Source organism: Anser cygnoides, chromosome 5 (genome assembly GCF_040182565.1).
Source record: "Anser cygnoides isolate HZ-2024a breed goose chromosome 5, Taihu_goose_T2T_genome, whole genome shotgun sequence".
Taxonomy (NCBI): Eukaryota; Metazoa; Chordata; class Aves; order Anseriformes; family Anatidae; genus Anser; species Anser cygnoides.
Window position 1 is genome coordinate 60,516,047 of NC_089877.1, and position 269,818 is coordinate 60,785,864.

The following is a 269,818-nucleotide window of genomic DNA, read 5'->3' on the forward strand; positions in this document are numbered from 1 at the left end:
ATATTTTTGTTTTGTTTGTTTTTGTTTGGTTTATTTGTTGTTGGTTTTTTTTCTTTAATTGCAGAGTGACAGATTGTAAAAGAACTACTCCTCCTTTCTGTGGCAGTGCACTTTTACTTGTTTTACAAGGATTGAACAGTATTTCAAGTCACAAGCCACCAAGTATCCCCACTCAGCACTACATTCAGGATGCTCTGCCGGCATGTTCCTCTGCAGAAGCTGCTGCTTGGAATGAACAGCTGCAAAGACCAAGTCATGTCCTGTAAACCATTTCCACAGTTTCTTGGAGTGGCTTTTTTTTTTTCTCTCTCTTGCTGATACTGAATGTCAAAGCCCACTTGTGACTTTATAAATAGATCCATTGCCAATTCATCCTGGACGACCTCACTGTGCCAGGAACACACATTTCCTCTGCTTCTATACACTTTCAAGCAGGGCATCTCCTCTCTCTCCATTTCAAGCTTTTGACTCTTTCCAGGCCAGCTCAGGTTAGTAGCTAGTGCCAGAATATGTACTAAAGACTTGTACAAAGTCTATATTATTCAGGATTTTTTTTTTTTTTAACCTGGCAGTTTTGCACCACTGTCAAAGCTGGTCTAATAGAATTCATGCTTGCAAACCCGTATGTATTCTTCCTCCCTAGCTAGCCTTTTAGACTAATGTTCAGCTAAACTGAAAAACCTTTGAGGATTTTTCCCTTTCCAGTACAATTTTGCATTATTTGGGAAAATAAAACCTCCCTTATTTGCACTTCTGAGTTATTGATGGGTACAGAAGAATGCCACAAACATCCTGCTTTAGCCAAATTCTCTAGCTGGCCCAGTTCCCACATCAAGGAGGCTGACTTTCATTGTCCTTTGTGACCCCTCTCTCATCTTAGGCAATTTTTCAGCTCCTGGAGAGCAATTGCAGAATCAGGAATTAATTTGCTGCATCATCTTCTGCATTATCAAGCACTATATAGCTGGAGGAATATAAAAAAATACATTGGTGGATTTTTTTAGACTACATTTTTAGGTTTGTCAGGTTAAACCAATCTATTTTTAGACTAAATAACTATAACCTCTTCGCTCACCTTCTTCTGGTTAGTTCTGACAGCAGGAGGATTGATGAAAGATGTCTGCAGCCTGTGTTGATAAATGAGTGCACAGGGCAGCCGCTCGTCCTCCCTTCCACCTCCTGGTGCTCTTTGTGCTGAAGCAGTGCATGGGGAAAGGCATAATGAAGGTGTATGTGGCCACAGCAAAGGGAAGAGAGGACCAGCTAACACCAGATTTCCTTCCATGTCAAGTTCAAGTCAGAAACGTAGAGGATAGGTGAGCGCAAGTGTGTGCTGCCACTTGATTGCCAGGAAACTTCACAGTGTTTCATATGAAACGGTAGTTTCATAATAATAGGTCATAATACATGAATGAGCTTCGGTTCAAAGTTTGAGTTTGTTTTTAGCAGGAAAAAAAAAAAAAAAACCTCAGTGTCTCACTCAGGGTTTCTCTAATGTCATACACCTCTACAACCCCTCTACTCTTCCTTTTCTCTTGAAAGTCTTTAAAGCCGTTTATCCTTTTTGGGACACGACCCAAACACGGCTTATCCGAACTTGTCCATCTTGCTCTTTCCTTGTTGAGAACCTGGTTGGGAACATGTGACACTAAAAACATTGCAGGGCTTCCCCCTGTTCGTGTCACAGACAGCCTATCAGGATATCACCTGGGGGGAAAAAAAAACGTGCAAAGGGAGACGTGCTTTATAATTAAGACCCCTTCAATAGTTTTCCTGGCTCCATTTTACAAACTCTGAGTCACCCTGGCTCAAGCTGGGAGGAATCAGTGTTTGAACCTGCAGAGATATTATCTGCCTTTGAAATATTTAGGAAAACTCTGAGCCTTATTTGGGAAAGTGAAATCTGCTGTGATAACCAAGGCCTTGATTAGCTGGAAGGAGAGAGGGGTCCTAAACACCTTCCCCCTCCTGATTAACTCCTGCTGTGATTGTGTGGCACCCTGTGGGGCTGCTGGCACCTCGGACATCTCGTAATTGTTTCCAGGGCATCCCGCAAGGTCCCAGGTGATCTCCTCAAGGACTAAAACTTTCTTTTCCCTCTTAATGGAAGACCACGTAACACACGGTCCTACATCAGTGGCATAGTCATGGATGCAGAGCCCTTCTCCCACACCTCCCCTCAGAGAGCAGGGCCACAGTGCGGGGCTCAGGCTGCGGCAGGCAGAGAAGGAACACAGATATTCCCCTTAGTAGCCATGGGGCTGGACACACATCTCTCCCCACAGCCAGATTTTTATGATGCCTCGGTCTCCATCACCCAGGACAGCACGGTGGCAGGGTCTTCTAGCAGGACTGGAGTGGGGACACCTCTGTCCTGGGGCAGCATTCCCTTGTCCAGGGACACCTTTGACCACAAGGGTTTTGTTGGTGGCAAGACCCCATCCTGCCAAGCAGCACAGTGCCACAGCCCTGCTCTTTGCTGGGGACCCCCAGCAGCTGGGCACAGCAGGAGGTGCCAGCAGGATTACGGCAGTGGGGCCGTGGGGCAGGCCCTGTGTCACCGTGCTGTGACAGCAGAAAAGCCACCGCTGGCTCCGGGAGCTGGCTGCGCTCACCAGGCCTGGTGGCTGTGCTCGGTTCTGCTTCCAGGAGGCCAGCAGCGTATCGCTTACATTTACACAGTCACCAGTAACACAAGACCTGGCAGGTTCTCAAAGATGAGCAGAGGTTTGGAAGTCAAAGATATTTTTCATTCCCAAGCATTTCCTTCATGCCACTGGGAGTATATGATTGTACTCTGCAAGCAGGATAAGGCAAGCAGTAGTGTGTAAAAGTGGTGGAAAAACACCCTCCCCAATTTGACACGGCTTTTTTACCATGTAATAGAGGATGGCCACACTCCCCCTTAAAATGTGCATTTCTTTCATAATAGAAATACTTCATTTCTTTCCTTTAAAAGCCAATGGAATGTGGGCAATGAACAATTTCACATTTAGAAGCCAATTTTTCATCAGGGTTTATCCTTTTGATTTGGAAACTGGCTCGTTTATGCTGGAAAATTCTGTGCAATGTTGCAATAAAAGAGGCTCTATTTTTGCATTAGCTAAAATATGCACACACACAAACCCAAGCAATACAAAAGCAAGCAAACAAAGAAGTGCCCAGCCCGTAAGCTCCAAGCTGCCTAAAATTTCTTATTTCAAGTACAAATGCCACGAAGACCCTTGCCATCTCTAATAATAAAGCAAGCCGCCACCCAACAGCAACATAACATTTCCACTAGGCAGTATGTTTTTCCCTGTGAAACATAACTTAGCAAATGTGGCTTCAGCTGCCTAAATGTCAGCTCAATCTGTTGCAATATGTTGTAAACTTTGGAGATACTAATCGTATGTCATATACTCACAGCAGTTTCTGGATTTGCTTTGGGACTAAAATGTTCCTGAGCAAAACAATTCACTAAGGGAGAAATCCTACCCTTTGTATTTTTTTTCCTCCTTCCCTAGAAGTAGCTTTTCACTGATTTTTCCCCTTCCTGGCCTACTTCTGTACATGCTGTTTTACTTTATAAATCAGATCCATCCCAGTTCCAGCAGTCAGAAACGGGGGTATCTTGCTTTTCTATATTGCATAGCAGAGCAGTAACTTCACACACTGTTTGAGAGAAAAGGAGAATCCAGATCCAGGATAGGCTTCTGGCCAAACCAGCTCAGATTTTCCATCCCTTCTGTAACTGAGACATGAAAAGTGCAGGTTAGGACTGGGCAGCAGCCACTGACATCAGAAGCCCTATTTCTGGCAATCTTCTTTCCCAGATTGGTGTCTGATTCATGTTATGGCTTTCAGAACAAATACAGGAAAATTAGGTACCAAGATACATTCAGACACTGAATCAAAGTTTGAGGGAAGGCTAGGGTTTTCTACATTTGTATTAAGCCCACATATACTTGCTGGCAGATATTTATAGAGCATGACAGTATTAATTCTCATCTGCAGTCAAGAAGTGGGATAAGTTACATGAATTCAGTGCTGCCAGTCCAACATAATTTCCTTTCAACACCATGACCAAATTGCTGCACTTCATTGCCTTGATTTTCACACCTGTAAAATGGAGATAATACTTATGCCTTTTACAAGGGATAATGCTATAAACATTAGTTGAACTATTTGTGAAAATGCTTCGGAGAAGCACCGACTCCTTACTGTACAATAACTTTATCTGTACTGGCTGATATCAGACAGGAAGAGCTGAAATCTAAACCAGGAAAGTGAGGGGGAAAGGAAGCATAATTTCCTGTTTGCATGATGTACTCTGCAAGTGCAACTGAGAATATAAGGCTGAGGGATCTTGCAAGAAAAGGCTTTTTCAGCCAGCTCCCCCAGCTTTCTCCAGGCTGTGCTCATGCAATGCCACGGTCCTCAGTGAAGGCATTCCTAATTTGCCCAGCGTGAGAGGAGGATCCAGTCCTTTCACATCAAATTGATTTTCTTTAAATTCCAGAGCAGATGTGGTGCTGTGTGCCAGTGACCCCCCCGATCTCGCACGCCCGTGCTGCACGCGGTGGTACCCTCTGGTTGCAGAATAAACCCGAGTAACCACCACAGTGCAGCTGAGAAAGCAATGGAAAATCCAGCCAGGCAGGAAGCTTTTTCTTCTTGATTTCTGTGAAGTTCTCCAAGTTTGGCAAGCTTTGTAAACTCAGTAGCGGGAACAGAAAAGGAAAAACCATCACGTACAATTTTTCTGTGGCTTGCAGAAGTGAAATAAATCAAAAGATAAAACGGCAAGGCATCTGTGATACAAGATTTATTCTGTGAATGCCTAAAGTATTTAATCGCTGTCCCTGTGGCTTTCAATTCTGTTTGCTAGGGCCACGTTATTTTGCCTATTTTGTAAGGTATAAGCACGTATATCTCAAGTGCTTTCTGGCTGCGTTCCATATTCTCCTCTTCCCTGTTGGTGTTAGTGCTTTCCCTTTTGCATGGCTTGGATAACTCTCCGTAGTGCTCCCCATCTGTCCCTCTTTTCTGCCTTCTGATTTAGCATCTGATAACTTTCTACGTGACACCAGTGAAGTCCTCCTTGTCACCAGTGGGACCAGCTGCGCCATCTTGTTCCTTCCACCCGCCGTGGTGCCTCATCGGAGCTATGCCACAGGTCGCTGTCGGAGCCACTGTCCCTCTGTTGGGGCAGATGGATGTCCCCAAGCCCCCCCATCCATGGGTCAGGCATGAGGTGAGCTTACTGTTGCCATCGTGGTCCCATCCATCCATCCATCCGCTGTGCCATGGTACAACTGGTACATCCCCTTTTCCATCTCTTCACCCAAAACAATGACAAGTACAGGGGCTCAGGTTAGCGCAGGAGATGTGGGAACCACCACAACCCGAGCACGAAGTTGAGGCACCCCCAGTGGCCCCCAGCCCTGGGGTCTGCTAAGACAGGACGAGCAAGGGTAAGCAGCCCAGCATGTGTTTGCAAATTGGAAAACCTGAAAACGACCCGTCTGTCTTGCCTGGTTCAGTCCCACAGAGACCCCCTGTGTCCCGCTGCATGTCCAGGCCCAAACGCTGCGGGGGTGACAGCGGGCCCCCTGCCCCAGCAGGGCTCTGCGGTGCCCGTTGTTAGCTCTGTGCCACGGCTGTTGAATTCCCATTAAATAGCTGAGTCTCCTTTAAACTTCATCCAGAACAAGGAGCTTAAGCCTTACGGCAGCATTTCCTAGGAACTCTCAGCTCTCCTTTGGGGACATATTTCTTTCTATTGAAGGGAAGATTTCACAATACCTCTCTTCTGCTTCCAGGCACCGCGGTGCTGCTCTCCTACCATCTCCTAAGAGACTCACACTCTCGACTTTCAGTTCTCCTCTCGTTCCAGCCTGTCTGCTAGGATTCATTCAAAGGTGTAGGAAAAAAAACCTCCTGGGACAGCCTGTCCCGCGCCGCACCCACCCCTGTAAAACCCCAGCCGGAGCACCACTGGTTCTTATCAGCCATCACACCTTAAAGTATAAAAGGTGTGCCTAATATTAGCCAGGAAACGTCGTGGTGAAGACCTGGACTTTTTCAGCTAATCGGTATTAATAACTTCCTATGCTTGAAGACAGCCCATAGGAAATGCAGCCTGACTCATCTACCCTGTAATTAGATGAACTCCTCGAAAAAGTGCAGGTGGCTGCACCGCAAAGGCACATTAGCCAAGGTGCAGAATATGCTTCTGACCAAAGGGCAGATAATAGCAGCAATAATTTCCTCCACTGATATAATACAAAAAAGCAGTATTTCTGACAGATTTGGCATCTGGCTGAGGCTGGAAAGTCAAGCAGTCATTTTCTTTCTTTCCCTCTCCCTTTTATCTCACTCAAGGGAAATCTGTAATATGCACAAAGCCTTGATTTATTTTTTACACTCTCACAAATTACTGGAATAATTATGCAGAGAAATTTCACAAAAAAAACCAGAAGATATTCAGGCCTATTTGCTACTTCGGTTATACGTAGACTGCGATCCCTACCAAAGATATTTGCTTCCTGTGTTCTCTTTTTCTGCCAAGTTCAGCCGTATATCACTTTTATGTATCTGAAGGCCGCAGCGTAATGCAATATGAAGCTATGAATGGGATAAAGTTACATATTCTCCATTGATTTTCCATTGTACCCATTATCTTTAATGCTGGAACGCGGGATAGTGCGAGGGCCGGAAGCCTCCGCACCTCCGCGCTGCCTGGTGCCGTATGAAAGCCATCCCCTGGGGGCAGATAAAACCAGCTGCGAGCTGCAGAGAGGAGACAGGCGTCCCCTGAAGCAGCCGGCGTAATGGGGGGGAGTGGGTTGCTCGCCCGCCAGCAGGGGAGAGAAAGGGAGAAGCCAGGAGCAGGGAAGGATTAGGGAGGGGGCATGCGAGGGGCCAGGAGGCAAGAGAAGGGCTGGCAGGAGGGACAGGGAGCCAGAGGAAGGACCCATGACAGATCTGCCTCAAGCCTTCTTGGCAGTGGACGAATACTTTTTTGCTTCACAAAAGAGAAAGGGGAAAAAAAATAAGAAAAAAAAGTTTTGTGGTCCGTGATGCTGCCGCTGCCCAGGAGCACAGCGATGCTCAAAAGCCTTTGCCCCACTGGTCTGGGGTCTTGTGGAAAGCAAGCTGAGGGCTCACTGCTGTGGCTGCCCGGCCCCATGGCTGCAGGGGTGTGGGGAGAACTCAAAGGCTGAGCATTGGTGCCGGGAGGATGCAGCTGCACGGGGAGAGCGGGGCGCATGGGTGGCCTGCAGCCCAGGCAGGCCTAGTTGCGCTGGGACTAGATGTTAACACTAGCTCTCTAACAAGCTTCTCCAATCGCATTTTTTAAGGCCATGTGTTAACAGAAAGCAACTGCGCAAATGCAGCAAGTTCCAGCACCGCTTCCACCCTCATAACGACAGACACCGCCGCGATGCGGTTGTCGTTCCTCTCGCTAAGGGTCAGAGCGGGGAGCTGGGCAGATGATCGCTGCATGCAGTCTCACTCGGGTCATCCCAGTGGGGCCCCTGCCTGCCCCTCCCAGGCGGCCAGGGCTGAGGGTCCGGTCCTAGCAGCAGAGCTCTCTGCCACCTCCGCTCTGCGGTCACCGCTGGTGCCCCTGTCATGTATTTTTCAGATCAGAATGCTTCTGAAGGACGAGTGACCCGCTCATCTTCGCCTGACCTTTACTGCTCTGGATACTCGTGTTGACATCTGTGACTAATTTGTGATCTACGAAACCGAGCTGTGACCAATACAAAAAATCTTTATGAGAGCCTTGCCATGTTCACCAGCAGGTTTCCTGACCTCGCTGCTCCAGAGTTTGTGCTCTGGGGAACTCCACAGGTGACATCTCCACCTCCAGCATCCCGCCCCAACCTCTTCTCCACCACACCAGCTCTCAGCTGTGGGCACGGAGCGCGGGGACCCTCGGGTGAATTTTCCTGTGGTCACTGAGGAACAGAGCCCCCAGTGAGATCCCCCCATCCCAGTGCAAGAGAAATCTGGTGCCTCCTTTTGCTGCTCCAGTGGGGCAAGGATGTGAGCCAGGCTCCTTCGGGGCTGCCCGCCGCCACATGCGTGTGCACGTGCATGTGCTGCGCAGCAGGGCCCCGCTTCTCATTTAAACAGCCAATTAAAGCCTACTTTGGCACTTAGCACATGGCATCAGCTTGCAGTACTTAAGCTGCCTAGCACAGTGTGAATTTAATTTGATAAAGGGGCAACTAATAAAGATCTTGGAAGGCTGGTTAAAGTTCATTAAGCCCTTCCTTTCAAGGTACACTTCTCTCCCCTGCAAAAGCTTGCGTCTATTTTTTTTTTTTAAAGCTGTGTTATATCCTGCCACCAGAAAAAGGTGCCTGTGTCACACTCTGACAGGGTATATTTAAAGTCTCGCTGTCAAAGTCATGTCAGATCTTGATTCCTTGCCCAGAAATGTGCAGAAAGAAAAACTAAAGCCCCCTTGCCCAAGTGCGGGGAGAGGAGTGCACGACGGGTTCGTGCAGCTTCTGCGAGGGGAGCTCAGCTTCTGTCACACTGCGCTACATCCATCCTATTTCTTTTGAGCGATCCGGAATTCCAGATGGCTTTCATAAACAGATGAGGAGGCTCCTCTGAGTTCACTGGTTTAATGAAGCCCGTATGGCTGACTCATGTAATAAGTATTTAATCATGCTGATGAAAATCATTTTAAAAACTTCCACCACACACAGCGCTGTTCCCCGCACAGCCGCGGAGCTGATAACACAACATCACAGCCAAGGAGCCTCCGTTCTCCAGAGCCTCTCCAGTTGCCTGCCTCGACTTTCATTAAGGAGTTATAAATGTGTGCACGTCTGCGCATTGCCACCCTCTAACGAGGACCGGTTCGTCTTTGCAAATGCTCATCAAATCACCTATGTGAGTGCCACAGGAAGATTTTTGTTAAGCTCCACATTCCCCATGCAGCTGTTTTCAGAGGTCACTCATGGGTTAACACTTCGGTGTTTATATCTTCTCGTTAGTTTCAGTTTGTGCTCTCAAATGCCCATACTTGCTAGTTTAAGTGGTCTCCATTTGTAAACAGAGGAATGCCAATACCTTGTAAATACTGAGTCATCTTAGGTGGACATCTGTCCTCTGGTCAGCAGAAGTCCCGGACAACACCACGAAGAATGTGGACCTTCGTCATTTTCAGAGCATGGACCTAAATGAACGCATGTAAGTGCATCATGTGGCCACTGGTCGCCCACACAACCTCGGTACATTTCAAGCTAGCTCCAGTCTGTCCTCGTCTCCTCCAGAGCAAACCCGGAGCTGGAGGCCACCCTGGAGCTGCCTGCACACTGAGGGTGGCAGTGACCTCCCCAGGGCAGCGCTGGGGGGCTCGGACATATCCTGGGGTTATGTGGTCACCCAGACAGTGCCCTGTGAGGGCTGGAAGACATGCTGGAAGATCTGAATGTATTCCTTGAGGGGGAAGGGTCCAGAAATCACTGCCTTGCAGGGTCTGGGTGGGCTGGAAAAGCCAGTGGAGTTCTGAGAACAAGCGGGGCGCCTCGCGTGGGCTGGAGCACTGAGGAAGTTGGAGACACTCTACCAGATGCTCTTTGCTTGTGTGAAAGGCTGAAACAAGGCACATTGACTCCTAGGTCTGGATTCTCATTGTCATGTTTGTGCTTACCTTTACAACGTGCTCATCGCTGCTCAGCAGGTCCAGGCACTTCTGGGAGCTCTGGCAAAAGGAAGAAGACAAATAACATACTGTTCTGCACAGGCTCCCAGCCACACATAGAGAGGTGTCCCTGTTTTTCTACAGAGAGTTTTGTGGATCGGTCCAAATTTTCATAGTCAGATATTTTTTATCATCAGATGAATTAGTTTTACGTGTTGGGGACAAGGCCACTTGAAGTTTCCAAATTCTAGACATGTTGAAAGCTCAAGGCACATTTGCACTATTATCAGTTACAAATTTGCTTATATCCTGATGGGGAAAAGACTTGTTTTCTGACATGAGACCAAACAAAACCTCCACTTTGTGTCATTACAGCTAGTTCCCTTTGGTAAGCAATTTATTGTTCAAGCCACTGACATGTAACACAGTGTTCATAGCTTTGGAAACTGGATTTATTTTAATTTCCCTCATTTGATTTTACAATAGACGTTTTTCACTTCTATACATGTGCATATGTTGAAAACCTACTGCTACAGGCTGAACAGAAAGCTGAGTGTGATCCTGTCTCTTACACTTACAAATGGTGTGCCCAGGAATTACCCCATGCTTTCTGAATGATTTAAACGCCCTTAGTGCAGCGTAGGTGCTGCTTTAAATAGTTGTACCTTGGTGGCTAGCATTTAAATCTTCAGGACTGGGAAGTCTTCTGGTTAAATTTGAATCATATTGCTGCAGCACCTAGACATATGCAGCTGCAAATAACTGGGGCATTATGGTCTTTACAGGCTCAATAATGAGATCCAGAGTTCACTTTACACAAGTGCTGCATCCTCCCATGTGTGGGCTTAAGAAGTTTGGAGCAGCAGGATCAAACTCTGCAAGTAAAGGGATACTGCATCCTTTCTTGCACCCCACTTCAGAGCGCCCAATTAAGATGTCACCATGACTTTTCAGAAGAGCACCTTAAATAGAAAAACACTGGGACAGAGGAGAGGTCTCAATTGCCGTGGTTACAACTTCAGACTCCGGAGCTAAAGGATACCAAGAAGAGAGCTTAATGCCTATAAATCTTCCAGGGTGACCTGATTCATGACTCAGCCAAAGCGCCCAAGTCCCTAAGAGCCAGGCGAACAACAACTTTAAAATACAGTTCACTACTCTTGCTGGAATCTGTAACCCACTGGTTTCACACTCAGAAGGTTTAAGACGCAAAAGGCAGGAGAGGATTTATGTGCTCCTCTGAACGAAATACTTAAGGGTAGGAAAACTTGACCCGACAATTCTGAGACATGCCTGCCGTAAATAACCAATTGATTGGCTGACTAGCAAAGCCATTAGCGGGCGTGAGGTGCCTGCTGAGATTCAGACACCGCATAAAATGCTGGAGGTGCCTGCAAAATGGACACGGCAATTGGCTACGCGGTCATCTGCTTACGAGCCGCTCACAAGGGCTCATGAAAAATGGGGTGGCTTTCATCTCACCCACTTGACACCAGGGCTCTGGAAGGGGACCGTGCGTGGGATCCAGTCTGTCACGGGCAAAGGGGGAAGAACACGGAGGTAAAATTACTACCTTGTGCTTGAGGAGTAAATCATCTGGAGGAGTAAAAGTATTTCAAATTAAGTTGGAGAACCTGCCTTGACAGTTGCAGACAATGAGCCTTTTCTGCTGTAAATCACCACAGCTGCCAAATGGCACTGGTAGGTCTGAGCTAATGGGGCTTTCCACCCCATGAAAAGTGGCTGCAGCAGGTATAGGAGGGGGGAATTTGGTGTCTCTGCTGATCACAGGCTGTCGGGTGAAAGGACTAGAGGTTACGTTTTACTATCTGAGAAAGGGTCATTTTCAGCTTTTCCTTCCATCCCATTCCCTCCCAGTGAATTTATGCGGTACACCCATCTTCGCTCTCACTGTTGTGGCCAGTTTCTGGATTTGGGTTGTCTTTTTGTGCCATCCCACCCGCTGGCATAGGCCAGAGCGGTGGAAGGCCCCTGAAGCTCTGCCTACCAAGTCTTTCACTGAGAAGAGCAGGCCCTAGGAAGCTGAGCAGACATAATGCTGGGCAACCCCAGACACTCCTTTACACCAACTTGAGACATTTGCACCGTGCAGTTAGGTAGGAATCTTGGTCTGAATGGCTAAATAAACAGCAATGTAATGACGAACCAGAGCCAGCTCCTCAGAGAGGCCGTCACTTCAGGCTGAACAAGCTGAACAAGCAAAGACGTGGCCTTGTTCCAGTATCAAACGTAAGATCAAAACTGACATCTGGGAGATAAAAGGCAGATAGGAGAATGTAGATATGTGAAACTACATTCAGTTTGATTCCACTCACAGTTTCAGATCTTTCCAAGCTTTCCTACCCAAGAAGATAGCGGCTGGCTCACAAGAACCAGCTCCCTGAGCAGGCATCACTCCCTGTGCTAGATTGCCTCTTGCACTGTTTTTTATGGGAGTGAGAAAGTCCTTGGCCCTGCCCCTGCCTCCACTCAAACAAACCAAGCTGCTTGTTCACAAGCAGAGGATTCCTCCACTATGTAGCACTCAGTTCCCCAGACAGTTTTTCATTTTATGGATTAGACTAAACAGTTGTGTCATTTTCTTTCTCCAGAGAGTGAAGGGCTGCAAGGTAAGAATTGGTTCCAAACAACTGCATTTACACGGTATGCAAAAACACACTGGCTGAGTATTGACATGCTGCTGCCCAGGTGGTTCCTGGTGTCTCCAAACCCATCAGAAATGGTGAGTACCAGCAGAGGATTCATCTGCTTCCAGGAATCTGGCCCTATTCCTACAGACTACAAGATTGTACAAGTATGACTATGCCTAACGTCTCACCAGCTAACCTCAGGTTTTATTATAGCACTCTGCTGCTATCCCAGCAATGTCTTTTGAAAGGCAAAAATATCTCAGTCTCCCCACCCAGCCCTAGTCCCCCCCAGTTTAATGCCACCGAGATACGTATCTGTAGGCAGTGCTGTCAGAAGTAGCATCTGCTCCAACAAACTCTCCAGCGGAGCAACCTGCAGGACAATGAACATTGTTGGAGCGAGGGCCTCATCCATGCTCCAAGCACATCCCCAGAACTCACGGCATTGCTTTAGTCAATACATTCAAAACGCTGAGGGTTGATGTTGCTGGAGACCGGTCTCCAGGACCCCAGTATTCAGGATTCCTCTTCACGCTGGTTTGGCCTGCAGTCTCTAACATCGGAAGCAAAGTAAAAGACACAGGAAAAAAGAAATCAGCTAAATATTTCCCAGCCCTGGAATATAGAAAGATGGGGGGTTCTCTCCCTGTGAAAGTTTTAGGCATCACAACATCCATCCACTAGGAGGTGTTCTGCAGTGCCTTGAAGCCTGGTGGAACAGGGTCTCCTCTTGCTTGCTTTAAGCTTGCCATTGGGCAGTTTCATTAGGCAGCGTCTAGTTCTGTTTTTATGAGATGACAGTGAGTAACGGCTCCGTGGTCATTTCGCAGCTACGGAGGGATCAATCCGTATCCCCTCCATGGAAGCTTCTTTCCAAGAAGTGCATTACTCTTTGGGCTGTCCAATTTTTGGAAACCTAACAGTGCATTCTGTACAATATTTTGCTACAGGAGAGAAAGTTCTTGATTTTGGAAGTGTCATTTTAGTACACCCAGCGCAAATGTTTATAAATACATACCTGCACACAGACACAGTGCTTGTCCAAACACATTCAAAGGATACCTAGGTTCTTTCATGTATTACATACTCAGAGTGAAAATAACCAGCTATATTTAACCCAGATCCAAGCCTAGACTAAATTATTTTAAAGGTCAATTAAAGAACAAAAAATCTTGGTAGTGAAAAGATAAAAAGCTCTCATTCATTTGCCATTCCAAGAGCTTTAACAGAACCAAAGCACAGAATGAGAAATTACAATTAAGTAGGATTTTATATAAAAATCGGTGACAACTCCAAGTTCCTATACCTGCCAAGACCTGAATGCAGATGACTGAATTTGGCCGACAGCAGTTGATGGAAACTCCATCGCTCACTGCGCTGATGTAGTTGTTTGGAAACCAACGGCTCTTGGCAGAGAAAACACATTTCAGCTTCTGTTGAATGACTGCACATATGATGAGCAGAAGATGAGATAGGCCAATAGCCGGCGTTCAAATCTGGATTATGTTTTGGCTAGGACTTAAAGTTCAGGTCTGGGGCCAAATGAAGGCTAGAATTTAGCCTGAAATATAATCCTGAAATCACATGGGCTCTTCTCCTCAGGTATTGGACTTGGCGGCAGGATCCTGGGGATATTTTCTCCCTTGCAATTGCTGGTCCACCCGTTTGGCAGGCGCGGCTGCGCTTGCTGCATTCCTGTTCTTTGGCCCTGTGTGAGTCAGTTCTGGAAAACTCTTATTTGACCACAACTGGAAAAGAAAAACTAAAAGGAAAAATAAAACAAACACACACACACACAAAAACCCCAAGCCCAAACCCACAGATCAAATTTGCAAGACGGGTCAGAACCACAAAGCCCAGATTTCCGCGCCAGCAGCCTGCATGAGTTCAGCTGGGAGATCCCAGAGCGGATCCCATGAGGGCCACCAGCAGCTGGGGGGGCCATGCAGGGCCAGGACCCGTCCTGAGCCAGAGGGGCCACAGGCATCCCACGGGGAGAGCAAGTGCGGCCAGCCAAATCCCCCGAGCAGCACCAGGGTTTGTTCTCTGGCTGCCTCGAAAAGCTATTTCCAGAGCTTAACTCAACACCTTCCTTCAACCTCAGAGCACCTCCCAGAGCAAACATAATCACCTCCCAGGTTTGGGCCTTACGCAGAAAGAGATCCATCTGCACAGGAATGATATTTAGCACGGGTCACAGTTTAAAATGCCATCAAAAATACCTGGAAGGGCAGTCATGGTTCGGCTCTGCCATCAGCAGTGAGGTGAGGACACCTCGGTGTGTCTGCTGAGGTAGGTGAGTGACGTGCACCAGAAGATTTGTGCAATAAGCAGGAACAACAGCCTGGCTGCACTCCTCACCATTTCTTAATGTCTGCACTCCTTGCCATTTCTACACACTGGGAACCCGTTCGAAAAGCAGCGATGGAAATCTTGGAAAGCGAATCGAAGCGAAGAAAAGCCCTTGGTGTAATTTTACAGCGTGTGAAAGACTTAAAGCAAGAAACACAACCAGATGCCACAAGGAAACTACTTCCAATTAGTTCTGCTTTGTGTTATACCTACTGATGAAAAATAAAAACAAATTCATTCTGTCAACAGCTCTATCTATAGCATAATCCTTAAATGAACTCATCCGTCAAACTGGTCTCCTCTGGCAAAACACATTACAATCCCTGTTTCTCAGCTGTGTGAATCAATCATCTGTTTCCCAAACCCATTGGTCAACATCTTAGGAACCCAATATATTTTTATTGCGCTAAACAAGCCAGTTGCAGGGCACCAACCTCACCACACCACCGATGTACGAAGTGTCCATCTACTAGCAAACTTGGCGATTCTGGGGGAGCTGTTTCCCTGTCAAGGTTACAGGGTGAACGCACTGACCCAAACCGAGCAAACCCCAGCCGTCCTGCCCCGGCAGTGTGGTTGGGCTGTGCTGCTGCTCACGGCTGGACGAGGTGAGAGAGCACCGAAGAACAGACTGGATTTTCTTCTGGGTGGACAGTTCAGATAGTGATGTTTGAAAGGGCATGGTTAGACTTTTTAGAAGATAAAGCTTTTAAGACAAAGCTAATGGTTCATATTGAAGGGTAAGAAGTTACAAGTCACCAGTCACCAGGGTCTGAAACGTACGTCAGAGAAGTCCTGTTTCCCACCAACACTCAGTCGTGCTGCGAGCAGAGACGTGCGGTTGATGCTTTGGGTTTCGCCACATCAGCTGATAGAAAATCTACCAAAAGTGTGATGCGAACCTGGGAGTTTCTTGGAGTTTCTTGCAGATGTATTAGTTCAGACAGACAAACTACAGCGGCGGTTTTACCTGAGGCCACTTCATAAAAGTTTATTACTTAGTTGTATTTTAACTGTTAAATTGACAACCATTATGAGTTTCACTAGGGAATCCCTCAAAATAATCTACAACACAGTTACCAGGAGAGATTATCTAAGGAATATTGAGCAAAGAGACATGGCAAGGGCACCCTGGTCTTACTGTCCTTGCAGTAGTACCCGCTGGTGTTACAAAAGCAGCAATATCCCCCCAGTAGCATCCTATTCAAGAGATACTTCATCGTCTCCCATGGATTTCAGTTACCTGGCATATGTTTGGGATGTTTTGCTTCTGAGCTTGACATTTTTGATGTTAGCCTTTACAACGAAACAAACCTTTCAGAAAGGTCTGAGTAACACTTCCTTGAATCCTGGGGTGCACGCAGAACAGTAGAAGACCACCAACAAGAAGATCTTGTTGCTCAAGATGGCCAAACTCAAGGGGTCCGTGTGCTCACTTCGGCAGACATTAAGTCTCTGCTGCAGGGGACCATTCAAGCAGCCCATTGATGTATATAGATATAATTAAATTTCCCTGCGGATACAAAGGCAACAGGATTCATCATTTGAGGTGGATTTTGACAGCTCTGATGTGCTCTGCTCAGGGCTTCCAGACCTGGCTGATCTCAGTGCTGGGCCTGGGAGCCAGAGGAGGAGGAAGAGAGGAATTCATCTGAGCTGAAACCAAGGTCAGCTTCCCTGAGGACCTAAGCCATGGCTCCTGGACACTCATGTACTGGGGACTGGCAAGTTGCATGGGGCTGGATGGGGAATTCTGTCAGCTTAATGTCTCCAGCACCAACATCCTTGGGAGGAATGAAAAGTTGCCAGCAGGACTGTCTAAAAAAACAAAGCAAACGAGACACCTTTCACTGGAGAGTCAAATAATCCCAGTGCAGTGCACAAAGGCACTGTGAAATCCACCCATGGAAAACCATCTGGTGTTCATCTTCCCTAAACCCAAACATAGCCACCCCAAATCCCCAGGCATCCCAAGGGGAAGCAGCCTCAGCCAGAAGAACCACACGGACAGACACACAGACATGGACACAGCCCTGTACACAGCAGGAGGGATGCCCCTAGCTCTGCTCAGAGCTTGCTCCCTTCTTCATCGAAGGACCTGCTGCAATCCCCTGCCCCGTACCGTGGATTGAGGCCATCCTCCCCTTTTGCTTTCACCAGCTCATCATTCAAATATTTGTCTTTAAATGAAGCTGAAAGAGCCACTACAGCATGGCCAAATCCAAGCATTCGAACCCATGAGTCAGCCCCACACCCTGTTCCTGAGCTGGCGTTGAACACCACGGGGGTTTTCACGACGCACTGAGCACGCCTTTGCTTCGCTTTTGTATGCCCAAGGTCTGCTCTACAGTCACAAAAAGTAGAAGAATTTTTCTTTTCAAAGGTGTCCACCGGCACAAGCTTAGAGCCTAAAGCGCCTGCCCAAACATCAGGTACTGCTAATTCATAACGTGCCACTAATAAGTATTGAGCACGTACTTGAATTTGGATGGACAACAATCTGTTGTGCTCAAAGAAAGGCGAAAACCAGATGTGAACCCTAGATGTTCACAGCATTTTCAAGAAGAAAAATCATTTATTTAGACAGGGCAGAGAGAAGAACAAGCATGACACCCAGCCTCCTGGTCACTTCCCAGAACTCCCGGGGAAGGCAGCGGGTGCTGGGGCAGACGTGGGCCTGGCCGCGGGGCCGGGGCTGCTTCGGGCTTTTCCCACCGTGTAAATGCCAGGGGCAAGTGCAGCGTTTTGCTGTCTCTGACCAAACTTTGCTTAGCTGGGGGGGTTTGGCATAACCCGAAAGGCCCGATCCAAAGCAAGCCGTGCAATCCTCAAAATCAGCTCATACAAATAAGAGGACAGCTTTTGAGCACACAGCTGTGCTCCTGGCCAGGAGCAGAGCTCCGCAGTGCCTGGCCAAGCCAGGGCATGGCATTGGGGAGCACCCACCGGGGCCTGGATCTGTGCCCCAGGCATTTCCCCCTGCTCAGCTCCCTACGCACCGATGGAGGGCTCAGGACTCACCCCATAAGGCTGTGGGGCACCTCGCTACAGACCCCTGGCCCCACCATTGGGATATTTGCACTCCTGCTCCTCGCACGCCACCACCTCGGGGAGCTGCCCCGCACGCTCATGCCCTTCACCTCACCGGAGCCTCTGCTCACCCCCAGCGCCGCACCACGCTATAAATATCCCTCCCAACCCCTCCTCATCCACTGAGCCCCTGGCACCCTGGGGCAGGGAGCAGCCCCGGGGCCACCACCTGCTTCGCCCGCCCCGCGGGATGGCGCGGCCACCCTGATCCCCGGGAGCCGGGACATCCCGGCCGGCTCTCCCCGAGGCACCGGCAGATTAGCGGCTCTATTTTTCAAGCTGCCCCTCTCTCACCCCCTCCGGCTTTCATTCAACTAGCAGGAATTTAAGGCAACTTGGCAGGGCAGGCAGGGTCTATATATAAACCCTGGTGGCCATCTCATCAAGCAAAACGCGATGAGCAAATGGCCTCTGTACCTGGAATGTGGTTTTGTGCAAGTGACAGGTCAGCAAAGCAGCTGACATCTTTCCTCGCAGCACAATGGGGATAGCAGGGATGCCATCAGCACTATTTTTTTCCTACCCTGCTGTGCACTAAAAAATTTATTCTAAGAACATTAGGGAGCAGGGGAGTAAAAATAGATCTGCAGGTTCAGCAAATGGCTCTCTCCACTCCTTGCGTTTCAACCTTTTTTGCAGAGAACAGAAGCAAAAAGGGTTGTGCTGCTCTGTTGAACTCTGTGTTTGCTCGGCAGTTCCTGGTAACGACACCGCTGCTTTCCAGGCTCATTTAAAAATGCTTCCAGCAACCTGGGCATTTTTGTGGTTCCGATTAAAACGTTGTTGACATTAACCACATGGTAAAGAAACTTGGAAATAAGGGTGACCTCGATCCAAACCCTCTTGCCAGGCTGGGAGCAGCCTGCGGAGCCGCCCTGTGAGCACACAACATGCACATCTCAAGGGTCTGCAGTGGCCAAATTTGCCTGGCCCCCAGAGACATGCGGTGGTCAGATAATCTCAGAGTTAATGCTGGTGGAGACATTTCTATGGAGCAGGCTGGGAAGTGCCACGACAGCACGGGTAGGCAGCTCCTGCTCTTCCCAGCTCTGCGGGCGAGTCGCCTGTGGAGAGGTGAGCGTGTTTACGGCCAAGTCATAAGCTGCTGAGTGCAGGCTTTGACCTTGGGCTCTCCTCTGGTTTCCTTGTAGGCAGAGGATGAGGACACGAGATGGGCCACCACAGCAGGACCATCTCCGGGGTGAGGGCAGAGCAGGCAACTGTGCATGTGGGGAGGCGCAGGCTGCCAAGCCTCGGGGCAGCAGGGCCCATGTCCCCATCCCCACCCCAGAGCCCCCTGCACAGCGGGGCTTGTGCTATGTGCTTTCAAACACATCCCCCAAAGCTAATGACGGCCTGGGGTTGGGCCATGGGATCTCTCTAAGGAGCTGTTTTGGGGGTAGATGATGCCAGCTTGACTAAGCTGAAACATCTGGCGTGAGCACACTTGGTGTCCCCTCCAGGCGCCCAGCGGGGAGTGGCACGGAGCTGTGCACCACGCTCCCATCAGGCGCAGCCCAAGCCCTGGAGCAGGGCGCTCCGGTCCCCATCCCCACAGCAGGGACACCCAGCACAGCATGGGGGGGCACTGTCCCCAGCTTCCCACCACAGATATCACTCCAGGACCAAGCCAGCTGTGCTAGAAACCAGAAAAGGGAGCCCCTGTGAACCTCTCTAGCTCCAGCTAAACCCAACTTGGCTTCAGCTGGCTCTTGGGCCTTGATTAAGGCTTCCAAGCGATGGCAGCCTCCAGGCTGGAAGACAAACGTGCACATGGCCTCCTACTTGCCCCTCACCAGCTGGTGTTAAAGGCTTGAGGGATGAAGTACCTCTTTCACTGATTTACACTAGTGAGACCCCATGCACGAGTAGCTCATGTCCAGGGCAGAAATTCCTGCTAAAAGACCCACCCCACCACCCTACTCCCAACCCCTGAAATTTGCAGACACATCCAAGTGATTTAAGGGCTGGATCCTGAAGATTCAGCTTTCAATAAAGCCCTTGGCATTTAGGCTCCTGACCATACCAGAACAGGGGACCGACCCACAGGTATACCTGTCACCCTCTGGTGCTGGGCAGCGTGGGACAACCAGGAGCTGTCAACTTCTTGGGGTCCCCAGCAAAACCTCACCTGTTTGTGGAAGCAGCATCCGTGGGGCTCTGCTTTTTAGACCTTCCCGGTTAAGTGAGTTCCTTCTGCAACACAAGAAATGACTTCAGTGCTCAGCTTCTCAAGAGCTCGTTTAACAGCGTGCTGTGGGGATTAGGGGGACGACAAGGAATTTTAATAGAAGGAAAGCACTTTATAACTCACTTCCAAGTTGATTTGTACAGCCAAAGCTGCTTTGTTATTCTTTCACAGGGGAAAGATCCCAAGAGCAAACACCTTCAAAGGAGCAATCCAACTCTCCTTGAAGGCAGGAGAGGCAAACCCTGCAAGTCAAAGCAAGGGCTGAAACGTGCCCAGAATCCCTAAGTCCCTCAAGATCTCCGTTTGGCAGATTGCTGCAGCATCCCCTGAGTCTCAGAAGCTGGAGCCTCATGGGTGATGCTGCGCTATCTGATGTAGGTGGAATTTTTTTATACCTAGAGCAACGCCGTGCTTAGGATTACATCTTTAAAAGACTCTTTTCTTGGCGCTAAGGTTCATTTCAAAAGGGGAAATTTCTCTCCTAGAACCTCTAAACCCCTTGTGTTTGCACTGCACCCTCACGCAGGGTCCAGGGGCAGCGGGGAAGTGCCCAGGCCAGGACTTGGCTTGGCTTGGGTTTGGACAAGTTTAGACAAGACATGGCAAATCCAAGGCCCCTGCCCCAGCAGGCCGGCCTGGGTGGCTGAAGGGAAGTCGAATATCAACCTTCAGAATACCAACATTTGGGGGCAGAGGGATCTATCCATGATTTCCATGTATCTCCAGCCTGAGGCTTTGCATCCCTCAGGCAAGCGTCATTTCTTGGCTTCCAACCCACCAAACTGAACAGTCAGATTAAGGAATGACAAGACAGACGACATTTACTAACATTTGGCAGCCAGGCTGAGACAACGTCTCTCCACCATCGTTCGAGTAATCTCCCCTTGGAAAAGGCCCAGATGAGTGTTCCCGCTGCTCAGATGGTTCCAGAAGAAATGACTTGTAAACAGCAGTGGAAACCGTGCCAGGAAATACCAAAAGAAAAAAAACCATGCCGTTTCAACAACAATTTCAGAGCCGGCTCCAGCAGCGATGCTCTTACGAGCATTAAACACGGCCATCCCTGCGCAGCTCCTGGGGACGGCCTCCTGTGAGGGGCCTGCTCACCTCAGCGGCGGCACCCGGGCCATCCGCACTCGCCTCCACTGTTGGCCCCTTCCAACACTGATGAAACCCACAGCGCCATGGGAATGCCTCGGTCCTCAGCACCCAACAAATGTGCCGGGGCCTGCTTTTGAGTGCCACGGCCCTTGGGCAGGTTTCTGCTTCTGCCTTTCCTCATCGTCAGCACCCTGCACATGGCGGTCCGCGAGCAGGGCCTGGCTGTGCTGCAGTGCTCCTGGAGAGAAACAGAGGGATCAATGTCCTGGGGATAAATACCATGTAAATTCATTGAGAGAAATCTGCCCCATGGCCCTGTACCCCATCACGTACACAGCATCAAAAAGGCAGGAAAGGCCGCAATTCCCCCCGGAGCCTGGGCAGAGGAAGGCACCTAGGGAAGTGTTGCAGCTCAGGCTCTTTCTAGCAGCCACAGCTCCCCCTCTTTGAGCAAAGTGGCTTCCAGAAAGATCTCACATTGGCAACCCTCGCCTCCCACTTGGGACTTCTCCTACAGCTCTCCATACTTCTGAGCTCGAAGCCTGAAGGACTCAGCCAGCACTTGGCCAGGGAGTAATAGAGGAGATTCCCCTGCACCCCTCCTAAAACTCGGGGCTGAGGAGCCCCCCCAGACAGGCTCCTGTGACTGCACAATGACTGGCAATTAATGGGTACCAGAGAAAGGCGAGGCCAGTGTTCTTTCAGAAGTTAGCCTCCACACCACCAAGACAGGGCTCAAGAGGGACACTTAGCACAGATGTTGTCCAGACTGCCTCTGTCTCCATGCTTGGTGTTCACCGACACGAGGCCAGACTGCTGACTCTGCCACACGGGTCAGGCCTTTCAAATGTTAGGTCTAAAGGATCAAATAACAATTTATGCATTTGGAAAAAGAGAGGTGAACCGCAGACAATAAAAAGCATGGATTCGGTCATTTCTCTCTTTGAAAGCGGTGGAAGTTGTTCATCAAAATCCCCAAGCAAAAATCTCACTACGCGTCCCGTGAGCTATTCCCAGTGCCAGATCCGTACAAAGCTGTAAAATACACAGGCTACTTAAACCCTTCCTGCAGGGAGATCCGCAGCCACGGGCTGCACAAACCCAGCTGGGGAAATGCTGCATCAAAGCCCCGCTTCCGGACCAAGGTTCAAAATGAAACAGCAGAGCCGAGCTTGAGGAGGTGAGAATAGGGCCTGAGGTTTTCATGCTCATCAGCTCTAGGTTCTGTGCTGTGATAAGCATGTCCTAGGTCCCTTCTAGGTCCCCATATGTCAATCCTGTAACCTGCCTGGGAGGGTGGCTGGCAGCGCTCCCCGCACGCCTGGAAGGAGCAGCCTCCAGCAACCACCCAGCTTCCAGACCTCTCAGCTCTCCTCCAGCCAGACCCACGATTTGCTGCATGACAAAACGGAGCGATCATTTCCACCCCGGTCTCCAGAAAGGTAGTTCTGCAACCCGGGCTGATTAGCTACCACACCAGCCTCCTGTCCTTCGTATAAATCTAGTGCCTTTGATTACATCATGCCAGAAAACTGAAATGTAAGTCAGATGGTTAAGGCATTAATGGCTGCACTGTAAAGACTCAACAATGCAAACCTTCCCAAAATGAACTGTCTTGACCTTCACCATGCTGACAATAAAAGTGTGACATCATGTGCAAACGAGCTTTAAATTTAAACCAGGTGCAGCAAGCTGCCTGGCGTCTTAGGGCTGCTGTGTAAACCACTAACATGCGAGCAGCTATGCTGGAGGCAAGCGAAATGCCAAGCCCGGACAGGACCCGCTCAGCAACAGAAACAGGTATAAGCAGCTGGTGTGGTGCAGGACAAAATAACGCATCGCACTTGAAAAAGGCAGCTCTGGGGTTATTTGGTACCAATTCTAGTTGGGGCAAATGTTATTAAGTAAACACAAGTTTGCTGATGTTCATTTCCATGCGACGAGCACACTTGCATTCATACAGCTCTGGAATCAAGCCAGTAGTACAGTGATGAGGTTTGTCCATTTTTCTCTCCTATTCAATTCAAGACTCCCTTAGACTTTGCAGAATGCTTGGGGTTGTGCTCGCAGGTTGTCAGCCTGGACAGCAATCAGAGAGCTCTGTGATTTACAACCCAAAAACCATGGCCCTGCTCCAGAGCCCTTCCAGTGCAGCCATCACCCCTCTTGCTACTGCTCCTTAAAGAAATGTTCTGCCTTCCCCGGCCACCCCTTACCTTGCTGCACAAAAATGCCCTTCCCACGTGGGTTTCTATGAGCAGTTTTCCACCTGCTTTGCCCTGCCCGGCTCCCGCCATCCATGCCTGGAGGCAGCGCTGGCATGGGGCACGCTGTGTGGCTGTGGCCACTTACATCTCTTCTGCTGGTTCTCGTTTCACAGAAGCAAAACAGAGGCAGGGCTGCTGTGGATGAAACCAATACCTATGAGGGAGTCTACTGCAATTCTCTGCACCCTTCACATTTTGGAGAGCATAGCTCAAAGAGTAAAATCAAACTCTGCTGAGCTGACAGGTCCTGGAGGAGCAATGAGCACATTCATTGCAAGCTGGGTGCTGCAAGACATCGGTGCTCAGAATGAGGAATCACAGACAATTACACAGGAGAACACAGTGAACCAGGCACTGCTGGAATTATTTTAAGGAAATCACCCTTCCCTGGCTAGAGAAATGCTACAGCCCGAGCTGGGGCTAACAGCAACGCCATCACACTTCAGGAACCGAGGGCAGAGAACCCAGCACCAGGTTTGCTTCGCTAAGCGGGCAGGCCACGCACATGGCACGGGGAAGGAAAGATGACAAGCAAACAAGTTATGCAAATACTGTTCTTTATTTTCTGCTTTTTCGGAACATATCCTAGCTGTTCCACAGGGAATTCAGAATAGGAAACATGTTGCACAACACACAGGTCAGACATCAGCTAGGCCTTTTTTACATACAGATGATTTTTATTTTTTATTTTCAACAGAATTTCAACTCCACATTAAGCACGGTTGAATGAGCACTACTCAAACACAAACACAAAAAACATCACCACAAACTGTAGAAGTTAGGCAGCTCTTTTTTAATACTGAAAACTGTCTGCCACTGGCAGTCGTTAGGCAGTGATATGCCTCACGGTTTCTCAGTACGCAGAACAACTATAATGAATGCTTTCAACATTGAAGTCAACTGTAAAACAACAACTTTGGGTTAAGTGTTAAATCTAATTAGGAAAGGAGTTCTGCAGCAATCAATGTTACTTTACCTCCTGGGCTGATCGAAAGTTGAATCTCTGAGAGCTCATTAGGATGCCCACTACAGAGGTAACACTAATCTTCATCCCCGTAGGGACATTTGGAAACAACTTGATTATCTTCAAGCATATGCAGTGATGCAGTGGTAAAATGTCCACCCCTTCTATTGTTTATACAAATATCAATGTAAGCCAAATAAAGATCCCAGGCTGCTGAATTAGCATGATTCAGAATTTTGAACCTCACTTTGGCTCAGGAAGAGCTCGGGAGCTAGCTTACGAGAAAGGTACACATCTGCATCGATGGCAAAGCAATTAATCATTTGTATCCAAAACAGGCACAATTCTGTCCTCACATATCCTTTGTAATACTGAAAGAGCATCAGCTGATGCTAATGAAAATGGTTCGTGTTCTTTACAATTAATCTTAAAATTAATTTTAGGAATTTATTTTAAACAAAACTGGCCATATTGGGTCAGGCAAAAAGTCCACAGTAATCCTGCTCTACCAGTGCCCAAGGGAGACGCCAGTGGAGGTACTTGCAGCCTCCCTGCACTGCAGCTTTTGGAGCACTGACTTCCAGATCCATACCGAAGTGATTATTTGTGCAGCACCAGTAATGAACATACTATTCATACAGTAATGAAGTACAAGCCCATATCCTCTCTCATGGAAACAATGCGTTTACCAGCTGGGTAGGATTCAGCACTTGCCCTAGCAGCTCAATTGGACCATCACGCATTTTTCCTCATTAGGAGGATCGCAGGGGCATGAAATACGGCACCTTGAGTACACTCCGTGTGACAAAAATGATTTAAGAGCTCCAGATCAGCACAGGCTTCCCCTGTTACAAAGTTATGACATCTCCATGTTCCAAAAAGACAAATTCTTACAAGGACAGACATGACGGGCACACACCAAAAAGGCCTGCCTGCATCTAGCACTGACCTTAGGCAATGACGAGCTGCAGACACCTAGTGAAAACCAGAGCCACAAGGCGTGACTCAAGGCAGACCGTTCACCCACGCTGCACTCCCCATAATGACCATGTGGAGTGCCCAACTAATGGCACGTTCCTGCCCAGAGCCACACAACTGGCCTGCTCGAAGGAACCTGCTTTGGCAGGGGGGTTGGACCCGATGATCTTTCGAGGTCCCTTCCAACCCCTACAATTCCGTGATTAATGCAAAACCGAAATGGAGGGAAGGGGAAAGGAGTGACAGAGAGAGCAGGACGGTTTCAGTGTCTCAGTTTTCACTACACAGGGCCGTGAAAAAATTTTAAACCAACTTACTGCAATGAAGGTGAGTATTAAGAATGCAAACTGCTTAGAAACACGGGAGTAAAACAGGAGCATCTGCCACAATACTAAGACAGGTTAAGAACACTCTTGTTTTGCAGTACTCATTTCTGTAATGCTGTTTGCACACTCTCCGCACCCAGTTTACCACAGGCCATCTGAAACGTGAGCAGCTTTTAAACTGGCAAGGTACGGAAATAGGAGAATGAGTGAAAACAAATCAAAGGCTACCAAATAATTTTAATCTCTACATTTTTCTTCTTGTTCATCTGGGGAAAGGCAACCTTGCCAAGTGAGTTCAGAAATGCTAGCTACAGATAATAAAGTAGAACCACTAAAATTTAGAAATGTGGAAATATAGCCAAAAAAATCTGTACACAAGAAGAAAAATATATTTAGACGCACATGACTCAGCAGAAAGCTCCAGAGCGGGTGTACATTTAGCTCAAAAAACCTCATGCTTGTGTACAACGGTAGTGAAACCCTTACACAGCCATAATGAACAGAAGAGTCTTTGGGAGATTCAGAGGATAAAAATAGTGTTCTTGCTTTGTTTTTTCATAGCGGAAAATGCTTGCACCTTTTTCTAAGCCCTTTCTCTTTCTGCCCCTCTCCCCACATTTTAAGTTATGTATCATCCAAGCTTCTTAAAAGTAGCAGGATTTCCAGCTCTTTTCAAGTGGAAGATAACGCATTCTGCAAAGCAATGTGCTCCTATCCTTCCTGCACTGCAGCCAAAATGTAATAACAGAGCTCCAGCAGAGGTGCAAATTGCTTCCCTTCATCCTCACGGTGTATTAACTTCACACACTGGCATTCATCATTCCAGAGCCTACCTACCAGGACAGTTAGTTAATAGCCAGGCTTGCGTACCCACAGATTAAAAACAATTGTAGTGATTTCCATAGCATTACAGGGATCAACTGTAAAACTGACACCTTATTTCAGGTATTCTGTGAGTCCCCATTTTTTAACATGATGTACACAAACCCAGCTGTCTGTGTACGAGCAGAAGATTGCAATGCAGGGCAAGGCTCAGCTTTTTCAGGAGAAAGTAAGAGCAAAGGCTTAGCAAAACTTTGTCAACTTTCAGCACCTTCACAGATAATATAAATCTGCTTTGTTAAGTCCTGCCGTTTAGAGTTTAAAATAAAGTGACTGCAATGATGTCTTACAACTTCCACTCAATAGTAAGCTACAAGAGCATATGATAAATGAGAAAATTTCCATAAAACCTCCCAATTCTAAGAAATATTCCTCCTAATTCCTAATGTCTGAAAAAAAAAAAAACAAACCCAAAAAACAAAACATCTATACTTCATTGTCACGTCTCCTGTTTTCCTAAAAAGTTTTGGTTCAGTCAGAAAATAATTTCTTGATCTACTGCTATCATCGATTTCTCAAGATACACTTCATTAAAGTATATTTTTAGCTTCTTACACTACTGTCAGAGAAAGCCAGTGTGGATGAACCCCTATAGTTCACCCCTATAGTGAACCCCAAAGCCCATCAAACAGCTATTAGAGGGTAGCCACAGCCGGTAAGGTGGCTATACCTGGTTACGCAGAGTTGAAAAAGAACTGCAAGAACAAAGGCAAGATGCAGAGCCTCAATCCCTAACGCTCACACAATGATGAGAAGCTGTCTGATTGACCCCTCGATCCCAGGAGGCCAGAGACCGCTCGAGCTGGAGGCATGCTCAGTGTGCACAGATTGCTTCAGCAGGTCAAGTGTGAGGTTTGTGAGAAAAACACTCATCTAGTGGCTGCTGCTGCACAGGAAGGCAGTCCTACTCCCTCCACCCTAAAAGAGCTCACTCATTTGTTTTGGCAGATAACTTGTCACATCTCCTGGTCACACGGGCTTTCTGCTAGTTAAACACGCTGAGCAGGAGCCACCGCCAGTGCTGGTGCCCTAGGAGAAGTTGTGACCTTCTGGCCAAGAGTGGAATGCTGTTTCTGGTAGTGAAAAACTCTTAGATGGCTCACCTTGCATCATGAAACCTCTGCTAGAAGCTTTGTGATAAAAATGACTGCGACCTTTTCCAGAATATAGTGTACCAATTCCTACAGAACGGGGATTCAACCAAACTTGTGAGTTACTGCCCGTGCCTTACCACTCAAGTCTATTTCTGTATTAAACTCCTAAGTCGAAGAAAATTCCCGAGGCACAAAGGATTCCTGAAGCAGTACCAAGCTGCACAACCAACACCACCTGGGTGCCTTCAGGCCATCTATCAGAAGTGAAAAACATCTTACAGATCCCGAGAGTTGAGTGATCTGTTTGCACTGGAGCTCAATAACACAGACCTGCTGCTAAGAAGTTAGAAATGCCAATTTACTGGGGCATCTTCCCTACCTCAAATGATAAAACATACGTCAACGCATTAACAGCATTGTTTCAGCAGGATTTTCCAGCTAGAGAAAGGTGTGCTAACTGTGCACCTTACGGACAGAAAGAAAATATAAATGGCACTTACTAGCTGCTTCCAAATTACATAGATAAATTACTTTGCTATGTTTTGTTTGTGTCTTATACCAATTCTCAGATGTAAAAGTGCTAACCTAAATTAAAAGAAATACTGCATCTGGAAATGATGAAGAACTTTCCCACTCTCTAAATCAAGCCATTTGAGTCTGAGGTCTAATTTCTTAACTTTACACAAGCCGTTCCTGTGGAGGCTTAACTTCTTTAGGGCATATAGTCTCTAAAGAGATTAGGTTATTTTAAAGCCATCCTATTCCATCTGATAGTAACAAATTTAAGAAGGTTTACCGTGATATTAGTAGAATGAAAGCAGTGGAAGATATGAGGAATTTTTGTGGTGGGCACCCAATACCATACATACCAGAGCCCAGTTGGTGTTGAAAATTGCAGTCACATTCCATTTAGGCCAAGAAAGAATTACAGAAGGGTACATTAAATTTTAGAGATCTGGGGTAAAACTAAGGTCCCATAAACATAAAATTTCCTTTGACTTCAACACAGGCAGAATTTCACATTTCAAGCCCAAACCTCCTCTGACACACAGCAGTACATAACATTTAGATATGCTCTATTTCAAACATGAAACACTAGTAGAAATGGGAGTAAGAGAGAAAAAGAAACATTTTCCACCATCAGGAATAGTGAGGTAAATTGAATAACATTCAAAAGCAGACATTAATTGAGAGATATCTATTTTTAACTTGAAAATTGAGACTTCCTAATGCTACTAAAACCTATTAAGCTAGATGGGCAAAAGCGTCTAATTTAAAAATTACTTCAGTATGATTCAAGTACACAGAGGTATAAAACTGTATTCAAGAAAACAATTACCACGATGTGCCCATTAAACTGGGCTAAGGCTCTTGGTTTCTGAATCCATATTTGGATAAATTAGGGTGAACATTTGGAATCAGGAAGTTCTTTATATGAACTGGCTGAAGTTTTGGAAATTATTCAAGCAACAGAAGTCTTTCACTGTTAGGATAATGTGTGGCATGCACATCAGGATTGATATAAAATCTGTCCATATCATTCTCTCTAGAAGAAAAGTTATTTCAAGGTTCTGCTTTTGTTCACCATGTGCACTAAACTGTTTTTGCATTGCAGAAATTCTCAAGAGATCTTTTTACCTGTCATGATTACATCATTAAAAACTAATATTTTAGAATAGCAAAGACTTATTGTGCAATAACTGAAGAGAGTTCCTTCTCAAGATTAAAGAAAGAACGTTACTAATGGACTAAAAACCAGAGGATTATTTCTTCGACAGTGATTTCTTTAGGATGTTCAGCATTCATTTCAGTAGTTTTGACATATCTCTGGTTCTTGATGTTCTCCTGAAGCCCACTTCAGACAGTAACAATATGCTGTTACTGATTAATCCAATTGAAAATTATTAGAACTAAACTGAGAAGACCAACGCAAATGCCAAAAATAACCAATGCACATGCCTGTGAAGAAAGAAAGAGAAAAATTAATGTTTTACTGAAGAAAGCATTTTACATTTCTAAAGCTTATGACTGATGATGAAAAAAACCTGTAAGGACAGGTTTAAACAGTGTCTTTTCAAATAATCTTTTATGCTGCAATTATTCAGTCTTCAAATACAATGCGTCTGCTTAGGGTGAAATGAAACTAAGTCTGCCCTGAGATGGTTTCTCCGGGAACTCCCAGAACAGTTTAGTTTGCTCGCAGTATCAGTATGAAAACTGCATAGATGGACATGCTTGACAAAAAAAACCAAAAAAACATAATTAGCCCTTTAGAGCTCTGAATGAATTAAAAAACCGAATTTGTATTTTACCAAAATTTAAATGACAATGGATTCTTTATATTTCTGAACAGCCAGGTTACAATAAGGAAACCACAATTCAAGATACAATAGATTGTGAATTTCTAACAAGGCCCCCAATTTTTTTGTAACTACTCAAGACTTTAAATGATCAGAAGAGCCTCATCACAAAATTTTCTTTCAGGTTCTCTGATTTATCAACACAAGAGCAGCCCTGTGAATCATAGGAATAGCAGATAATCTACGTATAAGCAGTTTGTTGGCATTTTAGACGCTGTCACAGAGTTGTTCTGCTGAGCAGTGGTTAAAAAGAAGCAGAGTTATAGCGCAAAAAGCAGGCTGCTGCACAAATTCCAACTAGAGCTTAACATACTGTGCCAAAAGAGAAACCATAAAGGAAAAAAAAAATCACCATGTTTTTCAGAAGGCTTACACAGAAAACAAGCATAAACACTGTTTCACTTAAATGCAGTTTGGCTTTGTCCCAGCTGCCCAAACAACATCAGAGTAATGCGTAAAAAACAAAGAGAAACTGGATTAAAAGTTGACATCTGAAAACTATAGGGAAAAGCATGTATTCAGATCAGTGGTCCAGCCCACAGACATACTGCTACTCTAAGAGGTCTTGTAAAAAAGGAGTTTCAGAAACAGCAGAGCTAACACGAACGATAAAAGAAAATGCTCACAGATTTTGCAAACTGCAATGAAAACAGGAACTTTGCCCCTTGGATTACATGCTCTACAGTGCATTAAGATGTATCTAGAATAAGCTTCTTTAAATATAATTAGCACAAGTTGAATAAAAGCATACCCCAAGTTTCTGTGGTGATAGGAAGTCCTCTCTGCTAAGCTTCAGATAAAATAGTCCAGGATATATAAAAAGCAAACATGTTGACGTGGTTGAACCTTTAAAAAACAGAAAGTAAGATTTTACTTGGAGCAAGATTAAAATATACTAGCTCATCATAATACTGAATTTCTTGAATAAAAATAAAAATAATAAAAAAGCAAACAACAACTTACCAACTACTCCAAACATGTTTTTAATGTCTGGCACATATATTGCAAACAAAACAACAATTGTATTCAGTGCTAAAGTGACAAAGATATGGCAAATCCATGACACAGGAAGATGAGAGAAAAATAGCATCAATACTGCTTTCCTTGCCTGCATAAAAGGAAGAGAAACATTGCATGGTTAAATAAATGCATATATTTTAATCTTATTTCAATTTCATAAACAAGAATTGTATCATTTCAGATGTGAAAAAACATTTTAAATCAAATGCAAAAATAATTTGGTAATAGTTAAATGAAGTTTTGTCTTTCTGTAGCATGGAAATAACTAAAGTATTAAAGCGATATTTATCATGTGGGCCCTTAGTCTTAAGGAACAATTCCTTATTTGCATGGACAATAAAAGGTTTGGGGATAATCTTTTGTCTCTGAGCATGCTTGTTAGGAAGTAACACTGCTGCCAACTTGTATGTAATCTATACACTACTTATATATACATAGTTTTAACTACTGCTTTTTTATTTTTTATTTATTTTTTATTTTTTTGTCATAACCGAATGAATTCTCTCAAACCTACCATGGTATTGATAAGCTAACGTATTTTTTTTTCCAGTGGTGAAATAAGTCAATATGTGTTTTCAATTTACAATGAAATTGAGTTTTCAAGTGTAAGTTTGTTTGTGTGTGCGTGCGTGCATGTAGAAAGGAAAATCCAAGTCAGCAAAACTCAATCTAAGAGGAAAAGAAAATCAAACTAAATAAACTTTAGAAGTTCTGAATTCTCTAAATTAAAAACAATGCTGTGGGCTAGTTTTAATCTGAAATCTGTCTCAAGAGCACAAATTAGCTTAGTGGTTAGTTGTTATTTTGGAGCTCTCATGGAACATATGCAAATATGTGGTCTTTGATCAATCACTTGACAAGTGAATAAAATACACAAGACTAGATGTGACTCAAATATTTCAGTCTGCAAAGCATTAGTGTTACCATTGCTTATGCCAGCTTAAAAATGTTTAGGAGTACTTACTGGGAAGTGGATTAGAGGGACTGTCAAAAGCACAGCAAACAGTATGGCTAATTTAACAGTCAGGATGACAGTATCATGTGGCAGGTACTTGTAACTTTGCAGCAATTCAGAGTCCACTTTGTCTGAAAAACAGAAAAATTAATTGTTTTCTTTATCGCCTGAGACCTAACAGTGAAATAATTAGCAACGCATATTAAGCTTACATTCAAATTGATCATTTTGCTTGTAACTAGTGCACAGTGGGAGGGGGTGCACAGAAGCATCACTGATATACCAGCTCTAACTGATACATAACCCAGAGAAAACTTAAAAAAAAAAAAAAAAATAATAATAATAAAACCTTCAAAAGGCAAGACCCTATAAAGCCTCTGATGAATCCAAAGCCATCTAAGAGAAGATACAAATATGGAGGAGGAAGGATTAAAAAGATATTCCATCCTTGTAGATACGTGTTCTGAAACTTTCAATCCACTCACTATTCAGGCAATGTTTAAACTTACCTGAATTTTGCCACATTAGCTAGGCTTAAAATAGAAGACAAATTTTAGTGGCTTGAAACGATGAGCTAACACCACAGGTAAAGTCTAGAAACCTCCTGAAAACATCTCTCACAGAACTAAAGAAAACATACAGATATTGGTATCCACAAGTCTTAAATCTTTTCTATGGGAATATTTTGAACAAATAACAAAAAGCACCATTCACAAATTAAAACGTGGGTTTAGTCAAAGTCTGCACTCCCAGATATACTGACGCTTGACAAAGGGCCTGAAACTTAAGGAGGGGCTTCATTTCACTAATAAAGAAAATGCAACTTGACTGATCAAGTCTTTACACAACTCTTCCAATCCTAACATGTCAGGAATACCGTAACCTCCGGATTCACTTTTCTAGGCTCCAAATACCTGCATGGAGGCTGCTAGAGTTCAATTTAGAGACTTGTCTCAGTTAGGACCTGGTTTGGCACAGATGCTGTACAAACCTGTTGACAAATACCATTTGAAGAGTAAAAAATCTTCGGTAGTGTGAAAAACAAATTGTATTATTTTTGCTGTCTGCTGTCTTGCCAAGTAAAGAGAAAGGGTACATGAAATGAAGCCAAGTATACAGTACTGTAAAACTTGTTTGTATGAAACAGACAACACCAGATTCTTTTTGTTCAACTAGAAACCAGGAACAAATTCGCTTTGCTAAATTGACTGAAATGCATTTTCCCTTTTTTTCTTTTTCCAGAAACATTAAGTGATATGTGAGGTAAAATTTCACGATTTGAAAGAAAAGCTGCAATTCAATTTAAAGGAAGAAATGTTCAGAACTATGCTAGGGTGTGTGCTTTTCTTAACCACTGCCTATACATATATTGGTGTACTGCTGGATGACATGGAGAAGAATATTTAGCATCGGTTATACTTTTAAAAGATATTTCTAACAACAAAAAATATCTATTTTGACACTTAAGACTGATTTTTCTCCATGCCAAATGGAGGCAAAGTGCAAAACAATGACACCTAAAGGCTGACAATTTGGTTTCCTATAGCACCCGGAGAACAGGGGACTGTGTTGGTAACACAACTAACCACACCAAAAGCTTTCGTATCACAGCTCTACTTTCTTCAGAGTGTGAATCTTGTGTGATCTCCATCACGTGCGTATTTAGCTTTGCAAAACCCAGTGTACTGTGGAATTACTACGGTATTGTACACCGTGTGTACATCTTCACCACAAGTTACTTTTGTGCTACTCAAGGCAGAAGCGGGACAGAGATGAATCAGCACCTGCATCCTTCACCTTTGTCTAAGACATTTGCCTTTTTAACCTGAAAAGCTTCACTACTGCCAAGCTGACAGCAAAAGCCAGAGTCCAGAAAGCAGCCTGCTCCTTTGACTGTGTGTGCTTTTTTGGAGTTCAGAATGGACCACGTTTTCACCAAAGTCCAGTCAGTGTATGAAGTTTCAAATCCGCAGAAAACAATATAAAACTTCTGAGCCACAGAAAGATGAAATGTGTCTCATTTCAAAGAGGAAACTTTTTTGTTTGTTTTCAATTTAAAATAAAATGGTTTGCATTTTCTTGGACTGGTGTTTTAGGAACAGAGAACAGATTCTCTCTATTTAAAGAAGTAAGTTAATTAAACAAGACAACCAAAAAGTTAAAAAAGGAGCAGAAGCTTGCAAGGGAAAGAAGTAATATCTTACATTCACTGTTGGTTCTGGTGTTTTAGGCTCTTGAGTCAGTTACTAAAAGAAATCATGCTTGCAGAAAACCAGAAATGTTCACAGTGAAACAGACTAGAAATCTGCAGTCAGAAGGCCTTGCCCCAGAGAAACCGTGACAGTGAAGGTGACAGGAATTGGGACTGTTTCTAGGACTCCCCCCCTTTTTTTTTTTTTTTTTTTTAATCTTCCTGTGGAGATCTCATCTGACTCTCTAACAGTGAAGCTCTCATCCTGAATCTCTCACAGTGGCACTTAAAATTATATTTTCCTACAAATCACATGGAGGCAGTTAATTAAATTAGGAAACAGTAACAGCGGCCTATACGCTATTAGGGGTTTCAAGACTCCCCATGTAATTTTTCAACGGATTCTGAGTATAAAGGGAACATTTTCAGACAGTTAAGGTCAGACATACGCTAATACTTGGAAAACAAGGTGCAAAATTTCCTAGAAATCTGGAATTGCTAGCTCCTGAAAGCCAACATTCTTGCTGCTTTGTCAAGCACTATCCCAAAGCTATGATCAAGAAACGTAAAACACTCCGAAAAGGAGAGGCAAGTCCTAATCAGAATACCCCAGTGTTATTGTCTTACTGTCCTTGTGGGAATTTTTATTCATTCCAATCCAGACAGGCTAGCATGTGACCATCCCGTATGAAGGGTGAGTTTTCAGAAGACATTAGAAAAATCCACGTAGATGACTGCGATGCACTTACATGATGTCATTTGTATGATACAACTGCGGAAGACAGATCACTTAAGCAGAGGCAACTCAATCTGAAAACGTGTGCTATATTAGGCAAAACACACCACAACAAATCTAAAGCAGGATGCTTAGAGATAAATGACATTTCCTAGAAATGGCACCACCGTGACATTATATGACAATAATGAAAACACTCTCAACCTGCTAACCGTTCAGAAGATGACAGAACAGCTGCTAGCTGTTATGTAAGACTGCTAAAATTGCTTTATGAAACAGACACACACCTACTTCTGCCAAGATTCTGATGGACCTTAAAAAGCCACTATGTGGATAAGAGTTTGGAAATCTGAGTATTTGCAAAACACAATAGCAGTCACCTGTGTTTAACCTCAACTAAAAAACTGCTCCCAAAAGTATACAAGAGTCCCACGTCGGGTTATTAAATTGGTACTCAAGTACCTTGTCATGTAAGCTCTATAGCAAATGGAACTGGAAGATATCCATAGAATTTAGTAGGGACAGTTTCACTGCCACTTTTCTGCTTGGTAAATAAAAAAGGTATATTTACTTTATCAGGTATTATGTCGACAACATCTCTAAGAAATGTGTGTTTCTTGCTTCAGAACACGTATCAAGCAGATACCACCTCCAGCTCAGGAACCACATGGAACACAATTTATTGAAGATGGGAAGCATGTACTAGGAAGACCAACTCAAATGTTACGCTTTAATTTTTTTTTTAATTCTTCCCTAGCCTTTTGTCCTTGCCCTCCACTGAAGTCAAGCCACAAAATCAGATGGACCTTTCGTCTGATTCAGCCCTTTTAATTTTCTTATCTTCCTTGCCTATTTTTTCTGGAGTCCTCTAGGTTATCTTTACCTTGTGCATGAAGAAAAGGTATCACAAAGAAGTCACTTTGTGCAATCCTTTAAAATAAAACTTCCTGTTATTTTAGGAAAGGAACTAAACTTCCAGCAGATTTTGAGTGAAATAGCTAGTGCTAGTTCTGATAAATTTGTAAAAAGCCAAAACCAAAACAACGAAGCAATACATGCTTTGTACCCAAGCTGTATCAGACAAGGCACAAATGACTGCAAAACTACATGTCTCCATGACATCAGGGCTAGCTTACTGAACGTCACAACCCTTACAAAAAAGGCAGCAGCCTCAGCGCTACTGAGAGACTACAAAACAGGTGGGGATATCACAGGGTTAATAGGCATGATGAATTTTGCTAGAAGATACAGCCTTAGAAGAGAGGTTTCAAACTTGCTGGACCAGCAGACTCTGCCACCAGATCTCAAAATTTCTCTCACAGACCATGATTTTCACTTACACTCTGAGAAGTCAATGAGACTCTAACACTTTGCAGTATCAGGCATATCCTTAAGTCTTCACAGGACCAAGATTTCTGAGAATTTAAGTCTATCAATGCATAAACAAGCCTGAAGTTCTCCAGACAATGCATGCATCATTTATTATTAGCCTGCATTCTGGAGAATACTTGGAGAACATACTTACCATAAAATGTCAGATACCCAAACAAAGCAGACATAAAGTAAATTAGGAAACTCAGGCCAATTCCTGTGACAGTTACATTCTGCATTCTACTTTTGGATGGACTAAAATGAAAAAAAAAAAAAAAAAGAGAAAAAAAGAAAATGAGTGTTGTTTAATGTGAACCATTGAACACCATGCGTTCTACATTATTAAAAAAACATAGCAGTTTGCCTTTCATAAGAAAGCATATTCTTAATTTATGGCCACAGTTATTTGCTGAGTCTATGTTCTCAGTAACACTTGTTTTTCTTACAGTATTTTTAATCTTGCAATTAAAGTGCACTTTCCATGCAGACAACAAACACTGTCCCTATGTGGTAGGGAATTTAGACATGCCAGAGTGATATATGTGAGTGTATATATATATATACATATAAATTTATTTTTTTTAATCAAAGTTTTGATTTATAAAGGATGATAAACATCCAGAGACAGGAAGGCAATCTGGGCCAAAATCCACCGAATCTAGTGAAATGCAGTTTCAGTTACAGCAATAAAAACTAACTAGTAAGTACCTTAGCAAATGACCTTTTTTTCTCCAGATGGCCAGGACAATGTACTGACATTGCTGATGGAACCATATTTGCTACTTTTCTCTCCTGTAAGAGAGGAAAAGCCAGTACAGACTAGAGCTGTACACCTCCCAAAAACATGAAGGCTACCGAGTTTGCATTGCTTGACAGCACTGACTTTAAAATATTCAGGATTAATTTAGGGAAAATATAGCAGGAAAGCTACCATAATATTTTAATGTTGCCTGTGTTTTCATGTATTACCTCTGGAGCTCACAGTAAATCGGCAAGACGGAGGTATGGCAGAGAAAAGAGAAGGCCATAGTTGGTATTGCATAAGCACTCTAAAATAGAAGAACAACATATTTTAGGTTGTTTGTTATTACAGATGGTTGGAAAATTATCTGAATGAATTCAGCGTTCAGTACAAGCCTTGGAAGACAAAATCTTTCCATATTAATGCTTCAAGATAAATCTTCACAACACAGAATGGTGCCTCTGAATCGTTCCACAGAACTGGACCTTTTCAACTGGTATCTCTTCAAGTGCTGTTCCTAGCTTACTATTTCATGATCAGGAGAGGTCATCAGACAGCAGGTCAATCAGCTAACAAGTCAGAGGCCAAGAACTTAAGAGTAGGATTTGCCCCAGAGTCCGTGTATCGACCATGAAATTTTCTAAGAAGTTTTCTAAATTTCAATATTCATAGCTACCTATCAAATTATTTACTCCATTAACCTTGGTTTCACTATTTTCTCATTATTTCATAAAAAATTGGATACAGCACCCAGAAAACATAACGTGCTTTAGCATCCGAAGTTTTAAGATAGTTACATAATTAAAGTTGTAACCACACAATTAGTGGTATGTTATTTCAAAAACTTGTACTAGCAGAGATGAATCATCTCCTATAGCTTACTTTAATTGCCAAGTAGCAATTAAAGTATAAAATAACCTAAACTACAACAAGGCCCATGCTGGTAAAAAAAAAAATATGCCACTTTCAATTGATAAAATTAAAAAGGCAAAATGCAGTATAGGTTCTACAAAGTACAAAAGGCCAGACCAAAAGCTGTAACATCATGGTAGATGCTTCTGGTCAAAACAAAATTTCTTCTTTGATCTACATTTATATTTGTCTGATGTTTGCATTGCCCAAGCTTTCTTTTTCTTTCTTTTTTTTTTTGTTTGGGGGGGGGGGGGGGGGGGGGGGGGGGGGGGGGGGGGGGGGGGGGGGGGCAGATTTTGTTCTTTCAGACAAATGCAACCAACTGCAGCCCTCTTGAGTTCCAATACGCTATAGGCCTGTCCCAAACTTATTCTTCTCTTTTCCCCTTCCTCTTCACCCAGCAGAGACCGGAGTGCCAGGTGAGGTTTAGGTTGGATATTATGAAAAGTTTCTCCACTGAAAGCTTTGTGAATTGTTGGAACAGGCTGCCCAGGCTGAATCACCAACCCTTGGAGGTATCTGGAAGACGTGCAGATGTGGTGCTTAGGGACGTGGTTTAATGGTAGGCTTGGCAGTGCCAGGTGAACAGTTGGACCTGATGATCTTAGAGGTATTTTCCAACCTAAATGATTCCATGATCCTATAATACTTCCTCTCCTGCAAGACATAGCGGGTGGTGACACAATTTAAATGCCAGATTAATTAACAAATACCTGAGCTGGCATCCAAAGAAATGCACAAGATTGCATTAGGCCTGAAGAATTAGCTTCAGGTAAGCAAAAAATAAGATTAGGTCCAGGCAGTTTCAGTAAACCTGTTCTTCAAGGAACTAAAAGTGTGCGTACAGTCAAGCAGCAGTGACTTCCAGCACATTAAGTTGGCTTGATCTGACTGCATCATGAGGCTGACCACCGCTGGATCTGTTACACTTAATACTTCAGTCACATTTGCAAAATGTTTTCATTAAATGCTAACTTGGACACCCAGCCTTCATATAAAAAATGAAAGAGAGACTGGATAACGCTTGGCAGTAGGTATAGGAAATATTTCAGCAGCCTATAACTAGTTTTACAGAAGTTTAGCTTACCCTGGATAGAGATTAAACCCCAATTCTTTAACACCCTCCCCTTTAGTTAGCTTACTGTTAGTAGAGATTACCTCTTTTGAAAGATGAAAGAGCTTTGCTTTACAATCTGCCGTAGAATTTGAAACCTGTAAGACATACATGCAAAAAACATGACATAATGAAAGAATGAGCCCAGACCACAGACGTGAAACTTTTTGGTTTCTCGACAGTAAAACTGAGATGGCTAAGAAAAGAAGGAATTTAAATCACAAGTAATTCTGAAAGTGTTAATGTAAAAAAAAGCATTCCAGTTATTAATAAAATTAGAAGAACTACAGAACAGCATGTACTTTACCTGTAAAGGTTCTATTGCACTCTTCAGCGGTAAAGGACAAGGGATGGACCACTTTTTTATCATAACCTGCAAAACACCACATTCAATGTACGAATGATATCCTAAAAATCAGGTTACATTTAGATATACATAGAGATAATAACGGACAGTTGGCGTACAAAGCAGGCAGCTACACCCACAGTAAATCAAGCAGTTTGACTAGTAGATAGTTGGGCTACAGAAAGGGGGACTCGACAGAAAAGCCTGTCCATGCCATTCCATCCAGCTGCTCAGTAACCACAGCTGGCAGCCTTATGGCTTGCCCGTCTGGAGGTGCTGTACTGAAATGAGCTATGACATTAACAGAAATACAACCAGTGCTCCGCATTCACTCCCTCTGTGCTCCACGCTAACTGCCTCCCATACAGAATAGCTGCTGTGTTAGCTATCCCAGGCTCTTTCGCTAAGTAGACAAGCCCTTAACAGAGATAGAGCAGAGCCTAAGGCTAATCTTAAAAGGCAGAAACATATGGTTTGGACTAGAAAGCAAAGGAAAAACAATAAATGCAATTATTGTCCCAGAATGTCATTGGGGCTTTAGCTACACCCTGCTGGTTTAGGGACTGCCAAGTAACAGTGCTGAAAATCAAAGGGAAATTAAAGTAAGAAACGTTACCTCTTTTTTCAGAAGGCTAGTTTGAAATGATAGTTATATTGCTCTCGTCACCCTAATTAATTTCCTATTGTAGTTGCTTGGCTTTAGAGGTTATAATTCTTTTGAAGCCTAGAGCAAATAATTAAAAACTTAATTAAAGACTCAGATTCATGGGAAGAATAACATGGAAGACAGTGTTTCTTCTGGCTCAAAGAATCCACTTCTTGCTTGCAGCCAAGTGGTGCTTCCCAGAGAGCAAGGATTAGGTGCTCCCTCTTGCCACCAGTGCCAAGAGAAGCAAGGGAATGCTACCTCGGGACAAGCTGTGGGGTATGCAAATAGCAGGTACACAACATGCCGAGTGTTGTGGCAATAACACACAACTTAAATTGAATAAATGGATTCTAAAAAATTGCCACTCAAGATATGGAACTAGGAAGCAGCTTGCACAACAGCACTCCGTAAACTTTGTGAAAAAGGATTAAAAGTGAAAATAGGATTCCTCCAACCACGTCTCTGACGCTAAATTGGCAGTGCTTCGTATCAGGTCTGTTCTTCTTCGCTTCCTGACTGGCCTAACTGCCTCCCTCTGTGCCATGTCAACTGCAACGCCACCCAAGGAAAGGTGGAAGAAGGGAGACACTGCTGGTACATCAAGAAGCTCAACCAAAGAGCGAGCATGGGAGAGGAAGGAAAGGACCAAACACCAGAACATGACTTGGGCCTTTACACACATGTCTGCCTCTGCAACATCTCCTCCTTCCATGCAGTGAGCAGAAACAATGAGCTCGGACACAGATGCAGACTGCTGCACCACAGCCCTGGATGCGCGGCAGCGCTACCTCCCCAGGATGCCTAAGGCTCTTGGCTAGCTGAAGGCATTTAGGAGGCCGAGCAAGAAGGCAAAGCAGTTCTTCAAGGAGATCTGTATATTTAAAAGGTACCTGTGTAGGTAAAATAAGGGAGAGGTTCCAAAGGCTCCAAAGTAAAAGGCTTTGTTTTTAAGTAAAGGGCTTTTAAGTAAAAGGCTTTGTTTTTTTAGCTCTGGCTAAGGCTTGAATAGGCTTCCTAAGCAATGAAAAGCTGCATGGAGCTGAGGGGGGAAATAAGCTGTGCTTGGCAGTGGTGGGCGTGGGTGCAGGGCTTCCAGCAAGCCAACAAGCAACCTTACATATATATATTGCAGAGGTCGGGGGGGGACAAGAAAAACCAACCATAAAAGCTGGAGCACATTCCTCTAAAATGAAATGGATATGGATTAAGAAGAAATTGAAATGGAAACAAAAGAAGACAATGCACTAGATGCATTTCAAATCTGTAACTTTATTTGCCTACCTGCTTAATTATTCAGATCTGTTCAGATTCCTGATTGCAGTATGCTCCTTATTTCTAACGAAGTTGCCAACAGGAAGAGATTGTTAAGCTGGCAGCACAGCTCAGTTAGCGGAGCAGGCGTGCAGGCAGCACAGACAATCCTCCTCTGGAACTTCAAGCCTATTCCACATAAACATTGTCTTTTGAGTATAACAAACATTTGGTTTTAACTTAAAAAAAAAAAAAAAAAGAGGGAAAACCTAAAGACAGATTCTAATGGAAATAGGGTATTTTCAACCCACACCAAAACCACTGCTAAAAATAAAGCCAGAGGTCTCAAAATGTTCTAACGTTCTCAAGGGGTGTTGCTTTTTGGTATCATATGGAGGGAGAACAGGAACCCCTTTATTTCAGCAGTACTAACAGCATTCAGCAAAGAGAAGCTCTCTGTGTGTAACATCATTCATTACATATGGCAGGTTCCCAATCTGCCTCACATTTTGTTCTGGGAACGTAAACAACAGATTTAGAAAAATACCACCAGGAATCATTAACACTTTTGTTGAACAAGCTACCAATAGGGCTGTCTCCATAAAAAAAAAAAATCTGTCTTTACTCTTCACCAATATTCGATGCAGCAAGGGGGAAGGCAATAAAAAAAGTGCAATGCTCACATTTCATTCCTCTTCATTTAGGATTCACATCAGGAAGGTATTCAACAATCAGAAACAAGAGAAAGTGCTCAGGACCTCACAGAATCTGGCTTTCAATTAATAGTAACATACATACGTGTTTTTTCTTCCTCATCAGTTCATCTCAGTGTTTTCATTTTTTCCAAGTGAAGACTATAAACAGTATATTAACTTTACAGGAAAAGATGCTGAAGCCCAGACAGGAGATATGTGACCTGCCAACGTCCCACGGCAGAGCACAAGAACAGTCTCCAGCCCTTTGACTCAGTGCACTCACCAGACCATAGTGACCAAGACGTGCTCTCTATAGCACCTACCTTTTCTGCATGCTGTATTAAAACTGCGGCTTACTGGCAAAAAGCTTAACAGATGGTATGCACTTGAAAATGCATAGAATTATTGTATATGCAAAATATGATTGTATTACTTCCATATGACTAACACAGCTTTCTTCTGGAATAAATTAAAGCATATCTGCCATACAGAAATTAACATTGTGCAAACTAAAACACCATTTCAACAGCACGTATCACCCACTTCAAAGCAATTAGATACAAAAACTAAACCACAGTTAACTCCTTTGAGTTTCAGTGTCTGAAAAAGTCAGATAAAATACTCCATGAATAGTATTAGTTTTCTCTAAATATCCATAACAGCTTTTAATTATATATATATTTTTTACCTCAATTAGATTTTCGGTGGCTCTTTCTTTGTCATTTAACAACAAAGATTAAGCAAATGATTTCTACCACTTCATAAGAAATGTGCCCTCCTTCGTTAGAACTCCCTGCATGCTTTTCTGTTACAGGGAATCAAATCTAAACCCTAGCTCGAATCATTGCAGCTTGTAATGTCTGCATGCAAGCCTTGTTTACAGACTTGCTTTCTCTGAGCCCAGAATTACTTTCAAATGCATCCATGCGCTAGGACAGCTTTCTTCAGACATCTGTGCAAATTCACAATGAAATATAGGGATCGGACTTGTTTTAAAACTCTTGCAAATAGCTTTGGCCCAAGACCTATTTCAGCATTACAGTTAGAACTTTGTTGATGGTGTTGGTTGTGTTTTTTGTTTTTGTTTTTGTTTAAGATAAATTTTAGGAAAGAGGTCAAAAGTTAAAGTAATTTATAAATACTACAAATGAATTTCCATTAGCTCTGGAGAGGCCGTGGCTGCTCCTCAGTGCTAAACTTTGGAAGAATACTTCCCAAGGTCCTACAAACACTGCAGCTCTCCAGGGATACCCTAGGGAGATGTTTTGACAGCTTTGAAGTTTGGTTTTATCACAAGGTTTAGTTCCTAATGGATTGCCTTGGTCTCCTGGATGGCATGTTTGTTCAACTTGCCTTCAACTCTGTTTATCCCTTTGTAAAACAGGTATTAAATGCAAGTCAATGCAAGCCAGAATGACAGGCAAGAGGGGGAACATTTTTCCAGGCTCCCAAAAAAGATTCTTGATTCTATACCTAGGTGACAGTGTGAGTTGCATGGTTGTACTACATATTACACATGTGCATTAACATACTTCTTCCCTGTAAAAAGGAGAAAGGGTGCAACATTTTTCCTCTTAGATCTGCCTAGTAGGTCTCACTTCAGATATTTGGAAACATCTACCTCGCAGGGGCCTTGAGAGGGTGAACATCAGGGTCAAAAAACCCATATGGCTCGGAGAAAAGAACTTTTCCTTTCAGCAGGAAAGAAGAATAAGGTCATTGACGTATTAATGAATCTTGTAAACCGCCTTAATGAAGTTCTAGTTTTCCTTGCCTTTTTTTGAACTCTGTCACTCCATTGTACATGTAAATTTAATTTATTTGGAGTATATTAAATTTTCTTCTATGCTAGTTGAAGTAAGTAATAGTTAGAAGCTAAGAAAACAGAATTCTATTCCATTACTAGTAGGGAAACAAAAGTATGTGTGCCAGCTCCCTTCACTGCACTGTCAGCAAAACAAAAATATTGTTACATTTACCAGTCCAAAATATAATTATTTTAAATCTTTTCACATGCTTGAAAGTTCATACACATTTCCATGCCTCAGCAAAACAAATGTAATCTGTCCAAGCAGGCACATACTGAACTCAAAGAAAACTCTGAATTCTACATAAAATGTAACGGGGGGAAGGGAAGACAATTCATTTCAAAACAGACTTACGAAAACATTTAAACAATAAGAAAAAAAAAAAGATAAGCTGTGCACTGATTTTTAACTTACCACAAGAGCAAAGTACGCCATAAAGAAAAATGATAAACTACTTGTGTAGCCAAGAAAGCCTGTAAAATAACAGTAAAAATAAAAGAGAATTTATAAGGAAAGTGATCCTAATGTACAGCTAAAGCTTTACATTTTAGGCATGTTTTCTATTACAGTGCTTGGTATCTGGGGCTTAGGACTCAGAATAACAACATTCCAACTGCCTGTCACAGATCATTTATGTAGTTTTGTAGGGCAGAATTAGAACTGGCTTACCACTAATGGCATGCTGTAAGTAAATGCAGCTCTTTAATGTTCTGCTGTAAAGATTTTATTTTAGTATTGCAGACAAAATACTACTGCAACCCAAGTAATAGGTTAACTAGGCAGGGCTGGAAGGCAGAACATACTACAACAACTTAAGTAGTCCCCGCCATCACCAGCCCCCTGCCAGTTAAAATAAATAAATAACCCATTAAGGTTTTAAAGTCTTCAATTGTAATTGCTACTAAAGTAGAATAATATTCGCTTCTCTCCTTTAATTACTCACCAATTTTAGGAAGAAGTGCAAGGGGAAAAACAATGCAGACCGAAGTAATGAGAAGCAGCAGTCTCCCATCAAGGTACCAGGACCTGTTGGAAAAGCTACTTAGGACTGATCCGAAGTTCATGAGTCCTAAAAAGCGTGTTTAGTTTAAAACTGTGAACTTAGACAAAATATTCTCTAGGATAAAAATAAATAATTTCCAGTTTCAGGGTTTTTACCCCCGGTGCCTGTACTGTGATATAAAATAGAGCTCCCAGATAGTAAGGAAGCAGAGCACCATCCCACAATGAAGCAGCACGGCAGGCAATGTCCTGTAGGCAAGTGTCTGCATGGAGCAGGGGTCTGATGTGTGCAAAATTATTTCTCAGCAGCACAGTATGTAAATCCCTGCCTTTATTCAAACCAATGATGAGAGTGCCATGAGTATTCCATGCTCTACGGATTTCCAACAGAAGTGATTACACAACATGCTACACGTATCTCAAGTTGGATTACGTCAAGTTGTCTATTTCCACTACTAGAAGAAGTGTCAACTTTAAATCCCACTTACTGAAAAACCTCCCTTCAGTTTATCACTCTTACATGACTTAGTTCCTCAACATTTCCAAGAGGTATGACGCGTAAAGCTAACTAACCAAAAGTCAACCCACTGGTTTAAAAATTCCATTACATTTTCTAAACACGGCAACTTTCCGTTCTGCCCAAGTTTCATTATTCCTATCACCCACAGGGTTCAAATAATAGAGGAAAACTACAAGAAAATCAGCTTTCAGGTAATTTGAAATGTTTGCTGTCCAGAGGTAAAATGAGAAAGAGCAGCAATAAAAAAGACTTATTTTTAATTTTGCACAGTGATCCTTCATTTGTTGCAACAATTGGGGGACAAAAGAGACGGAAATTATTATAATGAAATCTGCTACAATGCTTATACATAAAAACATACACATAGAAAGCACCACAGAGGCATGTGAAGTCTTAATGCAGTAAAAATCTCATCTTCAGACAGAGGAAAGTACAGATGTGTAAGTTGTTAAGAAACAGAAACATCTTGAGGGTGGCTCCCCCAAACTTGGTAACCACCATATCCTGTACTGATAAACATCTTGCACATCAGCCTCCGACTTTACTACCTATAAACACCTTGGCCTTTGACCTTCAAGTTTATTTAGTCCAGGATATGGTTAGCACCTAATAAACAGGCAGCACCTCAAGTTATCATAAGGAAAGTAGTGTAACACCTGTGTTAAAGAAAAATTACCGCATACACGTATGAACGACTGTCATACATGGTGGCCAACCACTTGTGTCACTTGTTTAAAAAAATACAGGTAATGTAAATGAACAGAGGAATTTCAAGGCTGAGGAAATCTTGCCCGTCTCTGAATCAAAGTAACTCTTAAGTGACAATATCTATATTAAAAACAAAATATATCACTCTTCAAAAAATGTATTACTAGCCTACGCATGCTACTGCTACAGTTAAAAAGCAGCTTTGCCAAGATCAACTGTCTGCTGTAGTATTGTTAATATTGTTGAAAGTAATGTTGTTGACACTTATGGGTCACGTTTTTAAGCTTTTTCTTTCTTTCTAGTATGGTGGATGTTCACACTAGGAGCAACAGAAGAGCAGGCAAATCATAAAGAATGCTGCATTATGCTTAACGGTAACTAAAATGCCTCAGATACGTACACGTGAGGCTTCTAATTTAAGTCACCCAATTCAAGACATGCAGCAGATCCATACTTGCTCACGAGCTCAACAGGCCCAAGGAAAAAAATGATTTGGGTTACTTTATGGTAAATGAAAAAAAAAGAAAACACAAACATTTGTGGTGGAAGGGAAAGAAGAGAGGGTAAAATTGTAGTGAGGTGATGTGAAGGAGAAAAAAATAATTTTGTGTTTACTTTTAGAATATCCAATTCTTTTATTTATAAGAGCTCAACCTACTCCCCTGCCCCCCACCCCCCAAAAAAAACAATGACAAAAAATCCACCCGGAACAGTGGGCCAGCTATTGGTTATCAAAAAATGTGTCTATTTTCTCCCAAAATACCGTTGTAGAAATATATTTATTTTCCAAAGGCAGAATAAATGTGTTTATATTTCCTTTAAAATCAGTTTAATCTGCAGATATAATCCTACATGATAAATGCATTCCAAGTATGAAATTCAGAATATAAATCCTTGCCTCTACTGAAAATACTTTGGCATGCAGATGTTCCTTCTCCCTCCCCCATATTTTAACTAAAAGCAGACATTTATAAATTGCTTTAATTTCATTCCTGAATGCAACAGGACAAGAGATTCATATGTTCTAAATTAGGATCTTACTCTCAGTCCGTATCAATTATATAACACACAAGCAAGACAACTTAATTGCATCAATCATATCCCCCTGACGGGGTCATTAAATGTTAACAGAGGGCTCACAAATTACAACTTTTTAACACAATCCTCATTTGAAACTATGTTCATGTCATCAAAACTATGCGCAATTCTTGTTATGCAGAGAGAGTGAAACATCTCAGCTTCAATTAACAAGTGTTTATATCATATGTTTTTGTTTTTTAATTAAGACGTGAAGGTATATTACACACTGGGTCTGATCCTTTCAAACACATGCACACCTGCTTACCTTTAGCTATAAAAGTAATTCAATTTGCAAAACATTCTTTAGGTGACTTTCCTGGAAGTATGCTCATATATGGCATATGAGTATGAAACATTTTTCACAGATAGTTTAACTGACACATCTGATAAATTCTAACTACAGTTAAAGACAAATTCTGTACCCAGAGGCATGCCTATCAGATGCCATACTGACTTAAAACCAGAGCAGTTGTGCAACCACATCTGGAAAAAAGCAGGCCAGCTAAAACAGTTTAATCAAAGCAGGCAATATTTATGCCCTTTGCATACATAAGCTGCTGCTTTGGCTTGATAACTGATTACCTATTTGTGTTGGAAAATTTCGTACTATTTAAAAATCTCTGTTAGCAAAAAGCTACTCTAATATCATGAAAATTATATTAGAATTGATATTCCATATAAAGAAAAGCATGGAAACGAAAGATTACAATCCATCATGGCAACTAATATGGCAACATAATATATGAAATATGGATGTGGGCAGACATGGACATACATGGACATACATACATGGCTATGCCCATGCACCTGGAGTACTGACTGACCACTGCATTTGAATTATTTGCTAGGGCAAAGAACAGAGGAGTCAAATTGTGTCCAAAGAACATCAATCAATGGAAGAACTCCCAGTAACAGGCGCAGGAACAGGACAAGCCCTTGGCTGAAAATTAACTTACCATTTGAGCTGTGGTTAGTATTCCGATGGACAATTTCAGCTCTTTCTCAATGCAAAATTGAGCTTCGTTCCCAAACTGTAATTTCAGCTAAGGAAGAAGTATGGGTGGTGGTAGTGCTGACAGCGCAGTGAGAATTACTGTGGCTCACATCATTTGCAGTAACTGGCTCAGCCACTGCAACCTGTCTGCGTGTTCAACCAGTGCTCTCCTCTCAAAGATCTGCATTAGGACCCTGATAACACCAAAAGCTGGCGGGAGCATTACCTAATAGGTAGTTTAATAAAAGAGTCTTTTATATTGCCTTTTTTAGACAGAACAGTATTTTGGCCAATATGTATGCATGTGGGACCTCCAAATTCTACCTGTTAAGAGTGCTCATAGCTGTTTAAAAGCGTATTTTTGTTAGAAAAAGTCACTTTGCATTAACAGAGCTGACATTAAATTAAAGAAAGAGCAGTTAAGTGATGTTTTATGCTAAAAATACGGGAATGGTCAGATGGGAACACACACCCAGCAGATACAGTAGCAGGCTCAACATCACTCTGTATGAACAGGGGAGTTGAAAGTGCAATTTTGAAGGAGTAGGTGATAAAGCGCAAATGAAATGCTGATGACTATCACAGGTGGAAAAGATACATTAACAGACTAAAAATGACATTTACATATGAAACGTAATTGTTTATTAAAGCCCTCTACTAAATATATATTATTGTGAGGGTATAAGAAGGGCAGGAAGATTACCACCACGTAGTTTTTCAAGTCATACGTTATAAAATTGGAAGAATATAAATGAAACATATAATTTGAACTAAAGTAACTTTAAAAAACTAATTTCAACTTAAAAATTCAGCATTCAAGTACAGTACAAGCATCACACAACCTTTACAGAATTTCACCAAATTTCAATCCAGGGAAAGTTTTGAGTTCAAAACCATCTGAAAATAGCAGCTTGGAAAAACTGCAGTAACACAGTGCAAGATACACTGTTATGAATGACAGCAGCACTGGAACAACTTGAACAAGATATTTCAGTGCTGAAGCTGCAATGTTTGTTTTAGCGCAGGCACAGATTTCTTGCGACAGCTCTAATAGAAATCTGAGGGACGCACTCATTACATACAGCTTTATAGCTCAGTTGCGAAGAATAATTTCTTTACTGAGAGCCAAGTTAAGGAATTATAAACCGAGTCTGGAAACCTGGCATTTTCCCAAGGCAAGTCCAATTACTGGAGCAAGACAACAAAATATTTAAATTTAAATGTCTGCTGGATTTTGTACTGTGGTTTTGAAATATTTTAAGTGATAACATGACAGCAGTTTAAATGTTTCTCCTCCTCTCCCTCCTGTCCCCTCCTGCTTCCCCTTTTAAATTTTTACAGAAGGGAGATTTCTTTAGATGGAGTTTTGCCACTGACTTTAAGGTCGTCTGATGGGAAATCACTATGAGGAAAGAAATACGCTCTCTGTGTGCGCGCAGCAGAAGGTTTACACATGCCAAATACATTTCTTATTCCAAGAACTCCTGTAAATGACTGATTTTTTTGGCATGTGAGATCAGAGGGAAGTGTCAGTACCCATCTACTCCAGCAGTCCTGACCCACTTTCTTCTTCAAGATAAATATGTAAGGTTTGAAGCATTTTTCCTTACCCGCTCTCGTCTCCACTTAAGAAGCCCGCAACAGCACCAGGAAGTTCAGACTTAACAATTAAAAGATAAGATGACATAGCTGCAAACAGAAGCAGAGCAGATTTAGTAGAGGAATACCAGTATCTCTGTTTGTAACAATTAGCATGGCTTAACCAGCATGGTCACGACTGGAACATCTCAGCCACATATTAGACACCATGGCACCAGGGTCAAAATTCATTTTCTCATGCGCTTCCTTTAAAAATAGCTGCAAATCCCTGAGTATTGTACTGATGATAGCTAGTGCCTCCGAAGAGGCTGTTACGATGTGAGCCTTGAAACAAGGAAAATAGAAGACAAGGGACTAACAAAACAACACAGAACACAGGACAGACCTTTTACCTAGGAGTACGGATCTACAAGCCAGAGACAGACTTTAAGGCCGCAGCACTTCTCCTTCCCTACTGTTTATTAGATGTTAACAATGATGACAGTAAATCGTGAGATTTGTTTATCAATAAAATGGATTTTTCATAAAGACTCCGTTTTTATTATTGCTCAATTGCTGCTGCATTAAAAAAATGTATGACAAATTTAAACACAAGAATGGGACTTGAAAGGTTCTGCATATACTGCATGCGTAGATTTTCAGGAACTGCGAACACGAAGAGAAATTGTTAGCTACTCTTAAGGGAATGATGATTATTTGTTTATATTTCTACTCATAAGAAAGCAATGATGCATATAAATAAATCCAAAAGCTAATTCACAGTATCAATTTTCTTTTTTACTCCATAAAATGATCAAAGGCCTAAGTAAGAGTTCTTATACTTTTATTACAACTGATACTAACCTGATACCTTCACATACTGCTCATGTCGCTTTTTGCTTTTACATAAACATCAAGCATTTATATGACCCAGAAACCAGCAGAGAAACACTCAAAGCATCAAGTTTTACAAACAGATTCAACACATATCAAAGCCTACTTGAAACCTCCATCAGTCAGAAACAAGTAATTTTAGCAACATGCCCACAACTGCCTTCAGTTATGTTTAAAGCTTGACAAAAATTAATCTGTTGCACTCAAATTTTACTGTTTTGCATTCAGTAATTCTTTAGAATTTTAGTGGGGCGTATTTACTAATGCATTAAAATAATAACATATTTTTTTTTTAAAGTAAGACAGCAAACTTCCATAAACTAATTTTTGAAGAGTGCATTTAAAAAAAAAAAAAAAAAAGAGTGTTTTGAACCCTGGAAAATATGTGGACTCTGACATGGCTGTACCACAGCAGTTAACGTTAAATCTGAAGAAAGGGACTGCAGTCCCCATAAAGTAAGGGAATTGTATTAATACAGAGTGACATCTACCTACCGCAAGGTTAAATTAAAAACAGTTGGTAGGTCACTAAATAAGGAAATATTCACTGCTTTATAATTAAAAGCTCTGATTTTTCTCTTATTTTAGTATATTCCCCTGTTGACATGTAGCCGTTGCTTGTTGGTGGTGAGATATTTATCTGCTGTCCTGATTTTACTCTCCTATTTGCATACTGGAGAACGAAAATTCAACCACACAGATCTTTACAGCATGTGCATTTGTACATCACCAGAATTTGTAAGAAAATCAGCACACTTTCTCATGCTAAAGACAGAGGCAGATGCATATTTCACCCTAAGCAAAGATGTATTCTCATAATATTGTGTGTGGAAAAGAGAAAATTCCTCTAAATTTTAGTTCAACTTTATTTATCCTTTAGCCTTCTTTCTTGTATTATACACTGCTTTTACACAAGCAATTCACAACTTTGATATATTTATGTACTTCAGGAAGATTTTAAAATTAGTTCTTTTGCAGGCTCAGCTGCAGAAAGCTTCAATTTAATTTCCAGATCAGATTTCCTCCTAATATGCAATCTGTCACTCTTGCCTTGCATTCCTATTAGCCTCTGGCTAATCATTTGATCACTTATCCTTTGTTGTGCACTTACTCTTTGTTTTTAAAAGAGGAGTCCTATTTCACTGAATTCCACTCCGAAGTAGGGAACCAATCATGCACTAAGAAACTTGCACATGCTAAACATTTGTATGCATCTTTCTTCCTCTCTCTGTGCATATGGGAAACAATCTCACATAGTAGGATTTTTTTTTTGTCAGTTTATCTTCTCCTGTTTGTTCTATAAGATGAAGACAACAAATAAAAAAGTAATTTATAGCCTGATGCTCAGATAAGACATGAATCTCTTAAATAAACTGGGGCAGGATGCCCTCACTAAATACAGTTGAAAAAGTCAAATCTTGCCCTTTTTTTTTTTTTAATTTACAAATGCAGCTGTACCTCTCATGAGAAACAGATCCTTGAAATTTTGCTCAGCATGAAAGAAGTAAAAGACACTAACCACTGTATGACACTCTATAAACTATGAATAAATAATATATAATAAATTATACGTTATAAATTATACATTTCACTACAAAGTGAGTGCAGAACACTGATTGTTTTTAAAGTTGAAATCAAAACAGAGAAGTAACTTGAAAAAGGACGCAGCAAATGAAATATTATCTCCAGCAGGAATAAAGTGCTTACGGTATGCCAGAGAAAAAATCATTTCTTCCACTGCAAAAAAGAAACTTTACGTAACTTCCCTGATGCCCACCATGACCAAAAGCATGTCAAGTTATATCGTAAAAACTAAATGTCAACTACCCTTGGCAGTCCTGATGTAAAACGGAAGGAAGAGATTACACAGTCACAAGGCTAAACTGTGGCACAAGTGAACACAACAAAAAACCCATCTTGGGCTTTGATTTATTCCACTTTTGAAATATTGACTTCCTGTCACTTGCAAAATAGTTGTAACATTTTAAAGGCTAACTTTTAAGGCACCTTTTATCATGTAAAAGGAAAAAACAATGTTAGATCTACATTATTCTTTAGAAGTCAAGTGCTCAAAAAAAGTAGCAGATGTCAGGAGCAACATTCCCTTCAGTTTGCTCCCCTTTCCTGTACGTAACATGAGAGCAGAACTTACTGCTCTTGCATCCCATTTCATCCCCTAAACTCAAAAATAATAGTTTTTCTTCATGTTGCCTTCTCTTTGCAAGATGAGACACCTATCTTTAGCACTGAATGAGACAGGTTTCCTGCAAAATGAAAGGCGTACAGTGATGTAACTTGAGATTTTAGCAACATGCAGATGCAACGAGTGCAGACTCCAACTACTTTAGCAACCTTAATGCAGTCGCTTCCTAATTTTTACGTCCTGACTTTGCATATTGACAGTATACACCAAGAGCTATTTGATGGAAAACTATGCAGGTCTGAACTTCTGCATTCAACAGAAGCCAATATTCGGACACTAAAACATTACTCAGCAGAAATCAAAATGATATTACTACTTTATTACTAAATAGGTTTACCAGCATCTTGAAAGCAGCGAGAAATTACGTTCTTAAAACAGTTATCACCTTACAATATTCCAAAAACATTGCATTGACTCTAATGAAAAAACAACAAAATAAAGGAAGTGAAATATAAAATAGGGTACTCACGTTAAACTTTCATTATCATATTATAACTTGTTTTTGCCAACATCATGTCCTTTTTGTACTATAATATTGTTTCACACTAATAATATGGGCCCCCACCAGAGAAAAAAAAAAAAAAAAAAAAACACCTTTAGCTGCTAGAGAAAAGAGAAGCCAAGGCTGTTTTTAAATTAGTCTCCAAAACACCTCTTATGACACAGCCCCAATTTAAATCGAACGTGTGATTGGCTTTTTGGTCACCAGAAAAAGAATCGCAACTTTTCCTTACTATCCTACCCCAAAAATGATCAGTTGCTGAAATCCACAGTAATGATACAAGAGAATATATGCATTAAACTTATGCATAAACGTTTAAGTTATTCCTTTCTTAGAAAATGGCTGGTGATAAATCGCTTCATTTCATTGAAGGGACTGAATCTAACTCTTCTGGTTATTTTTTCCTCATCTACCTCTCTAGTTGATCGTGTTAAATCACTGCAAATACGTCTCACGCTATTACGCACTGTGCAAAAATGGATGCAGGCTGCCCTCCAAATGCAGGAGAAGGCAAGGGGCTGGGTAAAAATAGGCTTTATCAATACAACTACACTGCCTCTTCAGCTTCTACTAAAAAAAGGTGTGCTGATCTGGGCGTTGGGACAAGCAGACAGAGCAATCTTGGTTTTCATCTTGGGGGAACACTGGGTAAGATGGAGATTCTTCACAAATGCCTACAAATCATTAAGACAAATGAAAATGCTCACCGTCTAACTCTCTGAAGAGTTCTGGCAATAAGATCCCTGCTTTTCCCCCAAATGCTGAAAAGATTAGAGGCCGAGAGACAGAAATAGCACTAGAATAAACATTATCGGTCACAGCACGCTCGAGCCAAGGAGAGCTGGATCCTTCATAGCAACCGCTTGTGACAAATCCATTTGGGCTTGTGCCTCCCTTTGTTGGTAACGGAGGCTGTTTAAACTTGAATATGCCCTGATCCAGCCAGGGTGACAAAAAGGACAACAGGAAAGGATTTCAAGAAAGAAAGTGAAACTAGAGAGCAAAATACTGGATTCTGGGCAAGTTGTTGATTTTTTTTCCCCTCCAGTCAAAGAATAAGAACGGAATAGCAAGGTCAGAAGCGTTTCAATATTGCAACAAGCTCCTTGTAAGTAATTCAAACTGCAGAAACATCAGGAATGATGCATGGATGCCATTTAAAACCATCAATTATTTTGGCCCCCACATCACATATCCTTAGGAGCATGCTCTTTTGTTTTTGTTTCGCAATGAATCCCCCACATATTCAATTTTAAGAAGTTTCCCAATTACTTTATGCATTGTTCTTAGGATTTCCTCTTAGTGGAAGCTTAACGTTTGTCTTTTTTTTTAAAGAAGGGAAATGTAGACTTCAGTGCGTGAAAAAAGACGGAATGCTTTTTTGTATAGCAAGTTCTGACAACAGAAAGAGGTCGTCAACTTCTCTGCTGATCTGTACTTTATGACACCCATCCTGCTGAATTTCTTCTCCCCTACCTCCCTGTTCCTTTTAAGTTTAGCTTTTGTCTGAATTACACTGGAAACTTATCCATAGCAAGCTTCAAAAAAAAAAAAAGTTATTCTTATTCCCCAGGGAACTCATAGACAGCAGATTTATTTTAGTAAAATTTCACTGGTTTAATTCTATTTGCACAGTTATGCTACTATAACTGCCACGTAGCTCTTCGTATCTCAACGTATAGCTTCAGGTTGGGATTTTTGTTATTTTGTTTGTTTTGTTTTTAAAGCAGGGTTAATATTCTTTACAATACCAAGCCTTTCCAACAACCATTCACTGCAATATGGAAACATAACAGCACGGGTCATTAATTGTTAAATTAGTACAGGAGCAGACAAACCTGCCCTTAATTAAGGCAGCTTTGCACTGGAAATCCTCACTGTGAAACAGCAAGGATAATTAGGCTTTCAGGTTAAAAGCAAACTGCATTGTGAAAACAAACACTGAGTTTGTTTGAAAACAGAATTAGACTTCCCATACTTAATGGAAGCCCAGTAATTTCTTAAGGTATTAATGATACAGCTTGTTACATGCTGAGGACTGTATTTTATTCTTCATGATTTACACTTTTCAATTATTTTCAGTCCGTAGAGTACTGTACTCTGATTAGAAAAAGAAGGGTTTTCCAACATAGCCCTCATTCTCTCAAAATATTTGCTCCAGTTACATTTGGGACAAATCTTGTAAATACGTTTAAAATTAAATTGCAGAACTGAGGAACGCTGAGGAAAAAAAAGCTGGCAAAACAAAAATGCCCAATTAACTTGGTAAAACAAGGTCATTGGTTACATTTGATTTTGTTTTGGTGTTGTTTTAAAATACGTGCAGAGCACTTGCAAGTACTGACACAGGAAGCACACACAGACCCCACCCCACGAAGCAAATTCAGGAGTCAAACACTTCAATGTCCATCTCCAAAACAGAAAAAAGGAGAAGAAGAAACAGCAAAAAGCAGCCCGGAGGGTCGGAGGCACCGGGCAAGGCCAGCAGGTGGTGGTGCGGGAGCGCTGCAGGCACCCAGCACGGCCCCATGCGATGGGTATGAGCTCGCCAGACTTAAAGATGCAATATAGTTAGGACTGATTACGTTCGGAGCAGGGTTTCCGTGTGCTGTCCGTCGTGTTGAGTGTATTAATGGGCTGTAAAATCCAGCTGAAGAACTGCGTCTGCCATCAGGACTAATCCTAGAGCTCCTATTTACCGCCTGCAGCGCTCAGGCAGAGCCGCGGACACAGCAGCGCTCGAGGGGTACAGCACAGGCGTTTCTCCTCACAACTGACTATTACAAAGAAGAAAATCGTGTACCTTTGAGTACATGCTAATTGCAGAATACTGAAAGGAAATCTGGAAGCACCAGTTAGAGAAATTACACTTAACTAAACTCTGTTCATACCAGAAACCCTACAATTCTTCGTAAAATTAGGGCTGCTATCTGGAAAGCGTGGATCCAAAGAGAGGCTGCAAGGCTCATTCAGGTACAGGCCAAAGCAGGCCGGTTACTCGCACTGATCCTCAGCAGGAGAGCTCTGTGCATCTCAGCCTACTGCAAGAAATTGAAAAGAGAAAGCCCAGCGCAAAAAAAAATCCTGCTACAGACCACCTATGCTACATGGCTGCACCACATGTTCTGCTGTTGCACTTAATCCCACTGCTAATAAATTTTAAATAATTAAACTCATGTTCTCAGCAGTTTCAATTTATGTTTCTGTGCATCACCAGTACCCGGCGCTCTGCGACGAGCCGCATCTCCCGACAGCGGTGACCTTCAGCTAATACCAGCCCGCAGCCCAGAGAAGTATGCTGTAAAACTCTCCACAGACTTCCTGCTAGACCTCAGCGCTGAAGATTTGTTAGTGTTGGCAATAGATTGTGAGCTGCTCTTGTGCAATGCTTTATTGTGTTTGTCTCCATTTTCCACCAGCCTCGCTGAAATAATTCCTGCTCCAACTTCATTACATTATGTTTTGAGATTCCTACCGGTTTTCTCCTGGGTACGGTGGTGAGGACTGCCCTGCTTCTCAGTCAGATCAGCAGTGACGGCTCTAGGAGAAGAAACTCCTGTCCTTGCTCCTTAGGAGAGCATCCACCGAGCTCGCAGAATCTCCCTGACCAGGCCAGGGGAAGGCCTGCGTGGTGCCAGGCCAGGGCTTCGGCCCGCTGCGCCTCATCCATCACTTCCTAGAAGCACAGCGCTGTTAGGACAATAGCAGGGACTCGGTCCAAATCCGGTTGCTCCTGGGAAGGATTACATAAAAGAGGCGCAGAGCCACGTACCGGAGTGTTTTCCATGGCAGCCTCCCTTGCTCCTTCCATGCTTCCAGGTGTGCAACTGCACCAAGGGCCCTCTCTGAGCTCAGGAGCCGCAGGACAAGATCCAAAACCCTTCAAGATCTTCTGCATGGCAGGCAACAAGTGGATGTTTAGAAGATCACTGCACTTACAGAGCTGGGGTGAACAGGATGGGGGGAGGGGATGAACAAAGTAACGGCCTGGCAGCATGCAGTTTGGCGGTCATCCTTTTAGCGTCCTATTTGTCACCCCACAGTCACACTAACCAGCTCGTAGGAGAAAAAGACAGCTCACGTAACTCATCACGTTATTTAGACAAATGAGCTGCTGGACTGGGCCAAAATACTGACAAATAGAACAATATAAAACGAGTAATTTTGGCCATCCCATTCAACCTTTCCCCTTGTTAACAAATATCTGTACTGCAAGAACAAGTACACATGGACATAAGGAAGGATAGACAAATATTCTCAAAGTTTAATCTCTCTCAACTCTAAGCTAAGAATTTGTATGAATTCTGTGAAGTCTTTAAATCACAGTATTTTTGAAGATGACCTCAGTTCACATTTGGATATTGCAAAGTCAACACATTCTCTGGATACATCCTCAGTTAACCTTTGGTACTTAAATAGATTTTGGTATGTGTTATGTTTATCTAAGTAACACAAATTAAAAAGTGTTCCAGCACAGCTGAAAATCTGCATGAAAGTTGAGTGATCACGTTAGACATACAGGTTGAAATTTCCAAGCAATGAACTCGCATTATTTAAAACAAACAACAACAAAAAAAGAACAGAGGTATTTTACAATTTATTCTAAGTTTGGACAACTACTGCTTTCCTGTAGCTGTACAAAATTAATGTGTTTTTTTCCCCCCTTTGGGTATCCTGCTAGTAGAAAAATCAGCTTCCCTATCTACACAAAGCTGTAAGTGTGGGCAATTAGGATGTCAAACGCAAACCCGCAGTTCAAGTTTCCTTTTTCAGAAAGCAAAGATGACAAATTAGAAAGCATAACTGTATTAAAATGATTGTTAAAAAGCTCTCTCCAGCACAAATAAATGCTAATCACTTCCGCACAAAAATTTTAGAAGTGATCAGACCAAACTTTAAAACTGCCAAGACTAGATGCTGCTAGTGACAATAACCCTAGTAAAGTCGTTTATTTTAATCACAAATCATCATTCATTATTTCATGTTCTCCAATCACTTTTGAAATAAGATACTATATGATGCAATGTACCCAGGTCTGATGATGGAGGAGGTAACAGAAAACAATTTTATTTTTAGCCTTACTCTGAAATTAAAGATGTTGACAGAGTCTGGAAGTCTGCCCAACAGACACAGTGCTGCTAGTTCCTTCAAACAGACATAAAACAAGAAAAAAAAAGAGATGAACGCCTAATTGTGCTACGGAAAAGGCGAAGAACGTAAGTTTTATACTGAATTCCAGCGCAGCTCCCTTTCAGGACAAACTACACTCCACAATTTCACCATTCCCATTTAAAATCTGTAGAAGGAGCTAGAAGAACAAGAAAAATTTCCTTTCTTTCTATGCATTTCTTCAACAGCCCAGGCTCACTGTGAGATGAGCTCTTCATCTCTCCTATCTTTAAGAGCCTGTTACGCTGAAAATGACTATTCTGCAATGATCATTCCTGCCACAGTGCTGCTCTGCTAACCTGGGCTCTGCTGAAGTGAAAATGGAAGTTGTTAAGGAAAGAAACACCATAGCTGGGAGCTCTGACCCCAGACACAAACCTAAATACCGAACAGAAGCTGTGACAGCTCCCTGCAATGATAGCACAATAGGTCTCCTGTATGGAGCAACGTGCCAAGGAAGACAAAGTTGCACGTGAAAACCCATGTTTTCACAGGGTATGCTTCATGATAGACTTGGGCATGGTTTGGTTTTACCAACTCTAACAAGCTCAAAAAAGGAAAGTCAGCTTTCTCTTTTCAGTGCATTTGAAACCAAGTGATTCTGCAAACGAACACAGAAGATGCATAGAGTGCTGCCATTCCCTTAAATGAAAGGCACTGCCCTTAGAAACAGACGAAGCAAAAGAGTTTTGAATGCTTCCATTAAAATGAGGTCAGTTAAAAATATCTGAAAGAGAAGTTTCAATTTGCAGAAACCTCCTTCTTAACTAGTTAAACAGAAAACCACCGGTTGGCAAAACAGGCCCTACTTACTGGCAGAGAAGCCCACTGCAGAAGACAGAGTAAGTAGTTTGATAATATCCAGCAGACACTAGTTTGGGCCTCTGCAGTTACTGAATTTTATTAAAAATGACACCGAGAAGGTTATGAACTGCTGTGAGGAAGAAATGAGAGTCATATTTCCTTTGACCACAGAGTCTTGTGCATGATCCCAGAGTCTCCAGAACCTGCGCTGTGTATCCCTCCTTGTCTAGTACTGTTTATTTAGAGGTCCACTCAAACAGGAAAGGAAATTAAAAAATTTGTTCTTGCTACAGAACAACCTCTAAAACCCATATGAATAAATAATCCTTAACCTTGGAATTAGTTTGTTCATTCCTGCCTGAAGTTAACGCTAGGCTTTTTAACAGCCATTTAAATTAAGCAGTTTTTACTGCTATACAACAAAGGATTCCAAGTTTATCCTACAAGCAGTAACTTGGTCTAGTTCTAGGTCGCTATGTAGTGACAACAAATAGTGATCGCTGAATTGTCTGGACTTGACAGGTAATGCTGAAGGAAAGAACAGCGCTGGAAGGCTGTTTCCTTTTGGCATGGTAGGTGAACGTGTGTATCTTAGGCGTGGTGGTGGGGAATGGAAAGGAGGGAGCTTTCACACAGCTTCCTCATCTAAAAGAAAGAATCCAAAAGATCTGAAGGAAATAGCCAAAGGAATTAGAAATTGTTCTAACACTGTCAGCTTTCAGACAATTATTTTCTAAGGGCACTACTATTCAGTAACTCAAGTGTTTTATGCAAACATACCTGAGTAACAGCTCGAATGCTTCGACGATTATTTTAATGAAAACACAGTTGGTGTTATTTTATTGTTATGCACAAAGGAAGACAAAATAAGAACAGAGCTGGAGAACCCAGCATATGACGTCGTAGATTATCAGCCCACATGACAGAAGTCAGCAAACCAAAGCACGCACCTCCCCACCTCAAAAACCCAAGGTATTGAACTAACAAAAAAAAGAAGGCCACTATAATAAAGCAGATTTGGAATTCCACAGCTAAGCACTCCGTTGTTACACAAATCACTAAAAACGCATTAGTGCTTTCCAAAGGAAACAAACAAAACAGACGATATGAAAAAAATGCAGCTACGAGATGCAAATGTACAGAAGAGAAGGGAGTGAATTATGCCTCATCAGCCCCTTCCGATTAGCAACGCCAGCTCTGATGGATATGCTCCATGTCACGGGATGCAGTCAGCACCAGGCATACAGTCCAGCCCGCATCAAGTTCCCCTTCTACCCCATGACTGCAGCGCTTGAGTTCAGCATGATCACATAAGCCTTTTCTGCAAGTCTTCCTCTTTTTAATCAAACTCTTAAAAACACTCGCATTTAATTAGTGCCTTGGACGTTTGTGGAGTTGTGCAGACTGTTGAGATTATATTCCATTCAGTAAAAATTGAGCGTATGAAGTTTCTTACCTCCTATATTCTGGATAATTATTGTAGTTGCAACAAGGACCTATTAAAAAAAAAAAGATTTCTTTAGAAAAGGTAAGGATAACTAAAGTCGTATGTCTATCGCAGTCGTAAAGCACATGTATCATCTTAAACAGACCAGATGTAGAAGCGATAACTGGTACTGAAAGGAAGGGCATCTTCTGTTTAATGAAGAGTTTATAACACACGTAAAGCAATGCAACCTAAAATGAATACAAAAGCAAAAAAAAAATACTTCCTGAAAGACCACATTTGGCTTCTAAGATGACAAAACAGTAGTTACAGGGTGAAGCTTGTTTTGCAGATGAGGTTTGAAATCACTGAAAACACACAAGTGCACTCTAATTGTTCACCTCTGAAATGGCAATCAGTAGAGATTTATACAAACTACTTCCTCACTCCGAGTAACTATGAATATTTGACTGTCATGAATGTCATTATTCTTTTAAAGTTGTGAACTAGATAGACACTGCTTTTTCTTTAGCGTTTGCGATTATTCACATTGGACTGATATGGAAGTAAAAGTGACCATAGGCCATTAAAAATATTTGTCTGAATCCCTGCAATTGTCAACTCCCAACCGAAAACCCTAGAAGTAGCGTCTAAAGTTTTCCCAGTGTTGTTTTCATTTCAGTTCTAAAATAGCAGCATCATCTAGAATAGCACAGTTTTTCTTTCTGTACCCACTGTTCTTCATTATGTAACAGGACCTTCCTATATGAGTGCTACCAGAAGTCAGCTTGGAAAAAATCAAGCCACAGCTATGAGAAGAAAAACAAAACTGTTACTTTTGAATAAAATCTGAAAGGAGAATTGCCATTTTTTCAATTGATCAGTTAGAAAAATGTATCAGATTTGTAATGAATTGAAAGCTCACAAGTCAGCAAAAAATATATAGTCTTGTCATTTGCCATAGATGGAAAGAAATACTTCATGCCTTTCGAGAGGGAGAATCAGCAATATTCCAACGACACAAAATCTCCAGTCTCACAAAACACAGAGAAATATTTTTGACATGAAATCACCATAAGGTTGAATAACTGCTTTACTTCAAGAGCAGTTACCAGTAGTTTACTGTCAATCTAGGATGCCAGTTCAAGCAAGGTCCTGCAGTGGTCTGGCTGTATTATTAGCGAATGACTTGGATGAGAAAAGAACAACTTTTAAAAAATAAAATCAAAAAATTGAAAAAAATTAAAAAACCTGCCATCTGCACCCAACTAAGCTGAAGAAAGTTCAGGGTCAGGACTGGAATTCAGAATGATTGTGATAAACTAGGAGAGTCTAAAAAAAAAAATCAATAAAGCCAGTTAAAAGCAATGCATTCGGGAAGTAGAGATCGCATATATGACTTACAGTTATTAGATTGCAAGTAGAGAAAACAGGCTGAGATAAAGCTACCAGCAGCAGCCACAGTAATGACAAATCTTGTTTTAGAATGCAGTAACAGGCATGCTTGATCTAAAATATAGGTAATTGCATTTGCTGTTGCTGTCGAGTTGTTAGCCAGCTTACTGCGTTCCCTTTTGCAGCCATGTTTTAAGATAAATGTATAAACATCAAGGATATTTCAAGACAGAAAAAACATCAGTTCATCGGAAAAGCTTGGCGAACTTCGTTTTATTATTTAATCGAAACAACAGCTTCTCAACCGAGATATATTCCAGTGATGGAATGCTCTCCGTACACACTGAAAATGGAAGACCAGACGATATTTTTAGAAGAAATGACTGTAGTTCTTAAAACAGAACTACTAAACAGTAATATTGAGGAGAATAATAAAAATAATTGACTTTGTCTACACAGTGAAGCTGTGAAAACTCTTTAATTGAGTAACATTGAACGTTCATGGAATAACAGATTCAACAAATGCCTGCCAAGAACAGCTTATATATGTTTAGCCCTACTTCAGAGAAGGGGCAGACTTGGTCACGTTTTAATACTTCCTTAAGCTCTACATTTCTATGGCTTCTGCATCAAGTGGCTTGTGGTTAACATGTACAGAACAGACCCTCCGAAAAAAAAAAAATTCAATACATTGCTAATATCAAGATTTATCTTCTCTTGATGTTGATCACATCGTAACTCTGATCAATAAATATTGATCCACGCAGACTAAGCTCATTATCTGCTTATTAATGCTAATGGAAGAATTACACCTAGTAGCTCAGATTTAATTCTCTGTTACATTAAAATAGAATAAATCAAACTCTGGTCTGTTAAGCAGAACTCGTTTTTTAATTTATTTTTTTTTTTTAGAAAACCATTAAAATTGCATTTCTGCATGGTAAACCTGCTTTTAGAATCATTCAACTGAAACAGAGAGCATAGTAGTCTTATTATTATATGTATTGTATTCACTATTAGCATTTCCTGTGTACCCACTATTAGTGAACATCATCTATTAAGAAAAACAGATCGAGTAAAACTACTAAAAAGGCTTGGCTTACATGCTGAGTACTCTTATACCAAAAAACGGTTTATGATTTTTTTTAACCGTAAGATAAAGTAACAAGAAATGTTCATCTGAACAGCTTGTTAAAAAAAGAAAAAAAAAATCAACATGCACAAAATATATTCTTGTTTATTTATTTTGTAACAACTACACGAAAGGCAAACACTTATCTTAGATCTCTATTAAACACTAAAACAACACCAGTAAATCATTTAAGTGTCTCTTAACAATTTATAGCAACAGTACAACGGGACTATAACCAACCTGAAATGGATCGCTGAGCCAACTTGATGATAAAGCCAGTGAACACGCATTTGTGAATACAATTAAGAAGTGAACACACTAACAGGAAAGCAGCACAAAACCTTGCATTTAAGAAACATCTATTTTACAGTTAACTAATCTTCAGGCTTCCATAGACCAAAAACACTAACTGAAAGGTAACAAAGAGTTGTTTTCAGGAACTAATGGATTTTTTTTTTTATTGATACTAGACCTTCTGTAATTATACTACATATTTCACCTGTATATCTTGACTGTGCAATGAACAGTTGTATATATTGGAAGTGTGAGAACGAAAAGAAAAATACACAGATAAAACCAGACACTTACCTTTCCAGGTGATCCAAATGCAAACAGGCCAAGGTCTTCATAAGACATAACAGCTGTTAATGAGAAGAAAAAAAAAAAAGCTAAAATATTTCTAACTCCAAAATCACCTAAGAGCTCCAGTTTTGTCTTTTTTTCCCTTTTTAAATGAACACAGTTGAGGATCAAATTTAGGGAGTATTTTATACTATTCACTAAATAGCTTTTACATACACCTGTATTCCAGCTAAAAAATACAACTAGATGTTCAATCATTCACAGATTTTCCAGAAATTTACTTTAATATTAGAAATAGTATTATTTTTTTTTACTACTACTACGCTGGCAGCAAATTACCTTCTCCCAACCCCTTTTGCAAGTGATACTACAGATGAAGAACTTTGAAATTAGTCTCAACAATTAGTTGCAAGCTATCATTTTTAAGTATGCACTTGCTTTTAAATGAAGACGATAACAGAAAATCTGTTTTCATCTCTCTATGAATACAAACATCAATTATCACGCTGCCAGCTTTTAAGAACTCGACACTACTCGTTTCCAAGACAGCTGAAGGTAAACACCTTCCTGCGTTGAAATCTGTTATAAAAAAAAAAACAAACAAAACAAAGCACACCAAAGCAAAGACAAAAACGGAAGAAAACAAAATGCCTGCCTTTACTTGCACCTCACTTAAATAATTACATGGAAATAGGCTGTGGTTTCCTGTACTCTTTTGTTGAGCTTTAGCTGAAGCTCACTTCTATATTGATGGTAACTCAAAACAATCCCTTTTCAGAAGGGAGGAAGTCCTGTTAAAGCCCTCTATTGTTGTTCTGCATTTTGTTATTAGGAGCTCCAGCGATAGCAAAAAGATTAAAGCTCCCCGAGAAACACCCCTCCCTTTCTCGGTATATAATAAAACGGTCCAGAGTTGTAAATGCCTCAAAGGGTAAAATTAATCCCCAAACCACATAACTGTATTGTCATAACGCTTGCTTTTCCTCCCTGGTTTCTACCTGGTACACGACCGTTCCTGCTCCCATCGCGTCCTAATTGCGGGCACAGCCCTGCAACGCGAGCTGCTCGGGGCAGACCTTCACACCTGAGCGAAGCTGCTCTGAAATAAACGAAACGAGACCTGGGAGACCCAGGCAAGGACCGGGATCAGATGGCAGGACTGGACCCTCGCACTGCCGGCCGAGGCATTGTCCCTTCGCTAGGTACTGCGCACACCAGGTCAATGCGCTACCGGAAAAAAGATAAAATTTCATCTTCTCACACGACTTTGTCGAGGACGACGTTCCACGTTCTGCTCTACGACTGACATTAATACGCTATGAAAAAGTAAATTAAGTGACAAAATTAAATAAGCCAGAGTCTGCTCACAGCAAAAACCTGGAAAATTCTCCTGTGTCTGCCGTTACACTAAGTTATATACAGATACAATTAAACAACTGATGTGTTATCAAATTTTACCCTGTGTTTTTCTTCATTTATATTTACGAAGCAGTTGATCACGAGAAAAAAAAAAAAAGCATTTTAGAAGGCCATTCCCAATGGCATCAAATATCAGCAAACTTTTAAATGTGTTTAGTAAAGAGCTGCTTTTACCGCATGGGAACAAATACAGATAAACAGGGAGTTACCACTAAAGAGAACAAAGTTTCCACGCGATTCCAAAACAGCAAAATGAAACCTTAGGAGAGTATTTTCTGTAGTTAGTCTGTTTTTGTAATGAATTTAGTTCTGTGAACACTGAGGAAGCCTTAATCACATTACTTCTGTAATTTCAAAAATACACAGAACAAAATATTAGGCACTATGGATAGAAACACATTCCGCCTGGTTGGCTTAATTCCTAATATGTTATTAATACCATAAAGAAATTACCCATTTAATCCCAAAGTGAAATTGGAAAGTATAACACTGGCAATATTCATGACTACCTCCAAAATGGAAAAAACAAAGCCACAAAACTTCAAAGTATATCCCACTTAAATTCCCAATTCCTCTACTTCACTGAATGAGTTTAGCTTTTGTCAGCCCAAACCCTACAACAATTTATGTAGTACTGAATTAACACAGGGAGAAAACACTGACTAATCCAAATCCAACACTTTACACATGGCAATATTAGCCTTCTAATTCTTTTGGTCTACGTAAATCATTTGACTTTGACAAAGGCACTCTAGATCAACATCATTTTCAAACTGAAGGCACTTCTTTGTTTTTAAACTACAACTAAAATGCTTGAGGTTAATAAATTTTGGTCTCTGTTTAAAATGGAATTAAGGCTTCCTTTTTGGAAGGTATTTTATATGTCAACTCTTTCCTAGGATTACTTTTACAACTTGAATACCTGAATGAATAGCTTACAAACACTCCCCAAACCGTTTTTATTTTCTTACCTTCCACCCATCAAATTTTCCAAGCTCGTTTTTTATAGAAAACTACTAAAATCCCTAATTCCTTGCCATGAATTAGGCTCAATATTGTAATACCGTTCACAAACATCTGCATGTTTTACATATTAAAAAAAAATGCTCAGTTATCTACTTTGGAAGCAAGCATTTATACTGATTTTACTTTGCAAAGGCACAACTGGTCATAATTCTGGAATGGGATTTAACATGAAATTAGTTCAATAATTTACAGAAATTACAGTAAAATCTCCCCCCAACCCCCTCCCCCCCAAAAAAAACAAAAAACACACACAAACAGAGAGGGCCATAAAGCCAGCAGATATCTCAACATAGTTCTAGTGCTAGTATGACCTGTCAACATTAAGTGATAACCAATTACTAAACATAAGGTGCTAATTTCAGACAACGTAAATACTTTACCCTGTCATTCAGTATTATTTTTTTGGTTTTGGATATATGCATTTCAAAAATTCTTTCTGGAGGTAGAATTTTGCCTTTGAACAATAAATGAGTTAAACCATTCTTGTGTGTTAGCTCTCTCTAAGTTTAGTTTGCCCCCCTTTCCTTCCTTTGCACTATCCCCAGCAGTTCTTTTGCAAGGATATCTTCTTCTTTTACAAGATAACAACGCAATACTACCTTGTGCCTACGTAATACAGAACCTCAGATCATTTTTTTGTGATATTTGTTCACCTCTTATCTCAAACTCCCTTTTTTTTCAAATGTATCTTTCTAGCTATTTATTTCAGGTCTTCAATCTTTTCTAATAAACAGAGCTCCAAGTGGGAAAAAAAGAATGCCAGAAACTTGGTCCCAAATCATCAAACAGCCACCGATATCACACATTAAAGTAGCCCTACCTCCGAAGACTTTTTTAAAGAATGTATGAAGAAGATCACTCAACAGGTGAAGACAGGAGCAGCAGATCTAAGAAGAATCAGGAAGCAATCATCTGAGAGACCAAAGCTAGCTATAGAAAGCACAGCCAATAAGGAAGAAATGGAAGCTTTCTCCCACCACCTTTGAAAAGAGGGGAAAACAGATGAGATGGAAACAATAACCAGGTGACTGGAAGAGATGGAGAATTCCTCCAATAACATCTTTGCATACCAGAACTCAAGGAACCAGCCTTTTGTTTCGGTAACAGTTTTTAAAAAGCAAGAATTAAAACATTAGCAGCAGATTTGAAATCAGATGTTAGAATCTACTCTTTAGACATTCTCAAAGCAGTATAATTGCTAACTAAGGACTGCGATACGACTTCACATTCAGTATCAAAAATGCTGTAATAACACACATCTATAGAGTGCCATGGGAATCATAACAACTCGGTTTGATTACAAAACCTGACAGGTATCCATTTCGAACAGTGAACAGTTCTATACAAGTAGAGTAATGAAAGTTGGCTGTTTGTGGATCTTACTTTGCTGAAAGCAACAGTGAGAGTGTGCATAGATACAACCACACACGAAAATGGTGTGGTCCAACTGGCACCAAAACAATTTTGCTACAGACATACAGGATCTCTCTTTTTGGAGAGATGATAGATGTATTTTGAAAAAAAGTAAAACTGAAAATCTAGAAACCAGATAGTTTTGCACTTCCTTTTTATAATACATTTTGAAATTACAATTCTATGGCAATTAGCAATCATTAAAAACCTAACGTATTTCAACAGCAGTGAAGCAGACATGGCGATATGTTAACATGTTGTTAATTATAATAATTGTAGGGGTTCATGTCTTTGTACTACAGGCAAGGAAAAATTTCACTGTTAGATAAATCCTTCCCACTTACCAGTCTGAATGCACATACTGAGCAGAAGAAACACAGAGTAAGAGGCAAGGCTGGCAACAATCAGCAGCAAGATGCTAAAAATACAAGAGGGTGAAATTTAAGGCATTTTTACAGGTCAATGCAGTTTCTTTTTTTTAAAAAAAAAAAGATTCCATTGCAAACAGTGTATCACAGGACACAATTTCCTCATTTTATGGCTTTTCTTTGCTGACTGTGGTTCACTTGGTCGCTGACTGTCCCAACCCCTGCTAATCCCCACCGCTTCTCGTATCGTGCACCACTGCGTAGGGTGAAGACATGAATCGCAGCGAGGACGTGACACAGAAACGTGTGCACACAGGAACACAAAGGGTAACTTGAAATAAAGCCAGGTTTGTGACCAGAAGGCGGTGAGAGCTGACAGCCCCGGCCCACTCCCAGCTCGGTGCACGCACCCGGCAGCGGCACCACCAGTGGGTTCACGCATTTTGGGTGGGCAGGCGCCCCGCTCCCAAAGGCCCATTTCTGCAGCACGGCGGTGCTCGGACATAAATATATCGGTGCAGGGGGATGTAAATATATGGGTCCGGTGGGAGAAACGCCCAATAAATCAGCACCGAGCAGCAAATATGGGCAGCGCTCGCGTTGGGCCAGATGTGAGCAACCAGAGGCATGAGAGCTCACCCAGGGATGCCCACAGCACACGGTACTCGCTGCTCCTTGGGCCCCTGTCCCTGTCCCTGTAATTAATCACCCTCCCCCCCGTAATTAATCCCCCCGCTCACCTGAAGCCCAGGACGCCCGTGCTGGCCATGGCGAAGGACAAGCCCAGCGCCCCGCTGCCCATGATCGCGTTCATCAGGTTCAGCACCGCGCAGCCGAAGGAGGAGCCGGGGGGCCGCTGGGGAAGGAAGGGCAGGGCGGCGTGAGGCGAGACCCCAAACCCCGACCCCAAACCCCTGCCCCGAGCCCCCCCCAGCCCCTCCCGGCGCCCCCCCTCTCACGCACGCTGCTGGGCGGCGGCGGCGGCAGCAGCAGCGGGGCGGACTCGTCCCAATCCCGGTCCTGGTCCTGGTCCTGATCCCAGTCCCAACCCCGGTCCCCGTCCCCATCCCGGTCCCGGTCCCGGTCCCGGTGCCCATCCCCGGGCCCCGCGCCCCCCTCCCGGCCCCGCGCCCCCCGCGGCTCCTCCATGGCCCCGCCCGCGCCGCGGCTCCGGGAGGGGCGGGGCCGAGCCGCACCGAGGGGGCGTGGCTATAGGCGGAGGGGGCGTGGCCACGACGCAAACCCCGCCCCCTGCCTCTCGGCCGGGCGGAGCGGCCTCAACGTCACGGTGCGCGCGGCGGCGGTGACGTCACGGCGGCGCCGGCGCGCGCGGCGCGGCTCGGTATGAGGTGAGGGCGGGGTGGGTGAGTGGGGGGGGGGGGGGTGGCGGGCGCGCGGTTGCCATGGCTACCGCTCCCCCCAGCTCCCCCCCCTCCCACCCCCGGTTGCCATGGCAACCGCGCGGCCTACCCGCGGGGCTGCCCCGGGCCGGCCTGGGCCTAGGCCGCGGCCGGGGCCGGGCCGTGCTGGGGGAGCGGCTGCGGGACCCCCGCCGCCGTCTGGGGGTCGCGGCCCCCGGTGGGGCCTCGCCAGGCCCCTCCCCGGGCACCCCCGGCCCTCCGCGGGGAACGCGGTGTTTGGTTGTGAGCCAGCGGGGCAGGGAGGAGCGCCCTGCCGGGAGCTGGCTCGGAGCTGGGTTGTCGCCGCCAGCCCCCGGGCTGAAAGCAAACTGCCCGGGCAGTCAGGGAGCACGTCGGGCTCCAGCCCTGCCGGCCCCGTCGGTCCCCGTCAGGAGGGAAAGGCAGGGCCCCTCAGGCTGTCTGCGGCGGGGGAAGCACTTAAAGGTGTGCGGAGCTACTGCTCAGGTCGCCGTGCTCACGAACGAGCTGTGCAGAGTGGTTCGGTCTCTGAACAGGCGTTACTAATTCCTCCCCGTACCTGCAGGAGAACTCTGCCTTTAACCCGTGGTCTTTCTGCCAACTGAGGCGGTCCGTGAAGTAATGACACTACAGAGCGTGTAACCCCCTACACGGGGCTACAGGAGGCAGGAATTGCTACAGAGCAACAGTGACCACTGTTGCTGGTAACTGTTTTCTAGCAACCGCTGCTTGGTAATGCATCTTATCAGAAGAGATCCAACAGCAGGGTCAAGATGGTAGAATTTTTTTATTTGGCTTGCTGGGATTAATACTGCATTTATTAGAATAGAGAGAGGCCGTTGGGTTTTGGCAGGAGAGGCTTGTCTCACTGCTTCAAGTTAGCTAAAGTTTAAAAATGCGTTTGCAGAAGGACAGAGATTTGTAGGGTATAATTCATAATAAAGAGCTTTTACAAAGCTATTGTGGGTTCTTTGGTACTAATGGAAATTCTAGTTTAAGAGACCAGCAAATCCATGTGATTTGCAGCCTTTTTAATGGAATGATTACATAATGTCTATAAAATGAATAATTTCTCTTCTAGGACGTTATGGAGATTTGGATACTCTGCCAGACTACTGAAAACTAATCATTCTAGGACAGCTGCATCAAATACATCATTTCCAGCAGTTTGGATGCTATTGGCGCAACATCCTGGCAGAATACCTGGACTCTCTGCGGTAGCTCAGAAAGCCAGTTTTTGTACAATGCGTGAAACCGTGGAGGATAACGCCGACCCCGAACTGTACTCGCCGCATCCCGAAGTGCGTGGGATGACCCTGCTCAACAGAGAAGCTTTCAAAAGGACGGTTGTCGTTCCGGTTCTTAAAGTAAAGAAAGAAATCGTACATACTTTGATGAAGTCCCTGAAGCACGCGGTACTACAGCGTCCTGGTCTAAAGCGAGTGATTGAGGATCCAGGAGATGAGGGCAGTAAACTTGTTATACTGGATCCTCATAAAGTACCAGAATTCTCACTGGGACAGGCAGAGCAGGAGGTATTAAAGCAGCTTAACATTCCTCCTGAGGTATCCAGGTATAACTTGGAGCTGACGTACGAGAATTTCAAGTCAGAGGAGATCCTCCGGGCAGTCCTTCCTGAAGGCCAGGATGTCGCCTCTGGTTTTAGCCGCGTTGGTCACATAGCTCATTTCAATCTTAGGGACCATCAGCTCCCTTACAGACATTTGATTGGTAGGTAAAACGACTCTGATCAGAAAAGTAATTTTTTACTTCCAAAGATATTTCTACAAGTATTCTACCAATAAATTACTACTTGTTCAAAGAAAACTTCAAAGCACTCTTCGTTGCTTTACGTTTTGGCTTTAAATAGCTTTGTGCAGATCTTTACCTGTACACAAAGGGCAGTTCTTTCCTCTTAGGGTAATTGCAGTCGCACTTCACTGAGCATGGGATCAGGGTAAAGTATGTGCTTTAGTAAGATCCCGCAACATCTGCAATCGTTAGAGGGAGGTTGTTCTAATGCACACTTACTTTTATAAACGTGACTGTAGACTGTTGAGTTTGTATCTCTTAGAACATCCACAGGCTGCAGTCCCCTAACCAGCGTATCTCGTGCCCTTTCTTGCAGGACAGGTTATAATCGACAAGAATCCAGGCATCACCTGCGTGGTGAATAAAACCAGCATTATTGACAGCACGTACAGAAACTTTGAAATGGAAGTGCTCGCTGGAGAGAGCAACCTGGTCACTAAGGTAGAGGATTTTTTCCCCTTCTATTTTAAATTTAATGTGCTGAAAGCTGAAGACACGTACTAGAAAGCTGTGAGGAAGAGACACTGATAACACCATTTATTTGCACGGTGCCCTTCCTCACTCCTTTTGGAGTGCGAGAGTTGGCAGTTACTTCTGTCTTCCTTTGTCCTGCTCTGCCACGAGCAAACTCACAGCCATAGGGATCAAGAAGGTAAGTGTTCTTCCCAGCTCGCAGCCTACTTTCAATAACATGTAAAAGCAGCTGAAGTAGAGGTTTCTTACCAAGATACTAGTTACAAACTTGAAGGGGATATTTCTCACTCTGAGGCCAAAACATTTAGTGGATTTGATCTAAAAAATAAAAGTTTCTTAATTTTACCAGTCCTTGTACTTAAATCTGTCTGGCTTTGCAACTTAGGCAAGAGTTTGCCTGATCCTGTTTCTTTTTCTGACAGCTAGAGGACAAACCTCATCTCATTTATTTTGAGATTTTTCATGTGAACAGCATTATTGAACTGCCAAGTATTCTTCCCTTGGGGATTCTTGTCTTTAGCTGGAACCTTGGCTGCTGGTTTGACCAAAAAATATCTTTCATAGCTGTTAGCAGTTTTATTCTTTTAGGAGAGAAAATATGAGGTTACCAAAGTAAAACGTTGAATAGCTCGGTGGCAAAGAACAGCACATGGACGCAGAAGGCATTTGAACCGTCAGGTCAGAAGGGACGATCAAATATTTTGGAGATGATATTAGCCCGTTACGCACACATCTGGCACACCCCTGGGCTGCGCGCGGGGGAATGCCGGTACACCTCAGCGTGTTCCTTCCTGGCAAAGCAAACGCTGCAGTGATTTGGGTCGTTACTGCAGAGTCACGCCGTGCGAGTGTGGTAAAGCAAAGTGGGCGTTATCCTGCATCCCTCTCTCATCGGAACAGGCACCGTTTCTTTGTAGGTCTGTTCGTAGGATAGCGGCCATCGCAAAGTCTGGGTTTGGCTCTGTTTCCAGACTCCCGTCACCCCGAGAGATAAAACGCAGTATTTTTTCAAGCTGCGCAATTGGCTCCCAGCGGCTTTGAATTTGGCTGAGTGCTGCCGTTCCCGTGCTGCAGCATTCTCAGGCACTTACTGACTGTGTCGACGCTGTGCTAAGGAGGGTTTGAGGCATCTTCCCAAGATCTGCTTTCAATAACGGAGTTTTCAGACAGCCACAAAGCGTTTGGAAAGCCTCAGGTTTTTATTTTATGGTCATTCTAAGTTGCTGCTTTATTTCCACCTGGTGACTAAGACATGCGTAAGCCAGCCATGTGGATTGACAGTTGGAACGTTCCTGATGGCTACTCCCGATGAGTAGGCCTGTTTATACAAGATTTCTGTGCACTATTAATGGGACAAATGTCAGTGTACACATTTTGATAAAGCACCTTGTTTTTCAGCCGTCTTAATTATTGATACTACTTTAACATGTCTGGAATTTGAACACAGAGGCTTAACCAAATGTTTTGGACTTTCAGGTCAAAGAAAATAATATCTCATATGACTTGGACTTTGCTAAGGTCTACTGGAACCCCCGTCTTTCCACAGAACATGGCCGTATCGTTGAGCTTTTAAAGCCCGGGGATGTCCTTTTCGATGTCTTTGCTGGGATCGGACCTTTTGCTATCCCGGCAGCAAAGAAAAAGTGCGTCGTATTTGCAAATGATCTCAACCCTGAATCCTACAAATGGCTTCTGCACAACTGCAAGCTAAACAAAGTAGACAACAAAATCAAAGCATTCAACCTGGATGGCAGAGACTTCCTCCTGGGGCCAGTAAGAGAAGAACTTAGTAAAGCGCTCGCGCTTGAAAAAGAGGAGCAGAAACCCGCTGTCCATATAGTCATGAATTTGCCAGCTTCGGCTCTTGAATTTCTGGATGCTTTCAGGCATCTCTTGGTCGGAGAGCCCTGCAGCGCTGCTGTCCTTCCCACGGTGCACTGCTACGGCTTCTCCAAACATGAAAACCCAGCCAAAGAGATTCAGGAACGGGCCGAGGCTTCGCTGGGAGCCTCCCTAGACGGGCACTGTTCTACGTACCTGGTGAGGAACGTTGCCCCGAACAAGGAGATGCTGTGCATTAGCTTCCAGGTTCCAGCGGATGTGCTGTACAAGAGGCCCTGCCCTGCTGAAGGTGAGGAACAGCCCTCCCGCGTGGCTTCGGGCTGTCAGCCTGCACCTTTTGCCCTTTCAGGCCGGTCCCACCTTGTCTGTCCTGTGTGTCAGTGCTGTTACGGTGTGGCACCCAGATGCAGGTCAACATGCAGCGTGGTGCAGGTCTTCTGAAAGTCCTCTTTGGCACTTGGTAAAGAAAAGACCTCCCTCACTGCTGTAACAGTTTTCTTTGTGACCATTAATCCTGATCCTAAGCCCCATCACTTCATGTTAAATCCCTTAAGCATTGCGTGGCTTGTGGTTCGGTTCCGTCTGTTTCCCGTATGTTAACTAACTGAATTTTTCTAACTTTGTTCCAGAAAAACCAGCCTCTAAGCGTCTGCGTACCAACAAAGATTTTACTGAAGAAAAGTTAGCGAGTTGAAGACCAGAGTTTGGGTAACAACCTTTCTAGTTTGTGTAAGGTACACCTAGGTTACGTCTCGCCTACCCCTTGAATTGTTTGACGAACACCAGTGTTACCTGCCTGAGGTGCAGAGCTGCACAGTGCGTCGCAACTCTCCTTTGTGAGCATCGCTTCCTGCATTTACCGTTTCTTATTGTGAGATCAACAACCAGATCGATATTGTTCAAAACAATAAAACAGCTTTTTTGTAACAGTGATTTGGTACTCTCCTGTCTCACACCCTGTGATAATTCAGTGACACAGACTGGGGTCATTTTTAGCAGTGCTATTTTGAACGTGTGCAGTTTGTCGTGCAAGCAGGTTTTTTTTATATTTTGTGGGCCTGGCAAGATGACTTGCATGGCCCCTGCATTTACAGTTTAGAATGGGATTCTCTTCGATAAACGGTTTTGGTGGTTAAGAGTACGAGGTTACTGTTGGCAGATGCACAACCAGCTCTTGTGTAAGCAAGATAACCTCTCAAAAACTTGATCTCAGGTAGAAAGAGGCACAAGTAGCCGTGTATACGTGCTCCTGGGCTTTTGGAGCAATAAATGCTTTTTACCACGATGGGATTTAGCTGGGGATTAGTTGGCTCCTAGCTTAGCGTTTGCCCACAAGTAGCGCAGGAAAGGCTCTGATGCCATTTGCACACTTGCAGGTTAGGCACACACCCGTTAAAGCACCAGACTGAAAACCAGCCCATGGCTGATGGGGCCTCTCGCTGTCAGACCTTTTCCTCCTTCGACTCCTGTGCCTCTCTTCTCCGAGCTCTGCCCCACCTCTGGCTGCCCCCCCTGACCAGTCCCTGCATGATCTCGCTGCCTGGCTGCTCGCGTTCTGCAGGGAGTTGAAAGGCCTCTGCCTTTGATTTGGTTTTCTTCCCCATCCAAACTATTGTTGGGCAATGTCAACCACAAATAATTTATTTGGCCAGAGAACTCCCATCGCCCTCAGTTTCAGACATTTTCCTTCGGCCCCAGCTCAGAGCTCCCGCCTAGCAACACTTACCACGCGCCCACCTCCCTCCCTGGCCCTGCTGCCGCCGCGCCAGCGCTGGGTTCTGGGACCCGCTGTCCTGGGTCGCACCCAACGTGCGGCTGGGGCCTGGGGTGAGGGCTGCTCAGGGGCTCTGGCACAGCCTTCCCCTTGTTTTGGGCCAAGCTTTCGTGGCTCGGTTCCTGCTGGAGTGCCTTTATCAGCGGGGGCAGGGGGATGACCATGACTCACCCGTACGTCGTGGAAGCAGCTGTACAGATTACGTCCCCGACCTGCCACTCCTGCCCGAGCATTCCTCCACTGGCCTTTGAAGTGGCATCACAACAGCTTTAACCTCCTTGTCCTTTCTGTCAGTGACGGTCACATCACGTCCTACCGCTCGCTGCCCCTCTGAGAGCACGAGCTGGACTCTCGCCTCCAGCCCACGATGTGCACCCGGGAATGATGCAGCCACGCAGCGCGCTGCGCTAAGCCCCGGCCAGTAACGGAGGGGAAACGCAGCTCGCTCGGCGTCTGCAGCTTCACAGCCCGAGCTCAGGGCTTGGCACTGCTGCACCAACAGCAGCCTGGCTTCGGTCACCGCCTTCGTGTTGTGTTCAGCACGTCATCTACGTAACGCCGAGCTTCAGTACGGGACTAAAATGTCCCAGGGCAGGGAAGAAGGGTTTTAGTACCGGCATTTTTGTTTGCTGAGGGATTACACGCCACTGTTGTTTTAGCAGCCTGACCTTAGTTACGTGCAAGTCAGTGGAATAAATCGAATTGTATTCAATAGCAGGCTTTTTCCCCGTATTTGTGCGCAGCTGCCCCTTCTGCATATAAACCACATCCACGAGCAGCAGCTAGGCAGTGCACAGACAAGTTGTGTATTTACACGGTAGGTGTTAATAGCGCGCACAGTTCCGCACTCACCAGGCTCACCAGCTGCAGCTTTACCAGCCGAAGGGAAACCAGGTATCGGCGAGGTCTGGGTGAGCGCGGCATCCCGTGGGCGAGGCGGATCCCGGAGGGGCTGCGGCCACCCTGACGCGTGCTGGGAAGAGGAGGCAGCCTGGCAGGGGTCTGGGATGGAGGCAGGGAACTCCCAAGGGTTTTCTGCCTCAGGTCAGGGTGCCTGCCCAACGGGGAGCCGCGCTCCGCAGGCTGCGTACGGCCCTTTACACCTCAGCCTTGTGCGCAGCGATACCTGTCAGCAGCTGTTCTGGGCACAACACAATAGGATTTCGGAGAAAGGGAAACGTAAATTTTGGCACCTCCCTCTCCCTTCCTTAATAAAAGAAGCACTAAGTCTGGAATAGAGCTGCTTCTCTTTATTACAACATAGCAAAAAATACATTCATTTAGTACACTCCTCAGAGCAGTATTCAACGACCATTAACGGATGACCTATAAAACGTGGCCCAGGCTTTACTCTAGCGGTGCTCATTGTCCTGAGCAGTTTCCAGTCTCCTGCAATTTATACATATTCATGGAAAAAACATCCCGAGACAGGAACCCCGCTTCTGCTGCAATCAGTATACGTTCCGCCACTAAGTGAGGCGCGGGGATTTATCAAAGCAGCAGCTCAAGGGGGAAGGATTATCCCAAAAGCCAGACAAAGGGATGCTCCTGCCAAAAGAAGATCCCAAACACTTGACAGAAAAGTTGCAAATGGAGCTAAATAGGGAAAAAATAAACCAATTTTGACTACTTTAATGAACCAGCTTTATATAAAGGCATCTTAGATTGCTTTAGAGGAACACAGTTGAAAGACTTGCAGCTACAGGTTTTGCTCGTTTTCCAGTCAAAGGTAACAACCAAGTGACATCAGGATGGATCCTACATAACACTTGTGTCAGCACAGTTCCAGGGTTTCTCGTCTCATCCAGCTGGCAGGAGGAAAAACCCACTTGCCTGAACTGGGGAAACTAGTTTTATGGGAAGAAAATGTAGGCTTGAATATTGACACTAAATGTTATAATCAAAATGGCATTTAAATGCTTGTGCAAATAAAACCCTGCAATAAGAATAAAGCCACAAACTTTAATAAAAAAGTCTGGCTTTATTTAAAAAAATTTACAAGTGTATTTTTTTAAACCTCAAACATACACAGCTGAGTTATTCACATCTTCCATTAGATGTGGCTTATTGCTTCAGCCTCCCTCAGCAAAGTGCCACATGACTAACGAGTTTCCCCCTCCGCAAAAATGTATCTACCATTTTACAAAGCTCTCCTGTAGACTTTTTTTTTTCCCTTTAACACTTAAACACAGCTGGTTTTACACACAAAAGTGACTGCAGCTTAGCCATTGTGCAGATGGCAGCAATTTTACCCAACCTTTGCTGGCTTGACTTGCTTCCCACTCCGTTTAGTGTCCCTTCATCGCAGGCTGGCGTACGCTGGCTAACTGGGGTACCAGAAGAGACCACTGAAAGCATCCTGTAGGGCTCGGTGACACGCCAGGGAAGAAGTGTAGCCCCCAGCAAGATCCTGCGAAGAGGCGGCTCGTACGTGGTTGAGATACCTAAAATAAAGAGAAGCATTACTTTAGCACAGAAATAAATATGTCAGACACCTGCGCGGTTCCAGTACGGCGGCGCTGAGGCTGATTTTTGGGAGAAAGCACAGAGACAGAAGCTGCGACGCACCTATGGACGTGTCAGTACTGAACTTTCCTTAGTCCCACAGAAGTGCTGGAGCTGACAGCTGGCCTTCGGACGAGCTGCACAGCCACGGCACTGAAAAAACTGGGGCCGAACTTTCTGCTCCCAGGCCCATCGGTATCTGGAGTAAGTCCACCGACACCAGGCAATTACATCAGTACGAGGTTGTCGTCAACATTTTGGCTAAAAAAAAAAACCCTCCAAACCCCACCATTAATTCGTTAAGCATCACGACCAACTCGCGGAGCTGCCTGATTTCCCCCAAACCAGCCAGACCGACGACGTGCAGCTGAAGCACGGCACCCACGCTGCTGCTCCCTCAGGCCCTCGGCTCCCCGTCGCCCCGAGGGCCCAAACGCAGTCTCTGCACACAGAGAGCCCTTTAAAGCCGTCTGCTCGGCAGGGCTTCAGTGTTTTCATTCAATGCTGTAACCCTGCAGTTTGTGCATCCCACATAATACAAACATAGAAAAGGATTCTCAGCTAGTTTTGCACCAAAACCCCACCAAATAATGGTTAACAACCAAAAAACACAGACTGTGCTTAGTGCTATCAACACAATGCCTCAAGCTTTGAGCACCAGAGAACATGCCATAAATGAGAACTGCTTTTCGCAGTTGCAGTGCAAGCCACTGAGCTTCAGCTAGCTGTTTTGATTCATCACTTGGTACATGTTGCTCCTGGGAAGGTTGAGTCATTCCACCTCTGGCTTGGCAATTCAAGCATAAACTTGCAAAACGCATACAGCCTTTTATAATGTTATCCCAAGAAACCTAAACCAGCTGCACTTCTGGCAGGAAAATACAGGACCACCAGTAAAATATCCAAAACAGTTGCATCTTTTAATTTATGACTATACATTGTTTCCATAAAGAGTATATAAAACAGGTCAGATTTTATAGGTAAGACATAATAAACAGTCATACCTATTGATGCCATAAATGTGTAGAAAAAGAGGTTACTTAAAAATGATTAATTACAGTTTTAAAACTATTTCACGAACCTAATAACTGCAACAGGCAGACACAAGCAGCACTTCTGAGTTACTGCGAGGAGGATGCTAAAGCTGAGACACAATTTGCCTCCTGTGGCCGAGTGTACGTGAGCCCTGCTGCCCGGTACCACCTCGTGATGGAGCACGGTCCTTACGCTGAGCGCTGGTTCCCCTCGGTGCGGACACAGACACTGGGGAAGAAACCCGCTTCTGACAGCGTTTAGTGCAAAGGGAGCTCCAAACGTAACAGCAAAGCTGTTGGCACCTCAATTCGTAAGGACAGACAGTCTGCAGAGAGCTCCCGTTCTGTGGGAGAATGCATTTAATAGATTAAAAAAAAAAGAACATTCCACATTCCTGTTACTTGTCCCCTAGTATTTTAGGAGGAAAATCTCACCCTTCCCAAAGGCCTTTTACAACTGCTGTGGGAAACAGGAGCTTTTCCCCCAGCCAGGAACGATGAACGGATACTGACTATAACAAATAATTTCCTTCCAAACACTGGTGTGAAATTACCTCCACCCTCCAAGCCATAGTCTTATAAAATCAATTCCCGTCACAGTCCGATTTTACTCCTATCATGTTTATTTCATCGTACAAGCTTCATTTTCCACTCACGCGTGGAATAGCCCAGAGAAAACAGGGGATTCGTTTGTGTTTCTATATTAACAAAGGCTGGTTGTGTGTTTTTTGCTATTTTTCTTATATATCACTAAACGGAGGAGAAAGGCAGAGCCTATTGTTTCCCCATTTTAGGTCATCTGAAATCGAGGCGTTAGGCTCGTAGTAAGGGCTGATGTGCAGACATGACAGCACCTCTAGTTACTTGCTATGTGGCCTCTGAAGCAGCACAAAGTCATTATGGCCAAAAAGGCTCAGACCAACTTCTACTACGACAACCCGCGTTAATTCTCCTCGCTCCTGCGAAACAAGCACGATGCACCGCTGGCTGTCAAGCGAGGTCTTTCTCGTTAAGTATCTGAATTTAATGCTCCGGGCCCATTTAATGACTGTGGCACGCCGGGCAATTGCAAGAATCCGCTAGGCTGAAGCCACACAACGAGAAGGGAACGAATGTCTCAGCGGCTCCCCCACGCAGCTCCCCGCCTGTGCTGCCCGACTCCTGCCATGCCATCGCCGCAGCATCTCGGAGCCGGATTCCTGGGGTTTCTGGCAGAGGTCAGCACGGCTTTTCATGTGCACCTTTAGAAGAGCACCAGGAAGAAGCGCGTGCCAAGTCTTCCTTCCAAAAGGCAGGCTCAGTTAGGTCTCGGGACCTGGAGGTAATTGCTCCGACTAGTTAGCAAATTCCAGCACACTGGGTCTGTTTTTCATAGGTTTATTTTAAGTACCTGTAAATCTTATAAGCAGAAACCAGGAAAAAGAGGTTTGCTTTTCTGGTGTACGCTTTTTTTTTAATGTGACTTGTTTTTACTGAGGGCAGACTAAACTGCAGTTAAAAAAAGCCTGCACTATTATTTTTGAACCAGGCTGAAGAGCTGTGTGTTCCCTGCCCCACGGCTTCACGCTCCCCGCCCGGCGCGGTGCCTGCGCCGCCCGGAGCAGCCCCTCTCCCTCGCTGCAGCCATTCCATGTTGATCTTGCCCATTAACCTTTCACGTGGGTTAAAACACGTCGTATTTTGTTCTTCATGAGCCTTAAGGGGGTTCATTCCGGACCTTTGGTTTCTCATCGCCGTGCGAAAGAAAGCCTCCTGTTTTCAAGGGAAGAGGTGTAATTTACCCTGGGTGCAGAGCCTCAGAACCGAGCCGGCTGTTCCTGGGGGTGGGTTTCCTTCACCTTTTCCCTTTTCCAAGGGCCGTGTCACCGCCACTTCATCAGGAATGACTGGAACCGCTGGAGAGCTCCACGGAGGTGCAGTCCCTGCGACTCCACCGCCGCACAGGCGGCCTCAGCACCGCTCAGCGCGGCCGTGTCGGAAAGCCAGGGGGCCCGGAGTCACACAGCAACACCTGAGCTCGCCACCAAACGCTCTCGCTGCTCAGTGGGGCAGTCCACCCTTGAAGGCAGGCGGAATGAATTTTTTTTTTCATCTGGTCAGATTTACTTAGACTGTTTCAGTAGGTCTCCCGAGACCTTGCCTCCCAAACAGGCGCTCGCTTTTCTCTTCCTCGCGCTGCCTTTCTGCCTGATGGCAGTGAAGTGGCTTCTGGAGTCTCCCAATAAGCCGGGGTCTGGCTTGACCGCCTGCTGCGTCTCCCAAGCAGCTGAGCAAGGTGCAGGGAGCCTCCAGGGACCGGCCCCGCTGGATCCAGAGCCAGGCCAAGCTCCCAGATCGCCCCCTGTCTCCCCCAGCCTCAACACTGCATCAGTCCTGGCTCCCAAGTATTCATATTCAATATAAAATATTCTGTATCCTTCCTTTTAAAATGTAAGAGCTATGAATACAGCATTCATTTCACTGTATTTGAAAGCGAGGTACAAGAAAGACCCGTTCTGTAACAGTTCTTAAACTTTTTTTAAAAAGTTCTTAAACTTTTTTTTAAAAAAAAGGACAAGCCCAAACCCCCAGCGTACTTCCCTCCACCCACACAACCAAACCCCTTTAAGGTATCTGGTATTCAGGACCATTTCACGCAATCATCCCTTATCTACCCAAGATAAATACACTCCCGGTGGTGTATCTGCTGATGCGTTACTGAAGGTACACGCGGAGCACTGTGTATTTGGCACACAGATTTCGCTTTTTTTTGATCTGTTAGACACTTTAAGGAGGTGAAGAAAAATCACTGACAAGTTGTTTGAGGAAGAAACGATAATGTAATTCTGTTCCACGGAGCAGATTTACTGTTCATCTGATTATCTGCAGTATCCAAGAGAGAGAGTACTGGGGCAGACACGAGATCTGGGCTGTTTTCCAGACTGAGCATTTACATAATGCATACTGGTTGCATGAAAGCAAGCAAAATACTTCCAGTCTGGAAAAGTGTGTCGAGCATTAGTAACACAGCAGCACACGCTGCAGCCCTGCCTCTTTCTGAAGACGGCGTTTTCATTCGATTTACCAGGTCTCTGCGATAAGCTGCTGATGCATTACTCACAGAATCCTTGCAGACGCTGGTTTTATCGGATGGGAGATGCACACCAGAAGCCGGATTCTCTCTGTGGGATTTTTGTTGGTGAGGAATGTGTGGCCTGGGTTACTCGGCAGCCCCTGAGCAGGTAAGAACCGGGCTCTCCGCTCACCTCCGCTTTGGTTTGAACCAGTTCTGTGACGCGGTCGGTCCACGCAGCCCAAACAAAGCGTGTTGATAAAACAAACCAAGTTCATTGTTGTTCTTCGTTTAATAACCCTGGGAAATCCATTCAGGAAGGGGCCTTTGCTAGCTGCTATTCAAACGCATCTAGGCTCTCCCTGTCTCAGAGGCTGCAGTGCCTGAGCACAAAACCACGACGCACAAAGCCGCTGCTCGAAGCAGCAGCCCACAACAGCAACTCACCCCTCCGCAGACTCGCTGCAGACCTGCTCCCAAACCCTCCAGAGTCAAAAAGCAGTCCTTCATCTATTCTAACGGAGACTCTTTGGGCACCTCCGTTACATTCAGACCTTAAAAACCAAACAGGCTATTACCGGTGTCAGAAATTCCTGCTTGAACGACAGCCAGCATCGCCTGTTGCAACACACTAAACTCCAAACCTTCTGCAGGCCCTGCACCACCAGCTGCTCCTCTCCTCTGCTCCCCAGCTGGAGGCAGCCCCCATCAGCTGCTCCTCTCCTGGGTCCCCCAGGACAACAAGGACGGAAGGGCAGCAATCTGGTGTACAGCTGAACTGGGAGAATCGTGCCCTGGAGAGGAGCAGGTCCGGGGCTGTCTCAAGGAACCGCGATGTCATTTGGTTGATAAATGTGGCGTAACCGTTTTCATTGCTTCAGTTTGAATGTGACTAGGAAGTCAACAAAATGGATAACAAATTACCGTGGCGTGGGGTTTGCTGCAAGCAGCAGCAAACAGGCAGGCAGCCACCCGCTGCAGCAGCCGACGGCTTTTTCTTCTTTTTTAATGACTCTGGATAGCTCTGCGCACACAACTGCAGCGATCAGCGTGAATGTCAAAAAACTGCTGAGCACAAGGAGGTCCAAATATGACAGATCTCAGGGCAGACATTGAAAATACATGTTTTTAACCAGATTATGTCACCTGTTAGTCTTGCAACAGGACAGGACCAAGTACAGCCCATAAGACAGGGCTGCAAGGAAAAGTCAATCTAAATATCAAGGAAAGTTCGGGCTACAGAAAAAAAAAACCTGCCAAAGACAGTAACACAGGGCTACCACAAACACCCCCCTCGCAGCCTGGAAACCCCAACAAGATTTCAATCCCATTTGCGGGCAGCAGCTCTACCAGCTCAGATTCAGCTCAGTAAGCCAGCCTGGGTTTTGATTATTAATAACATTGTTTACCTAAGCTAGTTTTCTGCGGGCCTGGGGAGCTGAAATCGCTTACCTAGGTGTCAGATGAGTGCCAGACCCAGCACAAAGGGTGCTGAACTCACTGCTGAATGCCCTGCTCAAACTGCGGGCAAGCCATCCGGTTCCAGCAGACATTACCTTTGATGACATTTCAAGGGGCTCCTCTGAATTGCTTTGAAATAAACAGATTTATACCTAGGCGATGATTATTTTTTATCCCCTTTACTTAGAGGGAAACTTCAAACAACTTCTGGAATAAGGAAAAGTTAAGAGTCCTCGTCTTGCAACAAACCCTTCAGAGTCAGATGCCTATTGACCCGAGTGTCCCCCTGTTTGTTATAAAGGAAGGTTTAAGAAAAATCCTCTCAGATGGGAGTTTGAGTTCCTGGCTTCTAGAACTTTTATTCTTCAGTTTTCGGTCTTCAAAGAGAAGAACTCCTTTCTACCAGAAATAATTCTTCCCAGTAGAGATGCCAAAAAAATAACCCACCTATCAAATCAATAAAAGAAATCTGGGTCCTCAAGTTGTTCTTTTTTCACCTCTTCCATCTGCTTTTTCTAACTATCGAATTGCTACAAATGCTGTCGGTGTTTCTGGACAGGAGCTGCACATCAACGGCGTGTGGTGAAACACGGTTCTTCAAAATTAAAATCGTACGGCTCTGCCACAGCCTGCCTCAGCTAACGTGGAACAGCACAGAGGTCTGCTACCGGACACGAGCAGGGAAGGCAAAGCCTAGAAAAGTAATATTAGCCGTGAAACAGCTGTCTCTGATAAAGGCGGTTCTGATTCCAAAGGTAGAAATCCTCCCTCTCTTCCTCCGCTCCCTTACATCAAAGGGCAAACATTTCGGATGCTGGCAGCCCGAAGCCACGCGCCGGCTGCAACAGCAACCCCGGCAGCCCTGTGCAGGTTCTCGGAGCTCCCTGATCCGCCGTCCTTCCCGCTCAGCTGCTGCAGCGGCCCATAAAGGGATCTCTGGAGTGTTTAACATCAGAAGTGAGGCACTTTTATTTGATGTTTCGCATAAACTGTTTCCTCTTTTAATGGTGAAGCACATATATAAACTGGAAGAGATCGCTAATTACCTCTGTCTGAGGTTTTATTGCAAATTACCTATGACACTGGTGAGTACAACTGTGAACTTTGCAGCAGAAGTATCTTTAAATTCAAAGACACAAAGTCAAAGAAGCCATCCTCTTTTAGACATTGAGACACGAAAGCCTGGGGGGGGAGAAGAGAACAGAATCAAATTTTCCCGTATTACTTTCCCCAAAAACTTCCTCTTTTTATGATGAAATCCAGGCTCCACAGACCAAGCATTTCCACTGAAGAGCTAATATACGGGGGGATGGGATGGAGGAAGCATCTTCCTGTGACAGCTATCTCAGAGTAAATCTGCAGTACTCATAAGAGAGTGCATCCTGATAAGAAAAAAAAAAATCACTTCTACTTGTAAAGGTTTAAAAAGAAAAATTTGAGAGAGCACCTGGTTCTCCTGCGTGTTCAGAGCACTGCAATTGTACCGGTGCTCTGGTTTTTAAACAGATACAGGACCATAATCAGGTACTCACATTTATTTAACACCCAGATAAACATTTGCCTTTGGAGTAACTGAGAAGCCAATGCTCTTGCCTGAAGGTAAGATGAAAAACTAGGGAGAAATAAAGATCAAAGAAGCGAGGAGAAATGCCTTCTGACCCACAGAAACTATCTGATGTAGTTTTAAAAGAAGTGGATGCTTTCAAGTATAAAGACAGGAAACTAATGATGAAAAAAGGTTTATTGAATAAAGAAAGCTTTGCATTACTCTGACCTAATATGCATTTTGTACGCTGCTGGCTGAATGGCAGCCCTGGGATAGCAGGGGCAGGCTGCGCACGGAGGTTTCTGCAGGTGCTGCCCTTGCAGCTGGTTTTAGGCACCTCCAGCCCCACTGCAGGGTCCTACCAAGAAGGCAGCAGCCTCGGTGCCACTATTTCATGCGGAGAAAGACTGCAGACAGAAAGCACTACGGACTATGGACTTAAAGACTATAGACTGAAATGGCACATAACCCCCTTATAAACAGCGCTGACCTAGTCTCACTTTCAAAGGAACTACAAATCCAATTACACCTGTAGCAATATGTTAAAAATGTTAACAAAGTTCAGTAAGGCTCCTTTACTACCGAGGAGTTATGCGAGCTGGAGATTTACATTCAGCAAGAATTCATGTATGTAGATCGAGAGCATGCTCGATAAACGCATTTTGTCCTTCATGTGAGCCCAGAAATTGCCATGGGTGTCTGCATATTTACCCTGATAATAACGAAATGCTACATTTAATCACGTTCTCTTAATATCTCTCCGGACAGCACCACTTCAGACAAAGTGCAACACAATTTTAAGTCTAGAAAATGTAAATAGCAGTACAAGTGAGCAGACATCCCTATCTTTGTCACAAACTCAGGCACCTGAGCTAATGTAAGGAATCTCGAAAGCGCTTTCAAAAGTTAAAGGTATGACAGAAGCCATACTGTGTCTGTGGCTTTTTAAAGCAAGCAACGAGAAAACTTGAAGCAGCCAGAGTCCACCACCATCATCAATTACCAAACTTTAGAGAAAGGAGCCATACTCTCACCTGGTGAGAGTTGGCATTGTTTACAGATTTCTGTGCTGTTACAGGGCAAATTCAAGGCAATTATTAAAGTTCTCCCATTTTAGCATGCAGCTACATGTTTTAAAATAAAAATGGGAAATGGAAAGCAGAACCTGCAAACCATCAAGCCTTTGCAAAGAAAAAAACTAAAGCTTTCTCAGTTACTTTTTGTTCACATGCTTTGACTCTATAAAGGATATTTTATAGGTGTTGTATGCTAACATTTCCTTCTTTAATTGTTTGGGGGCTTCCTCACATCCCACTTTCCTCTCTGTAACATATTTAGTCGTTTTTAATGGCTCTGCATGTGCTGGTCAAGAACCTGCACTGACTACGTGGTGTAAACAGTTTGCTTCTTGTTGCTCACCACCCATCCTCTGCCAGCATCCAACGCCGCCTCCAAATAATGCACAACCACGACCATTTGGATGACCATTTTTTCCCTTCAAACTGAAAGGGCTCGTGCTAAAATCCTTTCCCGAGCAGCCACCTGAATTAATTACCCCCGCGCACTTAGCCGGCAACAAAAGGCTACCGTTTATTTCTAGCAGCGGTGATGCCGCTCGCAGGAAGCCTTCCTTTCGCATGAATTACTTCCGTAACTCGCGCCTGGGCGAGGGCGAGGAGCGCCCCGGGATGAGCGGGGCACCTGGTCCCCCATTTGTCATCCTCCCGAGGTCACCCGCCAGCTGTCTGTCCTCTCAACACCCAGCCTCGCCACCGCCGCCGAGGCATTCTCCCTCGCTCGGGTTTCCAGGTCTGAACTTCCAGATCCAGTAAATCAATCAGCCGTCGCAGAAACTCCTCAAACAACTGCAAGTAAGCGTTTTGACACCCTTGAGCAGCCTCGCTGCGTAACAAGGACACTGCAGCCCTCGCTGGAATCCGGCAAAGCGCTCGCTCTGCATGACTGGTGTGGATTACACGCGGGGACTGCAGGGCTGCAGCTACATTTAGGCTATGACTAAATCAGGCTCCGCTCATGCTTGACCCTGAGAAGAATGTCATTGAACGCAAGGGACTTTGCTCAGCTATCATTTCAGATTTTCCTCTTCAAAGGCTAAAAAAAACAATAAGCCGTCCTTTCTGTACTCGTTTTAACACACGGAAATGTTTCGGCACGGCTCGGTCTGCAGGTTTTTCATTCCCCCCCTGCCCACCAACTCTGCTTTTTCTCCTGCAGGCTACATTTAGGACAAAGGGCACCAGAAGAACATAGATATATTTAAATAATAATTATTACTCTGAGGAAGCTAACCATTGTTTTGAAACTTGCTGCCCGAGTCAGCATTGTTTCCACAGACTTATCTTTCTTTTAAGGACAGGGTAAGTTCAGTCCAAAAAACATCACCGTGTCTTCCCCACGGCCACCTCCCTGGGTTCACCTCCTGGCAGCTCTTCTGCAGGCAAGGACAGAGAACACAGCTTTTATTCTGAAAGAAAGTTCTTTCTGGACACAAGGAGTTCTCCTTTTAGGATCAAAACTCCCCGCTGTTCCTCCCTCTCTGCCTTTTTCTCTGACTTCCTCACACCCCACCGCGTGCCATAAATCCCCCCGTGCCCGACGAGCGATCCATATTGATGAACTGGGGCTTTGAGTAAGTGACATGAAAGAGATTCCTCCCGAACCAGCCCCATGCAAATTATGCAGCTATGAAGCAGACGGAGCCCTTTCCAAACAGAGGGCTCAGTCAGGAACACCTCCAGAAAGAGGATGGGGCTGCAGGGAAACTTTTTTCCTCGCCTTTCGGTGCCTTTTGCTGTCTGCGTGGTTCTGTAGCAACAGGCTGCAAGGAGGAAATGCATTTACCCCAGCCACAGGATTTGCTCCCAGATCACTTCTGATGGGAAAAAAAAAAAAATCATCATCTGAGCAAAGACAAAAACGTGTATAACCTCAGCTTTGAAAATATTGCCTCCCTGGGTCAGCTGGTTTGTTCTGTTTTCGCTGCGATGCGGCATCCTCCGCTCTGACAGAGCAGCAGTGAATTCATGTTGCACGGTATTTCCAGCTTAATATGACTCAGAAACAAAACAGCACAAGATGCACAAGAATTTCTAGACATTTTTCTAACCTCTGATACTGATCAGATAAGTAAGCAGCCAAACCTAATAATTATCTTGAATGAGGAACTACAAGCATAGAACAAGCTAAAGGAGAACCCAAAGTTATTTTCTTTAGGCAGTATTTAAAAAGCATAGATGTCAAAAGCAAACAGACTGTACTTTGAATGACACTATTTAAAGAAGTTGAGACCGTTCAGGTCAAAACAAGGTGAGAAAGAAGAGCCCGCCTGGTATCGCAGCTGACTGGTGCTCCACTGCATGAGACCCTCTGCTTCTTGTTCTCTTTGCTGTGATCGGGTCAGAATTTCAAACTGATGGCGAGGATCAAGTTTACAGCTCCCTGCCGTGCTGGCATTTGCTCCTCGGGAAGGCCTGGAAGATGTGGGAGAGAGAAAAGAGGAGAGCAGGAGCTAGCAGTGAGGGCCTATCCTCCGAACTATGGCTGGGCTAAGAATTGGATGCATCTGCCTAAGGCATGTGCACCCTTTTGGCTGAGCTCCCTGCAACGACAACCTGCAAAGGAAGCACCTAGCCCCAGCCTGGATCACAGAGCACTCAAACACAGCTCACAGAGGTGGAGGGGAGAAGGGGAAGGAGCTGCTCTGTTCTCTTGGGAAGATTTCTGCAGGGGAGCGAAGGCGAAAAAAAATAAACCCACACTCCTTCAATCCTAAGCAGTTTCTTTCTATCTGTCAACATAGGGTAGGAGCCATTATTCTTTGGCTTAAATATAAAACTTCATTAAGCCTATTTTTCCATTTTAAGTTTGACATTTCAATTGTGAAATCTGGCTGTAATCCTCTGGATTTTATTGTCCTTCTTTATTGTGCCCTGGTGGAATTTCTAGAGGGGAAAGAGCTGTGATGATGGGAGATTTTCATTTTACTCTTCTGAAAAGACAATGAGTTAAGTGTCTAAACAAAACTGTTCTTTATTTTATATAATTTCTGTTGAATTATTTTTTATTCTCTGCTGCTATTTTCAGTCTAATACAATTTCCTGAACCAGCAGGAGCACGGACATCAAAGCAGGAGTGTGCTGAGTTAGGCAGAACCCATTAGCTTCACCTGGGGGAGAAAAGTGCTAGCGCAGTTGTTACACAGGAGTGACATTCAAAGTTACTGAAATTCTCCGTGGATTATTTGTGTAACAGTTTGACCTACCTCGCGAACTGCATCGCCCATAAACATATCAAAAGAAGTTGTGCATGGTGATCGGATTGATTTCAAAACCCTCTGGTGCAGAAACTGCATCGCTAAATGTTTGCAGGGAGTGCTTAGTAATTGTGGGGGGGATTATCATTAATAAATAATGGTATTTAATAAATAATCTAGTGATACCCTACTGAGGAAAGAACTCACATTAACACTAGGTGGCAGAAGGCTCTGTCACATTGTAGACACCTGCAAGCACATACACTCAGACCTAGGCTTAAGCTTGATAGCAGATTTTAGAAAAGCCAAGGGAAAAACAGTTGAAAACAAAACAGCTAAAAAAGATACTGTTTTCCATCCACTCCTTCAGTTCTAATTATGGCTCTGACATCTTTACTGTATATCACTTCACCATTTAAAAGATTGCTGGCTATCCCTGAAGCTGAAAACACTTTCTGAACTTGAAGCTTGAATCACATCTTACTCAATTCAGGTGAAATTCTGTACACGACAGACAAGCTTTAATTTAAGTAAAAGAAGAATTCACAGTTTAAGGACAAACGGCCACAAGGACAACCAGACAATAAAACTATATGGCTAATTACCTTGAAAGATAACTTGAAACCAAACTTAGTGCATAGCAAAATACACTTCTGCAGCTGAAAGAAAACCAACAACCTACAAAATCCATTCAAACTGCTCAAGACTCACTGCAAAGGGGCTCTCCTAAAAACAGCAGTTGCTCATTCATGGAGAAACATTTTCAGGAGATACTTCTGTAATTACATATAATCTTCCATGGTGTAACTGGTTTCTTCTATTTTTATGTATTTGTCCCTTTGAAAAATGCTTATGCTTGATTTTCTTCTGTTCTGGCCACTTTCTTTTCATCTACTCTAAGTTTCTCTCTCTTCTAGTCTAAATCAAATTAAAATACGGAAACAAAAAGTTAAATTTCTACTAAAAAAAAAAAAAAAAAAGACAGGTGAAGAAGCATCAGCAATCACAACTCAAAGGCAGTACATGAAGGAGAATTTACCGTGGGCTCTGGCAACCCGGATAGAAAAGAAAGCAAACGTCAGTATGAGGAGGAAGCTGTGAACACAGCAAGGCAAAATGGAAGGCGGGCAATGTCTAGATGTTTAAAACAAAAAAGAGGTGGGGGAAAAATGTTAGAAAAGTTAGAGTTGACAGCAAAGATTTGTTCCAGATCACTGTGGCTCCACTGCTTTTACATTTGCCAACCAGTAACTTCCCAGGTTTACAGCGCTTGAGGAGCGGGTTCGGCAAGCGTAGCTGGTGCCCCTGAAGAGCTCGGTAGCGTTGCGGTAGGTTGTTCTGCACCTCTAGACATGGAGGCTCTTTGTGTTTAAATATAGCGTATTTTATCATTCGCAGTTGTCAGCAGTGGAAATTGTCATCTAAGCAGTAAAAGATGCTGTTGAAGAAACGGGAGGGGTTGGTTAGAAAGTAAAAATTGTTTTGGCTGTGACGACTCATCTGACTGCCCATTCCGAGGGTAAAGGATCAAGCCACCCATTGCAAATTGCTGTCTGAGAGTCAGAAAAATCAATAGTAGGTAGGAAAGCTTACTTGCCAAGGCTACAGCCACTGCCAGCAGATTATTAATGCATCTGTCTGCATTCTTTAATGTTTCCTAAGAAGCAACTATGTTAACTGAAAAGGTGCGATGTGTCACCAGCCCTTCTCTTCTCTCCTCTTCATTTTCTTTCTATATTAAAACCTTGGCTACCAAAGAAAACAATCATGTTTCACCTCATCTTTTCCCAGCTTTTCTGAAGTTCAGTTCCTGCTCTATAGCAATATATACAGTCTAAGTACTATCCCTGACAAGCTGTTTGACAACCCTAAGTTGCACATCTATTTTACTCCCGGTGCTTTGGAGTTGGTAGGGCTTAGATGGGAAATGGAGGCCAATTAAAATAAACACAGACAATATCAATGAATTCTTCAGAAACACACAAGACAAGCAAAATGAAACACTACTAGCTTTTGCCCACAATTAGAGTTCAGCACATCTTGCATGCCGAATGCTCTGGCTGAGATCCAGAAAGACACTTAAGCACATGTCTTATTTTAAGCATGTGAGCAGTCTCATTGATTTTTCACTCATGCCAGTAAGAATATTCAATGCGCTTAAAGTTAAGCACATTGTTAAGTGCCTTCCTGGATCAAGGCCAGGCTATTTAGCCCTTGCAAGAGTTAGTCTACAGAATATTTACCATTATTTTAACTTCTCAAGTCTTTCTTTGAGATAAAGTTTTATGGTGTATGGAAATACTTCATTCATCGAGGATCGTACAAGCAACGACCGTTTTAGAGCAACCTTCAGGGAACAAGTATTCTTCTCCTTCCCACATCTTCTTAAGTAGTAACTGGAAGGGTAATCAAGACACGTGGGCAAATACACCAATAAAGAGAATTAGTTTTGAAAAGGAAGCCAGTGGTCGACATCGCTGATCTGGAAAGCAAAACTTGCCCCATACTGAAAAGCTGACAGACATCAATTTTCAGTGAAAACTAATGAAGTAATTCATCAACATCTCATTGCAATACCAAGTCCCATTAAGGATCTTTGAAGAACAAGCTAATTGTTGACTGAAATTCACTATCACAATAATCAAATATTCAATTCTGGTTTTCCTTCCTTTTATATCAAGTTGAATACAAAATTCAAGGAAAGACCAGTCAGTGCTTCATCAACGTGATCTCATCACGTCAGAGCACTTTGTATAGATCAAAGGCACAACAAACTCTTGCTTCTTCTACAAAGAACCAAACACCATTTACTTTGCTACAGACTGTACAACTGGATTAACTGCCTGGTATGCATTATCCAAGTTCAGTACTGTACCTGGAACATGAACCACAGAAAGGTGCTTCAGACAAGAAGAGCTGTACTGGGTGACGCCAGTGCTCCTTCCACCCCAGCAGTCCCTGTCCAGGAGCAGAGAAGGGAGCACAAGGGAGCCTGACAGCTCCAGGGACACCAACAGGACATTTTATTCCCATTTTACAAGCAGATGTATCTGTTTTAGTTCAGCACTTTTTTTCTCCCTGGAATGTCCAAACTCAGTAGAGAGAGTAAAAAACTGACCGTGTGGTAAACGAACAGAAAGCCAAATCAAAACTGTATTATCTCTGACACCTCAGGTTGACTCAGCTGTATTACTCATCATGCTGTACATCAGCACAACTCCACTGGCTTCACGTCAGCAAGGCCACACCTGATGGCGACTCAAGCCTCATAGCATCTAAAATACCACTTTAGAAACTTGCGGACTTCTTCCATGGACAACCACAGAGTCCTCTGCAAAAAGTAACTAAGAAGATGCAGCTTCTCTGCTGACAGACACTTCCTGGTAGATTCCAGCTTTGAAGTCCCTGATGTGACAGAAATATTCTCTCTTTTTTTAAATAGAGATATTTTACTTATCTTGATGCTGAGATTTGATGCCATCATTGTGCACAATCAGAACAGATGGCCATAAAGGTCACCACAGCAGAGAAGCACTGGGGCTGGAAGGCCCACCTGGAAACCCTTCAGGCCCTGCTCAGGGCAGGGTCGGCTTGAGCAGCTTGCTCAGGGCTGCGTCCAGTCAGGTTTGGAAGATCTCCACGGCAGAAGACTCCACAGCTTCTCTGGGCAACCTGTTCTAACATTTGATCTCCTTCGCAATAAAAATGTTTCTCTTTTCTTTTAATGGTATTCCCTGTATTTGGGTATTTCAGTTTGTTCCCATTGCCTCTTCTCTCACTGGGCACCACTGAGAAGAATCTGACTGTCCCCCCTTTACTCCCTGCCCTCCGCCAGGTATTTACACACAAGATCCCCTTGAGCCTTCTCTTCTCCAGGATAAACAGGCCCAGCTCCTCTTAATCTCTCCTCATATGGTGCCTCTCCTCATCGTGCCCTAAGTCCTTGATTGCTCCAGTGCTTCCATGTCCCTCTTGAAGGGAAGGACCACCTTCCTCATCCTACTCTGCCCAACTCAATCCAGGAGGCTGCTGGCCTTCTTGCCCACAAGGACACGTTGCCAGCTCACGTCAGCTTGGTGTGCCCCATGGTCTTCTCTGCAAAGCTGTTGTTCCTCCCCGGGTGCAGGACTTTGCATTTCCCTTGGCTGAACTTCACGAGATGGCTGCTGGCCCATTTCCCCAGCCTGGCGAGGTCCCTTTGAAGGGCAGCACAACCTCCTGGTGATGAGCTACTCCCCTGAATTTCACATCACCTGCAAACTTGCTGCAGGCACGCTCGCTCCCATCGGCCAGGCAGCACTGGAGAGGCTAAGCCATGTGGGCGCTGGTATGTCCCCTGGGGTACGCCTCTAGGTCCTGTTTTGAAATCCACACCACAACAGGTACGTTAACATTTATATATTGTGTTGGTTTCATTAGTCCCCATTTAAGAGACTTAAATGAGAGTGCTACTTTAATGGAGACAAGAACAAGTCTATTTCTAAACAAATGTCTGCTGGCTTACATAATTCTTAAAGCAAATTTTCTTTAAAAAAATAAAAAAACTATGACTTCAGAGGCAAAAATAAACTTTTCTTTTTGAACTGCTTTGATATCTAACTAACCCAAATGATGGACTTTATTATCGAATCATTTCTGTGGACAAAATTTCACCTTCACTTGAGACGAGAGCAGCGAGAAAGCTGTATTCCAGAACTGGGATTACAGCCAGTTTATGATGGAAAAATATTGAATGCTTATGGCATAATTATAATGTTACAACATTTGCTGTCATAATTAGAAAAATTCTTAAAATTATGCCCTAAATAGAATGTTGTTTAGCTAAAGTGAAAGCACATTCCAAGAAATGTGAAAAAATAAACTTACCATTATTTCAAATGTAAATTATGCATACTAAGGGGCTTGTTTTAATAAAAACACATTTAGTGGCAGAATAAAGTTCTCAAAAAATTATTTTAAAGATAATGAATGCCTGATGTCCAAAAGAGTGCCACATTAAATTTCATCGCTGACTTGTGTAAACTAACCTCAAATTTAAACAAATGCAGCTGCGATCAATATTGTGTCAATCTGAAAATACCTGTACTTTTAAGGCAAGAAAACCAGATGCAAGGATGAGTAAAAAGTTGGAATCCACAGAGTGAATGGAGATCCTTGCCACTGAAAGGGCTGGAACCGTTACACTGACAGGAGAAACCAAAACAATGAAAAGCTGTGATAGTATTGCCACAGTTAGCAAGAAGAGAGTCAAGTGCAGAAAGAAAACAAGAGCCAGTTTCAGCAGCTTGTTACTTTTACGTCTTATTTAATTTCTTTCTTTTTAAAGATGGCATCCTCCACTTCTAGGCAGTTTGCAGTATGGACTGTTCTGCCACACACCCTTTAATCACCATATAGTGTCTAGTATGAAAAAAAAAACAACCTTATAAAATATAAACAGATTTACCAGCATACTCAGAAAAATGCTGATCACCTAGCAACTTTAATAAATGCAACCACCCTCAGCCCTGATGACTTCAGGGGCTCACGCAGTCAGAAGGAAATCCACCCAGTGGACAGAAACCTAAAACAAAGCAGACAGTCACGTATCTTCCTAGCCTGTAAGAACTTCAATTCCTGCAACAGTTTTATCTTTGTTCTGCTGCAACATGCAGCCACCTGTAGTACTAACTGGAGAGAGGGAATGCAGTCTGGTCACCCAGTCTGGCTACACACGAGCTTTATATCACAGAGGCACAGACCTTTTTAATTGCACTGCAGATATATTTTTGGATGCGCCACGTGTTTGTATATAAAAGTGTGCATCACCATTATCTGTCACACACCGCAATCTCAGAAGGAGGTAATCTAGAATAAAAAGTTACCTTCATCGATCCCTTTTGTTTGGCTTCATCATTTCTGGGCAACACCACTTATTGTGAGTTGCAATGGTAAAACCTGCCACAGGTTTCCTCCCTCAAAAACTGAACTGAGGGAGGAAAAGGTGTCAGAGTGGAGAGAACTGAGTTTTATCCCTCATACAATAACCCCTACCATGGCAGCCTTTCTGGCTCCTCCTCCATGGACAGGAAACTTCTGTTACAGAATCATGTGGTGCTGGAACAGAAAAACTGCAGTTTCATATATGAGACAAACTATAGTCCTGAGCAGGGATTAAAGAGCAAAATAAGCCGCCCAGTCCTCTCTCCTTTGCCTTTCAAACACTAAAAGCTCAGAATGTGACAGAAATCTGTAGCCTCTGAAGGGGTTTAAATCATACCAATGTGAAGTCAAAGAAGCAGAAGACCAACTAAAACCAAAAGAAAAACAAGAAGTCCAGGACTTCATTGCCTCACGCTGTCCTGGAAGTTTGTATCTTCACACGGAGACAGAAAATCCTAGAGGACCACAGATGGGCAAGGGGTACACGAAGCCAGAGAACCCCAAAACAAAGATGCAGTTGAGCTAGCTCATTTTATTATTTTATCCCTGAAAGCTTAAATTCAAAAATAAGTAAATAAAAAGCACAGAAAGCACCTACTGGAAAAGCACTATGTCAGTATTGTCCTTAAGGCATGTTTCTCTCCCCACCTCTGAAAGGCTGTCTGGCATTTGACATAATTGGGAGGAAGAATTTTCTCCCCTGGCTAAGTCAATTACCTTCACTGTATTTGTATAATCTGTCAGAGCCGAATCTGCTATCTTTTTAGCGCCTGACACAAGCTTCTACACCTACTTGAAAGATCAAACAGGTTTTAAAGAAATTGCTGTGCTTTAAAGGGAAGTTCCACGGCTACATTAACTCAAAAAGCTGCAAGACTTTTGCAAGTGGTTATTATATTAGTATGGTACATTCCCCTAGAATATTAAAATGCATCTTTGTACTTGAGATCATTTTAACTTTTTAATGCAATTTGCTATTTCATTATGAAAATCATTTAGTCTTCAATCATCATAAACATCTGTATAAAATTAAATTAGGTAATTTTAAATAAGGTGATTTCCCTACTTCGTGCTCTCAAAGTGCTTAATTTCTCATATTATTAGGACATAAAAACAACTTCTTATAAGGAGGAATATAAGAAAAAGTGTGGCTCACTGCTTTGACATGCAGCCATAAACAGGTATATCCGTGCTTTTACATGAATAGGCACTGGATGGTACACCAAGCTTCTTTTTAAAAAAAAAGAACACATAAAATATTGGTGCTTTATGCAGCACCGTACAACGCAACGTCGTTAGATTACTGGTCATACCACCCTTTGGCATTCTTAAACCAAGTGCCAGATCTCATGATATTTTATGGTCACTATTCCTCAAGTCCAGACTCATTTCCCATTAGCCCCAATTTAATGTTTGCGTTTGTCATAACCTCCTAATTAAAGGCAGCAGAGCAGGGGAAGGACACACATACAGTGTGCTTACTGCATTTCTTCAGTTAAAACACAAATGAATAGATGGCAGCATGGTAGGTAAATACAAGTGTTGAAAAAACTTACGAGGAAATGAATTTCCACTGAGAATGGGCTGTTAAAAGCAACTGGACCAGTACTTGAGCTCTCCCCAGCAGCAACTGGGAGCTCTCACTGGATATATAACTGGGAACAGCATCAGGGGCTCTGTGGACCCGCGCGTTGTGGTTCTGAAGTCCCAAAGCAGAAGAGCGCCTCACCAGAGAAAAATGGTCACTTTTCTTTGAGCACACCTCTATTCTGAAATTAAAAGCTGTATTCTACTCACCAAAACCCCTCTGAAGTTCTGGTGCAACAAAAAAAGAGATTGAATAAAGTCAGTTTACTAGCAAAAGAAAGCTAATAACTTCTAGCAAGTGGGTCGAGGTAGCGCAGACCATCGCATCTGACAGCTTGCTAACATGGTTTAAGGGAAGAGAGCAAAGGACCGCATTGATTTCCCTCATCAGGAGGACAAGCCCGCTAGTAAGTTCACTTAAAGCAGCTACATAGAAGTACTGCATTATCTGCCACATGACTGCTATGGAGGTTTTCAAAGACTTAAGTAATAGTTTGGCGCACAAACCTGCTGTAGACTAATGTGATGCTGGCACTCGATCCCACCCGTGACGAAGAATTTCTCGTACTGCATAGGTTCTGTTAGCTGGAGCCACAGAAGAACAAAAAAACACAGCGGAGCTGGCTCTGCCAGACCACCTCTGCGTTATTCCAACATATGCAGGAGCTCAGGCAAGTCCAAGCTGCCCTGGAAGCTGTCTCGAACACAGCCCCACACTTTACCATGAGTGCGCTTTTAGACTATTTCCTTGTAACTCCTTGCAGGAGGGTTTAAACCTGTATCTATGCAAATTCCTCACTTTTGCAAAAAAATATTCTTTTTTCTTTTCCAAGAAAAAAAATATTTAGTAAGATTTCAATAGGACTGCTATGTCTTCTTCCTGATTTAGTTATTTTTTCACACCTGAGTTATTGTCCCTTAACCCCACCAGAGTGCAAAAGCTCCCGCTGCGTGCCCTGTCCATGTAATGCACTGCTGGTGAATCTGTTCCACGCTGCCCTACAACACATTTGTTTAGCCAACGCTGGTCTCAAATTTCTTCCTCCCAAGATCCAACACATCTCTCGGTGACTCACCTCAATGAAAAGGAAAGACGAAGTTCACATGTAGGTTTGTAACAAAAACAGGTCCGCTTTTGTTTTTTTCTGAAAGTGCCATATTCAGAATTATTTCATAGGTGCTACACTCAAGTATATTTAAGCACAGTTTGCATTGATAGATCACAAAAAATAAGTATAAATGGGCATTTGTTATCTGATGAGCTATTTTCCCTGCAGGGATCTCATTTTATCTCAGTGATACTCAACAACTTTCATCTACAATTTGAAAGAAGATATAAAAATCACTGCTTGTAAAGCCTGCAGCTGTCACAAAATCTGAGGGGGCTGGCAAAACAGATAAATTATTCAGACTAATCCGTAGCACTTACCAACACTGACTTCTTCCTACTACAGACAGCTTAATAGCAAAGGTCATGCAGCCAGGAGCAAAGAACATAGGTCACATAAGATACAGCACTACATAAATGAATTAATAATGGAAACAACAGAGATGACAGTGGCCAACTTAGAAAACACGAGCTCCAGTTACTTCTGCAGCCTGGGAAGTGGGTATGTACACAAAATAGCGCCAAGCAGGGGAATGGGGGGTGGAGAAAGGAGGATTTACGTTAGGACTGAAGCCAAACTCCAAAGGTATTTGGTACTTAGCTGCCTTTGAGGATTTTAGCCTACCTGATTTAACAAAGGCTATATAGGAATTGTGATAGGAACAGATCTGATTTCCCTTCCCGCATGTTCCATCTATTCTACCTACTGTGCCTTTGCTGCTGTGCCCCATGCGTTGATACATCCTTTTATACTAACACCTTTCCTCCTCTGCTCTTATTATCCTTAGCTAGTATGTTTTTCAAATCAAGTTAGGGCCTAAATTTCATTAAAACTGGCAAGACAGACTCCTCATTCAACTAGCTGCCCCAGAAAATGTCACCTTCATCTATTCAGTGTTCAAACCGTTTTTCTGTAGTAATTTGTCTGAGCACTACCTTCTGTCTTCTGGGGCAAAACACCTACCTTAATCTGTAGCTGCTAAAACAGTCAATGCGCTGACATGCCTACAGGAACACCTAATAACGCAACAGCAATAATAGCAACGAGTTATTTTGTAAATGTAAAATGATATACAGATGTACATATATGCACACACGCACACACATGAATAATTCCAGCAGGAATTACAGCTTTTCTGGGTGCACAGAGCATGCCTCCAGGGCAGTCGTTCTTCATCACCCTCTTCTTGAGGGAAACCAACAGTGCCACTGCAGTTTCTTCAGCACTTTGCAAGGAAGTGGAGAGTTTTGGGGGGCTCTCGTTCCCCCCCAGCATGTGGTAGCTATTCCATTGGGAGCACCCAAGCCCTTTGCCAGAGGAAAAGCAACATTTTTAGAAACAGTTCATTAAAAGAAAATGTAAACTATTAATTCGGATGCGGGATGGGAAAAGGGGGGGAGGAAAGAAGGTGAAGGGAAGATAGGTGTACACATACTTATTTAGATGACATTTTCTCATTACTAAAAAAGAAGCACTAAATTTAGCGTGTCTTCTGAACCCTTTTTGTTTAGCTTGTTTGTTTTTTTGTTTTGTTTCAAACATCAAAAGTATTTTAAAGCCTCTCCTTTATTTGTATTTCTTGCTTTACATACTGTTTTTGCTTTCTTAAGGAAACTGGCAGCTCAAACGCTGTTTTAAAAACAAGTCACAAACATTTAGCAGTGTTGCCATTTCAAACACCAGACTCAGCTGAAACTGCTGTGTGGCAAGACTGTGCTGTTTCAGCTGCTGGAGCCCTCAGAAAGGGCAAAAAATGCTGAATAAAAACAAAATATAAGTCACGAATCAACAAAACTCTGGGGTTTGTCGCAAATAACCATCCTTCAAAGCAGGCCAAAATACAGGATGTGCTATTCTTCGAAAACACCAGTAGCCTGTTATCACCTCCACCCAGCCGTTCCAGCTTATGTGGTCCCCTCTTCTGGACCGAGCACTCACTTCCCTGTGCCGAACGGTGGCATTTCAAAGCAGACATCCCGTCCCATTTTACAGATAACGAACCAAAGCACCAAGGTCCCTAAGGAGCTCAGAGGTGTAACTGCCCGAGATCTTGGTGAAGATTTGACCGCACCTCGAGCACTGTGTTCAGTTTTGGGCCCTCACAACAAGAAGGACATGGAGGCCCTGGGGCATGTCTAGAGAAGGGCTACGAAGCTGGTGAAGGGCCTGGGACACAAGTCCTGTGAGGAGCGGCTGAGGGAGCTGGGGGGGTTTGGGCTGGGGAAGAGGAGGCTCAGGGCAGACCTCATTGCTCTCTGCAGCTACCTGAAAGGGAGGTGTGGGGAGCTGGGGGTCGGCCTCTTCTCACAGGTAACCAGTGATAGGACCAGAGGGAATGGCCTCAAGTTGTGCCAGGGGAGGTTCAGGTTGGAAATGAGGAGACATTTCTGCTCAGCAAGAGCAGTCAGGCGTTGGGACGGGTTGCCCAGGGAGGTGGTGGGGTCACCGTCCCTGGGGGTGTTCAAGGAGAGGTTGGGCCTGGTGCTTAGGGACATGGTTTAGTGGTGACATTGGTGGTAGGGGGGTGGTTGGACCAGGTGATCCTGGAGGGCTTTTCCAACCTTAGTGATTCTATTACTCTTGCTGCTGCTTACAGTAGCCTTCTCACGCTTTCAAAGACAGCAACAGGGGGGGTGAAACCAGCTGCCTCTCCTGAGGTCTGCACCAGAGCCTCTGCTGTAAAAATGCCATTTGCATTACCATACCCCCTCATCGCTCCCACTGAAACAAGAGGTGTGCACGTGCACGAGGAAGGTACGAAATAGTACTGGCATCTCCACATACTTGCTACCCTCATTCACAAATTATTTTTCTAGGGGGATAAAAATAGCATTAAGAGCCACTGATTTTCTTCTTAGGGACAGATTCTGATCTAAAAATCTCAGGGCAAACAGCCTGTAAATCCTGTTACCACAGTACATACGGGCAGTTGATCTTACCAGATAGCTCCAGATGGTTTTTCAGCATTTCTGTTTTGAAATGCAGGAAAGTCAACTAGCAACAGCTCCCAGAAAAGCCCCGTCCCTGGTAACTTGGCCGGCCTCTTACCATGATGATCAGCCTGCAGCATTACTGCACTGCTTCGCTACGCAGGGACTGCCATTCAGGCACCCGCATCCACTTGCTCCGCTTGCAGACATCCCTGAGCCACGTGGTGCCTACTGCTCGACCGCATGAAAGCACCTGGGAGCACTCCTCCTGTTCACACTGCTCACCCTCTCTGCTGCCACGCAGAAGCAAGCAGGATCCAGACACTTACTGCCCAAGGGCAGGAACGCTTCTGCAGGCCTAACTGCTCCCACGGACGCCACTACAAATGCCCTCTGCCAGACCCGTGTCAGACTTTTATTCACACGCTTATTTTTAAACCTCTCACCCTCAGCGCACGAGCAAGTTCAGTGCGAATTTTTCAAAACGCTGTTTTGACACCGGACACAAAGCCGTGCTAGGGAACACATGAACAGGATGCACCTACATCATGGAATAAAATAAAAAAAGGGCAAGATTTTCATTCCCTATTTCAGATTTGCTTGCAGGCTCGGTATCTGCAGGACTTTTCATTCCAAAATTAACTGCGCACTGAAGAGTCTGGAACAGCAGAGCCTTTATGTTTCCAAGTTTTGAGATGGCCTCAGAGTCCAGATCTCCCCTTCTCTCTCATTTCTGGAATACTTTTTGACAACTAACAGAATCAGCGACCACAGAGCAATGAAGTCTGCCCAATCGATCACGGCCTCGATGTGAAAAGAGGAGGAGGAGACAGGGAACCTTCTAACGACAGGAAGGGGAGAAGAGGTGTAGATTTTTTTTGGCTTTATGCACAAGCATTTCCTCATGAATTCTGGAAAAGCGTCAGGGAATAAAGATAGCAGCCAGCACTCACCTTCTGAATCGTTTTAAGGGAGAACTAAAACACAGGGGTAGCAAATAAAGGAAATAGAAATACTCTGCGCAAGGCAGATGATACCCCCGTACACAGAGCTGGCATAAAACCAAGGAAAAGAGGTTCTTTGGGAAATTCCCAGTAAGTACAAAAATACGAATATAGTAATATCCACATTTTTTCCAAAGCTGAAAGAAAAATTAAAGCACAGGTTGATGCTTCTGAGAATTGAGGGATCGGTAAGATTCAAATGTCTGTGGGGTGAAAGAATGAAGAGATGGAGAAACTACCTCTTACGAGTCTCAAATAATGTTAACAGACTGCAGAGCAAAGAGAAGAGCCACCGCACTAGACTCAGGACCACAGCTCCACTTCTATCCCTCCAGAAAGGCTCACTTACTGTTTTGAAATGGGAGCAGAGGTGCCTGGAGTGGTGCCTAAGTGACCAATGCCAGCAATACCCAAGAGATGGGACCTCCTCTTTCCACAGAGTTCACAGAATGGCTCACGTTGGAAGGCAGCTCTGGAGGCTGCCCGCTCGACCCATGCTCCTCAAGCAGGGCCACCCAGCGCAGGCTGCCCAGGGCCATGCCCAGATGGCTTCTGAAGATCTCCAAGGAGGCTCCTGACTCCTCACGTTCGTGGCTACCGTTCGTGGCTACCATCCAGCCTCTCTCCCTGCTGTGAGCGTTTCTCAGCCCTGTTCCCAGGAGGGAAAGTCACTGGCCCTTTTCCCCTAGCACACCCCTGCACAGCTCTCTGCAGCCCAGCCCCAGAGCTGCCTGCCCGAACATCTACACTCTGGAAGATGGGAGAGGAGTCAGGAGGCAAGGAGCAAGGAACGAGCATCCCAGCCTGCCAGCCTGACACCACGACACGCTGCCCACGACCCTGCTCACCTTGCAAGCCGCAGCCACGCTGTGATTTAGGACAGAAGGGGTTCAGGGCTGTCAGCAGAGGCAGCCCGACGTGGCTGCCCTTTGCGCAGCTAACATAAATCCTAGTTAGCTGCTCTATGCCTCTCAAAGAGCTGTCCGTTGTGTCAGCAGCTACCTGCAAGGGCAGAGGAGAAGGAAAGAACCGAGACTACTTCGTTTCCAACAGGAGGTAATTACAAACAGGAAGAGCAGACAGAAGTGAGCAACCACCCCCTGACATCAAGAAGAGCCCAGAGGACGTGCTCACCCGATGCAGCATCTTAGGGGCAGCACCACCTCTCCACCAGGACAGCTGCATATTGGATCCCTGAGCACAACACCCCATCCAGGCAAACAAATCTGAACTGCTGGGTCATTAAAAAGAATGCCTAAAATAGACTTTTTAAAAATTTTTTTTCCAGAAATATTTAAAATACAGAAAAACACAACTCATTCCAGTGCAAAAGTAACCAAGAATGTAGCAAGCGTATTACATCAACTTAAATAATAAATCTAACCTGCTAATATTTTCAACACCATACTTTGTTCTCACACGCTTTTGAATTACTCTAACACTATTTCTAAATAAATCCATTCAGTGAAGAAAATATCAATATATCAAAACTATTTTTTAAACTAATGAGCTTCCTCTTTTGCAAAGCAATTATTTTAAGCACTGAAAAGGTTTCCAAGGCACCCTCCACTTCCAAAAGACAAATATCAGCAATAGCTGGCTTTAAAATAAACAAACTGAAAAACCCAAATCAGCGGCGTTTGACTCAAGGAAAAACATTAAATATTTTCAAGGCGAAGAATTGAAAAACTTATTCTTTCTTGAAGGAAAAAAAGTACGCACACCTGCTGTTCTATCAATCTAAGCAGGAAACCATTTCACTGCTGCATCATAAGTAGAAGAAAAGTGCTTATTAAAACATTAATCACAGTCCATTATATTCTGACTCCATGCCAGAAGTTCCCATTACATCACTGAAAATATCTATTAACCAAAACCTGATTCTGACAAGTTACAGAAGTGTAGTGTTTAGGATTTAGTAATGTAAAAGTCAGTTTTAAAAGAACAGTTACACAATTGATTTTGCAGTGGCAAGCAAGTATAATTAATTGTTTTTGTGACATTTATTACTGCAATGGGGTTGATTTAACTGGTGTTTCTACTGTAAAATTATTCAAAAATTATTTCAAACTTCATCTACTTTTATTAAACACATTTATTGTGAAGGTATTTAATACCCAGGGCTGGCTAAACAATTTTAAAGTGTGCTGGATATACTAGTACATGTAAAACTGTATTGTCTTGTGTAAATATGGGCCTTGTTTAGAACTACGTCTCACAGGAAATTATGCCAAATGAAAACCATCTCCCCTTCTCCTCTCACTGGAAAGGATTTATGTTTTTACATTTAATACCAGTTAGGCAAAGAAACAAAAATATGGTGGCGTTGCCTTGAAGCCTGAGCAATAGTTCATCTGTGAAGCATGATTATGTTCAAGCCGCTGTTCCGTTATTACAAACATGGCCTAACACGAATACCTCAGTTTTGAAGAGCGAGAAGCGAACAACTCAGCTCTTTCTGGAAGCCTGGCACAACACGGTTTGTTTACCTAGAACAGTTTTCAGCTTACCATTACCAAAGCTTTTAAAAACAAGATGATGAAAATCAGTCCCTAAATGTGTATATATAAACTGCAGCCAACCGACTTAATTGCGGGTACTTTCCTCAACCCACTGCAAGTAGCCCCACTCCAAAAAAAAAACCAAAAAAGTAAACAAAAATCAAAGCCACAGAGCATGACACAAAACACATAACCCTAGAGAGAAAAAGAAAAGGCATATTTTCAAAAATGCTGAGTTAATGATCACTTCTGTAGTGTATGTTTAGTGCCACCAATCTTCAGAAAGATTGCCGTGCACTCGGGGGGTCAACCCTTTCTTTTTCAGCTCGAGTGGGTGCTGCTGAATGCCCCGGGATGGCAGCAGACACCTTCACTGGCTGTGGTGTGGGGTTTGCTGGCCAAGGCAAAGCGCTGTAACTGCACCACAAGCCAGCTTTGGCATCGCCGGTGAGCTTTCTGCAAAACACTGCATACGAGTGGGTGTCGAGTAACCCAGCGACATCTCATTCATTTAATGTAATACTGATTTGAAACGAAAGCAGAAGATGCTTAGAAACAACTAATATTTAGAGATCCCAATGATGAGATGCCCATCCTGCAAACACTGGCTTTTAAGAGACTCTGAATTCAAAGCACCTCATATCATTAGTGTCTGTGATGAATAAAAGGTCTCTGGGACACACGAAGCTACGAACAGCTGTGAGGTCTGTGTTTGGGTGGGTGGTTTTTCAAAGCCCCGGGTGCCTCTCTTCTGTCCCTTTGCCCCCAACACACTCAAGTCTCTACATACAAAACATGCCTGAGCTAATAACCTTCTACCTGTCCTTGGACAGCTTCCAATTTCAAAGATCCAAAGAGCTTCAGTTTTCCTCTTCTTTCTTTTTAAGTAGTGCCATACACAACTAATTTGGCCTGGCTTCCGACAGCTTGGTCTTGTGGGTGCTTGCAAGCTCGGACTGAAGCTTTTCTTCAGCACGCAGGACATTTAGGAGGTGTCTCACTCCCATGCAGCTCCTCTGGCGTTCAATAGGTTCTAAGCTTAGCATGCAGCCTTTTTGTCAGCCAAGGCACTTTTTAGGGTCCCCCTCCAGACCCAACCATTCCTTTTCACGCAGCACCTACAGACTTACAGCCCCGAAATTTCTGCTGCTGCATTGTGACCGAAATCAGTGAACGGATGCAAAAACTGATGAAATGGAGGGTGATACAAAATGTGTCCCCCATTTCAGATAGGTTTGTAAGACTTGGCTTAAATTACTTTTTTGAAGGCAACCAGAAAAAAATAAAGAAGTGAACAGATGTGGTCAGATACCGTTAACTCTCAGGAAAGTCCTCCAGTTCCACTTTTCCAAAACGTTCCTCTGGTGCGGTCTACTCTGGGGATCATCAGGGTTGTTTCTAAGAAGCAAACACAGCCTACCAGCCCAGCCCTTAAAAATCTTGCCTTCCATCATATCGGGTGTGAAATCAGTTACATACATAGAATCGAATTTATGAATGAGATTACTGAATTTGGCAAATGGCATCCTCCTCTGGGAGGACATCCCTCACTCCAACCACTTCGCGCTCTTCAGACAAACTTTAAACATTGTTGACTTGTGATCGCTGTGAGAAACACACCACCCGCTAGGAATAAAGCTGAACAAAGCTATCTGAAGGGGGTTAAAGAAGAATCACAAGCAACAGCTTGAAAAGCTGTTTGAAGCTTTATGCAAGGCTCTCCCATGTTTCTCTCTGCCATTTCAGGAAGCTTGTAATTAATCATCTTTATAGCCATTTAGTACATGAACGTGGAAGGCTGCATTACAGCTATGTTTATCAGCATCAGAGTCAAGAAGATGCATCATTTCTGGCTTTGTTTTCCTCTTTTAGGGGTCTGTTTCGCTGGCTGTCCCACACAGTCCAACTGTTTCCATTATGTATTACTCACCCCTCTTGAAACAAAAATGTTTGCATTTTTACCACTCAGTGGATTTTTACAAATGCCTTAGGAGGGAAAATTCAAAACAGGATGCTCCTTGCCTTTGTAGTTCAATTACATCTGAGACCAAATCATTAATTTAAAAAATCAAGCTATCTAAACAGGCCCTTCAGAAAGCTCGACAGTGTTTGCCTAGGCTGCCCCAGAGCAACTCCTTGACATGACATCTTTGCAGTCCCTTACGGTGGCGTACAAAGCAGGAGTGATTCTCGCATGTCGATCAAGACAAGCTCTTCCTCTCACCAGCAGTCCTCCATGAGCTTCCAAGCTCTGCCCTCCCATGCTCTCCATCACTTGACTGACTTTGCTCTTCTTGCTCCTCATCCCTAGGCATTCCTCCCTCTGAAGGCTGTCTACCGCTGGGCTTCACAAAAGCGTTTTGAGGCTCTGGCCTGGGAAGAGCCACAAAAGCTGAGGACACTGAGGCTGTCCTGTTGTTGGAGTGAGAGATAAGCAGGAAAAATTACTTGTCTGTCCAAAATGTATCACTTTCCTTGTAGTAACTGCACTGTTCCCAACGCATAGGAGTCAGAGAAAGATTCAAAAAGGCAACACAGTGGAGGGCAGGAGAAGCAAAGAAGGAAAAGCAAAGTAAAGAAGAGCACAGAACACAAAAATTACTGGCCTCAGACTTACCACGACTTCCAAGAAGCATTGGGAGATCTAAACCTTAACTTCCACAAAAAAAAATCTACTTTTCTAAGCAGATGGAGAACAGGGAAGGAGTGAAGTCTGCGGACGTACGAAGTCACAGGAGAACCACACATAAAAAGTGATACCAATGTAGGGGATGAAGGGAAGGATGAAAGCAGAGGAAGGCTTTCAGATAAGAACTATCACAGATCACAGACCACCAGGTATGTTTAAGTGGCTAGTAGTAAAAAGACATCGATTTGGTGAGACACAAGAGTGCAAAAACCAGGGCATTTGGCCCACACACTCGCAGGATGCCTCCTGCCGCATTGCAATCCATCATCAGACAGCTTTGCCTGCCGCTGTTTCAGCTGCCTGCTTTGCAGCACTGCCTCTACACCTGCAGGGAGGGCTCCGGGTTTGCCTCCTACCACCCTTCAGCAATAAAACCAAGGTTACCATCCTGATTTTTTGGAAGCCATTTTAAATATTTGCTAGTTAATCCTGTAGTAGTTTGCCAGACAATTATTTCTTCCTTACATTAAGGCTCTGAGATACTTATATTTAATATTACACGTACTTTAATAAACAGCATGATTTAGTATTCTGCAACCCCACACTACAAAAAGACTATTCTGGAATAAATGGTATAATTACATTTCCTACAGCGACCTTGTAATCTCTTGAGTATTTATTCTAGACTAAACAGCCTTACTCAGCTGCCCTGTGTCTGATTGTCGATGAAAGAAGCTTGTTTGACAACTGCTTCGAGCAGAAACATATTTTTTCCATGATTGCATGAAAAAGTAAAAAAACATTACCAGGCCAGTGTTCTGAGCACAGAGACTCGTGTTAGATCGATGAGTTAATTTTGAAGCCAAACGCCAACAAAAACAATCACCATGGACATTCTGCTGTCATGGCCAGCTTTTGAGGTTAATTTAGTGGTACATATACAACTACAGCCAACTTTAAATATAAGAAACGACATGGTGTGTGCAGGCTTCCTTCTTTGTTTCTTTATATATTTTCCATATTCTCTGCTTTTATAACCCTCCCGAGACCTTTTACAGTTACAGAACCCACACTATACCCACAGGTGGGCGGGCAGGAAGTGAAACTCTCCGTTTCATAAGCAGTCCACTTTTAATATATTCAATTGCTAATGACCTTGACAGAAGAGCTCCATGCAAAACACCATATACTTTAGGGTGTCGTTTGAAATGTTCATAGACATTTTTGCCAGAAAGCTGATTTCTTAAACAGTAAGATCTCAGACTTACTATAGGCTGTGCTCCTTTGCTCAATTTCCATTCGGCTGGAAAAAAATCAGTGCTAATCTACCTACTCCATATTAAATTTGCATCCTTCCAAAATCTTACGGTGAAGCTTGCAGGATTTCTGTAGTATGCAAAAACAATACAAGGCCATTTCTACATCAAACCAAATTAAGATTATAGACACAGGTCTATTTCCTTGTTCCATCCTCTCTTGAAACAGATAGCACATTCATCCATATTCATTATTCAAAAAAAATGTACCCACAGAGTGCTATTACCACCATTCATAAGTCTTTATTCAATTACTTATGGTATAATCAACAAATAAGAATTCACTTTAACAGGCTATATGCAAATGGCATTGTGTCAGTAAAGCAATAATCACTTCTTACCTGCCAATTCGCATTCATTAAGTGTCTTACTCAAAAGTCATCGAAGCCAATAGAAATCTTTCTATTGACTTCAAAGAAGAGAGGATCAGGCCCTGCAACAGAAGTCACTGGGAAATTTAGACCATATGCCTTGGTAGCCAAGAGAATTCCTGTAAGAACGAGCGCAGCCTTCTCGGTGCGCTCCAAAGCAAGACAAGCTTTCCTTGCTCTTACTCAATCTTTTGATTCTGACTGCTGAGCTTATTGAGAAACTATATTCTGTTTAAAGGAGCAGAATGAATTCAGTGTTTAAAATCAATGGGCCAAGACGGACCAAATAAGTCCTTCATTTGTGGCTTTTCTCCTTTTCCAAGATTCAATAAATATCAGCATACCCCAATCACAAAGTGAGCTGATATGAAAAATCACCTGCTACAACTTTTAAAGCCCAGTGTTCCTGACACCCATTCAAAATCAATTCTCAGTTCTTTTACTATGTTGTATGCAAGACAGAAACTGACAGGGTTTTATCAAAAACTAATCCAGCCAAAGACCTGATCAGCAGTGGTTCAATAGTTTGGAGAGCATCCTCACTATTCCTCATTTAAAAAAATACCACAGTGATTGACAGCAAAGAAGTTGCACTAGTCATTTCTGGATTAAGTGCCAGAACTCTACATGTGGTTCGAATTACACTACAACACTGTACAACAAAGAAATATGCAGAAATTTTCCACTTGAAATGAAGGCTAAAAATTAAATGCTAACAAAGCTGTAACAGATATGAAATCCAGCCTCCTCATCTTAACTCAAAATTTGAAACGACTGAGCTGTCCTACACTAGGGAAAAAAGAAATGGATCAATCCAGTTGCTCCTTATAACAAGCGCAGTGGACTAAAACGTTCATTCTATGTAGAAACTTCCTACAGAGCTCCGATTTTCCATCAGAACTTAACCTGAACTCTCAAAATGGCATTTTGCTTCGGTTTAACTTTTAAATTAACAAAGAAGGTACTTTACCTACCCTCGTTAGTGTTTGCCGCTGACGTTTACTTTTGCATCATACTTAAACAACACACTAAATAACTTGGGTGCTCCTAACAATGTGGTTAGAGATGAAAACAAGTCGATACATCAAAGGGAAGTCCCATTCTTCCCTACAGAAAAGCAGATACTTTTGGAGCAAACTCAACTGTCATATGCAGATGTATATATTCGGGAGGCATCTCTGCAGACAAAGCTAAGTAGGCAAACATTATTTTATTTTAAACAGAGCAGGCTTGACTTGTTTACAAGGTCTGCACAAGAGCTCTCTGTTAAGGCTGAGGATTTTTATGCTGAGTGCTAACAGAAATTTTAACTCATACCTGTGAACTACCTCTAGGCTGTGAGAATGGCGTGAGCAGGACTGGCGCTGTGCTGAAGAGGTCTTTGGATTTGGATTACAAGGACCGCTCCTAAACTTTAAGACATGAAATTCACCCATCTTTTCCCACAATGTTAATCACATACGCAGGTTTTTGATTCACAGTAAGTTTTTAAGTAGCTTGTGCACAGCTCTTCCGCAGCTGTAAGCACTCGGTGAGAATGCTTTGTGGCAGCTCCTGCTGGCTGTACATGTGTCCGAATAATCCCAAGAATGCCTTTACATTTTTCAGGACCTCAAACAAACATCACTTTGAACTTTGGGTTTTTTTGTTTGTTTGTTTGAAATCAAAACTACATAACAAGCATATATTTTTAAATCAACAAAGCTATTCACAGGATAAAGGCAACTCATTTCCACCCCCATCCTGTTTTGCTCTTTCACTACTTGGCATGACAGAGTTTGTTTTATTTTTCATTTCTTCTGTTTTGCAGTAAGAAAAATCCTATCTATTCCAGACCTCTAACCACACAAATTCAGTGTGCTCAGCTAAAACATTAGCAAAAACAAAAAAGGGGGAGAAAAAAAACAGAAGACAGACCTTCTTTAGTTCCTTTTAGGAAAACCTGAGGTAAAGCAATGGCAGCGAGTGCCTGAGCATCCCGGTGCTCTTGGTCTTTCTCAGCCACACGATTCCTCTCCCTGGAAAGCCGTGGTAGGTCAAACAGCCTTGCAATGGCTTGGGCAGTTGAACAGATTTGGACTGATTAGGACTAAAAGACGTTACCCACTTTAGTCAAATGACACCGATCTAACAGCTTCTGGTGACCGCAGAAGCGCCAGCAGTGCCTTTAATCAGACCAGCTCTCCGAACACAACCCCCATTCATCAAGTTCCCTTCAACCTCACCCAGAAGCCTGGGACTTCCCGATGTGTGTCACCAAACACTTGGGTAATTGGGAGCAGCAACAAAAATCGCACAGACACAGGGCTACTGCTCATCACAGAGCACACAGCAGCTGTATAACCTCCCTGCAGGACGGGTAGAAGACCACGATCCCAGACCCCATTTTTCTCCAAGGACAGCACTGCAGGTTTGGGTGCTCGTGGTCATCTTCTCCACTTCTTCCTTTCAAGCCCCGTTTCCATCTAAGAGGTGCAGGCAGGCGCGAGCTGGCCTCACGGGCTGCACGCCTGCCGTGCTCTTTGCCACCAAGAGCAAATCATCACCAACCTGGATGCAGCGTGCCCAGTGGTGTTCACAGGACCATCGCGGGACTTCCTTGCCAAAACCCCACAGACATGGGAGGCAAGGGAACCTCCATCACACTGAGGAAGTCTCCCTCCCCCTGCCAGAAGGTTAAATACTGAATACTGTCTACAAGTTAGTGCGACACACATTGCATAGAAAACCATGCAATTTTCAAAAAATGTGAAAAATTAAAAAGAGAAGAAAAAATGAAGGGGGGGATAAGAATGGGATGGGACACGAAGGACACAAAACCCTACACACAGTACCGCTCATTTGTATCGGAGAAAAAAAGGAAAAAAATATTTTTCTTCATCATTGTCAAACTTCCAACACAACAGCAAAAAAAAAAAGCATCATATGGATGTTAATGCTTTTCTGCAGTGCACAGAATAAAATAAAATTTACAGCCCCAGGAGAAACTGAAAACAAGTTTCTAAAAACATTTTGAACGTAATTTCCTTATTTGCAAAACATGCAAAATCCATATAGAAGAGCAGTGGGAGGACACAGAATCAGTTTATTGACTACCCAGTGTCTTTTTTTTTAAATTCTAATGAGCAAATAAGTCAACTTATAAAGCTAGCTTTTTAATTAAAAAAAAAAATCCTAGCAAATGTTCTCAATGATCCCTTAAGAATTCACCCTTTTTCTTCCTCTTTGCTAGAAACCTTCTTGCCAGCTGTCTCCTCCATTACAGCAGTTTACCAAGAAAGAAATAGCAATGTTCATGCTGCAACCTAAGGTAAGTCTTGCAGAAGGTAAGAGGTTAAGATCTGAATATTCAAAAAGCTCTTTCTGTTGGGTGTTTTGAAGGCAAACTGCATCTTACCAAAAAATAAAGTCAATAAATTATGCTGCCAGATGAAAATTCAAAGTCTCCAGATTACTGGAAGTCTCCAGGTTGGCAGTGTCTTTGCAATAGTCTGGCTCCAGAAGCTCAGATGATAGCAGCCTGCGCATTTGAGGGAACTATTTAGCAGTAATAAATGGCCAAACTTTCATCTGCAAAATAGGTGACAAGAACATGAAAGGTTGCTATACTTTACAACTAACGACAGCATGGTCAAAGTGAACAAAAACTCACAAATTTGGAAGGACGATGGAAAACTTCTTTCTTACAGAAAGATGATGGAAGTGGGGATGATGAAGAAGAAGGAATGAAAACTACAAACTCTTTTAGATTTAACCTGTCTTTATACGAGTCCAAAGTAAGAGGAAACTAAAAATCTTTAGCAGGAGTGGTTAACATTGTGCCCAGCTCTTCTGCCTCTCTCAGGCAGCTGTATGCAGCTGCCTGCAAAAACCCCAAACCAGGGACCAAAGCACATTAGTTAAGCATTCATCAACAGGAAATGCGCATGAGTTCATATAAACACAGAAACACAAATATATGTAAATGAATAGCCTTGCATGGTTTAAGGTATTTCAGACACCCAATGGAATAGGGTTAGAGTCGTACCAGCTGGGAACCCACAGCATCGATGTATTTGTTTTGGAATTGCAAACAGCCTCAGGACTCAGCAGAACTCTTCCGGTGGGCACCGCGTGCCTCCCCTTACCGAGTGCCTCCCCTTGCCGCCACAGCCACCCAGCTGCTCTTAACTCTTTCACCACCTGCAGGGTCAGAGCGGACAACCGGAGCTGTTGGGGCTCAGGGAAGTAAAACGAGGCGCGTGTCAAAGCACCTCCAAGAACAGACCGAGTGCTGCTTGCAAATCCTGCTCCGAAGACTCTCGCACGCAGACACGGCGATGCGACGGCGCTGTTTAAGGCACGTTGTCCTGCAAGGTGCTGGGCTGCCTCCGGAGCAGAGCCGCGGGCGGTCAGATGGACAGCAGGGCAGATTCCTGCCTGATCCAGGTGCCAGCACTCACCTTACGGGGGCACGTGCAAAGGGACAGAGGCTGGGAACTCTGCTGGTACAAGCCGTCTTCCTCCCCCCCAAGCTGTTTCACTTGCGATAAGGCTTAGGGCTGAGAGGGCCCCAAGGCTCCCATCGCCCCGGAGGTCCCTCACAGCTGTGCTCCATCCAAACAGGTGGTGAAGGCCGAATCTGGCTCTGCCCAAGTTTAAACTGCTAATTAATATTTGGTCTCAGAAGCCTGATATCAGATAATAAAAATTACAGGCACCAGGAGGACAAAGAAACAATAAAAATGGAGACAATCTCAATTCCAGACAGCCTTGAATTTTCTAAAGCACCATTAGGTCGCTTATTTGTTTAAAAAAGTTCATCTACCTCTAGCATTTTCTGTGTGAGATGCAGTTCTGCCTGTGCCACCAAACTAAACAGGATTCGTGTTAGGATTTCAGTGGTCTCTGAATCTGCATCCTCAAGTGTCTCAACTTTCTTCAGTACTTTCTGGCTTCAGGTTTCCCCATAGGGGCAAAGATAAACATATTATTATTATTATTTTTTTTTTTTTTAAACTCTTTCTTGCCTTGCCACTCTGTGCGTTCATTCTGCCCCATCGTTTTCCAGCCGCTGTAGGTGCTTGTGACCTTGGAAGCCCAGCCACAACCAGTTTGGGGATACTCCCTGTCCCAGTGGTTGGGCATTTTCAGGTTGCTTTTCAGCTGTGAACACCCTCCGGCGAGCAGACGTGTCACTTTTGGCCTTCCCAGCCTCCATTTTTCAGGCACAGCAGGCTCCCTTCCAAACACGGCTGCGCACCGTGATGCCACCAAGCTGCTGGACCAGCCCTGCATTATACTTTTTGACAAAGTTAAGCTCTGTGCTTCATTTCTCACAAACGCAGTTTGACTGTAGACAGCAGTCGACAAGTAAATCTACCCTTTTCCGTGGCAAAAGGCCCAACTTTAATATTTTTACTGGCTTACAGCTGGGTAAATTAGGCCCCAGATTTTTATTTATTTATTTTTTAATACCGTGCAACTGAAAATGAACAGCTACTTCACTACGACTGCCAAGGACAACCTTAAAAACACTAATGCAATCCAGTCCAGCTCTCAATAGATCTATAAAGGCTTGAGGACCAAAAATTTTAGCTTATCCACCCAAACAAAATGTTGGTTGGTTGGGCAGGAAGTCTAATATTTCATTAAGATCCTTTAAAACAAAACAAAAAAAAGCCCCTACATCCTGGCAAAGTGAAGATGGTAACAGTCCCAGCTACAGCCCTGTGAAATGGGAATTAAAACTTGCAGCGTTACTTACCCCAGCCTTCCCAGCATTTCAAGCTCTGGAACTTGTGGTCCATATGTCTCCACTTGCAGGGGCTGATACTCGTACAAAGCTTCCTCTAGCTTTTGCATGGGAGCTAACGAAATATGCTGACCCTGTTAAAGAAAAGAAAATATATGGTAAAAATTGCTAAAGAGCAGGTCAAGGTTTTATTTAGATTTCTTTTTTAAATGCATTGCAAAAACAAGTGTACACCATTAAGCTGGTCTGGACAAAGACCATTCCCATTAAGGACACGCTGTCTACTACAGCACTCATTTCTTCAAGATTTAAACTTTTTACTGTGATCTACAGTTTAGAATTAATGTTTCATTAGCTGCAACTATTTGGACATGGTAGGAAAAAAAAAGGGAAAGTTTTGCTGAAGGCAGGCTTAGTGTTAGAGAAAGCAGCTGCTTCCAGTGCCACCAGTAAAATTATTATTAGGTAAAAATTTCATTTATCAGAAGTAATATCAAACAAATGTCTCTGAGCAAGCCTATTAGATTCTGTAATCAATGATTTCCTGAAAGCCCTAATTAGAAAGAGAAGCCACTTTCATTTCTCTCTGCAGGCTTTGTAAACTCCCATATATAATGGCTCTCAAGATACGACTTTTACAGTGCAATACAATTAATTCATTCAGCAAATTCCCATTTGTTTCATAACTAAAAATATAGAAACACACAAACATAAAATTTTAATTCCAGATGGTACTTTTGCAAGCCCTTCAGACCACTGAGAAACAGCTAGACTTTCTTCCCCCCCTTCTCCAAGTCCCTATCACTCCAAGCTCTCACAAAACAGGAGACTTGTGGCTGCAAAGGAGGGGTCAGGAGGATATGAGATAGAGCCAAAGTTAACAGATGTTGCTGCATGACATTCTACACTGATTTGTTGATCTTTCACACAGTTTCAATTTTCTACTGTATTCTATGGTGCTCACAAAAATTAGCAGCAGCAGCAAAAAAGACAGACCACGATGATCTCCCCCAAAACAGCCTGGCTTCCCCTCCAGAAACTGACCTTCACATCTGCAAAACGCGGGAATTTGGGAAAGTAGCAGGATTGTTTGTGTAGACATTTTGTCTGCAATGGGAGATCGGAAGCTTTCCATGGCGCAATGCTGCGCATAACCCGGGCTCCCACTGGTGAGCACTTGCTCTGCTTCAGTTCCCGGGGGCCACTCAAAGCATCTACTCCCTCAACGGGGAGCTGAAGGCTCCTAATCCGGGACACTGGGTTAAAATTAACTAAACGGGGGGAAAAATAGCCAGTAGAAAAGGAAAGCTGCTAATTAAATTTCTGGTTGAGGACAATGACCTGCCTGAATTAGTAGCATGGCTATTTTTGTTTAGAGAGTTGCGGAAAGTGGATAAGAAAATTGAAGATGCAAGTCCTTGAGAAGTGCTATCATGGGGCTAGGCTGAAATAAAAGCAGCTCACATCCTCCATTGAAAAGGCTTTGTGTTTGTGATGAGAAGAGAGAGTTGTGGCCTTTTTCTGCACTGCTGACGAGCCTGGAGGGGCTGCTGCTGCTAGCAGTGCTCCAGTGACAGCGGCTCAAAAGCAAAACGCGGTGGAGAAAGTTCCCAAGTCAGCCATGAGTCACTCCAACTTCCAACGCTACCGCACGCTGCTATTTCTACGCCGCAAGCTGTTGCTGCAACACTAAAACCAGGCGACCACACTTAAAAAGTAGGAAATAAAGGTTAAAAATTCAGCATTGATACTGCTTCGTGATATTTTAAGGTCTTTTTATATTGCTAGGCGTTGTCACTTTACAATCTATTCAAGCTCACGAAAATATTAAACTTTGTAGCTACCCTGATGTGGGCACGTAACACCCAGTGTAAGAAATGAATGCTTAAGTAAGACTTTCAGATTTAAAGCTTTGACAAACTTTGCATCTCTGACCAAACTGGAGGGAAAAGATGCCTCATCATTTTATATGTGAACACCCTCATCTGGTGAGTGAAAAGCCTCAGTCTTTCCAAATCCAGAGGAATTTTGTTCCAGCCATAGAAAAGAAAATTCAGTTTCAGGCAAAGATCAAAACCATGATAAATATTTTTGGAAATTACTTGTGTGTGGAAAAAGGGAGCAGCTCAGATTGCAGGAGCCACATCTCTGGAGGGCATCACCAGAACAGCTGCTCGCTGTTAGCAGAGTTGCCATTGATGCATTCCTAACACTTTTTTAATGAGAGCAACTTCTGCTGACATTGGCCAAGGGACGCAGGAGGGCTCTCGACAAACGGACGGGGCTCATCGCCAGCCTCTTACCCCACCACCACTTCTGTGGCTGCAGATGCCCGTCTCCGCCTGGGGACTCCTGGTCGGATGGGATGAAAATATTTCATTTGTCTTCCTCTGGGGCATTCCCAAGGTGCCAGAGGCCAGAAGGGATCGCGATGGTTATTTACTCTCACGATGCCCAACTGGTAAGTGCAAGTGAGCTGCGCTTGGACGCTGGGAGGCTGACCGGTCAGCGTGCCACCTGCATGGCAGGCACTGGTGTACGCATCACAGGGAAAATTTACCTTTTACCTTTCAATGAGGATGCCCTAGGACTGTCAGCCCAGGCAAAGCACCTTCTTTTGAAAGGCATCCGATCCAGACTCGGAGATTTCAGGTCATAAAGGTCCAGGCACATCCCCTAGGTAGGTTATTCCAATAGGCAATTATTTTCACCATTAAACACTGGCAGCTCGTTTCTGGCTTATGGAGCTTAATGTCAAAGCACGGTCTCTCTCCTTTGTCTCTGTTACCTCCTGGAGCAGGGTACAAGTGTTAGGACCCACTACACACTTCTGCACAGCAAAACCACTGCAGTGCTTTGGGCCCAGCAGCAGATCCGCACCTCAAGGAGGCCGTGCAGCTGTGTGACGCAGCTCATTTGTTTTCTTTTCCCCAAATCACAGCTTCAGCTGATGGGCTTTGGCAACGTGGATTAGATTCCACTTAGCAACGGGGAAAAAACACGACTGGCTGCGGCTCCTGCCCTATAGCTGTCTGACCCTTAGGTAAAGGCTTTTTCCTACGAGCTGGCATTTAGTCTTCCCTGAGCTGGGAAAGGGCTAGATGGAAGCACGGGAGTTATAACATACGTTCCCGGATGAATGGGGCTGCATCTTGGTCAAAGCCCGTGAGCACAGCAGCTCTGTCGATGCTCTGGGTAGGAGCTGGCCGTATGGACGCTGCCGACCCCATGCCGTGCAAGTTTAGGGCTTGGCCAGGCGGGCTCCTGGGCAGGCTGGGTTCCTGCTCCTTCGGCCCCGTGCAGGTTACGTGGAGGTCTCAGCGCCAAGAGCTGCACAGATCCGTGCAAAAAGCTGGCACGGAAACCACTGAAGTTCACCGTTGGAAAAATGCTGCTTTTCCCCTTTGCGCTGCTGTTTGGCTAAGGTGCTTTTGCAACAAACCTCGGTGAAGTTAAAAGGTTCAGTCTGAGCGATTTGTCCAGCTAAAAGCCGTTTGACCAGCAGCATCTCCCCTTTGTGTCTGTCCTGCGGTCCCCAGCCACTTCAGAAGTGGCTGCTATACAGGGGAAGCTGTTGTGTAATTCGGAGACATCACATGAGACAATAACTATTACTTCGGACTTACACAGCACTTTTCCAGATCCAAGAAACATTTTACATCTATGAGGTAAGACTTATAAATTTTCTGTATTCCACCTAGACAGCCGGCCTTATCTCTTAGCCAGCCTTACCTCCTTCCAGCATTAGGAGACAGTTATTAGCATGCTAAAACCGAGATGAAGGCAGCTCCAGATGAAGGGTCCAAGCTCCTGCTTTTGCATTACTTTCTCCCAACAAACCTAAGATCTGACGTTGTGGTCACGGGTAAGTATTTCTAATTCCCCTCGGATGCTGTAATGTTTGTGTAAAAGAAACTGACAGCATCCAAATGGAGACAGAAAAGGTTTCCAAGAACACAGACAACAGATTTTCCTGCCTCTTCTCCCTCCCACTCCCTATCTTCATGGCATACATGTGTTTTCTCTGGGATTATTTTAGGCACTGTAGCTGCCTATTGCATTTTGGAATGTATGGAACCGCAAAAAAACACTGCTAATTAGAATGAAGGCATTTGCTTATCCGTAGAACTTTGTTTATTTAAAAGACTGCACAGCAGTGGATTTGCGAGCAACTGATTTTCCATTCATGTACTGTATGGTTTTAGATTAAAGGAGTACAGGATTAAATTGGGGGGAGAGGGGGGATAATGTCTTTGCATTACAAATAAAATGGACTGTTTAAAATGGACTGATTTACTTCTCACTAAGATGCATTGTCTGAGCTCTCTCTCAGTTTAAATAGTAAGAAAGAAAAAAGTAGCCAATTTTTGTTTCAGAGTGTGATGCAAGATGGCATTAACTGAAAAAAATAAAAAGGATTATATGCACAGATGCGAAGAGCTGCCCTTGCAGTGACACTGAGCTTGTTTTAAACAAAAAAGCAGTAAAATCCAGTAAGGTCCTTTTAGGAAACACCAGAGCCCACTTCAGGCTATTAGAGCACCCGAGCTAGTGTATCAGTGCACCTCTTACCCAGAGGCTTGGCAAATGCCAGGTGTATTGGTGTTTGCTCGCTAGCAGGAGGAGGTTATTTTAGCAAAGACTCCAGAAATCCCAGCTCGAGGTGAAGCGTTCAGCCTTCCTCCCATCCTTCCGTCTCTCACTTTCCCTGCCTCCAAGACTACACTGCCTTTCTTCACCCCCGTCCCTCTGCAGCAAAAAGAAAAACAACCAGCAGCCTTCTCAGAAATCTCCAGTGCCAAGGAGGAGGGGAAAGGAGAATGACAACTCCAAAAATGCACTAGTAGGGGAAAGAGGAGGAACAGCTATGCCACAAAAACATCCCCAGGCAAGAGACAGAAGCCAGAGATTGGGGTCATTAAAACATGCCCAGACAATGCCTGTTTCTGTGCTGGAGGTGGCTGGACCAGACGACGTAGCTGATCTTTTTGCTTTTTTCATCTCTCTGCGCTCAGGAACTTGCCCAGGTCTGCTATCACCGCGCTAAGAGAACACACCGCACACGCCGGATAACAGAAATAGCAGATATGTGCTACGTCCCCCGAAGCCGGTTTGCAGCAGTGCTGTCTCTGGGGGTAATTCTTTTCGCCATCAGGTCGCGCTCCCTGCGCAGCCAGAAAGGAAGAAACTGCTCCCAGCACAGCGCCAGGGCACGGCTCTGCTAAAACGCATCCCAAACGTCGGCTCCATCACACGCAGCGCTGCGGGGGGGTAACAAAGACCCTTCCTGACACACTGTCACTTGGGTTTGCAATGACCCCAGTGCTTACCGGTGGATGTTAGAACAATACTACAGACTCCTTGATTTTTTTACTATAAGTTGTCTTAGAAAACCATCTTACTTTTAAGCTCACGACAGAATTCAGGTGTTGGAAAGATGTTTTCATGATAACAGAATTTCTTAGAGAACAATCTTAATGCAAATATCCCGGGCACTCGAGCCAAAAGCTGTTTTTTCAGTTCCCACCCTCCCCATTTACTATTGACAAATCTGTGTCAGCAGTGCTAATATGGCTATCTGATTCTGATTAACTACTTTGTTTGACTACAGTAATACTCAGGGAAAGGAGAATGAAACTGATAGATTTGGAGGGCTCAGTTAATATTATTTTAACCTTTACCCTCCCTGTCTTCCACAGCTTTTTTAAATAAACAAGAAAAATGTCAAACTAAAATGCATAATTCCATTCCCTAGCCTAAAATTCCCGTGCCAGTGAGTTTTTTTCCAAGCACTTAAATATCTGAAACCAACTGCTCTTTCTTCTGCTTTCAAAAACCAACAACAAATCTAATTTCTTTACACAATTACAAAAAGTACTACGGGGATATCCCAGGAACTAAGCAGAAAAAGAACAAATGATCTGACACAGAAACCATCAGGATCAATTTAAGTTTTCCTATCGATCTCAATAACAGAATCCGACCACATGTGGCAGGGCGAAGATAGAAGATTTGCACCCCACTTCTCTTGGGGGTAGATGATTTCAGATGCCTAGCACCAACCTGACTAGATTTAGACTTCCCCCCCCACAGTAAATTGAATTTTCAAAGCCAAAATGGATTTAAAAAATGTGCTTTCTTTACGAATGGCAGAAATACAGCCAGAGATCAACAGCACCGAAGAAGTTATTAACAAAGACGGTCACATATGTGATTTGTTACATGAAAACCTGTATCTGGGAAATTAACCACATCTATGCATGTGCTCAGCTATACTTGCCTCCAAAATTTTCCTTTTACAACTTTCTGACATAAATAATTACCTGACCAGACTTATCTTTAAGCTCCTGCCAAAAAGCCACATTTCTCTAATCTCTCAGCAGAAAGCCTACGTCCATCACATATGCCGAAAGAGAATTCTGCTGGTTCAGTGCCAGTAGCAGGATTTAGTGACTACACTTTACAGAAAAGTCTTTTGCCCTTTCTTCACATCAGTGGATGACACTGCCTGCTTGCCCCTGTCGTCTCCCAGCGAGCTGTCGAAGCACAGATATGATTCAGGGGATAGTCTGGATGTTTGCAGGACCAAGTCATGCGCTCATTTTCGGCAGAGACTCCAGAGCTCTGCCAAGCTTTCCTCAAAATCTCCGTCACCGTTCAAAGGACGGCACTGTACGCAAGACAGCACCGTTTCTGAAAACAGAGAATTAAAACACAACGGCATTTTCACACAAGTAATGAGCCCACATGTCATCCCCTGGTTTTCAGGGCTCATTTCACAACCTTGCTCCCAACTCAGCCTCAGCTCCTGCGTGCTTACTCCGTGGTTTGCAAGTGCATCGTGCTGCATGCAGAAGCTCAGACTCCTCTGAGCCTTCTGCCCTGGCCCGTAGAGCCTTGCCTTGCACGATTCCTCTGCCTTGCACGATTCCTTGTCGGCATTCCCAGCTGGACCAAAGAACCATGCCTCAACCAGCTGCTCTGGGGGACAGGGATACCTGGCAGTTGTGAGTGCAAACCTCGCCATCAGCTCACCTGTTCTTTGTCCTACAGTGGCTTCAGGGCTCAACGTGGCCCTTTTCAGGGTACACCTGCATCTTCTTTCTATTTTTCGTCGAGAGGCTTCACTAAGGGTGACTCAGAGTCCACGTTAGTTCAGTTTGTTGTGCTGTTTCCCAGTGTGCTCTGTCAGTATTACAGCATTAAGCAGAATTAAGGAAACTTTTGTTGCATTTCTACCATCAGACTTCTGGAGCCTTGATCATTTTGATTTGGCTCTCAGCAAAGCATAAGCTCTGCAGTAGCCAGTCTAATTACAGGATTATAGGCCTTAATATAATACGGTTTTAAATGCCCACATTAAGGGCCTAATTTTTCAAGGGATGTGAAACAGAAATCAATTTGACAAATGCCACTTTGTGTATCACAACAAATAACATTTAGAGAGTGACAGACGTACCAGCAGAGATCAGAGCACAGCAATAGCCACGCATCGCTCACCAACCAGCAGCAATTGTTCGAGTCTCGGTACAGCTGAACCTGCTGGGGTTCCTGTTGTGTTGCAGTAAAGCCGGGCGTTATGCTGATATGACTCCTCGATTATGCAAGAAAATAATTTAGGAATTCCTGGAGAACAATGGAACTTGCAAAACTTAGCTGCTTTATTGGTGAACCCGTCACGATCTGACAAACAATGATACATCGCTGTACCCACTGCCTGCTCTTTCCTAGGATTCCCTAAAGCAGCTCCCCCCAACCCAAATATCCACAGCTAGACAATATCATTCTTAAGGAATGTAGAGTCTGATGGATGATTTAAAAAGAAAGACTGCTTAAACTAACAAAACCGAACAGAAAGCTGACCTCAGTCTACAGAGGATGAGAAATTCCGTGTGTGAAAATCAGACATATTCCCTATTTCACTGAGCATACAGCCTAGACCCAGATAAATGTTGATAAAGATGCAGAACACCCCAACCAGAATGGCTTGTCTGACTGATAAAGAAATAAAGTGAGATTCCTTGAATAGCTAGATTTTAAGGAGGGACTGCTAAAACGTGATAAAACTCTGGCAAAAGAAAGCATGGAAGTTTTTAACGCCATGGGGACAAAATAAAGGAATAAAATATGAAAAGGACAGCAAAGGCAGATGAAAAGAAGAATGTGAATAGAATAGGAAAAACAGAACGAGAGAAAGTCAGAATGAATTATCAGAAATAGGCAAAGAGATAAAAAGGAGGCATTTAGAATAACTCAAGTCCAAAGCAGAAAAATGAAGAGCATCACCAGGCATTTGCAGTACGTGACACCTCCTGCACAATATCTGTGGACTACTTACTATAAATTTTAAATGCAACCTGAAACCTGTTAGCAACATATTTACAAATTATCGCTTTTAGAATAAAGTGGAAAGTAGTTTATTTCTAGCCTTTTTTTCTCATTTGCATGCAGAGAGCACGAGAAGACGTGAGCTGATTATCGTGGTGACAGGAAGAGACACTGCAAATGTAACACTTCATGCACTGCTTTGAAAATACACATTAATTTTGTCAAACTAAATGAAACACTCCCTGGGGTAGAAGCAACTGTGTTTTTCACAGATCCTCACAAAACATGCTTTTTGTCCTTCCAGAGAGGTTTACTTTTTTTTCCATGCAAGTTTCAATCTCTGTTTTAATTGCTTAATGATGCTCACACCTGAATTACAGACATGTGACAGCTTTCCAAGTGGCGCACACTTCCAACAGCACCTGAATTTTAGCAATACAGGACAGGATACCCGGAAATTCACAGGATCAAATTCTGTTTGCAAGCTCTGGCCGATCCCCAGAGTGCTGCAGAAAGACCCCTCCGTGCACCCAAGCCCTGCCACGGCCCCACCACAGCGCTGCGGTTACAAGGGCTGCGGCTGTGTCGCTCCTTGAAGCACAATAACCAGAAACATCTAAAGCATCCATAGCGCAAGCAAAAAAGGAACGGTTCCTGCTGGGAAAAATCTACAACCTCACTTAAGAGAAAAATAGAAGCTGGCAGCAAAACTGCAATATAATCGCACATTTTTTTCCACTTAGTCCTAGAAAAATCCTATTTATCTGTTTATAATATAAGGAGATGCTTCATCTGTTTTACCTCATTCGCTGGCTCCTTCGTGAGCCCTTTTGCTAAAACACTTGTATTCAAGTACAAAAAAAAAAAAAAAAAGCAAGTGTCGCCACACATTCTGAAAGAGGAGACTGCTGTGAAAGCAACTGCAGTGCAGGTTTCGAGCAAGTTACAGAGGCTGCATGAGTATTTCCTGCTACATGCTTGTAACAAGACAGCTCTGCCTTAAAAACAACATTTCCATTGTAGAAAGGGAGATAAGCTCTGACAAATACTGGACGAACCCGCATCAGCAGCATGCCCTGAAATGTGGTGATACACCACGCAGAAGGAAACGGCCCAAACGCAGTGTACTTTTTCACTGCAATCGCGCGCCGTAGTTACTTCTTACTTCTCACTGAAAAAAACACAAACGAGCTGTAATCCAAGAAAAAGGAAGCTCCAAGAACAAGCATTAAAAGCATTTGTTAACCAAAGGACTAAACATATAGGAAAGTTTTCATTTCTTTGACTTTCATATGTTATTTCCATACAGGAAAATAAACATGAAGCTCTCCACAGATGATGCAAATGTCTTACCCTGGCTCAGGACAGCTGCTGTTCTGAGAAACAAACCAAAACGAGCTGATCATTTGAATTCCCTTAAAACTCAAAATATTGGGCCAAGTAAAGCAAAGTAGAGCTTACAGTACAGTTTAGCAAGCCATGCCTAACATCTTTGTGCACTTCAAATTTTTAATTTAATTAATTTTACCTGTTAAGCTTACAGAAGAGAAAAAACTACAAACTTATTTTCTCCTAAACCCGGAATTATCAAGTCCAAATCCCTATACAAGAAGTAATAAAAATAGTTTGGTTTCTGGTAGCAATAACAAAAATGAGGGCAAGATTAATTCTTACACTTTTATGGCAAACAATCTAAAGCAGATGTTTGAGAATAAAAGCGAGATGTCAAAGTAGTTAATAAGAGCTTTTCAAAACCAAACACAACAAGACAACTTGCAGCTTTATGTGCTTATATAAAACTCTAAATCATCTCAGTCAGCTTCCACCGTTAGCCCTTCTCTATTCTCTGGAGCTTCACAATAACCAAAAAAATGCTATATTCAGGCCCAAACTACTATAGATCTACACCTTGCAAAGGAAGGTACAAGGCTGCAAGTGAGCTTTGCTGATTAGAGATCAACTGCTGAATCAGGGCCTCTGTGAGCAGGAATGCATTTCCATCGTTTGAATCGTCACAATATCCAGAATAAAGTTCCTAAAGTTTACAAGAACAGATTTTAAATATATCTTTAAAAGTCCAGATCATTTCTTCTAGAATACTCAGTTTTAAGACAGAGATCAAACTTCACATAGTAAGGTCAAAAATCAACATAAGCATTCCTTAGAATCAGACTTCAAATATCTATTTGAAGTTATCCACACTTTGTTTGCGAGTTCAAAGAATTGCTGATCATAAAGCAAACTGGAAGATATTAAATCTCCTAAGTACAAATTTCACAAAAGACAATGCGTGCATGCAGGAGAATTGAGTCCTTCCACATTTAATATGGCAAAAGTTTGTGTAAGGTAACCATAAGCACACCCTTTTCAAATGAAACTAGCTTTTATTGTGAACACGAAAGACACTGTGTTAACTTAAAACACCGTTCACTTAGATGTGCTTTCCAAAACGCCTTAAGCGGGATTATATTGATTTAAATAAAGTAAATTAGGCAAGTTTTTGCACTCAAGCTTCCCACACAAATAGGATTTGCCAAGCCTTTTGAGTCTAATCAGTGGTACAATCATACAGGTACACAAGAGACTGACTAAGCACGCGCACACATTTCTGGACTCACCAGCACGAGCTGCTTTTGGGCTGTCTGCGAAGAGCTGCCTCGCAAGCCAGCCAGCCTAAACCTCCATCTACCTGGAAGCCATCCATCCAGCTACAGTAGGCTACTGCGCATCTGCATCGCCGTTCCACTTCATTACATGAAACACTAACCCCTTCTTGCAGGCATGGGGGTAACTGATACCGTATCAGTGAAGTCCATGGGAGCAGATCAGAAAGCCTAGAGTTCATATGAATAATAATATTTTGTTGCATTTCCTTTCCCAAGTGCAGGCAGTCGGGGGGGTATTCTCCTCCTCCTCCCCAGCCACCTTCACCGCTGGACTATAACCACGTTAATTCCCTCATGCCAAGGCAAGCTGTTCAAGAAGCTTTCAGCATGTTTGGTTTGATAATCCAGGGTGGGATTTTTCTTATTTGTTTTTTTGATTTAAGCGTCCAAGATTTAACAAAAGAGAGAAAGGTAAGACGTGCAACTCTCATGAAAATTATATTTTCAGCAAGAGATAGCAAGTCCATACCTAAAAGCTTTTAAAAGAACCCAAACAGCTTAAATCACCACCAGCCTAAACAGCTTTGCCCTACAGCTCTGGACATAAACTTTTACCAACCAATAATAATAAATGAAAATCATGTTTTTGCCTTCGGTTTCACATTAATCTCGGGTCGCAGTTAAACCACAACACCGCATCAACTTTTCTCTCCCGTTTCCTTTTCACAGCCATCGCTGTGTTGTAGAAACACTCATTGCTAGGATGGAGCACTGGCACCTGGTGTGTCCGAGATCTACAAGGAAAAAAGACTGCCAGAGCCTAAAAGCAGCTCACCTTACGAAGCCGCCTAATCCCCAGCCTCGGCTACACGAGCAGCCATGCCAGCCAGCTCCGGGGCATTAGCAGAAGCAGGGAGTTGCAGCAACTGTTTGTGCTATCGAGAGGAGGAAATTCAGACTTTGTTCATTCTTTCATATCTTAGATTTAAACCAATACCAAAAGGCAACCGTCCAGTGATACAAAGCGCACCCTATAATTCATACAGCCAGTTGACTCACAGCAAACCGGCAGGCCAGCCAGGATAATGCGTCACAGAATGTACCTACGTTTGTTTCTGTCAAGGGTTACAGTTTGCTTTTAATCATTTGTAATGCCTCGCAATGTACTTGGATGTGTATACTGTACATACACACAGAAGATTTAGTTTAAAAATAAAAAAATGAGTCTCAGTAATTAGGGACCTGATTGCAGTGCTCAGATATAGCATTTTTAAATGAGAAGCTTTTTTGCTCACGGGTGTTTGTTACATATGCATACACACAAATAATCAAGCACGAGAGTTAAACAGCTCTTAACAAATGCTATCACTGCACGTTTTGCAAGTCTCTAACGCCCCGATCGTGTGTGGATTTACGTGCAGGTTTCATTTACAGGCACATCAAGCCAACAAATCTATTTGCTATAAGGGAATTTCATCAGACACCTATTTGGGGCTTAGACACGGGCTCAGCAGTGTTGATCCAGCTCCAAAAACCACCCAGCTTTAAGCACCGGGGCAGCCTCTCGAGGCGAAAGGAGCAGCCCCACAGCGGTCGCTTTGTCTGGATGGCGGCCGGCGAGTCCGGTCCAACAACGCCCAGCAAGCCTAAACGTGACTGCGCAAACCGAGCCCATCCGTTTCGCTGCAATTACCTATGGCAATAAACACAACGGCCTAGGAAGCTGAGGCTTGCAGAAACAGGCCTCGAGAGAAGCAGCCAGCGCCCTGACAACCCCGACCTCGGCTCCGTGTCCTCCGGCAGCTCGCAGTCGGGGCCCGGCCACCGGCACCTGCCGCGGCCCAGCCCGCGGAGCCGCCATGATCCCTCAGCAGGCCACGGGGACCAGGCCGCGCGTGGCAAGGACGAGTAATGGAGCGGGGAGCCGGGCCAGCAGGAGCACTTGCTTGCCTCGTCTGACAGCAGTGCTTAAGGGATTTCTGGGTCAGGGCCAGGATGAGCCCTATCCTATGTGACCAAGCGCCTCCTGCGGTTTTGGGTCATAATTTTAACATGGCTATTTCAGTGGTAACGGTAGCTAGTCCGCGAGGGCAGGCTTTTGTTCAGTACTCAGGAAGTGTATAGTAAGATGAATTTTACCAGATTACTGGGCCATTTTTGAAGCAAACACCCATTGGCATAAGGATTTAAAAAAATTATATTTAAATGAATGCTTGACCATGCCTCTTTAATCAAAGGTGGGCATCAAGAGACTAATACAACGTAAGAGATTTAAAGAAGTATACAGGGCTTCCAAGTACTCTCTCAAGAGTAGTTTTTTAAAAATATTATATACATTTTTTTTTTTTACATAAAACATCTTAATTTTTATTATCTAAGCCCCAATTCCTTGGCCTGCACAAACTGAGAAAATAGTCCCACTAGGGACTATGGATAATTGGGTCTATTACTCATAACAAATAGATCAAGCATCCTCAAATAAGCTAATTTGCAGAGATAGTTTCCAAATTTCTCTACTCATGCCTTTAGAACATTAAAAGGAAGATAGACAGTTATAAATCATACAAACACAGCCTCAGTGATCCATACCATTTTAAGAAGCAGACCATAGAAGCCGTTCACTGTCATAGCCACTGAAGTAATTGTATTTACTTCAGTGTCTTATTTGAATAAATCATATCTCAGCATTTGGCAGTACACTTGACATTTGCCTTTACAGTAAAAGAAAAAATTGCAAAACGCAATGCAGACAAACCACAATCCTCTGTAAATTGATGTTCAGGGGCATCAATATGGGATGCACCTAATCACATCAAAACAATAGAAGAAAACTTGCTTTCTTTCCAAATCCACATCAGATTTCTTTAATTTCTGTATTTACTAAACTGCATAAACAGAAAAACAGTGGTTCAATGCAATCAGTACAGTTCCATTTAAAGAATAACACATCACAGCACTCTTAAGTCTTTTTGGAAATACCTCTGCTGCTCAGAAGCACTGGCCTTCCACCAGTTGCTGCTCCACATGCTATTGCCAATCAGCTGCATTTGCTGTAGCGCATTCCAAAGTTTACTAATTAATCTCTGCACTAAACCCCACCAATGGCTGGTTGCCATTTGAAATGATCATCATCTTTTATTTAAAGACATAGTGACCCTATGGGCTAACTCAGACCTTATTTGAAAGCAAGGTGTTGCAAGTTTCAGGTAACTAGATCCACTTCAATATCAATATCAAATAGGATGTTTTTTCTACTGGACAGAGAAAACCTCTTGATACGATTGTTAATAGTTTGAGTGCCTATACTAGACGTACTATGTTATTTCAACATTAACTGTCAGGAATTGAGAAAAATCTTACGCTTTCATCTAGGAGTGACATTCAGCAGAGGGTACGAGATGCAAACTCCTGGAAGAGAGCACTTCTCTCTTGCAAAACAACGTACGTGCTTTGAAGTCATGTGTTTTAATGATTCCAGCTTATTGCTACATTTCATATGAGGTTTTAAATATTGATTTCACACAACCCAACCACTCGCACTATTGTTGTAGGCTGCTCTCATTCAGCAGTGCATGCGAGCTCTGTGACCTTCACAATGACCTCTACAAAAGCAGTTGTGCATTTTAGTGTGGTGTAAATCCTCACAGACAAGTCGAACCTGTTCTTTTTGGCATCCAGCCCTTTAGATGAATACTCTGCTGAGATTTATTATGAAAGGGGAATGAAGGGGCATTATTGCACAACAGCCATCCCTCTCATACAGAGAAGTTCTATCTTTTACAACTTCTAAAGGCTTTTAAATAAGCAGATCCTCTTAATTACACAAATCCTTCTTTCTTCTCACCAATTTTCTGCAATTAAAATTCACTGTGATTTACAAAAATGTAGACGTGCCCAGAAAAAGCATGTGTGCTAAGGTGTTTTATATTATCATTAATAAGTAATATTCATACTTCCTGTTACTATACACGAGGGATTAGTGTTTCCTAGCACGCCATTCAGTTACAACACTGAAGTATTATTCCACATTGTAGCAACATACACTGCCCTAAAAGGGTCCATTAATTATTTTTGTAATGCCATGAAGTTGCTGCAGGATATTAGACTGTCTCCCTAAGAAACACACTCCAATAGTAAAATGATGAATGACAACATTTGCAGGTTTTTAATTAGATTCCAGAGGAGTAAGAAAGCTTTGTCAAAGTTATTTTCCACGGCCTTAGTTTAATACTTTGCATGTCCTTATGCAAATTAAAAATATTAAAAAAAAATCAAGATTAATTGAATTAAAAATATAAAAGTATATAAAGTATAAGAGTGACAGATTCTATAAATTCAATCAATCTGCTGGAACGGTCAGAGTAGTAACCATAGCATTCACATTATCCACGTTCCTTATGGTTTCCTAATTAGTTCTTCAACAAAACTTGTCCTAATAGGGAAGGTGGGGAAACCAAAACAAAAAACACCCAAATAAAGTTGTATTCATACTCTAGGCCAAAAATTCACGTTCAAACCGGCTTTACCTGACAGTCGGTTGGTATCAACTGGAAATGAACTGTGATCGAAACAAACGCCCCCGATCTAAATCTCTCAGTTCCCCTGAAAAGCTCCTCTCCTCTGCCAAGTGACAATGCACACAGACATACCTCAGACTGGAAAAACAGAGAACTGCTGCATCCCTCCCCCCGTCTCACACACACATTAACCCATGGGCTATGTCAGGTATAAGATCTCTCTCCCATTCCTCTAGTCTCAGCTGGCCATTCCTTAGCTTTCTTGCTCCTCCTTTTCTGCCAGCAAAATCAATGACAATGCACAGTAGTGAAGACTTCCCAATACAAGTAAAAAACACACTGTTACCCCACCTTTCCCAGGTCCATATTGCACTTTCACAGCTCCAGAACTGCAGACAGAGGTTTCTCTAACAGAAAACGCAGCAACAAGTTTTACCATCTAAATTCACTTCCTATCTGTAGGTCCTCATCTGCTACCTCAAGCACAGTCCACTCGTTGACTTCCAAACCTGATACCACCACTAAGATGGATCAGAGAGAGCCTGAAAATAAAAGACGACAAACCAGCGTGATCATGCGGTGTTGTATTTAACAATTACGTATCCTCAGTTCTAACAAGACTTCTTCCTAATGAAGGACTTTCACATTTTGAAAAGCTGCAGTTGCCGTGTACTCTTCATAAATAAAAACAAAAATGCAGCTATGTTTATACCTTGTTCTTCACGACCAACAGAACAGCACAGATACCACCACTATTTTATTTCTGGCCATTTAAAAAAAAAAAAAATCCCAAGGTTTTCAATCAGGTGATTAACAGACTTATTAATGCCAAGGTTGTACCTGGCAAACCAGCTACAAAGAAAGTTACTTACAGGGAGCTTAAAAGCAACCAAGAGCTAAATGGATACAACACTCCTCAGGAATACTTTTGTTGCTCTAAGAATGAAGTATTTGTTTAATTTTGTATGTCAAATTCACTTAACTAACCAGATACAAGTCAGGTTAAAAATTAGCATTAAACAAATGCTGTACACAACGCTATCTGTAAAACTAAACTAATACAACACTGTGCTTTAGTATATATTGCACCTTCAAGGTGTTTTTTATCCCTTATTCCAAACAGATTTTAGAATTGCTTGATTTGAGAGAAATTCTTGGCCTAATCCTGTCTAGGCTTCAGATCCTACAGAAGTTAAAATGGGTATTCGAGCTCAAGACATCATCCCACAAAGAGATACTTAGGGTGGATAAATGAAAACTGAATGGTTGAAGATGAAGGAGGCAGACAGTTTCCACTGTAATCCCCTGTACATCCTCCAACCAGCTCTCAAGTCAAGCCATCTTCCTCTCCCCACACAATGAATAAAACCCTAATAATGCTCCAGTGGGAACAAATGCAAAAGGGAATCCTTGGTATGCAGGCACAGTCAAGACAGTGCCAACAGACATTAAGCACCAGGATATAGATGTTGAAGATCTATGCCAAGTTCTCTTCTGTCAAGCAGACAACAAAGTAGCCCCCCAACTCTATCTGTGTTACAGCGTCCATGTGGCTGGTGGGAAATCCTTACAATAAAGCTCCTCAGCTTATCCCTTTTTGGGATTGTAGTCATGAGCTGGCTCAAATCTTGCTCCATATAAAAGCAGACTGCCAGCATCCTTACTGCTGGTGCCACTGCCAGCATCCTTACCACCAACCTCTTCCAGAAACTGCTTACTTGGTGGAAAGGCAGAAGCTTCTTTGAATATTTACAAATTGATTATTTGTCAAACTACACTCATCTAAACTCAAAGGGCCTACTGCAGGGCAGCACTACAAGCTGGGCATCTTTACATATATCCTTGGGACACACGTGGCTTTTCTTTTTATGCTTGCCATGTACTCATGCCCACAGGTACACAAACACAGGCAGCCCCGAGCCCTGGCACCAAAGACCGCCTAACGATGGCAAGGATCAGATGCCTACATCGATCCCGGTTAGATCTGTCAGCAACTCTTCGCGGCACAGAGCATAAGGTCTTGTTTACTTGAGTACTGCTTATGACAGTCTCGCAGAGGATCACATTTCTGTGGTTCTCTTTCTGTGCTTTGGAGAAGAGAGCACCACTGCATTTATTTATGCCTCTCTTTCAAGAGATGAAACAGGAGAACAGACCTCAGACCTAACAACACGTGGTGCTTTGTTCCTGTCGGCAGCCCGCCATTCTAAATTCTTTCTCCCTCCAACCTACTCACCTGTTCTTCCTTTTTCCACCGTTCTCCAACAATTCCCCAAGCACCACCTTTAAATGTACTGTCTGCCTTGTCCAGGATCTACTTCACTGTCCCACAATAACACGAGAATCGTTCTACTTACACAAACCCATCATTTCATTTCCTAGTAATCCTTGCAAATGTTGCAAGTTCCAGTGTCCTGGCCTCCGTCCAGCTAATTTAGATGGATGGTTCCACATGTGCTCTCTGTCCCTCCGCTTCCTGCTCGTACTACTGCGCGCATTTGTCTGAGTGAGCCACAGCAGGTTTCTTTGTTTCCACCACATTTCCAATTATTTTATATTTTAAAGGAGAGCCTGAATAAAAGGACAACATTCACACCATGACAGTATCCTCTTGGCACGAGGCAGGGGATGTTACTGCTCTGCTACACATTCTGCTGGAGTTATAACGCGTGCCACAAGGCACGCCTGGCCCTCCTGTTTCCCCAAAATACTGAGTTATCTGTGAGGCAACTGGAACAATAAACTCCAATAGTCAATTCTCCACTCTGATATATTCCATATCTACATTTTTCTTCTTTAAAAAAAGAAAAGAAGAATAAAGACAAGCCGAACTTTCAAAGATCAATGCACTTCTTCATGAGGATGACTTCTTTCATTAGTATCCGGTGCTGACAATATTCCTTTCCAGCAACACCCCGACTGACACACTGAATCCAGACTAGGTATGTATGGGGAAATTCACCTTTTCATGTCCAACACTGATTGCCTAAAACAATATTCCCTTCTCCCACCCTCTGCACCTGAACAAACATTCTTCGGGAAAATTCTCATTGAAGTCTTCTTGGTAGAGAACATTGTCTCTTTGATCCAAAATATCTTTCACTGCAAGTGCCCTAGTACAGCGAGTGCACCTTGGATGACTACCGACTATTGAAAACTAACACCCTCAACACACCTTTGAAACACATCTTTATTTTTAAATGTATTTTTAATTTGTGTAAATGTGCTATTTTAAAGCTCAAAAGTTGACTCCTTTGAGACCTTGTAGCAAGCACTTATTTGTCCGCTGTGCTCATTTAGGTACAAGTACAGATGTGGAGAGAAGGTGATTAATACACACGCATACCTAGCATGACCGACCTTAATCAACACGCTGAACATTTCTGCTTCTTGTAGAGGATTAATATATTAATAACAAGGGGGTATCTCATAACAGGGATTTAATCAAAACAGAAGATGCTGTGGGGTATAGAGGTCCTGCACACACGCCCCTGCCTACAGCCAGAACCCTTGTTACGAAGTACACGGGGCGTCACGTTTAAAACCATCTACGCGTGCCCACAATCCTGCTGCTCTTGGAGTCCAGACTTCTCACACGGAAACTCATCCAGCCAGAGGACTGTGAAAACGCTTGTCCTGGTTTCGGCTGAGAGTTAATTTCCTTCATAGTAGCTGGTATGGGGCTATGGTTTGGATTCAGGATGAACATAATATTGATACCACACTGTTTTAGCTGTTGCAGAGCAGTGCTTACACAGTGCTGAGGACTTCTCAGCTTGTCATACTGCCCTGCCAGCGAGGGGTGCACGAGGAGCTGGGAGGGGACACAGCCAGGACAGCTGACAAAGACTGGCCAAAGGGATGTCCCACATCATATGGCATCGTGCTCAGCAATAAAACTTTGGAGGATTGGCCGGGGGGGGCTTCTGTTTCTCGGGGACAGGCTGGGCATTGGTCACCTGTTGGTGAGCAATTGCATTGTGCATCACTTGTTTAGATTTGTTTTGCTTTCTTAGCCCTTCTTTCTTATTAAACTGTCCTCATCTCAACACATGAGTTCCCGCACTTTTTGTTTTTCAGTTCTCTACTGAAGAGGACTCTCCATTTCTCAGAATTACTGCACCAGGACTCAATTGTGAACTCCCCACCACATCTCCTCTGGTGACCTTCTCCCACTACGATCACTACTCTTGGCCCTCCTCGCATGACATTTTAACTCTGGCAAGAATTTCAAAGCCAGATGTTGGCTCTACTTACCCAAAACTTGTCTGAAAAAGGCCCTGAGAAGAGGCAAAGAAGAAAATATAGGCTTACAGGAGATCTTCTAACCATGCTGCAAGGTGAACAGGCTTTACGACATCAGCAAACAGCTCTGGTTCACTAAGAAATGGAGTAGCCAAGAATAAAAGTGAGCTGTGAGATAAATCTGCACACATGTGCCTAACAGGCAAGTGTCTCAAAACCAGACACAATCCAATTGACAGCTGAGTCGGAGGAATCTGCGAGCCCATTAGCCCAGCTCTGCCATCCCAGACCACCAGCCCTCCATCAGGTAAACAACAGAGAGGATCAAGGAGTGACACAAAACTGCTTTGATCAGCAGCAATAGAAGAAAAGATTAAAAGCAAATCTGTAGTGTTTTCACAAATGCAGACAAGTGCTAAGAAAAGGGGATCATGGCAGGAAGATCACACGTTCTGTGCACAAATACAAATTCACTCCTCTAGCTTGCCTAAATGGCTCTAAATCCTTGTTTGCTCTTACTGCAGTTCTTTAAATACTCTTATTTCTCTCTTTAAATGATTTTTCCTGTCTAAGGAAAAAAGACTCCTTTTATCAGTTGATGAATAAATTTCACATCTAGTCTGTAGACTGGAGACAGACTATCAAAGATTTGCAGAAGAAATCAATTCTTTTATTGTTAAGCAACAATTAGGATGTCTGGACTGTTTCTCTAGATCTAAATTCTAACATATTTAGTTCTGTGAAGTCCTCTTACCTAGTCATCTCCAAGTACATGACAAGTTTCTGCAAGGAGGCTGAGACCAACCTGCTTTCTGCATCTATGGACTGCCATCACGTCAAGGTAACACATGGTTACAAAGCTCCCCCTAAAATGTAAAAGCGAAGGCAGTGAAGCACTGTCAGAGACTGCTGGGGACCCTCCATCTTAGGAGGTCTCTAGGAACGGGTCAGCCAAGTCCCTGGCAGGACGACCTGAAGCCTCACCGATGCCGCCTCAGAGCAAGGAGAAGGCCTCATGACCTCGAGCCCCCCACCCAGCACTATGATTATCCAATTCCCCAAATAACCACTTCAATTTTGGCATCAAAGTTGCTTATTTTATTCATTTTTTTCTTCCCTGGCCTAAAAGTCCACTCTTTCTTTGGCCTTTCTTGATTTTTAGTATCATCTCTACCAAGATACAACAAGACAGGTTACGCTCACGCTTTGAAACAAGCAACATATTTACTTCTGTTCCTGCCTATCCCTACCTTCTTGGATGTTGACTTTTAAACAGTGCACCAAGCACCACTATTTAACAATTTCTTTGCTTTAAAAAACGTGGTTCGGTAACTTTGCACCATTCTCTCAGCACAAACTTTAATATTGAACATTCATGATGTATGCAACTCTTGGCCAAAGCAGAGCATCAAAAGGGCATATACGTACTAAATTGTATCTTGTTAGAAAGAACAGCAGCACCAAAAAAGTTATATTGGAACAATCTATAAATGTGTTTACATTATATGAATGATTTGCTGTTCCTTCACAAGGCATGTAGGAAGTCAGCACTTCTCAAACGTGTAAAGTATTTCCATGTGCTTAAAGCATGATCTTTCCAAAACAAACAATGATTGAGAAATTTTTTATTATTCTTTATTTCCCTGCCAGCTGTTTTTTTGGACTCTCCTCTCAGCCACCTTCTTTCTTTCAGTCAGATCTCTCCTTATTGCTCACAGTAACACCTACTCAAGCAATAGCATTTTCAGAGCTATGTAAGACTGAGAAATGGGAAGATCTCCGCCTGATTTAAATGACACTTGCCTTAGGTCAGTTTACAACGTGTCTTTGTGCTATTGTAGCAAGTGGCAGGTCTGGCTGCTGGTGAGGGTGGAATTTGGGCACCTACAGGAGGACCTGTGAGCCAGTTCTCGCCGCCCTTTCCCGGTGCCTGCTCCAGGACGGGCAGGGGAGCGGAGCTGGCAGCCTCCTCCCTGCGAGCCTCTTCCTAAATAACCTTCCTCATGCGACCAAGACGCTGTGCTGCCTGACACACAGACGCATTTCTGCAACCTGATGGCAAAGAGGCAAGCAAGCCCTTGAGCAATTACATAAATCAAACGGGAGGAGAAAAAAAGTAAAAGACCAGTTCCATTCCAAAAAGAGGCAGATAAAGGGAAGATGTGCTCCGCTGCTGGCTACAGCCACCAACTTTACTAACGTACACATTCGTCTCGTTGCTCACTCCTGTGCAATTAACAGCTTTGGCACTATTTCATTTACTGAATTCCAGTCATTACAGCTGTGCAAACTTATGGGCCCAATTCCTATTTATACTATATGTATATATAAACATGTGCTGCCTTAGCCATGTAAAGGAGCCTTAAAGCAAATGTACAAATATTTATTCTAACGGAGCAGTATAAAAGAGTCCTGCCATAAAACAGAATCGGGACAAGTGGTTCTGATTATGTCTGTGCACCAAACTGTTTAATTTTGACTGTGGCATCTCTCCTAAGGCATTCCAAACAGTAATCCTGCAAAGAGATACAGGGAGATGCAGAACCGCATTTCCAAAATCCAGTCTCCTTTTGCAAGGCCAGCACTGTATAAATGAGGGGAAATGACAAATAATATCATTTGCCTTGCTTTTTTTTTCCCCAAAAAAATCTTACCTATATTAGGAAAAACGTTGAATATAACTTGCTTAATGTTTACACACTTTGATATAACAGTAATTACACAGTAAGCCCAGAACCCAATTAAATGTTTTAGACTTGAGTCTGCAGGTTGGAGTGCACAGGAAGCGTTCTGATGATAGATCACTTTTAAATACAGTGTATCTGGCATACACTTCAAAAACAAAGTTCAAATATTTAAGCACGGTTCTGCATGTATGTGCTCGAATCTTAACACAACATCTTTAAATAGCAGGCCAGAGATTTAGTGAAACTAATATATTTACTATTGCTAATCATTCTCCATCATGCCACTCAGACGTCGCAGGCATATTGTGAACATAATCCTGTGAGATTTAAGTGAGCAGCATGTGGTCACAGGACTCTACATCACTTCTAAATCCAGGTTGTTACCTCTAAACTGAATTCTGCCATTCAGCATTTTTGGTGTCCTTTCACTCGTGTCTGTATCTGTATTGTCAGAGGTGGTTCACATCCAGCAGCCACAATTTCTTCTCCCTTTTTGCTTTTCAGAAATAGATATCCTTCTCACCAGATCAATGCAATTTTCATTGCTGAAAACAACCTATTGTTAGTGACGACAAAAAATCAAAGCTAAAACAACATGCAATATTCTCACTGGGAGACAAGAAAGTGCTCAGAACTGCAGAATCCCACAAGCAGAGCTGGTGTTACAGAGCTGTACACATGCACCTGCCCTCCAAATGTGCAACCCCCCTAAAATCTCCACTCCGAGGAAGCAGCTTCCATGGTTTGGCCAGCAGTGCTGCTTCTCTCAGCATGGCTGAGCACCACAAATCCCCTCACCAGCACATCTGCATTTCCTCTGCAGTGGGATGCTGCTTCGTGGGACTGCCGCCCAGCCTGGTGCGTCCGAGCACTCAGCTGGGATACAGCTATCACGCACGCAGGCACCGCGACTGCAAGGGGAATGCAGCAACCTCGTAGTATAGATTCAGCCACTGACTCCTGCTGGAGGTCTAGATAATGCTCAGTGTCGCTGAAAATTTTACCTTTACATGCACGCTCTCTAAAGCGAGCATGCCTCTTCTGAGCGAATCCATACATCTAAACACTTCACCTCTTCTTGAAAATCCACGTTGTGATTCTAAACTATATAATCTTGTGAAAAGGGAATTACTCCACCCAGCTGCAAAAAAGACAAGCATAGTAGGAGCCTGATGAAGATTAAAAACAAAATAGCAATTAAAGTCAGGCTGGCATAGATTGCAAAGAAATCAATTCCATCTGAAGTGTTTCAGCCTAAAGATATACCAGCTGAGCTAACAGCGAGGGAAGGAAATGGGCTGGATTTTATTTTATCTTTTAAACTTTAGGCAAATTCTAAAAGCGCTTTAGTAAAACCAGCAAAACAACAAACAGAAACCCAAAACAAAACAGAGCAGTAAAAACTTGGAAGGCAAGGCTGGGGGGCTGAAACAGCTCCGCTCCCTGTCACACAGATGGGACAGCAAAGCGCTCGCTGGAGCTGCAGAACAGTTGCAGCCTCAACAGCAGTGCTGTGCTCACTTCACTTACCTCCAAGTACCTGGCATATGTCTAGGCAACTTTGAAGGAGCACAACTGATTAAAAAAGTATTTTGAAAGACTTTTTTTTTTTTTGCGTTTGGAACAGGATTTTGGATAATTGCTCCACAAGCTATAAAAGAAACAGACTGAAAACCAGGAGCCGCCGCCGAAGAGCTGTTTGCACAGGAAGCAATATTGTAGGAAAAGGCAATAACGAAGAACAGTTAATTTGACCTGAGCTGATGAGGTCAATGTTTTAAAAGAAAGAGCTTCACATAATGTAAAATAAGAACGCTCTTTCCCATTAGAATAATAGTGCAAGTGTAACGCTGCAAAAAATCTATTCCCTAACACGTGTTCTGCTCAGCTGAGTAGTAACGTGCATTCCTGAGGTGTCCTAGACATCCTGTGTCTGACACAGATTCATTCCGGTGAAATACTGATTTGACTGCTCCCTCCTGCAAGCTTCGGCTGCTTCAGACTGCAAGTTGCTCTCCCTGGCTTCCAGTTACCACCAGCCTCAGCCTACAAGAACTGGAATAAAACCCTGACAACATTCAGACGCACACAAAGTTAAATGCAACGACGCTGCTGTGATTTAGACAGGGAAGAAGCTGAAGCAGATATTTCACTCCTAATTTGCTGCCATTCAGGGGTGCTGTTGACAGGGGACGGAGCCCGGCTCGGCGGAAGAGACACCAGGTTAGGAATTCAGTAGGGCTGGATCCTATTCCTCCTTCATCCGCTGGTCTGCTGTCTAATCCTGGGTGAGCACATCGCCTCCGGGCATCTGGTTCCCCTCCCTCCCCGCCACATCTATTTAAGCTGCAAATTCACGGGGGTAATGACCATCTTGGTAATGACGAAGCATGTCCTACATGCACTAATACTTCTATTAATAAATACTGCCACTGCTATTAAGTAATAAAACAAAACCAATGGCAAAGATTGAACAGTCAATGATGCATTATATTAATTTTGAGGTATTTGGATACAAAATGCAAAAGGAAAACTCTCCCAAGTGGTAGCGGACCAGAGGACACCTATGTTCTTTTCCTGCGCATTTGGGCAATCCAATTAGAGGTAATTGAGTTTTGAACTGCATGAAATTACTTCAAGAATACCATCACCAGAGGCTAAGCCCCCTGGGAGACAAGGGGAAGGGAGCAGAAGTACAAAATAAAACTGGAAGCAACAGGGCATACAGCCTGAAAGAGACTGAAGATAGCATGCATTCTAGCCAGTCTAAGGGACTCAGACTTTCACAAATGTGTAAATGACTGAGTCAAAACTGTGCATGTTCCCAGTTTCCAATGAATTAAAGAGGAGCTGAATACTTCCACACTTCCATGCATTTTTAACTACAAGGGTAATGTAAAGCACAGAACAACAAGCACCAAAAGGTTCCTACGGTCCTGCGAACACCAGGGGCACAAAAAGAAGACCAGAATTACTGTAACATAATGGATTCCTGCTTGCATTTGCAAGCTGCCATTAATGTGCAACGCATAAGAGCACCTCTCAGCTTCAAAATTAGCTTCCAGTTAAAGCCATCTCCCAACCAGAAATGGTCACTATGCTCACCAAGAAATGGAGGAGTGGTTCTATTCCCAGACATTACATTTGTTTTGCCCACCCCAATAAGCCATAGAAATGCTAAAAATGGCATTCATTTCTTATAACCTCTGCTCTTTTTGACTAGTACTAAAATGTAAAGTACGTGCATTGACAGGAAGCATTCTCAGTGCTATTGCAATAAGTATAATTAAGGTTATTATAATTTCTTTTGTAGCTTTACCCTGATTTGAGATTAGATATAATAAGACTAATATTTTAAATATTCATATATGCTAAAAGCCTGTTCCTTAATATGATGAGCGGAAAACTCTGAAGTGCTTTCTCCCCCACTCAGAGAGGCTAAATCAAACTGACTGATTAGGTGTGTACGCTTCATACGTGGAAGACATAATTTACTGAAATAAATTTCAGAAGTTAATGAGATCCAGTAGAAGGCAACTAAAAAGCAGCTCCTGTTTGAAGGGAGCAAAACAACAGTTTAACAAAAGGAAAAGCGAAGATGGAAACCCTGCCTCCCTGATCTAATTGTCTCTCTCATGCTATAGGGGATGCTCTTGCTTAGCTTACCGGTTGCAGACATTCCCTCCTCCCCCTGTAAGCACAGGAACTCCACAGCACTCACACGACACCTTAGATGAGCCAACTTCCTTGAGCTTTGCCGGGGAGACTAGAATGGGCATGCCTCTTAATTCAGAAACGGAGAAACTTGTCCAATTATCAGTCAGGCAGAAGAACATCTCTGACCAAGACCATCGCAGGAAAACCACTCGTGTTCAAGCTGAAAAAAGCAAGGACTGCCACAACTGGCATGTAAAGCCTTTGTGTAAACACCAGCTCCGGATTTGCCAGCATCTCGGCTAGCTTTATCTGGATTCCCTTCTGAACACAATTAAGGAAAACATCCACCAGAAAAGGTCAGCGGCCAAACTACTAGGAAAAAATAAACACACTGGGGAAGAACGTACGGGGTCACTTATTATCTGCGTGATGCCAAAACTCTTTACTGGTGAGCCCAGAAGGAAATTCTCACAGAAACAATAGTTCGTTTGCACAACTGTAGAGCCAAACAGAGCATTAATTAGAACTTAGAAATATCTACATCTCAATATTACCCTACAGCTGCCCCACCAATCAGCGGTGCAAACCCCACGGCTTAGACGAACAAAGCTAGAGCACCATGAGGTGCTGCCCATGACAAGCAGCACAACAAAAGCTCTACCAGCTCCACCTACTTCATGTGTACAATTAAACAAAGTAGATGGCCTGTGCATCTCAGGATTTTAGAAAAACTCAATTGGAACATATTAAGTATTTCATAAGGTGAGCCTCAAGGTAGAGGAATTCACCCAACGCTGTCACTGGGTCAACAACTGCACTAAATCTTACACGACGAGCACTGTTGCTTTCTACAAAACCCCATTCTGAGCTGAACAACTTGCATTCAACTACAGTAACTTTTCAAAAGCCATCCCAGTCCTGATCTGAAACCACCAGGAATTAGAGATTTCACCACATTCCACTGTCAATTCTAACAGCGGGGCCAGCTAACCACTGGAACATTGTGAACTTCAAGGTCTTGTTTCTTCCCTCAGTTCCTATTTGTTTAACTAAGGTTACTAGTTCTTGCTAAATTTGCTGTTGTGCTGTTCAGACCTGGCATTTTCTGCACTGAGGAGGTACTTAATGTACATTGAGTCATATCTTAACCTTCTCATGAACTAGAGGCAGAACTCACTACAAAGCATATCCTACCACCTTTGGATGAACCTTCTTTGCTTTTAGTTGTTGTCTTTACGTTTTTCCCTTTCAAAATGCAGTCAGCAGAGCACTTCAGTGCACGAGTCTTTCCAACACCGCCTTCAGCAGTCCCTTCCTATTTGCTGCACTACTATTTATATATCCAAGGCTTACACACACGCTGTGGTTGAGGGTCAAATTCATTTACATGCTTAGCTAAACTTCCAAATACTCCTCACAGAGCCCATTATTTATTATTCTATTTATAATTTTGCATTTAGCCATATTAAAACATCTCATTCAAAGGAGGCCAGCTTTTCAGAAATGCCCTGTAAAGCGCCAACTTCCATGTCATCCATAGAAATTCATCATCTGCTTCCAGACGCTGAACCGTGTCCTTCCATGTCCCTTCTGTACTTACCCACAGAAGTATTCCCATGCTGTGGTAACCAACCACTTCTTTAGGAATTATGAGGTAGCCAGTTAATTCATTTAGTGTGCAGAATATCAATATTGTTATTATTATATAATGTCATTTCTATAAAATTTTAAAAACCAATGTCAGGTAATAATTAAATCAAGCACCCTATAAAGAAAATACGGACAGAGTCGTCATTCTCAACCAAACCTGTAATTTTAGCAGTGCAAAATCAACTTTGCTAATCCATTTTCCTTAAGACACTAGTCACAATCTTCAAATAGTCCTAACCTTAAACATTCAACTTTTTTTTTTTTTTTTTTGCCTTTTTAATCTAAGACTATGGTCAGTAGAGGAGGGTTGTTTGCTCATCTGGGACTGAACAAATAAAATTAGTCTTCTACTCACACCTTCTGAACACCAATAAAACAATGATCAGTTACCTGGAGTATGTCCTCTTATTCCAAATGTTAAGATTTAAATGTCACGATGCTAGAAATCTCCTCGTCCCAGTCTTTTATGTTTTTTGAATGAAGTTTACTTCAGGCTGCAGATTTGAAATGTTTGCTACTACACAATACTATTTAAAATCCATTTACAAATGCAATGGAAAGTATTTCCACTGTCCTCATCATGCAGCATAAGCTACATGGAAGCTTAACTTAGCCTTCCAAACTAAGCTGGAAAGACCAACAGCTTTAAAAAAAAATCTAAGAATATATTCTAACAGCTAGAAAAAGTAGAGGCATCCAGTTAGAATATTTTTTAAGCAGAACACCTAACACTTTCTGTCTAGTAAATGTCACAGCAAAAAAAGAAAGAAGAAAGAAAAAGTTAGAAGATACGGTTTGTACTACAGAAATATAAGAGAACAATCTGCACAAGTTTGCAAGAGCTGACACTACTTTTGGAAAAGCAAGCTGCAAATGCAATTATATTGTAAACTCTTCGGGGGAAAGAGACACAATGAACACAGCACAGATATCCCTGACAAATCAAATTGATGGGAGACCGGTTTGATACAAAAGTTTTTGCTTCGTTTACTTTCTGGTTTGTTAGGGGAGGTAGGGAATGTTGGTCGTTTTCAAGACATCATTTAGCATTATCAAGTCTAACATATAAAGTCTAAGAAAAGTGCAGGGATTTTTAAAAAAGCAGGGGACAAGTAAGGTGCAAAAAAAGATTAGTAAATTCCCACTCCCAGCCCCAGCCCCCCAGATAAAACTTGAATTTTATTATTATTTTTAAACATTTCCACACACCAGCTGATGTGTACTTGTGCCACGTTGGGATAAAAAACAGGAATGCTGACAGATCTTCAGCTGTCACTACAGAAGTAACACATTTGAAAAAATACTTGTTGCTTCCTAGATTCCAAGAGCAATGAAAACAGCATCCTTAACCATTTCCACACTGTTTGTCTCACACTCGGACTATTTCAGTGCTCCAAGTAAACATTAAAAAAGTGCAGTCTTGTCTTGAGCTACCAAAATTTCAACTTCCAAAACTGTTACACAAATGAGAGAAAAAAGCATTCAAAGTACAGCACCACTTTGCAGGGAAAAAGGTATAGCTTGTTTTTGGGCAACTACGCAATGAAAAGGTTTCATACATTCTAAGCAGCAGAATGATGAAATACTTAGACTGTTCTCTTCCAATTATATAATTAGAAATTCATCTGTTTCATATAATATGCAACTCAGATTTAAATAACCTCTAAGTTTCATGTTAGGAAATCTTGGCTCTTTTGAAAGGCGTTCAAAAAAAAGAAAGAAGCAAGTCTTACCATTTTGATGCCAGTGGAAAACGTGACTGGTTTGACAGGTTTGGGTTTTTCCAGTTGCATTTCTAGCTGAGTAGATCTGTCCTTATGCTGAGCTAAAAGCAGCGAAGCAGGAAGGCTGGAGCTCTCCTGTAAGTATACAAATAACAAAGCTGAGTGCTAAAACAAACTAAATACAAATTAATGCTGCATCTACTTGAAAACCGTAAGTTGTGTCTGAAAGGCCATCACCAGCAGTGAAGTGTAACACTGAGTATCCTCTGTATGAAAAACAGTTTACAGAAAACGATCATTTTCAGTAATAAGAAAAAGCTGCAGTAACCCCATAAATCAGAGTAACCTGCAAACAACCATTTTTATAGAATCCACATTAAAGACAATATAACAGGCTCCTTATTCCAACTATAGCCAACGCAACTATATTTATTAAAATTATAAAAAAAATTAAAACTTAATCAGAGAAGGAATAATACAAAGTAGTATAACTTGGATCAGATGTTTATCTAAGACACATTCTTTCTACCAATGAACTCAGACCAGTTTGAAATTGTTTCCCATTAGATTTCACCTGAGGCCGTTTGGAAATGATCCTTGCTCTGCTTTGCACAATGGCACTATTGTAAGTGCAACCAACAGCATATTTATTTTCTCCTTCACCAACTTATTTTTAGGGAAGCCAGCCAATTTTTTTAAAAATATATAAAAGTAATAAAATGAATAGTTAAGCAAATTAACTGCTAAAACTCTCGTGTTTAGGCTACAACAGAATGATTATTAACATACATCTACGCGCTACATTCTTGGGAGAGTCAGAAAATTATTGGCCAAGTAGGTTGCTAATAAACTAACGCGACTATCCACATGCATACTGAATTCCTCTAGACTTCCTAGCTAGAACAAAAGTAAAGTTGAGAGCAAAGAAGTTTAGAATGGATTATGCCCAGAGATCTGTAGTGCAGAGTTTTTCATAAGGCACTCAAACCAAGCAAATATTGAACTATGAATCATATTTGCTACTCACCAAAACCAACCACACTGTAATATACTGTACTGGGATTTATTTATTAACTTAAAACAGTTCGGAGGAAGGAGTTAGGAGTTTTAATGCCATGAGATGCCTTGCTGTTCTCATAGTATCCTGGAAAAATCTCCCAAAGTCATCACAAACCTTGGTTATGCTTTACACCTACTTTGCCCAACGCTCTCACTCCTCTTTCCACCTTACTGTTTGTTACACTCATTTTGTCTTACGACTAGATTGCAAGCACTGAAAGCAGGAAAATCTCACATGAGACCTGCTCCAGAATGACCAATAATGTAAGTCACGGGATCCTACTGAAATTTCTGCAGTTCCCCAGGTGGAAAAGGTTTAAAAATCTAAATTGTAATGGTAAGACACATCTGATTCCTGTACAACCGAGAAAAAGTTTGGACCACAAACACATTAGTTGACAGTTTTGTGTCTTCACAACGCTGTACACATCCATAACCACCAGGCAGACCCTATGTGCTGCTTGCTGGCAGCAGAGTTTAAGGATGCTGGTTTCTTTTAAATTTCAGATTTAATATTCTGAAGAGTGGGAATTATTCTCTGGTTTATTTGACCCTCTCATATTCCTTAAACATTCACTGCATTTCTAGCACAATAACTAAAGGAAGCCGGTTTTTGTACTAACTTCTCAACAGTTTCGCATTAGCACAATGGTCGGCAACCAGATTACACAACTGTGGGAAATCAACACCGTGCCAGCAAGCCACCACATTCACGATTGTTTGTCCTTTCTAATATGCACATAGTCCTTCTGTTAACTATTAACGCAGAAAATAGACAGAAATCAAAGATCCAATCCTGTAAGCATTTATCCATACCAGCGATTTTCTGTATGGGAAAACAAACCGTGTAACAGCATGAACAAAGCCACTTACACACAAACATTTCTGCAAGATTTCTCTCGAGAACCCTGAGGTTCTGGCAAAAATGGGGACACTTGACATCTGTAAGGCACCCTGCCCTTTGTTTGTCTCCAAGCTAAGCCACGGCCCAGGGAAAACCTGCCTCTTTGTCAAGCGCTGCAGTGCCATTCTGCTCCTGCCTGGGAAGCAGAGGCTCTCAAAGAGGTAAGTCCAAGTCCCACAACACAGAAGACATCTAAGAGCAGTTCTATAACCCTTTGTATACAGATGAGTTTATACAGTAAATAAAGGAAGTGCTTTAGTATTTTACTAAGCCCTTATTACCCACGTTTAGAGAGTTACAAAATAAAATAAACCACACATCCCTTGCAATAAAACGTAAAATACATTTGAGACTGCAAGTCTAAATTACAACAAGGTGCCGTGCTTTTCAAGTGGGAGGTTATATTGTAAAAGGGGTCACTTATAATGAGGGCAACATAAAATCTGCTTAACCGAGCAGCGGGGGGCAAAACGGACAAGAGGTAACGGAGTAGGACTGGGAGCCAGGGCACCTGATTGCTCTTCCAGTAGCCCGGAGGGCCTGGGGTGCCTGAAAGCCTTGCTCACCTTCCCAGCACGTCACACTGGCCTCCTCCTTCCTTCCCAGCCAAGCTCTTGGAGCCTGGGCCTCGAGGCCAGTCCTTTCTGCAAGACTACTGAGCTCCCTCCCCAGGCTGACCATTATCCAGAGCCTGCTGCACGACATCTTAAACACCAAACATTTCTGCGCCTTTTCCCCTCCCTTTGGAGGGGACTCGCCAACTTATAGGCACCTTGAAAACAGGACAGTGCACTTGCGCACTGTTTTGTAAACAACTGAGGCCTTTATTCACAATGATAACACAATAAATATGTATTAAAAACCATGGATCGTCTCAGTCAGGACTTAAGCACCAAAAGCAAAATTCTCCTCTTCAAAGTGCACGGGGGTGCTCAGTCCTCACACTCTTCTCACACTCTTCTCTTACAAGCCCACAAGCTGTCTGCTAGTGACAGTTTAGTACCTGAGGACTAACTTGACATCTCTACACACTACACAAGAAATTTGCCCTAGATTTTCTCTTAATGCCCAGTATGGGAAGGGGAAAAAAAAAAAAAAAAAAAAAAAACATTGAAAAAAATCACCAAGAGCCAGGTCACAGTGGCTGCAGGTTCCAAACACCAGGTGATGCATCCAAAAGACAAGATTCAAAATCTAAGGGTGAAACGCTGGCCTTCCCGCCTTCCTCTGTGCTCACAACCCTGCCAAGCCACTGCTTTTGCCCCTGGTATCATGGTACCACTGCAGCCAGAACTTAAACCTTGCGGTTTTGGTACAGTACCAGCAGGCAGAGATGTGAGATTTTTAAACTGTAATTCCTTACATTGCTCCTTATGCTTGCTTTTGCTGCTTTTCTCAAAGAGAGCACACATTTCAGCTTTACTTATGATCAGCTTCATTTTCAGATTTGTAGCACAGCATTAGAGGGATTTAAGAGACCATAGGAAATGTTTATTTGTTTAACAACTGCTGGTTTTCCAGAGACTTTGTAAGTCATTTTACAAACACTTCAGTGCTGGTTTTATAAACCTTTAGTATTACAAAACAAGTTTAGGCCCAAATCTAAGGTGACAGTGCTCCTTCATAAACAGAAACATAACTTAAAATTGCCCAGTTTCCTTCCTCAGCCTTTAAAATCACCTTTCTGTAGTTTTTAGAATATTAAGACGTTTTAATAGCAATACATATGCAATCACAGTTAAAACTACCTATTTTGGTCATGTTTTAAGGATTATTTATAATCATTCTTTCCCCAAGCCATCTGGTGAAGTAGGTTTCCAGTAAAACCAACTGCTGTGTTAAAGAACAACACTGATCTCTAGTAAATTGTGTGTTTTAGAGCAGGATTGAAGTTAGTCAGAAACCAGTTCAAAATCCCTTTTCTGAGACATTAAATATCCTAGTGCAGCTTTTATGAATTGATCCATTACTTAAACTATTCCTAATTATGTGGCCTGTAAGCACCTTGAAAGTGAAAAGAGACTGCTGGATGCAAAGTTACAGACTTGCAGGATTCTCAAGGAACCCTTCTACTTATCTCTGCTTCTGTCTACAAAGTATGCAACACCAGCTCCTTTCAACAAAACCAATGAAATGCTGCCAAGTCTCCTGGCTTTGAAAATGACAGCTCTTCAGGAGAGCTCCAGAATCTCCTGAATTGCACATCAGTGCTCTCTCTTCAAGTCAGCGCCTTCTGCTTTGGTTCAAAGGGGAACTATTTTTCCTGGAAAAGTAGAAGAGCATCTACAGCTGGAATAAGAACTGAGCATACAAAGTAGTAATTAATGTTACGAGATAAACTGAAATAAGAAAAATTCTGAATTAACATCTGCCATGCAGCTTTCAACCACATACTGACAAAACTGCACACTGTGTAACTACACGCACACATACGTTGTTCTGATTTGCTTCAATGTTATACACCGACTGTTATCATGGGTGTTAGAATGTGTGTGTATGCATGTCTACACACACAAAAAAAAAAACCCTGAGATGTGAGTCTTGTTTACAGAACAAGTATTTATGGAGCTTATCTATAGCCACACATTGTCAGTGGATTTCAAATACAGAATCAGTAGCAAATTAAGCCAAAAACAAGATTAAGACCATTTCCAGGAGTAGCTAAGTTCCATACCCAACCTATCATTTAGGTGCTCTGACTCAAAGAGTTGATTAATGTTCAATTAACTCATGAGAATACTGTCCCTTGTTTTTCACTCCTCCACTGCAGAGGTGATTGAGCTCATGGAGCAGCTCCTGATTACTGCTTTGCTTCAGCACACCAGACTGTCGGCCACAGCAATTCAGGGCTGCTTAACAAGCAAACAGTGGTAGAACTTCACATTATGCCTGAAGCAACTTCGGAGCTCCTCTCTACCCCCTCAAACTCTGTGATCAGACATTCACCACAACAGATGCAACCGTCATCAGCTGAAGGCAATAGAAGTAGGCAGTTGCATGGGCTAACACATGGCAGAACTCATTCATTATACATCAGGTTCAAGGTGGAGTAGTAAAAGTATCAGCTATGCTAGGGCAAAGCCATCCTGGATCACAGTCAAAGCCTGGGGCTTTCATATTGTCAAACTCAGTAGAAATCTAGACTTCCATACCAGCTCTTCTTCAGATACTCAGTGAAATTTCAACTCCTAAGTAAACCGTAAGGTGGTTATGCTCACTAAAGACATATCAGAAATACACCTCTGCATGTCAAACAGCAACAAGTAAAGAGCCTTCAGTGGAAGCTCACTAGGGAAAGAAAGAAAGAAGCAAAAAAAAATACAACTGGCAGAACCAGGAAATAAACCTTCTTCTAAATATCCAAACAAGCCTTTCTGCATCTTATCCTGAATTAATTTTGTGTTGAAGCAGCCAAGAATGTTTTTCCCTATAATTTCCAAGCACCATTGGACATTCTGGACAATGATTCCATTCAGCCAAAGAACTTGTGATATCCCAGATGCACTCTCCCACCAGTTCTTGGCTTACCAAAATCGCTCAGAGTTCTTTGTAGCATTGCAATAAATGATAGGAGACCAAACAGTCGTACAAAATTGGTAAGATAGGGAAACAGAAAGGGGCCGATGTGTTAATTACACAGTTAACTGGAAGAGATGAATACAAACATACCTGCTACAGAGCACTCAAAGCCTCCAGTTTTGTTACTCACCAGTTCATCCAAGAGTGCCTGTTTATTCTTCCTTTTCATCATCTGTTGTAGTTGTTCTTCTTTCTGTACGAGCAGTCGCCTTTGTTCATTTTCCTGTCGTTCCACCTCTAAAGCTTCCTCCAATTCTTCCTGCTCCCGTGTCTGAAATGGAAACATTAGAAATTCACTCACAGCAGTCTTCCTCTCTGAGTAGACAGAGTTCACCCACAGCTATATTGCCCATCAAAGGACCTAGGGCAGACCAAGTGATGGGAAAGTAGCCAAATTCTACCTTTTAAAGGTCATTATGGATGATGATCACACTGGACAATAAAAGGAGTTAGGAAGTTAGAATTTTTTCCTTGCTGCAATAGAAAAAGCATCCATCTAGATCTCGGTTCTTTAAATGTTAGAGAATGACAGTGGCTTTTCCTTATCTTAGCTCATTGCTCCTACATATCCTATTTCCCAAGAGCTGCAAGTAAGTGACAGAAAATATAATTTTGCTATACAGTCCCTGATCAACCCTCCTAGATCAGTTGCATCTCGTATGCAAAACATACTGTGTGGTTATCACTAGTGTAGAAGAAAATCTCTCTGAATATTGAGAAGCTTATGAACTAGAGCATGTTTAAGCATGAACTGTGAACGTGTCACATTCCCAAAAAATTAGGTATTTTTCCTACGACTTCATTTGTGTGCTAGCAGAAGTAGAAAAGAAACAATTTACTAGGACAAGGGGACTGAGGTTTCGTTTCAGGATTTACTTCTTTTTTAAGTCTTTTTTAACCTGTAAACTATCAAGTCAACTGTATTTGGAACTCGGAGTGAAAGAAAAAAGAGGAGGGCTCAAAGACTACAGAAGCACAGACGGGGAGAATAAAAAAGCATTAAAGCTGAACAACTTTGTACCAAAGAGACAATCAAAAGAATGCTAGTTTGCAGGTAAGATGGGACAGGACAATAACATACAAAAACATTTTCCCAAATCGTCCTCCCCAGAAACACTGAAACAAAAGGAAATCCAAAATAAAAAAGCAGAGCGCTAACATTTTATAAGATTTAAATGGATGATTAATCCATAGGAATAGTTTAAGCAAAATATTATTGCAGCTTAATAAAATCTTTTTGTCGTTACTAGAAGACCCCAAGTTATATCAGAAAGCACAGTGATGTGATACATGCCAGAATATGCTGAAAAATATCCCTTTAACAGGCAGATCAAGCTGGTGGGTCCCAGGGAGGCCCAGTTACTCCTGGATGGAAGAGCTGACAGATCTCATCACTTGCCCCTGAGTCAACCAAAGATGCCTGTACCCTGTAAGTAGCAGTGACACGGGTGAACAGGTCACCAACCAGTGACCAACTGAAACTGGATTGTCTTTGCATTTAACCAAAGCAAACAAACAAGACTGCTCAAGCTGTTAACTGAGGTTATTTCTAAGAATTAAGGGATCTAGTTAGTTCAGTCATCAGAACAGAGAGCTCAGAGTCTTTAAGACATTCCAAGCCTCTTCCTTGCTTATGTATAAAAGAACTCTGCACTAAAACAAAAGAGAAAAAAAATGTAGGAAAGTGCTAACAGATCTAGTCTGAAAAAAACAGTCCAGAAAAAATGCAGTCAGGAATAAGTAAACTGATATACAAACCTAAGCCAGATCAGACTGCAGCAATAACAGAAGAATTATCACAAGCCAGATCAAATTCTTTCTGAACAGAAGACCAAATAAAACAGTTAAAACTAAGAGAGCTCAAGAGGCAGCAAGGGTTGTGTCAAGCCTCAAGGTAACCTAGACAGTTTCAAGATTTCAAAGAAATCAAGGTAATCATGGTGAAGCCTGGAACAAAGTCAAAATAGCAAACGGGAAGAAATAAGTAGAAAAAAATGCCACATTCAATAAAGCAAAATCAAAAAAATTTATACACATTCACACCATAGAGTCCAGATAAAGCTATTTCAAGATTGAATAAAGCAGCAAGTGAAACTGAAGATCTAGTACCAAAGCAAAAAGTAAAGTTATGCTATGAGGGGACAACAGCAGTCATTTAAAGAAAAATACAAGTTTGTAAAAACTGTAACCAAGCTGGTCTTTGAACTCAGAGTGCAAGGCTTTTTTAAAATATACACAATATCTAGTCATCATTTTGTTACAATAATATCTTATATTTATATATAAATACAAAAGAATGACAAGAACCCTTTCTCCAAGAGTTCTTCAGCTTTTTCCGTTAACCTGTGTACTTAAACTTTTTTTCCACATGGCCTGGCACCAAATCCAGAGATCTAACAGATGGGTTAGCGTACAAGTAGCAAGATCATGAAGGCTTGTATTAAAAGAACAACAAGCAGTCGTTCAAGTCCCGAGGTGACTAGTTCAATAACTTCGTATTTGGATTTGTAAGAAAGAACGACACTCCTGACAGCAGGAGTGACAGAACAGAGACAAAAACAACTTACAGGCAATGGATTTGGTGACATTAATTCACTAGTTAGAAACAAAACAGGAGACAATGTGATGCACTTCTTGATCACTGTTGATTTTGAACCTCTTGTATGGCAGTGCTACAAGAGACCAACCACCTTAGGATGACACGTGTCAACGTGTTTCTAGCAGAGATGGGAAAACGGTGTTACTTTGTAAGAGGCAGTTAAGATCTCAGCTATAATACTGCTTTCAACTCTGCTCCCTTCTGCCTGCCAAACAAATTCAAACTGGAACAGACAAATGACTAAAAAAAATAATAACACCAAGAGCAACAGAGAATATCTGTGTTTCCTCAGGAGCAAACCACTACAGTGGACGCAATTATTTGTCAGTCCAAGAATGAAGGGATAATGACTGACCATAAGAAGTATAGGCTAGGAATTAGGACACCTTTTACTATTCAAGGAGTAAAAGACAGTCCAGAACCTGACAAAAAGAGCTAGAGAGAAAAAGTACCATTTCAACTGTTGGGAGAGGGGTAAATTTATAGGGAAGATCATGCAGTTTTTGTAATACCCACTGTGGCAACCCTATTATTATGTTTCAATTGTTCAAAAAGAAATTAATCCAGATTTACTGGAGATCTGGAGACATGCAGGCTTGCCCAGCTTCTACAAGTCAGCCTCTAGCACAACAAGACCGTACAGTACAGAAAACAAAGAGCCGGGGGCCTTGGGTGGGCACAGCGTACTGCTGTGCTGCTTGGTATGATCATGCTGTGAGTGCACGTCTGTCTGCAAGTCAGGTAGATGAATGGAAGGGGGGCTGCAGGCAAAGCACCCTGTTATTACGGTGACCCTGGAGGTTGCGCCTACATCATAAAACAAGACGTAGCCGAAGATTTGGAAGGTCTCTTCAAGCTCTGAAGCACAGGACATTGCACAGCGTCAGACACGGGATAACAGATCAGAGATGGACCCCTAGGGAAATTTCCTTGCCTTTAAAAGGAAGAGGTTCAAACAAACATTTTTCAGATTCCAATCTCCTCCTGTGAAATCCTAGTGCTAAAGAAATCACTGGGAGTTTTGCCACAGACTTCAGGGGAGCAAGGATTTCACCCCTACTGATTTGAAAGCAAGTCCTTAGTGCAACTGGAATACAAACACAAAACCTTGTTATGTCACACTCTGGGCAGACATTTTCCTTCAAGAACCGATAACAATGTGTATTTTTATACTGAAAAAAATACTTAACAGATTAAACTTTTCTTACAGAAAAAAATGCTTGCAAGTTTATTTTTAAAGAACAAAATGATAACTGAGCCATATTGTAATGAATACATCTTCAAAGAACCATGTGTTTTGCATACAGATCATGTATACAATACTCCTGATGTTATTGTTACCAGCTCTTGAAGAAAAATTTGAATGTTTGTTTCAACATCTTTCATTTTAAATTTTGCATAAACCAGACCTGTGCTTTCCTTCAGTTTTACAGCTCTCCCTTGGGAGCTTCCTAATGTCTGCGTCTGGATTCCCTTTTCCCTTCGGATGAGAAAGGAATGGTTGTCCTGGTGTAGGAATGAACTTGGTCTCTCCTGGATATTATCCAACGACACTGCCAGCATGCATGCAGTAGTGATGTATTAGATACAGACTTTACTGCTTGTCCCTCTTTCTAAGCCCTTTCCAAAACAAAGGAAAATTGCATTTCAACTATCAATTTCATCTCTTTTAAGCAGCCCTAAATATCAGTATCACAGAATATTAGTATACTATATATTTTTGAATACAAAGTGAAGTATGCATAGTGCCTTCAGCTTTGACTTGCTTTTAAGATACCTCAGAAGCGCGCTCCACATTGGACATCCTTTAATTCTTTAGCTAATGAATAAAAATTGTAAGGGAGAGAAGTTAAACTAACCAGTTTTATCTTGTTTTTCTGAATGACTTCTTTGTTATCCTTCTGGTACAGCTCCATTTTCTTTTTGGTGTTCTCCAAATCCACATTGTTAGTCAAGTTAAATACTGCATAAATATTAGAAAGACAGAAAACAAAAGTATTAGGTTGGCATGCACTACTACAACAAAGAAATACAACTCATATTCTCTATCACTTCCAGAAACAGACATGAACATCACAATAATAGAATTTACTTAAATACGCCTTGAAAAGCAAGATACAATCTGCTAAATCCCTGCAAACTTCAACAGAAGCCAGTGATGTTCCTTTAGATTTATACATCTGTAGCAGATGAAAATTTAAGTTTTGCATCCTGTTTTGTGAAACCGGTAAGGACATACGTGAATAATCATGATATTCTCAGTAAAACACTGACCTTTTTAAGTCCTAAGAACACAGTTATTCCTGTAAAATGAAGTTAGACTAAAACATACGCATTGTAAGAAAAGGTTAGAAATTAAGCTGTTCTATTCCATAAGATCATCTAGTGCACAAAGAATACAGAGATTGAATTTTCAGGTACACATAAAATTCCTGTAATTTGATGACTTAAAAGGCATCAATGTACCATTACCTTTATTATGAAGAATCTGTAAATGCATCCAGATTAATGGGTTAAAAGACATTCTTTTGATACCTCTTGGTAGTGACAGACTGTATCTCACATAATTACGAGCCAGCAGGGTCAGCCAGCAGGCTCCGTAGTTCAGCAGAACATTCCCAATTATCTACATATGGCATGGCATATACCTCAAGAAATTGAACAGTTTCTATAACCAACAGCTTGAAAGATGTAGATGGTTTGGATGACTCGTAATTCGATACAGTGCCTGAGCCTTTCACCTCCAGGTCACTGGTTCAATTGTGGGTCAAGTGAATTCCAACTGAAAGCCATTATCACTGCGAGGGCGCTTGGTGTTTGCCATCCAGAGCGGATGCTGGGCTCACACCCACATCCCTAAAGCTACTGCAGACCACGAACATACAGCGTTCTCCCCCAAAACCTCAACGAGCTTTGGTTACGTGCCTACAGCAAGGTTACAGGAGCAGCAGAGAAATTTGCAGTGCCGTTGATAAATCCCTCACAAGAGAACAATGGCACGGGGATTGCGAGAAGCCAAACCCTCAGGAAGAGAAAGCGGTTCTAGTGGAAACACCAGCACAGGGCCTGGAAGACTTTTATTCAGTTCTCTGTTTCTGGTTTCTCAAGTGACTAGGGCCAAATGAACCCTGGGCACATACACAAGTAACTCTGCAGCGGTACAAGTAAGACCAACAGAGAGAAGTAGAAGGAAGAACCATGAAGTCTGTGTCGTTACCCATGAGAACAGCCCCCACCTCAGTTTGGTAAAGATCGACATCCTTTATTCTTTTCTCCTCTCCACAGGTAACACGGCAGAAATTAACTTTCAGGAGGGTTCTAGGTAAGAAACCTCAAATAGCCTAGGCTAGCAAACCAGCTGAGAGAAACTAAAGAAAGAGCAAGAAATCAAAGCAGAGATCAGTTACTGGGGGTGAAAGGGGAAGGCTGAAAATGCAAGAGCCGTGAGGTTCAGCTCAGAGCAACGCAGCCACACAGCACCTCAGTACTGCCAAGCAGCGGTGGTCCTGCTCCCACGTCCATCCCAGGCGCAGGTCTCGCCTCTGCTCCGACTGCAGGACTCTGGGTGCTCTGCGGTGTCAACAGAAACTTCTCAGTAACCTGAACTGGCTCAGCAAAGGGGATGGACGAGTGCCAGAGATGGTGCAAGGGAAGTAATAGAAGTGTACAGATGGGAAATAAGAACGCTCTCTTTCCAGGAGTACAGATGCAACGTTATCTTATTTCTATCAAAAAGTATTCAGCCTTTCCTTGAACCGCAGCAAAAGGGTTAGGCAGGATATAGTTGAGAAATTCCTAACCTTAAAACAAGCAAACAAAATGCTCTATTTATTATTTTTCCTCTTTTCCAAATAATAAGCAATATCAAAAGGACTGACATTTTAATTCAGCCTGGCTCCTGCAAAACAGCTCAACTCCTCCAGCCCCTACCCCACCGCCCCGACCTCAGAAGGGATGCGAGAAGCAGGTTGGTTTTGTGCCTTAAGCATTTGATTGGGAATCAAAACCTGGGTTCAATCTCCAACTTGGCTACTGTTCCAGGGTAGATCATTTGCCCTCTGAACTGGGGGAACCACATCTGTAAGAACCAAAAGCAGGAGAATAAAGCTTCTTTTTTCTATATATATTCTGCTTTATCTCCTTACTATAGTTACTTGCAGCACCTATCTCAGTGTTGTCCTGATCTCAGGTGGAGCCCCTGGGCATCACTGTAACCCAAAGACACCATGCTGAGAGCCCTGTGACTTTCAGAGCTCAGCTCCTTGGTTTTTGGAAGCAAGTTACCCATTTTGATTCTTTTTTGTCCCTCTCCAGAAGGCATAAAAACATTTTCCAATTTCATATTGCAATAAACATAACACTTTCTGAATATGGCAGCATTTCCTTAATAAAACACATTATTTCAGTCTAAATCTTTTGTATTTTAGTGGAGATTTGACCTCCAGCTTTCTAGCCTACAGCTTCCAGCTGACAATCAGCTTCATATTTGAGTATGATGGCAGAGAAGAATTGTCATGTGAAAATGCTGGCATACAACCAGGGCTCCGCAATGACAGCAGCTGCATGGGAATGTCAGCACTTCCTACAACTTAAATCCACACACCAGCTCCCTAAACTCTTCAATGACGACACAAGAAAGAAATAGCATATGAGACATGCTGTGCTAAGCAGGATGTCCAGATGCCACCTTCAGGTGCAAGAGGAGGAACACGATGAGATGCCAAATGCCTTTGGGCTGCTGAATATCATGGGTATTTCTCTAAAAATAATCCAGCAATAAGCTGATGATCTAAGTTTTTGCAACTATTGCTGCTTGAAACACTCGTTTTTTTTGTTTGTTCCTTTCTCAGTTATCATTAATTACTCAACAAGACACAACCTAGGCTTGTAAAACACCAAACATAAGACTTAAAACTCATACTGGGGAAAGCAGGCAAGTTTTAGACACAGGCCGATGCCTGCCTTTATTTAGAACTACATACAGAAGTGAGTATATCTTGTTATTCAATATAGCAAGTGTTTATTTCTTAGTGTTCTTCACTTCACAAGAAATCTTCAATATCCACCCACGTAGATTCGCTGAAGTGCTCGCTGCTCTGCTCACGGCAAGGTGAAAGGTTCCTTTCTCCTTCTGTTCCCCTGCTGTGGCTGGAAGCCCCGGGTAAAATCCTCCTGGCAACTGGATCTCCTTGCACCATGCTGGTTCTGCTCTGCCAGTCTTACTCTGTCACTTGAGGAGATGGGAGGACAGCAGCAGGCAGAAAGATTCAAGTTTCCTACACCCTCGAAGACCAGAGCAGATTTCTCCCATTGAACATTGACTTGCAGCCATCGAAGAGGAACATTATCTCAGTCCTACACATCCTTAGCTGTTGCTCTTCAACAAGCACTAAGTGGTCCACGTTTCGAGATTTAACATACCAAAGAGCTACATTTTGTGGGAACAGTGTTAGGACCTGGATGTCTCTATCCCAAGATCAGTGTCGGCAGCTGTCCTTGAATAAACGCAAAGAATTATCTTCCCTCCTACAATAAACATCCTAGCAGCAAAACAAACCGTGTTCTTTGACGCTGCACAGTTATCAGTGGCCACCCACCCAGCCAAAATACCTGCCAACGTGTTTTCATGAGTTTCATAGGTCTCTCCATCAATATTTAGGGAATACAGATTCTTGCCATTCTATCCTCACAATTAAAATTGTCAAGTCCATTTTGTAAGGGGGACTAGCCATGAAAGATAACTGAAAAATTATTTTTCTCTTCTCCTGGGTCCCCTCCACAATTTACCTAGCATTTGATTTGGTTTGATTTGGGTTTTGCCAGAAATTTACTTTTAATATAATTCTTCCAGATATATTTAAAAAAGGGAACATATGTAAAACTAGAGGAACCAGAAAGAGTTAAAAAAAAAAAACCTCACATGCTCTACCTACCCTGAAAAAACATTGGTATAGGTCTGAATATGACTGGCAAAGCAGATGGCTAGTTTGAAAAGGTTTCAAAGAGAAGACAGACTTATTTTTGTCCATGTTGAAATATAGCATAAGCTGATATAAGAGGCCTGAAACCCTTCAGGGAAAAGAAACAGAAGCTGTTTTGTATGCAACAATTATTTATCTACTTATCCATCTCACACTGGTTGGTTTATAAATTGACTTGCCTTGAGACATCTGTTGAAGTACAACAGGAAGACTATTGTGTTTTCCTGAAACATTTCATTCTATTTAGGTAAAACTCCCTACTGCTGAAATTCAGCCTTTACAGGGAGTACTTTGCTGCTGTAAAATAAATAAACTTTTATTGTGCGCTCCTATTATAAATGCAAAAGCATTTTCCTAATTATTATAAAGGAAACAAAAAAATTTGAGGCAAAAGTTTGGATAACATGGCATAATAAGTTGTCCAGAGATGCAGCAGTATGAGTGCATGTTGCTCCACTGCGCAACTGCAAATTAAACCCACCCAAACCTCCTCTGAGATATTGCAAGTTTTCTGAGATTTCTCCTCCTAGCTCCTTAAGAGACAGTGATGTAACTATGTTAAAATATTTGCTCTTCAAATACTAGGCACACTGCCTCTCTGCCAAGATAGATGATTAGTCCAGTGACCTCGAAAGTCCGCTCCTACGTTGATCCTTTCTCCTCTCAGGCACAATCCACTTAAAGCCTCCACCTTTCACTCTCTCTACTTCTAGCTGAATCCAGCTAGTGGGAGACACAGACCGGGCCCAAGGAATGGTCACTCTATGCATCGAACTCTCCTATAAGAGACATTAATGAATTATGGATGCCTACAACTGCAAACAGAGGAACAAAAAGAACAGTAAATCATAATATATGTGCCAGTGTATGGCTGACACTACTGTGACAGTCAAATTATTGTAAGCTTTATGAAATTTTGTTATTCGACTGGGATGGAGTCAAGATCAATTTTTATTTCTTAAGGAGAAAAAAATGATTGCATGCTACTTAAGCAATAAACCACAGTAAGTTAATCAGCTCTCTCTTCCAACCATTAACACTTCTCTAACCTCCTCCCCCTCGCCCTGTCCACAGGGCACCTAGCCAGAAAAAAAAAAAAAAAAAAAAAAAGAACAGAATTGCCTGTGATTACCTTGCAAAATACAGTGTTTGATCCACACTTGGCATGAACCAGCCCTAAATTTAACAGATACTTAGTAATTTTTATCAACAGTATTCCTCCCACCCTACCACAAACAACCCAGCCATTACCATGTTCATAAATAGCCAGCTGGAGACTGGGACTGGCAGAAGAGCAACTGCTTTGGGCAGAGCACTACGAACGGAGGCACAACCACGTCCCCCGTCCATGCAGGGAGTCCAAAGTTCCCGTGGCACCTTAGGTCGGTGTTTTCCATGTCTGGCCCTACCCATGTCCCCATACTTTTAAGAGGAGTAGTCTGGAGGGAGACGAGATGGACTAGATCTTTAGAGGTCCCTTCCAACCAACATTTCTGGGGTTACTACAAAGCAATTGTCAGGAAAAAATAAAACCCAAAACTAAGCCAGGAAAAATCTCGTTAGGCATTATTAGTTATTTCTGTTTATCCTCAGTTGTCTTTTATTGCGACAATTTTCCAGAAAAACACCCTGGCATGCTACTGACTGATTCAAATCCCTCATCCCCACCAGATCTAAGGAAGATCGTTTTGGCTGGAACAGCGCGGCACTGAAATCTTTGTTCAGATGAGACGGCTGAAACGGACCTTTGATAAAGCTGCCCTTTTTCATACTGAGTTATTCCCATTGTTAGCAGCAGCAATACCATCCTTGTGCACACACACGGAGGAAAAAGACCACAAAGAATAAACAACATAACCCACAAGCGATCGTAGATAATAAAATCCTGCCTATCCGAGGATCGCTTGTCTGACAAATGTTCTGAGCAAGACAAGCCACCAGGCAGCTGGGATTGCACAGTCTCAGAGAAGCAATGAGGTACTGGAATCCGAAGGGCACAAACACGGTAGCCTCCTTCCAAGATGAATGTACTGAATGTTTTAAAAAGCAATAATTACTATTAGGAATCGTGTTGCGGTAATGCCTAGAGGCCTCATTCAGGTATCAGGAGAACGGTGCCAAGCAGTGTGTGTACACAGGCTAGGAGGCGGGCCCTGCTTTGGAAAGCTTTCACACCAGGTTTTTAAAAACTGGCTGGGAAGATACCCTGGGGAAGAAGAAAACCTCGTGGAAAACACAAGCAAAGTTTGCATGATGTCCAGAGACTGCAACCTGTAGTACCACTCGAAGGTTTAACCTTGTCCCTTCTCAGGGACACAGACCTGCCTTATTCCAGTAGATGTTGCACGTACCTTTCCCAAAAAACAGGTTTTAACCTTTTCACTTTATTTTTCTTCCTAGTGTTAATGACAACAAACTGTTTACAATGTTCTCAAATTGTCCAACTGATTTTTCTTCTGGGGAAAGCCTGCTTTAAAATGTGGTTTCTATTTAAAGCCTTGTATAACACATTTTAGCCCAAAGCGTTATTTAGTGGCTACATTCTAAACCACTTAAAAATGTGTTCTTTATAATAGAAATCTTAAGAGGTGACTACCCTAATGTTTGACCTTTTCCCCCCACCTCTTTTGCTTTACCACCCAACACTCTCCTTTAAACAGAAAAGTCTGTAGATATAATACACCTGATATGAAGGGGGGAAAATGTGTTTCAAGTGAGACCATACATCAATCGAACGAGACGCTGCAAACGTTGGAGCTGATTTACCTGAAACATTTGGAAAAGCTATCAGAATCGTGCCAGGGTCACGTGCAGTATACGAATACAGGATGTTTACATTTTGTCTCTGCCAAGCAAGCACTTGATTTTGATCCCCCTCCACCCCTACACCCCAACAACAAGATAAGAAACAAAACTTACAAGCAAGGAGAAAACGGGGTAACGCTGCACTTTTTATCACTTCGACCTTCTCAAAGGAAAACTGGAAATTTGGAGCAGGGGGAAGCAAGGGGAAAATCTGGTTCTCTGCTGCCCGGCTTCCTGAGCTGGCAGCTCCACCACCCGCCACCAGCCACTGCCAACCTGCTGCACGTTGGCCCCACGAGGCAAAGCTTTGCTCCGCATGACTACCCTCTTTCTTTCCCTTCTCACAGCCCAGCTTCCCATGTGCGCAAATGAGCAGGGAATTCACATACACAAAGAAAAGGAAATTACCAGTCCTACTAGCAAAATCTGAAATACCCACAGAGTTGAAGACGCCTCCAACACGTTGTTCAGCCGTGCCGCACACAACACGCACAGCAAAAATGCTGGAAGAAGTCTGGTACGTAGCAGTAGTGTGACAACTGACAGGTGGGGAAGAGTTCAGGGAAACAGGAACAATCACCAAAGGTTGAAAGGAAAATATGTGCAAGGAGCTTTATCACCAGCAAAAGGAGAACAGGGCTTATGTTCTTATCAGAGGTGTTGTTCTTGAATCTAACCAGCCCTCCAGCTTCTGGATCTACCTAAGCAGTAGATCATAAAGTTAGTAGGTCATAAATATCTCCTTAGACTCTGAAAATTTAGAGCCTTCTGACTGCACCCCTTCCTTCCTCTCATCACCCTGGACAATGCATGAAGAAATGAGGAGGTACTTGGCCTTCCTAGTCCTTTTAGTAGTTTAGGTGTCACTTTCCAGCAACTAATTTCAATTCCTGACAGCTCCATTTATTGAGCTTCTATGTTATGCATTTGCAGGACCAGCACAATCACAGATAAATTCACTCTTCTTCACAAGGTTATGAAGACCAGCTGTGAGCTCTGCTGCTTCGAAACCAAGTTGCCATCAGAGGCTCTGGAACCATTTGAAATTTAACAGCCTAATCCCAAGAGCAGGAGAATCGTAACATTCTGCACGAACTGATGAGGTTCAGGCAATTTCAGGCAAAGCTTCAACTCCCTCGTTGCAGATACCAAAAGCCCATGTAAGAGCAGTAAGTGGGAAACCTGTATTTAATGCTACATAAATAAAAAGCAGTTTTCCTTTCCATGAGCACACAGACTCTTCCAGGATCGTCTGGCTAAGCTGCAACCATTCTTTCTACTCCCTCCCTCCTTCCCATACACCATCCAAAAAAGTATACAAACAGAACTACACCCACTCTCCTCCAGATATTTGGACCCGTATGAGTGTGCCTGGTGTTTCCCAGCCACACGATTTAGCTCTCCAGCCTCAGCCTTCTGATGCCAACAAAAACATGACACATTACTCACAGCAGTAAGCGTACTGGATACATTGCTACAAAACAGCACAGTGCAAAAATGAGCAAGGGCTTCTTTGAGAAGCTGAAAGGGAGTGGCATCTCCGTGTTTTCCTTCAAATCGCATTCACTGCCTCTTTTGCACTTTCTAAGCCACCTCTTCTTCTTCCAGGACTAAAAAAAAGAAAAGCCTCAGAAGCTTATATAAATCAAGAAGAAAAAAATTAGGAGTCACCCGTTTGAACACATCCATGTTTTCCTAAGCAAAATCCATCGCTCCACCATAAATCACAAGTCACCCTAACGAAGGAGAAGAAAATAAACTCCATTGACAACATAGTCCCTTTCCAAAGGGCAAAGTTCTACTTCAACTAATCCAAAGAGAAAGAAATCAATGTCTCTTCCTAAACCTCCTTCTTCTACACAGCAACAGAAAATGCTACCACAGTGGTATGTAAGGTCATCAGCTTCAAAGCAGCTTCAACTACTGTAACATGCAGAAGCAAAAATGACAAAAGACACCATATGGCTTCTGTCATGGTTGATAAAGCTAATAGGGGCATATAATGAAAATTTGAATTTCTCTTCTGTTTAATCTTTCACAGTGTAGCACTGACAATGGCCTGCAAGCCTTTCTTTTCCAGCTATAAAGCACTACTTCCTCTTTGAATCATGTTTTTCCCCTGGCAGATAAAACGTTTTACTTAACTGTGTCCTACAGTTCAGCAAATAGGATTGAAACGTACGGAAAAAAAATAATTAGATAAACATCTGACACTATGATAAATCCTTTTACAGAAACTCAACTTAGACATGCTCATAGGCAGTCAAGTCAGAAGATAAAAGCCTCTCATGAGCACAGCACTTCAAAAAATGCAAGCATTAAGACTTACCAATTTCTTCTATTTCTTCCAGGAAATCATTATATTCACTTAGACTGGGAAAGTCATCCTCTCTTTTATTGTATCTTTGAGAAAAGAGAAACAAGCATTTATATAACACACACAGATGAAATTTCAATTCAACAAGGCTCTTGCTGCAAGCATATTAAGTATTGACCTAGTTTTATCAACAATGTGCTTTGTGACTCCCACAACTGACCAGTGCACGGTCTTTAACAGGAGGCAGAAGTGCTTGTTATAAAGGAAAGGAGCCGGTCTGGTATAAATCAGTGCTATCTGTGCCTGCTGTTTGCAGATTATTCTTCCAGTGTTGCAGGTAAACAGGAGCACAGAGACTATTAGTACATAGTAATTTCCAGCCAGGGCTTCACCATGAAAAACCTGTTAAAGGCAGAGACAACAGCAACGCCCACAAGAAAAGCTTTTTCTACAAGTATCAGAAAAGGGAGTTTGGTTCTTTGCCAACCACAGAAAGCTTATGTCAGCAGCAAACTGAAATGCTACGTGATTATCTTACTCCCTATCAATAGATCATTCCAGAACTCATTTATCCAGCTCCTGATAGCTGGAAGAAGTAAAGAAATGAAGGGACAACAAGTCTTGTGAGAACACGGACAGGCTCTGAAAGTCAAGACACACAGGTTTTCCTCCCAAGAAAACATAAAGCTGAGATTCTGCCTGCTCTGCAAACCAAGATACATGACACCCAGGAGTATAAAAATCGAATTCTGAGAAGTCAAGCAAAATTCCAATTTGGAGGATTTTTTTGCCTACTAAAAATTAATCTGGCAAATCCAAATGGGTCAAATATTTTATATTTTCTGTTCTAAATATGCTTTATGCTTGGTCAACTAAGCTGACTTCATTCCAGCTTAACTTTTGTTTGCTTCAGTAGGCCTTATTATCAAACCTTAAAATTATTACTTTCCGCATCAGCATCCTGGTATCCAAGAAAACAATTTCCCTACACCTCAGCAATATCATAAGATTCATTTTGCATCATACTAAGTCTCAGACAAAGGCTGCCAAGCTTACAGTTTACCTGTAGGTTTAGTTTTGTACAAGCAACTCTCTAAGTGTGCTACATTCCATTAGGTTTTCTTTAAACAATGCATCAACTGGCCTGCTTATTTTCCTCATAAAATGTTGTTTCATGGCCACAAGGACTGAGACGTAATTTTAGATGTAATTTATCTCAATTGCAAGAGCTCTTAAATCTGCCTGACACAAGGCTTGTAAGCAAGCATTTCCACTAACAATTGCTGTGTGAAGTAGAAAACAATGTGAACATGGCTTCTCTTTTGTCCATTTTCAGTCGGAAGGGCGCTAGCCTTCAATTCTCAGAACAGGTCCTCAGGCAACAAAACAATCACCGTCCTGCTTCTCGCCCTACTCCCATGTTCACCCCCTCCAAGGGAAAGCAGCTGTAGTCCTCCATACGTAACCATCTCCACTTCGAAGGCAGGTCTTTGCCAGAAGTACACCACACAGAAACACCCAACGTTTTCTACTGCTAAGCAGGAATTCCTCTAGGCTATGTTGAGACTTCATTCCTCAGTTGTTGCAGAGTCAGATTCTCTGAAATCCCTCCATATTAAATGGAGTCAAGCTATGTGATGGTGGTGGTGGTTTTTTGGGGGGAGAAGGGGGAAGTTTTTTAAATAACTACTGGAGGAATAAGTCAATTTTTGGAAACAATGATCCCTGAAATATTCACGTTCCACTCTTTGAACCGGTGACACTCACATTTTCAGCACCTTCTTACGAATTTCCACTTCCTTGTCAACAGCAGGATCCTCAAAGAGCTGTACCCTGAAGTTACTTTTCCGCAGGGGGGTATCGCACTCGTGGCAGTTCCCAGCCCCTCTTACAAACAGCAGCTCCACGCAGCTCTCGCATCTGAGGAAGAAAGGAAGAGTAAAAAGGCAGGCACATGTTAAACGGTAACTGACACAGAAGATTGTCCCCCACCCCTTTTTTGGTGCTCCCACACGCATTGCATCGCCCCTTTCTTTCCCTTTTTACACCCAGTACCACCGGGCTCTGCAGCCCTTCCCGCAGGTACCCAACAACTGCAAGGAAGCACGGGCTCTCCCCCAGGGCAGGAAGGAAAGGACCAACCTCAGCAGCACCATGGCGTTTATTCGCCCTGCCCAAACAGCTTGCCTCTTTGCTCAGGCTCAGAGTTAATCCAGGGACACCGATGTCCTTTGCGTCAAGGGGAAGTTTGTTCATGGACACTGCCAAACTCATCGCACACGGACTAGACGGCAATATCCTTATTTGCTCTTATTTGCACTACCTGGCAGCACAGAAAGCCCCGGTGATGTTCTCAGTGCCACCCTCAGTGCAAGCAGGGATACCAGATCTTGCTTCTCAAGATCTTCAGATCTTCCAAGCACCCACTGCTATCACCACGTTACAACTGTTACAGCAAACCTGAGCTAAACTCCAGCCCAACACACTAAAGGAATCAAAAATATTCTCTATACTATTTTTACCAGTGCCCGGCTCTCCTCTGCCTTCTGCAAAGACTTTTAAAATGGCACATAAATGCACTTCTTACCCAGGCTGCACAGAAATAAGGCAATACCACCTTTCTGGCTTTCTTTATTCTGTCTTAATGAAGATTGCAGATTTTAAGACAATGCTTGGAACAAATTAGCATTAAATAAAGGGAGAACGCACAAGAAAGCTAGTTATTTTAAATAAAAAGAAAGCATTTGGGTACTAATAAGCACAAATTTCCAGCAGAGGACAACACCTGCTGCAGTCATTTCCTGCTGCTACGGGGGCAAGAGGGTGTCTATTTATAACTTTGGTATATGGAAGCCAAGACAGTTGTACATTAAGGGCTAGGCTGCATCGCACCTTCACAAACTCAGCACAAAACTAAACAAGTTAAGAGAAACAATACTGACAAGGCTGCAAAGGATCTTAAACAAACCCTCGCCCCGCCGACCTACTCCCAACTCGACTGGTTCCAGTACGCTCAGAGCAGAGCTGGCCGGAGCCGGCTAGTTCTGCCCAGCTTCTGTTTTCAAGATTAGAAAGCGCAAGGCAAATTCAATTGTATCTTACAATTTAAAAAAGGAAAAAAAAAAAGTGTTTTTTTTTTTTTTTGTCAACAGCAGCAGAACTGCAGTATCGTAATGCATCTCGCAGCTGACTGCACCAAAGAGCGAATCTGGGATTTACTTAGACATTTTCCAGCCCAGGAATTCCTCTAGCGAGAGGAACAAACACATTTAAATATGATTTATCTGTGAAGGGAGAGATCAAACCTTTTGGCACACTACATCTCAAAGCCAGAAGACATCGGGACATCAGCTCAGGAGCTGCCCTTCTCTGCGAAAGCCTTTTAACTCGCTATCATGGCAGAAGCAACACCGAGTGAAAGAGAGGGGGAAAGGAAGGGAAAGGCTCTCGCCTGCTTCCCCCGACCAGTCTGTGCACGCAGCAGCCCTGTACCTAAGGACAGTTTCGCCGTCTCCTTCGTTTTGGCAGCCAACGCTGTTTGTACCTCTCTCAACACAGCAACCGAAGTACTTGGGGGGGGAAAAAAAAGCCCGTCTCCTCCTCCCTGTTTTTAAGTTATAGAGAAGGGAGTGCAAGGCTCCAGAACTTGGCAGGTGGATCCAAGCGCAGGTGTTTGCATTGTTTTTTAGCGTGGTGTTGCCTAAGGAGCAACAGAGCTGGGGCTCCGTGCGCGAGACATTAGCACAGACAGAAGCACCTGAAACTGCTTCGTGTTTTTCCCCTTTTCCCTCAATCAAAGACATTTCAAGTTTACACAGGACTTGACTAAGGACAACACCCCTCCTTGCAAAAGCACTCCAGTGCTGGTGGCCTGGCGTTTCTAAGGCTAGAGGATAGCCTGCCACGCGCAGGAGCCCACACCTTGCTACAGGAACCCCGCATGAGCTTTCTCTCACTCACTCACGCACGTCCACCCATGTATTTATCCACACATGGCTCCTCTGGAAGTCAGAGGTGGCTATAGGAGACACGTCGAGGGCAGGATGGGACTCGGCCCACGCCTCGCCTCCTCGCCATCTCCCGACAGACTTAACGCACACGGTCGCGTGGATCCAAGCTTACTCCCTGGCAGACCTGTCGTCCTCGTCCCCACAAGCTGCAGCCGCTTCCCCAGAGATGGCAAGCACACTTGGTCACGGGTTTCCATCTTACTCCTGGCAAAGGAGAAAAGCCGCTTGCAGGATTCCTGCCAAACGAGCTCCTCGGGGTCCTGCCGCCCACTGCTAACTGCAACGAGCGCGGTGCTCACGTGAAGAAACCCCCCCAAAACCCCTGATCTCACACCGTGCTGAGCACAAAACCAAAACCAAGCTGCGCCTCACACTGAGACCGTGAACAATACCACAAGACTATGCAGAGATGCAGCAAAGGGCCTCAAGTCTGTGATTTTTTCTTATTTATACACATATACATGTTTATATACATGGTATGCATCTGTGTTACAAGTGTTCTTGCTTAAAAATCAGTCTACACTTTTGGTCAAAACTTCCTACAACTGGTTGAAGAGAACAGCTTCACATGAGATCTCAACACCAATCGCTGGTTCTCATCTTCATGAAGAGATAGTATGGCCTCTGGGACCTGTGTTTCATTTCACACGTTCACTAAAATATCTCAATACCTTTTAGGTTTAGCTTTTTATTCTGGTAATAGGTGAAGATAAAAAAAAAATACCCCAGGAGTTACTCACACGCAGACAGCAGGGGAAGACTATTAGTAATGTCAACAACAAAAGCAATCGCATCATCTCCAGGAATAAAGGCTCCTGGTCCTCCACAGCAGGACAATAAATAGCAGTACACTCGCTTTCATTTCCGTGGACGTTGGCTTGATCCGTCTTTTTCTTCTTTTTCATCGCCATGAAATATTAAATGAATGGCTCAGCCTAAGCGGTCTACAACGACGCCACATTTTTGAGGAAAACAAGCAATAAAGCATCTAGATGGTCGGCAGCACCAATGCTCAAATAGCCCTACATGCCTTATATATACTTCAATGGTCAAGGACTTCAGGATCCTACTAAAAATACTTCTGATACATTGCGGAAGAGAAGCAGAAGTTCCTCTCCAGAAAAAATAAGATATTTAACAACTGAATTACACTTACTGGAATCTCATGTGTGTTTTGGACAAAGTGCCTCCAAAGGATAAAAGATTTGTGCCCAAATCTGCATTCCCTCACCCCACACACACGCAGACTTCACGTAGGAAGGATGGGAGACAAGGCATCAAGCCTCTTGGACATCTGAATAGATGAAAACACCTCACAACATCAGCATAGCTTGATGGCCCCACGCACTTTTCTAGCTTAGCTGGCAACAGAGCAAACAAAACAAAGGAAGATTTTCACATGCAGGAGAACTAGATAACCCCTTTCCTTAAATTTTAGATTCTGCTGAGCATAGCACAAATTTGCAGGACTTAGATATGCAGCCATTAATCATTTCAGAAAAAAATCTTTATGGCTTTTGCTGTTGACTAGGATTATTACAGAATGAGTTACTACCCTTCTTTACAAAGGTTATTTTTAGTAGATACAATTATTAAACAGAGTCAAGTATTTAGAATCCCTAAGACCCTCTTTTCCAGCTTTTATAACCAAGATGTTTCTGTTATTTAAAGTAACAGGCAAAACAAATGATCCTTTCTACTGTGGAAAAGTTTAGACTAAAAACATAATACAGACTTCAACGTATAGCCAAGACTTGAACTACAAACAAAAGGAAGGGACGGAATCAGCAAAAGAGATATGTTTTCACTTGTTCCTCAGTTCCGATGTCAGAGGGAAATTTACTTACAGAATCGGAACGATCCTTGATTTATAGATAGGGAACATGAAAAACAAACATAGAAAACACACACAAGAAAGGTTACTGTAGAAAGACATCTCGATTTTTCAATCAAAGATGCTTCTAAGACCATTCGCAGGCTTTTTGCTTAGCTTGGGCTAGACAACTGCGTCTTGCACAAAGATTCTGGAATTGGGGTATGAATGGCCCAACGTGCAGCAAGCAGCTGTCAAACCTGTTTATTTCACAACCTTCAGTACATTTAGCAAGTACTCATAACCCACGGTGGTTTCTGCTGCATAGCCAAGAGTTCACCTACTATTTGCAATTGGCCATTGCAGGTTTGTTTTCCAAAACAGGCTGAGGGGCCAACAGGCACATCCTAGAAGGCAGGTTCTTCCTCGAGCATGCAGCAGTGATGAACTCTCCCTGATCCACGAAGCTATGGGATCTGAGTGAAAGCAATTGTTTTGTTCCACATTACAGGACAGGGAGCACAAACAGAGGAAAAAGAAGCATGACTGCGATGATGCCAAACACTTCTGAGAGCCTCGGAACAAAGGACCTTATGAGACCAGTAGCTCTCAGATGAGGAGGGAGCTGGGAACAAAGTAAGTCTCTTTTCACAGCTCAACTTCAGGAATTTAGAAATCCTCATTTAAGTACTTGCTGAAGTAGCTGCCTAGTCTTTGGGGCCATCTCTACCCTTCCCTGCCCACAGAACACAAGAGGGAGCCTGGAGAAGATGCTCACTGCTCCTTCCTTCCTCTGCTGTTCAGATTCTGTGCAGTCTTAAGAATGAGGATTTTGCTGTTCTCACCTTGTAAGGAGACAACTTCCAAATGCTCTCAAAACCTTATTTGGCCGAAAAATCCGTGATGGGTCTGTCCTCAACCAGTACACGAGCAGTTCTCACAAGCAGTTTACGTGCCATCTAGAGATTACAGCTCGTTACAGCAGCAAGGCATTTCAGGTTTCAGGCAGAAATCACAATTCTAGCCACCAACAAATGAGGTTTTTTAGAACAGTGCTTATAAGCTATCTTCAGTCTGCAGCTCCCCTCTGCTCAGCCCACAGTAACATGCACTGCAAGACAAAACCTCAGAGATCACTTTGCTAACATTTACGTTTTTATTTTCAGAAATACCTAGACTCCAGAGAGCTGATCTTAGCTTCTCCTTTAAGTAATAAAGCATAACCAAAAAAAGGCTCCGGTATTCTGTCTATATCTGTATTATGTCACTTCTCAGCATCATCTGCCAAGCTGCTAAGCATACAATCTTTCCTTTAGACTATTTATATCTTTTGGGAAAAGGATGCACGCGTACACTTTTGTTTCATTTCTGTTCTGTCAGACGAGTTCTGCTCCATACTGCAGAAAGGAGGAGGTTAAATGAACCCAGACATCTCAAAAATTCAGAAGACACTCAGCCACAGTTAACCCTGTTTTCCAAACACCCGTATACATGCCCTGACCATCCTGCAAACACTACAGACCAGTACATCTCAACTGCACTTACCAGAAAGAAAGCAGACCAGGTAGTGGTTGAACTACAGTCTTGAATGACTGGCATTTAAAGCAAAAAAAGACATACTGAGTGAATTAATAATAAACAGAAACATTCCCGCCACCCATTGTGTTTCAACATCTCCATTACAAAACCATTTCAAGTGTCTTGGACCTGACAAGAGGATTTTGCAGCAAGCTGAAACTTAACTCACTCAGTACACGAGCCTTTTCTTTTTCCTCAACGCCCCTTCAAAAATTAGAGAAAAACCTTTTATGATATTAACTATGGATAGTAAATAGAAAATATTTTACAGATATTTAAATAAAGTGGTTCTTCACAAGGCACTAATGCATACTCAATTAAACACACAATAATAAAAACATATCTTGTGGCACATTTATCTCAATTGAGTCGAAGTGACAGGCCAATGCTTGACAGGCCAATGCTTGACAACTCAAGAGCAGCTGTGTGGCATTGAGAAATAAGTTTTCACAATGACTAGGCATACCAAAATCAATAGAGAATTTACCCAATGTACCAGAATAACTACTTCAAGCCCATTACAGTCTACTGGGCAAACACATGCGCTAAAATAATAATCCAGCTATGTCAATAACCCTTTTATTCTGTTTTATTCTCTTTCAGTAAGAACCTTTGCAAGTTTTTCAGGTTCTCAACAACATCAAGCTTGGTAGCTTCCAGGATTTGTAGCTGCCCACAGCACACCTAAACCTAGGAGATGATTACAAAATTCTCCGCGTCTGCCTTAAATTTAGGAACTGCACATTTTTCAGATGTGGTCCAGCTCAGTGGTGCTCAATGGCTCCCAAGACCCAGGACAAACATACTTATCGTTAACAAGTCTAAGATCTCACACCAGACTCTATACAGGACACGTTGCTCCATTCTAGTCCCATACCCATTTGTGACCTTGGGAGAAACGCGTGCGCCACTGTGTGGGTTGACCTGCCCCCAGCGCCTGCAGACCTTGTCAACTCAAGTATTTTGAGCATTCGCTTGCTCAGTCTTATGAAACACCTGCAAATACCAGAAATCACACGTGAAAAAAAATAAAACACAGATAACAGAAAAATAAATGCTTTAGGGACCCAAAATAGTCAAGACAAATCTTTCACTTGAGGTTTCTACCTTCTGTTCTGTCCTTTCAATGCATTTTACAGTGCAACAATGGCATGTGGAATCAAGACAAGGAAATAAGGCTGTATGGTAAAAGGGGAAAAAAAAATTAAACAGTATTTATGGCATGACGGGATATCCTGACCACAATACTGAGGGCTTGTCACAAGACACTCCCCACATTTCACATCTAATCTCAGAAATAAGAAGATAAAGTTGATAAAACACACATCTGGAAGACAACCAGGCACATGACCATGGTTTTCCACAAAGACAGCAGTGGTTTGGGGTCTCAATGGGAAGCATGTAAGCTTTTTTAAAGCTCAAAATCAAGACGACCTCTCAAAATCAAAACCTTTACCAACCTCTTGTAGACATACCTGTTGAATGGTCTGCGTATGTTGGCTCATCTCACTCAGCCTTCAGGAGGAATCAAGCCAAATTTCTGCCAAGAGCACTGCCTTCTATTTCACCCTAAGCATAAAAGTACACGGTCCCGTTTCCTTAATCCATTCAAACACAGAGAGACACTGTGGGTGCATGTACACACACTTAAAAAGGTAAAAAGAGCAGTCTGTTGGAACAATAGCTACATCTTCCATGTTCCAGACAGCACTGGAAACACTGCCAGGGCACCAAGAGCTGTATGTAAGAAGAACCATGAAGCTTGCTTGGTTTGAAAAGACTGTGAAAGCACAACCTGTCATGAAAGCGCTGCATGCTAGCTCCAGCACACGTCGTGTTTTATGATACAAGGAAGTCAACTATTCCCTTGCAGGTAAATAATTTTAGGTAAACAGTGTCATTCATTTCAGTTGGAAATGAGTGACCAAACAAGAGGTCAGACATCAGCTCCCATTCGCACGAGTAGCAAAAGTCTTAGCAGCCTCGGGCTCGTATATTCAGCCTAGGAAAACCAAAATTGTATTTATACAGGTTAAGCCAGCACCAGTGCCAAAGCTGCTGCTGCTCTCATCTCCCTTCATGCCGTTGTACGACCTCCTTCCCTTGCTGTCGTCTCCTGCGGGGCAGAAACAAACATTTGTGCAGCCACATGGTCAGTCGCTGGGTTATTTTCCTGCCAGATGAACTCTCCCATTTGGTTCACCACATAGTTCACAAATGCTTACACCAGCACATAGCAAAGGGCAAAGTGAATGTAGGAACGAGCAACGAGGGTGAGAACGCTTAAGCAGCGTGTTGCCAAATATAAAATCCCAGTCAGAGCAGCGAGCACATCGCACTGCTGCCACGGAGCCTTGAGAGCCAGACACGTTTAAGGATGGCTCGTTCGGGAAGCTGAAGCTTAGAGAGAAGAGGGGCTGTGTGCAGCACCAGGCGACGCTGTGAGCAGTGCCATGTTCCTCAGTAGCTTCGCAGATCCCATCTGGAAGCAGAACCAGGAGAGCCCTCCAGTGAACAGCAGGCCCCAGCGAGCCCGGCTGCCAGACTTCTTGCACCCTTCAAACAGGCAAGGGCATCCCACAAACGACGATCCCATTCAGGCAGCTTCTGTCACAGCATTGACGCAGGGGTGGTTTTGACATGGCTTTGACAACAGCGGGTCCCCTGACTGCGGACTTGCCCGTGACAGGAGCACCAGCACCAGAGAGAGGGCAGCGCCACAGCGGGCAGCCATCAGCGGCATAGGCCGACGTGGGATCGCATCCTCTGGGAATAAAAGACCCTCCCCAGTGTCCAGCACAGGATCACAGACTGGTTGGGGTTGGCAGGGACCTCTGGGTCCACCTGGTCTGACCCCAGCTCCAGCAGGGCCACCCAGAGCAGGGAGCCCAGGCCCGCAGCCAGGCAGCTCCAGAAGCTCTCCAAGGAGGAGACCCCACCACCTCTCTGGGCGACATGAACACCACCTGAGGGAAGACAACTCAACCCTTAGAGAAATACTTCCCCTAGAAGGCTCCTTCACAGGTAACCACAGCAAATCAAACTTGTGGAGGTGCCTGGCAGAGCCGGGGCCCCAGGGAGGCCTTTTCAAGCCAAACAAGATCCCAGAACTAAGTTACAGGGAGAGCCTCTGGGTGGGACAGCACAAAGAGCTGGTCCTCTCTTCCCAAGCTCTGAACTCAAGAACACACAGCACTGTTTATTAAATTTTGTCCTTCCCTTCATTCTTACAAAGCTTTTATGACATTATATCAGCTTGACCCAAAAGTGTAAGGACAGAGGACACGACCCAGAAGTGTCCTTCATGATTTCAGGGTACCCTAAGCCACCTGATCACCCCACCTCCAGAAGGGTGACAAAGCACGGTTATGACAAGCCATACAAGAAGAACAGGTGCAGTAGCAGACAAAGGATTAGAACTATTCTTCAGAATTGCTGAAAATAAAAGAGCCAAAAAGCATGTAATTATTTCAGAATATTTTAAACAATGGATACAAGGTCACTTTACAGGCAAGTACCTCCACAGCAGAAACTGAAGGCAACGCAACCAAAAATTCATGCATGTGAAAAAAGTGACAAAGCTACTGGGAGCTCATTGTTTAAAAAGTACCAAGGAGCAGGCAAGGCACCCCACTACAATAATTATTAAAAATTAGCTCATGGTCCCTCTGCAGCGCAAAGCAGCCAGGAAAAGGCATGTGCAACCCAAGGATGCATCTGAACAACTACTGCTATCAGACAGACGGTTACCACCAGGATCTGACGAGACTTCAACTGAAATCACGTTTGCAGGGCTGGTCACTCACACTCAAGACAGATGAGCTCAGCCTGGAAATGCAGAAAAGAGCAACCAGGATGATCACAAGCTTGGGAAGATAGGCTTATCGGAGCAGAAAGAACAGAAAAGGCACTTAAGCTGAAACTGACAGCTCTAACCAGTAGCATACAAATTCATACTGGAAATTGTAGTTTTTAACCAGCCACAACAGTAAGTGTGGAACCACCTGCAATAGGAGCAGCAGGGCAAAAACTCAGTTTCATAATGAAGTTTAATAAGCTCATGAGGAAAACTTTTTGATCTGGATGTCTTCAAAAAGTAACTAGATAGCCAAGAAGGGGTCTTCCACTCCTATCTATGTTCCTCGCAGCTTGTTCTGAATCCTGAAAGCCAGAGAGAATAATGACTGAAGAAGAAAAATAAAAAAGGATTTTAAAAAGCTAATTTTGGTGAAGATAGATATATTACATGCATCTTTGCATATTGAATTTATTTCTCTTCCAAAACAACGGCGTGCATGGCACAGATGTTCTAGCATCTGCTCCTTCTGCTCATAACAGAAATAACTCTTAACCCTCAATCTTAAAGCACTCTTTCTTAAATTATACAGATTCCTATTCTTCTACTGAAAACCAGTTAATTTATCTTATCTGGCATAAAACACAATACGCGTATGTTTTCGAGATCCAGATTTTATTCACTTGGGTCAACTTTTTCATCTTTTCATCATACCTTTGTGTTTGTCTGACCTTAACAGCTGATACAATAGCACAGAAGAAAACTAAAGAATAAGCATTCCCAGTTTGTCTTTTTTCAGATAGCACGTGCAATTTAATATGTACATAATATGGATATCTACTCTATAAGCATATTAAAAAGAATCTCTGGTAAAAAGTATGTATTAGCTGATGCATATTTCTGTACACCTTGTGCTGTGACATGGCTTAGCTCACAAGTAAAACAAGTTTAGAGGGACGACATCTCAGCAGCAAAAAGTGGTGGTCGTGATTCAACAAGTTGTCATTCCCTCCTTATCATCAGTCCAACACGGCCTTAGTGAGCAAACTGCTTCCCAAACTGCTGGCAGTGAGGCAGACCGAAGGCCCCAGCAGCCTCTGAATAGTAGGGACTCGGTAGTATTTTTGTTGTAGACAGCACTCAGGTTTCCCTGACAGGTGTAGGTAGCTTTACATCATATCCTAATTCCCTACTGGAATTTCAATTGATTCAGCCATTCTTAATTTCCTGACCTAAAGCACTGTACAGAACAGCTTGCTAAATCTCTGTTGCCTTTACTAAAACAGTGTGAACAGCTGAACGTCAGAGAAGGAAGAATGATCTCTGCTCAGCCCTTAAATACCTTACAGAGCTGACTCTAAATTATTGTTAACATTAAACTGCAAAAAGCTCATCAAAAGAAAGACCCAAGAACATTTTATTGCCATCTTGCATCCACATTCAGATTTAATCCTTGAAGACAGAAGCCTGGGCAAGTATCTTTTAAAATAAAAGATATGCATTAAAAAGAAAAAAATCATTTGCAAACAGTGAAAAGTTTATCTCTGTTTTTGAAAATGTAGACATAAAGCGTAAGAGGTAATCTTTGACATGCCAGATTCGTATCAAAAAACTAAAAATAAATCTAACAATTCATGGCTTGCTGAACAAATTCACTTCAAAATAATCACACAGACAAACAGGGCTGAAAGGGACCACTGGGGTCACTGCCTGCATTTTCACGCAGCCAGGCACTTGACAGTCCGGGGAAACCTGCAGAACGTCTGCCCCAAAAGGGCCACAGGCCACACAGAGAGCTCTGCAACCCAGCATCAGGCTTCTGGCAAATATACGTATATTTTTGTGTAACCTAAAATAGTTGAAGGAGATGTAAAGTATGAACCCCAAACCAAGTAAGGCATTCTCCTGTCGCAACAGGTCACTTATTTAGGAGAGGTGACACTGCTGGAGCTCCTGGTATTAGCATCCAAGGGCCCTACACATACGAAGTTACAGGCTTGCTTTTCGTTTCTGTAACCAAACAGATCTTAGTGCATTTTTTTCACAAAGCTTCTTTATCTCACTGATCCTCATTTCCCTCAGTATACCTGCAAAGGAAATACTCTTGAGAAAATCCCCACAGTAGCAATTCCAACAGCTCCCCCCCTCCCTCATCTCATCTGGGAATCTACTTCCTACCAATTTTTAAGGGTCATTCCTCACTCCATTTTCACATAATCCCTAAACAACCATTATCACATCTTGACTCAGCATGAGATAAAATATAGACTGTGCTTCGTAAACAGTGGAGACCTTAAGATTACATTCTTAGTGGGACGCAGCACGATAAATATTTCAGGGATGTCTTGAAATACCCTACAAAATACAACATGTGGCCAGTGGAACAAGTCTCAAAACCAAATATATTTTGACTTATTAAAAAAAAGGAGAAAGGAAAGCCCACCAAAACCTCCTCCCCCACATCCCACGCTGGCCATTGAGCAGGTCAGGCTGCAACTGATCCTGACCTACTTAAAGCCTGGGAGGAAGCATTTTTTTTGCATTGTAAATTTAATCACTCAAAAAAACTTTTTTCCTTGGGCTTAAAAATGAACAGCAACTGCTATTTTAAAACATATTACATATTGCTATTTTAATATAAGTTGGTGAACATTACTCAAACTTTCTGAAATTAAGTCTTACGGTCACACTCAGTGCAAGTACTTCTAGAGGAAGGTATTAAACAAAAATAAGGAGGACGTGTCAGACCTTTGTTAGCTACGCTGGCATCTCAACCATTTCCTACAGATTGTAGGGAATAAAAACCCAGCCCTATTCCAGTGAAGCTGGAGGTAACTTCAAAGGTTATCAAACAGGACTCAAAGTAAGCAAACACTTTACTTGCCAAAGAGGTAACACAAACTGTTCTTCCGAAGTTTCAGCACGTTGCAGACTATTTAATCATGGTTAAAATTTGTGCTGTGCATCTATCCCCTTGCTTGAGGGGCAGAGATGAAGAGAGTTGGTTGCACAATATGGGAACAAGAAGCAGGACAACATATGGATGATCAATGAGGCAAAAGCAAAAAAAAATACTAATAATCTATTTTATCAAGATATATTATATTCTCGTTTGTATTTACATCTGCACCCGTTATGCCATGAGCCACACAGATCAGAACAGCCCGGTGTTGTTATTCAGCGGTGGATGCACGCACTTGGACAAGAGACACAGGGTACACGGAGGAAGACGCACGGCTGAATCCCCATATTCATAAGCTGATCACATTCGAATTTTCATCAACGGTTTGAAGTAAGATAAATATCCACAAGTCTGTTCTTCATTACACAGAGCTCCTGCCATGCACAAGCACCAAGCTCAGAGCACAGATCCACTGGGCGCTTGTGTGTGGCTCTTATTAGCGTGCACAGAAATAGCTTGGAAGAAGTATTTTTAGGTGTCTGTTTTAGCATAAACCCCACCTGCCACCCTCTGTAGAGCTGGCCCATTTTGCACAATATTTTTGTACGTTCCAATCTGTGTAACATCAACTGAAAAAAAAAAAGTTCTCAAAATTTCCATTCCCACTTCAGACGGCACCATTTTCAAAGGCAGCTGAAATACACAGCCAACCCAAACCCACCGTTATCCCAGGCTACAGCTGCAAACAAGGAAACAACAATCCCAAGACACAGATGATCAGTTCTGGACAATATTTGAGCCTACCTGTTTTACCCAAACATCAGCTGAGAAGCACTCGACAATGCTGCAGGTTCTCTCATAAACACCACGCTGCTCTGTAATTACACGAGACCTGTGCACCTACTCAAAAGCGCTGTTGTATTAGGGTCACCACAGCTGTGTTAAAAACATCGTTCGTGGTCCGACAAACAGGGACTAGTATTTCCTTATCCATAGAAACCATGCAATAATAGCTTGGTATTATCTAGCAGTACTAAAAGCAAATTAAAAACAAATCAGGGGAGTATACCCTTGTGCATGCACCCCTAAAAAGACTGAAAGCCTCTGAACACAGAATTTTGTTTGGTTGTGGTTTTTTGTTTTGTTTTGTTTTTTGTTTGTATGCTCCTGGACATATTTAAATAATAATCTTACACAGAAGTTGATAAGTTTATTTCTTCCACCTCCCCATCCCCAAATCAAAATAACTACTTCACCAGGGAATTTTTGATTCTGCAGACCCTCCAAGAAAGCAACAGCCACCCTAAATTCCAGGGTGACCATCAGCCTGGGTGACCCAGTACAGAAACCCCAAAACCCAAAGGGTAAGTTGTTCAGAAAACACAGGATCCCTTCAGTTTCTAACACTGTGGAGGTGCCCTCTTAACACCGACCGCCTTCAACCTTCTTGGCCAAAGCAGACTTTGTACACACAAAAAAAATTCTTGACTATTAAATCTCTAAGGAGATCCCAGACAGTGAATTATTCACTGTCATCATTTTGGGGAATTACATATTACTGTGAGTTATTGGGCTCAATCCTGCAAGCTTTATGCACCAACAGCCATTAATGTCCCACAGGGACAGGCTGGGCAAACAAGGCTCCTTCCACAAGGACCTTGGGACTACTTTTCAGAACTGCTGGGTGAGGTTGTCCCTCTATATCATACCCCTGTCCCTGAAATGATCCCCTTGAAACTAACCCACGTCCTTAACGTCACAACTTTCATCTAAACGCCCATCCAAGCTGCATCCAACCCTCAGAACCCCAGGCACCATTTCGGCTAGAGGCATAAGGCCTTCTACCCTTCACCAGTATTTCCCCCAAGAAACACTTCGACGCTCCCCGCAGAGCGATCATCTTACCTACTTCCACAAAAGACGTAAGCCAAAGGGATCCAAACATGAGAAAGCTGGAGGTTGTGGATACCGAAAGCGACACGTGGGCTACGAGCCATCGTGCAGCCAGCAGCCAAGCGCTGAGAAGAAGCCAAGAGCCGCGGGCAGGGGCTGCAGCTGGTGACCGCCGGTGCCATTGCGCAAGGGCAGGATTGGAAAAGGAGCCGCAAGCAGCCTCCTGCCTCCGCAGGGCATCAGCCTACAGAGGGCAGGAAACACCACCCTGGATGTTTTTGTTGGAAAACCCTGTAAAACAAGTTTGGTGACACCCACTGCAGCATGCCCTGAATCCGACGCACGGATTAACCAGTCGAACAAAATTCCCTGGTGAAAAACACGCTACGGTTGGGTCGTGAAAATTCAGAGAGCAGGCCACATTGCCAGAGCGACTGACCTCGATACAGGAAGCAACACACCTCTGTTTGTACTGGCGAAGCATAACCATCACCCGCTGTCCTCCCACTACCACCTTCCCCTTTGTCATCTACCTACCTGGGAGGCTGGAGGGGGGTGCGCCAAAACTGCAACCCTGCCGTCAGGGATTGATGTGGTCATTAGAACAAAAATACACGCGTGAGTGAATTCGGTGATCCTACAGCGTACAAAAGGTTCTCCCTTCTTTTTCCCCCTTTTAGGCCTTCATGTGTCACCTTATGCTTCATGCCCTATCACCGCCACCCTGACATGCTGAGTCTTCAGAACTATGTTGTATTAAAAATAGAACGCATGACTCAGGTGGTTTAAGGAGGTATATGCTTACTCATAAAAAATACTCCCTCCCAAAAATATCACCTCTGATAGCAATTTGTGTCACAGTCTGCAGAACTGCCAAGCAGTTGGCTGCAAAACTTTCAAATGACGGAACTGAGGCACCTGCGAAATACAACATTTTCTTTAATGCTGATTTTCTGTAGTTCTTACTAGAAAGTATGGGGCAGGGAGGGAATATCCTTGCTGATCAGCCTGTATGTAAACGTAATGCACCTGAACACCAAGATGATCAATCTCCGCCTTTGATCTGAACGTGCTCACGTGGAAGAAGGACCTTCTCCAACACGAAGCGCAGAAAGGGCATCTCTTGGCGGCCTCTCCGTCTGGTCCAAGACCTGACAATACCAATTCTCACACTCACTTCTCGGGCCAGTCCCCCAAAGTCACTCGGATGCAATCACGCTGAACTCTTATCAAGACTCCGTGGGTGGAATTAAGCCTCACTCCTAGACTTTAACCGATAAAGTGTTAAAACTGTGGGAATGCGCATAATAAAGGTAGCTTAACTGTAATTGCCTAAAGAAGTGAATGCACTAATAAGATAATGGCATGTTTTGGTTCTGCTAGCAAGGCAGTCATTTCTCACTCTGGGCACAGAGTCAAACAGAGCAAACTGTCACCAGCACCTGCACCGTGCCCCCACCTACACAGCAAACAGTTGACACTGAAAGGCAAACCCGTGTGACTCCTGCACGGCAGCTTTTAGCAAAACCAGTTTCAAGTGAAGCTAAATGGTCCATTAAATGACCATACCAAAAGTTGCTCTTTGTTTTTGACAATATACAATTAAGTCACTTTTTCCATCCCCAGGGTACCCACTCGAGAGGCATGTTAAAACTCAAAGCCTCACCACTGGCTGCGCAACCGTTTCACAGCCTATACACACTTTGTAACTTACTTTTTTTCAGACATAACATGTCAAAAGTTGAATATGTTCAGGTCTTTTTTACTATAGGGGAAAAAAAAAAGGTCCAATCCTCCAGGCAACTACTCCTGGAGAGGAGAGCTTGCTTCACAGCCCGCTGGGAATGGAGGTCAAGGAAAGCAGGGAAGCAAAACTTCAATATCTGGTGGGCTTCAAGGATGTTTTGGACTCGGCTTCATACTTCTCATTGGAATAGTCCCACAGGCATCACCAGCGCACAAAACCACTCTGTTCATTACCATTCACAGGATCAGGCCCTCCAAGACAAGGGCCTACTGACAACACACAAACATCTACTACCCAGAAAGGAGAAAATTCAAAAAAACAGATCCAGACACCTGAGAAGATTCTTATTAACCCTAGCAGCAAGGCCATACTTACACCAAATATTGTGGAAAACTGGTCGGGAACTACTTCTTACTGGTTCTTTGCTACAGAAATAAATATTCCTGAGTTCTTGTTCAAAAAGAAAGACTATAAAGGAGTAATAGATTATTAAAGGGAAACTTGAGCACTCTCTCAGAGAAACGAGAGCCCAAACTTGACATAAAACTCAGCACAAAAGGCTACAGCTCTGCTCCGTTCCACTAGCAGGGGTCTTTCCACCACCAGGGAAACAAAAAGTATCATCTGTCCGCTGTGCTGGAGGAGCGACCATTAAATTCACAGAGAGCAGAAACAAGGAAAAGAACCGCACGGCCCAAAGGCCTGGCTGGAGAAATGGAGCCTTTCATTCCCTGTCCTGGGGCCTCAAGGATACATATTTGTGTTTTTGGTACCCTGCCCAAAGACGCTCACCCTTGCCTGCCCTACCTGAGGATCACCCTGCTGCAGAAAGCTTCCTGTGTATTTCACAGGCTGCTGATGCCACCTGGGGAAAATGCGTCAAGCCAGTCACTCCCAGAGCATTAAGGAAAACCGGTTAGGAGACAAAAGCCTTCCTCAGCTAGCAAGAGTGTTTACAATCGCGCTGAATGCCAGAGTGTGTCCGAGCATGCCAACTTGAAAATAAGTCAAGCACCTGGACCTCAGCACAAAAGGCTGACTCACCTGCATGGCATCTATTATCCTCTGAAGAGACCCCAAGTTTGGCGCTCCAGGGACACAAAGTGCTTTCAGGAGGCCGATGGGAGCATGACTTCTCCACCTCCTTCTCTCCACCTGCGCGCAGGGCAGACAAAAGCTGCGGGATGGCTTCCCAGGCTGAGGCACAGACGGACCTACAGACACGAGCTTTCATACGGCACAAACGTTCCCCGGCACCAGCCCACCTACTCTAATCCAGGGGTAAAAAAGAACAGCACGGAGATTAAGAACCACAAATGCAATTGCTTAAACTCACACTCCAGGAAGCTCTAACACTAATTTTGTTCCCCATCCCACCCTGCAACTCCTGAAAAAACAATGCATTAAACAGAGCAAGCACTTTAGTATGAGACACTGTGTTAAGCAAGTCATGATGAAAGTGTGCTTTTCTTGTTCACATTTTATCCTCAAAGTTGTTTGCTTTTCAGACTACAGCTAACTCGAGGACATTCCCTTTCCCTGTGCAGAACTATCATGAGCTGGGGCTGCAAAGTTTTTTTTGGCTACTACCAATGTGAAAGCTGCTTTAGAAAAGCAAGCAAAAATAATGCTTGGTGATGACAGCTATGATGCACCAAGCATCAAGCTTGCTTCGTGGTCATTCCCAGCACCATCAAAACACATTTTGCTTTGCATCGCCTTCACTTCCATTTACAGATAGAAGAAAAATACACAAAATGAAAATCATCACTCATATGAAGTATGGATTGTGCAGTGATCATCCTCCTGAGCAGAGCCTCCTGCAAGCACCTCATTCACACCAGTGACAGTCCTAGACGGCCAGGGTAAACCGAATCCCCCTGCCCGAGCTTTGAAAGGACTACAAAGAGACCTGAAAACTCTCGTCCCACCTCAAGGAGAAAAGCTGTATCCTCCCCAGCACAGCTCTTTTCAAATTGCAGCACTTCTAGTAATCCACAAGTGATCCTTTCATTCTCAGGAACATAAACTTTACATAATATGAAGAGACAGTTCCTTGTGATTTGTTTAAGCTAAATCCAAATCCAAGCTATACGGTGTTCGAGCAAAAGAGAAACGGAGCCTCTGCATGCTCAGGCTGTCAAGTAAAGCAAACACATTAACTCCCTCAGTATGTATTGGGGAAATTGCGTGGGATCATCCAAGATCAAAGGTTTTTTCTGCATGGCTGCCACATACCTCCGTGGCTACTTTATGCTGTACGACTGCTATGAGGACAACCATTCTCCTGGCACGCTGCTGGAACCAGCAACTATGAAGCATGTGAGCATCGCATATAGAGACGTATTTATTTATTTTTGCCAGCACTGCATATGGCTACACAATTGCAAGGTATGGCCTAGCCCCACAGTAGCTTATTCTGCTTTTAGATCTGTGCTCCCAAAACAGCACAGCTGCCTGGGAGCAGTACAAGGAGCTAATTCAGTTGAAAACAGCTGAAGACCCTAAGCTGGATCGCCTCCCTGAACTGGCTCACCATTCAATGTCAAAAAGTAGGTAAAAACACGTGGATTGGGCCAGCCATGTGACACTGGGGACATCTGGACTGCAATTAGCTGGGGCTACCATGAAGACTCAACGGGAAGTCACCACGTGTGGCCAGTCATTCTTTGTTTTTACCAAGCCACCGCTCATCTTCTTTCTCTCTGTCACCTTCGCACATGGCATGGCCAATGATGTCTTCATGTACACAGCATAAAATTATCTTACACTAATGAAGCCAGTCACATAGCTTGTACCTTCTAGAAGCCAAGGGCAAGCAGGGACGATACCACTCAAAAGGCAGGATCGCAGACGCTTGGCAAGGCGCAACCTCTCTGTTCATGATTCAGCTTAAAAATGCCGAGACAAAACCTGCACACAAAGGAGCAGGTCTGCCAAAGCGTCTCAGAAAACATAAAGGACCCATAGAAAAGATACCAGGGGGGGTGGCCACGCTGCAGGTTTTTTCTGATAGCGTCCTCGATGCTGCTTATCCCCATTTTCTCCCTGTACCTGCACTGGCATCGCAGCTTGCTGCCTCTCGGGCGTGCTGATACAGCTGTTTGGGGAACTGGGACATAAAGCACAACAGAAAAAAATGAAAGAATGGGGGCAAAAAAAAGAGATACCATGCCCCCAGTAACCCCATTCTTTTTTAAACTCTGCTGTTTCTTTTTATACGCAGTTTCCCTTCCTCCAGGACCAAAACTTCAGTTTTAATATCATGTAGTAGCACTGAGATGATTCTGTGGGTTAGCTGCCCAAACACTGGGTTATTTAACCTACCCGTCATCTGAGCTCAAGGCTGTAACGCAAAATAAAACCTTTAAAAAACTCCGAAACTATACTGCAGGGCAAAGGTGAAATATAATTACCTTAACAAACGCAAATACCTTTTCTGGAATGCCTGATCGCTGCTCAGAGGATCGGCACAGACTAAGTTCAACACTTTTCATTACGAGGCTCTCAAATGGCTATTTTTGTTTGCTGTGGAAGCAGGTTGTTTGAAAACAAAGGGTAGCTGGCAGAAGTTCTGACACTCCCCTTATAGCACACTTCTGAAATGTAGAGATCGCTGTAAAATCTTGGTTATTCCTCTCATCAGTTACGTACGCTTTTACATCACAGGAGAAATACACAGGCACAGAAGGGTTTGTATCCCGAGTCATTTAGCACCATAAAAAAGGAAGAAATTAATGAGTCTGTTATTCATTACAGCTGCTCGATAATGTCCAGTAAGTAACTGGTTCATCAAATAAAGATGAAAATGTTCTCTGAATACGGTACAAGACAAGTCCTTGCAAGATGAAAAATAGCGTTCTAGGCGAACAATCGTGTTATCGTACACGCAGGGGAGCCAGCTAAGACTGAACAAGGAAACCTTTTTCTGGCATTTTCTAACTTCTGAGAGCAAAACTCAGTAACAAAACATGGAATGTAGCTTTTGTGTACAGTTTTTATATACCTCAAGATACTCCAGGCAAAAGCACTCAAATCAGCTTTAAAGCACCTGAAAAAAACCTGCAGAAATTAGGAAAGTAAATATTAGTTTTACTAAGGACATTCCTCCAAATTTGGAAAAAAAAAAAAAAAAAAGAAAAAAAAACACTTTTCTACTTTTCTTATCATGAAATTAAGTTGCATTAGTGCATTTGTTACAGACCCTAGTAAAAAGTTGACCCAGACAAAAGAGATCATGCTTCAGACTGGCAACTAAAATATCTGGTGTCACTCAAGTGGAGATGAGAGAGAGTCATTTAAGACCTTTGAGCTGGTAATATCATTTTTTTTAAATAAAAACCAACCTGTCTATCTCAATCACCTTCACTCTCCACCGTTAATAGTCCAAGCCAAACACAAAAAGTGACTCTGTTAAGACAAATTCCTTATTTAAGAGAAGTTGATAGCAGTAAACTGCATTCAGTAAACAATTTAACAGAAGTGTGACCATCAGAAAAACTGATACGCACTTTTTAAAAGTGAAAATAAATAGTATGGTTTTGATCATGAAAGTCATTGTCACATGAGGAGTCTCACTGTTCCTATGGACTACTTGCACAAGTGAAACTACGCTGGTATTCAAGCACCTGATGATCTGAGCCCAGCTTCTGAAACAAGTCTTGTTATGCAGTTCTTTTCTCTGTCCTACTGTTTTCTGCACGGCTAGGAAACAAGCATTTTCACTAGGAATTTGTATTTTTTTTAAATTAGCCACGATAAATTCAAGAAACACACAAATCTATATGCAGTGGAAGTGTCCATCATTGATACATATGTGACGTTGCCCAGCAGCTCCATTAAATGCCTAAAGCAGATGAGGTACAGCGAGTGATTTCACTTTCCTGCTTCACGAGACATCAGATTTACTTGCCCGTACCAGATCTCTTCTATTAGGGACAGAATCTCAAAGCCTTAAAAATCAGGCAGGGCAGAATTCAGAAGGTGAAAAAGCCATATTCTTGCAGGGATGTGCTCGAGGGACCGGGAAACCACCAGGGCCAGGTACTGCAGGGACTGCAGGCTGCAGCGCATTTGCTGCAGCTTCCCCTGGCAAGGGCTTAAAGCACGGCAGGACAGAGCAGGCTGAGGAGCCAGAAGCCATCCTCGCTGGCTGCGGGTGACTGCTCAGAGGCTCGTGGTGAGCCCGTGCTCTGGCAGCTGCGAGGACACCGGCCCCAGAGCTGCACCTACCAAGAGATACCGGCCTGACAACTCCTCTCGGTCCTCTCTGTGGGGAAGCCACGAAGGTCAGGTGTAAGGTCTTGCTAAAGGCTGAAGAGAATCCTGGGGCTGCTACACATACCTGACACAGAGAATATCCATGTCACACGCTCAGCAGACACTGTCCTGTTCCACCTGCAAGGCCACTAAAAGACGCGTTAAATGTTGGATTAAAAAAATGTGGGAGAACATCCTGATTAGCCCTGATAGCGTAATGCACCGAGTAGATTAATGCAAGAAAATATGAATAGCCAAAAGCAATCAGGACACTAATATATGCTATGCAAGCATAAATTTATCTTGGTATTAAAACAATCAAGATTAGTTAAAATAAAACAAAACACTTTACTAGATTAAATATAAAATCGCATACTGCTGGGAAAGGGCGTGGAGCAAATACCATTCTCTACGTTGCCTTTCATATTACTATATGTATTATATGTAGTGGAGAATGGTTCTGGTTATTAAATTTTATGTTTCTAGATTCCATGGCATCACGTTATATATGGCCTTTTTCTGCAATTAACCTCCAAAACACAAATTAAATATTAATGGCTAAACGTCAATTATGATTATGAGAACCAATAAAAGGACCATAAATTAAAATAATGCAGATAGACCAATAAAGTATTTGCACGTCATCAGAACAGTGCGTTAATGTTTTCCTATTCTAATTGAAAATGTAATTACGCATTCATAGGTGGTGTTATTGCATAAAATTTGGTAAACAATACCATCTTTTCAACGTTATGATCCACTCCCAGCGAGCAAAACAAGCCCTGTTGGGCTGCTAGGCTGGGCTGGGCGAAGCAGCATTATCTGATGCTTCACAGAAATCTTCTTTGAGACTGTCCAGAGGGCAGTAGGATGTTTTCACAGTTATTCCTAGACTATTTCCATCTTCTGTAATTAATTATACACAATTCTATATTTTGCTCTGTATTACCAGCTCTCCCACACATACAAGAAAATTTTCCCATTATTGTACTTTTTAACTAAGAAACCAACCTTAGGCTGGCTAAGGGGAAAAAAAAAAAAACCACCACGCAGCAGAAATACTTAGAAATGTCACTCAGACAACAGCCTCATTGCTTTAAGGTCACTGCTTCTGTTTCCTCGGGCTGGTTTTTATGAAAAAAATAGAAGTCTGAAACAAAACATTTTCAGCCAGCTACCAAACGTAGCCAAAAGCCAACTGAAACAGCAGCTGTTCGACGCGGAGACGTACGCCAGCTCCCATGCTTTACCACGCCGGTCATCAATGGCTACCTTACAAACGGTAAGTGACACGGGACGTGCTGTTCGCAAACAAATCAGATTTATGGTTATATTCAGCTGTTCCTGTTACCTGAAATTAGGATTAGAAGCTCATTAAATATGAATACGTTTCAGAGAATGCGGAGGCACTGTGCTGTATCGATGAAAGCTTCATTAAATTTTCAATGATGGAGCTGCTTCTATATTCGCGAAGGAAGGACGCGGGGTAAAGAGAACCACGTTGGGGCAATTCTCCTCCGGGCAACTTTGCATCTTTTTACTATCAGTAAGAACCACGTGATTTTGAAATAAAATATCGGACTAATTAGGTGTCAGACAAAGTGATTGTGGTCCATCACGTTCAATGATTGATTACTTTCAGATCAGCATTGACCTCGTAGATGTTTGCCAATTATGTAATTGATGCTCAAGAACAAGAGCATGTTTCTGGCAGAACACCAGAAAGGGGATCTGAATGATCCAGCTCGTAGAAAACACAGACTCTGTGTGGGTTCTCACCTAATGATGCAGATGTCTTTTTGAACTATCCACTTCAAGATGTAATGAGAGTTTGGGAAGTAAAGTCTTACCTAATAAATAACAACTGCTTTGCAAGTAGAAATGTAAGACTGTACCCAAAGCAACACAGCCTTAGTTTTGCTGCGAAGACTGAAACCAAGAGAAAGGTCAGTGACAGAGAACGTAAACTAGACCCCAGCCGACCTACTTAACTCTAAGGCTACCGTAAGTCAGTCAGACAATTAAAGTCTCCCTGTGTTACCCATAACCAAGCCACGCAAATCCCACTTCAGAAGCGAGAACTGAAGCCTGATCCCTCTTGCGGTCGGCGCTCCGAGACGAACTTCTCCCTTCGGAAGGAGGTGGGCACCCAGGCTGTGGCCCTGTGCCCCAGCTCCGCTCACTCCCACTCCCCTTCTCAACCCCTCCAGGCCTCGGTGCCGTTCCTCCAACACACCCGCACGGCAGTCGGCCTGGGCACTGCCTTTCTTCCCTCGGAGCTACGCGCTCGGCCTGCCAGGAGCTGAGGTGCAGGGCTGCTCTTCCCAATCTGGCAGGACCTCTTTCAGCCCTCTGGGAAGGCAACGCTCAACTGATGTGCGCGCAGACAATGCCATTTTATCCTCGGCCCTTGTTTATTCTGCCCCGTTCAAATCCTGCTTCGACAAGTTTACTTTTTCCCTTCTCTCCAGTTTTGCTTGGCATGCAGAGCGAGCATAAAGTGACTGACCTCCTCCAAAATCACCAGGAGGCAGCGTTATCCCCACATTACCAGATAAGGAAACTAAGCCACGATAATGCCTGAAGCATGCCCAAATTTCACATTCCTGATTTGAGAGTGATCAGCATTAGCACTCTGTAGGATTGCCTCTGCCTGAAGCCCAGCTCCCGCGGAGCGCAGGAGCCTTTCGCACAGCCCGCGCTCCCGCGGGGCAGTCTGACCAGCAGAGCCCCTGGAAACACCGGGCTGCGGGAATTTGGCCAACTCCGGGGCTCTGCAGAGCATCTCTCAAACCCCAGGTGTGCTCCGACCCCAAGTGGGAAGGCTAGATATCAGTGCCAACCCCTCCTGTGTGCTTCCTTTTTTTCCTCACCCATGACTTCTTGATCCAGGCACGGCATCCTTGCTCGGATAGCATCCAACCCTACACCTACATCCCTCCCACAAACACACGTACCCGCTGCCCTTACCTCTGGTCTTCCTGTAGCCCCCCCAGTGCATCTGTCCTCCCAGAGCCTCGCTCCTCCTTCCTCCATGGATCTGCAGCTCCAGTTCTTCCTCACTCCTCCTCTTCCTCAATCCTTCCCCAGCCATCACTTCTCTCAGGTCCTCGTGCAGTCATCCCCTGTCTCCAGCCAGGTTCCCCTACATCTTTGCTGTTTCCTTTACTGCCACAAGGTAGGATGGGAATCGGCCTCCCCTTTCCACTCCACTACAAATATCCCAGTTCCCCCAGAGCCGTCCCAGTCACACGCTCCTTGCAAGAGAGAAGGATCCTCTCCAAAATCTGTCTGTCGGCAGCAAAGGTTCCCAAACGGACCCCAAAGAGTTCGCATTCCCTAACCTCATTCCAGTGAAGGCGTCTCACAGGGGCTGTGCACAGAGGCATCCAGACACTGCCCACATGGCAGCAGCTAACTCTAGCCGCGTCTGCTGTTCCTTCCTGTATCGCCTTTCCCCAAAACCAAACAGACAGAGTAGAAATCGAGGATTTGCTTAGCAAAATTTTAGGTCAGGCTTTGTTGCAAGACTGGTAACAAAAAGGTTCAAACAAATACAGTGACGCTAGACTAAGCCTGACCTCCCCAGCTCCCAAACCGCTCCAGCACTGCCCAGCTGACAGCATTGACGGTGACACCACGTCACCCTGGCATTGCCCTCAGTCCCAAATAACGCCCTTCTCTCCCTTTGCACGACACAGTCATAGCACAGACTGGATGAGGCTGGAAGGGACCTCTGAAGATCACGCAGTCCAACCCCCCTGCCCAGCAGGATCACTTCGAGCACGCTGCACAGGATGGCATCCAGGCAGGTTTTGAATATCTCCAGAGCAGGAGACTCCACAACCTCTCCGGGCAACCTGTCCCAGTGCTCTGTCACCCTCACAGCAAAGAAGTGCCCCCTCATATTGAGCCAGGGCCTCCATCCGGTGCTCCACTCCTCTCATCATCTTCGTAGCCCTTCTCTGGACTCGCTCCAGTAGCTCCATGTCCCTCTGCACTGGGGAGCCCAGAGCTGGACACAATGCTCCAGCTGAGACCTCAGCAGGGCTGAGCAGAGGGGGAGGATCACCTCCCTTCACCAACATCCCCAAACTATCGGTAGGTCCCCCAAAACCAGGGGCCCCTGGGGATTTAAGGGCAGCCTCTCATCTGCAGGTCACAGCAGATCATTCCCAGGGTTATCCAGCTGCACAACTGCCACCGACACCAGCCAGGGTGAGTAAGGACTAATTTATTTATTTTTGGTTTTCGTAAGCCTGTAGACAGCTTCTCTCAGAAGAACCTGAACCCTTCTCTTTACACAAGGCTACTCGTTTACTCACTCCAAAGATTATCTAGGCATCAGGCGCACATGCAGGGCGCTCAGCTCCTCATCTCCACGAAGACACCCATTTTTTTGGAAGGCACACAACACACCGCCAGCAAGGACGACGAAGCCGCCACGCGTTGGTCTGCCTGGGCTTGCCGGTGCCAAAGAGAGGCCTTCCTCCTCGGCCCGGCATCGCCAGCAGCTCCGTGATGCAGCCTCCTGCCCGGGAGACCCAACGCCTCCCGCGTGGCTCAGAAACCTCGAGGTGACACCGCCACCGAACCTCTCCCTCGCCTTTTGCTGTCTAGGAAAATCAGTAAATCCCTGCAACCCCAGCAGACGGACTCACAGCCCAGCCACATCGCTTAGCATTAATAAAAGCCAGGGAGCAGCACAATCTTTGGGCTTGGGAAGCCGGGCCTGGGGAATTTTAAAGAAGCCGACGTGCTCCAATTAAGCCGAGGATTCTGCAAACGCTTAGAGGTGTATTTAACCTCAGTGCCGCCCATTGGAGCAGGACTGTGGTAACAGCAAAAATCATTATCTGCGTGTTTCCCGACTCGGAGCCAAAATATTTATCCGACCAGATTACTCGCTCATCATTCAAAACCAAGTAGCTGTCATTACGGAGGCCAGTCCGCTCTCAGGGCTAGTATTTATGACTTTTATTACGGCCAGAGCGGCCTTCTCGTGAAGCAGCACCCACTGCCCCCGGCGTGTCAGTGAGCCCACGAGGGAACTGGCAGCGAGAAATGTGCCCACAGCACCAGCGCAGCAGCTTGTCCCATGGCCTGTCGCTATCAGGGAGGGTTTCTTCTTTTTATTTCTTAATTTCCTAACCAGATCTGAACACTGGAGCACTCGATTCAATTTCCAAAACGCTGACCCAGCTTTACTCCAAACTTTACCTTCAGCTGTCCTTGGGACAAAAAAAAAGCAGAAAACCCAACCAATGCCTCAAACCAAGAGCCCACGGACACAGCTTCTGAGTGTGGCACTGTCAGTTCTGTCTAAAAAGTCACAATTATCCGAGACATCCTTTTGCAAGGACTCAGGAAGATATTTGCTTAAGTTCATAAACGTTAAATCCATGCGTACCACTCATCAGTGCTTTAGAGCTAATGCAACCACACCGAAGTCAAACGCCCTTCTTGCTCACAAACCCACAGAGAATTATTAGCTTGAATTAGAATGCAGTAGGTGCAATTAAAAAAAAAAAAGTTTCTAATATCTAATCGTTTAAAAGGCTTTCACGCTTGCCTTCTTTTTTGATAAGTAATTTTACCACGGGGATTTCCCGTGTGTCCGTGCCGGCCCCCTACCATGCCGGACATTTCTCACGACTAACCCGACAGGGCAAGCACTTACCCAGGGGGGTAAAAGGGTTAAGTGTGGCTGGAGATGCCTCAAGCCGGGCATCAAATCCATTAGCCTGCTTCACATCTCAAGCAGCAGATTGAGCCAGACCAAATCATCAGAATCAAGGAAAAAAAAAAAAAATGACTTTTCAATTGACTCGCTGGAGATCCAGGACACAAACAATAGCTTGCCTTCTGCCAAGGTTGCCTTTCAGAGCAGAACCACAATTCAAATTTCCAGAAATGCTTATGAGGAACGAAGATTAGAGCTCTGCAAGCCTTGCTGTGTGGACAAAAAAAAAGTGTTACAAAGCAGACATCCCAGTTGTGAGCTCGACAGAAAAAAAAAAAAAAAGATAAGATTTTCTAAATATTTAAGTTTTAAAACAAAAGGAAGAATCTAACCAAAACACTGATGCCATTTCAACAGGAGTATGAAGGCCATGATCCAGAGCCAAATTTAAAAGCAAATATTCACTGTCAGAGCCGGATGGCAGAAGGAAATAACCTCTTGGGTATTTCAGCAATGATTTAATTACCTCCCATGAATAAACTGGAGAGACTCTGGAAGAGTAATGGGATGGATCAGAGTCCAAAGACCATCTAATCCCAATTAATAAAAACAGGAATAACTCCAAAAAGATGAAGAAAGATGACCTAGATTTGTATACCCTAAGAATTCAGGGGAAAGGAGCCTGCTTTCTGAGGGAATGCATTCAGCTAAAAAAATATAAGTCATTTGCTTCTTCCTTCGAGGATAAATGGGCTACGATCATGCAACTATTTCAAACCAGCGGCAGTTAACCCAATTTCCCATGGTAGGTCTGATGAACACGAGTTAAAAACTCCCCGATGTGTCTCCCAGCTCACCCAGAAGAAACACTTGGAACAAAGCACTTCACCTAGTATTTACTGTTGAAGTCCTGAAAGCAAAGCAAGCATTTTTGGGACCACACAAAGTTCCTGCTCCGGGGCTACGCGCAGCTAAAAACCTCAACTTTTGAGATGTTTTTTGGGCTTTAGCCCACCAAGCCCACTTACATTTGTTCATGCAGGCAAGGACCCACGCCCAGGAACCTCATTTGAGACGTGATACAGCAAGTCACAAGAAAACAAGCAGACTGAGGGAGACAAACCAGAGCACCTGCTCTCCGAGATAAGGCAGCTATTCGGGCGCGCAGCCTCACAACGCGGCGCACGCCAAGTTCAGGCTGCCGCAGCGGGACCTTCTTCAGCCCTGTCCCGCCTCGCCTGCGGACGCCCGTTCCTCCAGGTTACCTCGTGCCACCTCCGATGCCTGCCTAACCTTCCGTAAGCCACTTCAGCTCACTAATCCCGTGCAAACATCACCGCAGGAACCTAACGACAGAGCTGCTCGTTTTGTGCCAGGTTGGCAAACCGGATCCCCGGGGCAGCAGAGCCTGCAGCCACACGCACACCGCTAAGGTTCAGCCAGCGCTACTCACGCCGCTAACACTCACGAGCCCAAAGCTCCGCTTCTGAATGATCCAGACAGGCAGTTTTGTGCTACGGCAACAGGTTCAAGTGCTCCAAGGGATGCTGGCCAGGACTAGCACCAGGCAAAGCAGAAGGCGGGTGGCCAGGAGCGGAACTCCCTGGGCCTTGCAGAAGAACAGCACTGGCGTCTCTGCCAGGAACAGGACCCTGGTGGCCTTAAAAAATCATCATCATCTTCATCGCCATCATCCAACACAGCAAACTTCTAGGTTACAAATGGCAGCCCTGAACACAACATCACTGTGCTTGTGTATCGTGATTTAAGATGCATTGTTCCGAAAAAAAGTTTGCTGAACAAGAATCCAACACATATTTAAATGCTTAATTCCCACATACCTGAGTTAAAACTACAGGTTAAAAATTGACAGCTCCTCACTGCCTACCTCTAATTAGACTTCTTCAAACTCGGTTGGCTTAAACACGGTTTTATGTTCTTTTCCACAATCTCCAGGGCTCCCCCCCATCCTAAAAGAACGGCATTTTCTTGAACCACACTACAGGGAAGAATGCAGCGGGAGGCCAAGAGATCCTTTCACTTGGAAGGAGATTAAACGCTATGATTCCAAACTTTTTTCCAACGGCTCCAGCCCCACATGTTGGCATGAGACCCCACTGCGCTGAACTCACTGGGGATGCTCCTACGTGCAACTCCTGGAGAATTTGACAGCCACAAAACTCCGAATGCTCCTAACATTAAAATAAATAAGCAAATAATGAAACCCGTTTCTTCATTTTAGCAGCCGTTAGCACCGCAATTAGAGTTCTCTGAGGATGCACTTACCCCCTAATGAATCCCCGGAAGAGCCGTAACGGGGTGCAGGGCAGATTACAATCCCCACGGCACAACCTGGTGAATTGATGTCTCCCCTGAGCGGCACAAAGCTGGGCCTAGAGATCGTAAGCGTTGTTGTGCCGTCTTCATTTTGGAGCCTTATTAAAAAATTAAATGAGAAATAAACACATCTCCCTCTGGGAAAAGGAGAAAAAGAATTAAATTTTCATCAGGAGCCTAGACAACTTTCCCCGAGCCTCTTGTGGACAGGAAGACAACAGCAAAAAAGTTTATAATCGAGCAAGTTCATTAACCACCATCTATGATTGCAGCAGTACATGAGTACAAAGCCAAACACTCCGTAGGGGCCAAAGCAGCAGAAATTGAGCAGCAGTTCCGTGCAGAGGCTGCTCTGGTGCTGTGCCCCTGCCTCCCCAAGATGGCAAGCCCAGGGAACGCTTTGCAGAGACAGCGCAACAGCTGGCTGCCACTAGGGAGGGAAGGGAGCGCCTCTGCTTTTGGCAGCCTGCAGGCACCATCCGCATTTTCTCCCTCCAGCTGGGACGGGCCACCGGTAGCTGGAGCAGCACCCCAGCCCCGAGGAAGGAGCTTTACACACCAGCTTCCCTCCTCCTCCTCCCTGGAGCGGGCAGTGGGACAACAAAGCTGAGCCAGGAGCCCCAATTAACTCCTTTTTTACCTAAGCCTTTTGTGCCTGACTGTTGGGGACCATATGGTCCAAGTTTACAGCCAACAGTAAATTTCTATACCCAGCCCTGTTTGCAGCAACTGCCTTAACATTCTTTTAATGCAGTTTTGGGTGGGTGCATTTCCTTCCCTCTCTCTGTAAGTAAATCACCGGGATATGCTTACCCTGCCTCCTAAAACTCTGCACAGGCAACAAAAATCCAAGCAGGCCAAGCAAAAGATAATTCACGGCCTCGGACGAAGCCAGGTGGATTACAACTCCGTCGGCAAGCACGCCCCCAGCATCTGCACACTCAGAAGAGGCACTGGGAACCATCTGAATTGTCAAAAATCGTCACGCGTGCACAACAGGCTCTGGAACACAACCTTTAAACGAAGGCAAAGCCATCGCTGCACCTCAGGAAGTAACGCGCTGCAAAACCTGAATCAAGCGCTGCTCCGTTATTAGACACGCCTTCCCCCCTCACAAAAGCATCTTTAAAGCCAAGTATCTGATGACTTGAACCTCTGTTAGACTTAAGAAAATAAACTTAAAAAGACATTCATTATTCCTGAACCGAGCATTTCCATACTAAGTCCCATCTTAGAACAACTTTTAACTGCTAATTTATCATCCTCCCTCCTGGTGACAGGGAAGATTTATAGTGGAAAAGGCTTATTTAACAGCACTCTAATGCCAAAAACACATGGTCTTACACTTTTTGTGATATTGGACAAGAAGCAATAACTAAGGAAAATACTAAAAACCAACCCCCCCAAAACCATTCCCGTAGCCGTACGGCTTGGCGCGGTTCCGTTGGAATAAACTACGGCGGGGGCCCAGCTCGAAGGATGTTTACAGCAGAGACCCCACGTCCGATTTCATCCTCCCGCACTCATCTGCTCACCCCTTATCTCCACCGTGCTGCTTATCAGCACACCGGCCCCTGCTCCGCCACCAGCGGCCACAAACACATTCCTGAGCCCCTCCGGCCACCGGGAACTCAGCAGGAAGGGGGAAGCCTCCGAGCTGCTCAGACACTGCGTCAGGCTCCCTGAACATACGCAAAGGACGGAAAAGAAGAAATGCCGTCTGCACATATAGGTCCTGAGATGCAGAATGAATTTCTCGGCAGGGTCTAGGGCACAGTAAAAGAGAGATGGGAAGCCAACGCAGGTCCTATAACACATAGTACCTACTCCACAGCCCCGGATCTGAGAGGTTTAAAGTGACAAAGCGGGGAAGGGGAGAAGAACGAGCAGCAGGATCACCAAAGCACAGCACTTCAGAGCAGCAGGGACCTTCACTGCAGGCATCTGTCAAAAAAAAAAAAGAAGGAACAAACAGGACACACATTGCCCAAGAAGTTCTCAAACACTTTGAGATTAACTTTGTTTATACAAGAGGTGGGAAAAGAAAGCTATGGAAGGAAGGCTCTTGTAGCGTTACTCCAACCAAAGGAAGGGAATTGGCTAAGAACGTGAAAGCAGAAACAACTTGGTGACAGAAAGCATGAAAAGGCACCACTCGCCATTCTTCAGGAGGGCAAAATAAAGAAAATTAACTAACGGTAAAACAAGCTATCTGAAACCCAAAAGAAGATCTGAAGTGTACTGACAAGCCATCTCAGCCAAGTATAAGCCCGTTAATGACTTGAAATTCAACAGATTTTGCACTTTCTCCGTTTTGTACAACTCCAAGTAACTGAAGGTGATGAAGAGAACAGCACAAACAACAAAATACGAAAGGTCAAAGCATTAGGAAAAAAACTAATGGAGGCAAGCCTCTAGGTAATATGAAAATATTCCTCCAGGATGCACGTGGTGAAAGAGGGAGCAGTTGAAGTAGGAGCGCTTTAACCCATGGCTCAACAGGAAGGAAATCTCCAAAGGACTCGGGGTGTTTTCTGCATCAGTCTTCCCCAAGTGAGATGAACTGGCTAATGAAGCTGCTACCAGCACGAAAGGAGCAGGAACACAAGCTAGAACTGGGAGACACGTTAGAGCAAGTGCTTCACACCTCCCAAACCAAGAGACCAGAGTCAGGACCCAATGTCTCGTAAGTATTTATCAGTAAACTTCAACTAGAAAACACAATAAAGGCAATACAGCCCTGCAGGCTACTTATGAAACTTCACCTCTGCACTACATTCAGGGGTTACCGCATTACAAAAGTACTGCAAGGTTTCCAAACCTGGCAGACGAAACAATACACACCCTTTGAAAACTGAGAAAGGCAGTTACCAAAGATCAGCTCTGCTCTCCACATCAAGTCTGAAGAAGGGCAGAAGCACCTACCTGTACGGAGCAGGAAAAGGAGCGGGCAGGGAGCGGAGAGCAGAGCAGCCCGGCTTGCCGCCGGTCCCCAGGATGATGCTGGAATAGGATCAGACAAGCACCTATCTCCCGCGTGCTTCAGATAACACAGCACTTAGGAGCCAACACGCCGTTCAAGAACAAGCCGTACCAAAGGAGAATAATTTCCTTCAGTGACAGAGTAGCAATGTAGATAGGGAAATGCCAACTCGAGGCAATATAGTTTTGATTTAGTGGGACTTTTGACACTTAAATTGACAGTCATATAAACTGAACAAATACGGGACATGCTGGAGTACCGAGAGATTGCTAGGAGCCCTACCCAGAGATAAGTTATCATTATTTCAGTCAGAGAGAAAATAGGTAGCGAGCATATTAATGTGGCTCTAATCTTTTTTAAGTCTCCACTACTATAAAAAGTAACTCAAGGAAATAAAGATTATTTAACAAGGAACTTTCTGTAGGCAACTCCGTGTTCTCCTCCGCCTCAGTTTGATTTCTTATGGCTACAAGCAACAACTTTGAACATCTCCCAGACAACACCTTGTCAACAAATTGCGTATTATAAAACATCAGGACAGAAAGGTTTTGTTTGCTTAAGTTAACAGACGGCATATAGCTGGGACAACTGCAAGCACTTTGACGGACGGGCTCAGAATCTAAAGTCACGTGAAGCAAGTGCAAAAATCATCTGAAATAATGTCAAGTTTGATAAAGCGAACAGGTAAGAGCAGTCAGCCGCTTAACAACTTGGAAAGCACGGTTAAACACAGCTCTGCACAGAGAGATGCTGTGTGGTGAGGTGCTAAAGAATCTGGGGTTTGAGCCAAGTATAAATCAACGCATATCGCCGGAAAAAATAAAGACATGCATAGATTCATCTGTCCTACCGAGATGCATGAAATGCCAGTACCATATGCAAGGCACATGAAATAATTTTGACTCTGCCTGTGGTTCTGAGGACTCTGAGGATTATGTCCATTTCCGAGCACCCCAAGAAAAACACAAACCAAGGGGAAAAAGCCTTGAGAAGAGAAATAAGCCGGGGCCGCAGAAGTAAGTGAAATATCACTGAAGGAACAGGACTTAAGTGTGGAAAACACCAAAGAGAAAGGCCCCAAAGCATGCAAAATGTTCCTGCAAAAGAGGTATAACAAACGCTTCACAAGGTAAAATGCATGTTAGGATTCTTACATGCTTAAGTTACAGCAAAGAAATTTAGATTAAGAATCGGGAGAAGTATCTTCAACAGTAAGAAGAGCAAACTACTATAAAAAGGGTAAATTCCCACCACAAATTTATGTTGGCTCATTTGCTTTGAAAATAAGTTAGACATTCTTTCCCTGTGGCAGAAACATGGTAAATTTATGAAAGAACAAATGCCAATTGCCTCCTTTTACCCCTCATACTTCACTTGCAGGTGTCTCCACTGAGCTTCCAGCTTCGAGACCAGTTATTACGAGAACACACTGGCCGTTACCAAGAAATGACTTCCAGTATGGAGGCTTTGTAACATCATATGGAAGTAATAATAAATACACGTTAAAGGCGTTATTAAAAGGATATTTCAGAGGGAAAGTGACCCGCTTGAACCACATCAAGACGGAGAGTCCTTGATTTCAAAGAAGGTAACGAAATCCAGAAATCCTGCTTACACAGTGACTTCAACGTTACCCTCAAGGGTAAAGTGGAGCTTTAAAGCTGTGGTTCCCTGCTGCAGAGCCCCCCTTTGCTGGGAAGGTGCGGGTGGGACTAGCAGACCTCACCAGATCCAGGCAGGGTATGTCTGGCTCTGCACAGACCCCTCCTGGCAAGCACCCAGGCTGGCCCAACCCAGGGCCGCACAGATTCAGACCAGCTCTGGCCTTGGACAAAAACAATTTCAAACGCAGAAGTGCAAACAACAAGAGCTGGAAGGAAGACAACAAGAGCAGAGGAAGTCCTTGAACAGCTGGGAAGAAACAAGGAAAGCAAGGCAGGGACATCAGTCCCAAAGAAGATGTCAGCAGCTGGACCCAGAAAAGCACAAAACATGACTAATTTTCTCAAGCAAAGCTCAGCTACAAAAGAAAACTCTGAGAACCAAAGGAGAGCAAACTGAAACATGCTGTCCTCTGCTGGAAGTGGCTCTGGAGGAGCTTGAAAGCAGAAGATCATGAAGACCACTAGTCCTTTGATCTTCACTGGAACAGAAGATAGAAACATCATTTTAAAACTGCGCAGCCTTGCCCAAACGCGGCTGTTAGCTTTTGAACTCCAGCTAACGCTGCACTTTTACACAGCCAGCACTGCTGTCACCACAGGGGCACTCCTGCTGCTCCCCTCCTACAACAGCGCGACCCGGGGAGCATCTGCTGCTCTCCCACATGCCTTCCCTGGCAGCAATGCAAGTGCTTCGTGGCCAGAGGATGGGATCGGGGAACTGCACTAAAGCTAACCCTTTATTTCATAACTACGTAGACATACGCACGTCCTCTGTTGCAATCCAGTTCCTTCATCCTGATCGCTTACAGGGGTTGTGCACATAGGGTTAAGTAAAGGTTTCAGGCTGTCTTTTAAACGTAATTCACGCGTGGTTTAAAAACAAGCATCTCAACATAAATGTCATGGGAAAGATGAAGAGACAACAAAAAAGAAAGGGGTGCTACTGCAGGGGGAGACTTCTATCACATAAACCTAGAAAGAACTTGAATAGCACCTTTACAATTTCCACGGAAAAGAAGAAAGACCTCCAGATCCGAAGGTGAATGAGTGCAGACATACATTACTGAGCTAATTCCCACTGCCGGCTGCAGCTGATACAAGCGTTCATCTTTGGGGAAAAGGAAAAAGAAGCGGTCACAACCCTGCTGTTACAAGAGATAACGTAAGAACAAACAACGCAGGCGGCACCGGCTCAGAAGAGGCTTCTCCACTATTTAAAGCAGCATCAACCCTTCAGAGAAAGCACCGTTCATTAGGAAAACTGACACACCAATAAATATATAGGTAGGTAGATCAGGATTAAGATTTCTTAATTATCCAAGCACTGCACTGAACACAGCAGACGTTTAACCAAGAAGCCTTGCCCTTCCTTTCTCGGTCCTGCATCCTGACACCCCACAGCGTGTCCTGAGCCTCACAGCCCCCCAAAAACCCCTCACAGCTCCCCACAGCACCTCACAGCCCCCCAGAAACCCCCACGGCTCCCCACAGCCCCTCACAAACCCTCACAGCTCCTCAACGCTCCTCAACTCCCCCCACAGCCCCCCAACTCCCCCCACAGCCCCCCAACTCCCCCCCAACCCCTCACAACCCCCGCCCCGGGGCCGGCGGCGGCTCCCGGCCGGGCCCCAGCGGGCGCTGCCCCGCTCCGAGAGGCGGCCCCGAGGCCGGGCACTCACAGCGTGTGGCCGCAGACGTTGACCATGAGCTTCAGGGAGGGGTTGCGGTACTTGGTGGTCTTGCACCGCGGGCAGCCCTGGTCGTCCATGGCCGCCGCCTTCCCCCCCACCGCCCCAGCTCCTTCCCTCCCTCCTTCCGCCTTCCGCCGCCCGGTGCCGCCGCCAAAGGGCCCCGCCGGCCCCGCCCGCCGCCCTGCGCGTTCCGCCCGGCCCGGCCCGGCTCGGCCCGGCCTTGCCTCGCCTTCCCCGGCCCCCAGCAGCGCCGCCGGGCCGGGCCGGGCCGGGCCGAGCAGGTACGAGCCGCCGCGGGCAGCACCTGCCCTCACGGCTGGGCGGGGGCCGGGCCGAGCAGCTCCGGTTGTAACGGGGGGGGGGGGTGAACCGGGGGGGGGAATTGGGGATAACGGGGGACAACGGGGCACAACGGGGGGCAATGGGGGGGTGAAGGGGACGAGGGGCGCCGCCGCCCTGCAGCCAGCAGCGGCCTGAGGTGAGCCCCTGCCCGGCGGGGCAGCGCCGCCTGAGGCGCCCTCGCTTTTCCTCTCCCCGAGCGGTTCCACGTCTTTTTTTTTATTTATTTTTTTAAAACTTTTTTTTTTTCCTTTTACTTCTGTTTCACTCCTTTTTTATTACGTTCCTTCTCCCTTTTATTCCTTTTTAATTCCTTCACGTTTCTCTTTTCTCCGCCCGCGGGGCTCCAGGTGGAGGTGCCCGTGAGGAGGAGGAGGAGGAGGAGGGGGGGGGGGGGGGGGGGGGGGAGCGGGGCCGCTTGATTGACGGTTGCCATGGGGACGCGGGAGGCCCCGCCCCCTCGTCGCGGCTCAGCCAATGGGCGGGCGCGGCCGGGGCAGCGGGCGGCGGGGCCATATAGTGTTGCGGCGGGGCCGGGAGTCACGCTGGGGGGAGCGGCGGAGCGGAGCCCGATTGCACGGCTTGGCCATAGCAGCGGTCGTTAATGGTCGGTGCGTGGCCGGGAGGAAACCTGATCGGCTAGAGCCGGCCGAGAGCAGGAGGAGGAGAAGGAGGAGGAGTGGACTTTGCAGAGAGAGAGAGAGAGAGAGAGGAAAAAAAAAAAGGGGGGGAGAGGAAAAAAAAAAAACAAAAAGGAAAACAAACCATGTCTTCTGCCTCCCCCACGGCCGAGATCACGAGCGCGGTGGAGATCAAGCAGGAAAATGTGATGGAAATGCTCTCCGAAGCCGTGCCCCCCGACGGGGCGGCGGCGGGAGCCCTGAACCCCGCGGCGCCGCCGCCCCCCCCCGCCGCCGCCGCCGCCCCGTTCCCCATGGAGCACGGCGGGGAGGAGGCGGCCGCCGAGCAGGTACTGCTCCACACGGAACTTCTGGCCAGGAACCACCACGCTGCGGCCGCCGCTTCGCCCTCCTCCTCCTCCTCCTCCTCGTCGTCGTCCTCCTCCTCGTCCTCGTCGTCCTCCTCGTCGTCGTCTTCCTCGCAGACCCCCCTGGCTTTCTCCCCGGACCACGTCGCCTGCGTGTGCGAGGCGCTGCAGCAAGGTGGGAACCTGGACCGCCTGGCCAGGTTCCTGTGGTCTTTGCCCCCAAGCGATCTGCTACGTGGCAACGAGAGCCTGATGAAAGCCCGGGCGCTGGTGGCTTTCCACCAGGGCATCTACGCCGAGCTCTACAGCATCCTGGAGAGCCACAACTTCGACTCGTCCAACCACCCGCTGCTGCAGGAGCTCTGGTACAAAGCTCGCTACACCGAGGCGGAGCGAGCCCGGGGCAGACCCCTGGGGGCGGTGGACAAGTACAGGCTGCGGAGGAAATACCCTCTGCCCAGGACGATCTGGGACGGCGAGGAGACGGTGTACTGCTTCAAGGAGAAGTCCCGCAACGCGCTCAAGGAGCTCTACAAGCAGAACCGCTACCCCTCGCCGGCCGAGAAGCGCAACCTGGCCAAGATCACCGGGCTGTCCCTCACCCAGGTCAGCAACTGGTTCAAGAACCGCAGGCAGCGGGACCGCAACCCTTCGGAGACGCAGTCCAAAAGGTGAGCGCAAACTTTTTTTTTACTTTTTTTTTTCTTTTCTCCCTCCCCGCCCCCCTCTCGCCGCCTGCCGCCTTCCCTTTCCCGGCTCTTTCTTCCCTTCGCAAACATGGCGCTTACCTTCGCCGTGCCCCGGCCTCCCCTCCTTCCCCCTCCCCGCTCCCCCCACGCCCGCCCAGCCCCGCGGGGAGGCGGCACAAGGAGAACTTCTGCTCCGGGCCCCCCCCGGCCCCCGGGGGGGGGAGCCCCGGGGGGGAGGGGGGGACACACGCACACACTCACACACACGCTGTTTGTTTCCTCGTTGTTTTTATTTAATTATTGCGCCTGACAGAGTTAATCATTGACGCGCGGGGGTGTGGGGTCCCGCTCTGTTTTGAAACCTGACTCGGGAGCGGGCCGGGCTCGGGTTTCAGAGCGGGGGGAAGCGGGGCCGGGCCCGGCCTGAGAGGAACCGCAGCGGGCCTCGGGCCTCCGAGCAGCCTCGGACGGGCCCCCGGGGAACGGGAGCTTCCCCCAGCCCGGCCCGGCTCGGTTCGGCGTGGGGAAGGGGAAACTTCTCCCGGCCCCCCCCCCCCCCCCCGCCCCGGGTGGCGGTGGCGGAGCGGCCGGGGGCTCGGCGGCGTGAGGCGGGCAGGTGGAGGTGACCTCCCCGGCTCTCCCCTCCCTCTGAGGGGAGGGAGAAAGAAAGAAAGAGCGGGGAAAGGAGGAGGAAAGGAGGAAAAAAAAAAAAAAGGCAGCAGCGAGCGAAGGGCCCCAAGGCATTTCTCAACCAAGGGCGCGATTGTGCAGCCGCGGCCCCCTCTCCTCGGGACACATCAAAGGGCGGGTGGCTGCGGAGGGGGAAGGGAGGGAGCAGCCAAAAAATGCGAGCCCGGGCGGACAAGTCAGAGGAAAAAAAAAAAAAAAAAAAAAAACCGGCGCTGCTCCGGCAGGAGGGGCTCTGCGGGCCCCCCTGAGCCTCCCCCCCGGCCCCGCCGCCCGGGCTCTGGGCCCCCCCGGCTGAGGCAGGGCCTCCCCCGCCGCCGGTGGGGCCTCCGGCGGGCCTGCGGAGCTCGGGGAGGGTCGGGCTGGAGCTTCCTGGCCTGCTTCTACCTCCCGAGGCTGCCACGGAGCAAGTTCCCAAATGGCTGCTCCCGGGGCTGCCGGGTTTCTTTCACACGTGAGGCACCGTGCCTTGGGGCGCTGGGCCCGGGGCGGTCGCCCCCAGGTTGTTTGGGTTAGCTGACCGCCGAGGGGGGATTTATTTACAAGGCTGTAATCCAGTCTGTAAAGTTTCACGCCGGTTAGCAGCCGGTTTTGACGTGTTCTTTTCTAAGAAACCTCTGCCTCGATCTCAGATCGCCTTTAAAACAAGCTCTAAGGCAAAGCATAGGAAATAAATATGATTTGGACAAACTCCCCTGACCCGTATCGAAGCAAGGCGTCTCCTTTGGTCCAGAGCTTACTGGTGTGCCCTGGTAATGCAATGTCATCTCTCCATCTCTTCCACTAGCGAGTCAGACGGCAACCCTAGCACGGAAGATGAATCCAGTAAGGGGCAGGAGGATTTATCTCCACATCCGCTCTCCAGCTCGTCCGATGGAGTTACCAGCCTCAGCCTTCCCAGCCACATGGAGCCTGTGTACATGCAGCAGCTTGGAAACACTAAAATAGCCTTGAGCTCATCTGGTGTCTTGTTGAATGGAAACCTTGTGCCTGCCAGTACTTCTCCTGTCTTTCTCAATGGTAGCTCTTTTCTTCAGGGACCCAATGGTGTAATTCTCAATGGACTCAGCGTGGGGGCTTCCCAGACAGTAACTTTAAATTCACCCAAAACCACTTCGAGTGTTGTGAGCAACGGGGTATCCATTACTGACATATTGTCATCATCTTCAGAAGATGTTAAGGACTTCAAACTCCTTCAGGCTTCAGTCCCTAACACAGCAGCAGCCGCCACGTTCAGCCCCAGCAACATACCGGTCTCATTCCCAGGATTGATACCAAGCTCAGAAGTGAAAAGGGAAAGCGTAGAAACTGTTGCTTCCCAAGATGGAGGCTCTGTAGTTACTTTTACTGCTCCTGTCCAAATAAACCAGTATGGCATTGTCCAGATCCCTAATTCAGGAACAAATGGCCAGCTGCTGAACGGAAGCATCGGTTTTTCTTCTCTGCAGCTGCCTCCTGTTTCTGTGGCAGCTTCACAAGGTAAAAGTTTTGTTTGTTACAGGGAAAGCTACAAGAAAAAATGGGGGTTGGGCACACTTCATACTTCAGGAGCTGTAATACTCTTCCTCTCATGTACCATCATTGTACCTTGATCCCAGCTGCACACAGTACATCAAGTGATGTTTTGTGTTCCTTTATAATGCGTCCCGCATCCTTCTGTGGATTATGTTCATGGGTAGGCTATTACATGAGAACCGAGCTTCTTTACCAAGAACAGGGAAGGAAATCTGGTATTTTACACTCTTTTTATCTCGTACTGTTCTCTGAAGCCTATGGTATTAGTTTTCACAAATGTTTGTCAATTTTACACGTTTCAGTAATTCAAAATATTCCCCTATTTGCTGTTGAATTTTTTTTAATGAGAAAGTTTATAAAAATGAAAACTGCTGCAGCTGGAAGCTGTTACCGTTGTTGTTCTTGTGGTGGTTGTCTTGTGTGTTGGTTTTTTTTTTTTTAACCAAACCATTTCATAAATAAATTTTAAATGACTATAGACACAACAAGACCAAGCAGTTACACTCATACGCTTTCTGTCCTATAATTAAGAACGATTAAACTGCAGGGAAACAATAGGAGTATGTAATAGCTTGTAGATACAAAATGCAAGGGTATTTGGATAGAACTGCCCTCAGTCCAAGGGAAATATGTCATCGCAGGTTCACATGCCAAGTGTGCAGGCTCCTCCCCGAGTTTGCCTTAGAGTTTGTCTTAACATACCATAGACTGAAGCTTCTGGCCAGGGAGGAAGAATCTTAGGGAATGCAACTCCAGCTCTGGATTGTTATTTTCGAAGCAGGTCAGTTATAAAGCAGAACTGAAAAACTCTGTTACTTATTAACCGCTGTCTCTTTGGTTATGAAAATGATTAAACTTGAATGAATTGCTGTAGTTCCAGGAGCCGGGAGTACTACAATGAAAATGAAGTGGTGCTCACGTTAGCTTATTTCAGTCAAATGTGTGCAGGGAGTTAATCGGTTTTGCTGTTAAAATAACATAGATAGGAACGCTGAAACTGTACAGACCCATTTTAAATGGGTACGAAATTACAAAATCCTAAAATGCAGCACTTATAGTCACTGGAAATTACTGGTAATTAGTTTAACCAAGATTAAAAAACATCAGACGTTTGGTCTGAATACCACCTGTAATTACAAAGGCCGTTTAATCCACATGCTCCAAGGTATAAGCTGACAGCCAGCAGAGCTGAGAAAGAAAGTTCTGTCCCTTAATATGGGACAATCAGTGCATAATAAGCCACTTGCTGAAGATTTTCTCCGGTGTTGAAAATAACAATTCCCACTGGAGACTGGTCCGCCATATGTCTAGTCTGGTGCAGAGAAAAGTCAAGAGAGCTGGATTTGCTGCTTTGATTTCTCTCTTTTTTTTTAACGTGAGAAGGATGGATAGCTTGCTGCATGTTCCAAGCGAAGTGCATTGCAGACTGTTTTAAGTAAGCTACAGTAAATGATACGTTATTGCCAGGTAACCTTCAGTTGCCTCACTTTGTTCTCTTGGTTTACACATATGAGTAAATCTTTCAAAAAATCATCGTGATTGATTAATGGAAATGAACAAGGACCTAAACTGTTCCCCTGGTGAGATGCATCTTCAGTGCTATTATAAAAAAAACGAGGTGTCTCCAACTGTAGTCTCTTAAATATAATTATTAAACAGCTTTTGAGAAAGAGAGGTGTTTAAGGTGAGACCCTGTCCCAAGAGCCAGCATATCTTATTTTAGGAATGGTCCTATGGACGACTTAGAAGGCATGCCCAGTGAAACCAGCTTCAGGCCTTGGCTGGCCACCTGTTCTTGCCCTGGTTAGCTAGGACATCGCACAAGCAGTCCCATGGCTTTCCGACGAGGTAGCTGCTCGCTGGGTGGCTTTACACCGTTCGGCGGCTGTGGTGGGGTTAAGCTTCTAGAAATAGGCGATGAAGCAAGGTGAAAGGCACTGCATCTAAATGCCTGACCAACTACAGAGTCAGCCTGGTAGAAGTTGTTTGAACTTTTCCCTGCAGGTTACTCAGGTAGATTCTGCCCAGCAATAGCGTGTTTTATGTGACGTGTCTACGGTTTCCCACACACAAGTTGTAGTCTGTCACCGAACTATCTTTAATAGCTTTTCATGCTTCTATTCTTAGATAGAAATTGAGTGGTGGCAACTAGCGAGGGCCAAAGCACGTTCATTTTAATCACGTGGCTAGGGACTGTTTGCCCCTTAATGAGAGTCTGAAAGAGACCTAATATACCAGAACCATTTTTTTTTCTTTCTAGAAGCAGTTTCTATTAACAGAAGCTTTTATTTCTTCATACTGAATTTTCTCTCACCTGTTATAAACAATGCTGTTCTGTGTTGCACGAAACATTAGCGTATGTACGTACTTCAAAGATAAGAGGACCAAAGTGTCTTAAGAAAATGACTGCAGAGCTCCCTGCCAACTATAATCTGTATTTTCCTCTCTTTTGCTTCCCTTTCCCTAGGTAACGTTTCAGTAAATCCTAGCACATCTGATGGGGGAACTTTTACGAGCGACTCTTCAACGGTGCAACAAGGAAAGGTTTTCTTCAGCCCCCTCACTCCGAGCGCAGTCGTTTATACAGTTCCCAATTCAGGTCAGACGGTAGGATCTGCTAAGCAAGAAGGACTGGAAAGAAGCCTTGTGTTTTCTCAGTTAATGCCGGTCAGTCAGAACACGCAACTAAATGTAAACATGTCTTCTGAAAATATATCCAGCGGAGGACTCCAGTACCTGGCCTCCTCGTTAGTGAATGTAACGCCCTCACATAATTTTTCCCTCACACCACCCACTCTTTTAAATGCTGCAGAACTGAACTCTGGTATCTCAGAGAGCCAGTCCATGTCATCGCCTGTAACCAGTACCTCTACCGTGATATCTATCAGCAACACTAACTATGCAACCCTTCAGAACTGTTCGCTCATTACCAGTCAAGATCTGTTGTCCATTTCTACAGCACAGCCCGCACTTGGAGAAATAGTTTCTGCAACCGGAGACCGTGTCAGCCACCCGTCTGCACAAGTACATCAAGATTTTGTCAGAGAGCACAGGTTGGTTCTGCAGGCTGTACCCGATGTCAAGGAGAATTTCTTGCCTAATTCGGAAAGTAAGTCAACTGGCAACTTAATGATGCTGGATTCAAAATCCAAATATGTTATGAGTAACATGGTTGACACGGTTTGTGAAGAACTGGAAACGGACAAAAAAGAACTTGCCAAACTGCAGACAGTTCAGATGGATGAAGATATGCAAGACTTGTAATTTTTTTCTTGCTTTCTATTTCACTAGCTAAGTCTCCTGTTGAGGCCCTAACAAGCACCAAGCGGGGTGTTTGTTTTTTTTTTTTTTCATTTAAAGAAAATAGAAGAACATTTACATGGTCTGAATTAATGTACAGAGGAATCTCCGGCAATGGAATTAGGTTGCCGCACTTGGTTTGCATGCAGTATTCTCTTTTAAGCAGATTAAAGGAGAAAGGAAACGCCAGGGGAAGTACCAAGCGAATGGGTACAGGTTTGGCTAACTGCTACTACGCTGATAATTTAAGTAGACTCTCCATAGTACAACATGCTCTCAACAGTAAGTATACACTCCTAACGTTAGGTAGAAAACAAAAATCTCGCTCCGAAAAGGTAGAAACGATGCAGTCATTTTCGCTGTTTACTTCTAGTCCGTGGGCATTGAAAAATTTTTAAGAACTCTAGACGATACCTCACAGGCCACTTTTTTGTTGTCTGAGGTTAAGAAACGAAACAAAATCATGAATAATCTTGTTACTGGTGTGTTTGCTTTTTTCCAGCAGACTTGTGTTCATACCAAAAAATCTCGCATCAAACACTTACAGGTTTCTAAATGCTACAGCTAGCATTTTGTCAGTGCACCAGAAAAGCATCATCTGAAACTCTAATTATGCAACTCAGAAGCTTTCTCTCCAGTATGAATGTAAATATTGTTTCAGTTCTTATAAAGGAGACTTTTTTTAAATTAGTACAATGGATTTTATTTATGGTTTATGTTCCCTTTTACTTTAGACACAGTGCATTGAAAAGGAAAACGTTTTCTGGCTGTTTAATTTATTTTTATTGTTTGAGCAGGAAGTAAACGTAGTTATTTCTGACAAGGTTTTACTTTTTTGTAGTTTTTCAAGCAATAGACTGTAAAAGTAAAATGTTAATCACACTGAAACTAGAAGATGAGCTCCCAGTCTCACAAACCCAGGAGGTCCTTGTCTCTACCCCCTCTGTCTTTGTGTTCAGGGGTTTTTTGTTTGTTTTGTTAGTAATTTGCAAATTAGTTGAACCTTTTTTGTGTATTTTTTACAGAATTCCATGTGCCTTTCTTCCTAGTGGCCTTATCTTTGTTACTAAAGCACAGTAGCAGGAGGAATACAAACACTGACTTGCAACTATCCATCCTCAGGGCCAAATCCTGATGCCTTACTTTTGCAAGTAGACCTGCTGACTTCAGTGCCCCTACTTGCACGAGTAAGAAGAGTTAAAGTCTTTTGGTCGTGGTGGGTGACATTTACCAGTGGTGCGGGGAGCCAAAGATAGGTCCTCTGCGCCGCGTAAGCCGGGCAGGAGGAGTCGGCGGAGGGCCCACGGGCAGCGCAGCCGTGCAGAGGGAAAGATCTTGGCTCCTGCCTCGGGCAGATGAGTGTGAAAGGTTGGCTGGGCGGGCCAGGGAGGGGAGTCCCGTGTTTACACGGCCCCCTTGGCCAAATAGCCCGTGTGGGAGAGCTTCAGCTGCTCTTCAGCAAGCAGGCCCCCATCCAGGAGTGCACTTAAGCGTGTATTTATGTATCCTTCCAGAATAAGCAGCGCGGGGGCTGATGGTGGGGGCTGCAGCTGCCCGACAGGTCCCTCCCTCTTCGCCCCTCCACCGGGGCAGCACGAGCAGGCAGGCTCTAGGCAGGTGGAACACATTTCGCCTTTCCTCCAGAGGAGTTTTTGTAGCATGGAAAAGCACATCCTTAAGCTTTAAGATAATAATAATAATACTACAGGTGTATAAGAATGACATGCTGTTAGTCTTTGTGTTTCTGTTTTATTTGTATCTCTTATTCTAATGTGAATATATACAGTAGCTAAGGCATGTATTCATCCTCATCGGGGGCCTGGTCCGGAGCCTTTGGAAGGCAATGGGAACGTTTTTCATCCACTTCTGTGGGCTCCGCATCAGGCCCAAGACAAAAAAACACTCGTAAAGGACAAAAAAAAAAAAAAACAGAAAGGAAAGAGAACAGAGGTAGCACATCCCAGTCGGTTTCTGTCTTGGTTTTTACCTGGTTCCGTGGAAAGACTTTAAGGACCGAAGGTTTTTCCTGCATGCCATGAGCGTGGCATGGACATCCTCGCTGTTGTTTTGCACTATATCAGATGCAGCATGTTTTGCAAGGTATTCCGTGAAATCTCAAAGCTGAGCTCTGCTGGTAAGCGCTGTACTTCTACACTGCGAGCCAGAGAGTCCAGGGTTGCAGGGAAAAGTGCAGAGAAAGGGAAGAGCAAGTGTGCGAGGCACGCGCTGTGCAGCTGTAAGGAGTCACCGGTGCTTTGCAAACAGAAGCAGCCCATAAGCAGTTGGCTGTCCCCACGTGCACCCAAGCAAAAAGGGTGTCCAAGGCAGGCGCTTTAAAGTGGAGATTATCACAGGTAGAACACGGAGCTGCATGTTCCCCTGGCACAACTTCCTTGACGCTCAGGAGATCTCCGCGTGAGCAGGGAATCGGATAGTCCAGAGCTCTCCTCTCTTCTCTGGGGGTTTATCTGAGTACCCTGCTGGCTCCAGCAGGGACAATATGCTCCCCACCTCTTCTTCACCTGTAAAACCAAGATGATGATGGTCACAGTAGCCGTATCTGCTTTGCATTAATTGATCAACTGTTTGGAAAATTGGAAGGACCCTGTGTTGTCACGTTAATGGAGAACGTGTGCATGGAGCAAGAGCTGTGCGTGGCTCTGAAGGGGTTGTTCAGGGCTTGACGTTTGGTCTGTGAAGCTCAGATTATGTTTAAAGGCAAGCTAGAGAATATTTCAGAGCACTCTGTCAGTTGTTGAAGCAATCAGGTCCCATAAATGAAAAGACTGTGGTGTTACACCAGTACGTTACTTTTTTTTTTTTTTCCTCCTTTGCATTCATTGTGTTACTGAGGCTCTGAATCCCATGGCTTTGCAGCACAGTTGACGTAAAAACTGTGTATGTTGTTACAGTGGTGCGTATCTTGGAGTGTCTGGTACTTCTAATAGGAGACCTCCCATCCCTTTGCGGGAGCGGAGGATGTACGTAAAAGCAGCGGTTTGGGACAAAGTAAGATAAATCTATTCGTCTTCCAGATATCGAGTAACTTATTTTGTTATTATGTTCTACTCTTTCTTTCTCCCACTGAAAATAAGTGTCATTCCCTCCAGATAATGTAGGTATAACCTCATGTTTTCTGCAGGTACATATGCACAATATAAAGACTCATTGCACGGTACAGTGTTTCTAAAATAGATATTTAAATAGTAGTTTTCCTCCTACTGTAAATTAAGGGTCGGGTTTTGTGGCCCTCAAGCAAGAAGGCTAACGGCTCTACCTAGACAGTACACAAAGCCCCGAGCAGCATCTGGGGCCAGATCTTCAGCTGCTGTAAATAAGGCATTGCTCCACTGCTTCCTGACTGAGGATTTTACGTGGTGTTTAGGAGATACGGGTGCTCATCTCCCACATGTATTAATGGCAGTGAGCGTCTGTATCTCACAGACAGTCCTTATTACCCCGTTCTGTTGTTTAAATGGAAACTATGTCTATCCTGCGTAAATACTACTTCTCCTCCCTCCCTGTTACGGATGAGAATAAAGGATCATTTCAACTTCACGTATGTTTGTAACTTGTAAGTCCACTGGAAATCTTACAGGAAACGTTGCCAAATTCTCCTACTTTTCTGGTCCCAGACTCAGCTTGGAAAAATATGCTTGAAGTTTAAGCAAATTCCTACAAAGCGTGAACATTAAAAAAAAATATCTTTGTTCTTTACTACTTTTAATTAAAGCTGCCTCTGTTTCACCCAGACTTTCGCAGAGAACCAGAAATGTACTGAATCACATGCTCTGTCTGGACTATTTGCAGCATTATTCCTGTGGTCTTACCTAAAAGGACATTTCAGCCACATAAATGGCGGGCGTCTATCGGCCAGGTCCTCGGCTGGGACAAGCGAGCACAGTTCCACTGACTAATGTCATTTCACCCCAGCTGAGAATGTGGTCCATGCATTTCACTGGAGTTGGATCAGGGACGGATTTGGCCCAGTACGCAGTGGCAGCACGAAGCAGTTCGCTAGGCTGATACTCAGTTATAACTGAACAGCAACGATCTATCCGAGCATATACCTCTTTCCATTTATTGCTTTACCCTGCCTGTGGATTCAGGAAGACGCATTCAGAAAGCTATTTTCCCCAGAAGTAAGGCTGGAACCATTTTTATAGTTGTCATTATCAAGATAAATGATGATAATGGAGAGATTCACCGCAATAACCATTTTCAGTTAAATTAAGCAAGGCAGAATTTGGCCCCATGTGCACAGGAACTTTTCCTGTATGTAGATTTCCAGTGCCTGTGCACTTTTCTTACCAAGGACAGATGAACAACCAACGGGGTGCATCCCTCCAGTTTCATGTGAAACAAATGTGCGGAACTCCCAGGGGCATGAATCCTGTAGCGTTTGTGGTCAAGCAGCATCTCAAATCATAAAAAGAATAATAATTCTAGGAAGTCCAGAAACAAAATTAATGTCGTTTTACAAGCAAGGAGACCTGAAGTCTTCCTGTATCTCCTAGCAGTTATTATCTTGAAGGATATTTTATATCTTACTTGTATGTTTCATATAATTTAAAACTAGCTTCTTACATTTCTGAACTCAAGGAGGAGGGTGAATCTTCTGACTTTCAGGATTCACGTTCAGAGGCTGTTTGTTCTTTTGCTGCATGTACTGTTTGTCCAGAACTAACCAGTTATTTCTGTGATATGGGTTTATTGTGCCTTACAACAAATAAGAAATTTAAGCGGAATGTACGCATTAGAGGAGGGAATAATCAGAAGTCTTTACTGCACTGTTAGATGATGCCGACCCAGAGTGTATCATCAAACGTAGCTGTGCTTAATTACCCAACCAAAGAGATCTAAAATATGTATGTTTGTTGTACTGTAATAGGGGTTTGTGCCTGGACAATTAAGTGTTTTATTTGTATTCTGAGATGATGTGAACTTATTTTTCTAAACACTATACTGAATAAACTTTATATTTATACACACCTTGTGTAAATATTTCTCTTTAGATACAATATCTGAGGGCTTTGAATTTGGTGTTAAAAGAGCAATCTAAAGTAGAAACTTTGCTGTTAGTGACTCACTGTGAGGGTGATGGCAATTGAATGCCTGTGCTCAGCAGAGAGCTGATCTGAAGCCTCCCTGAGCTAGAATGAGAGTTTCTGTTGACTTGAATAGGTTTTTTCAGACCCTAACTTTGCTTCTAAAATATTACATTAAAAAACGTAAACCTATTTCGTACTAAAACCTAGGCATTAAATCTGTGTCTCAAACCAAATTTATACTGTAATTAAGAAAATACTATTGTAATATATTCCACACACTACTTAGGACTGGTCGGTATTTACTCACAGCTTTCTTGGCAGCGGGGCACCTCCTACATCAAGGTTTCTTTCTGGATAGGTAAATCCCTATTTACTAAATTTGTTGAAAATTTTCTTGAAAACATGACACCTGGTACCAGACCTGGCTTGGGCAGACTTTAGAGAACAGCCTGAAATTTATTCTTTACCCTTGACACTTAAGGATTTAAATAAAATATCTTAAAAATAATTTTAAAAAAAAATAATCCCTGCACCAAGAGCTAGGATTGCCTAGGTGCTGTTTTGGTGCCGAAGCGAGTGGCATTAAGTTCAAGCAGACTAAGTTGTACATCCAAATTGTTTCCCTCGCTGAATCTGTATATCCGTTACAGATCCATTACACATTTCCACCCCTTAAATTGTATTTGGCCCCAAGAAGCAAGATGAGGTCTGCAAGACTTATTTTTTTAGGTAGTCGGATCCAGTTGGGTATAGCTATTACATTTTCAGTCACCAAGCCATTACCTTTCCTCACCTTTGTTCACGATTCCTCCGTCTTTCCCATTTATCCAGCAGTGGCACATGTCTGGCTCACTCCACGAGCACCGCTGGTCGCGGTCAGGAGGCGAACAGCAGCGAGCAGCCTCCCAAACCTGAGAGCATCGCCCTCCCTCGCTGGCCTGCGGTTCAGCCCGCTCGCACTCTGCAGCTGCCGAGGTAAAGCCACTTCGGGAGCAGCCCGAAGGTAGAAAGAGACAACTGTGCTGTTGCCCAACTCCTTTTCCTTCCCAGAAGCAGCGTGCGTGACTCAGTCCTGCTGTTCGGATCACTTACCTTTGGCATGGCAAAGGTTTTGCCTGAGCGGTAGGACTGTAACAACATTTTCCTGCCCGCGGGGGCTGGCTGCAGTTCCCAAATACCTGATCGATCCCTGGACAGCAGCTCCGTTCCGGCTTCGCTTGAAGCAGGGACTGAGGGTCTGAAGCCATCCTTCAGTGAGCAGCTTCTTGCCTTAAGCTGTAGCATGGCCCCTGGAGCTCACCTGGTGCCCTTTTAGGTGGCGGGGCACAACCACTTCTGCTGGGTCGGCTCCAGCCCGGGGAGATCCCTTCTGGCTGCGCAGCCCCCCTGCTCGAGCAGGCAGAGCGCGGGAGTTGGAGGGCAAGCGAGAAGCGGAAAGTCTCTGCCTATGCAAATGTCAAAATTCTCCCTGAGCAGCCACCCATGCGGTATGCAGGATGAATCATGTCCTAACGGAGCACATTCCTACTACTTTGGAGGGCTTTGCAGATGTGTTCCAGGTCACCCTAGGCGAGAAAACCACACACAGCCACGGTTACTTGTTCCCTGGCAGCTTGTGCGCAGATGGAGAAAGGGGGACAGCACCTTCCGAAGGGTGGGCAGCCTGCTCCCCAAGCCAGATCCTTTTACACGGGGCCGAGGGGTGCTGGAGGGAGGACCAGGGGCTGCCAATGCAGGAGGGAGCTCAGCTGGGAGAAAGCTGTGCTTGGGCTGACGGTAGGGCTCGGCGAGACAGGCTCTGATCTAGCAGGGAGAGTAGCTGGGAAGGGAGGCAACGCTGAAAGACAGCGCTTTTTATCCTCCGTTTCTGGCTGGGTTTTCCCTCCTGCGAGATCAGAGAGGAATTTTTGCTGTTCTGAGGCAGAGAGTGGGTCAGTAAAACAAGACCTTAACAAAAGTGCTCGTGGCTTGGACAGCAGAGGTCTCCCCGTGAGGCTGCATCCCCCTGCCTTGGTGACCTCTGGCTGCAGAAATCTTTGGGCTGGAGGCGCAGGACAGTATATCTCACTTATGGATACAGATCACATTTTTAATATAGAAATACATTTTAGAAGGAAAATGATTCCCAGAAATAGAAATTCATCTGCCAAACAATGTGCACATAACTGACTTTACACTCAGAGGTGCCAGAAAGTTCAGGAATGAGACCAACAATAAAAACCAACACACGTGTGAAAAATCTACTACATTAAAGCCAGATTCAATAAAAATAGCACCTACTTTATATGCTGCAGAAGCTGGCACGAGCCTGCGAAAGCAGAAGGAAAAAGATAAAATGTTCAGAAGTTGCACACAGTCCAGAGAAATTGAGCAGCACTGGCGCGGAGCTGATGGTTACTCAATAACTCATGTACAATATTCTCCTGTGTAAGTACTTTAATTCTTCATCCTGCTACTTCTCGGGCAGAGAGACCCAATTTGGAATACTCTGGGCTAATCAATAAGCTTTGTTGTTGCAGCCAAAGTGCTTTACGATATATCTTACATTACCCGAAAGGACCCAAGAATGCTACAGCACCATTTTCTTCTCTGTTCTGCAGACTGACATCCAATTATTTCAGCGTGCTAACGGTGTCCCTTACACCGCCCGCAGCTGTAAAACGCAGCCCTTCCCCTGAGGAGCTTACAGTACGCAGAAACAGAAGAAACGCAAGCTGGGGAGGAGGGGAGGCGAGGGCAGAGAGAAGAAATAACTTGCCCAAGGTGATGCTGGAAGTCAGTGGCAGAGGCGGGTTGCAAACCCAGGTCTCTGCCTCCCCCTGTTGCTTTGCCCACTGGCTCACGCCGCCTCCCGAGGAGCCAAATCCAGCTCTGATGCAATGCCCCCTGAAAGCAGCAGGAGGACTTGCTGCTTATGCCAAAGCGGACTCTGCTCCATTCATTTATTCGCTATTTACAGCCGCCCTCCGATGCCAACCGACAGCAAGCCTCGAGCGAAGCCCTCGCGATAAATTGGCTGGCCCTGGACTGGGATCGCTGAAACCGGTCGGAGAAGGAGCCTGCAAACAGCTCCCGAGCAACTGCTCCTGCGTGGATCATCCCGTGGAGGTGAGGTATGCTCCAAAGCTCCCTGCTTCCACGTCAGGGTGGCCTGGGAAAGGCTTCCTTCATCTCCCACCTAGCCCGAGGAGTGGAGAGAGAGATGCTCTCGGGAGGTGAGGTGGGTTAGGCCAGAGTCCCAGCTACGTGTGTTCTTGCAGTGGTTGCTGAAATAATAAATCAAGCAGAAATGACCACTAAGGGCCTACCCACATCCTGCGAAGGTGCGGGGATTTTGCTATTCACCGCTCTCTGAGCAAACAAGGGCAGGCAGGGGAATCAGAGGCAGTTGTGGAAAGCGACACGTCACATACCAACCTAAAGACGTTTCCAAGGGACATACGAACGTACAGTTCATCTGTGGTAAAAAAGCGAAGTCTGTTGTGCTGTACACATGCAGTGAGCAGTGACCAGATTAAGGCTCAAAAAAAAAAAAATCTCCATTTTGATTTCTCCCTTACGCAGGGAATGGTTATCTTCCTAATAGGTTATCTTCCTAAAGGCTACTATAAACTTTTTTCTTCCTCTTGCCTATGGATATACTAATGTTCTTCCCAGAGCTTCTAACCCAATTGCATGCAGCCAGCCTTGCTGCATCCTGCATCACCTGCAGGTCTTTATCTCCCCCTGATTTCTCACAAAGGCAGCCCACACCAGGCTGGAGAAATAAGGCACACTGAAGTCTGTCCAGGAGGACAAGGACTGGGCGAGAGACCCAGCAGTTCCAAAAACAAGGGTACCTGGAAGCCGGATGCCGACATCGGCCTATTTCCAGGTATTGCTTTATCAAGACCACTCTGGCTGTCCTGGAAGTGCTCCCAGGAGCGGGGCGTGCTGCTCATACCGGGCACGGGCTCCTTGCACCCGCTGGAGAATGGCCCCCGCCTCACTGCAGCTGCAATTTATGGGGTAGAGCAGTGCCAGGCTCAAATCTGGCTGGCCTTTGCTTCTAGGAATAGCTCCTTAGAGCCACTGGGTTTTGTGCATGTGGGTTTTTTGGTGAGGTTCCCACCCCCCCTTTTTTTTTTCCTCTTTTTTCATGTAATCCAGAGGCAGGGTTAGCCCAAATATCAAGGCAGAATAGCTTCACCCCATTTCTTCAAAACCTCCATCCCAGAACATGAGATTCCTTAGCCAGTTGCTCTTGGTTTACATTTGCTGTCCAGTTATAGCAGCAGTCATTACCAGTGTACACATAGTTCTGCAGTGCTCCTGTGCCTCTCAAATTTCTTCCCAAAGATCTGGATCTTTACAGTTCAGGCTACAAAAGCAACACTTGTTCAGGTGAACGATGCTCACACAGACAAGGAATAGTCATTACAGGTGGATAGAAGTACAGTACAAAGCACATTTCATGTCTTAACTGTTCTCAATTCTTAGGATCTGTTTAAAAGCCATGATAAACTCAGTACGGCTGAGAAATAAGCAGCTGCTATACACAGAGATTCACAAGACTATAAGGCAATAGAAGAACCATACCTAAGCACAAAATGAGACAACACTCCGGCTTAGGCTTTGCCAGAGCTGATTCCAGAAGAAGTGCCTCCTGCCCCATGAGCTCAGCAGTTAGGAACAGCAGAACAGCATGCACCTCCTCCACAAGAGGCTGATATCACTTGTTATTACAGGCCACCACCTTTAAGAACCCATTGCTCCACCTCTGCAGCCAGCTGCTCCCCATTTGCAATTTGGGTGAGCAAGTGTTGCTGCCCAGGTGCCCACTGCATGTCCCCACCGAGCCCCCCAGGTCCCCAACCAGTGACACTCGTACCTCCCAGGTTTTCCTCAGCTGGGTGTGATTCCTGTATTTAACACAAACACCCTCTTTCAAAGTCCGGGGTGTTCCTGAAAATACTGATTATATATACAGATACATATATATATATATATATATATACACACAGACCCTCGTGTTTTGACCTGGAACCATGAGATCATCACAGCTTCAGAACAATTTCCCACCCATCCTGCAGTGGCTCTGCCCAGATTGCATTTCCACAGTTCATTTAGACATGGAGCAGCATAAAAATGCTGATGAGTGCCAAGCCATAGCACACCTAACAGCTCTTCCTTTCCCAAATAGCACGGCATGCCATCAAGAACAGTGAGGCTGGCAAGACAGAATATGAGAAACCCGCTTTGTACCTGCTAGAAACCAAATCCCAGCAGCTCGATCAGTAGTGATGCTCCATGGAACTGATATACCAGGTACTGATGCACCAGGTAACACCATTTCCCAATCTCCTGGCCCTCAGCCTCAAACCTAAGCAGTGCTCTGATTTGCCAGCTTTCACAGTTTATGAGATTTGCAATATTTAGTAACTGGTGAGAGAGAGGAAGTAGGAAGGGGGGTTTACAGCCACAGCTTCCTGCTCAACTTAAGAATTATGTTCCTGGTTTTTAAAAATAAAAATTGGAGGTGTTGAAGGCCTCCAAACCATATTACATATACACTTTGGTTTATTACATTTATTCACCTAGCCGTGTGCAAGCATTTTATCTAAAAGCTGGTGTCGTGTTTTTAGGGCCAGCCTCATGCCTTGGGTTGCTAACAGGCCACAAGGCACTTCAACAGAATAAACCAGGATATCAAACAGGTACTTTACAAATCAAATGAAAAAACATAAACTTAAAAATAAACTTCTGGGTTAATTTACTCGACAGTTGTAGTCTGATCAGTAAAGGTACCAGATGAGTTTTGACAAAACTCTGTATAATTCAAATATTTCACTGGCCTAAAAACAATTAAAAAAAAATAGAATACAAATGTACTTCTTCAAATCAGCACCTCTAACACCAGCTTTGTTTTTAAGGAACTCAAGAAAATTCCTATTTACATCCCTGTATAAAGCAGCCAGGATTTCCAGAGCATCCTGTGCCTGTCCTTAAACCAGTTTATCATGAGCAAATGGTTCCCAGTTGTAACAAATGGTTCTCAGCTGAGTTACCACTGATAATGAAGACAAGACTAACCTCAGGGGTTGTGGGAAAGGAGAGAGACGTTCATCATGTGCCTTATATTAGCAAACACCTTAAACCCTGTTCTAGGAGAACTCTGAAGCATTTGTTCTCCCAGATAGAGACCTGAAGACAAATTTAATCAACTCCGGGATTTCTATTTGCTGCAACATTACAGCTGCAAGAAGAAAAATTGCTGAGCTGCTCAGCTCACTCAGAGTTTTAAAGCTTTGGCTAAAAACAGTAGTTTGAACCTGGCTGAAAAGGTAGCAATGTTTTTTTTTTCTGGCCCTGACTACAATGGAGGTTGAAATCTTCCAAATACTTGTATTTTTACAAAACAATAGGGAGCAGGGAGGGAAAGACGGATTATTCTATATTTTCGGTCTGACTCCTAGGCAGCCTGAACTGTAGCTATCTCCCAAGCTGATGATAATCATTGGGAACCAAAATCCCAGTTCCTAAACCCCTGAATTTCCATTTCCCCACCTGTACAAGGGAAGTCACAGCACTTGTCACCTTGAGAGGAGAGGCACAGCCAGGCTGCCATTCACCCAGCCGTGACGGCACAGCCCCAACGCTGCGGGTACGTCCTGCTGATGGAATAGACATCTTATTTGGATAACACAATATTAGGATGCCACTGAACTCGCTCCTCACATGGATGAATTCTCAAAATCGGCCTGGCTGCAGGAGAGGGTGGTAACAGTGCTCGGTGGAGCTGCTGCAGCTCTTCTAGCAGCCGCTTCCCATGGCAAATAAATTGCACTCGCACAGCACTGCCTGGAAAGTCTGCATGGTATGTGGCTTAATTTTCTTTTCCATAATACGAAATCCAATCTGAAATGCACAGATTAGTTTACTAATCTGTGCAAATCCTATTAATAGCCCTTACGCTGCTGCGCTCCCATTCACATTCGAACAAATCTGTTGCGATTGGGTTGGTTTCCTCCCATCTCCGGCCAGACCGTCACCACCTGGTTGTGGTCATGTCTTCACGAAATGGCTGGCCACAAATGGAAACTTCTGCTTTACGATCTTCTCTCATAGTTTGCCTCCTGTCCCGTGGTCCAACATGCTCTGGATCAAAGCATTAGCTCTGTAAATCACCGCGGTGCCATCGAAGCTAAAGGGATTACGGGAAGGATCGCTCGGCTTTCGTGGGGAAGGGCAGAGCCTGGGCCCTCCTTCCCTGCAGCATCGCTGCCTTCTGCGCCAGCTGGGCCCCAGGCACCTCGCTCAGAACCGAGCTGTGCATGAACCACTTAATCCCCCGTAACTCATTTCACTGTTACCCCAGTGTCCAAACGCTTTTTGTTTCCACCATTGGCAGAAGGAGGGTACCACGCCATTACCTTTGGGTAACGGGAACCCTCTCACCAGGGTTCTGGCTGCTGGAAGCGGCCTGTGGCCCTCACACCAGGGTTCTAGCTGCTGGAAGTGGTCCGTAGCCCTCATGACAGTCTTCTGGCTGCTGGAAGAGCCCCGTGGCCCTCACACCAGGGTTCTGGCTGCTGGAAGCGGCCTGTGGTGAGGGCCGGCCGAGCTGACCACCCCGGCCTTGCCTTGCACCTACGGCCTGCATGGCGATTCCAGCCCCTGAAGGCCTCGCCGACAGCATTAAGGGTTTGTGGCCCCTCTCAGCCATCGCCGAGCTGCCCCCGCTCCCCTTCCAGTCATGGGGAGATTTTCTCTCGTTGATGTAGAATCTGCTCAAGATACGGCTTCGCCGCCTCACGGTTTCTCCTAAGTTGTTTTTAATGAGCTGCATAATTCCTGCTGTTTTGCATGGAGATTAGCTCAGGAATTGTTTATAATTCCTCAGCGTAGTGGAAGAAATGTTTTAAAAGTATTGCCTGCACAAGAAATTCTCCCCAAATTCTCTTTACAAGGGGGTCGTGGTTGTTACCTATGTTAAAGCCTGCCTGTGAAGCAGGCATTTGTCTTTGCATCTCCAATCTCTTTCTAAAGGTGCCTGTTGTGCCATGTTGTGCCTGTTAAAATGCCACGGAGGAAGAAAAGAAAAAGAAAAAAAAAAAAAAAGCGGAATTTTTAGAGGGAGCCGACCAGCCAAATACAATATGTGGCCAGACAGAATCAGAAGCGCTGGCTGCAGTACAAACCCAAGAGGCTTCAGACAAACCAGCCCAGCCACAACGGTAATGGTTCACCAGCAGAAGGAATGCAGTAAACAAAATGGGGGGAAGCCCCCCGTGAGCCCCCTCCTTCATTCCTTCCCCCCAGAAAGCTGTCTGGCACGGCAGAGCTTAACCTCACGGAAAGTGGTGGCTTAGATGCTGAGGCAGCACGGGAGCACCCTATGGCAGGCCCTCTGCACATGTACTGCGCTCTTTGTGAAATCAGTGAGGTTTTCCAGGCTGGCTGGTCCCAGCGTCAGGCTTCAGAAACTCAGGGCTCAATTCCCACTGCAAATTTTGGTGTTAATGCCTGCAGCTTGCTGCAGCCTTTTTTGCTTCTCACAGCACGCGCCACTGGTGCACAGGTACAGGACCCTGTCCTGAGTGGTACCTCCATGTCTCATGGTGATAAAACTCACTTTCAAATGAATTTTAAAAGGAGAATTTGAAATTGGCTGCTGTGTAAAGGACCCCAAGTCCCGCACCTTGGTACCTCCCCGTCCTCTGTGCATGAACACCAGCAAGCTGCCAGCTCGCTCCCCAAGCACAGCCTGCAGCTCCAGCATCCTGCTGAGGTTTGCAGACCTGGGAAGAAGCTATGGGGGTGCCAGCAGCTGCCGTGGCCACCTTGCCTTCACAGCCAGGATGCTTTGGAAAGTGATCCTGTACAAAAATAAAAATAAAACCCAAACCCCAAATCTTTCACACTTCATCCTCCTGTTTAGCCGAACAGCTTCTTCAGGGACCAATCTGTTTCATTTAGTAATAAAGTTCTGCCATTGCCACCCCACCTCAAGAAGTGTAAGAGCAGAGGGAAGGACTTACAAATATGTTTTGAAAGACACTGATATTGCCAAAATGCTTCAGAATTAAAGGGACTTCAACTTATATGAAAAGAGCTGAAAAAAAAAAGGGGGAGGAGAGAGAACTACAGCCATCAGATGGATGCTGCAATCTGGTCCATTTGTGGCACAAAGGATGTAAAATGAAACGAAACCAAAACTCAGTGGAACTGAAATTTAATGAAACCAAGAGAGAGCAGACCTCTCTATAATTAGCCTACAGGATTCACAGCCAGAAAATACCACAGGAGCCAAAAGCTTTTCACAGTAAGACTGGAAATATACATGTACTTGCATGGCCAGACATATATGTGTATATAATATAACTGTGGTGTCTCGGGGCTGGAGAGGACCTGACATCTCCATTCAGCCTTTTCCTCACCTCCAAGACAGGATCAAATGCACGGCGGCATTTTTTGACAGATGTTTGTCTAGACCTGTTTTTAAACGCGAATCTCCCACCTCCTCGGGCAGTTTATTCCAATGCTTCCTTTTCTTCTTCAGCTTTATGCACACACACATGCACGCACGCACACACGTGTATCTGTCTCAGAAGGTGAGCTGAGCTGTCTCCGATGACTTGCACATCAAAAGGCTTGTAAAGTCATTTCTTGTGGCAAGATCTTTATTGTGAATGATGTATGAGCCCGAAAGATCCCATCTTGACCTGAGTTTACAGGCTGAGCTTGGGGGACCAGCAGATGGGGTAAGGGGGGCAAATGGGAAAGGAGGGGGAAATTCATTCCTTTCCTTATTAACTGGCCTGATTTGGTCTGCTGATAAGAGACCCACATGCTGCTTTTGTATACTCAGGTTTTAGACTCGAGCATTCAGTTCCTCTGATTTGGGTAAAATAAATACGCTTTTGGCTTCTTCAGCAACCACCTTGGAAGAGTTGCTGTCCTGTCAAACTCCGGGAACAAAAAGGACGGGTGAGGAAGGAGGCTGTGCATCTGGATATGCAAATGGCACGATGCAGAGCAGCACTTTTCCAGCGCACCCTGGGTATCTATTACCCCGACTTTTGGACTGACAATGCACCAAATGTTTCAGTGCCTGGGGCCTTACAAAGCTGACTGGCTTTTTTAGCTGAAAGCACTAATGTAGAAAGGCAATTGGGAATTAATTATTTAATGCGATCCTCATTGGTAGAAAGCTTCTTGCCCCTCCTGCATCTCGGCTACCATTATACATATGTTGCTTTCTTCAGACTACAGTGATCAGACAGCAGCAGAAAATTATGACTAAATCCAGTCCCCTCTTATGACAAACTCCATTTAAATCTGCAGATTTGCACTCAAGTAACTAAGAGCACAATTTAGCCCCATGCTATGAAAACGTTGGTCGTGACAAAACGCGTGGGCAGGTCTCAGCGTCTCCATTTCTGAAAGTCAGCTGTCTCGTATCTCCGCTCCAAACACTCCCTTTGACAGGCAGTGGAAGACTATTCCTGTTTAAAAATTAAAATACGTGCAAGAAGCACTAGTATTAGTAGGAAATCAGGATGAGATCCCTTTAGTGCGGGTGCCCGGATGCCTCGCTCTGCGCAGTGGAGCTGAATGAGCAGGCAGGAAGGTGAATTTCTGAATCTGCGCCGCACGCTGCTTCAGCTCCCGTTTCTCAGGGATCCTAAAGATAAGCATCCATTTCATTTGGAGTGTTTTTAGTGATGACCTGTGTAAAAGCAAACGTCCTTTTGAAGATCGCTGAGCAACAGCTGCATGCCAGAAACTCCCGTTCAAGTTACTTCGAGAGCATGAGAATCAGGCCCCGTGTATTTAAAAACAAAAGTTTGCAAAACAAGATGCTGCAGGAGGGCTGATAAGGGGCACGGACTTACGGTGTCAGCTGTCATGGATGGCAAAACGGTAACTTCCCCACAGCCACTGCCTCCGAGATGTTCAGGACGAAGCCTTGACAGGATCCTACCACAATTCAATGCAGTGAGTTACGCCAGGCATTAATTTAATGTAAGGTGTGGTATATTCCCAAACGCAAATATATTGGTTTTGGTTTTTTTTTTGTCTCTTCAGATGAAAGAAATACAACTGTACAGATGTGCTTTTCTAAGATCCAGTGGCATGAAACCTGAAATACCCCAGCAAGATTCAGGAGTGAGAAGTTTTAATCACCATGGAAGCGAGACATTTTGAAGGTCTATGAAATTATATACCCAGCTCTGAGAACGGTAAACTTATCCGTCCGGACAGATCTGCTGATAAACAGATACAACTCATTTTCTCCTGGAAAGCTGCTTTATACGTCGCTTGAAAAAATAATCAGTCATGCAAGACAGGTTTATGCTGGGAAGAGAAAGGAGAAAAAAAAAAAAAACAACAACACAGCGCTCACAGAGACATTCTCTAAGGAAAAGGCGAGGCGGTACGAAAGCAACCACTTCGTTTCAGCGACTCCCTGCGAATTCAGGGGGAGGAAGAGAAAAGGGGCTGAGCATCTCTCAGGGCCAGACGGAGCGAGGCCGGCGACGACGGAGGCATATGGACGCCCACCCCGCGCGCAGACAGAGCGGGGACCCCCAGACCCGGCTTACGCAAGGTGACCTTTCCCCTCTCTAAAATTTCAAAGCTGGCGTTGCCGGCGCTGAACAGACTGCGTGCCATATGTAACGTGACCTCAGCTCCGCTCTGCCAAGCCACTGATGGCATCACTAATGAGAGGTGAAAGGTCCCTTTCTCGCAGCGCTCTCGGAAACCCACCGAGGCGGCGGGTGCGGGACGGGCCCCCCCCGGGCTCCCAGATGCCCTCCCAAAATTTTGCCTGCACCCAACCCGCAGCCCGAGCTGCATCAGGCACGGTCCCCAGGCAGAGGAAATATTTGCTCAGTGCCCAAATGCAAAAAGTGCAGGTAAACAGAGCCACTTATGTAAATCTTGTACCCATTCTGCCCCGTGTGAACCCCGTGTGTACAGAACAGATTATGCGCTTTGCATCGCCCGGGCGGGGAATATGGATTTGTGCTTTCAGACAGCCAAAAGGGAGGGGAGTGCGGGCCCGGGCAGCTGTAGGTGCCAGCAGGTAAATAAAGCACCCTGGGAGAGAGAAATACTGAGAAGTGACGGGTTTGTCCCCCCACCACAATGCTGAGGCCCTTACGGGTGGGACTGCGGGTCCCACGGCACGGACACACCCAGGTGACCCCACTGGGGGCAGTGGGAAAAGTGGCAGTGCCCATCCAAATTTTTGTTTTGTTTTGTTTTTCAGTTGTAATTATTTTTCTTTTTCTTTCTGCAGGATTTTTTTCCATTTTTTCATATTTTTTAACTTTTTTTTTTTGCATATATTTATATTTCTTGCACAAAAAGTATTGTCATATCTTGCAGAAAGAAAGAAGAAAAAAGCCACATACCCCTCTTGGACAAATACCGAATTTTTGCTTTCTCTTCTCGCCATTTTCCCAGCGCCCCCCTGCCCCCAGCCACCCCCTAGGCAATGTTGGGGCTCACCTCTCCCGAGCACCCGGCTCCCTGCCCCGGACACGCCTGAGGCGACCCGGACACGTGCACGAGTGGGTGGCTCTGGCGTGGAGACGCGCGCGGGGTGCGCACACGGGTGGGGATGGGGTGCGTGCACAAGGCGTGCGTGTCCCAGTGGGTGCGTGCACGCGGGCGTGCAGGGCGCTCACGCGGGGAGCGGTGCGCGCACGGGTGCAGGTGCATCCCTTCGTGGGTGGACAGCGGGGTGCCCACGCGTGGGGGCGTGCAGGTGGGAGGCGTGGGTGGCTCAGGGGGACACAGGGCTTTGCGTGGGGCCAACTGGGGGCACCCTCCCGGGGCCAGGTACCCGGGGCTTGGGCCAGACACGTTCCCACGGCCACGCGTGTCGCGGTGCGGGAGGTGCGGGCAGGCTTCGGCGCAGCGGAGGAGTTAAACCCCTTGGGTTTTAGGAAACTGCTCATCCAATTCGGTTCCAGATTATTCAGGGGCAGGCTGACTCGCTCGCTCCCCACACCAGCCCAAACATCTTGAAGTAATCAGCAGCTGAGAACGGAGACGTCCCCCTGGCATCTCAGGTTAAAGAAGGAGGTCCAGGAAAATGTGGTAGAGCCATTACAAGAAACCTGAGATGCATTCATCAGAGACTCCAATTGCCATCGCATTAGGATTGATTAGAGACCAGCAGTACCGTAATGACCCGGAAAGAGGGGCATACGGGGATTATTAATATCAGACTTAAAGAAAAAAAAAAAAAGGAGGAGAAAAAAAGAAGGGAGGAGGAAGGAGAAGAAAAGAAATCGCATTGCAGGGCTGCTGCTGCTGCTCGTATACAAACTTACCTGGGGGAGTGCGGGCACCGGAGAGCCACCCGGGCGGCCACCTCGCTGCTGCGAGAGCACAAAGGGGGTGGCACAGGAGCCTGGGGCCCCCCAAAATTGCCCGGGGGGGGGGGGGGCAGGCTGCGGGGGGCGGCTCGGGGAAGGGGTCCCCGCGCCCCCGGGCCGGCGGCAGCAAGGACGAGTTAAGGAGGCTCCGAGAGGAGCAAGGAGACCTCGGCGGCTCGTCTCCTCCTCGGTTCCCTGCGCCAAAACAAATCAGCCCCTCCTGGTCTGGGTTTAAATGCAGCTCACTGGATAATTAACTCCATCTTTCCAGCCCTGCTTTAACTGTTTATTTAGTGTCACCCCGTATTACCATCACTAGCACTTTCCTCTGAACAGGAGGAGCTGGAGGGTTTCACCTCCCGAAAGGAAATTCTTCCTAGCTTAAAAAGAATCAGCATCCCGGAGGTACACGAGCGAGCAGAGAGGGGCTGCGGGGGGGGGTCCCAGGGCAGGGAGGGGGGACGGGGACACCGGGCCCGGGTCAGCCCACGGAGAAAAAACCCGCTCGTGGCCAGCTCCCGTCCTTCGGACAGCGTGCCGGTAAGTGCGCGGAGGAAGGGCCCGCTGCGCCCCGGTTGCGCGCCGGTTGCGCCCCGGTTGCGCCCCCCGCCGGGTCCCGGCTGGGCCGAGCCGGGCCAGAGCCGGGTCCCCGTCCCCTCCCCGGGGTCCCCTCCCCGGGGTCCCCTTCCCTCGGCCCCCGGCGTTGTTTTTACAGGTGTCCGGAGGGCGATTTACCAACACGTCATTAAAGGTTGCGCCGGTTTGCAGGCGCTCGGGGCCAAAGGCTCCTGCGAGACAAGAGGGATGCGCACGGAGAGGGGCTTGTCCCTCCTCATTAAAAAAAAAAAAAATAGAATAATAAAGGGGGAGAGAGGGAGAGAAAGCAAATACAAATCCTTTATTGTTTAGAAATACGCCAAGGAAGCTGGCTGTCTCCCCTGCGCCTCGCATTCGGCAGGGAAGGCAACACGGATCCGGTATCACGTTGCAGATTCTCACTGAAGATAACGAAATGTGATCTATTTTTCAGAACAGCAAGTGGATGGGAAAGGAGCCCTCTACAACACAAACCTCATTGACTAATGGGCCGGTTTTGGGTTTCGCCTTCGAAAGGTTCGGAAATGGGCAGCGTTGTGTTACTGCCCCGCCGGCTCCCAGCCTCCGAGGCAGCACACGGCTTATTAGCACCGCCGAGACACGGCTCCGAGATAAAGGAAAAAAAAAAGAAAAAAATAATAAAAAAAAGCGCTCCTGCTTTTATTTCGTCGCGATGCTTGCTTCCCCAGACCCCCACACTTCGAGACAAAAACAAAACAACAACAACAAAAAAAAGAGAGGAAGCAACAAAATCAAATTTCTTTTAGAAAGAGGGTTATTTCTAAGGGGAGAGGGGACGCGTGTTCTGCCTGTTGTCTCCATAGTTTTGCTGTTTGTTTTTCCGGCGAAATCGATGAAAACCCGCCGAGTGCCTTTGCGCGAGCCCCGTCTTCCCCCCCAGTTCCTCGCCGCATCGAAAAAATCACGAAAATAGGAAAATTTCCAGCGCAAACGCCGCGGATCCGCGCCCCGGCGGCGGCGGAGGCGAAGCCGGCGGGGAGAGGCTCCGGAGGCTGCAAAGCCCGGGCTGTGCCCAGGCTGCGGGCTGCTGCCCCTCGCCTCCCGAGAAATAAAGGGGCCGGAGGCTCCTCCGAGCCGCCTTGTTGTTGTTTGGGTGTTTGCATCCACTTCTGTTTTATTTCTTCCTTTTTTTTTTTTTTTCATTGCGACCGTTTTTATGTTTGGGTTTTTTTTTTTTGCGGCTCGAAACCGTTTCTGCGTGATTTTGAACGGGGGCGAATGGCACGGCGTGCTTCGCAAACCCGTGCCATTTCCCCTCTGCCCGGGGTTTAAAGCGAAAGGTTTCAATTTTTAGGAAAAAGGAAAAAAAAAAAAAAAGAAACCAAACCCAAGCCCCTGATAATTAACACCCCCCACGAGCGGCTCTGGGCTGAGCACAGCCCCCAGGTGGAGCCCACCAGCGGACCGCCGCCGGCCCCTCCGCGGGCCGGTTTCGGGGAGCCTGGAGGAATAAAACCCAGCTCCCCAAAATCACGGGGAAGCCTCTCTCCGGCCGCCAAGGGACTTTTTGCTTCTTCCCAGCCACCGCGGTGTTTATTTAGGTCGGCCTTTTAAAGGAAAGAGAGGAGAAAGGCGAAGGGGGGATAGAAACCAAGCAAGGGGCTTCCCCAGCCTCTTTTTTTTTTTTTGGCGTTTTCCTCACCCTCAGCCCGAGGGTACGAACCCGTGGCTCGGCTCTTCCCTGTCTTATTCGAGGCTAGGGATAAAAATAAAGGGAAATAAAGCGAAAGGAGGGCGGGGAGCCCGTCCCCGGGCTCGCAGCTGGACATGGCACCGCTCGGCCAGGAAGCGGCCGCGGGAGGCTGCGAGCCCATGCGCTGTAATTCTGCGCACTTGCTCCAGACTTTAGGGTATTAGTTGATTTTAGAGCCGGGTTTTAAGGCTCCGTTCCGGTCCCCACACAGCTGCCTTGTCAATAAGGATCTGTTCCAAGCAGACATTCCTTCTGGGAGGACATTGCAGCTCTTTAAGACTTCATCCGAAACATCATAAGTACTAAAATAAAATGGCAAGGGAAAATTACCAGACACATGGTCACGGGCACTGCGCAGACGGGGTGGCAGGGGCTTATTTTAAACGGCCCCGAGACGCGAAATACACGGGGAAAGCAAGCTCCGGGGCTCGGAGAAAATATCTTCGGGCACGGGCCTTTCCCCTGCACGGCCGGGAGGGCGGAGAGGTCCCGGGGGTCCCCCCGGAGAGGGACAGGGGCAGGGGCACCGGGATGGCCGCCGGCCTCGGCCCCAAACTGCTCCTGAAACCCAATGAAGGAACCCGGAACGCTTCAAACCGAAGAAATCAGCCCGGCTTTAGCGGGGGCAACCAGGTTTAAAAGAGCCCCGAAGAGCCGGTTCTTAACCGGGAGAGGTCTGAAGCGTGCTTAAAACGCCGCAGATCGCGGAGAAATAGGGGCAGGAGGACCCCCCCCCCACCGCTCCCCTTATCTCAGCGCATTGTCCTCCTCTCCCAGCCCGTCCCGGCTCCTGACAATAGCTTATCTTTGTTTAGGGAGCCTAATTGTTTTCTAATTTTTCCTAAATAATTGCTTTGGAGCGAGGTGTGCAAATGAGGATTAGGGTAATTAAAGCGCCGCCGGTCGGTGCGGTTTGCGCTCCCGCTTTGCCCCGGGGGGGGGGGGGGCGGGCAGGGGCTGCTCCCTCCGGGCCCCCCCGGACCCTTTGGGGTAAAACTGGGGGGCAAAAGGGGGGGTAAAAGGAGGGGGTAAAAGGGGAGGGGGTAAAAGGAGGGGGTAAAGGGGAAGGGGGTAAAAGGGGAGGGGGGTAAAAGGGGAGAGTGCGGCGCGGGGAGGTTCACTGCGCATTATTTATTCATCCCCGGCATTAAGGTAATTAAAGACGGGCTGGATGCACGGGGACGGCGAGCGGGCGAGGAGGAGGAGGAGGGGGGGTGGAGGGGGGAGTGAAAAAAAAAAATTAAATAAAAAATAAAAACCGATCAAAATAAAGGGGAAGGAAGGCAGGAAAGCCCAAGCTCCTTTCCGAGGGGGGGCTCCCCCCCACCCCACCGCACCCGCGCAGAGGCGGCGGAGGGAAGCGCAGCCGGGGCCGCCAGGCTCCGCCCGCCCGTGCCGAGGCTCTGCCCGCCGGGCCGGGCTGGGCTGGGCCGGGCTGGGCCGTGCCGGGCCGTGCCGTGCCGGGGGCCGAGCCGCGGGCGCCCAATCAGCGCGGCGCGGGGGCTCGGGCGCTTTAAGCGCGGCGGCGGCGGAGCGGGGACAAAGTCCCCCCGGCACCGCACCGAGCATCCCCGCTCCGGGGACCGGGCCGGGACCGGCAACCGGACCGGGAACCGGGACATCCCCCCCCCCACCACCACCACCACCCCCCGCTCCTCTCCTTTCCTCTCCTCCTCGCCTCGCAGCCCCTCCGGCCGTGTCACCGCCTCGCAGCCCCGGCCATGTCGATGCTGCCGTCGTTTGGGTTCACGCAGGAGCAGGTCGCCTGCGTGTGCGAGGTGCTGCAGCAAGGGGGGAACCTGGAGAGGCTGGGCCGGTTCCTGTGGTCCCTGCCGGCCTGCGACCACCTGCACAAGAACGAGAGCGTCCTCAAGGCCAAGGCGGTGGTGGCTTTCCACCGGGGCAACTTTCGCGAGCTCTACAAGATCCTGGAGAGCCACCAGTTCTCGCCCCACAACCACCCCAAGCTGCAGCAGCTCTGGCTCAAGGCGCACTACGTGGAAGCCGAGAAGCTGCGGGGCAGACCCCTGGGAGCCGTGGGCAAGTACCGGGTCCGCCGAAAATTCCCCTTGCCCCGCACCATTTGGGACGGCGAGGAGACCAGCTACTGCTTCAAGGAGAAGTCCCGGGGCGTGCTGCGGGAGTGGTACGCGCACAACCCCTACCCCTCGCCCCGCGAGAAGCGGGAGCTGGCCGAAGCCACCGGCCTCACCACCACCCAGGTCAGCAACTGGTTCAAGAACCGGAGGCAGCGGGACCGAGCGGCCGAGGCGAAGGAAAGGTACTTAAATCCCCCCCACACCCCCCGCGCCCCCGGCCCTCCCCGCTCCCGGCCCTACGGAGGCAGCCGCCGATCGCTGCCCGGCTCCCGGCGCCCCCGGCCGGGGCTGGGGCTGGGAGAGGAGCCCCCTCACCCCTTCACCCCCTGCCCCCCTCACCCCCTCGTCCCCGGCCCCCTTCACCCCCGATCCCCTTCGCTCCCGGCCCCCTCGCCCTTTTTGCAGCCCCCCCCCCCCCCCCGGCCGCGCTGCCGCCCCCCTGCAAGCAATTCGGCTCCAGCCGGCTGGAGCTGGGGGTCCCGCATCTCCCCCCCCCCCCGGGGTTAATGGGGCTGGAAGCCGCTTCCCACCCGACCCCGGTGCCGATCCCACCTGCCCGGGGGGCAGCGAGCCCCTCGGCCGCCTCCCCAGGCCGCCCCCGCCTTTGTTCGGTGCCTTCCGCCCCCACCCGCCCGGGGTGGCCTCGGTGCGAGGCGGTGGCTCGGCTCGGCTCGGCACGGCTCGGCTCGGGCTGCAGGCCGCCGGCACGGCCGAAGGGAGGAAGGCTCGGGGCCGGCACTCATCGCCCCCCGGCTTTGGGGCGGCCGCCGGCGGCCCTAAAGAGGCCCGGAGAGGAAATAGGGCCGGCCGGCCCCTCCGAGCCTTCCCGGGCCGCGGGGCCGCGCTTCGATTTTTTTTTTTTTCTTTTTAATTAAAAAGACGGGGAAATAATAATAAAAAAAAAATCTCGGAAACCCCAACCTCTGCTCCCCACCTAACTCACCGGGCTCTCGGGGGTATGCGGGGCAGCTCCGTCTTACCGGGGGGCAGCTGCGGGGCCGCTCCGTTAGGAAAATACGAGGCGCTCGCTTGCTTTTTTTCCTATTTCTTTCTTTCTTTCTATTTTTTTTTGTTTGCTTTTTTTTTTTGTTTTTTACCGGGGGCGGCCGCGGGGCCCCGTCGGGGCCGGCATCCCGGATTCCCCCCCCCCCTCCCCCCCCGGCCCCCGGTAACGTCTCCGCTCTGCTTGTGCCCTCCGCAGGGAGAACACGGAGAACTCCAACGCCGCCACCAACAAACCCAACCAGCTCTCGCCCCTGGACGGGAGCAAACCCCTCCTGTCCAGCTCCGAGGAAGAGTTTTCTCCGCCGCAGAGCCCCGATCAGAACTCGGTCCTGCTCTTGCAGGGGAACCTCGGGCACGCCAGGAGCTCCAGCTACCCCCTGAGCGGCTTGGCCGCCCCCCAGAGCGCTCACAGCCTGCCGGCCCACCAGCTCCAGGACTCGCTGCTGGGACCCCTCACGTCCAGCCTGGTGGACCTGGGCTCCTAAAGGGCCGCCGCGGGACAGGAGGCTTTGCCCGGGGACACGGACTCTCGGTTGGACGCAGCGGACGGCCTCCGGTTTCGCAGCTCGGCCCTCTTAACGGGACTCTCGGCTCTTTTCACTCGACCCCACGTCGGTCCAGTTCTCCCCCCCACCCCACCCCCCCAGCGTCTCCCGCTATCATCATTATTGTTATTATTTTATTTTTTTTTTTCCACGTAGCCAAACGCAGAGAGCAGCAGAAACCCTCGTCCCTTCGAGTTCAAACGAGCTGGTCCCAGCGGGAATTACAAAAAAAATAATATTAAAAAAAAAAAACAACAGCTGGATCCGATTCCACCCGAATAAATCCCAGCCCCGCAGGCGTGCTGGGGCAGGGGCGGCCGGGGGGGCGTCCTGTCCTTGTCCCTCGTCCCTGTCCCCGTCCCCGCGGAGCTCGGACGGAGGCAGAGGGAGCGGAGCGCTGTGTCCTAGCGGGAGGAGGGAGGGGAAGTTTCGTTTACATTTTTCATATTTAGCGTTACCAGGAAAGATTTCGATGTAGCTGAAATTTAAAAAGAGGAGGGAAAAAAAAAAAAAAAAAAGGGAAAAAGGAAAAAAAAAAAAAAAAGCTGCAGTATTAGAGTTTTACCAAGTGCCTATGTCTTAACGCGGCGGTGCGGGGCTAGCGAGCTCCCGTGGGCCCGCGCCCCCCCCCCCGGGCATCCTTCTCCTCGGCGGGGCAATGCTTCGACGTGGCTAAAAACGAGGAGAACAGCGCTGGGAATACCGCGAGTCGCCGGCCGCTCCCTCCTGAACGGGGATTTCTCGGGCTGCCCCGCCAGCCCCACGCTGCCTTCTCCTGCCCGTCCCCGCTCGCCGCCCTCCCGGTTCGGCTTGCGAGGAGCCCGCGGCCGAAGCTGTCCGTCTCGAGTTATTTGTTCCCAGAACTAGCATGTGCTTTCAGGTTTCTTTTCTATTGTACCTAAAGAGGCTAAATTAAAACCGCGCTGATGGCAGAACTGCGAGGCTGCGCTCTTCTTTGCGGGGCTGAGCCCCCGCGACGTGCCTCGGAGGCGCTGGGGGCTCGGGGGGGGAGCCGCTCTCCTTCCACGCAGCCCCTTTTGTTTTGCAACCGAGGGATGGAGGGGTACGAGGAGGGCTCGGGGAGGGCACCCCGGGGTGCCTGGCCGCGGGGTGGCCTCCGTCGGAGCGCGGAGCCCGGCCGGGGGGAGCCGCTCGCCGCCCGCCCCGTCGGGGCCTCCGCCGCTGGCGGTGCCGAGCTCCCCCGTTAGCGTTTTGCATCATTAAACGCGTGTTTATTTAAGTCGCTGCCGTGTTTGTTCTCGAGGTCCTGGGCCGTGGAGAAATGTCACCCTCTGCAGGAGGGTCTTCCCAGCTCCGCCGTCCTCCCCGGCGCATCCCGGGGACGCTTCGCAGCTCCCCCCGGTCCCCCCGACGGGGCGGGGGGGGTCCCCCGAGCCCTCCTGCGGCCCCACCCGCGGTCCCGGCGGGGGGACAAAACCCTCGGGGCCATCCCTGCTCCTTGCCGAGGCCCGGCACCGGCCGCCCCGTCGGGGCACCCAGCCCAGACCCCGCCGGGTTTCGTGCGCCCCCCCGAGCCTGGGTCCTGTGGGGGTGCGACCCGGGCAGGACAGGGCAGGACCCCTGTCCCCACGGCAGGACGCGCTATGGGGCGGGAAGGGCCCCGCTGCGTCCCGATTTTCAGCGAGCGAGCGTCCAGCAGCGGAGGGGAGCAGGGTGAAAGGCGCAAATCCTGCGCTTTGTGTTGGATTTGTGCCCCGAGGGGTCCTGGTGGGACGGGACGTGCGCCCGGGTCCCCGCCCCAAGGTCCCCCATCGCCCTTCCCAGGGGACCGATCCGCCAAGAAGCAGCGCAGCCTCCCCGTCCCCCCCAAAAAAAGCCCCGCGGGCAGAACGTGGGGAAATGGGGGAGGTTTTGGGGTGAGCAGCCGCCGGGCTCTGCGCCCCCAGGACGGTTGATCTCCCGCTTTTCCCAAGCCACGGGCTCGGTGGAGAGGAAAGATAAAAAAAAATTGCCCGGGGCTCCGGCCCGGCGCGGCGCAACTCGGAGCGGGGACTGGCGAGCCGGTGGCTATTTTCAAAGCGAAGAGCGCAGAGGCGCTTCCTGCGCCCGGGCAGCGGCAGGGCTGGCTTCCAGAGGGGTGGCCGGGGGGGTCCCGCTCCCCCTACGCCCCCCTCCCCAGCTCGGTCCTGCTTCCAGGCCCGACGGCTGCCGAGCGGGGCCGCGCAAAGGGCGCGCAAGCACCGCGCAAGCTGCGCCGCCGGCCGCAGAGCCCTGCCCGCGCCCCGAGCCTCCGCTTCCCTTGGCAGGGAGAGGGATGAGGCTGCAAACAGGCGGGCGGTGGCCGGCGGGGAGGGAGGGAGGGAGGGAGGGATGGAGGATGCTGAGGGAAGCCCCTGGAAGAGGAAGGAGGGGAGGCCGGCGGGCAGGTGGGAGTGGGGACGCCCTGGAGCGGAGCCAGGCGCAGGTCGCTCGGCTCTCCTCGGGGCAGGCTTGACCTCGCAGCAAGCTTTTCACAGCAAAGGCAGCCTGGGGAGGCAGCCCCCGGGTCGGTTCTCACCTCTCTCCGCTGTATTTTCATCGGCAGGAAGGAGTTAATCCCCCCCCCCCGCCCCCTCCTCCTTCCCCCTCCCCAGGACAGATTTCACACTGTGTCCAGGTCAGCCAAAAAGGGGAGGAAATGGAGAACAGCAGAATGATTAATTCTACCTGCTTTTCCCATGAGTGATCACCTGCTTTCGGGGTCATGAATAGCAGGTAGCTCTCCCCGTCTCCAGCTCTGAGAGGCTCATTTGTTTGGTGACAGCTGAGTGACAAGACCTGAAATCTGAGCCCTCAACTTTGCCTGATGTGTGGATAAAACCCTGGATGTTCCCTCAAACATTTCAGGAAATGAAAGTTGTAACGCGATCCCTTGTGCGCCCACATCTCCCCCAGCAACACACAAAAGCTCAAAGGAACCTTCTCGGATTAAATTCAGCCTGGAGAGGATGGAAGGAAAATGGAGAGCAGGCTGAGAAAGCTGGAGCTGGCAGGCTTTTCTTCGGCACTTATTGGAAATGTCTGTCCAAAGCAGGGATTTAGAAAGGTCACCTCTACCGTAAGCGCCTCGTCCCCCCGCGGAGCGGGACTGGCAGCCCGCTTCTCCCCAGCCCACCTCCGCCTGAGAAGTGCTGGGGGTTTCGCTGAGATTCCCCAAGCAGGAAATTCGGTGCAGGAAAACAAACGCTGGCAGGAAAGCCAGCCCCCTCCTCTCTCCTCGTTCCATTTCCTGGGTCACGTTCAGCGAGCGCTGTCCCGTGGCAGCGCACACGAGCCGCGCGCCTGCTCTGCCCCTGCCCTGCTGCCAGCTCCTGCCCGGCTCCTCGTCCCCAGCCCCATCCCTGTCCCCAACCCCGTCCCAAAAAAAGGGACAGGAATGGCCACACGCGAGCAGATCCGCATGAGGCCCACAGCACAATCTCACATCCGACGGATTTCAAGGCAACGGTTTGAGGCCCTGCTACCAAATCTCCCCACCTCTCTGCGGCGCGTGGAGCGGCGGCGTGGGTGGTGGCAGGTCTTCGTGCTCGCTTGTCCTTGCATCCCCCAGTCCTGGGCAGCCAGATAGGGCCAAGGCATCCGGACTGCCTTCCCCAGGCAGGAGGGTTTTATTGTGCTGCCTGTCACCCAGCAGCCAGTCCTCGCTTGCTCCCTTATCCAGCCCGAAGATAAAGCCCTATTTAACAGTTGTTTAATTGTTACTGAAGAGCTTAGGGCTCTGCGGACCCGTAAAGAAAACTTGGCACATGCAGCACGATAACGCTTCACCTTTGCACTTTCCTCTTGCTCCTGCTTCCCCGCAGCGAGCACGGAGCGGGGACCAGGTGGGAAGCCTCACGGGCTGCCTGCCGCCCCTCTGCTCCCGGGGGGGTTTGCAGCCAGGGAAGAGCTGGAGCTGCTCGGGCTGTCCCTGCGCACGCTGCCCTCGGGGAGCCCCTGAGCCCGACCACTGCACCTGGGCGTTGCTAACAGCAGGAGTAGTGAAGGTGCAGACACCGCAAGGTTCGTCCGACTGGGCTGTACAAACCCACCTCCATTTTGCTGTTCCTACTGGGGCCAAACCCGTCGGGTTCCTGCGCGAGGAGAGCGGAGGGGGCAGAGGCTGCACCTGCAGGGGCTTCGGTTCAGCCCGAGTGCGCAGAGGGACCCGGCACGCCGTCCTCTGTCCCACCTCGATGTGGGAACAGTCTGAAACACGGAAGCTGAGCAGACTTGGGTTTAACCAAGGAGGGAGGGAGCACACTGCCAGGCTGCCCAGAGATCAGTCATCAGCAGCATGGCTCTGCCTGGAAGGCAGGGACACGGCCGCACCTCCCCGGCTCACCTCTCTCCAGGCTGGTGCCTCGGTGCAGGAACATCTCCTCTCCCTGGCCCTACACAGAGGCTGAACTTTCCCCAAAGCATATAATCCCGATCCTAATAATAAGGTTAAAGAGACAGATTTAGTTCAATTACAGTTTCCTGTTTTCACTTGGCTACAGCTCCCAGAAAGTGTCTCCATGGGCAGAGGCTCCCTTCCGTGCCCGCATCAGCTTTTTACCTACAGCCCAGTTCTGCAGGGTGCCGGGCTGTAGGTAAATGCCCCCACTCGGTTCTCAGGATGGAAGAAAAAGGGGAAAATGCACCTTTTCAGGCTTTGGGATGGAAAAGCTTGTAAAGCCAGTAGTTGGAGCGTGCACCGACCCTGCCTCGCAGCAGGGGAAACTGAGCCCCGTGGCCACAGAGCTGCTGACGGGCAGGGCGAGGGCAGAGGACGGAGCCGGCGCGCACCCACGCTGCCTCCCGTTGCAGTCCCCATAGTAAGTCACCGCGGCTTATCATTATGTAATGCAGTATTCCTAACAACGCAGCACAAAAACAATTGAATAAAAAACAATGCCAAATGAGGCTTGTGGCTAACACTCCCTGAAGAAATTGTTCCTTTTCTGGAACTGAAAAGGAAAAAAAAAAAAACAAAACAAAACCCAAACTCAAGAAAATTAGAAACAATTGAAAACGAAATCACATCTGCAAGCCATCAGTGCGCTCCTCCTGAGCCCTGGAGGATGCTGCTGCCCCTCTGCTGCTCTGGGTGCAGGGTGCTGGGTGCCAGCAGGACCCGAGGCCGTGCCCATACGGGCACGGGAGGGGTGTGGGCAGCACCGTGCCTGCGGAAGGACAACCTTCGGTTCTGCAGAAGGGCCGCATCCTGCTAGAACAGATCAGAGATTTATTTAGGGAATCAAGATCTTCCCATGCCTGATGTCCCGGAGCTGGTGGAGAAGGAGAGAGTGCACGCGAGAGAGGGAGCACCCGGCTCAGTGCTGATCTCTCCATCCTCAGCCCTCGAGGGCTGGGCAGAGGCTCGGGCATGGGGAAACCGCAGAGCTTGCCCAAGCACTTGGCCCTCGGCTGCAACGCTTCCCACAGCCGGGGCTCTCATTGTGCTGCAGGGACAGGGCCTGGCAGGAATGCTCCTACAGAGCAGGGATTATTTCCTGGGGGGGAATAGCGCAGGTAAAGGACGTGGGGATGTCAGTGGGAGCGGTGCTGTCCCCTGGACACACAGTGCCTAACGCAGGGACAGGCGTGCTCGGTGCACTGTGCTGGCCAAGATGCTGATGCCATTCCGAGCCGTGCCGGCCGTATCCATTACCCCGTGTGTGGGATCTGCTTCCGAGGCCTCCAGGTCTGACGGGTGACTTGGATGAGGTTCAAAGAGCCCCCGGCAGTGCTTGGGGAGGGAGCTGCAGGAGGCTTGCTGGTCTCTGCGGTCCCTTCTCATTTGCTAGTGTGTGGGGTTTGGAAAAGAGGTGATGTTACATGGTCTGAGTGCGTCAGTACGAGGGAGAGCTCTTAAAAATCTTTAAACCAGGAGGAAAAGAGGAAAAAATGAGCACTAGCACCTGAAATCTGTGAATGGGACTGGGACATAAGGTGTTCCTGCAGCAAATGCAACTCAACACCCAGGTGGCTCCTCCGCCACGTAGGCCGAACACAAAATCCCAAACATTTTCCGAGAGACCAATGCTGTGGGTATGTATCCACCGATGCTCCCCGGTGCTTTGCCTTCACCCAGGCCCTCTCCATCCTCACGGCCCTGCCCTGCCGGGGCTACGTGGCCGCAGCTCCTTGCCGATGGCCTCCAGGGAAACCGTATCTCCTGCCCCTGCAACCGGAGACAAGGTGCCCACGCAGCCACCCCGGCGCTGAAAGAGGAGCCGGCGGGAGGGGACGAGGCCAAAACGGGGGCACCGAGGGAGCAGGGAACGTGCCCAGCTCCTGCCCTCACCCCAGGGGGAGCTGCCGCGGGATGGGGGAGAAAAATCAAGCCCCGTTTGCAGGACCCCCCCCCCTGAGGAGACGTGCTCGAGGCCAGGCCTAAACGGGGCGTCCTGCCCAGCGATCCATGAGGAAGGCTCAAACAATGAGCGGGGAAAGAAAGCCGCGGTGATGGTCACCAGGAGAACCTGACACCCGCGGCGGGGAAAACAAATAAATACGGGGAGGCAGCCTCCTCCCGATGCCGAGCCGAGGCAATCTGTGCTTACGCAACCCTACCCGAGCTGGGTATCTGCGCCTCCGATCTGCGCTGATAAGATTGTTCTCCCCTGGAAATCCAAACCGCAGGGATTCCAGGCGGCTCCGCCGGAGTCAGGCTGTCCACCTGAGCACCGGGGCACTTTCATGTGGAAAAATAATCGCAGGGTTATTTTTTTTCTGAAATAACGAGAGGGGGAGGGAGAGACAGCCCTTGACTTTTTAGGGTAAAGGAGCAAATGGTGCTGGCTCCGTGCAGGGTGGCAGGGGACACGCCGGCCACCATCCCGTGCCTGAGGTGTCCCCACGGGGTGACAATAGCCACCTGCCATGGAAGAGCAGTGGGCTGTTGCCCAAAGCTGGCTGTTCTGCAGTGAAAGCTCCTTCTTTTAGGGCTTAGGGTCTTGCAGCTGGCAGCTGTCGTGTGAGAAGCCTGCAAGGATCACGCAAGGGGTCTCGGAAGCGGTCATGGCCTGCAAGACGTAGGGCGCTTCTAAAGTTTTAAAACAGCACGTGATTAATGTCTACACCGAACAGGAGACAGAATACATAAACAGATCATAGACGTATACACAGATATATAGATATGGATGCACTAGATAGAGCTGCTCACCAGAACAACTCATCTGATAAGCCATTCCCACGAGCAAGAAGTGCAGGATGAGATCCGTGTTTGCAGTTATGAAGCAGACATTGTGGTTTTGTGTCTATTGTCGTTCAGAAAGCGTGCTGCTGGGCATGTGCCTTGGTGCTTGGCTGGTCACGTCCCCTCTGCCCCGGACACCAGACCTGGCCTCCTCTCGAGACAAAGCTTGCAATCAAACCCTGGCTAGAAAAAGTCTTTATCTGGGGAAAATCACAGCCAGTTCTGCTTGGTGATGCTGGCGGGGGGACCTGCTTCCAGCAAGATGGCACTGGGAGGGCTGGGTCCTGCACCCTGCAGCAGAAAAAGGAGTACAAGAGCCTGCCCAAAATGATGTGTATTTGTTTTGTGCACTGAGCACCGAGCTCTGACTGCTCCTGAGGTTAAAATGGGTTGGGTGGGCACCCAGAGCGAAATGTCCACTGGGAACCTGGGTGGGACAGACTGGGGGACCAGGATCCCAGCCCCTGATGGATACCTGAACTGGTAGCAGCAACCCTGCTTAATGCCTGATTAAAAAATAAAATAAAAAATAAATCCGTATGAAGCTGTATTTGCGGGTGGAACGTATCCCTTCAGTCTCGTGGAGGTACGCGGCCCGCTGGGCAGGCAGAGCTGTGGCTGTGCACACACACAGACACACAGCACACAAATATAACACACAACACAGACACACGGAGTCGTTTGGGTGACAGCGATGGGTGACAAAGCCCTTCAGCCCTGCCCACAGCCAACGCAGCTTGCAGTGGCCTTCCTTCTCCAGGGCTTGGTGCTTCTGGCAAAGCTCATGCGAAACGAAAATGCCTGTAATTTTCTGAAATTCCTTAATCCTGCTCATTTTCTCCCTTTTCCCCGGGAGATCAGAAGCCACAGTGGTCTCCTCAAGCCCACCCACTAATTACAAGACATGAGCTCAACCAACTGCTGGCCAGAAACAACATCACGGGACCGCGCGCGGCTAACCAGCCCCGCTCGGGTTTTGACTCCTCGGTGCTGCAGCTCGCAGCAAGCTGCTTGAAAGCCAGTCACAAAGAGCTCAACAGCGCTGTGCCAGCCAAATCAAAGGCAGAAGGACATAAAATAGACTTTCCTCCTTCCTCCTGCAGCGATCCCCGCTTGCCATGATCCCGACCAGCAGCAAAATGTCCGCGTGCTGCTCGTCTGCCTCGCCCCGGGACGCTCCTTTGGGGTCTCGCTCCTCTGCTCGGCTGCCACTTTTCTCCAAACTCGAACCGATTATCTTCCGAATTTGCTTGAAAAGGTCAACCACTCGGGCAGCGCTGGGGAGAACGGGAGCTTCTAGCAGGAGGATGGCATTTAGCAGAAAATCTCCTCTCCAGAGGAATCAGATCAGACAGAGCCCCGAGGAAGCCGGGCTAAAAATAAAGCCTGAGCTCGCCGAGCAGTTGTGCGATGGGAACCGAGGCTGTGATGCAGCCCGCGTTATATTCTTAGCAGGCACAACTGGAAATATCGGTAGCCAGATCCTTCACTGGCATAAATCAATGCAGCTCATGGAAGGGTGACTTTAAAAAAAATTAAAAATCTGTGTTCAGATTCCCAGATTTACAGTAACTCAGGTTCCTTCCCGACATCAACCTGGTTTGCGGTGGCTGGTGGTCGTGCTGTGGCTGGCTGGGTACCCCAGTTTCCTGGGCTGCTTTTCTCACCCTGCTTCCCTTGCAAGGAGCCGGCATGGCCAGACCCCCACCACCCAAAAAGCGAGGGGCAAATCCCTGTGCTGCCCCCCCCCTGGGGAGCATCCTCGCACCCAAACCGAGCGCGCGATTCCCCCTGGCCACCCAGTCCCTGTGAATAAAGTCCAGTGCTGTGAGTGTGAGTGTGGGTTTGAGTGTGAGTGCGGGTGTGAGTGCGGGTGTGAGTGTGAGTGCGGGTGTGAGTGTGAGTGCGGGTGTGAGTGTGAGTGCACACGCACGAGCCCAGCTCGCCGGGCGGCTGCGGCGTTTCTGGGGCTGCAGTGCCACCTGCTGTCACCGCTGCCCTTCGCCGGGGACCCCGCCGGCTCCTTGCGCAGGGGGACGCGGAGGGGAGAAGCCTGGGCTCTGCCCCTTCCCCAGCCCCTTTCCCCAGCGCAGATTTGCCCGCTGGGCTTGGGAAATACCAAAAGGCAAGAAAAAGGCGCGGGGGGAAAAGCTGGGGTTGGGATGGAGGGATGGAGCCAGGAGCACCCACCAGGATGTCCCCGCAGTGTCGACCCCCAAGGACGCTGCAGATCTGGGCTCTGATTTCCTTCTGGACGGTCCCCATGCTTAAGTTGGTCCTGCAGGACTTTAGCCAGTGTTACCCTGAGTTATCTCTGCTCTTCACTGCAGGAATAATCTATTTTTCGCCCCCTGTGCTTGTGCTGACGTGGCCCAGAGCAGGTAGCGCAGCCCCACGTCCCTCGCTCAAGCTCATTTCAACCTAAAAAGCCAAAATCCCTTCTTGGATCACCCATCACTTCCAGCAGGCTCTCAGCTAGGAGGGGGAAGGAAAAGCCAGCTCCTCCATTTATGCTGAAAAAAGGATTAAAACCTAAATGAAGGAAAAAAAAAAAAGAGTCGGGAGGTTGTAGCTGCTGAAAATTTAACACCGAAGGAAAAAAATGCAAGTGAAAGCCAGCTCCAGACTGGACGAGCAGCCTTCAGAAACAACAACAAAAAAGCTGGGAGGAAACCGGATACTCGCCATGAAAATTTGCAATTTTTTGTTGACCAAATGTTTCCATGGAAGAGCTGTGTTGGCCCGGCCCTCGCGCCGAGCCGACCCGACGCCACGCAGCTGGGCAGGCGGCGCCCAGGGGAGCGGCCGCAGTCAGAACGGGGCCGGAGGCAGCCGGCAGAGCTTGGTCACCCTGCCTGTGCCTTTTTTTTCCTACCTGTATGGGTTATTGCATGAAACGCATTGATTTTGCAAGGGAGAAGTGGGAAAGCTGCTGTCTTGGAGAGCCGAGAGGTGCCCGATGAACCAAGTGACCCTTTTTTCCCCCAGAGGAGATGTACGGCAGCAGGGCATCGCCACCAGCTCTCCAAGAGCCAACCCAGCACACAGCCTGGTGTGCTTTAGGTTCCTTACAGCACCGCTGGGACTGGCTGGATGTGATGCCCCCGCTCTTGGACTCAGACAAAATGAAACAGGGAAAGTAAAAACAAGGGGAAACTTGGCCGCGGCTGCTCCTTTCTCAGGCTCCTTGCGTTGGGTCATAGGAAAGCAGCCCACGGAGAGGCGGGCACGTTACCGACTGCTGTGCCGTGTCCTGGGGAGCCGGGGAAGTGGGCCAGGGAGAGGCCGGATCCTGGAAATCTGCCTGTGCTGCGTGCCAGAGGTCGCTGCCAGAGGTGGGGAGCCGGGGAGTTCATGTGCAGCCTCGCCACGGCATGGCCGCATCCCTCCTCTTCCTCCTCTTCCTCCTCGTCGAGAGGAGACCCGCGGCTGCCGCCGTGCAGTGAGCATGGGGAGCACCCAGACATCTGCCCTGCATCCACATTTTGGCACTGAACTCTGATTTGGGCGTCTTGATCCCGCACAGAGCAAAGGGTTTGGGGCCATCGCCATCCTTTGAACCACCAGCTCTTGGGACCGGTGCCGCTCTCGGCAGCCCCGTTGCCATTTGCTCGCCAGAAGCCCCCTCGCCCTACGTCTCCCCCACTCCAGGGCTGGTGGGAGCCCCTCTGCCATCAGCCCTTCCTCGTGCTCGAGCATCCCTTTGGGATTCGCCCTTCCTTAGGGCCCTGGATGGTGCCGGCCATTTCCCCACCTCCCCGTCCCCCCAAACACACCAAGCGCCTCTTCAGCGCGCCCCGCTCCGACGTCTCATCTCCGTGGCCAAGCATTCACTCCGTGCCAAACTGGCAGGCGGCTCGCTTTCCTGGCACGTGGCCTCCTTGGCTCCCTGCTCAGACCGATGTCTTTCTTTTTTTATATATATATTATTATTATTGCTTTATTTCCCCCCTCTTTAAAATCCACCATTGGTTTTAATTAGGTGCCCACGGACTCACAGCCCTGGTGAGGCCGGCGCTCGTCCAAGAGCAGAAAGCGGAGGTGCGGGTGCGGGGCCGGTGTCGGCAGCGCTGGCACACAGCACGGAGCTCCCAAAATCACCTTCCTTTCGAGAAAACCAAGCCAGGAGATGTTCAAAGCATTTTCTTTCGTTCCAGCGTGCCCCCGGTCTCCCTGCAGTTCCGAGGGGAGACCTTTGCTGGAGACCCACCGTGGCAATGCCACCTCGAGGACAGCACAGGGGGACGGTGCCAGGGTGAGGGGGGCATTGGAGGGGGGCTGCCACTGCGGCCAAAAAGCTCACGGGGGTCCCAGCCCACTCCATCCATCCTCCCCAAAATGTGGGAGAGTGAAGGGAGAGGCCGGTGGTGGGACTGAGCCCTGAAACCCCACGTGCCCCTCTTGCCTCGCCGATCCCCCCAAACACCTCCCTGCCTCCCCCCCGATGTTGTTCTTTCATTTTATTTTTAGACCTGCTGCTCCCGTTAGCTCTTTTCTATTTGTTTTTGGTTCTTATTATTCCTGGCTTCCCCCAGTGTTTTGGTTTCCCTCCTTAGCCCTCATCCGGATGTTTATTCTCCCTGCTTGTTTTTGTACTTTCCCAAGGTGCCTCCCGGTCCGGAGCCGGGCAGGGTCCGTGCTTGGGCTGGGTCAGAGCTCACGGCTCCGGGCTCCCAACACAATTCCCTTGCTGTGCCCGTGGTCAGGGGCTGCAGCGGGGCTGCAAGGATGCTGGGTGTCCACGCACGCTTTGTTGTGAAATCCTACTTTTGCTCAATAGCATCATTTTTTTTTTTTTTTTCTCAGCACAAATCACTTGGGAGGTTTGGGGGAGGTCCCTTCTGTAGGAAAAGTGGCAGAAATGGGCACTGAGTGTAAACAGGCAGCCGCTGGAACACCGGTCCCCATCCCCTGCTTTTCCCCTCTCTCCCTCTGACCTGGTTGCCAGTGGGGCACCCAGAAAACGCAGCGTTGCCGCGCATTGCTCCCACCGACAAAAAAATTGCAAAGTTTCCTCTTTGCCTCATTTTAGGACAAACACACCCAGGCTCACCCCTGCTCCTTCCATGCCTGGCTGGCTCTGGCTGTGGCATGGCACCCGCACGCACCTCGCTTCCCCCACCACGGCTGCTGGACTCCAGCTAAACACGAGCACATTCCTGCGTTTGCTGTCCCGGGTTCCCCTGTTCAATTATTTATTCCAGTCCGAGGGCGCACATTTTTTATTTATTTTTATTCTTTCGGCATTCATCTGCGTTCCTCTTCCCGTGAAATTTGCATTCGAGACTTTAAAGGGCTGGCAGGGAGTTCTGCGCCTGTATATAGGGGATTTTTATTGCTCGACTTCAAAGCAGTGCAATAACGGGAGCGAGCATGCAGGTAGGGAAAAGCTCTTTCTTCTTTCCATCTGCGAAAGTGTGCCAGAGGACACAAAGGCATCCCCACACACGCAGCGTTATGGGGGTCTGGGGAGATTTAAAACAGAGCGGGCCGAGGATTTTGCATCAAAATATTATTATTTTTGGATGGAAAAGCCAGCTTACACAACAGCCCAAACTGTCAGGCTCCTTTAGGATTAGAGGGGGGAAAAGTCAGACTAAAAAGCACTTTGGTTTGCTGAAAGGAAGCAAAACACAGCGATTTTGGGTCAGTTTGAAGCCAAAATCCTGCAGGGCTTCGTGAGAGCTGGGGTCCGATGCTGGGAGCATGAGCTCTACATAAGCATACCCCAGGTCCTGAGCCCATCCTGGTGCAGGTCTGTGCCCAGTGCTGGGGTTCCTGAGCACCACGCCCCCATCTGAATTTCATCTGGCAGAAGAAACAGGAGCGTTTCACGTCCCTCCTGACCAGGAACCTGGCAACAAACCGGAGCTTTCTGCGTGTGTGTTTTTTATGAATTTTTCATTCCACGGGGAGGATGGATGCTTTGTTGCCTATTCATGGCTTGGGATGAAAGCAAAAGGTTGCAAAATCACGGGAAAAATGTCATTCATCGTTTAAGGTGGAGAAATTTGGTTCTTTTGCGCTCGGAAATGGAGCTCAGCCTCCTCCGGGAAATCACGTAGAGCACAGGCCATCGCCCTCAGTGTGCTCACAGACATCCCACTGTCCTTCCTCGTGGAATAAAACGCCCTTGTGCCTGACTCCCCAGCTTCTCTGCCATCCCTTTAGATACCCTCACATACGGACCCACGTACCTACGCATATGTGCATACCAGGGGTATGACTTCGCCTGTATCCCTGGGTAAAGAAGTAATTGGTTGCTGTCATTCAGAGCAGCTGAGGCTGGGCTTTGGTTTCCTGATGCCATCTGCCCTCCAAAGCCGTCCCCAAAAGCAGGGAATGGTTTGACCAGGAAGGACGCTGCCGCCGAAGAAAAGGGCTCTGCCTACAGTTTGGTGCAAAACAAAGTTTAAGGAGATGCAGGCGTAGAAACTGCAGTGGAATTTGAGTGGGGTGAAATGGGAAATGACAGGATCTGAGACCAAAGCGCTGAGCTGAGCCAGCACCACCGGGGCGGACGGTGACAGAAGTGCCACCTGGAGCAGGGACAGCGGCGTGTATGTCCACCAGCAGAGGGGCTGTGAGACAGGAGTCAGCACAAGCAGCCAGCGCTGGCAAGTGGAAGGATGCTGCAAATCCCAAACAACTTGTCCGCTGCCAAAGGCAAGCCAAAAATGAGAACAAGTGTGGAAAAGTGCTTCTCACAGGGCAGGCAGCTCCGATTTCACTGCCTGCACCAGTGGCAGCCAGCGGGGCACACACCGTGCGAGCACACACGTGGCCAGACGTCCCCAGGGACATCTCTCAGAGGTCCCCTTATGCCTTAGGCTCTCACCTCTGATTTCCTCACCGCCACTGCAGGGGGCAGCCCCCAGAAGGGCACCCTCACACCCCATCTCCTCCATCCACTGCCTTAATTGCAAAAGGAAAGGTGGGGGATTTACTGCCCCTTATCGTCCCTTTCCATTTCATTTCCCTGTATCTTTCAACGTTTCCCCGTTTCTTCTCCCAGCAGCAGCTGTTTGCTGAGATCCCATCTCACTCACAGCCCACCGCCCCCGTTTTACACATTTGGCCCTTCCTGCGAAGCCCTGGCTGGCTCAGGTTTTGCTCTCGGTCCCAGCCAGGGACTTTATACAAGGAGCTGTCTGAAGGATGTCTGTGTGGGCACGGATGTAAACGTGCATTTGGGCTGTGACATCCCATGACACCTCCTGAATCTGTTCTTCAGTCATTCTCTTTAGTTACAAACCATTTTTCGGAAAGCCATTTTTTCTCAGGCTGGAAGGATGCTTCGGTTAAACAGTGGGAAGTCCAGAGCTGATCAGCAAAGCGTTGGCCATGGTGGTACCTGATGGCCTTAGGACCACGGTGATGTGATGGTGACACCTTCGTGTAAGGAGCCACAGGGCAGCAGCTGACGCATGGACCTGCTCCCATCCTGTCCCCTTCCCAGTGGCTTAGGGCCGCAGGTCTGCTTGCTGGGTTGGACTGGTGTGGACTGGTGCAGACTGGTGTGGCGCCATGGACCCGTCTGAGGAGCATCATGCAAAAGGGGCTGTGCCCCATGCAGGCAAGGTGCTGGCACGCACACGGGGACATGTTTCCATGGCAGGGGAATATCGCCACGCTCAGGAGGCAGCCACCATCACCGAGCACCTACAGAGGGAACAGCTGCTCTGATTTAGCCACTGAACAAATGAGACAGGAGGGAGAAAACACAGTTCCCTGCATCCCTGACAAAGCCTTCTTTGACAGATGAGCTCTGACCTACTTTGCACTGGAGCCAGATGTTTAAATTTATGGATGCAGACACATTTCCGCAGGCCTGGGAAGGAAAGTTTCATTACTGCCTATGTGGTCTCCCAGTCAAAGGACCTGGATTTCATGCAAAAAGCCAGTTTGTGGTCCCATCCTGAAGGTTTTTAAAGGAAAGGAAAGCATGAAAACATGGCATGCCCTTTCAGTGCTGTCCCAAAGGCACAGAACAAGGGGTATTCGAGTGATGGTGTTCACAACAAGCTGTGAGCTGACCACTGCTAAAAGAAGAAATCATAGCCTGGCTTTTCAGAGGGTGACAATTTCACAGCTTTTGACTTGGCATTGGTTATGGTTTCTTCTGTGGGATTTCATACTCATTGGTATCCAAACTATTCCAGGTTCATGACACAGGTCAGAATTTCGCGGATATTTCTTAATTCTCTCAACAAATCCCTTTTTTGACCACACAAATGACAGAGCACCATTTCTCCTCCCAAAGCAGTGATCATGCCACTGGCTTTCCAGTTCAGCATCTGGAAAACAAGGAATATTTAGTTCCTGACCTCATAGAGCTTGTACTCCTCCAAAGTACCCCAGGCAGAAACAAAAGTTTGCAAGGGTACCTTGAAAAAGTTGATTGCCGTGGATAAGACTTGGATGAGAATCAGCTGGATCCCACTGGCTTTCTTCAGTGTGGGCACCTGATTTGCTGTAGTTTAATTCACAGCTTTTGTTGTTCTTGAAGTCACTGTGGTTTCCAGACTGTAAGCCAGACCACGCCAACATAAGGGGAAGAGGTAGTTAAATACAGGGGAACAAACAAGAATAAACCACTTCATGTTCATCTTCCTATGTGATCAGATGTTAAGGATAGCTGTTCATAGCCCATCCTTTCCAAATTAAAAATAACATAAAGATGTTTGCACTGGGTAACAAAAGCGATGCTGATACGAGCTGAAAACCAGCTGCAGATCATCGGGGTATACAGGCTTATACCAACATATTCAGAAAGATTTTAGGCGCACACCAAGCAAGGTTCGTAAGCTGCGGGATGCCTGGTGCTGTGCAGAGGTAGGAAGAAGCTCTGCCCATCTTTCAGAGCAGCACCACTCAGGTACAGCTGGCAGGTCAGCCAAAATCTTCCTGTGCTGGAGGCTGTAGGGTGTGAGCCTGGTGAGCCAAGAGTAGAGGAAAATCCCACCCTGGAGAGGACACTCCCAGGGCACCCAAGCACCTGTTAACCCACAAGTTCCTCTGGGCCTCGTGATTCTCATCCGAGGACAGCTCAGACGTGAAATGTCTGAACAGCCCTGGGATGAGGGCTGGGTTTAGAAATGGGGCACACATTTTTGGGCAAATGGCGAGCTTTTTATTGTTTCTGGCCCAGTGATTCCTGGTGTTGCTGTGGTCCAGGCTCACCGCAGGAGGGAAGCCTCCCCTCCAGTAAACCCAGTATCCGCTGGTCTCCCAGTAAGCCCAGTCTCCTGATGGCAAGGACCCTCCCCTGGGACGCACGGTCCTCCTGGGGTGGTCCCTGATGGCAAGGCGGCACCTGGGCCTCCGTCCTGCCCACACACTAACAGGTTTGGGGTGCTCCCCCCGGGTGAATTCCCTCTTCCCCTTCCCTGTAGGAAAGGACACGGCTGGGACTCGCCCCCCAGCAGCCTGGGGAGGAATTTGGGCCGGGGCAGCCTCCGGCCTTGCCAAGTTTTGCCTCTTCTCTCCTCAGCCTGGACGAGAGAGGCCCGGTGATGCCGGCCCGGGTGCGGGCCTGAAGCTTTCCACCAGGTGGCACCACAGGACCTGGGCTTCCCCTCCCCGCAGGGCCCTGGCTGGTGGGGAAGGGGCTGCGTGGCACAGCTCCTTTTTTTTTTTTGGTGAGACACCAGGGGGAAAACAGCCCCACAGCTTCTGTAACAAAGCCAAAAGAAACCCCAGAGAGCAAGGAACAGCGACCAGAACATAGCTGGCCCCAGAGAGCTGTCTTCTATGGGTCCGGCACGGCCCCGTGTTTTTATTTGATACACATCATCCCAAGGCAGAGTTTGTTTGCTTGTGATCCTGCTCAGGAGCATCCTACATGGGTGGTAAACCGGGTCCTGCACAGCTCTGGGGCTTCCCAGGGTGGGTGCCCACCTGGCCACGCGTGGCACCCAGCCGAAGGGTGGGCAGGGGTCTGGGGGGCACAGAGCAGCAAATCGTGTGCCAACCGCACGCACCCCAAATCTGTGGCCTTGTGCTCCCAAAAGGAGGAAAGGGAAATCTCCCAGCATCTGTGTCCCTCTTCAAACATTCAAACACGGGGTGAAAGAAAATAATGGGGCCCATGCAGAATTTCTGCAGGCTCTGACAAGGTGCAGCGCCGCAGGCTGCAGCTCTGGCAATGGTAAGCAGTCGGCTGACCAGCCCTGCGAGGGTCGTGCATCCCTGTTCCTGAAGAACTGGATAAGAAGTGGCCCTTTTAAACAGTGCTTTTTTATTTATTACCATTCTTCTTTATTTTATTTTATTTTATTTTATTTTATTTTATTTTATTTTATTTTATTTTATTTTATTTATTTTATTTTATTTTATTTTATTTTATTTTATTTTATTTTATTTTTATTTTATTATTTTATTTTACTTTACTTTACTTTATTTTAATTTATTTTTATGGTGTACATCAAGGCCTAAGCCCCAGCACCCAGCTCTCCGCGCAGGGGGAGCTGTTGCTCCGTGCAGGACAGGGATGCTGCCGCCGGCAGTTTCTTTGCTCTGGCAGACCTGGATTTCTGCTGAGCTGCAACTGAGCAGCGAAGGAAGGGGCGCAGACAACTGTGCACGGGGTACCGGCACAAGCACAGGTGTCCCCAAATCCACACCCAAATTTACACTTGCTTTCAGCTGTGCTGTCACCGCTGTGCCCTAAGAGCTTGGTGCCAGCTAGGGGAGCCTGGCCTCGAAAGCAGAGCGAGAGACCACGCACGGGGACAGCCAGGCACAGCAATCCTCCTGGAGACCTCCACCACCACCACCACGCACGTCCTCGCTCACGCTCCGCACCTTTCCTTTCCAGTCGGGCGATGCGTAGGCGCTCAGAGGAGGCTGGGGATCAGCCCTGCCTTTAAATAGCCCCGGCCCAAAGCCTCTCTAAGCAGCTGGCTTTGTCAAGCAGCGATAAAACTGCCTTGCTGTCAGCTTCTGCCTCCGACCATTTACCAGACGAGCTCTCCTCCTCCTCACCAAGGGAAGGAGGAAGGCAATTCCCATCCCACAGGGAACGCACCACTGCCACCCACCCACCAAGCCCAGCAGCCCGGGCCAGTGCTGAACATGGGCACCCGCTGAGTTTTCCCAGTGTTGATGGAGCAGCTCAACTGGGAAGCCAACGGGGCATGAGATTGTGCTTAAATGCTTTGCTGGTTTGGGGCTCGGAATTATTAATAATCATCATTAATCTCCGCCTTGTACAAGTCAGCCTGTACACCTCGTCTCGTTTAAGCTATTTAAGCGGATGGTTTGTTTACTGCGACCATCTCTGGGCCACCATGGCAGCACAAACAGCCCGAGAATTAGCAGTTACAGGCTATTAATGTTGTATGGCAATGCTCAATGACAAAGAAGCGACGCAAATCTACTGGTCTTCAAAGGAAAACCTCACATAAACCCCGTACCAAACCCGAGTGCTTCCAGCTTGCAGCCCAGAGTATGAATATTGCAGATATTACACAGCTTTGTATGCTATTTGTTAAATATTTAAGATCAGAGAAGAGATTTTAGCCTAAATGGCTGCCTGAAGTTGCAGCGTTAGAGACTTGCAAAACTATAGCCGGAACACACAGATGAACAGGGGTTTGCTTTTGTGTAGGGGCAGGAATCGCTTCCCAAAAAACCCCGAGGCAGGTCCCAGCCCACCCCACCTGGGATAGGAAGGGATGGAGGAAGGAAGAGGTGTCAAGGGCACAGCAAGGAGTCCTGGTGGGCCTGCAAAACCCGGTATTCTGGGGCATCATCCATGTTTAAACGAATGCTTATTGTGTGCAGAAGATGGTTATAGGCTGTTTTTTAAGACATCACCAGCGTGCGTACGGGAAGCTGGATAGATTTTTGTCCCATCCACGCTTCTCGCTGTCTCTCTGGCCAACACAGTCCCTTGTTTTTTCCTAGGAAAGCCGGGCAGGGGCTGCCCCAGAGAAGAGCTGCAGGATGGAGCCAAACCCTCACGTTGTACCTGACAGCGGCTGGAGCCACATCCTCTGACACATTATAAAGAGGGGTCTCACCCCAGGACCTGCGGCCGGTGGGGCACGTTCGCAGCCTCCCCTCCCCTCTCCTTGGGGTTTCAGGTGCGATGGATCCTGCCAACACCCAGGGGATTTTCACACATGCTCAGGAGCAGAGAGGAAAAGCAAATTCTGCCTGGCAACCCCATATGTTTTCGTCTTTCCCATCCGTAGCACCGGTGCCTCGGGGCTGGCACCGCAGCTTGGCTGGCAAGAGGGAAAGGGTGGCTTTGGGTCCCCCCAAAATCCAGGTGTGGGGCTGAAACCCGGCTGCAGCCAGCTCTGGGCTCTGACTGGAGCTGCCACCCAGCCGCCTTGGGCTGTTTTCCTCCTGCAGGCACCTTTGGGCCCTGGCAGTAATCTCAAAGCATCTGCTCCAAATCATCCAGGATTACAGGAATTAAAAAAAAAAAAAAAAAAGGAAAAAAAAGAAAAGAAACAATTAGAGGCCTGGGTTCCTACAAGCACAAATCCGTTTAACCCTAATCCCATGGGGTACAGGGCTGCTGCCCTTTCCCAAAAGGTATAGGGACAGTTCCCACTCTGCCTTTTTTTTTTTTTTTTTGGTGAACTCCAGCACTGTCTCCTCTCAGCCCTTATGTACTCGTTTTTACCTGCTGATGCTTCCCACTCACCATCATGTCTCGCCCCCTGTCCCTTCACAGCCACCTTCCTGGGCTTTAGGAGGCTCTGCACCCAGCTTGGGCTGAGGTGGCTGGCACTTCGCTGGCAATTCGGTGTGGAAATGCTCTGAGATACAGCAGAGAAAAACTGGATATTTCTTCAGAGCAAGGTCAGAGACCACAAATTCATTAGGAGGATCTCTCCTTCCCTTTGGAAGGCACTCCTATTTCTTTCAGTGTTGTTAGGCTTTCCTCCAGCTAGTTAAATCTTTCACCTGCAGACCTAAACCCCTTAAAATTTAAATACATCACCCTTGGAGTACGTCTAATGTGGCACACTCCATGGAAAACGTGCTTTAATCAATGCTCGATCCTTCCCATGCATGGCGGCCTTTGTCTGTGTTTGCTTGTGTATTTTTCATCAAGAAGATCAAATACATTTTCATCAGATCAAATACAATTGCCGCTTTATTTTTTAATAAATGAGGGAAACAATCTTTAATTATCATTCAGCTGTTCATGGGGGTTATACAATTCTAAAAGATGGGTGGTTGTCACAGCAGGAGATAAATAAAGCTTTGTTAGTTTGACTTCTTTTGCATGGTGCACGAATGGCAATCACAGCAGAGCTTCCAGACAGGTGATGCTGCAACAATTAGCACAGTTTGACCCATTAGGACGTAACTGTGTGTGTCTGTGAGCTAAACAAGATCTCATGGTGCTGAACATGAGCACCACGCTCAGTTACGCTGACTCAAGATTCTGCGGTTGGTAGAAGTCTCCATGATTCAAAGGGAGGTTCGTGGGACAGAAATCCTCCTGTGGCTCAGAAAGTCCCTAACCAAGGGGCAGCATCGTACTACTGTGATGTTTTTTCTGCATTTACCTGCTGTTTCCTTTTGCTGCTGTCAGGTCAGACCCACCTCCGAGCTCCGTACAGTCAGGGCAGGCAGGGATGTGAGGAATGGGTGTGTAGCCTTAGCAGAGTCCTCCATGTGGCAGAGCAGGTTGGTGTCAGCTCTTTTTGAGAGCATGGGAGGGAAATAGATATTTTTTTTATCTAATTTGTAAAATTTTCTAAGTTATAAAACTTTCTCTCACCTTTTAAATGCTTATTTTCTTGAGTCACAGGAAAGAGATACAACCTTTCTGTGTTTTTATATTGTCTCCAAATTCCTGTGTCATCTCTAGTTTTACAGAGACGGAAGAGTGATTCATTTCTCTTGCATCGTATCTACCCCATATTCTCTTCACTGGAAGACCTTCTGTCTTTGTCATACAGCATTTGACCACTGGCAGCATCACCAGAGTTTCTGTGGGATTTAGCTCTTAAATCTTTGGTCATGGTTCATCTCACAGCACAAGAATGGAAAAGGGAGATGTATTACAAAAACTGATTATAAAGGATTTTCGATTTCCAGTAGCGTAGTAAAACTGCCAAACCGATGTGTCAGGGTGAGCTGGGGCTTCTCTCACATCTGGCACTCAGAAGTTTTGGTTCATCCCGTAATACCCCTCATCTCCCATTTCCCTGCTAAGACAGGGTTTTTGTCACGGACGTGCCCTAGAAGCCTCTCAGCTCGTTGGTACCCTGGTGTTTTGGGAAAGCCAGGTAAGGGCTGGCCGTTAGGAAGATGAATTGGAGAAACTGGGCAGCACAGGTGCTATCCTGTGAGATTCTGAGCGCCTTCAGCTCCTGTTGTTAGACCATGTGTTCAGCACACCACAAGCATTAGGTATACATTAAAAGGAAGGGAGAAGGGGAGAGAAATCCTTGCAGTGCTTATATACTTGCAATTTTTCTACAAACCTCTATATGAAACAATATATATAAACTTTTATATATCTCTGTAGTTTGTACAATCTTGCCAAAGCTATGTGCCCTGGAATGTCTCCACAGGTCTGCACTGCTTCCATCATTCACAAAGACATCAGCAGCTGAAAATATTCTCAAACTTCTGCTTGACGTCTAACTTTCATTTGACTTCCATACCACTCGGACTGAGAAATCTGGGTCAACATCCTTTTTTGTTGACACAGCTGAAGACCTACCTGTTTTGACGCCCAGTGTGAGACAAGCTCCTTGCAGCTCCTGTAGGGAAGCTGCTGCCCACTTCACCCAGCTCCAGGGAAAGGAGATGTTCTCTGGCTTTTCTTAACGCTTGGCAGCCCACAGCCTCTTTCTGGCACGGTGATGTAGAATTGCAAGAGTGGAAAGAGATTTCTCATAGGCTCTGCTATGCATCTTGTTATCAAGTTTAATGTCCAGCTGATTAATCACTTGAAAAATGTGGTTTCACATTGTTCTATCAAGGATTTGACCTAATGGCCATTAAAGTCAACAGGAATATCTCTGCTACTCTTAAGAGTGCTTGGACCCAGCATGAACTGATAGCAAGATTCAATGCTCAGCAGCTCGTGCTGAAGGAAATACCATCTATTTATGCTACAGATAAGTATTACCCTTCTATTAAATAAGTAAGTGAAACAGTTCATTGATGACACCCACTTTGCAGTGTCACCAAGGGGTCAGTCTGCTCCATAGCTGTTGGTGGCTTCTGATGCAGTACTGGTGCTCCCAGACACTCATGAGCTGCTCTGAGCCTTGTCCCCGTGGCTTTGCTGGAGACATAAAATGCAAACGGGATCAGCAATGCCGGGGTGAGCGCCTGGGCCAGGGCACTGGGGGCTCCCTGAGCTCTCAGACGTCTGCGCTTGGAAGGTGAAACTTAAGAGACCTTGTAATGGTTGAGTCAGCCCAGTAACACAAACAAAACTGAACAGAAAAAAATGTATCCGTGTATGTACAGTGACATATAGAGGTGACATGTGAACAGCGAGTTCCAATGCCTGGAAGGCCAGGAAAGCCTCGGCAAGGTGACTTCTTCCTAACAAAGCACAGGAAATTGTTCAGAGTAATAAAGACAACAAATGAAAGCAGTTGCTGCAGCCCTGTTCAGAACAGCCTTTCTCCTGTCGCCCTGTCTCACACAATGCGGAGGTGACCCTGCAACCCCCCGATGCTTCTTGGCACAAAAGGCCCGCCGACTCCAGCAGGACCACTGGGGAGCTGCTCGTGAAGGTTACACGTTGCAGGATCAGGGCTGCACGCGGTGACAGCTCGGTCCCACTTCCGCAGTGCAGGAGAGCAGAAAAAAAAAAAGGCATTTTTGATGAAATAGTTGAAGCAGCGGGGATTTACTGAAACGGTGTTACGCTGTCCATACAGCTTGCTCAGTTTGCTGTTGCTAGCAATTCAGATATTGTCCAAGCTGTCCTGCTCATCAGTGCATGAACTCTGAAAACACTTAGCCACTACCAGCTCTGTGCATTATTTCAGCTGGAAGAACCATGGTAGGTAAAGTAACAATGATGGATCTAAACGATAATAAAGTCTCCCTGTTGAAAATTTAAAGTGCTATACAACTATTTTTAGTGACCTCTCCAGCTGAGATAATGCAGAAAGCTAACTAGATGTGAACATCCATCTTAGGTGAATTGATTCTTACAGTTTGCAAACCAAGGTGAATTGTAGGAGGTTAATGCTCATACTCCAATACAAGAGATATCAGCTATATAAAAAGGCGTATACTGCACATGTAAAGAAATAACCTATTAAATATCTAATGTGGATGCAATGGTTTTTTTTCTCCTTTGTGCACATTTATTTCTGTAATGGGCATTTATTTTAGCCCGAACACTAAGAGCTCCCTCGCTCATCTCCTCCATCTTCTCCCTCCGTGTGTATGTGTGCATGATGTGTGCAGACACAAGCAAGAGGGGCTTTTGCCTTTTATTCAGGAAAGCAAAGGGTTCCTGGGTGCAGTGGCCTGACAGCACATCGAAAGAAAGGATTTAAATTTGATTTTCCAAAATAGAAAACGTGAAAAAAGTTCTAAAGTGATTTTTTTCTCCATTCAAGCCTGCCCCAAACCTGAGTTATTTGATCAGCATTTTCAAATTCAGGACCTTAAAATGAAGCAACTGTGTCCATATTTTGTAGCTTCTGGATGAAAAGAGCTGAGCACTGCCTTTGCAAAATGCGGCATGTATTCCAGGACTGTTACGGCAAGCTCGTTACTTCTCAGAGCTCGTTTACCTCAGAAGAGCTCTGTGTCCAGCAGCTCGGCCTGCTCCCCCCTCCCCTCCCAACCCTCAGATGGCAATTAGCAACATCAATAAGTAATAGAACAAATACTTGTCTCGAAAAAAACAAGCCACAGACAGAGCAGCTCTTGCGCTTTTGCTCTTGGGCTGCATTATAAACCTTAATTTTTTATATTTCATCTGTTTAAAGCCCCACTCCTACAAACACTCTGTTTTGAGATGACACCCTTAGAAGTCAACGGGTAGTGAAGGCTTAGGACGGGTGAAAGGCAAGACCTGAAGCTGCAGGGGCCAAGGGTGGAGAGCCAAATCTATCGAGCCCCATGCACACAAAGGATGCCACCGTAAGGAATATTTTCAGGTGAATTCTTATGACTCCATTTAGCAAAGAGCTTTTGGAAAGGAGAAAGGAGCCTATGGTTGACCTCTTGGCTCCTGGAGACAGTGAGTTTCCAACAGAAGCAAGGCCAGAAGAAAGTGGCAGGGACCAGCTAAAATATCGCAACAGGAGTTTTTATTAGCATTACATAGCAATAAAATGAAATATTATTTATTACTGGGAACAACAGCTTAAAGAAGTTGGAAAGAGATGAGCAGATCGGTGGAAGAGCCATGAACTATGTGCTGACAAGTAGCTGTGTGATTCTGGTATTGCTTCGAGAGCCTCTCCCCGCAGGAGACACCCCACCACTGACGCCCTGAAGTACTTCTGACCCACGAGTGACCCGCCAAACAAATCTGCTGGGAAATACTCCAGCTAAACAATCAAACTGGTTAGCATCGCTCTTTCAACGCTCGAGGATGTCAAGGGATAAAGAAGACCGCGGGAAGAGAGGGAACAATACTCACAGAAGCTCAACTCTGGCCTCGGGAGTCTCACCTACCCCTGCAGTCAATAGACAGAGGCAAGCTCTTGCAGGCGGGGAACTTGATTAGAGAGCTGATCTGGGAGCTTTAAGGAGGCTCTAAGCCTCCTGGGTCTTCTTGCTGCTGGGGATGGAGGGGGAGGAGGCTGGGATTGTCCCTCGGGCAATGGAGCCAGGTTGACAGGGCTGGATTACCGCACCCGTGTGGGATTAGGTGCGCGGAGTCACCTACCCAGGCAAGGCCTCGCCCCTACTGATCGTGCCATGAATCTGAGGAGATTGGCCTCCTCCACGTCAACGTTGAGGACATCTCTCTGTCTTCACAGCGGCTGCTGGCCTTTGTGGAGAAGCAGAGGGCGCAGAGTGCACGGGGAAGTGATTGCGAGCCAAGGTAATTTTGAAGAATGACCCACAAAGCCTTCAAATTGACTTAAAAACCCTGCTTGGCCCGCAGAGCAGTTTCCAATACGAGAGTCCTGATAGAGATGTTTACGGGAAGGCTTGTTGTTTTTTTTTTTTCAACTTACAGACGCAGCAATTTGCTCCCAGAAGAGCAATTCCATGTCCTTGTATTTCTTTGAAGTGTCTGAAAACACAGTAGCCGTGCGTCCCTATGTGTGGCTGGCTTCACTGCACATTTAATGGGGAATTATCCTCCAATACGGTGTTCCAGAAGAAGGGCTGTCACTCTGGCCTTGATACCTCGGTATTGCAGCTATGTGGTCTGAAAGCATTTCAAGAATTGCTTCTGCAGAAGCACATGGGTTTCAATAGGTAGCCCAAACAGGCAAAATTAGGAGAAATGGGATGTCTTTGTTCTGAGTGGAGCCACTAATGGTCATTGAAAGCAAAAGTTTTCCAGCCAAAAGAAAAACCATGTCCTGCTCTCCCATTGTAGAGTTCTCCATTGCAGCCAGCGGGTCTTGCAAAAGAGAAGGTGGTGCTGGCACAAAACCCCACTCGTCCTAGTGAAGCCCCAAACCATGTGCATCACAGGCCATGTATCTCCTGCAGGACCCCATCGGAAATCTGCATTCAGCCCACGTGAAGTTTTCCAAGGGGCTGAACTTCTGAGGCTGCTGATGATAACATGTGGGCAATCAGAGCAAACGTGTGCTCCCTTTCTGCTCCTGCCACTGGATTATGACAACCTCTTTTTGCTGCAGAGCCCCTCCTGTTTGCTCTTTGGACACTGCCACCTGTTTGGGGGATAAGAGGGCTGAAGAGAGTGGAGCAGGGCATCCCTGCCAGTGGGAAGCACCGCCAGGACGCGGCATTTAACAGCACAGATGTGGTGCCTGGTCCGTGATGTGTCTCTACGGTGACTACACTGAGATAAAACCCTGCTAGAGGTTTTCCAAGCAGGAGTCTGTGCTGGCTGAAGGCGTGTTTGGGCAGAGAGACCACCCCGTGGTGCACCAAGGGGCTGCGAGGGGAGGTTGGGGGGTGTCTGGCACCATTTTGAGGCTTCCTGGGAGAGAAGCAGCCCAAGAGAGGTGGGCTGAGGCCCCAGGGCTGACCCCAGGGAGGGTGGCACCAGGTCCTCCTCTGCAGGGTGTGAGGGGACAAGGCATGAAGCACGTAGGGTTGTGGTGCCACCATGCCTCTGCCCGGCCTCCAGAAGGAGACAGAGGGAACAAAAACTTAGGTTTGCTTTTGTGATGCTTGAAGCTGGAAACTGCCCTCCAAACTATAATTCTCGGAAGGAAGGTGTGTGCCAGAGGGGTCTGTGCTGCAGATCAGAAGGTAGCAGGGTTAAAATGGGCTGCTGAGGGAATTTCTACATTTTGGGGGGGCTTGGACTGAATGTAGAAAATGATGAAGGGAGGGGAGCCGTTCCCAGGACTTTTGCTGGGAGTCTTGCAGCCTGTCCTGAAAGAGAAGGAAACAAAACTCCAAGGGCTTTATCCGTCACCCCCATGTTGAGAATAGAGGACGAGAGAGTGCAAAGTGCTGTATCCCTCAGGGGATCTGACATGACTTGTTCCTTCCCTCTATTCCCAGCCAGGTCTCACCCCCCCTCCGGGGCAGGCACAGCGAGGTCAGCCCAGAATTGGGGCTCCTTGCGGAGAGGATGGGGAGAGAGCAGGCCCAGGCCATGCACGGTGCCCTTTGTGCCCTCCCACCCTCCATCCTCCCCTCCAGCAAAGGCGTTCGGATCTTCTGGAGGAGAAATAAATAACAAAAATATAAAAAAACCAACGCAAGGCGTTGCTGCGGGAGGCGTGCGGACATCGCCGGGGGGTGTTATGTGTTCTCTCACGGTATTGCCCCCGCATCAGCCAGGGGTGACTGGAGCTGAGATGGAGTCTGATCCTCCCGAGCCTTTAATCGGATGCATGAAAGGACCAAAACGCAACTGGCTCTCGTGTTTCCCCCACCACGAGCTGCACCAGCTCCTTGCCTCCCCCAGCCTCCTTTCCAACCTCTGGCACCGGCCGGCTCCCAGGCCAGCGGGCCAAATCCTTGCAGCCAAGCAGGGTGCTGGTGAGGGCCAAACATTGCACAGATCTCCACACACCCTCACTTTTTGCCTTGCCAAGGAAACACCGCACTCAGGCGAGGGGCAGCCAGATCACCGAGGGACGGCGCGCGGCGGCACTGGTGCAAACCGGAGCGAGGAGCTGGGCGTGTGGGGAGCATCGCCGGGGCCAGGCAGCAGCTGGGGCACAGCTCCTGGCCTGCAAAGGCTGGCATGGCCTTCCCGAGGCTCCTGCAGCCCCCAGCCCTCCCTCCGTGCCTGCTTCCAAACAGCAGCAGCCCAGCAGCCCTCCTCTGGAGCTCCGGGCTGGGACAAAGCGCCCGGGCTAAGTGGGCCTTCTGTCCCCAGCTGCACCGGGGCCAGGCTCGCCCCAACCTGCGAGCCTTTTGCTTTCCTTTTTTTTTTTTCCTTTTTTTTTTTTTTTGTTTTTCCTCTTGCAAAATCAATTTGCGGACGGCTCACTCCTTTTTCCCCCTCGCAAACTTATTAGCTATTCAGCCCCGGCGAGCACTCGTAAGCATCCTTTGTCCCAGGGAGGGCTGGAGCCCCCTTCATTAGCAGTGATTACCCTGAGCAGTTTGACAGCCTCCCAGCCCGCTTACAAGACTTTCCCATTCAGCCCTGCCCGGGGCTGCCCCGTTTCTCAAAAGAAACGGAAATATTCAAACATTTCTCCCCCCCCCCTCCCCAGCTGAATAGAGGAAAAGCTGTTTCTCTTCCCCGCCCTCCCCATTCACTTCACTTTTGATACAATATTTTCCTTCTTTGTTAAACCGGAGAGAGAGGGGTCAAGGCGGACTTTTTAGCGCCCCTTTGCCGAGCGTTTTGTTTAACGTAAATACAGGCTCCCCCTGCCTTGCCCCCGATGACGATTATGATGATTTTTAAAACAGCCCAGAGCTCGGGAGGGCGAAGGCTGGGGCCGACCTTATTAAAAAAAAGAAAACGGCTGAAAAAAAAGCCAGGGGAAGGAAGGGAAAGAAGGGCAGAGGGGAAAACCAAACCCGATTTTTCCCCCGCGGGTCGCGGCGGAGAAGCCAAACGGCAGCGCTCGCAGCGCCCGAAGCCTCCGCCGAAATTCCGAATATGCGCCCCCCTTGCCCCAGTCCCATATATATATATATATATATTTTAGGTGAAAAAATCCCTCGTTCGTGTATTTGTCTGCCTCTGCACTTGTCTTCCCCAGGGCTTTAATTCCTAAACGCTAAGCCCGCAAAGCCCATGGAGAAATCTCGACCCGCTGCACCCGTCCCCGGGAAAGAAATGAGATAAAGGGGCGCATTTTAGCACATTCCGTTCTCGGGGGGGAAAAAATCGTATTTTTTACTTTATTTTATTTTTTTTCTTTGCCCAAAACTCCCCGGTGGAAAGTGCCGCCCGTCCACCAAAATCCGGCCCCAAACCGGGTGCCTGGGTCCGAGCATCCCAGCGCGGTGTGCTGGGGACAAACCGGTGGCTTTTAGGGGTCTTTTTAGGGCCGACAAAGCTGGTGCCGGGCTGCAAGCAGGGCTCCGACCCCTCTCGCAGGCGGGGAAGCCCCATCTCTGTTCCCTCCCCAAAAAAATCGGGATTTACCGCACCCCAATTTGCCATCTCCAGCCACCGCAAAGAAATCCAGCCGGGGCACCAGCTCCTTGAAAACAACCCTAAAAAAAAAAAAAACCCACCTCGCAAACCTCGGGGAAGCTGCAGCAGCCCCGGACCCATCAATCGGCTTAGAGGGGAGGCAGCTCCCTGGGGACGGGGGGACCGAGGGGGGGGAACAGCGCCGGGACCCGGCAGCCAAAAAAAGCACAGCTCAGGAGCTTTAAAGATCAACGTCAAATTGTATAAGAGAAAAGCCTTCTGCCGGCAGAAAAAGCTTAGCCCTGCTCCTCCGAGCTGCCGTTTGGTCTCCTCCAGGAAAATCGCTGCGAAACAAAGCGAGGGGGGAGGACGGAGGGGACAGCCCTGCCCCGGAGCCGGGCTGGGCTTTTTGGGGTCTCTCGCCCCCCGTCCGGCCCTTCCCGGTAAGTCCCCGGCTTCCCTTTGCTTTTGCCGGCTCGGGGAGGAAACCTGGCTTTCCCTTAGCGTCCCCGGCTGGGCTGAACCCAGCTGCTTCTAGCCCTTTTTCCCCTTTTATTCCTATTTTTCTCCTTTTTCCTTTTTTTTTCCCCTTTTCTCTTTTTTTTTTCCCTTTTCCTTTTTTTTTTTTTTCTTTTTCTTTTTTTTTTTTTTTTAATTATTATTATTTTTTTTCCCCATCCCTACCCGGCAATTCACCACCGATAATCCCCAAAATCTCAACCCGTGCGAGACGAGAAACCGCGGCGATGCCTTCTCCTTCCCTTCCCTGGGCACCCGCATCCTCCAGCAACCCCAGCCCCTTTCCCACCGCCTCTTCCCGACCCCCCCGGCCCCCCGGGCCCCCTGCCTTGCACGGACATCACCCCCGGTGGCGAGCACCCGGCTATTTCGGTTCCTCCCGAGCTGATGCTGAAATGCTCGTGGCCTCCGAGATCTGCTCCGCATAAACCGGCGGGCTGGAGACCGACACCGTCATTTCAAAGCAGATGCGAGGGTCGTTCACCAAATATTTTATTATGGGTTTTAGGCTGCTTCATACAGTTTCGTCCTGCACATGCTCTACAAGTCACCTGTGCACATAGAGAACAAGCCAAAAAATAATAATAATTAATAATAATAATAATAGAAAAAATCTACCATAGCAATCCCTTAAATAAGTAAATAAACATTATATATATATATATATATAAACCCTTTAAAGTAAAGCAAAACCCAACCAAAAGAACAGCGTCTTTTCACCATGAAGCACCCCCGCGGGATAGGCGCAGGCGCTCGGACATTTTGCAGCTTGGCATTCGTTTTTTTTTCTTATTTTTTTTTCTGCGTATTTTTTTTTTTTTTTTACGTTTTGTGATTGATTTACTTATTTCTATTTTTTTTTTTAGGCGTGAACTCTGCGACTCCTTCGGAATAAAGGCGACAAGGGCTTTCGATCCCGTTTTTGTGTGTTGTTTTTTTTTTTTCTGAATGCAGTCCGCTGCGGGGCCGCGCTCCGTGCCCCCCCCCCCCACGGGCTGGCACCGGGGTTGGGGGGGGGGTTGGGGGAGGATGGAGCTCGACCTGCCGGCTTCCCACCTCCCCCCCCCCCCCCCCGGCTTTGTCGTGGATGTCGGCGTCAGATGTCACATTCACTGTCGCTGGATGTGATGGAGATGGCGGAGGTGGCCGCCTTGCTGGAGAGGCTGGCGGCGGGGCTGGAGGGGGCCCCCAGCGCCTCCCCGCCGCTCTCCTCCTCCGCTTGCAGCGAGCGCCCCGAGCCCTGCGCTAGCACCTGCTGCTGTAGCCTGCAAGGAAGGGGCACACACACAGCATCACCGCCCGGCCCCGCTCCCCCCAGGCCTCCCCCACCTCCAGTTCAACCCGGTTTCCCCAGTCCGACGGCTCCTTCCCCTCTCCGGCAGGGGTTGCGGGGACAGTGGGACCCCTCCCCGGGCTCCGAAACGTCGGGGGATCTGCTCCCCCCGCTGCTCGTGCCGCTGCCAGGCGTTGTGGGCAGCTGTTTTGTTCTTTAAGGGAAGGGAAAAAAATAGAAAAGAAAGAAAAAAGTGACCCGAGGCGCGCTGCCGGGTGGCTCCGAGGCTTAGCGGGGAAGAGCAGGGAAACGGGGCCGGAGCGCCGGGGAAGGGCACTGCCGGCTCTGCCCCACGCAGCCCTGCGTGAAATCGGGCTCGGTATGGCCGGGGAAAACTTTGAAGGGGGCTTCTCCCCGCTCGGCAGCGGCGAAGGGCCCTTTTTCCTCCCTCCAGGTTCTGCTGGGGTCACGGCAGCATCCCCAGCCGGGGGGGGTCCCATCATTAAAAAAAAAAAAAAAAGGAAAAAAGAAAAAAAAAAGGAAAACAAAGGAAAATAAAAGAAAAAAGAACCCCGTAGGGTTTTCCCCCTCTGCTCCTGCCTTAGCTCGCTGCTTTTCCCCGGGAGAAACTCCGGCATCACGGCGGGGCCCCCGGCGGAGAAGCGAGCCCGGGGGCTCGGGGCCGGGGCGCCCCGACGGGGCGGGCAGCACCTACCTGTTCTTGGCGGCTGCCGCCCTGTCCCTTTGCCTGCGGTTTTTGAACCAGTTGCCCACCTGCGTGGGGGTAAGTCCCGTGGCCTGAGCCAGTTCCCGCTTTTTGCTGGGGTTGGGGTAAGGGTCCTGCAGGTACCACTCCCGCAGCAAATGCCTCGTCCGCTCCTTGAAGCAATGCGTCTTCTGCTCGCCGTCCCAGATGGTGCGGGGCAGGGGGAACTTCTTCCTCACCCGGTACTTGTCCACCGGCCCCAGGGGTCGCCCCCGCAGCTTCTCCGCCTCCTGGTAGTGAGCTTCCAGCCAGAGGGCTTGCAGCTTGGCGTGGGACTCCTTGGTGAACTTGTGGTTCTCCAGGATGTGGTAGAGCTCCCGGTAGTTCCCCGTGTGGAAGGCCACGATGGCCCGGGCTCTCAGCACCGACTCGTTCTTGTTGAGAGCCTCGCAAGCCGCGGGGGCCACGGGCAGGGACCAGAGGAAGCGCCCCAGGCGCTCGATGTCCCCGCTCTCCTCCAGGGTCTCGCATACCCCGGCCACCTGCTGCGGGCTGAAATTGAGGATGGGCAGCTGGAACATGGAGGCGGCTCCGAGCACCCCGCCGACCCCGGGCACCGGCCCCGCGGCGGGGAAGCGGCCGGCGGCGCCCCCCCGCCCCACCGAGGCCTCCCCTCGCCCCTCCGCTGCCTTCTCCCGAGCCGGCGGAGCTGCCCCCGCTGCAAGGAGGGAGAGGAGATGGGGAGAGCTCGGCAGCTCCGGCGACTGGGGGGCGGTGGGTAGGGGAGAGGAGGAGGAGGATGGAGGAAGAGGAGGGTGGGAGGGAGGGAGGGAGGGAGGGCGGGGGGGAGGGATGGGAAAGAGGGGGAGAAAAAAAAAAAAAAAGGAAAAAAGAAAAAGGGTAAAAAAAAAAATAATAGAAAAGGCACAAGCAAAGCTCCACGCCGCCGCCGCGCTGCTGCGGGAGCGGCTGATTCGCTGCCGGGCTCGGGAGATTGGCTCCGGGTTTCCATGGCGGGGCTGCCACTCACGGCCCCGTGCTGCCAATCACCGGCAGCCCGGCCCCGGCGCCTCCTTCCCCGGCACCGACGGCAACCGGGGCCCCGGGCGGCCCGGCGAGGGTCCCCGTCCCGCTGCCCTGCTCCCCGACCCGCTGCTCGGGTCCCCGACCCGGTATCCGGGTCCCCATCCCTCTCCCTGTACTCCCCAATCTTCTCCCCGTGTCCCCATCCCTCTCATATCCCCATCCCTCTCCATGTCCTCATCCCTCTCTCCCTATGTCCCCATCCCTCTCCCCATATCCCCATCCCTCTCCCCATGTCCCCATCCCTCTCCCCTCCCCATGTCCCCATCCCTCTCCCCATGTCCCCATCCCTCTCTCCCTATGTCCCCATCCCTCTCCCCATGTCCCCATCCCTCTCCCCGTGTCCCCATCCCTCTCCCCATATCTCCATCCCTCTCCCCATATCCCCATCCCTCTCCCTACATCCCCATCCCTCTCCCCATGTCCCCATCCCTCTCCCCATGTCCCCATCCCTCTCCCCATATCCCCATCCCTCTCCCTATATCCCCATCCCTCTCCCCATGTCCCTATCCCTCTCCCCATATCCCCATCCCTCTCCCCATATCCCCATCCCTCTCCCTACATCTCCATCCCTCTCCCCATGTCCCCATCCCTCTCCCTATATCCCCATCCCTCTCTCCTTGTCCCCATCCCTCTCCCCATATATCCCTCCCATCCCTCTCTCCCTATATCCCCATCCCTCTCCCTATATCCCCATCCCTCTCCCCATGTCCCCATCCCTCTCCCTATATCCCCATATCCCCATCCCTCTCCCTATATCCCCATCCCTCTCCCTATATCCCCATCCCTCTCCCCGTGTCCCCATCCCTCTCCCTACATCCCCATCCCTCTCCCCACGTCCCCATCCCTCTCCCCGACCGCCCCGTCCCGCAGCCCCCATCCCACGCCGCCCTTCCCATCCCGGCCGGTGGGAGAGGCTCAAATGGGGTCTCCGGTGGGGACCCCCGGGGCTCGGGGCGCTGTGGGGTCGGACGGGGGGGAAGACAGGGCCGAGGAACCGGACCCAAATCGGCTTTTAGGGTCGCACCGGTGCGGCGGGGAGCGCCAGGGACAACGGATACAGACGGAGGGCTGCGGGAGGAGCCGGGGTTTCAGGGAAAACTCTCTCCCGTCTCCCTACAAGTGACTTCCCATCGCCGTCAAGACGAGGAGTTATCTGTAAAGAGCTCATCGCCCCTCTCTGTTCTCCTAAAGCTTTATGATTTCGCCCCCCCCCCCCCCCCCCCCCCCAACATTTAAAACCTTATTGTTCTCGGCTGAGTGGCCCCGAACAGACGCCGAGAACAGCGCCGGGGAGTGAGAAGTCATTTGTAGGTCAGGACAGCGACTCGAAGCAGATTTCGGGAATCTTTTGAAATATTGATCACCTCGTAGCCAGCCTCCGTGCGGGTTTATTTTTTATCCCGGGCCGGGAAGGGAAGCGCCCCTGGGCTGTGAGGGTCCCAGTTGTTCTCCGGGAGAGGAAAGCGAAAAGGCAGAAGCCGCTTCTTTATTCCGCACATAGCGGCTCTGTGGCAATTTCTTCCCGGGAACATTAGGGGCCATGCTTGGAAAGGCAGCATATATTTTGAATTAAGCTCAGTATGCTCTTTCTTCCGCCTTTTGCAATACACTTTTTTTTTTTCCCCCGTTCTTTCTATTTTTTTTTCTGGAGCACTTGTCAAAGAAATGCCTCCTTAATTTGACATCTCGCCGTTGACTCTTTCCTCCCCTCTCATTCCTTCATTTTTATTGTTATCATTCTTGTTGGTTTTGTTTCCCTTCTTTCAGAAAGCCCCTTTGCTAGCTGCCCACGGACCGAAATTAAACAGATTTATATTTTCTCCCATCATTTCCCCGCAGAAAGAAGCCGGGCTGGGGCTCGCCGTCTTTTCTTTAGTATCAAGTACAATTTGTCTTTTGCTTGTGAAGATTTGGTAAATCAGAAGGCAGATAGATAGCGCAGATGGTCGGAGGTGTCGGGTCAGATTATGGTACGCCTCAGTACAGTGCTAAGCTCATTCTGACGGAAAACCCTGATATTATTTTCACAGATCTACACAGTTCACTTGAAAAAAACCCTCCGAGCCATTTACATCATTTATGTGAGGCTCACAGCTAGCGGGATGGAAAAGCTTTCAATACTGCTCATTTTCATAAAACCCGACAGAGCCGGGGAGACAGAAAAGCACAGACAAAACTCACTAGTTCAGGGGCACACCGCAGAAACTTGAAAAAAAAATAATAAAAGGGGGGACTTTTCGGCTTCACTTTGCAGAGCCAGGTTAGGTTTCCGCTTAGGGAAAAGGGGGGGAAAGAAAAAAAAAATCAGAGAAGGGGAAAATATCTGCAAACATTGCTGAGGTTCAAAGGGTGATGGAGAGTCCCCTTTCTACCCCATCCATGTCCTCTCCGCTGGTGAAAAAATAAAAAAAAAAAAAAAAAAAAAAAAAGAGTAACTTGAGCAGCTCGGTGAAAGGTCCTAAATAACCAAGGGTAAAAAAAGAAAACCCCAAGCTCCTCGGTGTGAGCATCGGGCTTCCCAAGGGAACGGGTGGGACGGGGCGACCGCTGCCCCCGCCCGGCCGCCCCCTCGAGCATCCCGGGCCGGGCCGGGGAAGAAAACCCCTGCCTGAGAGGTGGAAATGTGGAAAAGCTGTGCTGCTGGGTGCCTAATTCCTCCTGGCCGTGTGAGGGTGATGATTACTAATATTACTGTAGGATTTTTTTTTCCCTTTTTTTTTTCCCTTTTTTTTTTTTTTTTTTTTTTAAATCGTGCGCATGATCTGGCGAAGGGAGTTACTGGGCTGCAGCCTAATGACCATGAACAGAGCGAGACAGGCTCCATAATGAAAGCCAGGACTGTAGGCTAAAGGAATGAATCCTCATTAAGAGGAGGGAGAGCAGCTCGCAGGGGCGAGGGGCTGTCCCCCGGTCCCCAGCCTTTGTTCCCCGGGAACCGGCCCGGCTGGGGAGCGCTGGAGGATCTGCTGCGAGGGGAGGGGGGGTGAAAGAAAGGAAAGGCAACACCGAAAAAATCCCTAGGAATCCTGCCTTAACCATTTAAAAGGTGACCCTTAACCATTTAGAAGGGGAAAACCAGCCCAGATCCTGCAGCTCTGCGCCCTCTCCAGCTCGGGACTGGGGAAGTGGCACAGCCCGAGGGGGTCCTGGCCGGCGGGGGGGCTTCGTTGTGTGACACCAGCACCCCCCGGGGTATGCCCGCTGTGTTTCTGTAGGTTTTTTTCCCCAAATACCAAGGGCACCGTCCGTGACGTTGAGAACCAGCACCAGCAACCTTAATTTAAGGCACGGCTCCGACCCCCGCTACAGGTAGCGTGCGGGGTTATCCCCGCAGAGAGGGATCCAGTGGAGGATGAGGAATAAAATTGCACATTAAAAATAAAGGTTAAGCAAAAGCCCTGCACGGGGTGTCCTTTGGCCTGCGGACAGCGGAGCATCCTGGCCCTGGGAGCGGCAGAGCTGTGCCCCCCCGGCCCGGCAGCGCAGTCCCCTGCGGTCCTTTCTGCAGAAGCAGTTTTCAAACGCAGCCGAGGTGCGAATACACTTTTTTAAGCCTTTGATTGGCGTGAAGCATTGCATTTAAAAAAAAAAAAAAATTCCCCCCCTGGGAAGGAGAAGCCCCACTTTAGAGGTCTCGGCGGGCTCGCCGTGGAAGTTCACCAAGTGATGCTAACCGGGTCTGCAGCGCTGGCTGAGAGCCCCTGGGGCGGGTCTCCGGGAAATCAGGCGGCTTTTTGTGCCTCGGGACCGGAGAGATGCTCCGGGTCGGGCAGGCACCGGGGAGCATCCCTGGTGGCTTTCCCCCCCCCCGGCCCGGAGCAGCGGGCTCGCTGCCTCGCTGGCCCCTGCAGGACCGGCTGGGGGCTCTCGGGCCCCCGCTGGGGTGATGTGGGGGGAAACGCCCGGGTTTCGTTGGTTTTCGTGTCCTCGCCTTTCTTAGTTTTAGTGTTAAAAGCGCCAGGTTTGTTGAAAAAGCGGTTATCAGTCTTTCCGTTTCTTCCTAAAAAGGGCTGTGTTTAAAGTCGTAATCTGCTCAATGTTAGAGAGAGTTTGCAGGCTGGGTCGTCACTTAAAGTTCCGAAAACCGTCGGAAACCCCGGAGAATCCCTTAAAATGCTGCCGGACAGACAGGGGTGTTCCCCCGCTTTCTACTCTCACCACGTATTGATCAAGCGTTTGTCCTGCGGATTATTTGGGTTCCCCATAATACGAAGCATCAGACCACAGGCAGTGTATTTCATGTTAGAAATAAACGCTGAGAACTCAAAAACCTGAATTATTTGGAGACTGGAAAGTGAAGACCCTCCTTGCACACGGCCCTGGCCAAGGCCAGGGCTGCAGGCAGGACGGATCTCCCACATCCGAGCTCTCTCTTCAGTTTTCCTGAGGTTATGGGCCTGATTTAAGGTCCCCGATGCACCCGGGTTTGTTTGCCCCCTGCCTTTACCCGCGGATAAATGCACACAGCACCGAATCTCTTTTTAACTGGGGCGTGTTCACTTAAAGCCTTCACTCCGCTTAAAATTCCTGTTTTCCGTCAGGGTTTTATCTGAAAATTCGAACAAAAGGAAACAAACAAACAAATAAACAAAAAATAAAATGTTCAAATAAACACAGAGGTTTCTGCTCATACTCATTTCCTCCCCCAAATATTCCCTCTTTTACACCTTTTTCCCATAGGAACAGCTCCTTTGCGAAAAGAAGGTGCTCATGCGGAAAAATATTTCGTGTCTTTGGAAATGCAAAGAAAATCCCTCAAATACCGCGTATTCTCCCAGGACGGGGACGAGGGCTGTCACCAAACCACCTCTTTAACGGAACGCAGCAATGGGGGCAATTCAGGTGTTCGGGGAAGCGTGAAGGACCAGGATGAGAGACCCTGGGACAGCTTGGTGCCCACATGCGTGTCTACACGTCTTCTGGAGTTGTGCACATGGGGCAAAGCTGGCTCAGGGCTGATCTGGGACCCCAGAGGTTGCTCGCTGAGGATGGAGACTGCTCGGGAGCTGGGATCCCTCGTTTTTGGCGAGGGAGCATCTCGGCAGCTTTGGGGGCTCTTTCAGCAGCAGCACGCCCAGGGCAGTCCTGCTCCGGCTCCAGCTCTGGCACCCCGGGCTCGGAAAAAGGATCGGGGGCACCTGCCTGGGTCGCTCCCCCCTCGGCATCTCCAAAACCCTGCAGCACCCCGTGGGAGCGCAGACACCGGCCACTCTCCTTCTGCAGGATGAAAACCATGGGAGACCTGAGAAGCAAAAGAAAACATCGCTTCCCTACTTTCCTCTTGGGGGATCTGGCCCTAGAGACGTCCC

At 46.0% G+C, this 269,818-nt stretch overlaps 6 protein-coding genes and 2 long non-coding RNA genes across 16 annotated transcripts; 3 read left to right on the forward strand and 5 right to left on the reverse strand.

Annotated features, from left to right (window-relative positions):
- Positions 1-7,406: 7,406 nt before the first annotated feature.
- On the reverse strand, positions 7,407-21,537 carry LOC136790872 (uncharacterized). 2 transcript variants are annotated; one of them, XR_010831677.1, is made up of 7 exons: positions 21,371-21,537; positions 20,766-21,275; positions 19,877-19,941; positions 15,899-16,168; positions 13,610-15,535; positions 9,662-12,856; positions 7,407-9,184 (listed from the first exon to the last, which is right to left on the reverse strand). It is a non-coding gene; the product is annotated as an uncharacterized lncRNA (long non-coding RNA). The 2 variants fall into 2 exon arrangements; XR_010831678.1 differs by lacking the exons at positions 20,766-21,275; positions 21,371-21,537 and adding an exon at positions 20,060-20,178.
- Positions 21,538-23,844: 2,307 nt separating this feature from the next.
- Positions 23,845-69,098, reverse strand: SLC38A6 (solute carrier family 38 member 6). Its single transcript, XM_066997382.1, has 16 exons — positions 68,877-69,098; positions 68,654-68,769; positions 67,890-67,963; positions 63,694-63,746; positions 60,609-60,648; positions 49,613-49,691; positions 44,642-44,724; positions 44,113-44,171; positions 39,257-39,322; positions 38,994-39,047; positions 37,151-37,230; positions 36,336-36,436; positions 31,893-32,014; positions 30,872-31,016; positions 30,660-30,754; positions 23,845-29,507 (listed from the first exon to the last, which is right to left on the reverse strand). The coding sequence occupies exons 1-16, from the start codon at positions 69,060-69,062 to the stop codon at positions 29,427-29,429; spliced, it is 1,434 nt and encodes a 477-aa protein (XP_066853483.1). The 5' UTR covers positions 69,063-69,098; the 3' UTR covers positions 23,845-29,426.
- A 39-nt stretch (positions 69,099-69,137) lies between these two features.
- TRMT5 (tRNA methyltransferase 5) lies at positions 69,138-74,349 on the forward strand. Of its 6 annotated transcripts, none has more exons than XM_013183111.3 (6): positions 69,399-69,757; positions 69,858-70,068; positions 70,374-71,023; positions 71,421-71,545; positions 73,055-73,709; positions 74,050-74,349. In XM_013183111.3, exons 2-6 carry the CDS (start codon positions 70,028-70,030, stop codon positions 74,112-74,114), a joined length of 1,536 nt encoding a protein of 511 aa, XP_013038565.3. In that variant the 5' UTR covers positions 69,399-69,757; positions 69,858-70,027; the 3' UTR covers positions 74,115-74,349. The 6 variants fall into 6 exon arrangements, with proteins under 6 accessions (XP_066853481.1, XP_066853482.1, XP_013038565.3 ...); XM_013183112.3 differs by having other exon boundaries at positions 69,401-69,757; positions 69,858-69,996; XM_066997380.1 differs by lacking the exons at positions 69,399-69,757; positions 69,858-70,068 and adding an exon at positions 69,138-69,262.
- Positions 74,350-76,429: 2,080 nt separating this feature from the next.
- Positions 76,430-200,330, reverse strand: MNAT1 (MNAT1 component of CDK activating kinase). 3 transcript variants are annotated; one of them, XM_066997383.1, is made up of 9 exons: positions 200,171-200,330; positions 164,594-164,746; positions 162,839-162,912; positions 153,583-153,686; positions 149,255-149,395; positions 143,592-143,717; positions 114,181-114,302; positions 88,139-88,283; positions 76,430-77,638 (listed from the first exon to the last, which is right to left on the reverse strand). In XM_066997383.1, exons 1-9 carry the CDS (start codon positions 200,257-200,259, stop codon positions 77,483-77,485), a joined length of 1,110 nt encoding a protein of 369 aa, XP_066853484.1. In that variant the 5' UTR covers positions 200,260-200,330; the 3' UTR covers positions 76,430-77,482. The 3 variants fall into 3 exon arrangements, with proteins under 3 accessions (XP_066853484.1, XP_047921967.2, XP_066853485.1); XM_048066010.2 differs by lacking the exon at positions 200,171-200,330 and adding an exon at positions 181,610-181,635; XM_066997384.1 differs by lacking the exon at positions 88,139-88,283 and having other exon boundaries at positions 200,171-200,329.
- Positions 200,331-200,908: 578 nt separating this feature from the next.
- SIX4 (SIX homeobox 4) lies at positions 200,909-212,689 on the forward strand. The gene is made up of 3 exons (XM_013182970.3): positions 200,909-202,180; positions 203,673-204,364; positions 206,868-212,689. Exons 1-3 carry the CDS (start codon positions 201,288-201,290, stop codon positions 207,662-207,664), a joined length of 2,382 nt encoding a protein of 793 aa, XP_013038424.3. The 5' UTR covers positions 200,909-201,287; the 3' UTR covers positions 207,665-212,689.
- Positions 209,430-217,940, reverse strand: LOC136790873 (uncharacterized). Its single transcript, XR_010831683.1, has 4 exons — positions 217,330-217,940; positions 215,032-215,059; positions 213,545-214,316; positions 209,430-210,222 (listed from the first exon to the last, which is right to left on the reverse strand). It is a non-coding gene; the product is annotated as an uncharacterized lncRNA (long non-coding RNA).
- Positions 217,941-229,745: 11,805 nt separating this feature from the next.
- SIX1 (SIX homeobox 1) lies at positions 229,746-233,022 on the forward strand. Its single transcript, XM_066998477.1, has 2 exons — positions 229,746-230,719; positions 231,739-233,022. The coding sequence occupies exons 1-2, from the start codon at positions 230,160-230,162 to the stop codon at positions 232,025-232,027; spliced, it is 849 nt and encodes a 282-aa protein (XP_066854578.1). The 5' UTR covers positions 229,746-230,159; the 3' UTR covers positions 232,028-233,022.
- A 28,217-nt stretch (positions 233,023-261,239) lies between these two features.
- On the reverse strand, positions 261,240-264,257 carry SIX6 (SIX homeobox 6). The gene is made up of 2 exons (XM_048066275.2): positions 263,433-264,257; positions 261,240-262,709 (listed from the first exon to the last, which is right to left on the reverse strand). The coding sequence occupies exons 1-2, from the start codon at positions 264,002-264,004 to the stop codon at positions 262,541-262,543; spliced, it is 741 nt and encodes a 246-aa protein (XP_047922232.1). The 5' UTR covers positions 264,005-264,257; the 3' UTR covers positions 261,240-262,540.
- Between the last annotated feature and the right edge of the window lie 5,561 nt (positions 264,258-269,818).

Excerpts from the sequence above, each read along its gene's own strand:
- TRMT5 (XM_013183111.3), top strand. The coding sequence starts at position 70,028 with ATGCATCTTATCAGAAGAGATCCAACAGCAGGGTCAAGATG. Across the intron at positions 71,024-71,420 it reads CCCTTACAGACATTTGATTG|GACAGGTTATAATCGACAAG; the intron begins GTAGGTAAAACG and ends CCTTTCTTGCAG. Across the intron at positions 73,710-74,049 it reads GAGGCCCTGCCCTGCTGAAG|AAAAACCAGCCTCTAAGCGT; the intron begins GTGAGGAACAGC and ends ACTTTGTTCCAG.
- MNAT1 (XM_066997383.1), bottom strand. The coding sequence starts at position 200,259 with ATGGACGACCAGGGCTGCCCGCGGTGCAAGACCACCAAGTACCGCAAC. Across the intron at positions 88,284-114,180 it reads GAAATGCTGGGAAGGCTGGG|GCCTTCCCGAGGAGCAAATG; the intron begins GTAAGTAACGCT and ends CACATCTTCCAG. Across the intron at positions 77,639-88,138 it reads CCAGTCAGCTGCGATACCAG|GTATCTCAACCACGTACGAG; the intron begins GCGGGCTCTTCT and ends TCTTTATTTTAG.
- SIX6 (XM_048066275.2), bottom strand. The coding sequence starts at position 264,004 with ATGTTCCAGCTGCCCATCCTCAATTTCAGCCCGCAGCAGGTGGCCGGG. Across the intron at positions 262,710-263,432 it reads GCGGCAGCCGCCAAGAACAG|GCTACAGCAGCAGGTGCTAG; the intron begins GTAGGTGCTGCC and ends CCTTCCTTGCAG.
- SIX4 (XM_013182970.3), top strand. The coding sequence starts at position 201,288 with ATGTCTTCTGCCTCCCCCACGGCCGAGATCACGAGCGCGGTGGAGATC. Across the intron at positions 202,181-203,672 it reads TCGGAGACGCAGTCCAAAAG|CGAGTCAGACGGCAACCCTA; the intron begins GTGAGCGCAAAC and ends CTCTTCCACTAG. Across the intron at positions 204,365-206,867 it reads TTCTGTGGCAGCTTCACAAG|GTAACGTTTCAGTAAATCCT; the intron begins GTAAAAGTTTTG and ends CCCTTTCCCTAG.
- SLC38A6 (XM_066997382.1), bottom strand. The coding sequence starts at position 69,062 with ATGGAGGAGCCGCGGGGGGCGCGGGGCCGGGAGGGGGGCGCGGGGCCC. Across the intron at positions 32,015-36,335 it reads TGGGTATCTGACATTTTATG|ACAAAGTGGACTCTGAATTG; the intron begins GTAAGTATGTTC and ends TCTGTTTTTCAG. Across the intron at positions 30,755-30,871 it reads AAACATGTTTGGAGTAGTTG|GTTCAACCACGTCAACATGT; the intron begins GTAAGTTGTTGT and ends TGTTTTTTAAAG.
- SIX1 (XM_066998477.1), top strand. The coding sequence starts at position 230,160 with ATGTCGATGCTGCCGTCGTTTGGGTTCACGCAGGAGCAGGTCGCCTGC. Across the intron at positions 230,720-231,738 it reads GCGGCCGAGGCGAAGGAAAG|GGAGAACACGGAGAACTCCA; the intron begins GTACTTAAATCC and ends TGCCCTCCGCAG.